This window comes from Nomascus leucogenys, chromosome 19 (assembly GCF_006542625.1).
Source record: "Nomascus leucogenys isolate Asia chromosome 19, Asia_NLE_v1, whole genome shotgun sequence".
NCBI classification, from domain to species: Eukaryota; Metazoa; Chordata; class Mammalia; order Primates; family Hylobatidae; genus Nomascus; species Nomascus leucogenys.
The window spans coordinates 59,234,755-59,516,018 of NC_044399.1; the positions used below are offsets into that span (position 1 = coordinate 59,234,755).

Consider the following 281,264-nt stretch of genomic DNA (forward strand, 5'->3'; position numbering starts at 1 on the left):
CTGGAACAGATACTGAGGTAGTATGAATAAGGACACTCACCGATGGAATAGAGATGTGTGCACACTGATCCGGCTATATTTTATGAAATGGATCAAACATCTGGAAAAGAACATCTTTGCAGTCCAGTATGGACTTGGCATGCAAAGCTGCAGACCCTGCCTCTGTGCCCCATCTTTGACAATTGTCCCCAGGTTCCAGAAGTATATCCAGGTCATGCCTGCCCTCCTCCCAGGCCTGAACCATTTCAAGACTCAGTCCCAGCCCTGGTGAGAATCTAAAAGCTGTCTCTGCTGCCACATGAAGTGAGACAACGCAGCCAACTGAGGCAGGAGAATAGGGTCTGGAGGCAGGGAACCTAAGGCTGTTTCACGCCAACTTCCTAGAACTAAATCGAAAGGAAAACCCTAACTTTCCACGCCTAAGTAACAAAAGGACCAGAGGCTACTCCCTTTGATCTTTTCTGTCCACAACCAGTCAGACTGATTGCAGACTGAGTCTTCATTTGCATAGAAGTATAACTTTGTAACTTCATCCTAGCCTCTGATTGGTTGCTTTTGGCAACCAATCAGATGTTTCGCACAGGGGTGTGACCTTTGTAACTTCACTTAAGCCTCTGGTTGGCTGCTGTCTGCAACCAACTGATTGCAGGCTACCACTTCATTTACCTGAGGCGAGCATGAAGTGGTCAATGGGAAACTTCTAAGGGGGTATTTGGACCCAAGAGGATTCTGTATCTGGGCCCTTGAGCCGCTGCTCAGGTCTGCTCCCACACTGTGGAGCGTACTTTTGTTTTCAATAAATCCCTTTCGTTCTTTTGTTGCTTCATTCTTTCTGTGCTTTTCTGGGCGTTTTGTCCAATTATTTGTTCAAAACACCAAGAAACTGGGCAACTTGCAGTCACAACCCTCTACCGGTGACACGACGACACCTCACCGCCCTTCATTCGCCCTTGGAGTTGGCTGTGTCCAAGACTGCATCTGAGAGGAGGTGTGTGTCCAGAGGCCTCAGGGTCACTCCTGGTGCCCTGCGAGGCGTGAGGGGAGCAGGATGGGATGGTGGTAGGTGGAGCTTGCGGAGGGCAGGAGCCAGCCTGGATGCAGCTCCCGCTAAGCTGTCCCCGGGCAGGTGGGTCCTTGGGGTCCTCCCTTGTAAGCTGCCCCGGGCCTGGCACTGCAAGAGCAAGTGGAGCCTCACCTGACTTCTCCATAGAGAGGGTGTAGGGGAAGGAGCAGGTATGTTGGGAGGATTGCAAAGTCCAAGCAGACGTCAGCTGAGCTCATTCCACACACTGCTGACCCACTCTTTGGGGCACTCCCAGCCCTTGTTGGCCTCAATGGCATTTCTCCCCTCCTGGGTTTCCTGGTCCAGTATCCTACCTACTGTACACATGCCCCAAACTCTGCTTTGAAGCCCAGTTCTCACCATGTGGCATGACTGTCCCAGCTGGCCACCTTCCTGGAATTCAGCCCGAATCAGTACTTTTGGGAACTTCCTGCAAGGTTTCAAAGAAGCTTTTCTGACACACAGCCACCATGGAGGGTGTTCCAGTTCCTGGACCCTGCTGTGGACATGAGGACACCCATCCCCCACTGGCCGAGCCAGCTGCAAAGGCCTCATAGTCCAGCCCCGGCCACCCAGGAGGACAGTGAGCACAGCCTGTCTGAGAATAGTATTTAAATCTTTAAGAAAATGAGACTGACTCCAAAATCTAAAACTACCTTTATTGTGGTTGGTTCGACATAAGATGCTGCCATCAATCAGCAGAATTATAAAACTGTACAGGAGGTACAAAAATACGCTGTTTAACTTAGATAATGACCCTCATGTCTTCGAGCTTTAAAAATACACATAAAAGTTGTACAATCTGGCAGTTTATAAAATATAAAGCTAAAAAGAGGATTTTAGGTTCCACAAAGAAGACTGTATCACACAATTAACACATACTAATTAAACAATTAACCATCCACATAGAAGACACAATGGCACAGAATTCTTAAAAATCACCTAAAAATTAACACTTTACCCCGACCAAATTAATCACCCTTTAATAATAAGACTGTAAAGCATCCATCCCATGGAAGGATACAGTATCACTTTTCCAGTTTTAAAATGGTCAGGGGTGTTGTCCAAAACAAATCTGATGTGCTTTAAGCAAGTACAATTGTAACTGGATACATTTCAGAGTAAAAATTAAATAAATATAAATAGGTTAAATAAATAGGTCATTGCAAAAAGAACACTACACAAGGTTTGCATCTGAGAATGCAGAGTAGGTGGCTGGTAATGCTTTCTAGGTAAGTGGGGACTCCCCGTCACAGCTTTAGGGACACTGAAAAGGAATACTGTATCCACCAAACACACACACAGAACACAGGGGAGGTGGGGGGCTTTGGCCAAAGTGTTGGTTAAGGCTGCTCCAGTGGGAGGCTCACTGCAGTCATGTTCTTTGTGGTTTTCCAACGTCTACAGAAAGGATTTAAGGGCCGGTACAAAAAATCAGAACCAGGGTTACTCATGGGAAATCACTGTTTCATAACGAAAACAAAGTAGAGGAGGGGAGTAGACCACTGGATTTTAAAAGATGATGTCCAACCTGAGAGGGTGGAATTTCGGCTCACCTGGCGAGGATGCCTGATGACTTCCAGCCAGGAGAAGCCAAAGCCAGGACACAGTCAACCAAAATGACTCCAGGATGGTGAGGGAAGGGACAAGGAAAAGAAATGCTGGGAAATTCAAAGAAAGAAAATCTCAGACACTAAAAGAGCAGAGAGGGAAAGCGACACAGGGAACTTAAAGAGGCTCCTTCCAGGGCACTGGGCTTCTCTTCCAGCACAAAAGGCTGCAAAAGTGGAACTGGCCCCCCCGTTCCCAGAGGATCACAAGGCCGAGGATCCAATGGGCACACCATGAGGATCTAAGGAAAGGATAGAGAAAGGAACGGCTCCGGGAAAGCCAAACCTGGCCAAAGTCCAACTTCCTGAAAAGAAAGCAGCCAAGAGGAGAAAGCTGTACAATCCAAAGGTCCCCCCATCTGCATGAACGGTTTGATCAGCAACCAGTTAATCTCTCTCACTGCAGCGAGAAAGAATTGCCGAAGATAACTGAATCGCATGCACACAAAACCTTACCAAAGGCTCAGGGTCAACTCTGATAAGGCCCTTTCTTCTCGAGTTGGTGGGAAGAAACGCTGCTGGATCTACTCACCTGCAGATCTTCCAGAACATCTAGCTGTAACTGATCAGAGTGATGTCTCCTTGGAAGGGCCTCTGACCACCACTGCACTGAGAACACGGCGGGAGTGAGAACACCTGCGCACCCAGGATTTCACACTTTAGCCGCTAGATTGCTTCACAGCTAATCAGGGAATGCCAATGTTCCCCAGGTGAAAATGCTTTGGTGCCTAATGACTTGTGGAGCACTTCAAAAACTGAAATTAGGCTGGGTGCGGTGGCTCAGGCCTGTAATCCCAGCACTTTGGGAGGCCGAGGCAGGCGGATCACGAGGTCAGGAGATCGAGACCATCCTGGCTAACAGGAGGAAACCCCATCTCTACTAAAAAAAAAAAAATACAAAAAATTAGCCGAGCATGGTGGCACGCACCTGTAATCCCAGCTACTCGGGAGGCTGAGGCAGGAGAAGGCAGGAGAATCGCTTGAACCCGGGAGGCAGAGGTTGCAGTGAGCTGTGATCGTGCCACTGCACTCCAGCCTCGGTGACAGAGCGAGACTCTGTCTCAAAAAAACAAAAAAAACAAACGAAAACACTGAAATTAAAAAGACTCAAGAAGCAACAAGAGAAATTCTGGCACACGTGCCCAAGAGAAGTTTAGTAAGACAAGATTTAAATAAGTCATAGTTCCTTTTGGATTCCTAACAGATGTGACCAAGTTCCATCTTAAAGATGAAGATAGCGTACAGTACTTCTAAAAAGTTCAACAGCCTTCCAGGATTGGAGAAGTCCCATAACCTGAACTACAGACCAAACAGCTAAGCTGCAACACGGTATGTGATGGTGCAGAGCTGTTCTGGCTTGAAAAGAACTTTCCACTTGCTGAGCACAGTGGGAAACCAGAATTCTCGAGACTAGATACACCAGATGATGCCCAAGGTGTTTTCATGACAAGTCCCCACGGGAGATCTCTTCAAACAAACCCCCAGAGGATGGACGGGAACCTGGGCTCCTAAAGGCGACTAAGAGGAAAGACCAGAGGTGACTGGACCAATCCCTGTGATTCTGGGACAGAAGAGACGCAAACCGCAAACACGCGCCCTTCGCCACACACTTTGGTTTCTTTGTGGCAGCAACACTTTTTTATTGTTCTCTCTCATCACAAGTTTTAGGAAAGCAGAAGTTTTGCCTGTCTTGTTCATCACTGTATCTCCAGCACCCTATATCCTGCCTAGCTCAATACAGTAAGTGCTCAAATAAAATACACTGAATAAATGATTTTGAGAAATCTGGGTGGTTACAAACTAGTATGATAAGCAGAAAAGGCATCGGAAACAGTTGTCTCTAGGCAAGTGGGGCTAAAACAGGGAGATGACACAAAATTGGGCCACTAGAAATCACCTGGGTACTCTCAAAGAGAAAATCTGTGCTGAGAACGAGGTGGGGGGCACTCCCTGCGGCAGTCCTGTTAAATCACTCATGGCACCTTCTCCACCTTCTGATCCTCTTGGGTTACTGCCAAAACAGGTAAAGCGCCTTGCAGCCGTATGGGGAGCTCTGTCTCAGGCCACCTGGCACGCGGCGTGGGAGCAGCAGGAAACGCAGTCTGGACACGTTTCTGACCAACGCACAGCCTTGCTTAGAAGACGCCAAGGACACCAACCAAGGGCCAAGCTTCCAAGGCCTAAGTGAGGTAATCGATGAGATTTAAGGATGTAGGATCACGTTAATAGTAGGGAAAAAAGTCACTTTAGCTATGATGAAAGGAAGGGAACTGAATTCTACAAAGGCAGAATAAGAGCTTTTGATGAGAAACCATGATACAAATACACAAACAGAAAACATCTTACAACATGAAGAAACAGTGATTTCTCTGTGAGTAAAATTCAACAATCCCATTCTTAATATTGAATGGAATCTCTGAGTTCACCAGGCCTGAGCTGCAATGATCCCCCAACTGGCTGGAGAAAGTACACAGACAACATCTCCTAACACGGTAGGCTGATTGCATTTTAACCTCTAAGGCTCTCGGGAGAGAAAAGACAAAGTTTTGACTGAAACTAAAGCTAAAAATTATGTTAAGTTTAGAAAAAAAAATATGGTACAAACAATTTAGAGACTATTTCTTTGATACTGTTCAATACATTTACATAGTGTTGCTATAATGTTTTACTCTTCAGCATTAGAGAATGTTCTATACATGAACACTCTTTCTTGAGGAGATGGTGATTTTTGGTACCACAAAAAATAGAAAATGTATTCTATCTTGCATTTATTCTTCACAAGTAAGCTTCAAGTTTAGCTCACTTATGCTGACATAGCATTCTACAGTATAATCAAAATACAGTTATTAAAATTTGCCAAGCAAGACAAAAAAGCTGGCCCATGAAGCACACGGTGACCCTGGCCTTGGCCGCCCACCCTGGCCCTGACTCACCACGAGCCTCTTGTTCCACCGGCCTTGGGGACGAAGGAGGTTGACTGCCTACTTGCTGGCCCAGGGCTTTCTCCTGGTGACCAGGAGGGTCCCATTCGGCGGCCTCCCTCTGGTCCTGAAGGCTAGCCCCTGTCTGGGTCTTAGCTGCTCTCCTTGAAGGCCAGGGAACTCTTTACCTCTTGCCCCAGGCACTCCTGAGCACCACCCCCAGATGGCCCAGGACACACCCACCAAAGGCCACTGTTCTGCCCACTGGCACTGGGCCACAGCTGCCTCCAAAACAGAGCAGCCTCTTCATTTCTGAGACCTGCAGACACGACCCCACCTACCAGCATGCATAGCTGACCGGTCCCTAATGCCACGCCTCATGCTCATGGCTCCTGCTGCCTCTGCAGAAACACTAGTTAACAGTGACCTGGGCTACTCTGGGCACATCTGCGATCAATGAGGCATCTCATACTGCAGGACGACACCCTCTGAACTCCGTCCTCCCCCTCCTCAGCATCCCCCACCTCTCAAGTCTGGTCTCCAGTGAAAGCTGCACTTGGTGCGTCTCAGCCTAGCTGTCCCAGCACACAAGCAAAATGTAGGATTCCCTCCTCTCCCTTCCTGAAAGGCCCGTAGACTGACATTAAGCAGGAATTTAAAAAGTCTGAAGCAAGTTTATCCAGTAGATGGCTGGGGGTGCTACTCGCGCTGTCTCTGAGGCCCTCCTTTGCAGACATCATGACTGTAAGGCTTTTGGGGCCAACATCTTCCCAGTTCCCTGTAGGTCACGAGGGGCCACTTCTCCCACTTCCTGGGGTCAGCACTGTCCTCTGTGGGCTGCAGAGCAGGCAGCTCAAGGCACTTGGTTTGGGAAGCCTGGTCTCCCTGCAAAGCCGGGAGGCATCAAGCTCTAATTGTGGTGACCAGGCCCTCAGTCACAGCTGGGGCCACCAGAATAGAGGGGCCGCCCTCACTCAGAGGGCGTCTGGAGTCACTGGGGGCTGCGGCTCTGGGGGCTCGTGGAAGTAGTAGGGCTGGAAGAGTCTCTCGTGGCTGCACAGCTCCATGGCCCGGTAGGTGTGTGCGAGGAGGTGGGGGAAGCGAGACGTGAAGTAGCACACGAAGTCGTCGGGGAGGGACCCCAGCGTCTCCTGCACCTCCGCAGGCAGCTCCCGGTAGTGGTGCTTCTGCAAAGAGAGTTAGAAAGCTCGGGAGGTTAGAAAGGGTTTAGAAAGCTTGGGAAATGTTGGCAAAACACTCTTTCATCATGCAAGGAAGAGACAGAATGTGAGTGTTGGTTGGTTTTTGGTAAAGAAAAAGAAAAAAGGCTTATGTACCCAAGAATCCAGCCCCGTCATCTCGCCTGCTTCCCTCACTCAGGAGGAGGCCTCGAAGTGAGCAAGGCCCAGCCGGTCCAGGGGGTGCTCAGGCTTTCTGTGACAGTCAGGACCTGGAGACACTCCTGGCCACCTCAGAAGTCGCCTGAGATTGGAGTGTCCGTCCCAGAGGGGTCCCCACATTCGAGGCATGTTTATACATGTTTATATACAGTGGCTGCATCAGACAGGGAGAGGGCCCCACAAAAGTCAGCAACCAGAGACCATGAGGGACATGGGCCGCAGAGCACTGCTTCCCAGAGCTTCACCTGCACCTACGTCCCTGAAGGGAATATCAGCGTAAGAGAAGCAACAGCCTGCAGTTTGTCAAGTCCAGCTGAAGCCGCCTAGCTCCTGAGAGATGAGAATGCCAGTACGGATAAAAGATTTATAAAGAATGGATGAAAGGAGGAAGGTGTCCATGTCACGGCCACTGGGTCTCCTCCCCAGTATTTACAAACCGCTTACCTTATTTCTCATGGCTCGGAGGAGATCTCTGACAGAACCACCTTTATAGGTCCTGAATTTACGCAGGTCTAGAAAAACATTGAGGGAAGCAATGGGTAATCAAATTTAAAACTAATAAATTTTGAATGAAAACAATTCATGGGGTCCTGGGGATTAGGGAGTTGGACTGAAAGGTGAGGTCACTCCACACCCAGTCATGGGAGCAGATCCTCCCATCCAACCCAAGGGTGGTGGCCCCCTGAACCCCACCTGGTGATCGCACCCAGATCGGAAATGACCACCTAGAGCACGACACCATCACTCACCTGTCACTCTAGGGAACAAAAATGAAACACACATCAGTGTAACCAAACCACAGAGGACACACCCAAGAAAGTCTCAAACCCGACAGGTGGGATCTGGGCCCTGAACAGCCTGGAGCGGCCATTTCCATGTTTACTTTTTGGAAAGGCGGCAGTGGCTTTTGCAATGTGCCCTCTCACATGCTGCAGCATGATCACCTGTCTGGAGGGGGACGGTGATGTTCTCCCGCCAGTCCATCTTCACCACAGCTCTCCCGCCTCTCTCTAACTGCTTCACGATTGGGCCATCCAGGGATTCCTTTTCTATTCTGTCGCTCACGTCCTGTGAGAGAAACAAGGGCAGCAGATGATGATCGGTGCTGGAGACGCTGAGAGCTGTGCGATTGGGACTCTGAGTAACAGATGCTCACTGGCACATGAGCCATGAAGGGATGATGGCCCCTAGGCCCAGACTGCAGCCTGCCCCAGAGCTGGGCAGCAGGCACCCTGCCCCCCGTGCCTCCCTCATCCGTGACTTTCCCTGTGAGCTGCTCTGTTCCTCACGAAGGACAGGCCCACACAGAGCTTCTCCATGTCAGAGAGGCGTCACAGAGTACACCTGCATATAGACCACGAATGCATACCCTGAATTTCACATGTGCACACACATGCCATGTGTATGGAGACTCAAGTGCAATCTATATCCAATGAACCAAAGCCAAAAAGAAAAGGAAAGCTCAGATTTGATGTGTATCCCGTGTTTTGTCTACTCACTGAAACAGGGTATGCTCAAGCCCATAACTGGTGGAGGGTCACCACTCTTCCCTCCAACAGTGGAAAAGACCGGTGAAGCTGGGCCTTCTTCTCAAAGAGGAACCTTGGTGGCAAGAGTATGGGCTCCAGGGGCTCCTGCTGGGATTCAAACCTTGCTCTGCATTTGACTTCGGTAATAAGGAGAGGGTCAGGAAGCACCCAAGTACGGGCCTCTTGAAGTCCCACCAGTAAGACAGGTCGACAGCTGAGGACACAGGGAGGGGTGAGCCCTGTCTACATCAATGTTAAGTAGCCTTAGGAGACCCTTTTCTCAGAGCAGCCTCTTCTATGATGAAGATGAAGCCAGACTGGCTGAACTCCTAATTTACAATTGTCAGAGAAAAGCTGTGGAGAGGTTAGATTGTCTACTTGGGTACACTGGGAACACACGTGTCAGAGCTGCAAAGCTGTTACGGCTAAATGACCTGGGTGGAAGCCAGGTGTGTTCGAGAGACATATGACCTGGAGATACTAAGCATTTAAATCCTGTCCCTTGGTGGGTGAAGGTCCCTTTGTGTGGGTTTTATTCCTGTTCTATATTTTGCGATCAAAATGACCTGGTTAGTTTTCACAAGTCCCTGGAAGACATATGGACTTGAGAATTTTCACATTATGTCCATGGACACAGTGACCAATCCTTATGCTACAACATGGAAGACAGCATTGAACTCTCCCCAACCCGATCCATCTGAATGGTTACTAAGCCCCCACCCTGGGCCAGGCAGCGTCCTCCCTAGGAGGCAGGGACACAGTAGTGAATGCAGCAGTCAAGCGCTCCTGTCCTCGAGGAGCTTACATTCTGGGGGCTTCCCTCTGGCCAAGGCCCCAGTCAGACCCCAGGAGAGCATGATGGTCACTTCTCAGTATGGTGCCCACCAAGCTGCACTCTGCCCGGACCCAAGGGGAAAAACACTGCCCCACAAGCCTGCTCTTCGGAGCCACGTGCTGGGCAGGAGGCATTCAGGTGAGTTATGTTCAATTCATACGTGGAAGACTTTGAAAAACACATTACCTCTTCAAAAGTCACCTGACATTGTCACAAAGCTTTAAAACAGTCAAATCACCAAAGGAGTTCTAACTTTGCAGAACCTATTTTAAGCAAAATGAGATCTGGGCAAAGACTGTGTAAAAGATGATAGAAACAAATACAATATAAGAAAGCACTGAAATTTATGACACTTGGGCTGGGCCTGGTGGCTCATGCCTGTAATCCCAGCACTCTGGGAGGCTGAAGCGGGCAGATCACCTGAAGTCCGGAGTTCAAGACCAGCCTGGCCAACATGGTGAAACCCCATCTCTACTAAAAATACAAAAAAAGTTAGCTAGGCATGGTGGTGCATATCTGTAATCCCAGCCACTCAGGAAGCTGAGGCAGGAGAATCACTTGAACCCGGGAGGCAGAGGTTGCAGTGAGCCAAGATTGCACCACTGTACTCCAGCCTGGGTAACGGAGTGAAATGCTGTCTCGAAAAATAAATAAATATATAAATAAACTTATGACACTTGAATGAAATTACATGATGCCTGAGATTTGCTTTGAAATAACCTGGGGTGGGGACACGGCGAAGGTTAATATTTATTGAACCTGAGGGATGAATAAAGGAGTGCTCGTTATAGCATTTAAACATTTATGTATTATATATTTGGAAATTCCATAATATAAAGCTTAACCATTATGGCACATCCATATGATAGAATACTATGGTCATTGGAATTTTAGAACTTTAACATGAAAGATACTTAGACTATCATGTACAGTTAAAAAAAAAAAAGCAGGTTCTGAAACTGTATATACGGTTAGAGCCTAATTATACTTTCATATTTGAAGAAAACATTAAAACGTCAGCAATGATTATCTTTCAGTTTTAGGGTAATGGGCAATTTGTTTTATTCTTTGTCCTTTTCTGTATTTTCAAAATCTGAAAAGCATTAAATGAAGACTCTAGATAAAGAGAACAGACGTCTCTACCTGGAAGAACTGGAGCTGCTTCTCTAGGCTCCAGAAGAATGGGTGTTTGAGCACGTGCTTCGCTGAGGGGCGTTTCTGAGGATCCATTGCAATCATCTTCTCTATCAGTTCACGTGCAATGACGTCTTCTATAAAGGAGGAAAATAAGCAACTCACGATTATCAGTCCAAAGCCACAGCGAAATACCAAAAACTTTAAAAAGCTGCATACCCTCTCATTTATGATTCTATTTACAGGAATTTATTCCAATAAAATAATTAGGAAGACACAAAACCTCAGCCAATGAGGTGAGTCCTCACTGCATGGTCTGTGAAGGGAGTGACTGTAAATATCCAGTATCAGAGGTCCAAGTGGATACACTACGGTGCCTCCCTACGCTGGACCATGAGCTGTTAAAGTGCGGCTGTGGCTAAATATGGATTGACGTGGAGAGAGATTCAAGGTGATGTTGAAAAACGTGCATGCTGCAAAACAGTATGCAGGATTTAACCGTATTTTTATAAAATATCCATACACGTCTAGATAAATGACTGGAATAACATACATGCAAAGCTATCAACAGCCATCATTCATCCCTGTATAATGGGAATATATGGGCCTTTATGCTAATCTGTGTTTTCTATAATAAGGAAAATTAAGCATAAACAAAACAATAATTTAGTTGTAATTTTTTCAAAAGGCAGCACTGGAGTGTCATGGGCCAATCACCACCCAGGAAAACCTGAAGTCTGGAAGAAAGACTTGTTGCACCCACACCAGGAGACCAGGAGGGTGAGGATAAAGCTTGTCTGTCCCCAGCCCAGCACGGACTGCACCTGCTGACCACTGGCCCTCCCAAGAGAGAAGACAATTTGTCTTCCCAAATGCCAGTACAGGAAGGGACCTCAGATTATTTAACCCCCATGTCACCAGGTACAAAAAGAAGGTCTCCAAAGGGGGGTTTGCCTAGGTCACACAAGCAGTTGGTGACCTGGAGGAACCTTGGAGCGTCTCAGCTTTAGAAGGTGGCACCCCAAGGATAACCCTACCAACCCTCTACCAGATTTGGCACAAGTCTGTAGGTTCCTAAGGCCTGTGGGGTGAACAGCTGGGGCACCAGGGCCTCTGTGAGTGCAGAGGCGGCACCAGCCCAGCTCTGTGGGGCCACCTGAGGCAGCTGAGGAGCTGCTCCCAACCCCAACCCCTGGACTGCTCACCGTGCTTCTCTGGGTGCAAGCAGTCGAGGCTGCAGGCACCCAGGAGGATGTTGGCCTGCCGCTGCAGGGACTTGCCAAAAGGGTGGCTGCCCTCAGAGATCACGTAGTAAAAGACGCAGCCTGCAGAAAATATGTCCACCGTGTAGGTCTGAAAAGAGACATGAGGCGTGAGAGGTCTGGGAGCAGAGTTTTCATCCTCACTCACAGCCAGGGAGGGAGGAGCATTGCTGCTGCTTCTGCCACCTAGAAGGTGTCTTGGGAGAATCAGCTGACATACGTGAGCTGCACAGAGCAGCGAGGGCTAACCTGCAGCACTGCACAGGTGTCAGAGGTCACAGTGGACAACCTGGCCTTGGAGCCACCTGAAGCCCCTGGTTCCCTCTCATGTGAGATGAGGACGCTGACAGCATGCTCCTCGTGGGGTTGTTGTCAAGAGAGATGCATTAATATGCAAAAATGGTTGCTTGCGACAGTGCTTGGCCCATCAAAAGCCCTCCTGGCTGTTATAGACTCCTTACCCCCAACAGGAAAGTGCTCACAGGCAGGGTCTCTGTGCCATTGCTTTCCTGCTGTACCCGCAGGGCCCAAAATGGTGCCTGCACACAGTAGGTCTCAAAATTGCTAATAAGTGAATAAAACAGCTTATGATTCAAAAACAGCCCCAGAAAGAAACTATCTGACAAGTTACCAAGGAGGTCATTTTTGATGTTAATCTGAGAAAGCCTCTCACTTATCCCATGAAACCATTCTGTGTCTATAGATGAGCTTCCTTTGAGGGAAATGTACATTTGTGTTTTTTAGCTCATGCTACCTGGGGTGTAACACCAGGGTGGTTCCTGAGCACAGCTGGGGTCCCTGTCAGTAGGTCCTACCTCTGAGATTCTCCACCAGGTGAAGTGAGGGTCTAGTGAGAGGAAGCAGGGGCTCATCGCCTCCCATGCTAGAGAAGACACACCTTGAACAACACAGCACTCTCATTCAGCCTCACAACAACCTTGTGAGGCGAGCAGAGCAAATGCTTTCATCCCCAGATAAGAACATGGACAGAAAGGTTGCATGACAAGCTGAGGGTCACTGCTGGATGTGACAAACCAGGATGAGACTCAGGTCTTCCAATCCCCAAACCTACCATGCTTTATTCCACCCCACCAGATTTTCCCTTAGGAAGGTGCTGGATTCAGAACAGGAGGAACATGGCCACCACAGCTGGAGCTCGCCCTTGACTCCCAGAGCTCTCCGGGTCTTCCACGCCCCCCACACTCTCTGCAGCCTGCTGTCCCCAGTACAGTCAACACTAAGGTGAAGAGGCATCTTTCCTACCTGCCTGGCCCCAATTATGTTCTTTCCCAAACTTATTATTGTCACTTGTCCTTGTAATTTGGATATTCCATAAGCTGTTAAACATGAGTGCCACGAAGTCTGAGGTAAGCTGAATCTTTAGAAAGACTCAACAAAGGAAAGGGAATGGTTACAAGAGCTGTTGCAGCATTTGGTGTCATGGATTCAACTGTAAGGGACTGGGTCATGAAGCGTTAACAACCAGGCTTCTGCTCTCAAATCGCTTAGGAAGTGTTTGGAATATCCAAGCCTCCATGCAGAAGTCACGGAAGTGGTACAGAAGTGTGCTTAATGCAAGGGGGAAAATGAGGACTCCAGTCAGTCGGACCGAAATCTGAAAAGACCTTAGCCTACAGCACAAGATTTCTATGACGTAAGGGCTAATATTACTTGCTTTAAGTTAAAATTAAGTGTTATGGCATGTGTGCGTTTTTACGATCCTTCGCTGTAACTGACTTCTTTGATGATCTGACCAGCTGCTGGTCCCCAGTGAGCTGGATAAGAGGGGACCATATCTAATCCACTCAAGATGGCTGACCCATCCAGGTCTCCATTGGGGAGTGTCCAAGGTGAGCCTCGGCGACTTGTGCTAGAATAAGGTGCTTAAATGTGAGTGCACTCCTAGCAAATGGATGCAGAATCCAGCTTGAAGGGGTTCCAGGTTAGCCAAATTTGGAGCAATTTGTGTATCAAAAGAAGTAAATAACAAAAAAGGACTAAAATGGATTATAACATTAGTTTCAAAATCCTTGAGCCCATTGTGATTAAGAAAAAAAAAGAGAGAGAGAGAAGAAAGTGAAAAGAAAGCTCTGCTTTACAGAAAAATGTCAGCTACTAATGTAGAAGAATTTCTACTCAACTGAGTACTTCAGGCAAGGGTGATCAACAGATGCTAAACCACTGGGTGAGTGACTGTCAGTAAACAGGATATTCATGTTGAGCTGAAGTATCACCCCAAATACTAACAACAGAGGAGGAAATGAACCCTTATGGTAGAGAGATCAGCTGTAGCATCACTAAGAGGAGGTGATAATAATCTTACAGATACAATCTGCCATCACATGCTTTCTGATGTAGAGACCTGTGATCTATTCGTGCCAAAAACATTTAACTTGAACCTAATCAAGCCTCTACACCTAACTTCTGGTTTCCAGGAAATACGAGGAATACAGAGAAATGTTCAACGCTGTCATGAGGAAACAAGCAAACCAATCAGAATGGGGCATCCTATAACCCACTGCCTGGACTCTTCAAAATGGAACTTCAACATGGAACAAAATATAGGTGGAAAGATTTGTAAATTCCAAGAGACAGAATCAAATGTAACGCAAGACACCTGATTCCATCCTGGTATACAAAACCTAGTAGGTATCAAAACCCAGTAGGTAGCAAAATACCAACTCTATAAAAGACATTTGGGGACTAATTGGGGAAATGTGAATATGGATTGAATATGAGATGATGGATAGAAACAGTATTAATTGTTGAGGTGGGATAATGGTATCGTGGTTGGAAACACAATGTATTCCTGAGGAGACACGTGCTGAGGTCTTCAGGGGTGAAGGGTCAGGATGCCTGCTACTTATATTCAAATGGTTCAGTAATAGGTAAAGATAAAGCAAATGTGGCAAAAGTATTAACAAATGTTGAATCTAGGTGTAGATACACAGGTATTCATGTTAACATTCTTTTAGCCAGATGCTGTGGCTCATGTCTATAATCCCAGCACTTTGGGAGGCTAAGCCTGAGCCCAGGAGTTCAAGACCAGCCTGGGCAAAATAGCGAGATCCCACCTCTAAAAAATTTTTTTCTTTCAATTTTCTCTTTGTCTAAAAATTATCAAAATAAGTTGAGAAAACAAAAACAAAATTTTAAAAATAATGAAAACTTGAAGTTTGCTCATGCTAAGCAAGTCCTGACTTCCCAGTTTACCAAAATTAAAAAGGGGTTAAAAAGTGATTGATTTAGCTGGGTGTGGCAGCAGGTACCTGTAATCCCAGCTACTCAGGAGGCTGAAGCAGGAGAATCGCTTGAACCCGGGAGGTGGAGGTTGCAGTAAGCTGAGATCATGCCACTACACTCCAGCCTGGGTGACAGTAAGACTCTGTCTCAAAAAAACAAACAAACAAACAAAAAAAACCAAAAAAAACCAACCAACCAACCAAACAAAAAAAAAGACAAGTGATTGGAAGAATAGGGGAAAAAATAGATAATTGCCCACATTTGCCCCTTTAATCAGCTGAACATGAGATGACATAGAAAGTTCACACAGAAGCTCTTGGTGAAAGGAATGCCATTCTCCAGCTACACGGGCACCAGCCCCCAAACCTCGAATTTCAAGGTTCTACTCCTGAAGATGCAATGGGCTGGTTCTGTAGTTTTCAAAGGGCCACAGCCTATTACTCACAGGGTTCTCCTTACAGTCTTCGCTCAACATCTCTGGAGCGATCCAGCCTTCTGTGCCAGGCACCCCAGATCGGCGGCTGAAACTGTGTCTGCCCACTGCCAGCTTCTTGCAGAGGCCAAAGTCGGAGATCATGGCCTTGATCTTGCCGTGTGCATTGGGCATGGATATGAGAATGTTGTGCGGCTTTAGGTCTCGATGAACTAACAGAGAACTTCAGATTAGTCCAATGCTTACCAGGAGCAACCCCAGGTCTCCTCCTCCAATGGGGAGTGTGTCCTCGTCAGACTCCCAATATGCCTGCTGCCACCTCCAAAGGTTCTGATTTTCAACTATGACGGATTCCTCCTCAAATTCTTACACCACTCATCTTTGCTACTGGTGATGTAGCCAAGAGCTTGAACAGAAGCAAGGCCCACCCGAGCTACTGGTTAGCCCCACCTGGGCCACTCATTACCCCCACCCAGGCCGCTGGCCTGGTAAAGCGCAGCCTCTCACCGATGTTGAGGGAGTGGAGGTGGGCCAGGCCCGAGGTGGTCTGCTGCAGCAAGGTGATGGGCTCCAGGCCAAGATGCGCAAAGTCCTTCTGCTCCACATACTGCAAAAGACATGACAGCAAGGTCATGGCACACAGTCCTCAGGACTTGGCCCCTCGGCTCATTTTCTCATTTTAAGAAAGAAATGGGAAGTTTTACTGACAACATTCTGTCTAAATCTGTATTTCCAACAAGGATCAAACCTCCAAATCTACTAATTTACAATGAGAAAGATAAGAAGGCAAGAAACTCAAGTTCATTGCCTCATATAAGTAAACCTACAAAGGAATCCAAATGATACTGATATGGTTTCAAGGTGAGCCTGGAAAATGAGCAAAAGGAGTTTGCTGGATGATCTTAAAGCCTGGAGTTACCAACTGGCATCCTCCAAGCCCACACCAGCCATGACTGAAGATGGGAAGAACAACTGTCCAGGTTTCCTGGAGGCAAAGAGGGAGAGACATGCCAACTGCAAGCAGACTGCCCAGGCATGCTGGGGGGACCACCCTGTTACAACTAGAGGGATAAAAATGCTCCACATTTTGACTGTGTATGTGGTTAAATGGGTATAGACATTTGTCAAAATTCATCAAGCTGTACATTTAAAATGAGTACAATTCACTGTAACTTTTTTTTTTTTAATTTGATGGGGTCTCACTCTGTTGTCCAGGCTGGAGTGCAGTGGCACAATCACTGCTTACTGCAGCCTCGATCTCCCAGGCTCAAGCAATCTTCCCACCTCAGCCTCCCAAGTAGCTGGGGCTACAGGAGCACATCACTAGGCCTGGCTAATTTTTGGTTTCTTTGTAGAGATGGGGTTTCACCATGTTGTCCAGGCTGGTCTCAAACTCCTGAGCTCATGTGATCTGCTCACCTTGGTCTCCCAAAGTGCTATGACTTTAATAAAGTTAACAAAATAAAAAAAAATAAATCCACCTCTTGCAGGGTGGCTGCACACAGCTCGATGGCAATGTACTGGAATTGCCGGTCCTTCTCCGTGCAGAAGTAGCGGATCACATTCGGGTGCTCATCCGATTCTCGCAACAGCTGGACCTCACGGTCTGCGAAGCTAAAACACTCGGGAAGGATCCTCTTCACGGCCACGTCGCGGTTGTCAAACATGCCCCTGCGGGATGAGGAGCGGGAGTTGTGTCTGGTAAGCACAAGTCAGGCTGTGTAAACGAGGTGAGAACCTAGGTCCATAGCATTCACCTACTGCCTCCCAGCCTAGAGGGCCCCAACTGACTGCCTGGTGGCCCCGGAATCATCGCTTGTCTCAGTGTGCAAGCTCCCTGGAGGCGGGACTCCACGCGCCTAGGTCACTGCTTTGACCCTGCTGTGCTCTGAGCCTGGCACTAGGCTCGCAACCTGACAGGCACTTAAGACACCAGGTGGTGAGGGCAGGGGGCTGGCTAATCCACTCACCGGTACACAATTGTGCCCTCAGCTCCGTGGCCCAGGACATCCTTGGGACAGAAGGAAATTTTCCCAACTATCACCATGCTGGTTTCTTCATCTGGGACAAAATAGGAAAAAGAGAGATTGTTTCAAACAGGTATCACCTAAAGAACCTTGAGGTTAACAGTGACAAGCTTCCTGACCTCAGATGAAAAGATGGGATTTAAGAGGCACTGCACCCCAGACTGCTGCTCAGCAAGAGCCTGCCGGGCCCACTCCCCATGTACACCCAGGGCTGCTTCTTCCCCGACCCCTGCATTCTGTTTCTGCCTTTACGTTATTGTGCGACTGCATATCTTAAAACCTTCTGGAAAGCAGGGATTCTCCATAGCGTTTCATACACTTATACATATTCATTGTGATATAGTTAGAATGGTTTAATAGTTAACAACCACCACAAAGGCCACTGTAAAGATCTGCACTGAAACATTCAGGTGGTGGCAGTGGACACGTAAAACGAGGAGACTGCCAGGGACAGAGGACTCTGAGTTCCCTGCACCAGCTCTGTGCCAATTCCCTCAGAATTGGGGCTCTGACAACTGGCTTGAGCCAAATTCCACAGAAGAAAGCAGATCAACTGTGACACTTTCACACTTGGCCACCGGCTGGCCCTGGGAACTCTCCTCAGCCCAATGGGCAGCTCACCCCTAGTCAGCCACAACACCCAGCCCTTGTGGAGAAAGACAGGAGGATGGCCAGGGTGGTCCCCAGAAGGCCCTCTGAGGGGGAGATGCCAAGGGATGGGGCAGAAGCCTTCCCACAGAGACCCCCAGAGTGGAAGTTAGAGGAGAACACAGTGAACCCCTGAGAATGGCACTTTACAATCTTACGGAGACTCGTTGGACTTCTCAAGAGGTGCTCAAATAAAACATAAAATAGCACCAAGATGGCAACTGGCTTTACCTCCATCGTCTTGTTCCAGGGAGGGGCTGCTGCCAGCCTTGGAGGCAGAGCTGCCGGAGCAGAGCGAGTGGTTGGAGGCCCTGGGGGACGTGCTGGGGCTGCTGGTGCCCGAGCTCTCTGAGTATGGGCCGGACGTGTCCAGGAGCTCGCCGTCCTGAGCCATGTCTCCAGGTGGGTGAAAGGGCAGCTGCTGCTGCTGCTGCTGCAGGAGCTGGATCTTCTCCAGTTCCTTCTGGAACTGCTGGTGCTGGAGCTGCTGCTGCTGATGCATGCTCTGGGAAGAGAAACCCACATCCAGACAAGGGCAGCTGTTCCCACAGGGAAACAAATAGCTGGGAAGGGACAGGTCCCAGTGGCGGAGGGAGCATGTGTACTTTATGTGACCCCACAGGGCACAAAGAGACCAGTGAGAAGGCACCTGGAGGCAGAATTGCTTTGATGACTGGAGGTCTTTCCGCCAACTAGTTAGATCCTTGCTCGTACAGCCCACTCCCCAACCCTAGGAGGGGCTGGATGGCCACCAGGGGAGGGACTGTGCCCTAGGTTGAGGGCTGTGCCAGTTTCATTCAGTTCTAAAATTCTGTGATTTTCATGGAAGTCTGAGAGTTGTTGCAAAGGTGAAACCAAACAGGAAGCACAGGTAGCATTGGCTGAGCCAGTGGTGGGTGAGAGCAAGCCCCAGGTTCGCCACCCACCATGTCTGTGTGTTGGCTAGAGGCTAGCGCACAGACGCTCAGTAGTCCAGAGGGCAGGTGAGGAAGCTCTACTATTCTAGGTATGCAGAGTACATCTGCACACCCACAGCCAGGAGGTGGCAGTGGGGCTGACACATGGTGAGCCTGACTGAGGTCCTGCTTCCCCCTTTCATCCCACTGCCTTCCCCGAGGCCACATGCCTCTCAAATACTCTGAAGGATTCATTCTGTCATTATCTGAAGTAGCAGCGATCTGTGATCATCCCTACCCATGTGCAGGAGGTGGACTGAAGGGACTTCTGTGAGCCACCAACCCACCAGGGAGTCGTCTCTTCTTCCCTCCACCACGGGGTGGAGTCCTGGAAATGCCGTCTACTAGCTGGGTACCCGTGGGGAAAGTTACTTAGCTTCTCAGGGTCTACTTGCTTCTTTTGTGGACAAGGGATCAATAATAATGACCTCACAGGACTGAGCGAGGTGAAAAGTGAAACCATCAGGTGCAGACGTGCCAGTGGGGAGTGCCGTAAAGAGTGTGTCATTCCCATTCCTGGGCGGGTCATTAGCTTCCTGAGCTCTCAGGTAACAGCATCTCGATGCTCTGAGCAACCTGCTGAAGGACCACCCGCCTCACATATTTCACCCCACCCACGACCTGCTCTGCTACAGAACTTGCTCATTTCCAACTAGGAAGTAAAGGGATGGCTACACTGCCTTTTTCACACAAGCTGATCTCACAGGCAGCTTCTTTTTTCTTTTTTTGGTTCTTCTCCCCAGCAGAAGTTCTAATGGCAGTTTTTAAGGGAGGAAAGGTCTTCATCTATTATCCTTATTCTTTAAAAATACAGATAACTATTCAAAATCATCTTTGACCAAGGCTTATAAATCAGCTCTTAGTTGAAAAATACTAAGATTTAGGAACAAAATTGTCCTTTTCTGGGAGGCTAGTGTCTCTTTAATTATGTTTTTGAAGATAAACAAACACTGACTTTTTTTTTTTTTTTTTTTTTTTGAGATGGAGTCTTGCTCTGTCGCCCAGGCTGGAGTGCAGTGGAGCGATCTCGGCTCACTATAAGCTCCGCCTCACGGGTTCACGCCATTCTCCTGCCTCAGCCTCCCGAGTAGCTGGGACTATAGGCGCCTACCACCACGCCGGGCTAATTTTTCGTATTTTTAGTAGAGACAGGGTTTCGCCGTGTTAGCCAGGATGGTCTCGACCTCCTGACCTCGTGATCCACCCGCCTTGGCCTCCCAAAGTGCTGGGATTACAGGCGTGAGCCACCACGCCCGCCCGGCCAACAAACACTGACTTTTAAATGGGGAAAGAAATGTGCTGGCTGTTTTTGTCTGGATCTCACTGACATGAGGCGACAGGCAGAGAAGCCGCAGAAATAGGTGGATGGCAAAGGGGAAGTGTGGAGCTTTACCAGGGGATAGGTGATGATGAAGGCCACCCAGCCAATCAGCAGGAAGGTGCTCAGGATGATGGTAGCCACGTCCTTGAGCATGGAGTCCACGGGGGCCTCGGGCCGGGCAGGGGCATGGGCGGGCTTCTCCTCCACATCCCGAGACACGGTGGTAGGTGCGTTTTCTGAAGTCTGGTCAACCAGGTTGATAACCTTGCGTGGGAGAGAGTTGCGACATCACTGCAAAATTTCTAGCCAGATACAGATGAGGCCAGCAATCAAGAGAAGCAATCACTGTTTACAAGGATATGACTGTACTGCAGGGTGTTGTATTTGTTTTAAGCTCACCAAAGATCATGTAGCCAGATAATTGTTGCCTCTTTCAAAGCAATTGCTTTGAGAGGCCATGCATCTTTGCAGTGAGGTTATCATTATTCAAAATTAGTTTTTGAGCAATACTTTTGGCAGGTGTCTTCAGACCCTACGTATTTTTTTCAAAAATCCTGAAAAAGGCAAACACTTCCTCCTTTGATGGTAGGTTCAGTATCCAGGAAAACATTGAAGTCATCTGTAACAAAGTCTGGTGAAAAATTGGTATTTGATTTAATAACACCATTTCACGTTAAAAGGAAATCTGCACGTATACAGAGGCACATGGCTAGAAAGTAATAAAGCAGTTTTCTTGTGTTGCCTGTAAACTGTCAGTGCAATCCCAAAAATATAATTTATTCCAGTAGTCCACTATTTCTTCAAAGTTTTTAAGCAGCATCAGAAGCGTTCGTTAAAGAAAATTTAGAAGCCCAAAATTAAATCAGATAAAAATGGAGCTTCCCTAGAGTTCCTCAGATCTCTAAGACTTCATGGAACATGCATTTAGAAAAATGCATTGATTCATTTTCAAATATCTAGTATTCTAGGTATGCCCTTATCATTTGCCCAACAAAACGAACACAGCCTCCCTGGCACATGCTGAATTTCCCACATGCTGAACTTCTCGCATGCTCACACCATTTCACCCCTCCCCCCAGATGGCTGCCTAGAATGTTCTTCTCTCCCCTTCCAGGTGCACCCCTCTTATTCGTGCCACTCCCACAGTGCCTCCCACATTTTTGGGGGTTTGTGGCCTGCAGAGTGTATAGGAGGGATGTGGGCATGTGGCCAGGGACATCTGTATGTCTCATCACCATACAGATGCACCTGAGAGTATTTTAATACATACTTTTTCAAAGACCGTTATCCAAGACTAGATGGTTAAATATAAAGATTTGACATGTGGCTACCTCTGGGTGTTAAATTAAGGGTACTGTCTTATTTTCTTCTGTATGTGTTTATTTTCTAAGTGTTCAATAATGAATATGCAGGACTTTAATAAGATTATAGGACAATGCTGTTTAAGATTGCTGTTTTAGGAATCAATGTATTTTCTCCAACCTGGCTACTTCTGTAGATGATGGTAAACAGATACTGTGCCCTGGGATCTTGAAAGTCTACAATTTCCTTTGTTTCTGAATAAAATCTAAATCTCTCAAATGAGTTTGTTGTGCTTTTGGTCTCCGCATCAGTCAGCCATTCTCTTCTTCTGACCCTGCTCAGGTAGCCCAGGTGCGTCTCTGTCCCTGGGCCCCCCATGGCAGGGCTGCAGAAGCTGCCAAGCCTGAATAGCTCACTAAAGCCTCAGATGTCCCCTCTTCCCCTTCCCTGGCCATGTTGGGTTCCCTCCTGCAGAGCCACCCTTCCACCTCCTCCACCAGCTCTGTGCCCCAGAAGGCTGACCTGTATGGGCCAAAGCAATGGCCTCCCCAACCCCCCTGGGGTTTCTGATTGGGTAAAGCTAACAGGGGGCACCAGCAGATGAGAGAGAGGTAGGAGAAAGAGGCTGACTTCTGTGGGGCTGCTGAATTCCTCAACTGATGCTTTCAGCTCCCAGTCTGGAGTCCTTTCTACTCCCTCTCCTCTGGCTTTAGGCCAAGGTGTGCTAGGAAAGCCCCTGGAACTCTGTGCAAATAGTCCCAGACCACTCTCTGTCTGCTTCATAAAACTTCAGGTCTCATCACTTCTTCAACAATTTTTTTTTTTTTTTTAGCAATAGGGTCTTGCTATGTTGCCCAGGCTGGTCTCAAACTCCTGGGCTCAAGCGATCCTCCTGCCTTGGCCTCCCAAAGCACTGGGATTACAGGTGTGAGCCATCCAACCCAGCCTTCAACAACTCTTAACTCCTCCACAGGGCTTGTTTCAGGCCCTGTAACATGGTTCCTTTTTACCCATGCGAGCCCATTTCCTACTGCTCCCTGCTTAGTAGCCTCGGGTCTGGCCAGGTCTTTCTCCCCACAGCCTGGGAGCTGGGCACAACAGCATTCTTCCCACTCCAGGCCTTTGCCCTTGCTGTTCCATTCCCTCCTGTGCCCTCTTGCTCCCTCTACCTGGCCAAATCCTACCCATTCATCCAGGTCCAGGCCTAGCTTGGTCCTGCTGCCTTTCCTGCACCTTCCTTCACAAGTTGCTTCCTATTCCTCTCCACTAGCCCTTAACCATTTATGTTTTTTGCTTTGGATTCTGGTGCATTTCTCTTCCCTCCCAGACTAGGCTGCAAGCTCAGAAGGCAATGGCAAAGTCTAATGCCTCACCCTCCCAACACTAACACCAACAACCCCCGACTGGTCGCTTCCTCACTCACTTTCTCAAAGCTCTTTTTCTCCGAATCAGCAGGAATCACATTTTCCCGATGTTTGGGTAGATTGTTGGGAAATCTCTCCAGCATCTTGGTAGATGCAGACAGTGGGGTTTCATGGTGTCCTATGACAGGAAACAAAACCTTTAGTGAGAACAGTTTCCTGAGCTGTGGTGGCACTCAACGCTAAACTTAGGCAACAGGTGCTACCCACTGAGGGGTCCACAACACAAACTCTCAGCAGGACTGCGAGTTAGAGAAAATGAGTGGCAGTTACCAGAAAATGCCATCAAAGCAGGACCTTTACTACCTGATGGCAGAATACAGTATTCCAAGTCTCCTACTGAGGAGCAAAGAAGTGTCCTTGTCATGACAGGGATCAGGACATTTGAGAGGCACCAGATGCAAGGCTCGTGGGGCTGCGTGGGCCCAATCCACAGGTGAAGTATTATGAGGCTTCATTAAAAGTTCAAGGAGTTCTCCTTTCAATGCTTTTTCCTGTAACGTCACTCTTCTATGGCCGCCGAATTCCCATCTTGGTATTTAAATTGCTCAGGTGGAGTTCTAGTCCTACTATTATCTAAATGTGAGCTTCCATCGGGGAAAGTGGTACATTACTTGCGAGAAAGCAGTAGAACCCACCTGCTAGATGGATGGGGCCATAGCTCGCTCCACGTTCATTTGCTCCACACAACTATCGCATGGCTACTGAGTGAGCATTCATTATGCATTTATTGAGCATCTATTGTGTGCAAATTGCTGTAAGAGATACAAAGCTGACTAGAATAGGGAACTGGGATTTGATAGGGCTTGATAATCCATTCAGCTCTAAAAATGAGTCCACATACTGCCCCAAAGAGCCAGGTCACTTTTTCAGATTAGGCTGCCAGCAGCCTGGCTGACTTTCCTTTCTGTTCTCTGGCTGTGAGCAGATCTCACTCTCATTCACGTCTCTTTCACATTATGATATTTCCATTTTTCCCCTAAACCTATCAAAGATTTCATGACATACATGCCAAGATGACAACAAACAGGAACTAGTCTAAGCTGTGTACATTTCTTGATCTGGAAAATTCCTCTTTGATTCCCCATCTTTAGGTCAGTTCTCTATCTACAACATAATATCGTTCTTTAAGGGAAACCTACTTTTGTTTTGAGCCACCACTAGTTTCTCTTGTGTACCAAGGAGCTCTGAGACATGCTTTGCTTGGGAGCAGGATTTCTCCATGTGTGGTCTGCCCACTTCAGACCTCTGAATCAGACTTGCTGGTAGGGCCCAGGAATCTGAATGTGAGTATGTGCGGGTAACTCTGAGGCTCACTAACAAGAGACCTATGGTCTAAGAAAAGTGAGGTGTTCTTCCACACGCCACGCTGTGCAGCAGTGTCCTGCCCTTCCCACGACACCCATTCAGTGCTCAGGGTCCTACCTGTCTGGTAGGACACCTGCCAAGAGACTGCTATGGAAGGCATTAGCCTGAATCCCCCTAGTTCTCCTGTCAACCTTCTTGTAAACAGGCTTCTCCTGGAGCTGGGCCTTCATTAATATCACGCTGCACACGCTGGGCCAACCACTGTACAACCTTACTCATGAGACCGCTAAACATTTTGTACAAATATTACCTGGTCTTCTTGATGTATTCATCTATCATTATCTCTTAGGTCCAGACTCCAGAGCAAAAAGCAGATGGCTAGGCCCTGCCCCAGACCTACTGAATCAGGCTCTCCCGGGCTTATAGATGCCTAGTTAACTAAGCTCTGATGCCGAAAGCACCCAAGGTCAGGGCCATGGCTCTGGGGCAACCCACAGACCATGTCTCTCAAGCTAATTGGATCCTTGTATTTTCAAGACTAATGACAAGCTGGAATATCTTTAATGTTTTCCACAAAGAGAAAATGAAAGGACACATTTGGACATAGAAGGGCATATCCTTTTACTTGTAGCCCTCGTCAACAGGAGACACTGCCGTAGTCTCAGTGACATATTTTAAGATGATGAGCTTTGGAGCTCCTCAAAAGAGGCTTTCGAATTGTGGGATCCTTACACTTAACAGACTTCTTATACTTTGCTGTTTTCGTAGTTTCCTTACTTGGACAACCTTTCCATCTTAAAGGGATCTCATTTTACAAGTTAACCATGAGGACTCCCTGCCCCCATATTTTCTGTATTCTCATATATACACATTTCCTTAATTCCACTTCTTAATCACTGGTGGGCAGTCTGTGAGCCCCTTAACTGGCACATAATGCTGAGCAGCCTTGTAATTGCAATGACCTCTGCTCATTAGCTATTTTTTTCTCACCATGGGCCTATTCATACGTGCTCCTCCAATTACTTCTGTTAATAAAAACGTATTATTACTTTGTCATCTCCTTTACTCGTTATTTGGTAAAAATAAAATAAAAATGGCTACAAGGAATCAGGATGAAAAAAGAAATGGACCTTGACAGTCTATAAAGAAAACGATCAGGGCTCAAGGACACCTGGTTTCTCCCCGTAATACCTGGTCACACACATCCCCACCTACACCGCACTGCCTGGCAGATCCTGCTGTTTCCTAGTCCCAACATGCTCCCAGCTGCCCCACATCTCTTTTCCAGAGCCCCAGCCCTGACCTCTTTCTCCCCTAGTACCTGTCACCAGCAAGCACGACAGGAAGAGAACAGAGCGAAGAAACTGCATCGGCCCCTGGGTGCTCCAGCACCCGACTGACCTCCTGCCCTGCTCTGCCCCTACTGGGCTGGGAGGTGGCAGAACAGTGGGGGGTGGGGCACAGGAAGGGCAGATGGGGTTCAAGAAAACTCCCTCCTGCTCTAATGACTTGGCACACTCGCCAGGAACACAGCTCTTCCCACCTCCGCCTTCGTTTGTCACACTCACTGCCTTTGGGTGTCATCTCAACTTCTTATCTCTCTTGGGACAGGGCCTCTATTCAACCCCTGGCCATTAGTGATTGCAGCAAAAACGAGAGAGAGAGGAAAAAGGGACCTTCCCACACACCTGGGACGATACTGCCCTAGAACCACGACCAGCCCCTGACTCTGCTGCTCTCAACCCATCCTGGGATTTAATCCCTCCTGGGTCGTCGGCCCTCACCTCTCCAACCCCTCACCCTCATGCCCACATGGACTTCAAGTTAATTCTTCCATAGAAACAGTCTCAGTTTTCTTAACCATAAAATGGAAATGACGAGGGTACCTACCTCACACAGGGTCGCTGTGAGGAATGAGGAAATGCATTCTAAAGGGCTTAATGTCGGATAATCACACAAGGTTTACATAATTTAGTACCTCAGTTTTGGAACATTAAACAGTTTTCAAAAACTGACTCAGAAACACAGATACCTTGTTCATTTTCCTTGGGGGTAAAAATGTCCCAAGGTCTCAGGGGCCAGCCGGGAAAGGCTCTGAGCACAAGGCCTTCGGAGCTGAGTACGGTGTAACTACCAGGGCGGTCGCCCACCAGGAGGCAGCACACTGTCACCTCAGGCTACTGTGGGAGACCCGCTCTTACCTATCAGAAGCCAGTAATTCCTCAAGTAGTTGAGCTTGCTCTTGCTTTTGAGTCCAGGGTCAAACTTGAGGTCCGTGCTGGGCGTGATCACACACTCCCCCTTGTCCCCAATGGTGACGCCATCAGTCTGGGGCCCTTCCAGCAAAGGAAGTGTGCTGCCGCGGGGCTGTGGAGAGGGTGCAGTGAGGGTCGGGAGCCCTGGAGGGAGAGCAGGTCCCACTGGCACACCGTCCCAGCCACTGTCCTGAAAGGTGAGCGATTTCTAGTGCAGGGCTAGTCTAGGACAGAGCAAGACACAAAGGCCCAACGTCTGGGCAAAGAAGCTCCTCCCTCAGGATGTGACAAGCAGCACTGATGTCTTTATGGACGTCTTTTTAGATTCTTATGTCTGGGTACTGGGGAACAAGAAGTGTGTGTATAGAACTCCAAGAAGCTATTATGAGAAGCAGACATAAGTGAAGGAGAACGAATGGATATCTCTGTTAGTCACAATTGATGCAACCAACAGGGCGGAATAAAGTCCAGCCACACGCCCGGTGCTGGCTCAGGTGCTGCTGGAACTACGACAGAGGCAGGCGCTGTCTACTCACAGGAGCAGCCGCCCAAATCACTGGGAAGACAAGAGAGCCAACCACACAGCCCAAGCATTGTAGGGATCAGGACAAACAGCTAGGATTATGATGCCTTGGACTTTCAGAGACAGAATGCTCGAGGCTGGTGAGGCCCAAGGAGGCTCAGCGAGATGGCAAAAGCATGCAAAGGGTTTGAGGAGGGAAAAGGAAGAAGAAAGGGCATTTGAAGTGTGAGGTGAGGAGCAGCCTGAACAAAGGCCCTGGGGAAAGATGAACAGGGAGCTTGTAGAAGTCAGGGAGAAGGTGCACATGGTTGGGCCACACAACGCACACAGAGAAACTAACAGGGTGGCGGAAGGGCATCGTGGGACTGGATTAAGGAGGGCCATGAACACCAGCCTGGGGAGTTTAGATTTGACCACAAAAGCAAAAGGGAATAATCAGGGATTCCTCGGCTTTAAGAGGCTGTTTTGTCATGTATCTTTCTTTCAAAGTAGAACGTGGCATGTGCAGAAACTGTTTTTGAGAATTTAAGATTTGTGTTTTTCATTCTTAACCTGCAGGATGCTTGTGCATAGCAAAGTCACTCTTTGCTAAAATGGAACAGAAGTGGTTAGGCAGCTGCGAGCCCTCCATAGTGGACTTACCACGACAGCAACCCCCTCGTGTACCATTGAGGGAGAGGCATAGAGGCTGGTAGAGTATTTCCCAACATACAGAGTGGGCCTGGGAGAAAAACAGATATATGCATTCCAGAGTCATTTAATTTCCAGATCCCACAGAAGGGAGGAATCATAACCCCAAATACCGCCCACAGGGATGACCACATTAACCCCTCAGACATGGAGGAAAGCAGTAGGGGTGTGAAGGTAGGGACACTGCCCTGGGAACAGGGCCACAGGACTTCAGTCTCAGCTGTCACTCACTGCAGAAACATGGACAAGCCACCTAACGTCAAGCCTCAGCAAAATCGCAGGGCTGGACTAGACGATGCCCACAATGCCTGCAGAAAGGACTACGTCCAGTGGCCATCCAGGAGACTGAGTGCTTACCACCACCGCCGAGGCCCCTCAGATGACCCTCTACAACACATTTTCACTCCAGCGACCACCCGAACTACCCCCATTCTGCCTTGTGCTTTCTAAGGATCCTGGAGGTTCTGCAGAACTTCTGAGAAATGGTCAGCTGCTCTACTCTGGATGCTGAGAGCAAAAGGGATGCATAAGAAATTCCAGACTTGGTGAGACTTCTGGTTCCCCAGCTGTGTAGTCTGTCCCCATGTGGGACATCAGGGAGATGGAAAATGGTGAGAGCTACACCCCTGGGCCCTTCTGCTTACTGTCAAGAACCCACCTGGGATCGGTCATCCACTACATTATCTAAACCTCTCTCAACGAATACCTTACATTTGAATGGTGTTTTACAATCTAAACACTTTTCGGCATATTACCTTATATGATCTTCCACACAACTCTATATATAAAGTAGGAAACTGAGGCTTGGGGAGTTTAAGTGACTCAGTGATAGGCTATTAAGAGGGGGATGGAGAACAGAAGCCTGCTGAGTCTTGGACACACACACACTGTAACTATTTCTTCTGATTTTTAAAATGAATATAACCTAAAAATTTAGAAAATATAGAAAGTTAAAAAAATAAATCTCTTGCATCCCTAACGCCTAAGATAGATCCAAACTATACTTACACTGGCAGTCTCTTTCCTATCCCCACCTTTATTTGTGTGTGTGTGGTGGCAGGAGGAGGGTCTTGCCATGTTGCCCAGGTTGGCCTCAAACTCCTGTGCTCAAACAATCCTCCCACCCCAGCCTCTCGAGTAGCTGGAATTACAGGTGTATGCCATGGTGCCCGGCACCTCCCACCCATGATTTTTATGTAATATTTAAGAACTCTGAAGCATCAATGGGTGCCCCTCAGCTCTTGTATTCTGAGGTTTCCAAATGAAGCAGTCTTGGCTCTAAATATTCCTCATGGCTTCAGAGACTGCCCTGTCTTTCGCCTCCCGTGCAAGGCCTGCTACACTGCAACAGCACCAGAACACAAAGGCCACGGCCGCCCTCTCCTTCCCCGAGCTCCCAACTCACGTCAGCTTGCTCTTGGCCTCTGTCTCCTTGGGGAACGGGTACTTCCATTTGGTGATGCGCCCCACCTCCCCAGACATGAAGGTCAGATAGCGCAGGGTCTCCACAGCAACATTGATGTGCATCACCTTCCTCAGACCCTCCCGCTGCCAGACATAAAAGGCCACCACAGGGGAGGCGTAGTTTTGGATCCACAGGACGTCCCCAGATTCACTGTCCACAGTCACCACCAGCCCATCACCATTGGACACAAAGTGGGACATCTCTGTACAGATCAAATAAACAAAGCATGCTGAGTCTCACCCCATCCTGCAACCACATCCTCTACTCTTGTGGCAGGCTGTGGTCACTCAGTTAGAGGAAACAAGACTTCTGGAATATTCTCAGATCTCCTCTGAGCAATGTCACTTGTTTCCAATGAACTCGCTTAGTCTCTATATTAAGACGCTGAGAGCTGGCTGGCTTATAAACACAAGACAAGATCACTCTCCCAAAGGCAATTTATTTGGTGATGTTCTTTACCACTCTATTCAATATGTGAGAGTAAATACTGAGGAGAAAGGAGCCAATGGAGATGCCTATTAATCTGGCATTTCATAGCAGTCACTTGAAACCCATCGTTCAAACTGAAAGTCAGGGACAGCTGTGGTGGCTCATGTCTATAAGCCCAAGAATTTGGGAGGCTGAGGTGGGAAGATCACTTGAGTCCAGGAGTTCAAGACCAGCCTGGGCAACATAGTGAGACCCCTGTCTCTACAAAAAAAAACAAAAAACAAAAACTAGCCAGGGAGGTGGGGGAGTGGCGGTACGTGCCTGTGGTCCCAGCTACTCAGTAGGCTGAGGTGGGAAGATCGCTTGAGCCCAGGAGTTTGAGACTGCAGTGAGCCACGATTGCACTCCTGCACACATCCTGGGCAACAGAGGGAGAACCTGCCTCAAAAAAACCCCCAAAAAACAAAAAAACACCCTGAAAGTCAGACCTGAACCACTGACACTGTCCCATCAGATTCACAAAGGAGTCCTCAGAGAAAAATGAAAATATTCTAGGTCCTTGACCAGAAAAGGCAGAGTCCAACTTTCATACCAATGTTAAGGTGGCAAATTGGTTTTTAGTTTTCGTTTGAGTTGGGTGAATGTTAACTGCAGAAATAACTAGGGATGAGTCACATTTGCAGAGTGGGCTTCTTGACAGGGTTGTTAATGTCCTACGCTGATTTTACTTCTACTTTCCATGGGCTTGCAGTAAATTCCTTCTGTGACATAGAAAGACTCAACGAGGGATGTCCTCCTTCCTCTCTGGCTAAGCTTGTCACCATTTTATTTCGGTTTCCCTTCAGACTTCACCAAGGCCCCTGCACATTGACTGTGGGAAGTATTTACGATAAGCCCATGAAAAGTCCATGGAAAGAAAGAACCTGGTGACAAAGAGTATCTTAAAAGAAAATCCTACTTTCTGGAGCAACTGTTTCCACATAGGTCAAAAGTACTGGCCCAAGCTTGTGAAATCCAGCAGAGAGCACTTACTGTAGTCCACGTCGTCCTCGGGCAGCGAGGCTGCATAGTCAAAGTAAGTGGCATTCCACCGGAGCTCTCGGGTTTTGGTGTCGTACATGGTGATGGTGTATTCTAAAGAACACAGACCAGCCAGCCCATTACCACGGAGGGGCCATAGTACCTACTGAGGTGTGGTCCTTATCTAATTACAACAAACAAGTCCTCCCTAAACTGTAGGCCAAAAAGTCCAGACTATCCATGTCGATAGAGAAAGGCAATGTGAGCAGAACTGAAGGCCCGGACACATGAGTGAACCTGGCCGACAGCATGTGGAAGCAGAGACGAGCCACCCCTGCTATGCTCTTGGACTCATGGCTCACAGAAGTGTAAGCAATAGAATGTTGTTGTTAGCCATTAAGCTTTGGGGTGCCTTATTACATAGCAATGGATTGCTGACAATTAAAAATTGGCACCTTGAAGCAGGATGGCACCATAACAAACACCTAAAACATGTGGCATTGACTTTAGGACCAGCTGGCAGGTGGAGGCTGGGAGGCTGACAAAAAGGTTGGTGGAGACTTGCTGGTGCAGAGGGGGCACTGCTATTCAAAGTGGAAAAGGGGTGACCCAACTTGTGGAGGGTGTCATGATGAGTATGACTATTGCTTGCAGTAACTCGGAAGACAGAAAAAGTACCTAATCAACTCAGGGATCCAACTAAGGAGATTTCCAGACAGAAGGCAGAAAATGTTGAATCATTTCTCTTAGCTGTCTATGATATATTGTGAGACAAATGAGCTGAGGAAGAAATCAGTCAGCAGAATACAGAGGAACTATAAAGAGTCCAGGACTGAATACCGCTGGAAAAGATTCTCAATATAAAAAATAACTTTAGGGAAAAGATCAAATCCAGGGTACTGCCAGCAACAAAAAATGGGCTCAGGGTAAAGATCAATCAAATCAAAGTTGAAGCTGTAAGATCCTTCTTTGAGGAGACCTCCGAAAGATTTTAAGGTGGCCCCTCACAGACCCTCTGCATCAAGGGAGTTCTAAAAACCATGTGTTGTCCCATTGCACTCACATTCCAAAATCTAGAGACTTGTGGGTATGGCTTTTATCTAATGGGATAAACTATAATTTGACACATGGGAAGCCCACATAGTTTTTAAAGGAGTGGTATGAGCATAGACTAAAAGGATCAGAGACAGTCAAATTGAAAAAAAAAGGCTTCTAGATCCCCAAATTTCAATGGACAAGGAATGGATTGAGAAAGATACAAAACTGGCCATTTGTTATGGAAAAGAAAGGACTTCTCAGAAGGCAGAACCAAGAGCCACTGAGAGCACTATATTAGGGAACCAATCCCAGAGGGCAAAACTGGGCCCTAATGAAGGAATATTCCCTACCCCTGGAGGAGGGGAACCTGAAAACATGTGCCTGGCTGGATTTCAGAATTACTAAGACCCAATGTGTGATATGTGTCTCTCTTTCCTGCCCTTTTTTGAGTGAACATGTTTACTGCAGCTATCCTGTCTCTGTCTCACCACTGTATGTTGGGTAGGGGATGGGAAGGGAAGAAAGACCCTGTCTCTTTAATTCACAGGTCTCCGATCAAGAGGTGCTACACTTGAGGAGCATCATCCACCTCCAGACCTCATGCAGATAACGAGACGTGAGATTTTGGGACTGATGCTGGGATTGGACTTCGGGGGTCTTTGGAGGGAGTGGGAGGGTTGTAAACTACTGCAGCCTGAGGGAGGACTGCAGTAGAACATCTCTAAAGGTCACTACCACCAATTCTTCCCATTCTTGTAATATGCATGTTACTCTTCCCATCAAGAGGCCGAGTCTATATCTCTACCCTTGATTCTCAGCTGGCCTTGAGACTTGCTTTGACCAACAGACTGCAGTGGAAGGAAGGTTCTGGAACTTTTGAGCCCAGACCTTAGAAGGCACTGTAACACCCATTTTTACTCAAGAGGGAGTCCGCTGCCATGTCAAGAGTCCAGGCTATCTGTATGGAGAAACGTCACATGGAACTGAACTGAAGTCTCAGATACATGAGTGAGGCCAACCAAGCATGTGGAGTAAAGATGATGGGTCCTTGTTGAGTCCTTCCTGAATTCCCTACAGAATCATAAACAATAAAATGCTTGTTTTAAGGCACTAAGTTGGGGTGGTCTGTCATGCAGCAATAGATAATGGAGGCAATGGATTTACACACCTATGCACACACATTCCACCTCATGCACATCCCAGCTTCTTCGAACACCACAATTTCACCTGAGAATGACACAATTTTTATATCTGGATGAAGCTGGGGCCACTGTAAGAATTTACTTAATGGAAAAGGTAAACATGTAAATCCTAAGCAGTCACTACAGTTAGAAGCTGGAATACCTGATTTTTACAGTCTAAGACCTTCCACCCATTTCCAGGAGAGCCCAGCCAGCTTCTGCAGGGCCCAAGATTAGTCTCACTGAGTTTTAGAAATGCAGTGCTTTCCCCAACACTTTCAGGAAGGTTCTCTTTTTTCAAATCCTTGGCTGCCTGAAAGTTTAGACCTAAATGTAGTGCTCAATTGTAATGAATTCATCCTAGGTTTTTGGTATAATTTTTTCCTTCTAAATGTTTTTTGTTTCTCCTTTTAGCTTTAAGTATCGTTCAACAATTTTAATGGCATCCCCGACATGTGTGAGGTGCTGCGCATATGATAATGAGTAAGGCAGGTCTCTGCAATAATGGGGCCCACCCATTCATACATTCAAACATTGAGCCCCTGCTATACATCAGGCAATGTGCCTGGTGTAGAGAGACAGCAGCTGAGCAAAACAAAGTCGCACCCTCAGGGAACTGATATTCTAGTGAGGGAGGCAGGAAGTAGGCACATAGAATTTATAAATATGCAGTGCCAAGTGTTAAGAAGAAAGAGGCTGAAAAGGGAGGAAACACAAAATGGTGTGGTGAAGAGGGTGCAAACCATGCCTGTAAAGGGACAATGACGAGGGGTGAGATGGCTGCCACTACAGGCCTGTTAACTGCTATGTGTGCCCCTAGAATGGGAGAGCTGGGTGTTCCTGAGCAGGGTGCGGACTGTGAGGCTGGAGAAGAGGCTTCACAGAGAAGGTGACTTTTGAGCACGGTTGTGCGAGAGGATATTTGCCAGATAGGCAAAAACAGGCATACCTGGTGGAGAGGACCACACCACTACAAGTCTTTAAAAACAGCACTGCTATTCTGGGAGCTGCAGGTAGTTCATCCTAATTGGGAAACTTTTGTTTTTGTTTTTTTTTTTGGGATGGAGTTTTACTCTTGTTGCCCAGGCTGGAGTGCAGTGGCTTGATCTTGGCTCACTGCAACCTCCACCTCCCCAGTTCAGGCGATTCTCCTGCCTCAGCCTCCTGAGTAGCTGGGATTACAGGCGCATGCCACCACACCTGGCTAATTTTGTATTTTTTTAGTAGAGATGGGGTTTCGCCATGTTGGTCGGGTTGGTCTCGAACTCCTGACCTCAGGTGATCCACCTGCCTCGGCCTCCCAAAGTACTGGAATTACAGGCATGAGCCACCACACCCGGCCGGGCAACTTTGAAATGAGAGAAATGAGGCGAGAGAGGTGGCAGCTGTGTCACAGGGGTTTTTCTGGGCTGTGGTGCAGTTTGGACTGTATCCCTTGTGCTGTAGGGGGACACTGAAGGGTCTTATAAAGGAAAATGACATAATGGGACCTGTGTTTGGAAAAAGGCAGCTCTGACCACCTTCTAGGGAAGGAGGCTGGGGAGCTTCTTCCGATCTTCTGGAAACAGGCAGGTTGTAGAAGACAAAGGTTCATTTCTTACCTGTTCGCCCAAGATACAGAAGAGAGGTTGATGGGCAGAGACTATCTGCAAAGGCCGATGACAAAGTCTGCTGCTTCTCCCCGGTCAGGAGGTCAATAACATACCAGATGTCCTGCTTTTTACCTGAAAGGACACAAAAACACACTGCCGTTTACACCATATGGAAAAAAGTATCGCTGCCAAACTAGCAGCCAAGATGCTCTGTATTGAGAGAGATAGACCTGAAATTCTTAGGATGTCATTTCTAAGGTGATGATATAAATGGTAATGCAGAGATAATAAAAATTCTTAGGTCCATAGGTCTTATAATAATTTAATAACCTAATCATGGTATACAAATTCCTCCAAACCTAATAACATAATTATAGTTTCAAAAAGTTCCCCAAACTTTCGAGTTAGATTTTATTGCTTTGATGAGTGGCTTTAAATATGAAAAGTCTTGCCTGTGAAGGGAAATCCTTTTCCCATGGACTGGGATCTATAGAAATACAGAAACGTGCCCAGGGGTTCATCTCCCTAATAACCATCATTCACATTTCTCAACCTCCCTACTGACCAGCCCCCATGTGAGAAGGACCTACAGTTACTGTTTATGACTATAATTAACTAGTACCTGGGACTGGTCAGTGGAGTTGGTTGCAACCTAATGCTAAGGATGTCAAGGTTGTCTCGGCCTCTGTTCCCAGCCAGTAAGTAATTCCCTGGCCTCGGGCCATACCCCTAATCTTGGTCAGCTGATTATGACAGGCAGACAGCACAGTAAATAACACTATATATTAAGAAAACCCAAAGCATATGTATCAATGGTATATACCCAACAGCATCCTAGCAATGGAGAGTCTGTAGCAAGGGCATCCAATGTGAAGGTCAACACAGTCACTGTGACGTGTATATTTCTATTTTGTAAAGCATGATCTCTGGTGGTCATTTTTATCTTCCTAACTTATTGGAAAAGTCTCCTGTTTTGGAGACTCTTAGAAGCAGAATATTGAGATGCTGGAGAAGGTCACAGAGCCTTTGAAAAAAAAATTTTTTTTTTTTTGAGACAGGGTCTTGCTCTGTCGCCCAAGGAGGAGTACAGAGGTGTGGTCACGGCTCACTGCAGCCTTGAACTCCTGGACTCAAGTGATCCTTTTGCCTCAGCCTCCCCATAGTTGAGACTACAGGCATGTGCCACTATGCCTGGCTCTTTTTTTTTTTTTTTTTTTTTTGAGATGGAGTCTCGCTCTGTCACCCAGGCTGGAGTGCAGTGGCATGATCTTGGCTCACTGCAACCTCCACCTCCCAGGTTCAAGAGATTCTCCTGCCTCAGCCTCCTGAGTAGCTGGGACTACAGGTGCGTGCCACCACACCCAGCTAATTTTTTTTTTTTTTTTTTTTAGTAGAGACAGGGTTTCACCGTGTTAGTCAGGATGGTCTCCATCTCCTGACTGCGTGATCCACCCAACTCGGCCTCCCAAAGTGCTGGGATTACAGGTGTGAGCCACCATGTCCAGCCACCTGGCTAATTTTTATTTATTTATTTATTTATTTTTTGAGACGGAGACTTGCTCTGTCGCCCAGGCTGGAGTGCAGTGGTGCAATCTCAGCTCACTGCAACCTTCGCCTCCAGGGTTCAAGTGATACTGCTGCCTCGGCCTCCTGAGTAGCTGGGACTACAAGCACGTGCCACCACACTTGGCTTATTTTTTGTATTTTTAGTAGAGACGGGGTTTCACCGCGTTAGCCAGGATGGTCTCGATCTCTCGACCTCATGATCTGCCCGCCTCAGCCTCCCAAAGTGTTGGGATTACAGGTGTGAGCCACTGCACCTGGCCTACACCTGGCTAATTTTTAAAAAATGTTTCTTCTGTAGAGACAGGGTCTCACTATGTTGACCAGGCTAGTTTCAAACTCCTGACCTCAAGCAAACCTCCTGCCTCACCCTCCCAAAGTACTGGGATTACAGTTGTGAGCCACTGCGCCTGGCCTATAATTTGCTAAAGCTATACTTCTAAAGTTCTAACAGATGTTGCATACATGTCTGCTCCACATGTGTGCAACTTACCCATGGATCGCAACTCTGTTCTCAATGACAAAATCATAATATGAGTATGATCTGAAGGTAGAGGAGAACAGAGTTAGGACCACGAACCTTTTCCATCTAGCATGACATAGCTGGTTACTTCAAGGACCACTAGAGTTTACATAACTCAGCTATTACTTTAATGGGTAGATTGGGCAACTACCATGCTCTTAAATATGTTTAATGAACTCGCTTAAGAGGCCACAGCACAAAGATGATGAGAAGACAATACCCTAAGCAGACTATAAGTGACGAATTGCTGGCAAAAGCTGGAAGACCAGATACGACACAGTGACATGGATGGTCAGAAGATTATCAGATGTTCCCAGGGCATGGCCCACAGAGAGAAAAATCTATGCCGATCGTTTCCTCCAAATTCCTAGGCTGGGAGTTCCTCATTCTGAAGGTGTGGAAGGAAGCAAGAGTCCCAGTGTCCTGAGCAAAACCTTAAAAGTCTGGCCTGCACTTGAGACCCAGAAATACACATAAAGCTCCTCGAGGCATGAATAGGCAATAAGCACTTTCAGTTCCTCAAAAAGAAAGCTGCTGTGTAAATACGGGCTATTATTACTACTATGATTTCAAGATAAATACAGCTCTCCTTTGTGTTGCAAATGCTTTTTTATTGACATTTTGGCAGCAACATGGTAAAAGAAAAGCAGGTGATCTGATGCTTTGAAAGCTGTGACCCCATAGGTATGAAGGCAGTTTATCTAGGCAAGCTATAAGTGCTGTTTTATCAAATATTCCGATAGCAGGAAATACTAAGAAAGCCCTATAATTAACAGGCAGAGCCTGGCTTTCCTTTCTTGGCCTAGACGATTGTATTCACTTTAAATTTCATCCATTTGCCACTGGGTATGTTGCAATCTTGGAATCTCAGGACTAAGTCAACACAGCAACCAAAAGCTTGTTAAATGAGTAACCATATTAATGATGTCAATTCTTCTCCCAAGCTGGGGGAGCCCTTTCTTAACTGGTCAGCTGACCCTGGGGAGAACAGCACCTGAAGCACAACCCAGGAAAGAAAGGGTTGGCAAGGCGGTGACTGCGCCCTCTCTCTCCACACGCCACTTTCCCAGATTCCGGGACTTACATCAAAGAGACACAAGTTTCAGAGCTGGAGACAGGAACTCTTACCCATGTAGAGGATTCCATCTGAACTTCGGCACGGGGATGCCTGCACCAATTCTGGGATGGTAAAAGGAAGTTTCTTTAAAAAAAAAAAAGAAAAGAAAAAAGTTAACCAAGTCTTGTGCAATTATTACAATTTTACCAGGCAGTCTGTTTCTATTACCTAATTCTGCTAAAAAGAGAGAAGCACTTTGCAGATGGGAGTTTTCCTAACTGAATACCAAGGAGAAGGGGGCACCCTATGCTTCCACATCTACTTTTTTATTTTTATTTTTTTGAGACAGGGTCTCATTCTGTCGCCCAGGCTGGAGTGCAGTGGCGCCATCTTGGCTCACTGCAACCTCTGCCTCCTGGGTTCAAGTGATTCTCCCACCTCAGCCTCCCAAGTAGCTGGGATTACAGGCATGTTGCCACTACACCCAGCTAATTTTCCACGTCTATTTTGACAAGCTCCCAGGTCCCTGAGCTCTGTAAACATCCACTCCTTTACTTGACACCATGTGCGGAGGCCCCTCAAGGTCTCCTGTCCAGGGTGCTTCCCAAGGGTGACACAAACCTTTTCTGAAAAGATTTATACAAATATGGAGAGTTATACATTCTTTGAAATTCTAAGAGTGGGAGAAAGAATTGTCCTGACTTGGAATACAGAGCCAGAGCTGGCTAGACGGAGTAAAATGACAGTGCTTTGTAGAGCCTCATCACGACATTGATGCTGAAGGGATGCACCAAGGTGCCAAGCTCAAGCTTCGACGGAAAGGAGAAGTCACCATTACAGGGGCAACACAAGAGTCTGAGGTGGAAAAGAGTTTTGATGTTTTCTTCAGTAAATAATTCACTATTGAAAAACAAGAAAAATTGAGACTTTTGGTTTTAAAGAGGAAGTTAAGATAGGCGCCAGGAAAAGAAACTCAAATGAATCCAAATGTTTCAACTGCATTTCATCATAAAACTGATTCTTCTGAGTCTACAGCTGACATCTGACGAGCCCTTTTGGTTAATGCTTGTTTCAGTATACTTTATTTTTAGAACATTCTGTGTTCTTGAAATTGTTCTATAGATACCTGCTTTTATAGAAACACCTCTACTGCATGGTCACCTTTTTCTCCAAGAAAGAAAACATTTCTCTCTAGCTTTAATAAGCAGAGCTTTGCATACTAAATAACTTGGATTTTCCCATCATCCCAACATTCAAACCAAGCCTCAGAGGAGGAAAAATGCTTCAGAGAGGCTGCAGTGACTGGGTTTTGCCACGTGTTTCTGAGAATCAGAAAGGCACTGCAGATCTTCCAGTCTTCTGGAGTCCTGTGGTCTCTGCTGAGCACTGCCACGGGTGCCCTGATTCAAGGCCCGAGCTTGGGAAACATTGTTTCTGGAGCTGCTAAACCACAAGCTGGGAAGAAGCACAAGGGAGTGATGAAGGGCATCCTCTTTTTTTTTTTGAGACGGAGTTTCGCTCTCGCCCAGGCTGGAGTGCAGTAGCACAATCTTGGCTCACTGCAAGCTCCGCCTCCTGGGTTCATGCCATTCTCCTGCCTCAGCCTCCCCAGTAGCTGGGACTACAGGCGCCTGCCACTGCGCCCGGCTACTTTTTTGTATTTTTTAGTAGAGACTGGGCTTCACCATGTTAGCCAGGATGGTCTCCGTCTCCTGACCTTGTGATCCGCCCGCCTCGGCCTCCCAAAGTGCTGGGATTACAGGTGTGAGCCACCATGCCCGGCTGGGCATCCTCTTTAAGAACCAACTCCAACACTAGAAGACTCGGCCCTGGACATATTCCTTCACTTCTCCATGCTGCTTCCACACCTCTAAAATGGGGATATCACCCACAGGGCTGCTGAGAGATTCCAATGAGATAACTTATACAACTCACTCACCCCAGTTTCTGGCAAACAAATTGCTTAAGAAATGGGGACTACAGAGCTGTGGAGAGAAACCAACGGAGAGCAGTGTTGAAGGTGAAATACACACAGCTCTATACAAGCTTGCCCTCCTCCCCTCTGTTTTGGTCACACGCATTCACAAAATAATTTTAAAATACCCAAGTTAAAGTCCACAATCCACTTATAGCCTAGACCAGTGGTTCTCATCCTCGGTTGCACATGAGAATTACTTGGAAGCTTTAAAAACTTCCTACTGATGCATAATACGCAAACAGAAAAGCACTCATCATCACACAGCTCAGTCAATTTTCACAAAGTGAACATACCCACGTAACCAGCATCCAGGTGAAGAAACAGAAGCCCCCCTCCTCTCTTGCCCCCCTTTCGAGCCATAACTCTCCAGGGTAACTATTATCCTAACTTCAAAACAGCAGAGACTCGTTTTTCCTGTTTTTGGCTTTACATAAGTGAATGGCAGTGTGTGACCTTTTTTGTCTGTCATGTTTTGCTCAACATCACACTTGTGAGTCATCCGTGGTGTGTGTCGTCATAGACTGTTGGTCCTCATCACCATGCATGCCTCTTCTAGAGTTTATTTTTCCACTCCACTGAGGATGTTATTTGGCCACCCTCTGCTTATTATAAATGGTGCTGCTGTACATTTGGGCACATGTCCATTGGTGAACAAATGTGCATTTCTTTTTTTTTTTTTTTTTTTTGAGACGGAGTCTTGCTCTGTCGCCCAGGCTGGAGTGCAGTGGCGCAATCTCGGCTCACTGCAAGCCCCGCCTCCCGGGTTCATGCCATTCTCCTGCCTCAGCCTCCCAAGCAGCTGGGACTACAGGCACCCGCCACTGCACCTGGCTAATTTTTTGTATTTTTAGTAGAGACGGGGTTTCACCGTGGTCTTGATCTCCTGACCTCGTGATCCGCCTGCCTCGGCCTCCCAAAGTGCTGGGATTACAGGTGTGAGCCACCGTGCCCAGCCACAAACGTGCATTTCTCTTGGGTCTGTAACCTAGGAAGGCATTACTGGGTCCTAAGGACTTTAGCACTTACTACCAAACAGTTTTCCAAGCCACTTGTGCCACCCTGCACTGCCGCCAGCAGTAGGTGAGAGTCCTGGTTGCTCCACATCACCAACACGTTTCCTTTTTCTACTTTCCTTGTTTTGGCCATTCTGGTGAGTAGCAGTATGGCACTGTGGCTTTAATTTGCATTTCTTAATGACTAATAAAATGGAACATCTTTTCATATGTTTATGACCATTTGGATATTCTCTTCTGTTATTCTTCCATTGGGCTGTCTTTTTTTAATGTACCATAGGATTTCTTCATATATTCTGAATATGAACTTTTGTTGGATGTGTATACTACAAATACTTTGTGGCCTCTTAATGAGGAAAAGTTCTTAATTTTAATATAATCAATATATTGATTTTTTCCTAAATTTATAGTGTTCTTTAATATCCTCTTAATAAATCTCTACTTACTCTAAGATCATGAAGATGGTTCCATTACTTTTTTTCTTAAAGCTTTATTATTTTGCATTTCACATTTAGATGTGTGATCTATCTGGAACTGATTTTATATGTGTTGTGGGGGGTAAGAGTCAAGACTTTTATTCCTATATGGATAGCCCAATTGACCTACACCACTTATTGCAAAAACACTGTAAGCTGGGTGGTGGTGGCTCACGCCTGTAATCCCAGCACTTTGGGAGGCCAAGGTGGGTGGATCGCTTGAGCCCAGAAGTTGGAGACCAGCCTAGGCAATATGATGAAACCCCATTTCTACCAAAAATACAAAAAATTAGCTGGGTGTGGAGATGTGCACTTGTGGTCCCAGCTACTCAAGAGGCTGAGGTGGGAGGCTGGCTTGAGCCTGTGAGACGGAGGTTGTAGTGAGCCAAGATTGTGCCACTGCATTCCAGCCTGGGTGACAAAGTGAGACCCCGTCTCAAAAGAAAAGAAAAGAAAAAAGAGAAAAGACAGGACACTGCAGTGTCACCTTTGTCATAAAGCAGGTGACCTGATGTCACCTGATATGTGTGGGCCTGTTTCTAAATTCTCTTATCTGGGGAGCTTTTAAAAAGTCCTGATGACTTAGATCAATTAAATCGGGACCTTCTGGGATTGGGCCCTATGTTCTAGGTCCTAATACTGTTTTTTCGAATTCCAGGTTATTACAATGTATAATTAAGGCTGAAAACCACTGGTTTAGATTCTCAAATGGAGATGAGGGTAGAATATCACATGACTCCCCTAAGGAGTCATCGGAAGGTGGGGCAGGTGGAGACAGCATTTCAAACTATATCTCTCCCTCCTAAGGTGAGGGTCACCAGTTAGAGCAAACCCTGTTCCTAACATTATATCCTCCAGTGTATGGGCTGGGCCATGAGAACCCGCTGGTCTGCATCCGTGTTTCTGAACTCTGGCACCACATTTAAAAGCTCATTTAGGAAGCTCTCTGAAAAGAATGATGCCCAGGCTCCTCTCTAGACCACATGAATCAGAATCCCCAGGGGTTGTTTTTAAAAGCTCCAGGCAGGAGACACAGTAAGACACTGTGCAGACACACTTAAGGACCGGTGGTCTAGAACCCCTGGAATACAAAAGCAGCTAAATATACTCACCGTCAGGCCTTCATTATTCTTGCTTCCAAGCGTATACAGGCTGCCATCATTAGGATCTGGGAGAAAGGCAGGCCTAGAGATTAAATAATAAATATCAAGGATAAATTACAGCCCAGGGCATGGAACAACATATCAAAGCCACGCAAACCCATGATGGAGGAACAGAGAGTGGAGGGTGGTTGTGTGTAGGTGTGTAAGTGAGTATATAAGACAATTCCACTCACTACTCTCTCTCACTTCAACCACAGACAAATAAAATACCCCTATGGTGGTATACACCATCCTCGAGTGGAGAAAAGTGGCCTGAAAGGAAAAATCATACAAAACCATAGAAGACAAATCATCATTTGGTCAAAGCACTCTGGATGAAGGCAAAATACGTGAAAAGGACCCAGCAAGTCCACTTTTCAATTTCTACATCAATTGTATATAGAACTTCAGCCATTAACATTTAATAGCATGGCATGGTACACAAACAGGTAGAACAAATCTGCTTTTAGTTTTCAAGAGATATTGTTTGTTTAACTGGAGGCAATAAAAGCAGACTCTAACAGCTTGACATCAGAGAGAACCCGCCAAGGGGACAGATCAAAGTCCCTCCATCAGTAGCTTCCCTTGAAGCAGATGTGAAGTGGTCCTTTGTCAAGTTAATCTGCTAAAGACTGAACTGTAACTACAGTCCCTCAGAAATCCTTGGCTGAATCGTTCCTTAGGTTGCGCCATCATTTAAGGCTCTTACAGACGCTATCCAGCTTTTACCCCAACACACACTCTGTAGTAGCAGGTCACATTCACCGTTTTTCTCCATGATATGACACAGCAAAGAGGAAGAGGTCCAGTGCCCCTGAGGACTTTGGAAGTTTAAGTTCAAAGCTCAACTTGAGTTTCATCTCAAATAAGCCTTTTTAAAACCACTACCCTTCTCCCCCAGGAAACTGACCACCTCCTCCTCAACACAGGCTTTCATCATATCACCTATAAGACTTTATATGTCACTCATTGTTATTCCTCAAACTTACACATATATGCACTCCCAGCAACTGGTCTCATAAACACTGATTGAATGAATAAGACTGAATTAAAGGGAAGTACTGAGCAAATCAGAAAACTTACTCTTCCACATGTGTTGGGACCTGCAGGACTGGATCTGTGCAAAAGAACAACAAAGGCATCATCAGAAACATCCCAAAATGTCAAGATTCCCAGAGGCTTCCCAGGACCAGGTCAAGTTGTACCAGTAATAACTTTCTCCCTCATGTTAACCTACATGGGCTAGTGTACATGAAGGTTATATGCACTTTTGCATCATCGTGCATATCTTTTAGAAAACATATCCACAATGATGCAAATGTAAGCTCTTGGATAGTCACTGAGGCTGGATAGAGAACTGAGACCGGAACAGAACTGCTTTCAAGAAACTTGCATATAACTTGGGGGATGGATGCAGAAGGAAGAACCAGTTACCACACACAGTGGACAAGGGGTCAGAGCATCACTACCTGACACCTCAAGGACTTCTAAAACCGAAATCATTACCTTGTCCCATGCCTGGAGTAGCTCTACATATTCCCATTAGGAAAAGTAAAACTGGTTTAAGAACTGACTTCAATTGGCTAGTAAATGGACACACCTCTTTGGAGCAGCAATTCTAGAGCCTCCAAGTGTTCATTCCCTTTGGCCCCCCCATTGCATTTCTATAAAATCTAATTTAAAGATAATATAAACTATAGAAAATGGCTTTTGTACAAAGATGTGTACGTAGCAGCATTACAAATGACCTACCCAATAATATGGTTAAGTTATAGAATGTCCACTTGGCAAAAAATTAAGGCTTCTAAGAGGGCTAATAAAATTTTAAGACATATACAAACCTATGCTATTATGTTCAGGAGAAAAGATAACATTGTACATAGAGTATTAATGCAACTACGGGGAAAGGCTTCAAGGTACCTAACTAGATGGAAAGATCAAAAATGCTAATTGTAAGTTATCCTTGTTGGAAATGTAACTTCCCCCAACCTTTTCTATATCGTAAAATTTCTGCAAGAGCAGGCATTACTTTTTAAATTGAGAACATGTTTTTTTCTCTAAGTCAATTCTACATTTGCAGCAATTAATGGCAGAATTTTCCCTCGCTAGATTTTCCTGGGCACAAAGCAAGAGGAAGCTCCTGATTCCAGGGGCAGATGGTAGTGGCAGTGAGAGAGCATGAACACTGGCACAGCAGTACTGTGTAGTGACAGATCTAAAAGTCCGCAGGCAGGAGACTCACAGCGATGAGGTACTTCCAGCAACCAAAACCCCACAGCCATGCTGTACACAACTTGAACTCTGGGGGCAAGAACAGCAAGTATTCTTATATGATTTTGTATGCAGAATTCCAGACTCTGTAGGCTCTGCTTATGGTGACAGACAGCTGTCCAATCCATCCAATTATTGGATGAAGGAAAATCTTTTAAGTCTTATCATACGTTGACTTTGCTTAAAAGCCCAGCTCCTATACAAAGGCATATGGTGTTCACAACAACAGAGGTACACACACCATATGTGGCCTGTGGGCAGCAAACAAACAATTCACTAAACCAAAAACACTTTAGGAAACAGGAAGAACTTTCAGTCAGTAAGCATATGTTTATCTTTCCCATTAATCACCTCTCGGTACACTCTCACAAACAGACTGATGCAAGAGACAGGAAATAAAGGCACACCACACTCATCCCACTGAAACAAGCTAGTCAAGGTGCAATAACCCAGTTATTTTAACACCGACCTGAAGCCATGCAAGCCAAGAAGAGCAAGAATATCATATTCCGAAGAAAACACGGCAGTAAAATGGCATCTTTTTTGTTTGTTTCAGCCACTTAAAGGTATTACAGATAAACGCAGATTAAGAGGACATGGCCAAATTCCAGCAATTCACCAGAAATAAGACATGGAGACCAACATGATTTAAATTCCTATTCATAACCTGATCTTTACTGTACAGTGTTTGCTCAGTCTCACAGACTCGTCTTCAGATGCAGATTTTCCTGGTTTTCTACAGCTTATCCACTGGTCACCTGACACTGAGGCCTCAGGTCCCAAGATGTGCCCTGTATCAGGAAGGTTCCAGTTAAGATTCAGGACATCGGCAGGAGACAGGGGAAGATTCCTGGGACAACTACATTGGTGTTTAAGAACTGTGATTTTTTTTTTTTCTAGGCTTAGGAGAAGACAAACTCCAGTAGGAGGACCTTACGGTCATCCTAGCATTTCCCATCCACTCAGTAAAATAAGCACCTGGAATAAGCCTCTTCAAAGTTGCAGGCCAGGTAAAGACACAATCAATTATTAAGACAGTTCTGACAGAGGCAGACACACTGCTGCTTGGCTTCTGAAATGTAACAATGACCTAATTCTGTAAATGTTTTTCTTTAAGAATCATCTGAATTCGAGATTTGCTTTAAAATACTACAGAAAATAATTATATGGGGGCGGGGAGGGCAGATAAAACAAAAAGTGGCAGGCTGTTGATAACAGTTAAAGATGAGAAATGGAAACACTGGAGTGTTATTTTACTACTCTCTGTACACAGGCTTAAATTTTTTCATATTAAAAAAGCTTAAAGAGAAAATTATCTTTGAAAAGTCAGCAAAAATAAAAACAAAGAGCATTATCTGAAAATGTGCAATAAAAGAGTAACATGAAAAAGTGGTTTTGATTTAATAATGAGAACTACTATCAGGTAAGATTCTTGCTTTTAAAAAAAAAGTTTTCAGCCATGTGAAAAGAAACACTGTCCTACCTGTAGGGATGTAAACAAATACTGCTGTAAAATAAGCTACTATCTATATGGGGCCCGATAAGAATAAAAGCCAGTGTCACCAAGTTGTTTTACTTTCAGAAAAAAAAGTTGGGGGGCAGTTACTTCACAAGTATAAAAAGTGGCTGTTATGTAAGGTAAAGGTAAGGTTATCTGGTAAAGGTAGAGATATGGGAAAATATAGCTGAAATCAAGGTCTGGTCTCCCAGGATTAACACGGGAAAGAAACAAACCTGCTCACTGATCCCCTGGGAGCAGCCACTGGCCTCAACTCCACTCCCCGGCCCCCATCGTGTGTCCAGCTGAGGCCTGGAATGGCACAAGCTTTACACCTGCAGGAACTGACATCCTGGGTGAGGTCACAAGATGCTCATTGCTAGGCTAATCTAAATCACCTCTTTAAGCTCAAATGACAAAACAGACATCCACATCTTTCCTTTGTCCAAGTTCATAAGGGTAAAGTTTTAAACATTTCTGTCCCCCAAAGCAGTGAATTTTTGTCCCCACTCCCTCCTCCACACAGGGAGGAACATTGCCAGCTTCTCCCTTCAGCCTTTCTTCTCACTCAGAGAGCACATGCCTCTTTATAACTTCCACCCTAACCACAGTGGGGTTCTAGGCTCCCCTCTCCCGGATCCTCTCTCTGGATCAACTGGACACGCCCACTACTTCCCACCAACCCCTCAGCCTCTGCTTGCCCAAGTCACGCCGTCTGTCTTTTGCCTCAGACTGGCTTCTACTTCTGACAACCGTATTTTATTAACAGTACCACCATTCTCCTAGAAGAGAGCCATGACTCAAATGACACTGTTAACGCCTATTTCTCCCTAACACATGCTATCAGTTGCCAAACTCTGTGGTCTATTTCGATGCCAATCATAGTTCTGTGTCCTGTTCAACACCATTGGAACCTTTTGTCTCTCAAGCCTTCCCTCCTCTCCTAATCTGTGTGGCCTTTGGAATCAGACAAACCAAGGCGTAAATCCTGGCTCTGCCAATCACCAGCTGAGTGACCTTGGCAAAGTTACTTAAGCTCGCGGAGCCTCAATTTCCTCATCAGTAAGGAAAAAAACATAGAGATAACATCAACCTCATGGGGCATCTCTATGTGGATTAAATGTTTGTCAAGATGGTAAGTCAGTGCCTTGACACTGAGTGATCCTTTTAAAGGTATAAATCAGATTAAGCTTCTCTGTCAAAATCCTTTGGTGGTTCCCCATCTCACTCAGTGAAGGCCAGTGTTTACACAGTGGCTCATAAATCCCAAGCAGTCCCTCCCTTTCAACCTGTCACCCCTTAACAATCTCCCACTATTTCCCACACACTCCATTCCAGCCATGCCGGCCTCCAAGTATTCAACAAGCACCGCCAGGCCTGCCCCTGCCTCGGGACCTTTGCACTGGCTGTTCCTCTGCCTAGGTCTTTGATCAACTGTTGCCACCTCAGAGCGGTCTTCCATGATCACCTCCTACTGCCCAGGATTTCCAACCCTTCTTCCCTGCTTAATTTTTCTCCATGTCACTTACCACCTCTGTAGTTCTGTATATTTTATTGCTTACTTAATGCCTGACTCTGGCCACTGAGGGTTGGGATTTATTTTTTGTTGTCTGCATCTTCCCAAGGATCTAAAACAATACCTGACACACAGGTGGTAACCAACGTATTTGCTGAATGGAGTAATTAAGTGTCATTTCCTGTCTTAGTCTGTTTGTGTTCCTATAAAGGAATACCTGAGGCTGGGTAATTTATAAAGAAAAGAGGTTTATTTGGCTCACGGTTCTGCAGGCTGTACAAGAAGCATGGCACTAGCATTTGCCTCTGATGAGGGCTTCTGGCTGCTTCCACTACTGGCAGAAGGCAAAGGGGAGCCAGAGTGTACAGAGATCACAGGGGGAGAGAAGCAGTGAGAGGGGAGAAGGTGTCAGGCTCTTTTTAACAACCACCTCTCACAGGAATTAATAGGGTGAGGACTCACTCACTACAGTGAGGACAGTGCCACGCCATTCATGAGGGATCCACTCCCAAGACCCAAACACTTTCCATTAGGCTCCACCTCCATCACTGGGAATCAAATTTCAACATGAGGTTTGGAGGGTCAAATATTCAAACTAGAGCAGTTTCTTTCCTACTTCTGCTCTTGGCCAGCCTGGAAATCCATTGTTGATCACTTTTAATAATCCAGCAGATAAGCTCTACTCACCCTGAACCCAGGATCTGCATAGCAGTCCCTGTTCCTCCACCCAGGCTTCTGAGCACAGCTGTAGAAAACACTGCGATCATTTATGGAGATACCATCATACATAGTATCTCCATGGTGTGGCCAGCTAGGCCCCTGCCACTAGGAGATCCTGGCTGACTCTGTTCTCGCCCTTGTAGCCGATATTTCAAACTACTCCTTGCCTCAAGGTCCCTGTCTCTCCACAAATGACTCTGCCTTCCGTGTCATAGGGGAAATTAAGGGAGACTGAGTGAGCTTGCTGCAACTTCCTACCCTTTGCCTTCTACATTTGCCCAGCTCCACCCTTCCCTTCACATCTCTATAAAGGGACAATGCTTTTATCTTCATGCTCATAGATTTTTCACACTCACATCTAGATCCTGTCTCCAAGGATCTTCAACTCCTCCTTTGCCTATAAACACAAAAACCTCTTGGCTCTGCCCGCTCTTCTGCACTCTCCTTTTCCTCCAAAATGCATCCATTTTAAGTTTACAGTTCAATGAATCTTGAAAAACACACACACCCATGTAGCTATCTTCACCATGAAGATACAGAACATTTCCATCACCCTAAAACATTTTTTCACATCCTTTTCGATTCAGTATTTCCAAATCTTGCTCCAGATAAGTACCAGTTCATTAGTTCATTTTGTTTGTTCTAAAATTTCACAAATGACCACGTCATAGATACTCATTTGTGCCTGGCCTCTTTACTTCACATGTCTTGGAAATTCATCCATATTGTTGTGTGTATCATAGTTCGCTCTTTTTTATTGCTGAATAGTATTCTACTGTAAGAATTTACCACAATCTGTTTACCTATTTACCTGCTGAGGGACATTTGAGTTGCTTCTATTTTTTTGGCTGGTGTGAATAAAGCTGCTGTGAACATTTGTGTACGAGTCTTTATTTGGACCTATTTTCATTTCTTTTTTTTCTTTTCTTTCCTTTTTTTTTTTTTTTGAGATGGAGTCTTGCTCTGTTGCCCAGGCTGGAGTGCAGTGGCACAATCTCAGCTCACTGCAACCTCCACCTCCTGAGTTCAAGTGACCCTCCTGCCTCAGCCTCCCAAGTAGCTGGGACTACAGGCATGTGCACCACACCCAGCTAATTTTTGTACTTGTAGTAGAGACGGGGTTTCACCTACTGGTCAGGCTGGTCTTGAATTCCTGACCTCGTGATTCACCCGCCATGGCCTCCCAAAGTGCTGGGATTATAGGCGTGAGCCACCGTGCCCGGCCTATTTTCATTTCTTAAAACAAGGAGGGGGACTGACTGCATCATATTGTTTACATTTGACAAAAAATTGACAAACAGTTTGCAAAAATGGTAGTACTGTTTTATATTTCCACCAGCAATGTATTAGAGATTCCTATGGAATTTTTAGAATGTTGATTCCTAGGTTCTTCCCCCAGGAAGCTGGCTTTGTAGGTAGAGACAAGGAATTTGCCTTTATAACCCAAGCTGGGTGATTGATCCATGTGGGGAAACTACACTGCTCCGAATCCTCTGTTCCACCTTCCTGCCTTCTTATCTTCCTCCACTCACTGCCCTCTGGTCCCTACCCTCAGAATAAGATCAGAACTACCACTGCCAAGTTCCCCTGATCAAAACCAACACTTGCAAATCCTCCACATGGCATCTGAGGATGTTCTCCCTTGGACTCCTGACCCAGTCCCACTTGCAACTGCTATGGGTGTCTCAGCCCAAGGCCACACCCCCAGGACCTGCTCCTCAGTTCACATTCCCCACATTGGCTGGTGGGTCCCACTTCCACCCAGTCACACAGTCTAGAAACTCAGAAAGTCCCCAAACCAGTCCCTTTTAAGTGTACCTCTAGCAGTGACTGTAAATGTTTTGGGTTGGCCCTTTTGAAAAGTATTTAAGGGAGAGGGACGGGGATTACCCCGCGTTGATCATTATTGAAGCTGGGTGCTGGATACATGGTTTCATGATACTACTCTCCTTACTTTGGGGTATGTATAAAGTTTTTATAAAATGAAAAGTTAAAAGAAAAAAAAAAAGCTAAAAACAGAAGCTATTTAAGGCAAACATCTGCAATAGGTTGGAAAGAATGGCCTGTTCCTCCTACTCTCACCTGTGGCATAATTCTGAAGAGCCTGCTCTTCCAGTTGCACGGGGCACAGAGAGACTGAAGGGAAACCCATGTTAAGAGCATGAAGGACCCTGTCAGGACCATCTCAGCCTTCCCTAAACGCAGGGTTGGCAAAATTCGTGAGGGCCTGGGGAAAACATGGGGTGATAAGTCAGCTGAACAGAAAAATGTCTTTGACGCAATCAACCAAAATTTAAATAATCGTTTCAAACCAGACTTCGAGATTGACGGCCTCTCTCTGGAGGTAGCTCTGGGCAGACTTCCTTCCACGTAGGAAGAAATAAGATCCCTTTGATTATAGAAGCCACAAGAACAGGTTGCTCACTTGACTGGAGCTCAAGGAGCCTTGCAAGATCCTTCTCTTCTCTTTCCCAGATGAGTACGGGTATTTCCGGAACATACTGCTTTTGCTTTTCCGGTGGAATCTAGATGACCTCTGGCTTTACTGCCCTCCTCCACCTTGTTCTTTCTGACCCCATCTGACCACCCTTCTGACCCCCATAACGCAGCAATGGAAATCAGCTCTCTCTTCTGTACAGCTAAGATATCACCACGCAGTTAGAAAGTCCCCAAACCAGTCCCTTCCAAGTGTACCCTTACCAGTGATTTTAAATGTTCTGGGTTGGTATTCAAAATACCTTTTGAAAGGTATTTAAGGACCCAGAGAGCAGAGATGAAGTCTCAACTGCTTTATAGCCTGTGTAATCTGCTACATGTACACACTCCCATTCCCCCGAGGAGGAAAGGGACTGACAACCCTGCTACTAGTAACTTTCTGTTGAGATGCACCAAACACATCTCAGAAACAACTGTCAGATATCTGCTTCAGCTGGGTTCTTTGTTAAGTGTCATGCAGGATAAAGAACGGAGCTTATGGTTTGAGTTAAAAAGCTAATGTATGTGAACCATACATAACGAACTGCTAGAACATGGGGCACGCACCACAGGCTTTCTTAGGTGGGGACCGGAATACTCGGAGCAGAAAACCCTCATAAAGGCAGCCGGCCTCGAGCACAGGGATGACAAGACAACATGAGTGAAAAACTGTCACTGTGTTCACGGTACAGAGGACGCAGGCTCAGCAAGTGTGACATGTTCCTCCTGAGGAACAACACAAATGAGGCTGGACTGCAGGCAGTGACACCATGGGGAAGAAAGCCTTGAAAACTTTGTGATGTGGAATGTTGGGCACTAGAGTCCAACTGGAAGCCTCTGAGAAAAAGAGGAATGTGGGCTGGGCACGGTGGCTTGGGCCTGTAATTCCAGCACTTTGGGAGGCCGAGGTGGGCGGATCACGAGGTCAGGAGATCGAGACCATCCTGGCTAACACGGTGAAACCTCATCTCTACTAAAAATACAAAAAATTGGCTGGGCGTGGTGGCAGGCATCTGTAGTCCCAGCTACTCAGGAGGCTGCGGCAGGAGAATGGTGTGAACCTGGGAGGCGGAGCTTGCAGTGAGCCGAGATCGCGCCACTGCACCCCAGCCTGGGCGACAGAGTGAGACTCCGTCTCAGAAAAAAAAAAAAAAAAGAGGAATGTGACACAGGGTGAGCATCTCAAATCCGAAAATCCAAAATCTGAAATGTTCCAAAATCTGAAGCCTGAGCGCCAATGTGATGTGCAAAGGAAATGCTCACTGGAACATTTTGGGTTTCAGATTTTCAGATTTGAGATGTTCAACTGGTAAATATAATGCAAATATTCCAAACCTAAAAAAGTCCAAAATCAGAAACACTTCAGGTCTCAAGTATTTCGGGTAAGGGATACTCAACCTGTACAAGTCCTCTGAAGGCAAGTTAGACAGGCGGGCATTGAGGCACAAAATGAAGGAAAAAAGGGAGAAGGAATCACAAAGGTGCTGCAACAGACAGACCCAAGCCGGGGAGGAGGGGAGTCAGAAACAGACAGGAGGGAAAAGAGTGTCAGCAAAACTGAGCCCTGTCTAGATAAATGCAGTGGGAGAAAGGAACGAGTTAAAGGTGACATGGAGATTTTAACCCTGGCTGACAGATAACAGTGAAACTAGAAAGGCGTAGTCTGAATGAGGTAAACAACTGCTATTTTCTCAAGAATGTGCTTAAGGTTCTAATATTGTTTTCTCATTTGAAAAAAAATTACTGGCAGAAACAAAGCCATTCCACCCTTCCTTAACTCAAACCTTCAGTCTCCCAAATATGTTTCATACATTCGAGTGGCCCAATTAGGGAGTACTTCTCCCCAATGGCAGCTCATTCCTTCCCTCCAGAGAAAACGCACTTCATTAACCTAAGCCATAAACTCCCATTAAAGCTGTTAGGGTCCAAATTGTAGGACAGAAAGTCTCAGACATTCTTTACAGTTCAGCTTTCATGAGGAAAGCATTTTTTTTTAAAGACGTCTAATCAAAAGCTCCTCAATTTCTAATCTCAGCAGAAGTGGAAAAGGATGTAACAAGTTTTCTTAGGAGGTAACCTCCATTAAGTCACGAAATGTCACCTTTGGCAAAGACGATCATGTAGAAATGACCAAGTAATCCGGAAAACTGCCCATATTAAAAGCAGCTGAAGTCTACTGCGTTCTCATTTATCTCTACCTTGGCAGAAGTAACTCAAGCCAAAAAACACACTGAACGTTATAATCCATCATGAAGGCACTGAAGACAATTCAACACTACAGCCTGTGTCCAAATGCCTCTCAGGATGTCATAACTTCACAGAATTCATTCCTGAGTGATGGGGTGCCATCAAACCAGACACTCAAAAGTGAACAAAGGGACAGGTAACTAAGTCACAGACAAAATAAGGCACTTTATCCATGTACTTCAACAATCACAACCATATTCCAACACACACCAACCAATGATGCAAAGACGACCCATCAGAGCTGAGATCCACGCTACTGCGTGTGTGGCAGCTGCTAAGAGGAGCCATCCGAAATGAGAAATGCATTACTTTGAGGCAAGTCCCAAAAACAAGGGAAGAAAGTGAGTGGGGGTGCAGGTGAACAAGGCTAGATACAAACCAGTCCCTGTTGAAGCTGAGTGATGAGTACATGGAGGTTCTTTATATAATACTTCTACATTTGGATATGTTTTAAACCTTCTATGTTTAAAAGTAAAATACAAAAAAAGAAAGAACCAACACATTTTCAAGATGCTCAAAAGTAAAAACAGGTTTCTCTCACAGCCCCTTGCATAAAACTTAATTTTCAATCCTTCACAACAATGGAGAGGAAATAAACACCTTTCTTATACTTAAGCAGTGAGGGTAAAAAGGTAGATGATGCATATTGTAAGCCTAGAAAAGTTCTTGAGAGAGAAAACAGGTTAGATCTACTAACAAAACATCATCACTTTTCACAATTTCCCCTTCTCATGTTTCCATTGCACTTCTGAAGATGGATCTCCAACTCTTCCAGAGTCACACACACTGCCTAAAGCGCAGGACAGAAAAACCAACCGCCAAAAGCCATGCAAAACTCAAGATCAGAAACCAGAACCGGAAACTGTCATGACTATGACACAAGCAACAAATGATTCATCCTGAGAAAGCGGTCAAGTCCCATCTGTTTCTCAGGACTCCCAAAAGACGTCCGGGCAGAAGAGTTCTGGGACCCGAGTCAGCATCAAGTGCCTCGGACATTTACTGAGCATCCTGGCTACCCAGCGCCCAGCAAGGAGGTAGAAATCCACTAGGAAGCAAATGAGAACAAAAATTCACAACGCAAGCCAGAAGTGCCACAACAGAGGGTGCAGAAAAGCACCTCCAAAACCCAGACAAAAAAGGGGCTCACCCTGCTTGAGAAGCCAGGGAGGTAACCTGGGAAGGGGTCTTCACAGATGAACAGGAGCTTGTCTAACACTGCAGGCTGCTGGTGGAGAGGGAGCATGAGCAAAGGCCAGAGGTCTCCAATGCCTGGCAAGGAGTTACATGGCTGCAAGTAGGGCACCTGCTGGGCAGCGGAGGGAGCCCAGGGAGTTGGCAGGGGGCGGCGGTGAGAGACCACGAATGGCCTTGCACATGCACTAAGGAGCTTAGACTTGACCCTGTGGAGCAGCACTTCTCAAACTAGCAGTGGTGAAGGGCCAGTTGTTGAAATGGCCAACCCATCATAGATGATGCTCACGCTCCCTGTTTGTCCTTTCCTCATCATTCACAGGTAACATAGCACACACACTGGCGCAGGCACAACACCACCACTATAGACAACACCAAGAGCATTTCAGCAGGCAGGGGCACAGCTAGGTCCAACTGGTCTTTTTGGAGGGTGTATCTGAGGGCAGTGTGATGAGTGAACGAGAGGGTTAAGGTGCGGGGGGCATGGATGGTGGTCAGGAGGCTGCTGCATTCATCTAGGAAATGAATGCCAAGAGCCTTGCTAAGGCACCAGCAATCGGGCCAGAGAGGAGGAGTCAGGTTTGCAGGGTCCTTCCCAGTCTACATGACAGGGCTTGGTGACCACTGGGCATCAAGGGGGAAGTAGCACAGCATAGTTCTGTTTTCTCTAGTTTCTATACTGCTTGGCGGTGATTCTTTCGGCACAGGGAGGAACTGTGGCAAGAGGCACATGTTTAGAAAGAGATATTCATGTGAGAATAAAATTGTCTTCAAATTTCAAATAACTTTGTTCTGACTCTTCCCTCCTAAGAAATCTCCAGTATTATGTCCTGTTTTGTTCACCTGCTGTATACTCAGAACCTGGAGTAGTATCTGGATAGCTTTATAATTTATCTGAATGTCCACTCAAGGGACATCTCAGGAGTCTGGGCCCAGCTGGCTAGGAGAGTAGTCATATTGCATATTTAGCAGATTTTCATGATTAGTAAAGAATGGTTCTAATTTGACCCAGCCCTTCGTGCCTGCTATTATTGGAAAGGAGACAGAAAAGAATGGAGCCGGGTTGCTACAGAATAACCTGTAATTTGATGGGGATTTGAGTGTTAAAAATCAGCATTAACTAGTATTTTAAGGTGAGCTCAAGAAGCCCTACACCAGCCCTGGAAATACTAAAGAAAGTCCTCTCGACTCCATCAGGCCAAAGCAAGCTAATCTAAAACAAAACATGGTGGCAACATTCTCAGTTTGCGTTTGGTCTAAAAGTACAGAGATGAAATATATTCAACTCTATTCACTGGTGAGGTTTTAGAGAAAGACAGACTACAGTTACAAAATCAGTGCTTAGAAGGATGGCCCCTAAAGTAAAATGTCACAACCCAAATGAGTTCCAGAAAACAAAACGCATTTTCTCTATTAGGCATAATTTGCCACTATGGTGTAAGAAACCACCATTGCTGGGAACTACAACACGTTTGGCTGAGGAACAAAAGCACCTGCCAAACCACCATAGAAAGCAAAAAAAAAAAAAAAAAAAAAAAAAAAAAAATGCCCTGTTGGTTGGCTCCTGAAAAAAGTAAACAGCCAAATGGAGTTGCAGGCCTCTATTCTCAAGAACCCCAGTTTGGTGAGTTAAAGGTATGTGTTTGCATCAGCAAGTTTATTCCATTCAACTCTGAATCCCTCTTTGAGACTCAGACCCAAGCTTGTATCCTCTCTTGTCTGGACTAGTGCAGTACACCCCTGCCTGGCCTCCCAGTTTCTTCCTGGGCCCATCTGTTCAGTTTCAACACAGCACTTGTTGATCTTGTAAAGTGGAGGCCATGTGCTTTATTCTGCTCAGACTACTATAACAAAATACCATAGACTAGGGGGCTTGAACAACATTGAACAACAGAAATTTATTTCTTATGGTTCTGGAAGCCGGAAGTCTGAGATTGGTTTCTGGTGAGGGCTGTCTTCTTGGCTTGCAGACGGCCACCTTCTCACCATGTCCTCACATGGTGGAGAGAGAATGAGTGAGCTCTGGTCTCTCCCTTCTCATAAGGACACTCATCCATCCTAAGGGCCCCACCTTCATGATTATCTCCCAAAGGCCCCATCTCAAAGTACCATTACACCGAGGGCTAGTGCTTCAGCTTATGAATGGCAGTGGAAGGATGACACAAACATTCAGTCCAGAATAACAGGGCACGTTGCTCCTTGCCTCAGGTTCCTCTATTGGCTGAGAAAAAGCCAATGTCCTCACACCAGCCACTAGGCCCTACACCAGTGGTATCCATAGGGAGAGCACAGCTCCCTAGGGAATGCTTGAGAAATCGATGAAGGTATTTTCTGTTGGTCACAGAGACTAGCGGACTTTACAGACACTAAGTGTGGGGGACCAGGGATGCTAGTGGTCCTGCACAACCAAGGATTGCCCTGCATCTGCACGCCACTCTGATGTCCTGCCAGACATTCTCATGGGCCAAAACCCTTTATTAGTTATCCGAGCCTATAGTCTGTTTTACACATAAGCACAAATGTACTTTTTCATAATATATAGAATTTTCTTGGAACGTTAACTACTGTGTAAGGCAGGTAAGGCTGTACTTCTTTTGTTTGAAACACTACCAAGAACAGTGCACCATCTTGGAAATCCAGTTGCCATGGCTATGGTGGTAAACTATCCTGCACTTGTCTCCATTTGCATTAACAGGCACAGCATTTGTTCCTGGGGGGAGTGTCAGCGTGTGTCCAAGCATTTACATGTTATATCTATGTGATTAAAAAATACTTTCCTATTATTTGTTTTAGATTACCAGTTCGGTAATATGTTTATTTCTTTTTGAAACTGTGTATATGTAGTTTACTGACTATAAATTTTGTTTCAGTAAGCATCTTTATAGTACATGTGAAGTAAAGGAAGTGCTGGGTCCCTCCTGCCCTGTATGACTGGCCCATCTCTCTCTGAGCTGATCTCCACCCGCCATAACTCTGTGCTCCTCCTCTACCGTGCCAGGGACGCTCCCACCCTTCCTTCTTTTTTTTTTTTTTTAAGGACACTCCACCTTTGACCCACTATGCCGGCTGTCTACGAGACTCCCTTGTCTCCTTGAGCTCCTGCTCAAATGACACCTTCTCAGTGGAGCCCTCCCTGTTTAAAACTGCAGACTCCCACCCCAACCTGGCACTGCCCATTCCATGTCCCCACTTCATTTTTTCTCCAAACCTCTCGTTACTAATAAGTAACTGATTTCCTGTTTTACCACTGGAATGAAAGCTCTATGACAAAAGGGTTTGCTTGTTTTGTTCACTTGCTGTATCCTCAGGACCTAGAGTAGCATCTGGATACCTTTATCATTTATCTATATTTAACAATTTAGAAAAACGTTGAAATCTTTAGTTATAACCACAAGATTAAAGTTAAACTGAAAACTCAGGGTATCTACACATTGCCATCTTTAATCTTTGTATAGAAATGTAAGTTAAGGCCACTGGTATCCAGGTCTAAACTAAAACATGCCAGTTTATTCTTAGAAAAACAGACTTAGATCATCATGAATACTACTGGAAATTATTAGGCTGGGCACAGTGACTCACATCTTTAATCTCAGCAGTTTGAGAGGCAGATCACTTGAGGCCAGGAGTTTGAGACCACCCTGGCCAACATAGTGAAACTCCGTCTCTACTGAAAATACAAAAATTAGCCAGGCATAGTGGTGCATGCCTGTAATCCCAGCTACTCAGGAGGCTGAGGCATGAGAATCACTTCAACCTGAGAGGCAAAGGTTACAGTGAGCCAAGATTGCACCATTGCACTCCAGCCTAGGCAACAGGGGGAAACTCTGTCTCAAAAAAAAAAAAAAAAAAAAAAAAAAAGAAAAGAAATTATTAGACCTTAATTGGATTTCTCTAATTCTTCCTTTAAGTGTCTTGTAACTCCTCCTCCCTAGTCAGTCACTAGATTCTACTGATTCTATTTCTGGCTTGCCTCTCACCCTTCCCATCCCTCCTCCCTTTCCAGGTCTGCTTCCTGTCTCTAGTCATCCCACACACAGCTGCCGGAGTCATCGAAAAGTGAGCACCTGTTGAGTCACTCACCTGTTCAATCACATTAACAGCTCCCAATTTCCTGTTCAGTCAGATGCAAACGCCAAAGTGCTCCCGTAAGGTTCAACATCCCCTTGTAATCCTCCCTCCCTCTACCTGGAAACGCTAAGCTCCTGCTAAACAGGATCAGCTCCTGCACCCTAGACCTGCTGCCTCCTTTGCTCTTCTCCAGGCCTCACTCCCGACTGAACTCAATTCATCCACCAGGGCTTACCTCCGACACCCCACTTCACAGAGCCTCCTGCCCTCCAAATGGATGTGGGCCCACAGCACATTACTAGTCCCTCTCATGAGTGGTTACAGGACTCGGCTGTGTTGAAGTCCTGTGTTCTTATATTTTCACCATGGGTTTAGACCATGGGCTTCTTGAGGACAAGGTCTGCCTTTTTCATTTTGGTGTCCTATAGAACAGGGGTCCCCAACCCCCGGGCTGTGGACCCATACTGGTCTGTGGACGGGTCCATGGCCTGTTAGGAACTGGGCCACACAGCAAGAGGTGAGCAGTGGGTGAGCAAGCAAAGCTTCATCTGTATTTACAGCCGCTCCTTGTCACTGGCATTACTGCCTAAGCTCCACCTCCTGTCAGATCAGTGGCAGCATTAGATTTTCATAGGAGTGTGAACCCTATTGTGTACTACGCATGTGAGCGTAGTGTGGCATGTTTCCTATGAGAATCTAATGCCTGATGATCTGTTATTGTTTCCCATCATGCCCAGATGGGACCGTCTAGTTGCAGGAAAACAAGCTCAGGGCTCCTACTGATTCTACATCATGGTGAGTTGTATAATTACTTCATTCTACATCACAATGTAGTAATAATTATAGAAATAAAGTGCGCAATAAATGTAATGCACTTGAGTCATTTCAAAACATTCCCTGTCCCTGCTCCCCCGGTCCACAGAAAAACTTCCACGAAACTGGTCCCTGGTGCAAAAAAGGTTGGGGACTGCTGATACACAGTATCTCTCACATTCTAGGTTCTCTAAATACACATTCAATTGAGTTAAAAAGAGGCAAATTCTTTCAGTTCTAAGTTAGAAGAGAAAACAGGTTAATTCTTATGCTTGACTAAGTAATAGGACACAGTTTTGTTGGATACAGATGACATTACTTGCAGAAATGAAGACTTAGAAAAAATCAACTTAAAGCATTATGTGCAGGGAAAAGCAAAGCAGAATGAAGTGGCTCAGGGTGAAGATGCCCTGCCTGGGAACAATGAAGCTGAAAGACATGCCCTAACATTCCACAGCCAATGTGTTTCTCTCAATTCTTGTGTGATTTGTTGATTTTCATCTCTGGACAAAATAGGAAATCCTGAAGTTTGAAGGACTCTGTTTCATTTTAAAAACATTAAAAGGCTTAAATGTGATGGAGATACAGTACAGATGACGTTCTTGGAACCTGTAATAAAACACTCTACAGTCTTCCTGTGGCCACACACTCCTGAGAGAGCTGGTCTTTGCGCTGTTTAAAGTTCCTGCTGATCCAAGCAGGGCCCATACAGGTGGGGCAGGATGGCCTGTGGTAACCCAGCTGCCATCATCTATGGACGGTAACGAGGTTTGCTGCTGAATTCACAAGACAATGTGTGACCTTCTGACATATGCCAATATTTTTCCATCTAGCATACTGTTTTGGAACACTTTATTAAGGAAGGAAAAACATTGGCTGCGCTCATGAAAGTAATGAGTCACAGAGCAGTGACGAAAGAGAACGATGCTGTTCAGACCCGAACCTCGGGCCAAATGAGATTTATTACTAGACAGATTAAATAATATAGATGACTCTGAAAGTCCCAAATCCTGGGATTTGCATGGCTTTATCTGGAAAGATTACTTTGGAAATCAAATACAATTTCCCAGCTGTAGGGCTTGACTCTGCTAGTTACCACCAGGAAGATCAGATCATAACATGGACGCACGGTATGTTAAGTAAGAAAGAAGCTCAGTCTTTATTCCCCTCACCGTAACAACCCAATAAAGTGGTTAACTTGGATGAATGTCAAATCTTACAGCCCTCTATTATTTCAGCCTCTATAAAAACAAATGAGTAATTTGAGGTGTTAAGAAGATACCTTCTTGTAATTATGATTACAAGATTCTAATCATGAGAACAAATTTAGTGCAGCATGTCTTCATAAAGACCAACTAGCTAGAGCTATTAATAGAAAAGCCTAGAGCCATTTTAACATGAAGTCTAAACAGAAGCAAAAAAGATGAAACGTGCTTCTTTAACTGAGGCACTTAGTGGATAACCACAGCAAAGCTATAAACATCCTTGGAGCAGAATGCCTTTTCCTCTCTTGATCCCATTCTTCTTTATTTCTTATTTATTTTATTAGATAATGAGTAATGTTTTCTCTTTCTCCAGAATATGTTTCTGTGGACCCAGTTAAGCAAATGTCCATGTTGCCCAAGGACCAAATCCAAATTACCTTCTTTTAAAGTCCATTTGATTGAGCCTGTCCTCTTGCTGACAGCATGCAAACTTCCATCCAGCGTTGACACAAACAACAAGGTTTCAGGAAGCGTCACTGTGCTGGTACTTCCAAAAATCTGCAACGAGATGTAGAAGACTCTTCATGTTGATATGATTCTTCACCTTGGGCATGTACAATCACAGACCCCCCACCCCCAAGGTTATCCTGCTAAAACCCTCCATTTTACAGATGAAGAAATGGAAGGTGGAGAGCCTAAATTCCCACTCAGTCAGGACTAGAACCCAGGTCACCTCACTCTAAGCAGTGATCCTGCCTGCAGACAGGCAGGCTCATGACCTAACATTACAAGGACAAGAATTCTGAAATAATCCATGGGGCAGCCTCCACTGAAACAGAGGGGCAAAGTAGGCTCAGCTTTCTGACTTGCTTCTCTTGGGTCTATTCTATTCTCTAAAACCTGGTCATCTCATAAGACGTTATGATAAAAAAGAATGCGAACACCCACGTGCACACACGCTCATGAAATTTTAAAAAGCAAAGAATTAGGGGAAAATGCTTAAAGCAAAATAGGAAAAACAGCTTTCATTATACAAAGAATTTATAAAATAAAACACCAAGGTTCCAGTAAAGATATGTTATAAAAGTAAATGAATAAAAAGCATAACCCCAAACTGGTCCTCACTTAGAATAAAAATAAAATTTAAATTAAAATGTACCTTTTTTTCTCAACAAACTTAAAACAAAACAAAAAAACATTTTAAAGGAAATAACCAAAGGCTGTGACATTTCTCATCCATTGCTAGTAGCACTGAAAATTACTAGTATCATCTTTCTGGAAAATATAAAAGTGCTCTTAGTTTTTGATCCTATAATTCCACTTCTATACTCTAAAGAAATAACTCCAGAAATGGAAAAAGTTCTGTGCAAATGATACTCATGACATCCCATTTATAAACACAAAAACTGGAAAGAACCAAATTTCCAATAATATCTAAATGGCTAAGATAAATAAAGACATATGTTCAGTGAAATAATTATCATTAAAATAACACTTGGAAAAATCTACAATATAGAAAAATGCTTACATACATTATCAATTAAATATAGAATCCAAGATTTGATATTCACTGTGGTTACAATTATACTGGACTGATTTTTTTTTTTTTTTTTTTTTGCCTGCCTGTCTTCTGGCTTTGCTAGGAATTGTACCCTCATTCCACAGGGTTTCCATGAGGGCAGGTGTGTGCGCACATGTACACACATGGACGCATATGCAGGTGACAGCTGGTAAGGTTTCCTGGATAAGATTTCCCTTTTGAGGTAGAGGTCCCTTCAGCAACCCCACCCTTGTAATGAGATTTTCTCTTCCTTTGTCACATACTATCCTGCAAATAGCTTTTTCCCCTCGTCTTCAATTAAAAAAAAAAACATGCCAATACAACTTGCTAATACTGCAACAGTTTGAATTCTGGCACAAATGCTATTTTTGAAATACAGAAGTATGGAGCATTAAATGTAAAAGGACTGGGGTTATCTGTGCATGGGAGCCTGATCCCAGAAAGCCCGGCTACTCTCGGTAAGAGCCAGGATGCCTAGTTAATCCTTCAAAGGGAAGGCCCCACAGGCTCTCTCTGGGGCAGCCTGAGGTGGCAGGACAAATTCTCTGGGGTCCCGTATTCCTTTTCCACGGTGGAGACCCACCAACAGAGGGAGTGAAACGGCTGCCAGAACTTAGCACATCCCACCTCTGTGCTTTGCCCAGGGCCAGGGCCTGGGCCCACTCCCTAGAATGGGAGAAAGGACAGCAAGCTGTGTTGCCACCTGCAAGTCTACTCTGTGCAAAGCCTCAAGTCTGAGGAAGAAGAGTGCTTTTAATTCTACCTTTGGAACTAGGAAATTAATATCAGAGTATGAATCGGCTAGGAAAACATAAGCCTCAAGGGTGGTATCTGCCCTAGCCGGGGATGCAAAGGTCACTGTTTGGGAGTGGTTAGAATTATTTCAGCCCAGAGGGTCCAGATGGTGACAAGCCAGCTGAACCACAGGTACCTGGGCCTGGAGAACTGTGGCCCTATGACAAAGCCACCAGGAGTTCATGAGTAAACAGGGGCTAAGTGAATTGGGGCTATCTGCCACCGAGGAGGGGGAATGGGTGTGTAGCTTGGTGTGGGATGGCTGGATTATGTTAGGTGTGACAGTTTGGAGGATGAATAAATGAAAGGGCAAATTATGCATACCTGGGGCCAAGAAGTGGAAATCCCTGCTGAGCCCTCCTCCACCCACCCAAAGATACCACAGGAATAACCACTCTGTACAACAGGTCTTGGGAGGCCACACAAGAAAGTGAGTTAAACTCTGGGTGGCTAAAGTGGGAATAAGGCCAGGCGTGGTGGCTCATGCCTGTAATCCCAACATTTCGGGATGCCAAGGCAGGAGGATTACTTGAGGTCAGGAGTTCGAGACCAGCCTGGCCAATATGGTGAAAACCCATCTCTACTGAACACACAAAAATTAGCCGGGCGTGGTGGCATGTGCCTGTATTCCCAGCTATTCAGAAGGCTGAGGCAGGAGAATTGCTTGAACCTGGGAGGTGGAGTTTGCAGGGAGGTTACACTGAGCCAAGGTTGCACCACTGCACTCTAGCCTGGGTGACAGAATGAGACTCTGTCTCAATCAATAAATCAATCAATCAATCAATCAATCAATAAATGGAAATAAAACTTGAGAGAGCTCTATGAATGTGTTTTCTGTCACATGGAAAAAGCTGAATGAGAAAGACACAGAAACAGAAAGCAGCCTGAGAAGAAACATGACTGAAAAGACTGGGAGAGCCCACCCTGGCTTCCACAGCTCCTGAGGCCTAGCTAAGTTCTTGCCCTTGGGCTTAGAGACCCTCCAGTCCTTACAATAAATTCCCCTCTTTGCTTAAGCCTGTTAGAATTAGGTTTCTGTCACTTGTAGCCTAAACAGTCCCCACCACACACCCAATGAGGAAAAATGCAGATAGAAAAAGGGAAAAAAAGGGCCAGGCGCGGTGACTCATGCCTACATGTAATCCCAGCACTTTGGGAGGCCGAGGGAGGCACATCACTTGAGGTCAGATGTTCGAGACCAGCCTGGCCAACATGGAGAAATCTCATCTCTACTAAAAATACAAAAATTAGCCGGGCATGGTGGTGGGTGCCTGTAATCCCAGCTACGCGAGAGGCTGAGGCAAAAGAAATCACTTGAACCCAGGAGTTGGAGGTTGCAGTGAGCCGAGATCGTGCCACTGTACGCCAGCCTGGGGGACAGAGCGAGGTTCTGTCTCCAAAAATAAAAATAAAGGGAAAACAATACTGCAAAATTACAGCAATATTTCTTCTTTTCTCATTTTTTAAACTTCCAATAATATGATTTGCTAATCTGTAGTGAATTTTTCACAAAGTAGAAAGGAGATGGACAAGCTGGCAGAGAGAGAAGCTTGAATTTAAAGGAGCTTCGGCAAGCGCCTAAGTTCCACGTGAAGCACTTTCCACCTCAGGATAGTAGGCAAGTCAACCACCTTTGATCATTCATCTCCACCAAACAAGGGACCAGAGTTTAGAAACACAGGGGTCTCCCAATAAGAATGTATGCATCCAAGAATAAGAAGAGTTTGCTGTTATTAAAGCCTACAGTACAACCATAATGAACTAAGTGCCCCCAAGTATATCTTATCACAGTATTAATATTTAAAAGGGTTAATATTTACTAAAACATGTCAGTGCTCCTTTGCTACTAGCGGAAGCACTAGTGGAAACAAAAGCCACCTGCCTTGTCTGAGCATCTTGGAAGCCACTGGAAGAGCAACAGTCTACGGTTGGTTTATGGATCAAAATAAAACACTAATCATGGCCGGGACCGGTGGCTCACGCCTGTAATCTCAGCACTTTGGGAGGCTGAGGCGGGTGGTTCACCTGAGGTCAGGAGTTTGAGACCAGCCTGGTCAACATGGTGAAACCCCGTCTGTACTAAAAAAAATACTAAAAAATCAGCCAGGCCTGGTGGCAGACACCTTTAATTCCAGCTACTTGGGAGGCTGAGGCAGGAGAATTGCTTGAACCCGGGAGGCGGACATTGCAGTGAGCTAAGATCATACCATTGCAGTCCAGCCTAGGCAACAGAGCAAGACTCTGTCTCAAAATCAAAAACAACAACAACACTAATCACATGACTAATTTAGTCTTGGAAAAATCTCACAAAGTTTAGAGAGAAGCTGAATTTGGCAACTGAGAATTCTGTCAATCACAATGTCTACAGAAATGCCACAAACGATTATAATTGGCAGGTTCTTCTCAAGGCTCTCAACTGTACCAAATCGAAACTCCTGGGAGCCACTCGGAACAGTGTTATTCTCTCATAAGGCAAATAAAAATGACAAATTTTCTGGCTTTTTCCCCTCTGGCATTTTTAAAAGCATGAACATGCCTGAGTTCAAATGTAGTTGCTATAGCTAACATGAATTAAACATGTTTCCAGATGCCTTGTGTGATACTGAGCACAGCTGAGAACTATTTGTACCTGAACACTGAAAAATGCTGCTTCAGAAAGATGAACTTGTGCCTTGTCTTTGCCCAGCCATTTCAGTCCTTAGTGCTCACTTTTCGCTACAAGCAACATACCCTACGGCACACACACTGGTTTCCAGAGAGCCTGAAAATGGAAAGAAAATGTCGAGTCTGCAGATCTGTTTCAAGTTAACAACTATTTGGAATTTGATTCAGTTTTAAAACTAGTAGTTGGAAGGTTAAAAAAAAAAAAAGTGGAATATATACTCCTGGCTTTGATGGTGACTTGTAGGAAGTAACCAACAGTAACTGTGGAGGGTGAGAAGGGTAGTGGCAGGCATCTAGTCTCGCCTAAAACTAAACATCCATTAGCTAATTGGTCCCCACAGACATCAGACTCTGTCCAGCATGTGTCACTTAGCAGGCTTCAGCACTATAAGGGTCCACACTGCAGCCCTACTCAGCTGGACTGCAGCAAGAGTCTCCCTCCCATGAAAGCCAACACAAGACCAGCACTGGATCCTGATGTTCAATGTTCTGATTATAAAGCAATGTTATGGCTGGACATGGTGACTCACGCCTGTAATCCCAGCACTTTGGGAGGCCGAGATGGGCGGGTCACTTGAGGTCAGGAATTCAAGACCAGCCTGGCCAACATGGTGAAACCCTGTCTTTACTAAAAATACAAAAGTTAGCTGGGTGTGGTGGCGGGCACCTGTAATCCCAGCTACTCGGGAGGCTGAGGCAGGAGAATCGCTTGAGCCCAGGAGGCGGAGGCTGCAGTGAGCCGAGATCACGCCACTGCACTCCAGGCTGGGCGACAGAGTAAGACTCCATCTCAAAAAAAAAAAAAAAAAAGGCAATGTTACACAAAATCCAGCAGCTTCCCCATTCATAAAATCCACCATTCACTCTGCATTTACTACAAAGATATAGAAGTGGCTATCAACTGCTTATGCAGAGATGATTGAAAGGTACATCACCAACAATTTAATCATTCCCTAATATTGTGAATTCAGCTAATCGTTAGGGCTCTTGCATTAATTAACTACTTATATATATTTCAGGTAAGAAAAAAATATTTTCTTAAATGCCTTCTGAAATAACTTCATTTAGAAAAAGTCTTCAGTAAAGAGAATTATGGACACAGGGGCAGATAGGTGTTCAAACAGCACAAAAACAAATGAAATGACCTCTAGCAAAAAACTACCAGTTTCTAAACTAGCATTTGGGACTGACTGCTCAAGCAGGGAGGCAAGCTCATCAGTGGCTGGAGAACAACCAGCAAAAAACCCACAGCTTCCTGGGCATGGTGGCTCACGCCTGCAATTCCAATACTTTGGGAGGCCCGGGCAGGAGGATTGCTTGAGCCCAGAAGTTTCAGGCCAGCCTGTGCAATATAGGGAGACCCCATCTTGACAAAAAAAAAATTAATTTGCGAGGTACGGTGGTTTATGTATGTAGTCCCAGCTACTCAGGAGGCCAAGGAGGGAGGATTGCTTGAGCCTGGGAGGCAAAGGTTGCAGTGAGCCAAGACAGTGCTACTGCACTCTAACCTGAGCAACAGAGCCAGACCCTATCTCAAAATAAAACAAACAAACAAACCAAAAACACCAGGGCTTGATTTCAGCAGCCTTATCACTGAAGTTTTGGCTTGTTTCCACTTACCACTGCCCTGTCACCCCCTGCAATGATAAGTACAGCAGGGAAGACCCCGCAAGCTCCTCTGAGATTCAGAACATATGAAAGCCGAATGTTCCCTATCAGGGGTTTCAGAAATGTTGCTTTTGCCAAAAAAATGCAGCTTGTCAATTTCAGACATACATTTCAAGAACTGATTCCCAGGTTAACTGACTACCTGATAACAAGTGTCAGGGCCAGGTGTGGTGGCTCATGCCTATAATCCCAGCACTTTGGGAGGCCCAGGCAGGTGGATCACCTGAGGTCAGGAGTTCGAGACCAGCCTGGCCAACATAGTGAAACCCTGTCTCTACTAAAAATACAAGAATGAGCCAGGCGTGGTGGTGCACACCTGTAATCCCAGCCACTCAGTAGACTAAGTCAGGAGAATCGCTTGTATCCAGGAGGAAGTGGTTGCAGTGAGCCAAGATCGCGCCACTGCACTCCAGCCTGGGTGACAGAGAGACACTCCATCTCAAAAAAAAAAAGGGTCAGAAATAAGATCATTAAAATGGCACAGAATTTTCACCTCTAAGTCAGTGGGAACATACAGTGTCACGCACACGTGTTCCATACCCACAATTTTCCAGTGATCTACACTTAACGAGGTTTATAATCTCTGTTCCATTTACAAAACTGGAGTATCTTACCCCTGCAAAAAAAATAAAGGCATGTACACACAAACACACACACACAGAAAACCTACGATTGTGAAAAAGAGAGTCACACACTTCTCAGGTGGCATGTAAATGGATCAAGTCCAACCCAACTGTTCATCCCTCTCTCTTTTTTCTTCTTTTTTCTGAGATGAGGTCTTGCTTTGTCACCCAGGCGGGAGTGCAGCTGAGCGATCAGAGCTCACTGCAGGCTTGAGGCTCAAGCAATCCTCTCCCCTCAGTCTTCCAAGTAGCTGGGACTACAGGTGTGTGACACCAGCCCGGCCAATTTTTAAATTTTTTGTAGAGTTGGGAGTCTCACTACACTGACCAGGCTGGTCTTGAACTCCTGGCCTCATGCAATCCTCCCACCTCAGCCTCCTGAGTTGCTGAGATTACAGGCATAAGCTTAAAAATAATGATAAAAAAAAAAAGACTTAAAATAAAAATCTTTTCCATGAATCTTCTCCCCATCCCACCTCCACTCCAACAGACCAGAAGTTTATACAATCATCTGGCTAATAATAAAAATTTGTTTTAGGAATATCACACCAATGTCTAGAATTTGTTCAGAGGCTGTTTTTTTCTGTGTGTGTGTGTTTTTGTTTGTTTTGCTAATAGTCCTCTATGTTCATTGGATTACTGTTATATTGCATAATCCTAACTTTAGTTTTATTTATTTAAGGTTAAGAAAACCGCCGGGCACAGTGGCTCACGCCTGTAATCCCAGCACTTTGGGAGGCCGAGGTGGGTGGATCACCTGAGGTCAGGAGTTTGAGACCAGCCTGGCCAACGTGGTGAAACCCTGTCACTACTAAAAATACAAAAATTAGCCAGGCATGATGGCAGGTGCCTGTAATCCCAGCTATTTGGGTGGCTGAGGCAGGAGAATCGCTTGAACCTGGGAGGCGGAGGTTTCAGTGAGCCAAGATCGTGCTGTTGCACTCCAGCCCAGCCTAGGCGACAAGAGCAAAACTCCATCTCAAAAAAGAAAGAAAGAAAGAAAACCATTCCTCCAAACTAAAAATACTTACATAATTTGAGCAAGGACAATAGAATATCATACAATACCATGTGTACCTCAGTTCTTGGAACCTGCAACCTGCCAACAACAGCCAGGCTGCCTTTTGCAGTGCAGGGTTCCTTGCCAGGACTCAAATCTACTGGATGGTTGGCACAGAGGTAAAGCAATAAATTGGGGTTACGGGTTCCTTTTAGTTGGCTAATGAATACATATTACAGTATTAAAGGTAAGACTTGAAACAGGTTATGCAAGTGAGAGAAGGATTATATAAGAAAGATTTCCAAGATATTTTGTTTTACTGCCCAGTTAGGACATATGAAATCTTGAGAACAATTAAAAGTGCATGTTGCTAAATGTAGAATAATGATTTCAAGTGGATTAGAATGTGCTAAGGAATTAGAGCTTGTAATTATTAACCTTGGCAATCATGCTTGGAGGTGGGAAGGGCATGCTACACAGGGGAATGTGCCTATGCCAAAGCACCTATCAAAAAAGGCAAGATAAGGCTGATCCACCGCACATGTGGATGTGGTGAGGGGTGCTGTCTAGATGGATAAGAAAGTAGGGGTTAATAATGAGTAATGGCAAATAGACTGTATTATTCTGCTGGCTATAACTGGCTGAAAGCCACAGGATGGATCAGCTGATTTTAAGAGATACCAGTAAGACACTTTCTGGCATGCCATAACAGGACACCAGTCCTATAGGGTTTCTTACACACACACACACACACACACGCACGCACACACACACACACACAAGCTCACTGTCTCTTTCTCTCATAGGACACCAGTCCTACAGGGTTTCTTATACACACACCCACACACACACACACACACACACAAGCTCTCTCTCTCTCACTCAACCTGTGCGGTAACATCAAAACAACAGGAAGAAGTACCTCGAAATGGTATTCTATAACACAGACCCTTGAAAGGCACTAAAGGATATTCAAAACAAGGACATCTGTGTCTACAATTCTTCTACTTGCAGCAATATTATCTATCTCAGACTATAAACTCAAAGCCTGGCCATTTGTGATTCTCTGCTTTATAAAGGCAGCCAGCAGAGTACCGCTTTCTAATACCATTTCATCACGTAGTAGGAGACTGTCCAATCATGGCCAAAAAGACATAAAAAATTCACCAAAGCAGTAGAACACTGAAATCAGTGCCTAGTAAGTGCAAAGGCCCATGACATAAAACTCTCTCAATGATTAAAGCAAGCCCTCAGAGTAAAAGCCTCACAATGATCAGGAGGGGCTCAGCTCTTGGCTCACAAAGGACTATCTTTGAAGTTATGTTAAGTAAAGGCCTAATTAAGACAGATACAAAAAAAATTTTTTTGCTTTTTTTCTTTGAGACAGGGTCTTGCTCTGTCACCCAGGCTGGAGTGCAGCAGCACAAATCATGGCTCACTGCAGCCTCGACCTCCTGGGCTCAAGCGATTCTCCCACCTCAGCCTCCCGAGTAGCTGGGACTACAAGCATGCACCACTATGCCTGGCTTTTTATTTCATTTTTTGTAGAGATGGGGATCTACTATGTTGCCCAGGCTGGTGTTGAACTCCTGGGCTCAAGCAATCTTCCCACCTCACCTCTCAAAGTGCTGGGATTACAGGCCTGAGCGGCTGGCCTACAAAAAAGATTTTTATTCAAATCAAACCCTGTTCCCTGATCCTCATCTCATTTACACATACTGCAGCAAAGTACTTATACCCAAATATGGAGATTTCTATACAGCCACCTGAACAGTGAGTAACAGAAATTTCACTACTTTTAGTCTCCTGTCTATGGAAGAACATTCAGAACCAAATTAAAACATCAGCCATAGACACAAACAAAAGTCTTACTGTTTTAAAGATTTCAGTCCACTAGTAAATCATTCCAAATTCTGTTATACGTCGTTTACCTGCGTGTAGGTCAGCAATAATCCATCAACCATACAGTTCCTTCTAACCAGTCTATCGGCTGTTATGTTTCCTGATATTAAGTCAATAAAGGCAACCATGACATTTGCTTTGGATGGGAGTCAAGTGTCTAGCTGGGATGCAGTAAAGGCCAAGGCCTAACTGAACAGCACTGTGTGGTTTCCAAACTAAGCAGCTGAGAGAGTTAAACTTTAGTGTTTGTGGCAAGTCTGGCGTATGGTGTAATTAACCACCACCCAAGACAGTTAGGACTTTTCTTCAGTTTAGGCTACTGTCCTCCTTTAATAGATCTGATAAAAAAAGTACCTCATAAATCCACTGTATTCCTGAATGCAAAGGTATGCTAATTTCATAATAGGTGAATACAGTTCCCCCCAAACTGGTTTTGGGGCCTGGGCTGAGTGTCTGAGTTCAACCATTTGCAGTTCTGTTTATGTTCATGGTTGCTCTGCCATCAACTTATATTGCCATCATTGGAAGAAGAAATATATCTGGACATGAATGGTGCTACCTGAAATCCTTTTCCCTGACGTGGTTAGGAAAATAAGCCCTTTTTCTTAGGGTGGTATCAAATCCCTAAGGTCCCTCAGGATACCTGGGGAGCTAAGCCAAATCCCACACTTTACATATACGAAAACTGAAACCCAAGGTTACATGCTCATTTAGTGGCTGAGCTTTAGAACGCACGTGTCACTACTGTATTTTGTTGTCTTTGCTAAAGGGAAACAGCATCAACTGATATCTAGTAACAACAGAGAAATGTATCGGGCTAATTTACTTTAATGGAGAAACATCCTAAACAAACTAAACTAATACAGGCCTGACAGACTATAAATTTGTATGTGCACCATCAGTCTTACAAAAAGTCAAATTTTATCCATTTGAGTATGTCTACTTATGTGCAGTTAAACCTACTATTAAGAAGTCCTGGCCGGGTGCAGTAGCTCATGCCTGTAATCCCAGCACTTTGGGAGGCTGATGCAGGTGGATCACCTGAGGTCAGGAGTTCGCAACCAGTCTGGTCAACATGGGGAAACCCCGTCTCTACTAAAAATACAAAAAATTAGCTGGGCTTGGTGGCGGGCACCTGAATTCCCAATTACTTGGGAGGCTGAGGCAGAAGAATCACTTGAACCCGGGAGGCAGAGGTTGCAGTGAGCTGAGATCGTGCCATTGCATTCCAGCCTGGGTGACGAGAGGGAATCTCCATCTCAAAAAAATAGAAAAAAAAGAAGTCCTCATGTAGAAATCCCAAGGGAAAAAAAATTTAATTACATACCAAGTTTTTCAGTCCTGGTAGCAGCAACTAATGTGAAACTGTCAATTTTGCTCTTCATATTTAGTTAGGAATTTCTTGCAGGGGACAGTAGAGGAGTAGACAGGAGAGTCAAGTAGAAAGTGGAAAAATACTCCAGTTAAATTAAAATTACCTACAAACAACTGTATTTATGACATAATTGCTACCTACACTGGCCAGATGTTGCCAAACTTTAGGCTAGAAAAGAAGTACTATGAAATACACCCCGAGTTGAGATATCTGGCTTGACTGACTTCTGCCAGCCAGGACCCCCATTGTTTGAAGTTGATTTGAGAATCACACACTTCTCTACTGGCCCAGGCCATCATACCACCTTCCTCTCTCCAATTAGCTGGATAATCCTTTAAGTCCATGAGGCCCCACACAACACAGATCAACCAGTAAGGACTGTTTACTGCTTCTGAGATGTGTAATTTTTGAGATGAAAAGGACCGAAGAGATTACCTTACCCAACCCTCTCATTTCACAGGAAAGGAAATCAAGGCTCAGAGAGGTGAAGTGCCTTGCCCAGGGTACCACAGACAGTTAACCACAGACACAGGACTGGAACCAAGGTCTCCGCCTCCCCGTCTAGTCCTTTTGCCCACTATGCCACACTATAATTTCACTACTTTAAATCATGGTTCACTGAGAGCCAAAGCCTAAATTACTTCAGGCCTGAAGCTCCCCCTTTGAATCCTGCTGGGGTAGATGAAGATCGGCACTCCACTTTGATATGAGGGTTGAATCTTTTGGATGAGACCAAAATGTAATTTTTAGAGTCTCTATAGAAACCCAATATACCAAATGGCACTGCAAATTATACAGGGAGGGGTCTTTAAAAAATGTTCAGCATGAAAATTCCTGAGATCCCACTGTACATCTAAGTGGGTGGGAATAACACAACAAAAAGTCAAAGGTCACAGCTTTAACCACCATAAAAAAATTCCTACAATACACTTACCCAAACCAGTCTTTTTGAAAAAAGTTTGTTTTTATTTTTTACACTGACATATAAAAATTATATATACTTATGGTGTACAACATGATGTTCTGATGTATGTATACATTGTGGAATGGCTACATCAAGCTAATTAACATATCCATTACCTCACATACTTACCATTTTTTTGTGGTGAGAACATTTAAAATCTACTCTCTTAGCCATTTTCAAGTATATAATATGTTGTTATTAACTATAGTCACCATGTTAAATAATAGATCTCCTGAACAGCCCAGTTCTAATGGTTTTAAAAAATGTCCTTTGATGAAGACGATGATAATGTGACCACTGCCAATTCCTTTGATGAAGCCAACATTCTTTTAATGTCAGTGCCAAGGAAACACGCATTACTGATCAGCACAGGACAACTCCTTTGAACTGTAAGGCCCATTTTAATGACCAAGCATAAACTGATGGGCCCCACACAGTAAGCTATGACTGCTTCACTTGGTAGGAATAAGATGCTCACACAAAAGAAAGCATATTCTGATACTGACTTTTTCATGTCAATATTAGATAAGATGTCTGTAATTTCAGCATAGGTTTTCTATTATCTAGGCTTCTCTGAGAGGCGATCTTTATGCATCCTCACACATTTGAAAAGAGATTGGAAAGCACAAGAAACTGCTGGGAAGACTGTGCTGGCACAACCAAACCTTCCGAGTTGAGGCTCGAAAACAGGACTCAGAAAAAGGGGCAAAGCATGAGGAACCGGCCAAGAGCGAACAACGTTGCTTTCTCCAGCTTATCAAGTGGTCGGCAGGAAACAGAAGCAGGAAAGAATTACCAACGAGAAGATAGCAAACCTATGGGCTCAAAGAGGAGGACTTTCCAGACATCAAAGGAAGAACTCCCTCGTGAAAAGGGAAAAATGGCTGTCCCAGGCAGGAATGGGCAAGGGACCATATTATAAAATATTTTTTAAAAGTTTGTTTTTACTTTTTACATTGACATATAAAATTTATATATACTTACGGTATACAACATGATGTTCTGATATATGTACACATTGTGGAATGGCTATAATGATCCTATAAAGGATATTCTCTGCTGTCATTCTCAGTTTCCCCAGGAATCTCTCTTTCTAAAGTCACTACCCTGGGCAGGCTTCTGCCTAGCCTGGAGGTCATCCAATCTTTTTTTTTTTTTTTTTTTTTTTGAGACAGAGTTTCACTCTTGTTGCCCAAGCTGGAGTGCAATGGCACAATCTCGGCTCACGGCAACCTCCACCTCCTGGGTTCAAGCGATTCTCCTGCCTCAGCCTCCCGAGTAGCTGGGATTACAGGCACACGCCACCACGCCCAGCTAATGTTTTGTATTTTTAGTAGAAACGAGGTTTCACCATGTTAGCCAGGCTGGTCTCAAACTCCTGACCTCAGGTGATCCATCCACCTCAGCCTCCCAAAGTGCTGGGATTACAGGCATGAGCCATCGTGCCCGGCCAGGTCATCCAATCTTATTGCCATCTTCTCTAGGTCCCAGAAGTGGACATGGGCATCTGGATTGTAGGGCAAGGTGGCTAAGCTTCCACATTTGTTTTTTCTTTTAAAAACTGAAGAATAGCAACATCTCTCTAAACACTAAGAAAGCAAAACAAATATTGAGAATTTCAAAAGTAAGAGTTATACAAATATTAAGGGAGATTATTTAATTAAAAAAATTGGTGGCAGCCAAAGAAATCATCAGGAAGTAAACAAAACTCAAAAACCTGATTATCCACTGCTCCTCATCTCTTACCTCCATTGTTCCTCAACTCTTACCCTCATGGGCAGACAGCAATAATGTAACAACTGGTGCTAGGAGACAATCAGGAATAATTAAGGAAGAGTTAAAATATGTTTGGCTTGTGGTGTTCAAGAAGGAAGCAGTGGCCGGGCGCAGTGGCTCATGCCTGTAATCCCAGCACTTTGGAATGCCAAGGTGGGCAGATCACTTGAGGTCAGGAGTTCAAGACCAGCCTAGCCAACATGGTGAAATCCCATCTCTACTAAATACTCAAAAATTAGCCAGACACGGTGGCACATGCTTGTAATCCCAGCTCCTCGAGTGGGTGAGACAGGAGAATCACTTGAACCCAGGAGGTGGACAGTGCAGTGAGCTGAGATTGCACCATTGCACTCCAGCTTGGGCGACAGAGCAAGACTCTGTCTCCAAAAAAAAGAAGAAGAAGGAAGCAGAGTATAACTGCTGAGGAGATTGTCAGTAAACATTACTACATTTTAAGTTATGGGATTGTATTTCAATCATTTGGAAACTCACCTATGATGCTGCTGCTAAACGATTCAATAGATACTTGTTAAGTTCAGTGTAGTTTCTGAGCAGTATAATGTGGTTGTTAGAAAGGTAGATTCTGGAGCCAGACCACCTCAGGCAATCGCTTACCTCTCTGTGCCTTCAGTTTCTCATCCATAAAATGGGGATAATGCTAATTAACTTTAAAAAGTTGTTGGGAAAAGCTTCTGCACAGCTGAACACATGGAGGTTCCTAATGGGTGGGGCATACCCCAAGGGCATGAGATCTCCATGCCCCTTCCCGCATGCCTTGCCCTATGCGTCTCTTCATCTGTATCCTTTATCATAAACCAGTAAATGCAAAAGTCACCAACTCTAGTCTAATTGGAGTGGGCTACACACAGACTCTGAGGCCTGGTGTGAGGCTCACACTGTCTGCTGTGGTAGACAAGAGATCATCAATGCTGGAGACCACAAACTTGGGTGTGCTGTGGAGGTGGAGGCTTAATCTAGCTGAAAGAAACCTCTGGGAATGGATATCAGAAGATCTGGCCTTAATATATTTCCACTGTGACTAGCAGGCTTTTCTCCCAAGGAGGTGATCCAAAGGATGATCTAAACAAAAGCTAACAGTTACTGGTTAGTTGGTTCCCTGGCTATCTAGTTACTAGTGTGGCATCATGCAGTGACCTATATGTTTAAGCTGTTAAATGTGCTACCCCCACCAATAATGAGATAGACTTTGATGAAAACTGTGCAGCTGCGTGGATGTTTGTTTTTATGTTCCCTTAACCACTGCATATTGCCATTGAATGAGATGGATCAGTGGATATTTTAGGATGAGGTTAAAAACATTTGATTAAATTCAACCATGATTCACATTACTTTTGCTATACTAGACCATTACAAATTATGAATAAAACAAGTATACATAATTAGTGGCTCCAAGTATTTGCAGAGTTAAACATTTCCAGCTACGGCCAAATCTCCCTGGTATCTAACACTTTATTTTTCCAGAGCATTTTGCCCTTTACGTAAATCTTTTTTTTTTTTTTTTTTTTTAAGACGCAGTCTTGTTCTGTCACCCAGGCTGGAGTGCAGCGGTGTGATCCCAGTTCACTGCAATCTCTGCCTCCCAGGTTCCAGCAATTCTCCTGCCTCAGCCTCTGGAGTAGCTGGGATTATACGCATGAGCCACCATGCCGCCAGGCAATTTTTTTGTTTTGTTTTGTTTTGTTTTTTTGGAGACAGAGTCTCACTCTGTCGCCCAGGCTGGAATGCAGTGGCGTGATCTCAGCCCACTGCAACCTCCGCCTCCTGGGTTCAAGCAATTCTCTGCCTCAGCCTCCCAAGTAGCTGGGATTACAGGCGCCCACCACCATGCCCGGCTAATTTTTGTATTTTTAGTAGAGACAGGGTTTCACCATCTTGGCCAGGCTGGTCTTGAACTCCTGACCTTGTGATCCACCCGCCTTGGCGTCCCAAAGTGCTAGGATTACAGGTGTGAACCACCGTGCCCGGCGACCTTTACCTAAATCTATGCCACAAAGTCCTCTGTGTCCCTCGAATAATTCCATGGGCTTTTAAAAACTATAATAAGAAGGTAAATGCTAAAAAAAAAAAAAAAGCTGTTGCAAGGAGAGTTGAGTCAACATAAGTAAAGCTTTTAGAACGGGCCTAATATACAGTAAGCATCATGTAAGTGTCAGTTATTATTATTCATTAAGAACTGTATGAGACACTAGGATCTAATCACAACAAATGAGATCTGGTTTCCTGCTTTCATGGAGCTTACAGTCCCATAGGAGACCCCAGTAATCAATCATAAAATGACGAATTGTAGTAAGTGCCATGAAAGAGACATAATGGAAACTGCGACAGCATAGCAGAAGAAGAGCATCTGGTCTTGATGGTGGGGGAAGCACAGTGTTAAAGAAGATTTTCCTGAAAAAATGATGTTTGAGTTAAGATCTATAGGAAAGGGAGAAGGAAAGAAGAATTTCCTGGGCAGAGGGAATAGCCTATGCAAAATTCTGAGACTGCAGAGAATTTGTTGTGTTTGAGGACCCAGTGGACCAGTGTACCTGGACAGAGAAAGCATAGGGGATATGGGACACGATGAGGTTGGGGGAGAAGCCCCAGTATGGAGTGGGCCACAAGAGTCAGAATCTTTTTTTACGTGTCTTGTTATCTATGCAGCTGAAGGAAAGAACAGGAAGGTTGCCGTTCACATCGTTGTAAAGCCACCTGGAAGAAAAACAAGCATTCTCCCTAAGGTGAGGCGTGTAATACACCAACCACAATCTGTTCACACTCTCGGTGAGTCTCCTCCAGTGTTTTAATTTATACTAACATTCGACTGATGTTGCCTAGCTGGTTTACAGCTGAATATTAGCAGAACACATTAGAACTTCGTAGGAGAGTGTAGTAAATATGGCTGTTTTTGTGATGAAATGTGGCCTTCAGGACAAACCCCAATGCAGGTTTTCTTGCTTCCTGAGACTCCTCATTTGAGGGGAAGCCATTTCTCTGACTAGCCATCATGCATGGAATCAGAAGGCTCCCTCTGAAGGGCTGAGGAGTTAAACCTGCACCTTCCTGTCTTTTTAATCTTCCAGGCGCCCCATCTCCACAGTACCTGTAGTCAGTGCCAGAACTATTTTCATTACAAGAGGCAGAAATCTTGGGGATACTAAACTTACAGGACAAGGTAAGTCATTGGCTCATGGTCTCACATTACTCAAGTAGGCTGGCAAGGACTTCAGGATTTGCCAATCTCTTCCAGGCACTCCCTGCCTCATACTTCTTCCTGTTGGCTGACTCTTCTATTTCAACTCCTGTGTGCTAGTTCACTTACTCCAACCCCGCCCCTAGGCTGGACTCTTATCCTACATATATACAGAAAGAAGGGTCCTGTTACACACAAGGCAATGCCGCCCCAAGGCCTATAAAACTCCTGCCTTCGAGGGGTTTGCCGTCTAGCAGGAGAGTCGTGTAATGCAGAAAAAAAGACGGCAAGTTCCAGGGCCGAGCTTCCCGAAAGCTGACTTGGCAGCATACCCAGGTCCTGCCCAGAGCAGTTCCAAGAGTCTGGGCCCACCCTACTCTGCTCAGCTGTCTTCTCACTCCTTGCCCTAGCCTGTGTCCATATAGCTCCAAAACCTGTTATTTTATCCACTCAAAACTCTTTGGTTTAAAAACAAAACCAAAGTTCCTCAGGTATCCTCATGAGTCTGGAACATACAGATGCTTTTGGGGTGAATGAAGCTGACAGAAGATGAGGTGGGCACACAGATGCACGTTCTGGTTTGAGCTCTGGGCAAGTCATTAGATTTCTCCAGGCATGGGTTTCCGAGAAAGTAAGAAGCTTGAGGTGGATGGTGGCTGCAGCTCTGAAGCATGACGATCCGTGACTTACCAGACCCTCATCTCTCCTCAGGCTTTGCTGCAGCTTCTTCTAGCCAATCAAAACATGCCCAAAATCCACATAAGAATTTGAGAGAGTTTGGAAGTCCTGATGCCTTTGAACATAGTCATTTCCAAGCCTGGTCTTGCAACATCTAAGTGTCTCCGCTTATCTCAAAATATTGCAACATTAGAAATTAGTAATAATCTGACTCACCTTCAGGTTCAGGATGGGGAAAAGAAATACCACGAAAATCAACTAACGTTACGTGGGACCAGGTGGCTGACTCCCAGGCACACATACCTACTATAGACTCTAAAAGCAACCATCTCCTAAACTGAAAGGGTGATACCTTTTCTTCTGCCAACCACAAATCAGATAAGTGACTGAACTTTTACCAGGCACCGAAAGCCCCAGAGATTTCCAAGCACTGAACTATCAAGATCAAGATAACTTAGGGTCCGTTTTACAAGCAATTGTGGCTTGGTTCCCAGTTAGTTGAGCACCAAAACTACAGATAAACTTGTTCTTAATCTCCACACATAAAGGAAATCGTTTTCTTCTTTGCAAAACCAGCTCATGGCAGGTGGAAAACGAACCCTAACAGAATTCTAGAATAAGGTCACTGGATTGCTCATAATGAGGTAGTACCTTTAAAAGTCAGAGATTCCCCAAATTTGTTCTTACAACTGTCTTACCACATTTGAATTTATCGGGAGATGTTACAAATACTTCTACAATGGAAAAAAAATGTAATCTTATTTAATGTAAAAAAAAATAACACACACACATACACACACACACACACACCCATTTGTGTATTTGGGAAAACAGCCATCACAAAAATCAAAGAATGGCTGGTTCTGACCCCTCTGAGTTGTGGGGGTTTTCTGAGGTTTCCCTGACAGGATTTAATGTCTTATCATATTATCCTTAAAAATCAACAACGTGGCTGGGAGCGGTGGCTCATGCCTGTAATCCCAGCACTTTGGGAAGCCGAGGCAGGCGGATCACAAGGTCAGGAGATTGAGACCATCCTGGCTAACACGGTGAAACCCCATCTTTACTAAAAATACAAAAAAAAAAAAAAAAAGCCGGGTGTGGTGGCCTGTGCCTGTAGTCCCAGCTACTCAGGAGGCTGAGGCAGGAGAATGGCCTGAACCCAGGAGGCGGAGCTTGCAGTGAGCCGAGATCGTGCCACTGCACTCCAGCCTCGGCGACAGAGCGAGACTCCATCTCAAAAAAAATAAATAAATAAATTACAAAAATTAAAAACAAAAATCAACAATGTGGCCAGGCGCAGTGGCTCATGCCTGTAATCCCAGCACTTTGGGAGGTCAAAGCAGGTGGATCACTTGAGGCCAGGAGTTTGAGACTCACCTAGGCAACATGGCAAAACCCCATCTCTACTAAAAATACAAAAATTAGCTGGGCGTGTTGGTACATGGCTGTAATCCCAGCTACTCGGGAGGGTGAAGCACGAAAATCGCTTGAACCCGGGAGGCGGAGGTTGCAGTGAGCCAAAATCACGCCACTGCACTCCAGTGTGGGTGACATAGTGAGACTCTATCTCAAAAAAAGAGAGAAAGAAAAAGGAAAGAAAAGAAAAAAGAAATAGAAAGTAAAGAAAAATCAACAATGTTCACACTCAGTCCCTCGTATTTGCTCAGGATTTTCAGACATACCTGAGGACTATCAACACCAGTCCTCCAGAAGATTAGACAAGAAACAAACGGGAGCACCAACCTGTACACTATCCCAACACTAAGTGAGGTGGTGCTATTTGGAGTGCAGGAAGGGATCTAGTCTACGAGAGTACAGTGGTCAGGGAAGGCCCTAGGCCCTATACAAGACAGGGGAGCGACAGCCGATGAAACCACACCACGGTGTGTGGCAACTTACGAGGCCTCCATCTCCCTTGCTCTGCTCTATGTTTCTCCCCTATAACCCCTGCAGAATTTTATCACCTTGTCACATTCTACATAACGTATTTACCATGCTATTGTCTATCCCAACCAACTAGGTAGAAGTTCCATGAGGGCAGGGGTCTTTGTTTTGTTCATGTGTCCCAAGCATCTCAAACAGTGCTTGGCATAAAATATGTACTCAAAAAGTTGATAAATAAATGGATGAACAGATGAAATTCACTACATTCAAGGGCTAGGAAGCTGGGAGGCTCAAAGCAAAGCAGCCCTCCCATCGTCTACCTCCCTGTATGAGGCTGCACCAGAAAAAGAGGCGGCTGGGGGACTAGTCGCTTTCACCTAAATGGGGATCCTAATTTAGGAAGACATTTGGAAACAGGCCCACCAAAGAGATTTTCTGGTTCCATTGCTTTGTTTTACAGATGAGGAAGCAGAGGGGGAAATAACTCATTTGCCCAAAGTTGCACAGCTAGCTAGTACAGAACCTCCGGACTCGCACTTGCTGAAAGAATGCATAAATTTCATCAAATGGGGCAAAAACACATATAGAAACAAGATACTGGCCCTATGATTACATTTAAAAACAGCTAAAATGATTTTACGTTTAAAAACAGCTAAATGCCTATCTGCTCAAGGAGGGCAGAACTGGTTTGCCACTTGGGATTTCCTTTAAGCATTAAGTTAAATTAGGAAACAGCCCTGGTGCTGGAGTCCACACAGTGCTTTCAGGCCAGGTGCCAAACCCCATTCCAAGGTTGTATTCAAAGAGCCAGCTCCCAATTCTACTGACATTTGTCAACCTGGTTCCAGCAGAGCTTTGGATTTGGTCCAGCCCACTCAGTGTGATGCTTAGAAGCAAGTGTCCTCTTGTTTCTAAACCAGCTAATAAAGATCCTCTGAGAAACAACTGAGATGGGTCCAGGGGCTGAGACAACTGAATGGTCCTCTCCTGTGTTCTACAGTTGGGCTTGTCAACTCGGCACCTGCTATAAAAACCCTTCAAGGGAACTCTGCCTGACTCAGGCAATGAGGCTAATAGCCAGCTCTCACATGAAAAGGGGAAGGGAGTGTCACAGCCTGCACCCTCCCACCATTTGCTTCCAAAACATACGTTCCCACCCTGATAGGAAAGTTCCTGTTTGTTCACAAGCTTCTTCTTGTGCTTTAACTAACTCACTCCTTCTACAAATCCCTTCTCCTCACTCCCACTGGCTACTTCATTTTTGTTATAGAAGGTTCTTTTAAAACCATGAAGATGATTTTACCCATCAGGGTACTGTGAAGGAACCTGGAAAACAATATTGTTTTGATTTCTTAAGCCTCTTAACATATGGAAAAGGCAATAAACAAATATATAAATAAATAAATAAGCGTAAGTCGGGTAACTTTAAATAAACATTTAAACATCTTACAATTCAGTAACTAAATATGTTTTAATATAAGGCCCATTAGCTAAAGCTGATAAAAGCAATTTCAACAGTTTGTATTCAAAGAAAAAAATTCACTAAATTACCTGCTTTCTAAAACGTGAATGATATCGTACAGTAGAGAAAACGTAATATTAGGTTCCTTATTTTCTAGGTTTGTTTTTTTTTTTTTTTTTTTTTTTTGAGACAGAGTTTCACTCTTGTTGCCCAGGCTGGAGTGCAGTGGTGGGATCTTGGCTCACTGCAACCTCTGCCTCCTGGGTTCAAGCGATTCTCCTGCCTCAGCCTCCCAAGTAGCTGGGTTTACAAGCACGTGCCAGCACACCTGGCTAATTTTCGTTATTTTTTTAGTAGAGACAGGGTTTCACCATGTTGGCCAGGCTGATCTCCAACTCCTGACCTCAGATGATCCACCCGCCTCAGCCTCCCAAAGTGCTGGGATTACAGGCGTTAGCCACCGCGCCTGGCACTTTATTTCTAGTTCTAACACTAACTAGCGGACTCTATCAATCCTAACCTCTCTATAAAATGAGCCGAATGCTGTCTCTAGTCTGGTCCCGTGCTCTGTGACGTGACTGGGAATTTGGAGATGCATTTGTTCTTTCCAGGATTAAGGTACAAAAATTACTTGAAGGCCTCATCCTGGCTGCACGTCAGAGTCACCTGGGCCTTAAAACATTTTTTGTTGGTTTGTTTGGTAGAGATGGGGTCTTTCATTGTTGCCCAGTCTGTTCCCAAACTCCTGACTTCAAGTGATCCTCCTTTCTTGGCCTCCCAAAGTGCTGGGATTACAGGTATAAGCCACTGCACCTGGCCTTAAACATTTTTTTTAAAAAAAAAGAAAAGATGCTGGCCCCCACTCCCAGAGATTCCAATTTCATTCACCTATGATGGGGCCCCAGCATAGGGTTTTTAAAAAGCTCCCCAGGTGACTGAGTCATGGCTGCTGCGAAGCACCGCCTCAAGTAACACATTCCCAGCCACAGTTGTGGCCCCCTGTACAGGTGATTCTGTCACTTCTAGTGGCCCCTCAGGAGTCATGGGCCATTTGCTTTAAGAGAAGAGAGATCTGATTTACCTTGGTCAACAAACTCCTCTGACTCAACTGGAGATCAATGACGATGTCAGGTTCTAGGGATGTGACAGCACTGTTTGTTCAGAGAATGTACAGAAAAATTCGGTTTCCATGACAGACACTCCTGCAGCCCAGACAAACAATTATTCCTTCATCTGACAGAGAGGGGGGAAATAATCCACTGGAGAATGGGATGGTTTTGAATTGTAATTATAAATTAGTCTACTAACAAAGGAAGTCATGTTTAATACATGAGAGGACAACTCTGGGCCAAGGTTCATTTTTTTAACAGTGAAACATCATGCTGAGTGAAAAATGAAACTGACATGAAATAATCACAAACCATTTACCTCATGGGGTTGGGCAATGGAAAAATTAATCTCATTACTGATAAGAGGAGCCCACCAAAAGAACACTACACACTATGGGTCACACCCACCCAAGCAAATATCCTGAAAGCTCCTCTAGTTCTGTAGAAAGACACACAACTGGTGCAATCCCATTAAAGAATATAAAATATAGCTGAAGCTACACCTCCCATCCCCATCCACAACCCACTTGCTTGATGATAATACAGCCCCTTTATTGGTCTTAATGAGTCTCAAAGAAGAATTCAATAAATATTTGCTGAGTGCCCCCTACAGTGGGTATAACCAGCATGCCACGTTAAATGCCACAGAGGACGCAACCATCAGCAAGCCAGGGTCCCTGCCTTCTCGGATGAACCAGCAAGGGAAGTGAGACACACTCCCAGGGGCACCTTCCTGCCCCCCTTGCTCCTTCCTTCCCTCATTAGTCTCTTCTGAGAGCTACCTAAGCTAACTTGAATCCTGCCATTGTGGTTAAGAGCCAGAGTCACGGCCACTGTCTCTCTCCTGTCATCACAGACCTGCTCCCTGGTGCCAGAAGTGCTTGGCAGGTGGCACCTCTGCAAAGGCAAACACCCAGAACCAGCATAGTAATGCAAGAGTTCTATCTTTTCAGGACTTCTTGGTGAAGGCTGTGACTGAGCTAGAGAAGAGCGGCTTTGGTTAAAAGCCTCTAAGGAAAGAACTTTCAGTTTTGTTCTTTCAGACATATGACTAGGTGAGATGTTACTGAAAACATGCACCTGCTTGGATATTATTAGACTCCAAGCAAAGAAATTAGCTTAAACTGTGAATTAGGCTTAGCAGGCAATTTTTGTTGTTGTTGTTGAGACGGAGTCTCTGTTGCCCAGGCTGGAGTACAATGGCAGGATCTCAGCTCACTGCAACCTCCGCCTCCCAGGTTCAAGCGATTCTTCTGCCTCAGCCTCACGAGTAGCTGGGATTACAGGTGCCTGCCACCATGCCTGGCTAATTTTTGTATTTTTGTAGAGACGAGGTTTCACCATGTTGGCCAGGGTGGTCTTGAACTCCTGACCTTATGATCCGCCCGCCTCAGCTTCCCAAAGTGCTGGGATTACAGGCGTGAGCCACCATGCCTGGCCGAGCAGGCTTTTAATCCCTACTCTCTCCATGATTGCTGGATTTGACTCTACAGTTGAAAATGGTCAATTTCCCTGATGGAGACTCTCAGGTGAAGGCAGCATTCCCATCTCAAAATGGCATCTTCGCACAACTGCAACAAAGGGTAGAAGGCCATGATTCTTAATGGAGGAAAAAGAGCGTTATCTGGGTATTTTCCTGAAGCTTACAAGAAAGCCTACTGGCCTAGACCTTCTCTAGATCCTCCTCTCATGGCCACATAGTTTGGTCAGCTCCTCAGGGTATGACTGAGGGTAGCCAGACTGGTTTGTCCCAACATACGCACCAGAATATAAGCACTGCAGGGGCTCCTCTTCAAACGGAGGTAGGAGGATCAAGTTTTTAAGGTTTGGTTCTGCCACTCACACATGACCTTGGATAGGTTACCAGCCCTTGCTGGTTGGCTTTTCCCATCTGTCTGCTCTGGAAGACAGAGCAGGGTAGTGATTTTTTTCAACTTGAGAGAGGAGGGTAATGCCTGAGAGAGGGTGCCCCGAACACCATCCTCCTAGGTTCTGATGTGCTCATACTGTTACTGAGGGATGTGCGTCATATTTCTTATGTGCAGCTGGAGGGGGAAAAAATTGAGACTCATTGGACTACATGGCAGAGAGCCCATCAAGCAGTCTAATGCACTCTGATTCCAGTTATCTTGGGAGGCTACACATCTATTCATACATGCGTCTACGGCTCAAAATATTTCTGGAATTCTTTGGAAATTCCCTTCAAATAATATACTTTTGAATCCCCTAAATGGTAAAAATCCTGCTCACTTTAGGATGGATTTCATTTTAATAAATAGCAGAAAACCAAATCCAAGTGTCCTCAATAAATTGTGTGATCAAACTGGGTAATAACAATTTTGATCAAAAGTGTAGTGTGAATCATGTAAAAATCCTATTAAGCAGACTGGAAGGAATTTGAGAATGTTTTAACTTGTATAAGGATAACTGGCTTAAGAGTAAATATTTGTTTTCAAAGGTTCCTTTTTGTTTTAAAGTTGAATTATTAAATGGGTTAGATAAGTTGTTAAATTTAACTGGAAATTTTTTTAAGACTGATTTCAATAACCCATAAACCCATACCAAAGGGTGATTATTTTGAAAGGGACATTTTTTTGGAAGAATAAATTCAGGTATATTTGCAGGAAAAGCAAAACAAAACAAAAAATAAAACACCACAGATATTACATTTTTTAATTTTTTGTTCCCTTTTTTTTCCCAGGTAGATAATCCCAGCAAAAGGTATTACTTTATTATCAAGTGGTACTTTAATATGCCTAGGAAAAACAGCCACATGTTTTAAGAACTGCGGCCTCCAAAAGGGACAATCAATTATCAACTCTGATTTATGAACAGTCTTAAGGCAAAATTTTAAATGGCCTCACAACCGACCATACAAAGAATCTTACCTGTAGGAGGTGGGCTACCCTCAAAACCAGAGAATTATCCCAAGGCATTTCAGGGTGCTCATGGGCGCCACATCTCCTAGAAAGTTGATCTGAAACCACTGCAGACCAAAGGACCCCACAAATGAGTCATTTAACAAATCCAAATAAAACATTTTCTCAATAGCTTTTAGGTACAAAAGTTATCATCCAGAGACTGCCTTGGTTTATTTACATCTTCAAAATATAAACAAAATGTAAACATTCTATTTTCATCCAACTTAAAGTTGGATGAAACTGATAAAAGAAAATGGCATACTTTAAACTGCCTATCATAAAAACAATTTAAGGTTAGTTTTGTGGTTTTTAAAACCCTCAACATTGCTTAGGGGTTGGGGGAGAGGGCTGTAAAATACTACATACGATCAGCAAATTTCAATTCTAGGAATCTATCTCAAGGAAATAACTAAGCAGTTAAAACTCATTCAAGAGTTTAGCAACAAGAAAGTTCATTACATTGTTATAATTTTTATAATGAAAATAAAAACATATCTGTGTAGTGAAAAACATTAAAAAAAAAATAAAAACAGCCTCAATATCTAAATGATTGAGTGGTCAAATTATGGTACATCCATTCCATTCAGAGAAATACTATGCAGCCAATTAAGAATAATGTTGCAGAATTAAGTTTATTGACATAGATCTATATGTTCCAGTGTGGGAAGAAAAGTATTACCTGTAAGTATGTGCACAGAAAAAGTATCTGAAAGAACATATGTCAAGATATTAGATTAGTTATTAGAGAAATGCAAATCAAAGCTATAATGAGTTACCACTCCACATCCACCAGGATGGCTAAGATTAAAAAGATAGGTAATAACGAGTATCGGTGAGGATATAAGAGACACTGTAACCCTCCTACATTGCAGGTGGGAATGTAAAATAGTGTAGCTGCCTTGGAAAACAGTCAGGCAGTTCCTTGAAAGGTTAAACAAAGAGTTACCATATGACCCAGCAATCTCATTCCTAGATATATGCCCAGGAAGAGTGAAAATAAATGTCCACGCAATAATTTGTACACAAATGTTCATGGCAGAATTATTAATAGCCCCAAAGCAGAAACAACCCAAATGTCCCTCAATGGATGGATGATATGGTTTGGCTCTGTGTCCCCACCCAAATCTCATCTTGTAGCTCCCATTATTCCCATGTGCTGTTGGAGGGACCCCGTGGGAGACAACTGAATCATGGGGATGGGTCTTTCCCATGCTGTTCTTGTGACAGTGAATAAGTCTCACGAGATTTGATGATATTAAAAATGGGAAGCTCCCTGCACAAGCTCTCTCTTTGCCTGCTGCCATCAATGTAAGATGTGGCTTGCTCCTCCTTACCTTTTTTCATGATTGTGAGGCCTCCCCAGCCACGCGGAACTGTAAGTCCACTAAACCTATTTCTTTTGTAAATTGCCCAGTCTCGGGTATGTCTTTATCAGCAGCATGAAAATGGACTAATACAATGGATAAATAAAATGTGGTATATTCATATAATGGAATATTATTTAGCAATAAAAAGGAACAAGGTACTGACACGTGTTATTATACAACATGGATGAACCTTGAGAACATGATGCTAAGTTAAAGAGGCCAGTTACAAAAGACCACATAATGTATGATTCCATTTATATAAGATGTCTAGAATAGGCAAATTTATAGACAGAAAGTAGATTTGTGGTTGCCAAGGACTAGGAGGTTTGGGGGGAAACGGTGTGTAACAGCTAATAGATATGAAGTTTATTTCTGGGATGATGAAAATGTTCTAAAATGGACTGTGGTGATGACTGCAGAATTCTGTGAATATACTAAAACCCACCGAATTGTACACTTTAAATGGGTGAATTGTGATGATAGGTGAATTACATCTCAATAAAATTGTTTAAAATCTTCATAGAGGTAATGTTTGGAAAATAAGATAATAGAAGGTTTGATTTTTATTTTTTAATTTAGGCTTATCTATCCTTTCTAACTTTTCTATAATGAATATGATTACTTTTTAATTTAGGCTTATCTATCCTTTCTAACTTTTCTACAATGAATATGATTACTTTGAGATAATGCCTCAAAAAAAAAATCTTCCCCTGTTATCATACAGAAAGCACCAAACACAAAATAATTGAAAAAATGAAAATACGCCTTTCTTTATGATCCCTATGGCCACAGCAAGATGATTGGCAGGCAAAGCTCACCTTATTACCACATCAACCATGATCAGTTATAACCCCAGTCCCCAACCCACGGCTGGGCACAGAAGCTCCATGTTTTTTGTTTTTTGTTTTTCTTTTTGAGACAGAGTCTTGCTCTGTTGCCAAGGCTGCAGTGCAGTGGTGCGATCTCGGCTCACTGCAACTTCTACCTCCCAGGTTCAAGCGATTCTACTGCCTCGGCCTCCCGAGTAGCTGGGATTACAGATGCATGCCACCTTGCCCAGCTAATTTTTGTATTTTTAGTAGAGACGGAGTTTTGCCATGTTGGCCAGGCTGGTCTCGAATGCCTGACCTCAAGTGATTCGCCCACCTTGGCCTCCTGAAGTGCTGGGATTACAGGCGCAAACCACGACACCCGCTGAGAAGCTCAATGTTTTTTACATGGATGATGGTTTACTAAGGTGCTACTAAAGTGACAAATGTGATGGTGCACTCAGAACATTTCCTACCGGGTTACAGAAGATGTTCTGTGGGGAAAAGGTGAACAAAAATAGATAACATCGTATTTTTATACTGTTGTATTTGCTGTATGTTTGTACATGAGCAAAGATCATAAGATATTGATATAGAGACTGTCTAAAACCAGCTGTGTTGCTCTAAGGCAGGGAAGTTTGAAACCAAGCATGGGATATAGGTAAAGATAGAGAGAAAGAAACAAAAAACTGCTTCTGAGAAATATTTCCAATGAGTACGTTTATTATTCACAAACTGTGATTCACCAGTCCTATTTTTTAAGCCAGCATCACACTCTAATCATATTCCTAGGTTACAAGCCCAGAGTTATTTGTGCATAATAAAAACTGAATCCATTAAGATGATACATTAGGCTTTTCTTCCCTATGTCATCTCTTTAGGGAGAACATTTGATTATAAAACCTACAAAATATTGAACCTACGTATTACTTTGGATCCCGAAACCAAAGAGGTTTCCTATGAAAATGAAACAGTTATCCAAGGATTCTTTCAGCTGAAAAATGGAGTCCAAATCTGGGGCAGGCAAAAAATGAAACCCTTGGACCCATGCAAGTGACACTATTCCATCCAGACATGAAGAAACTTTTATGCGGCTCACGGGATTTATGTTTGGAAATATGGTCTGTTGTTGAACTCTCTCTCGAATAACTCTCAGATACATTTTTCTCCTGTGCTCTGAGAAGCTACATTACTGCAGAAGGCTGAGTAGGCAGGCAAGTTAATGAAACAATACACATGTGCACAACTACAGTTTAATTTCATGATCAGCAGCCCTGATAACCAACTCAATGAAACATTCTACTTATGGCCTCAGTATAAACACTTGATATCGCCTATTAGGATAATTAATGCAGGTGATCACTGTCAGAATAAATGATAAGCAAAGATATTGCTAGTTAAGACCCATCTATCAGATTACAGTGTTTCTATACACACATGATCCTCAGTTCTCAGTGACTTTTTAAAAACCTCCCTCTAAAACCAAAATATTGGCTAAATGAAAGAAATCTGATATATTATAGCTTTTTTAAAAAAAGGTACTTTGCCTCACATTGTACTGATCTCTTTGATAATTGAGAGATGTGGCACCTAAACACCATAAAATGAGGACTGCTGACAGTGATGATGTAATACTAACCAACTCTAGGAGCAAGATATAGGTCTAGGAAGAAAGGAAAAACTCACTGACTAAATAAGCACATTCTGGATTAACAAAAGACAGCCTCAAGTGCTTAATAATACCAGTGTTATTGCGTTTTGGATCTGGTAGCCTAAAGTCTCAACTCATAATGAGTCAATGTCTGGCTCAATAAGACACACACTGAAAGAAAATCACAGTATTGCCTCCAATGCAATAGTTACTACATCAATCAAAAAGAAATATCAAAAACTATTTCTTGCAGAGGCATAGTATAACATTCAAAAATGATGATTTAAAAAAAGCATCTTTGGAGCATAAAGAGAATTTACATTTATTACCTATTAAGCACGTGTGAAGGTGGTGCCTTCTTTCACATGTTAGCTGTCCCCATTTCACCTATCAGGAAGGAGTCTCTAAGAAGTAAAATCACGGCCAGGCGCGGTGGCTCACACCTGTAATCCCAGCACTGTGGAAGGCCAAGGTGGGTGGATCACTTGAGGTCAGGAGTTTGAGACCAGCCTGGCCAACATGGTGAAACCACGTCTCTACTAAAAATACAAAAATTAGCCGGGTGTGGTGGCAGGCACCTGTAATCCCAGCTACTCGGGAGGCTGAGGCAGGAGAATCGCTTGAACCCGGAAGGCGGAGGTTGCAGTGAGCTGAGACCACACCATTGCACTCCAGCCTGGGCAACAAAAGCGAAGAAACTCCATATCAAAAAAAAAAGTAGTAGTAGTAGTAAAAGAATATGCCTAGGGCACAGCTAGCAAGTGACCAGTTAGAACTCAGGTTTGTCTGATTTTTACACCCACTGAGTTCTACACATCACTGTTGCCTGGTTTAACTGCAAACTTTGCTATGAGTTTCATTTACAATTTTAAAATAATAATTCTTACTATGTTTGGGGGTAAAAACTCTTGGGAGAAAATTGTAGGAGTGAAATTCTGACCTTTCTCTTTTTTTTTTTTTCTTTTTGAGACAGAGTCTTGCTCTGTCACCCAGGCTGGAGCACAGTGGCTCCATCTCTGCAACCTCCGCCTCCCGGGTTTGGGTGATTCTCCTGCATCAGCCTCCCCAGTACATGGGATTACAGGCCTGCGCTACCACGCCCGGCTAATTTTTTTTTTTTTTTTTTTTTTTTGTATTTTTAGTAGAGACAAGGTTTCACCATGTTGGCCAGGCTGGTCTCAAACTCCTGACCTCAAGTGATCCACCCACCTCAGCCTCCCAAAGTGCTGGGATTACAGGCATAAGCCACCGCGCCCGGCCTGACCTTTCACCTAAATAGTAGTTACACTAAACTATAACCTTTTGATAAGGGTCTGGAATATTTTATCATGAACTCTGAGAAGTTTGGATTTCTAAATACAAATTGGAAATATTTACATGAACTGAAACTATAGTTCCAACTAAAGCTAAATCGTTATTTTTGGCTCTTTAGCCTAAGTTATTCAGTAACCAAACACCAGAATCCAGTGAAAAAGTAGCAAAAGGAAGGATGTGGCAAAGGAAACCATTATATACCTATCCCTTGACAATATGAAATGATCGAATTCCATGTCAAACATTTGGTCATTCTGCTTATACTCTCATTTGTGAACAGATGCCAGGCAGTAGTTACCAATCCAAGGTGAGGTGCTCAAGTTCAAAACCTGACCTTAGTTGTAAAAGTGGGGTTTTTATTTGAAAGAAAAACTTAACTTCCACAAGTTCTATTATAGTCTACAAATTTTCCTTTATTAAAAAAAACAAAAACCTGAATTTGAAAAAGGTAACCTTATTTATTTACTTCGTCTGTTTCCAAATTCTTGTTACTCCAAGAGTACAGACAGTTATTTACCTAAAATGCAAAACCTCCAAAGAGTTCACGCGGTGGCTGGCAGGCACACACATGTCAGTGCTCTACTGGGACACTTGGTACATGATATCCCTATTAAAGAGTACACAGTACCTTTAAAGAGGTCATTAAACAGAACACGGGCAAATTTGCCACGCTCACATCCTGAACAATACACTTTGTAAAAAACATTCGCTAATTTAGGTTCTTCCAACCAGAAGAAAAAAAAAAGCCAAGTCTCCCACAAAATGCCCCCAAATCCACAGCTGAGTGAAGGTCATAAAGAGTGAAATGAATGCAAACCAGGCCCTATCATTCGTCTCCTCCAGAAAAAGATGAAAAGACATTTCTGATGGCCCCAGGTGCTCTCCCACGAGGAGACTGTCTTTCATTTGAGGTTCTGAAGCGGCCTCACCTCGAACCCATGCGGGATCTTCCGAGAGTGCAATTCCCACAGCTCCACTTGCTCAAGGAAGCCTTGGTGCACAGAAGGAAGCCTGCAGCCTCCCAGTACCAAGAAACCGGCAGGGCAAGTGGCAGAAGCCAGCTCTCGGGTGAGAGTCCTTACTCCCTGTTGCATTCGTTCCCCAAAGTTTTCGAATTTTTAAAAAGTTCAAACAAGGATTCGAAGCGCAGGAAAGACCCTTCCCCTGGATCCCAACGCCCTTTCGGCTCCTCCCGCGGCCCCCGCCAGGCAGCGCCGGCGCCCACCCGCGAGGAGGAGGGTCCCGCAGGTAGGCAGCCTCCCCAGGCCGGGGCCTTCTGGGACCCCCAGGTGCCGTCCAGGGCGCCACGAAGTTGCGCCCGAGCCCGCGGGGTCCGGGGAGCCGCTGCCCGTGACAGCCGCGCTGGCTTGGGAGGCTCTTTGGGCGGCCGACGCCTCGGTGGGGCCGCGACTCCCGTCAGGGAAGCTCTCCCGGCCCGGTGCCGCCTTCTACGCCCGGCCCGAGCCTCCCACGGCTGGGCGCACGGGGCCTCTGGCCGCCGCCGCGCTCCCAGCTCGGACTCCAGCCCCGGCGGCGCGACGCTGCTCCGGCCCCGACCCGGCCGTCGCGAGCTGTCCTCCACCCCACGCTCCCCGGTCACTCACCCCGAGGCCGGGCAGCAGCAGCGTCAGCAGCAGCAGCAGCCGCTGGGCCGGCATGGCGAGGACTCGGCCCTGGCTCCGGGGGCGGTACGCACAGAGGACGGGGCGGGGGCGCCGCGACGACAGCAAGGCGGTGACCGAGCCTCAGCGGACGCAGAACTGACTAGGCGGCGGCGGCACCCCTATTCCCGGCCCTATAAGCGCCGGGTGCCGCGGCTTCTTCCGGTCGGGGCGGGGTTGGGGGCGGGGACGGGGGCGGGGCCAATCTAGGGGCGTGTTCAGGGCGGGGATGAGGGCGGTTCGAGGGCGTGCCCCGGGCGGGGATGTGGGAGGGGCTGTCTCGGGGCGGGGCCGAAGGCGGTGCTGGCGTCTGGCTGGCTTCGCTCCTGAGGCGGCGGCGGCTGTAATGGACCAGGCCTCGGCATCCAGCGTCTGGGGGCGCTGAGGGATCGAGGCGCGAATCTTGTCTGTGGCTGGGAAAGACCGGCAGTGCCCCACCAGGCGGTCCCATTAACCCTGCCGAGGGACCTGCCGCGTCAGACTTCATCGGGGAAAAGGGAGGGACACGGGCGGTCCCGGGTGCCTAGAAGCCTCCTTTTCGTCTTTCCGCCGTGGTGGAATTATCGGCGAGGTTTACTGAGGCGACCTCCGGAGCGAAGGTTTCAGCAGCTACCGGAGGCTTCCAGCAAACACGGCGCAGCTGCCCTGCGCGGCAGTCGCAGTGTTCACAGCCCTCGGGTTCTCCAGCTGTGCCTCGTCTTCTCCAGGGCCCCTTTCTTCCTTTTCCTTGCCCTCAGGAATTCCCCTCAAGTCATATCCAACAGCCATCAGTTCCGCTTGGAATGAACCACCGCCAAGTCACTCACCAAAAATTATAAGGAGGAAACCACTTCGGCCACTTGTGTCACGTGCGTTGATGTGACACGTGTGGATGTGAAGTTTGAGATGGCCTGCGTCACAACTCGTTGGAGGGAGTGGGTGGGTTGAGGCCTCCTGCAAGGTCTGTGTGAGGGTGTGGAGTATTAATTAGAGTTAAAGAGCTCGGCAGCTGTTTGGTCACTGGCATTGGCCTCCACGGAGAGGGACATGGGGAGTGAGGACACGTCTTTTGCAAGGAAAGAGAGTAAACTGAGATTTGGAGCCCAAGGAAAGGTATCTAACTTATCCTAGGAGAAAAAGAAAACGGCGATGAAATTATCAAATTTTTCCGGACTTGCTCATATGAGAGCCTAAGATTTTTCAGGTTTGAAGGAAAAGAATAAGCAATTCTAGACAAAACAACAAAGTAGTAGTGGGGGACTGGCCAAATGTCCAGTCTGTGTGCAATGTGGTCAATCTTATCCAACTAAAACAGACCAAAATGACAGTAAACCCAAATCCTGCAAATAGAGCTCCCCATTACCTAACCCCCTAGGCCTGGATTACAATGAAGGGACTAATCCCTACCGCATGCTGGAGACTCCAACACATCTCTGTAAGAGTGGGAAGAATCTTGGCAACTGTGAAAACAGTAGAGACATTTTGAAAAGTGTTACCTGCATGTATAATGCAAACAGAGGTTTGGGATTGACAGAGAGATGTACTGAGAGGCCCAACACTCCTGGGCAGTATAGCCGGGCGTCCAGGGAGGCCTACAGCCCTGAAACTGGGAGGAGCTCTTTATTTCGTGACCTTTTATCTTTTCTTTTTAGAGATGAGGTCTCACTATGTTGCCCAGGCTGCTCTCAAACTCCTGGGCTCAAGAGATCCTCCCCAGTAGCTGGGACTACAGGTGTGCCCCACAACACCTGGCTTGCGAGGACCTCTTTAATGATTACCTGTCCAGTTTGCCAGCTGACAGCAGCATCTGTTAGACCCTGTATACTTGACTTAAAAGAGAAGCTTGATTGAAAAATGTCACTTTCACATCCCCCCCCGGTGCTTTTTCTCAAACAGAGTAAGTCTAGGAGGGGAAAATTTGCTGTACTGGAACTCTGGCAGCCCTTTTACAATTCAAAATGTCACTGTGACCCTGTAACATCAGCAGATGAAACACAAAGGGGAATACTGACCTCAATTTCACTCATAAATCAGTTTTAAAGATCTTAGAAAGAAAAAAAAATCTGTTCCAAGAAGCCTGGACAGGTAGGTATTATTTATCTTACACTCAGTTGGACCAAATCCCCAGGGCTTAATTGCACTGTTACGTGTTCTCTGAATTTCTTTTTTTTTTTTTTTTGAGACGGAGTTTCACTCTTTCGACCAGGCTAGAGTGCAGTGGCACGATCTTGGCTCACTGCAACCTCTGCCTTTTCGGTTTGAAGAGATTCTCCTGCCTGCGACTCCTGAGTAGCTGGGATTACAGGCGCCCGCCACCACACCTGGCTAATTTTTGTATTTTTAGTAGAGACGGGGTTTCACCATGTTGGCCAGGCTGGTCTTGAACTCCTGACCTCGTGATCTGCCCACCTCTGCCTCCTAAAGTGCTGGGATTACAGGCGTGAGCCACCGCGCCCGGCCCCGTTCTCTGAATTTCTTATGCATCGTCCACATGCTTCATGCACTTCTCCACTTGATTGACAATCCAGACTGATAAGCACTGGTTTTATTTATGGTGGCATTGCCCATAATCTTGCTCCACAGTCAAGTACTTCTTTAGGCAGCTTTTTGCTTATGATAAAGTAAAAGCTGGTAGCACTGATAAACACAAACAGAAATGGAATATTTTGTAGGGTGCCTTTGAAGCGGACCTGCCCATATAAAAAACCTGCAAATGGGCAGTAAATGACCTTTCTGCAATTCACATTAAATAACATCCACTGAATACAGCAAAGGTCATGGTCTTAGTGTAAAGATAAGCCCTCTTTTCCACCAGTATAAAAAACATATATACATCAGATTCAACAAAGAACTACAGCAGGACCTGACTGTGGGGAGGTGGGAGAAAATCTTATTTTCACTTCTCTTTAAACCACTGGTTCCCAAACTTGGAGAGCTAAAAAAACAAAACAAAACAACAATAACAAAAAAAACAGATTTCCAGGCCAGGCATGGTGGCTCATGCCTGTAATCCCAGCACTTTGGGAGGCCAAGGCGGGGGGATTGCTTGAGATCAAGACCAGCCTGGGGAACATAGTGAGACCCTGTTTCTGTAAAATAAATAAATAAATAAAAAATTAGTCAGGCATGGTGGTTCACACCTGTAGTTCCAGTGACTTGGGAAGCTGGGGTGGGAGGATGGCTTGAGCCTGGGAGGTCAAGGCTGCAGTGAGCTTTGATCGTGCCATGGCACTCTAGCCTGGACGACAGAGCAAGACCCTGTCTCAAAAAAATAGAAATAAAAAGCTGGGCGTGGCGGCTCACACCTGTAATCCCAGCACTTTGGGAGGACGAGGCGGGTGGATCACGAGGTCAGGAGTTCAAGACCAGCCTGAGCAACATGGTGAAACCCCGTCTCAACTAAAAATACAAAAATTAGCCGGGTGTGGTGGTGTGCGCCTGTAGTCCCAGCTACTCGGGATGCTGAGGGAGAAAAATCGCTTGAACCCGGGAGGCAGAGGTTGCAGTGAGCCGAGACTACGCCACCGCACTCCAGCCTGGGTGACAGAGTGAGACTGTATCTCAAAAAAAAAAAAAAAAAAAAAAGAAAAGAAGAAATAAAAAATCTATTTCCAATACCTTCTTGTACCCCTTTCCCTGACTGATTCACAATGTCCAGGGGCAGAGCCCAGAGACCTGTGCGTTTTACAGTTTCCACTGTACACTGAAGGCAGTCAAGATCCAGGGCTCCAGCTCAATCATGATGTCCAGCCTTGAGCCCTGCAGCCATGAATCCCTTTTAGTTTAGGAAATGTCGCCCTCTAGTGGAATAAATTATGACCCAAAAAAGGAGCTTGTGCCTATCTCATTTGTGTTTAAAACCCTTCAAAATCTCATTTAAAAATGTTTGTGAGGTTGATTTGCAAATAGCTAGTGAGAAGATAGACACCTTTGAAGGAGGAGACTTGAAAGAAAAATCTAGTAAAACCAGAAAGAAAGGTCATGGTGGAAAACTCCAGTAACATTTCAAAGGAACAGTATCTTTATCAGAATAAATCAAGTCCATTTTTTTTTTTTTAGTGATATCGCTGCTGCTGCTTCTTGAACTGAACTTACAGAGTGTGTGGAAGTAGTTATGGGATAAATATTAATACGACCATAAAGGGGCCAGGCGCTGTGACTTACACCTGTAATCCCAGCACTTTGGGAGGCTGAGGTGGCGGATATCTTGAGCCTAAGAGTTTGAAAACAGTCTGGGCAACATAGTGACACCTTGTCCCTACAAAAAAATAAAATAATTAGCCAGGTGCCGTGGTGCACACCTGTAGTCCCAGCTACTCTGGAAGCTGAGGTGAGAGGATCGCTTGAGCCTGAGAGGTGGAGGCTGCAGTGAGTTGTGATAGCACTACTGCACTCCAGCCTGGGCAGCAGGGCGAGACCCTGTCTCAAAACAAACAAACAAACAAAAAACAATGAAGCAAGAGTCTCTCTGATAGCAAGCTAAATTCTTATCTCCATCCTCCCCTCATGTTTAAGGGACATTTTAAAAGTTGTTCTCACTGTGAACACTTTGGTTTTTAGGTAAATAGGACTTTGGCTTTTCCTGTTCTAGGATGACTGGATTTGAAAAGACTGTGACACTCATTCTAAGAACTTCCCTTTACCACAGAATCCCACCCACTACACACTTTCTTAGGTTGCAAAAGTGATTATTTCTTTTTTTTACATTATACCATTATACCATAAGGAGTAAAAAGTGATTATTTCTTATTATCTTTTTTATTGGCTGTTTGCTGTTTGGAAATGTGCAACTACATGCTTTATGGTATCATCTTGTCTTATCTTTACTCTAAGACCATGACCTTTGCCTGATGTAGTGGATGTTATTTAATTTTAAGAGACAAGGCCTCTGCCCAGCTACCTGGCACCCGTCACTCACTACCCCACTCCCAGGTTCTACCCTGTGGGGTAGCTTAGGCTAATCCTGACTGGTTATTTGTTCACTTGTCTCTGGGTGTTGTATTTCACACCCACTTGTGCCAAGTCTTATATGCCGCCACAGAAGTATCCATGTCCCCAGTTTCTATACATTAATATTCTCAAAGGGCCAAGGCAGCACCAAGATGGAAAGGGCCATCTCTCAAAGTACCTCCACTTCCTCACTGGCCAGCCTGTCCTAATCCCCTGAGGCCTGGCTTAATTCCACAGAACTCTCTGGAAACTTCTCTCAAGCACCTCATAAACATTCTTCCTCTTGTAAAATCTCTTTGGACCTAATTCCTGGGTTTGTTTTTTCCACCCCCCACCAGGCCTCTTTTCAATTCAGGTATATTAAGGGTTCTTTTCTCTTGAACTTTTCCTCCTTGGATATTACCATTTTCTAGCTTTCCTCCTGTGTCTCTGCTTTTTTTCCTCCTTCCAGATTCTGTGTGGTTTATTTGGGGGGCAGGGGGTTGGGGTAGGGACGGGGTTTGAGTCAGGGTCTGGGTCTATTGCCCAGGCTAGAGTGCAGTGGTGTGATCTAGGCTCACTGCAACCTCTGCCTCCCAGGCTGAAACCCCCAGGGGCATACCATCCTCCATTCTCGGCCTCTGGAGTAGCTGGGACCACAGACAGGCACCACCACACCCAGCTAATTTTTTTATATTTTGTAGATGCCGGGCGAGTGAGTCTCACTTTGTTGCCCAGGCTGGTCTCAAACTCATGAGCTCAAGCAATCAGCCTGCCTCAGCCTCCCAGAGTGCTGGGATTTGGCCTGGCGTGGTGGCTCACGCCTGTAATCCCAGCACTTTGGGAGGCCAGGGAGGGCGGATCACGAGGTCAGGAGTTCGAGACCAGCCTGGCCAATATGGTGAAACCCCATCCCTACTAAAAATACAAAAATTAGCCGGGCGTGGTGGCACGTGCCTTTAGTTGCAGCTACTCGGGAGGCTGAGGCAGAAGAATCACTTGAACCCCAGAGGCAGAGATTTCAGTGAGCCGAGATCGTGCCAGTGCACTCCAGCCTGGGCAATAGAGCAAGACTCCGTCTCAAAAAAAAAAAAAAAAGGGCTTGGATTACAGGCATGAGCCTCTGTGGCCAGCCAGTACGTTGCTTGAGGCTTAATATGTAGACCTTATCTATTCTCTCTTTCCTTTCTTCCTAGGAGGACTCATTTAACATATTTTATATACCAAATTTTATTTTATTTTATTATTTATTTTTGAGACAGAGTCTTTCTGTCGCCCAGGCTAGAGCGCAGTGGCGTGATCTTGGTTCACTGCAACCTCTGCCTCCCGGGTTCAAGCAATTCTCTGCCTCAGCCTCCCAAGTAGCTGGGATTACAGGCACCCGCCACCAAGCCTGCCTAATTTTTTTGTATTTTTAGTAGAGGCGGGGTTTCACCATCTTGGCTAGGCTGGTCTTGAACTCCTGACGTCATGATCCACCCGCCTCAGCCTCCCAAAATGCTGGGATTACAGGTGTGAGCCACCATGCCCGGCTGTGGTTCCTCTGGGTTTTTTCAAGTTGTGTCAGCTGGTTAGTTACTTTATGTTTTCCATTAAAATAAAAAGCATTCTGAAATTATATATATATAATTTATATATGTGTAAAAATTACATAATTTTACATAGTATTTACTAACAACACTAGAGAGAACTTAGAAAATTTTAAAAGGTGTCTTGATTACAAATTACTACAGAAGATGAAACAAAATGAAACAAAACATAGTCAGCATAGTAAATTACAAAAAAACAAGGGAAACTTCCCAATCAAAAAGCAAATACTTCCCGAAGAGAAATTAAAACACGCTGCCGGGCACAGTGGCTCATGCCTGTAATCCCAGCACTTTGGGAGGCCGAGGCAGGCGGATCACTTGAGGTCAGGAGTTTGAGACCAGCCTGACCCACATGGTGAAACCCCGTCTCTACTAAAAACAAAAAACTAGCTGGGCATGCTGGCGTATGCCTGTAATCCCAGCTACTCAGGAGGCTGAGGCAGGAGAATCACTTGAACCCGGGAGGCAGAAGTTACGGTGAGCCGGGATCACACCATTGCACTCCAGCATGGGCAACAAGAGCGAAACTCTGTCTAAAAAATAAAAATAAAAAAAATACACCCATACAAAAACTTGTACACAAATGTTCATGGCAGCATTATTCATAATAGTCAAAAAGTGGAACCAACCCAAGTGTCCATCAACTGAAATGGATCAACAAAACATGGCATTATCTATTTAATGGAATATTTAACAATTGAAAAGCAATGGAGTATTGATACATGCTCCAATAGGGATGAACCTTCAGGACGTTATGCTTAGTGAAAGAAGCCAGTCACAAAAGACCATATGTTGTACCATTCTGTGTATATAATATGTCCAAATCTAGAAAGACAGAAAGTAGATGAGCAGTTGCTTAGGGAAGGGGAAGCAGATGAGGGAGACTGGAGAGTGATGATAAAGGAGTGTGGATTTCTATTTGGGTTAATGAAAATATTTTGAAGTTGATTGCAGTGATGGCTGCACAACTCTGTTAATACACCAAAGCCATTGAATTTGTACTTTATTTTCTTTGAGACAAAGTTTCACTTTGTTGCCCAGGCTAGAGTGCAGTGATGTGATCATGGCTCATTGCAGCCTCAACCTCCTGGGCTCAAGCAATTCTCCCGCTTCAGCCTTCCAAGTAGCTGGGACTACAGGTGCCCCGCCACCGTGCCTGGCTAATTTTTTTAAAAAATTATTTGTAGAAATGAGGTATCACTATGTTGCCTAGGTTGGTTTCCAACTTCTGGGCTCAAGCGATCCTCCCACCATGGCCTCCCAAAGTGCTGGGATTACAGCCATGAGCCACGGTGCTCAGCCTGAATTTTTACCTAAATGAGTTCATTGTATGGTATGTAAATTATTCTTCAATAAAGCTACTACAAAAATATAAATGGTCTATACAGGCCAAGTGAAAGGCTGAAAATGACCAAGCTGAAAAAAAATCGGCCAGGCGCGGTGGCTCACGCCTGTAATCCCAGCACTTTGGGAGGCCGAGGCGGGTGGATCATGAGGTCAGGAGATCGAGACCATCCTGGTTAACATGGTGAAACCCCGTCTCTACTAAAAAATACAAAAAAAATTAGCTGGGCATGGTGGCAGGTGCCTGTAGCCCCAGCTACTTAGGAGGCTGAGGCAGGAGAATGGTGTGAACCCAGGAGGCGGAGCCTGCAGTGAGCTGAGATCATGCCACTGCACTCCAGCCTGGGCAACAGAGTGAGAGAGGGAGACTTTGTCTCAAAAAAAAAAGAAAGAAAAAAATCGGCCGGGCGCGGTGGCTCACGCTTGTAATCCCAGCACTTTGGGAGGCCGAGGCGGGCGGATCACGAGGTCAGGAGATCGAGACCACGGTGAAACCCCGTCTCTACTAAAAATACAAAAAATTAGCCGGGCGTGGTGGTGGGCGCCTGTAGTCCCAGCTACTCGGAGAGGCTGAGGCAGGAGAATGGCGTGAACCCGGGAGGCAGAGCTTGCAGTGAGCCGAGATCGCGCCACTGCACTCCAGCCTGGGCGACAGAGCGAGACTCCGTCTCAAAAAAAAAAAAAAAGACTGAGTGTTGTTAAGATGTCAATTATTCCCAAATTGATCTACAGATTCAATATAATTTCAGGCAAAATTTCTACAGGTCTTCTGTAGAAATTGACAAGCTGATTTTAAAATGTTTCTGGAAATACAAACAACCTAAAATAGTCAAAATGATTTTGAGAAAGGACAAAGTTAGAGATCTTGTATATCTGATTTTAAGACGTACTATAAAGCAACAGTAATAAAGGGTATAGTATTGGCATAAGGAGAGATAAATAACAGTGCAAAAGAAGATACTGCTTAGAAACAAACCAACTCATATATGGTCAATTTTTTTTTTTTTTACAAACATGACAAGGTACTTTAAGTGAAAGGATATTCTCTTCAACAAATGGTGCTGGAACAAGTGAATATCCATATACAAAAAAATGAACCTAACTCTTGTCTCACACTAGACACAAAAATTAACTTGAAAAAGATAATAGACATGAATGTGAGAGCAAACACTATAAAACTTCTCGAAGAGCGGGCGCAGTGGCTCACGCCTGTAATCTCAGCACTTTGGGAGGCCAAGGTGGGTGGAACACGAGGTCAAGAGATTGAGATCATCCTGGCCAACATGGTGAAACCCCATCTGTACTAAAAATACAAAAAGTAGACGAGCATGGTGGCGTGCGCCTGTAATCCCAGCTACTCGGGAGGCTGAGGCAGAAGAATCACTTGAACCCGGGAGACAGAGGTTGTAGTGAGCTGAGATCGCACCACTGCACTCCAGCCTGGTGACAGAGCGAGACTTCCTCTCAATAAATAAATTAAATTAAATTAAATTAAATTAAATTAAATTAAACTTCTAGAAGAAACCATATAAAAGAAAAATCTGTATTAGGCCAAGATTTCTTAGATATGAAACCGGAAGTACTATCTATAAAAAAATTGATAAATTAGATTTTCATCAAAATTAAAAACGTCTCCTCTTTGAAAGACACTGTCAAGAAAATAAAAAAGCAGGCCAGGCACAATGGCTCACGCCTGTAATCCCAGCACTTTGGGAGGCCAAGGCGGGTGGATCACTTGAGGTCAGGGGTTCAAGACCAGCCTGGTCAACATGGTGAAACCCCGTCTCTACTAAAAATACAAAAATTAGCCGGGCATGGTGGTCCGTGCCTGTAGTCCCAGCACGAGGGAGGCTGAGGCAGAAGAGTCGCCTGAACCCGGGTGGCAGAGGTTGCAGTGAGCCGAGATAGTGCCACAGCACTCCAGCCTGGGCGACAGAGCCAGACTCTGTCTCAAAAAAGAAAAGAGAAAAGAAGAGAAGAAAAGAAAAGAGCAGGCTGGGCGCGGTGGCTCATGCCTGAAATCCCAGCACTTTGGGAGGCCGAGGCGGGAGGAACATGAGGTCAGGAGTTTGAGACCAGCCTGGCCAATATGGTGAAACCCCATCTTTACTAAAAATACAAAAATTAGCCAGGCATGGTTGTGCATGCCCGTAATTCCAGCTACTGGGGAGGCTGATGCAGGAGAATCGCTTGAAGTTGGGAGGCAGAGGTTTCAGTAAGCCAAGATTGTGCCACCACACTCCAGCCTGGGCGACAGAGTGAGACTGTCTCAAAAAACAAAACAAAACAAAACAAAACAAGTAATGGAGTAAAGCTTCTGTTGCTCCACATCCTCACTGGCATTTGGTATTTGAGGCATAATCTTAACACATCACAATCAAAGCCAACAGCCAACTTCCAAGCAAGTACATAATACACAAAACAGAGCTGTGGACAATGTAATTACAACACAACTAAGGTTGAATTAATAAATAAATATTTTATACCATGTTTGTACTTGATAGTGAAAACATCTTCATTTCAACAATCTGTGGAACACTTATAAAAACTGGTATTTTAGGTCACAAACAAAACTTTCATACATTGCCCAATGCAGAAACTGTACCATAATGTAATAAATGTTGAGATAACGAAAGTTAAAACAGCAACAAAAATAATATAGAGACTACTAAACATTTGCCAAAGTCATTATTGCTTTGGATTAATGAGGTTTTTTTTTTTTTTGAGACGGAGTCTCGCTCTGTTGCTCAGGTTAGAGTGTAATGGCGCGATCTCAGCTCACTGCAACCTCCGCCTCACGGGTTCAAGCGATTCTCCTGCCTCAGCCTCCTGAGTAGCTGGGATTACAGGGGCCTGCCACCACGCCCGGCTAATTTTTGTATTTTTAGTAGAGACGGGGTTTTGCCATGTTGGCCAGGCTGTTCTTGAACTCCTGACCTGATCCATCCGCCTCGGCCTCCCAGAGCGCTGGGATTACAGGCATGAGCCACCGCGCCCGGCCAAAGAGGAATTTTTTGAATTTAAAGTCTATGTAGAAAATAATGAAAATAAGAGTCCATTCAACTACAAACCTATAGGGTGAAATGGTTTCACTGTCACATACACACACACACACAAAACAATAAATTTTCCGTATTAAGAGGAAAAAAAGGAAAAGAATTCCCAAGGAAAACAGGGAGGCAATAAAGATAACTGGCGACTGTGACTGCTGTGTCCTCCCACAGTTAAGCAAACTCTCATTCATCCACCTGTATTTCCAGGGAATGGGCTCAATCAACGCTGCGAAGCTTTCCCAAAGTCAGGCTTTCTGTCCTTTGGGCTTCTACAGTAGGCTGTTCATAGCGCTATGTTAGTGTTTATTAAAGTTTTGCAGTCCCAGGAAGTTTTCCACATCTTCCTGCCCTTTAAATACCTTTGTTTACCACTTAGAATGTGCCAGGCAATTGGCATTAATTCACCGAATCCTTACAACTTTTTTTTTTTTCGCGGTGCGTGCGTGCGTGCGTGCGTGCGTGCGTGCGTGCGTGCGGCGGGGGCCGGTGGTATTCCTAATTTCCAGAAACTGAAGCTCAGAAAGGTTAACTGAGCAAGGTCACAAAGCGAACGCATCACAAAGTCAGGATGTGGTGCAGATCGGTCCACTTCCAATAAAAGCTCTTTCTACCACAACAGGTTACTTTGCACTTGGGGACAGTTTTTAACTTTACATTCTCAACTCGTATCCTAGCTCCTGGCACAGAACATGTCATCCAAGTTAGGTATCACTTGTACCCTGCTCTTGGTGAAGTTTTCTTTTGCACAGTTGTGCTCATTAGCAGCTGGCGATGGAGACGCTGAAACGCAAATGGATTTGAGACTGAGCGACTCCCATCTCTATGGTTGGGATGTGACCCATCTATCCTCTGGAGGACTCAGCAAGGACTACCAATCACCAGACAACTTCACCGCACGTGGTCGAAAGTTGAACTTGCTATTGGTTAAAGGCAGTAAAGCCCGCCCATCAGCGCTGGTCGGCTCCTTTAAGAGGACGCCATCGCCGTTCACCTGTCTTTCAGCGCCTGCGGATTCTGGGTGCTCAGGTTGTGTTTCTGGCGGGTCGTCTGGCTGGGTGGGCCCCGGAGGTCGTGGCCCGGGAGCAGGGAGGTGTGTGTGTGGGGCCGGCCTGCTGTGATGACATTCCAATTAAAGCACGTGTTAGACTGCTGACGCGGGTGATGCGAACTGGAGTCTGAGCCTGCCCGAGCGGAGCTGGGAGGGGGCGGGCGGTCGCGCGCGCGCACACCCGCTGATCTATCACTCTCGTTCTTGTAGCTCCCAGCCGAGGACGTCGGATGTCATCGTCGTTGCTGCTTTGCCACCCCATTCCCGTCAATAAAGTGGTTTGAACCCAACCCTGGTGTCGGTGTGTGTCGTTGGCGACGCGCTGTCTTTGAGCCCCCGCCGAGCCTCCTCGTGGCGCCGGGGGTCAATCTGCAGCGCTAGAGCATGTGCTTGCGCATAACTGGGGCCGCCTGGCCCCCAGCGGGCGGCCCTTTTAACCGCGAGCGACAGTAAGTAACCTGACTGGCTGGCTGCTAGGCTGGGCAGTTTTCCAGGTGTTTGTCACGACAGGCCTCAATCCGTAATACCAAGGCTAGAATGGCGTGTTAGGGGGGCGGTGGCTGACGGGGATACGCGGACTCTACTGCGTAATGAGTGCCCCTCTGCTCCCATACGTTCCCAGCCCAGCCCTCCCCGAGTGTATCGCGCGCGCTGTGCCTTTGCCGGGAGTTCGACATAAGTCCCAAGCTGTCGCGTCTGCCATCAGACGCGCAGATTTAGTTGGAGGCAGCGTGGAATGGCGTCAGCAGGGCTACTGTGTACTTGACATAAACGGATTCGGTGTGGAACTGCATGAGTTAACTCCTGACTAAAGGGTAATCGACCTGTTTACAAATAACCATGCAGGAGTACTGACAAGCATGGGACCAAAGCTTTGGGCAGGTCAATCTGTCACTCCTAAACAGTTCAAAATTATAGGGCGGTTGTGAAGGTGAATTAGATTTTATATATGGTTGGGGACAACATAGACACCTAGTTACACAGTCCAGATTCTGTGGTTCGTAAAAGATCTTCCACAAGGGCTCCAGTGAAATGTGCATCAGTTCTGAGTACAGGGCAGCAATGGTGGGCAAGGATGCACGTATGCGTTCACTACATGGGCATTCGATGAATGAAGGTGTCCCGAATTAAGATTAGTAGACGATGAGGGGTGTAAACTGCAGCCCAGGAGCACCACTGCCCTACCCCCTCAGTTACGAACTTTCACTGGATTCTTTAAATGTGGGTTGAAGATAATGGCACATAGTTGGAAGGATGTGGTGAGGATGGCTTTGCAGCCTTAGGACTGGGCAGTGATCAACCCAGTAAATGAAAGCTGCGATTGCCAGGGGAGGGCCCCGGTGCTCTGTACTCATTTTATTGTGCCCCTATCTGAACAGGATTCAGTAGAAATGACTTAGATGCTTATCTAGTATTTGACATGAGATATTTATTTTGTGAAACAATGCAAGCGATTTTAAATCCCCACATACTATTTGATTAAGTGCAACATGGTACAGTCATGTGTAATCTCTTTACACGATAGTGCATCTAGTCCTTAGCCTTTAGTTATTGCACAACAATTATAAAGACCAGTGACCAGGACACGTGGACTCTGACAGGCAGATCGGCCTACACAATGAAAAATCAGAACAGTATACCAACTGGAATGGTCAAACAATTTAAGTCAAATGTTTTAATGGTGCAATTAAAATAATCAAGGGTTCAAACATGTTTTCAATATATTAATTTCTTTAAAGTCACGTTCAGGCAAGGTGCTGTTTAAAAAACCACTATTAGCTTTGTCCACACATGTAAGTTATCAAAAGTTACCCAAGGTAATTTTGACGTTGAGTGCAGCTTTAAGCAATAAAAAATGGTATTAGGTTTACTTCTCGAAGCAAATTATACAATAAGAGAGCCCCCAACCTTGTAAACTAAACATTCTGACACAAATGCACAAAATTAAGTTGGCAACATTAATTTTGAGATGTAGTGTGATGCTGAGCAAACTTTTGGTCTTGGACTCTTGAAATAATTTAAGAGAGCAGTTCTCTGTTTTGGCCTTCAGGAATGGAAATCTGCCCATGGAACTCCCCCAATCAGATTAACAAACTCTTTCAATTCCTATAAAACCTGGAGGACACAGGAAACGCCAGATGGAAAAAGTGTGGCTCTGGCTTTCTAGCCCCATCCCATCTGTATGAGAGGACCCATCCTGTCATGTGCAGTGTTTGATGTTTTCACATACGCTCCTGTCTCAGGAAAACATTCAAGATTAGCTAGCAGCCAGGTGGTTGTACCCCATTGGTGAAAGGCTTGGGATGGTTTGAGCTCATGGCTTTGCCTGATGTTCACATAAATCCCACTGTCCTTACCCAAGCTGATAGCGTGTTGTTTGTGTATGTTCTATGGCTACTTGCTTCTCAAATGCACAATTTAATGTGAAAAAAAGTAAGTTGCTCTGCCCATCTCTTCTGTCACTGAAATGAAAAGGCTCACAGAATTCCTCTCCCCACCCTCCAGACACATTGCACACTGACATTCTCTGGAAGTGTGGAAGGCCACATACAAAGTATAGAAGTGAAAAAGTCCACTGTGCATCGGCTGCCTGAAGAAAAGCTTTGGAGGAGTAGAGGAGGCAAGTTGTTCAGCTTTGCTCTTACTGTGCTCATTTGCTGCCACAAACATGGGTAGACTTTTAAAAGCCATGGTGTGGGTCACCTATAACTTCTGGATCCACCATGATTCTTGCATGGTCTCCTTTGCCAGATCAAAGCTTTGCAGCAGGCAATCCAGACAGTTGTCACTGGATGCGGGGAATGACACCTCACAGTGGAGTGGGCACTGGCAGGCAGAGGGCAGAAGCAGTCCTTTAAGAAACAGTAGCTGTGGCACAGAGGCCAGCACTACAGTACAGATGGCAGCCAAGAACCCCACACATCCAGCTCGATGTCACAATATGGGGAACGTCTGACATCACCCATCATGGCTGATCAGCAGCCTCCACAGGTGGGTCTTTCAGGAGGCAGGAAGTAGAGCGAGGGTCCATGGCTGAGTGCATTATAGTGATATAAACATCATCCATGTTTGGCATGACAAAAACTTTCTGTAGGAAGATATTAAAGAACAGCTATGTGGAAGAATGCCTCGCCAGGCTGTCACCCCCTTTTGTTCTGATAATTTTAGGCCTTAGACTAATTTTTAAAAATACATATAAAAACTTCCTATGCATTCCAAACTAATTCTCCCACCATACATACTTTAGTTTAGAAAGAGTTGAGGAATCATACCAGCGCATGGATACGAGAATCCTCTAATATATCAGCTTGGAGGCAGAAGTGGCCTTTGATTTTGTGTACATATAATAAGGTTGCCCATATGCACTGATATATATCCAACAATTTAATTGGCTTAAGCTGTTCACAGTAGTTCCCAGTTACTACGTCTAGAACACATATTCCATGTGAATTATCCTTTTATGAACAAATACTAGCAATAAAACGTAAGCTAATGGCCAGGTGCGATGGTTCACGCCTGTAATCCCAGTACTTTGGGAGGCCAAGGCAGGCAGATCACCTGAGGTCCAGAGTTCAAGACCAGCCTGGCCAACATGGTGAAACCCTGTCTCAACTAAAAATACAAAGAAATTAGGCCGGGCACGGTGGCTTACACCTGTAATCCTAGCACTTTGGGAGGCCGAGGTAGGTGGATCACAAAGTTAGGAGTGAAACCCCCATCTCTACTATAAATACAAAAAATTAGCTGGGCGTGGTGGCGGGCGCCTGTAGTCCCAGCTACTCGGGAGGCTGAGGCAGGAGAATGGTATGAACCTGGAGGACGGAGTTTGCAGTGAGCCGAGATGGCACCATTGCACTCCAGCCTGGGCGACAGAGTGAGACTCTGTCTTAAAAAACAAAAAAAAAGGAAAGAAAAAGGGAAAAATAAAAGGCATGATGTTCTTTTCCCTCACTAGGTTCAAAGTACTTTTCTATTTGGTGATGACATTAAGCTTTTTCAGAAATTGGTTATCAGTTATGTTTAATCTCTAGTTTTTAAATAAGAGGATTTTTAAGGCAGTAACTCAAAATACACCACTGCAAAAAGAATGTAGGTCTTCTTCAAAAGGTGAATTTCATTAAAAGTAAATAGTTTGCTAATCCATAAAACCCTGACAGACAACTGTGCTTCAAATATCTGATAAAGGTTTGATGGAAATAGCTCATCCCAGGGCCTCCAGCTATACTGCTATTACCTCTGGTGGCCAAATGCAGAAAAAAAAGCTGAGAGAGTAAGCTCTGGCTTAATAAACTCCCAGACTACACTAGAAGCTACCCAGGGGAGGGAGAGGCCTGACTCATCTTTGGACTCCCAGGACAGGTGGTACCTGGCATACAGAAGGGTTTCCAGGAATGTTTGTTGAACTGAACAAACTGAGCAAGGTGAACAGCACACAAGAACGGGGCAGCCTCCCTGCCCACAGGCCGGGTGCTAAGAGTTGGGCAAGACCAGGCCTTGCATAAGAGAAAACAAAGCCTGAGAGTTCTGGCAGGCTTGCTGGGAAAAGACATCATCATTTTGCTCTGACCCAAATCTTTTGGGTTTCCTCTGAAGATGACTTAGTAATGTTCTGTGGATAAGTTTCAGGGCTTTGATACTGTACCTAACATTTTATTCCCATATTTGATCAAATGTAATACTCTTCCGGGATGAAGGTCACCATCAGATTTTCAAAAGAGGATCATGACCCAGCTGAAGTTCAGAACCTCGGCTAAACCCACAGCTTCTATACTTGGTGTGAAATACTAGATAACACTAGAGGTTTACCTGAAACTCTTGCTCCAGTTTCTTCTCTATCCAGTCTGTCACATGAGCTAAAGTCACTTCTCTCTCTCCAAGTTTTGGCCGAGCTTTCAGCTCCACACGTGGTGGCTTTCGGAAACCATACCTTTTTGAAGACAAGTAATAACCACATTTAGAAGCAAAGCAAGGAATGAGACAGGCACTGACAGCAAACAGTTCTCATTTACATGGGGCTTTATCACTACTTAAAATGTTATTTTCTTCTGAAAATGCCCTCTAAAAATATTCCACACACAAAGTATGAATTGTGAATCCCCTGTGTTCCCTGGATGGATGGCGTTAGGGCTGTGGCGCATTTAGAACAGTTACGACAAACTGGGAAAGCCAGGAAGCACCACTGGAAAAGTCCATGACCTGGGTATTGGTTTCTGTTTTTTTCTAAAATGGCAATAACCTTTTTTCTTTCAATTTTTATAAAAGTAGTATACGTATATTACAAAAACAAAACATACATACAAGCAGATAAAGCAGAGAGTAAAAGACACACTGCCTCTCTCCGAATGTCATCCCCAAGAGAGGACTACTGACAGAAGTGGGGTGAACTCCCCTTACATTCTCCTGTGCATATGTCGATCGGTAAGGTTTGAAACCTGTTTTTTCACCCTACACCCCAACAATATGCTTTTTATGACTTCCTGAGGGAGCAGACTGGCAATCAGAACTGCTGGCAAAGTATCCAGACAAGACCCTGTGTGCTATCAACTATCTAAAACCTTAAATCTGTCATGGACCAGTGCTTTTGGAAATACAGTAAAAATGTCAAGTTGCCATAAATATTTCTAAACACTCTATACTTATCTTTATGGATCAATAACACATAGTTCAGCATTTGAGCATGCCTTGGGTAGCGCTATCCTAGAGCCCTTTTATTTTATCTCCCCCTGAGCAGAGGCATTGAAAACTGATAAATCTAAAGAATTGGCAGTAAGGAGAAGAAATGTATCAACTTTATTAAAATTTTTTAAAGGTTTGAAAGACCATACAATATATTAACAGTGGCTATTTCTGGATGGTGAGATTATGGGTTTTTATTTATTTATTTATTTTTCACCTTTTCCCAATCTTTCTCTTTTTTTTTACAATGAAAATATTACCTAAAAAAAGTATAAAAAGGCATTTTAAAGTTTTATTGGGAAATACCAGTATTATCGTTAAATGGTTAGTCAATTCAAAACCCCTCTTCTGATCATTCCTAGAAATCCTTCTGAATACCAATGATATGTACTAGCATGTTGGTTTCACTCTATGATAGAACAGAGCTATATTTTTGTTATGAGTGTAGTTTATGGTACAATGAGATCTCTTATGCAATCACTATTTACACTTATGCCCATTCTTATAGGACTTAGCATGTCAATTTTAAATTGAGATTCACAGACAGTGATGCTGAACTCATCAATAATTTATTTCAGTGACTCTCAACCCTGGCTTCATCACCTCTGACCCCTGAAATCCTGGGGGATGGGCCAGGCATATCTATATTTTTAGCAAGTCCCCAGGTGATTTTAACATGCAGCTGGGGCTGAGAATCAAGTCCTCAGATACCAAATGCACATGCTCCTGACTCCTCAGCATCGAGGCCTAACTCAGGGAAGTCTCCCTAACTTCCCAGACTCTGTTGGATGTGTGATCCTCATCTTTAAAGTAGGGATAACAACGACATCTACCTCAACAGGATGCCATGAGGACTAATCAGGTAATGCAATTAAAACCAGGGCCAGGCAGAGAATAAAGGTGCTATCTACAAATGACAGCTGTTATTACTGGCAGAACAGTTGGCTTTACAGAGGAGGAAGACCAATAATAGAAACAGCTTATCTCATAAACTTCATGTATTGACTTTAACTTTTCCTACCATGTGAACATGAATTCTTGAATGTGAATTCACCACTCACAGAAGAAAGTACCGTCAGATTTGCAACTAATATTAAGGTCCCAAGAAAAATGTTTGGAAGTGCTTCTGCCCGGGAGAAGGTACTTTCCATAACCTCAAGGTTAAGCAGGCTGGGATTTTTGTGGCCATGCAATAGGAGGAATCACTTATTGTCCCTGAGGGCCCTCTACGCACCATACTCGGTCAGTCGGGGGTGGTGGAATGTTGACCGCCAAGGTTCCTCTACATTCTTGTACTTCAACAGTGAGCAGCAGGGGTGTGTTGGAGACTTCTTCGATCTTCTTTTTAATAAACTCTGTCTCTGTTGCTTTTTGGAAATATTTTGACTTGGTAATTTTATCAACAAACCTCATAATCTTACTTGTTCGATGACCTCCAACGTACCTTCAAATGTGGAACACAAAGGGCAGTTAGCATGAACTTTGCTCTTTCACAGACAAAAACATGTGGCTCTTCATTCTCCTTACTTTAGAGCACCATTCGATGTTTTGGATGGGGTGATTCTGTGTTGGGGCGGGGGGCATCCTGTGCATTGCAGGGTGTTCAGCAGCATCCCTGGTCTCTACCTACCAGATGCCAGCAACAATCCCCCTAGTTATGACAATAAAAAATGTCGCCAGACATTGGCAAATGTCCTCTGGGGGGCCAAATCACCCCCAATTGAGAACTACTACTTTAGAGAAGGTGTAAATGTCTGAAACAGCCCAAATCTTGACAATGGAGAGCTGGACAAAGTCCTCATGCAGAGGTTTCTCACCTGTCCTCCTTTATACTACTACAATACCAGACAGAAATCCAATGACATATCAATCTCATAATCTCCATGCAGCAAGTAACAAATAATGCTGCATCAATAGGACACAAATCAGTAATCAACGGACTGTCTTTAGGTGGTGTCACATGGCTACCTTGAGTGGCAATTACTTTTCAAAGGGCTTGGAACTTCTTAAAGAAAAATTTAGCCTGGGCAACACAGTGAGACCCCCATCTCTACAAAAAACAAACAGAAAATTAGCCAGGAGTGGTGGTGTGCACCTGTAGTCCCAGCTACTCGGGAGGCTAAAATGGGAGGATCACTTGAGCCCAGGAGGTTGAGGCTGCAGTGAGCTATGATTGTGCCACTGCACTCCAGGCCTGGGTGACAGAGCAAGACGCTGTCTCAAGAAAACAAACAAACAAACAAAATGCTACACCAAGTTGACGTGCTCACAGGCCAAGAAAATAAGCTGTTGTATCAGGTCACATGTACCATGAGACTGCCCTCAGAAGAAAGGATATTTGCTTTTTAAAAGACCCCACAGTTCCAGAACATGAGGAATAGTATGTGTTCAGGGAAAAGCAATCATTCTTAAGAAGGTCAAGCAGCTAGACTGTAAATAATACACACAAACTTTGGCACCAACTCCTCAAACATCTGAATTCTTATCTCCTGTAGGATTTCAAAAGTGAATAGGTTGGTTTTTTCTTATAAAAGTTTCTGAATTATTTGGCTTCCTTTAATCGTAGTTTCTTCAATTCACTTTATGTAATTAAAAGATCCTTGTGGATAGGCACTTTGATCATTTCACAGCCCAAGTAACAGGCAAAGAGTGCCCCCCTCCAAATGAAGTTCATGATCCAAAAGATCAGCTCAGTCATCAGCGCTTTCAAAATTCGCCAAAGAAAATCATCTGAATGTTTCTGCTTTGCAGGAACTTGCAACTCAACAGAAGCAAATGCACTCCAGCTGAAGCTGAAGGGAGAGAGGCTCTCCGCTGGCTCCAGGGGGAGGGGGCGTGTGCTCAGTTTCTTCTGAAGGCTCAAGGCGATGCTCTTCATCATCACCACACCCTTCAACTTCTCTATTATTTAATCAAACAGCAGCAGAAAGCCATTCTAGTAAGGAAAGCTATATGGGTCTTTTCGCTTGGTGTCCTGGAATTTAAACAGACCACTGACCTGGGATATTAATACAAAAACCATCTACTCAACGTGAAAGAGGAAGGAAGATCACAGAGGAAGGAGGGGAAACAAGGCTCACTCCCAACTTGCTGTCCTGATCCTTGGAGACTCAGAGGCACAGAAGCACTGATCCACTCACCCTTCGGCCCCTGGGAGGAGCTGTTTGTCTCCCCCGCTGGGCTCTGGAGCATCATCTTCCTCGGAGGAGCCAGCGCTGGAGGATTCCTCATCGCTGTCCGCCAGACAGAATGCCCGGGGCCTGCAACTGGACAGAGAGAGAGTCACCACCACTGCTTGCCCTCACCCAAGCTCTGCTTAGAAAGAGAACACACACACACATGCACACACATTCAACCACAACAGGGTTGGGATGTAACTGTTACTACATCTCATCATTCTCTCCAACCCACCCAAAACAGAAGAGGCCCAATCCAAGAATCCTTGGATCAGCGGAGATGCTCAGGACACTCTTCAGCACCAAGGCCTCTGACAGGACCACAGAGGCCTTGGACCCAGAAGAGGTTGCTTTTGAGCATGCGTCAGAAGGACAGGAGGTGGGAGTGTGATGCGCACGTAAAATGCAGTGATTTCAACCAGCAGTGCAGCGGGAGCCACACGGGAGGATGAACAGAAAGAGCGGATGGTTGCAAGAGTGAGGTGACAGCTTATACTGGTGACATGGCCACTTCTCACTGATGATGGGATGTTGAGGCAAGTCCCTTGGCTCTGGCTTAGTTCAGCAACTCTGATGCTTTCTGGATTAGTAACCCTCCAAGTTAGTTTTGACTCATGACTCCTTTCCAGTGAAATTACATATTTCACTCCACACCTGCCCTATCTCCTGAGGGTCACAGAAAAAGCCAACACACAAAAAGTCTCAGGAGACTCTAGGAAGCAACTGACATGAGAACCCAGGAAATTTTCTGGAAAAGTACACATCTAAAGACCATTCCTTTGCCTGAAGTAAGGGAAAGCCTCATGGGAGAGCAGTGTCCCTCACTCAACTCTCCAGGGCGGATGCTCAGTTCCAGAGGTGTGGGGTTGCTGGATTACCTGCAGAGGTGAGGGGTCCAGTTCCCCTCGGAGGGGACCTGGGGGCTTCTGGGCTGAGCCTCGGGCCTACAGAAAGCAGCTTCCTCCCTGGACCGTGGCTTTGCTTCAGAAAGTACTGGCAGGGCTGTGTCTGAGCCCAGAGACTTAAATGGGACAAAACGAACAAGGGACAGAGTGGTCTCTGAACACTATTACACAACCAAATGGTCACCAAGCAGAGGCTGGTCATTGTATTTTTGACAAGGACACAATTACATGGACAAGGGAAGGCAGTGGAGCTCAGGGCCTGTCTCCCTGCAGCTGCAGTCCTTTGGTTTTCCTGATGCTATCCTTGGGCCACCAGAGGCCCACGGGGACAGTTATTTCCTGACCAACAGGAGCCAAAGGCACCCAAGGGCACAGCACACATGCCAGTGTGGAACTGAAGGCCCAGCAATGGCCCCAGCCCTGTGCACTGGGAGGGCAGGACTGAAACCTCTACCCTGGAAACAGGAGCCGGCTGTAAGAGGACCCAGACTGTGTCCTCCCTGGCAGGACACACAGCTCCTCCTCAACCCCACTCTGAAACATTAGAGCCAGCGCTCCAGCCAACAGGCTGGACTTCCACATTAAAGGGAAACTCCCTCTGCAGAAACAAAAGCCTCTTGTCCCTGGCCACGGGACAGCACATAACTGACTCTTCCTCCTTCCACCAGAGGCCTGGCTGGTCCAGGAAATGCTTATGTGTATCTGCTGGTTGCAGAGCCATATCAGAGTGTGCTGTGGTTAGGCAGCCCTCACAGGAATCTTATATTTAAAATGTATATAGCAAAATTCAATTCCTATGAAAGCCTAAACCGGGTCTTGGGTGAGGAAAGTCAGAGATGTAAATCCCCAAAGATCACACACCCTCTCAGAAGAGCATCGGAGTTCTCCATCAGTAGGAAGGCAGTGCCTGAGGCTCTCTGACCTCATGCTGCCAGGTGTGAAATCTGTCCCCACAGCACAGGGAGCCTGCTCCTCACCCACAAAGCACAAAAGGCTGCCTGCAAGCTCTGGGACCCCAGTGAGATCTGCTGAGCCACTGCTCCTTGTGACCCCACTGGGACATACCATCTGGCAGCTCCAACCCTGGGCAGAAGATGCCAGAGGCTGAGCGCTGTGGCAAACTCTCAGGTTACTGAGTTAATCCTCTGCAGGTCACAGAACAGGACAAATTTTGCGGCTTGAAGTGAACACTTTAGGTAATGCTGTACCAGTTCAAGCTGATCAGATGATGTGAAAATCTGATTTTGACCGAGTGGTACCTCTGCTCCCCGCACTGGGGGCAGTATTATGCGGCACCCAATACTTAGGAATTATAAGTGTAGCCGAGTGTTTGCCTGATATTCACTTTTATAAATGAACATGCATTTTATGACCTCAGCATGAACGTCAGAGAAAGGTACACCGCACTTCCTTGTAGAAGACGTGCTGGAATGTAATCAGCCTACTTGTTTTAAACACACCTCAGAATTCCAGATGAGTGTGATATCCTTTCAAAGAGACACCTTAAAAGGCTTATTCCAGTTATGTTCCTTCCGCCAAAAATCTTTTGGAAATGTCAGATATATAAGAAAAAGTGAATTATTTTATCACTGACACTCTTAGACCAAATATTTTATTTCTTGGTCTCATAATCGCCACCACCTCTGATGACTTCTAGCAATTTCTCAAAGGTCCAAACCATCTACAAAGCAAGACAATTTGCTGTCACTCAGGATAGCTAAAAGAATGTCACGGACTCTGGAGGCAGTTCTAAAAAGAAGCCCCCAAAATGCTTTAAATGAAGAACGCATAATTAAATTAAGAAGCCCTGTGAGATGTTTGCTTTGAGGGAGACCACACTCAAGAATGCACTAATTTTCTTTTGAGAAAATCAGTTCCATACACCTGCCACAGGCACACATGTGCATACACACCCACAAACTAGACCGAGTCACAGTGTAAACTGCAGGCATTCAGCGCCCAGAACACCAGGGGCCTGGGGGCAGACGGGTGGTTTGGGGTAGATATGAACTAGTAACCGAAAAGAGGTCAGATGGGGCCACCTTCTGACTTGGGGACTTGTACAAAGGGCCCAGACTGCAGTGGTGGAGCAGGAAGAGGCCCAAGTGCCTTATAGGAAACACTTCACTCCCATGCCCCTTTCCATTTAAAGGCCACCCAAAAGGCAGTGCCCTCCCTTTACTAACTCATTCTAGCCCTCTGCAGGGCAGTTCCTAAAGCAGAGGCTGCTCAGCTCACTAATTCAATCCCATCTGAATGTCGTATGTTATGTTACCTGCAGTGTGCAACAAAAGGACTATTTGGGAAATGAAAAAACTAAAGGAAAAATGCCCACGAAAATAAAGCAGACACACATTTCAAAGGGAAGAGACTTTGCTAGGGCAAAGCTACACAGGTTAAAATCTCAGTCTCACCCTCAGGGTACTAACTAAAGGTGAACAAACCTCCTATCAGTAAGGAGGACATCTCACAGGTTGAGCAGCATCTCCTCAGAGACTCCGCAAGAGCACAATCATTTGCACACTTGAACAGGGACTGAAAAAAGCAGTGAGATGAAGCCGAGGCCCTGCTAGGCAGGACACCAGGGAGCAGACCCTGATGTGGAGTGAGGCCCTGGACAGGCGGCCACGGGCTGAAGGGAGGGCCTGGAGGAAAGGGCTGCTGCTGGCCAATTCTTCAGACATTCTGTGCTTTGGAGGTTTAATATTAAAGAAGATATCAGTTCCAAAGATCACAAGCTTCAAACAGCTAGTATGTATGCTGACTCCTGTCCCTCCTCTGCTACGAAGCCGCACGGTGATTCCATTAACCTCATGACTGAGGAAGTGAGGTAGATTCTGGAATCACTTCTGGGATCACGGATGGGCTTTCAGAGGCTCACAATGCTCCTAGAAACTGTGAGCCAAATGGTGCATGTGGAAGCATTTTCAGAAAGAACCCAGTGCTCTCAGGTTCCCGAAAGGGTCCTTTCTGAAAAAAGGGGTAAGGGTCCATTTTTCCGGGCCTTCTTCTCCCAAATGAAGTGCTTTTGGATTGTATTCCTCCTTACTTTTAAAAACAAATGACAGCCAACTACACATCAACATATAATTTAACACCCTCACAGGAAGAAGCAAAACATTTTATAACAGACTCTTCTAGAAAAAAATAGCACTTTAGAAATATAAGGGAAATATAATACCATCACATTCCTAAAGCAGAGGATCTTTTTTCCACTCAGTCTAGAGAAGCACAGCTTTCCAGAAACATGTCCATCCTCTGGTCAGCCAGAGTTTATGAACTTGAAACTGGGCTATGAGGGCTGCATGAATAGCAGTGAATGTGGACGCCTACGTGGCAAGCACCTCAGGGACCGGCCTGGTTGCTGCCCCTGGTGTCCAAGACCCCCTTTGCAATGGAGTCCCTGTGCCTCTGTGCCCACACGGGGCTGTTTCTAGAAAGGGCTCCTTGCACAAATGCATCTGCCCGAGGTTGCTCTGCCACACTCTCTTTTTATTAGATCTCATTTTCAAGACTGCTTCTGCCTCAGGTGCTTCATTTTCTAGGCAGCTGGTTCTGCAACTCTGTCGTCATGAGCTGGATTTAATGTGCTCAGCTATGCGTGGGGGTGGGGTGGGGACAGCAGGACCAGGAATTGAGTCTGACTAGATCAGGACTCCAGCAATTCAAATTGGGGAAGTCTATAAGACTCTGCCTGTCAGGAAAGCCTCTTAACTACTCCTGGTCTTGGTTCTCTCAGGCTCACGAACTGTGCCTTTATGTCCAAGAATGTGATGAAAAGACAGGCTTCCTCATGGTTTCACATGGGACTGAACAAGACTCAGAAGTTACAGGGTATGAAATGCTATGTGGAGAGTTGATAAATACCACACTCACCAGAAAATATAAATCCACAGATTGCCGAATCCAAACATATTTTAACAAATAGAAAAATGAAAGGAAAATAGCACAGACACAGGTTAGATTGCATATAGCTGGTAAAATTCTCCAATTACTAAAATAGAAACATTTCATTAAGTAACTTGAATAAATCAGAATAATCTAAGTAAAAGAATATTCTCCAATGTATAACCCAGCTCCCCCAATCTGCTACTACCACAAGCATGAATAAAAGCATTAGGTCAGTACCAGAACCAAGCAAAAGTCTAAGAGCCAGTATCTTATATTTAGGCCCCGTGGAGACAGCTCCTTGTGACATTTTCATGTCATCATACTGTTGATTCCATGCAAAGGGCTAAAGATGTGAGAAGCAGCCTCTAGTCAACATTTTTAATTGGTAAAAACAATAATATAATTTAAATTTATAGTCAGAGCAGTCATTTTAAGGAGAGTAGGATGTAAAAGTTCCAGTTTATCTATTCTAGGTATTTAAGAGGGAAAAAAATTAAGCTTCATGAGTTACTCACAATTTTGGAATATTTACTAAATCAGACAAACCCTAGGCAGCAGATACACTATTTACTAGGCAAGTCAATATTGTATTATTTAGGGAAAATGCTTCTCAAAACACTTTTAGGAGCACGCTCTACACTACAAAATCAATCATCTAATTATAAATAATTCTGACTTTGTGATTAAAACAGGTAGATTCAGCCTGCTCCACATATTGCTGTTTATGACCGGAAGGATCTTCATGATTCTATTCGAGGATCATTTTATTGCTTGGATGAGTCTGCCCCGCTTGTCTGAGTCAGTGATGTTTTCTGGGTAATCAATTCCATGTGTACCACCGCCAGCACTGAGGTCAAAGGCGCTGTCACAGCTGAGCTGGGTTGGGAACTCACAGGCCACTGGGGATGAGACTAGGAAACCATTCCCTGAAATGCTCTGGTCCAGGAGCACTTACACAGAAGCTCACTCAACATCCAGGGGCCACTACACATCAAACCTACTTCTCTTTTTCTTTTTTTTTTTTTTTTGAGACGGAGTCTCTCTTTGTCACCCAGGCTGGAGTGCAGTGGCACGATCTCGGCTCACTGCAAGCTCTGCTTCCCGGATTCACACCATTCTCCTGCCTCAGCCCCCCAAGTAGCTGGGACTACAGGCGCCCACCACTACGCCCGGCTAATTTTTTGTATTTTTAGTAGAGACAGGGTTTCACCGCGTTAGCCAGGATGGTCTCGATCTCCTGACCTCGTGATCCGCCCGCCTCGGCCTCCCAAAGTGCTGGGATTACAGGCGTGAGCCACCGCGCCCGGCCTTCAAACCTGCTTCTCAAAGGCTGGAGGGAGAGGCTGGTGCCCCAGGATTGGATTAGTAAATTCATATATAGCCCCTTACCCTTCTTTGCCAATTTCTCCAACCTTCAGGGCTTCAACAAGAGGCTCTTTACCTAGTTTGGTCAAATTCATTTTGGTCTCGAGAGTCATCAGAAAGGACCCATTGTAGGACATTTCCAAATCAATCCAGAGTCCTGGAGAAATGGTGAAAAAACAGAAGGTTTTTTTTCCCCAAAAAAACACATGACTATAAATGACAGTATAAGAACTTACATTTAAAAATATCTAAACAGGCACCATATTGAAAGTCCATGTATCGTCTACTAATCTAGGTGAGAAGAGGAGTGAGAGTGCATTATGCCATCGACACACACGAGAACAGGTCACGGCATACATCGAGCCCCTGGTAAACAGCCAGCATCTCAGGGCCCATTCACAGGATCCTGGGGAATTCAGTGCACAAGTCAGCACTGGAAGGGTCCCATCCTCTGGCTTCTAAAATCTCCTTGTATTTAGTAAGAAGACATATGCCCAGCAGAAGAAAATGGCTTGACCCAGGGCAAAGCCAGGACAAGGCATGCTGATGCCCAGCCAGTTACGAGGCACAAGGGAAGTGCTAAGACTTCTCTGTAAGCTGGGTTGTTCTATAAAGACACATATGAGAACCGCTGTCTTTCTTAAAATTCTCCAGTATTGGGAGTGGGACACAGAAAATGGCTCAGATTTAACAGGAAGAGTAACAAAAACATTTAGGACCTTCCTTTCTTTCTGGAAACTGCCCACTGATGGGAATCAAAGAATTAACTTTCAATTCCCAGGATTATCCAGATACAATTGGGTAATCACTTTGTACCTTAGGCTAAAAATCAGCTCCTTAGGAAAGATATTATGCCAATGAGATCATATCTGAAAGGCTTGTAGCTTCATGGAATTTTACTGGGATGGCCACTGATGAGTGGTTTAAAATACAAACAGGGTTTATCTCATGACCCTCTTCTACTTGAGGATTCTATGATTTGTCAAGTATTTTTCTGTGATTTTTCAGACTCAGGCCTCCAGAAGACCTCATGGACTTTTTATCAAAATGTGATCCTTTAAGTGGGTGTTTAAATGTTAATAAACTTTTATAGATCCTCACATGACAAATGACAACATCTAAAAGGAAGCAGGAAATTAATCTAAAACCATCATTCACATACAGCATTGTTTTCAAGCAATTACAGTAAACAGCCCATCCCCTACGTGGCCACCACCTCAGATAAAAGCACTGCTTAACCCCAACCAGCACTAATGGTGTCATTCCTCACTAAAGGCAGGGTGATTTCCGTTTTGTTTTCAACCAATTCTTTTTACCATAATGGAAGGTAATTATTTTCCGTGAATGACCTGGTTTAATTAAGTGATATGGAGATCAACTGTGATTATCTTCCTCGCAGCAACACTCACAAAACTGTTGTATTTCTTGTTTACATTAAGCAGTTAGAAAGAATTAATTAGCTTGCTCTTCAAAGGTACTATTACTGGAAATAAAGGGTATATCTGCTTTAATAAAGACATTTAGTTTTTAATCACTTCAGGAGAAGGGATTAGAGCAAAAGGCTAATATTAATAGATTTAAACTCAATGTAAAAAAACAACAATAAAGAAGATATTTATTGTTGTATAGTATTTCCAGCTTTGAGAATATTCAAACCATCCAAACATAATCGTTTCTTTTGAAAATTCTAGTCAAGTTTCTAATAAATATTAATAGTATGCATTGCCTTTGAAAATGGACATATTAAAGGCCCCAGAATTATACTTCTTACAAAATGGAAAGTTTTGCTAGTCTGTTTTTTAAATGAAGATATATGGATTTAGGCTTAGTAAAACTGCTGGCTCATGCCCAGTCACGGGGACATTCCACCCAATGATGTGTGGTCCAGCGTCCCTGTCAGGAGCTGGGGGGTGGAGGAAGGCCCAGGGAAGAGCAAAGAGCCCAGTCACATAGACTGGGGCTTGTGTTTCACTGGAAGTTTCTTCACTTCTGTGCCATCAGTACCCTTGTCTGCACCAAGGAGACCTATACTGCCTCTTCCAGGGAGAGCTGTGTACACCCTGGCACCTGGCACAGTCTGACTAGGCAGCCTCCCTTTTTCTGCATTCACCAGCCCACCCTTACTTCTTGCTCTGTCTCCCTTGCTGCTGTTGCCAGGGAAGAGGCTGTACTGGGCAGCCATGGAGCCTGATATCTGAGGATGAGGCTTGGGCATCTGACTGAGCCTCTGCCTGGGGGAGGCGTCTGTTTTAAACACTGAATATGCCTCATGAGACCCACCCACAGGGCCCTGCTCAGCCCTGGCACTCATACAAATATGAAAGAGTCAAGAATGCTTTGAGAACTTTTTTCTTCCCCGAGATGGGGTCTCACTCTCACCTAGGCTGGAGTGCTACCTGGTACGATCTTGGCTCACTGCAACCTCCGCCTCCCAGGCTCAAGTGATCCTCCCACCACAGCATCCCGAGTAGCTGGGACCACAGGGGTGCGCCACCATGCCCGGCATATATATATACACACACACACACATATATATATATATATATACACACACATATATATATATATATACACACACACACACATATATATATATACACACACATATATATATACACACATATATATATATACACACATATATATATACACATATATATATATACACACATATATATATATATATACACATTATATATATATATATATATATATATATATAAAATTTTTGGTAGAGATGGGGTTTTGCCATGTTGCCCAGGCTGATTTCAAACTCCTGAACTCAAGTGATCCACCTGCCTTGGCCTCCCAAAGTGCTGGGATTACTTTGGGAGGTGTGAGCCACTGCACCTGGCCTGGGAATGGTTTAAGAACTTTTAAAAGCAGACACGAATGGTAAATAAATATTCCAACAAATGACTCTAATATGATGTGCTTGCATTCAGATGAGGGTAAGAGGACTATTTTAGCATTAAGTGTAAGAGAAATTTGCTTTTGTAACAATGATTCAGCAGGCAGAACGTGACCTGAAAACCTGGGGACACGGGCAACTCCCAAAACTTGGAGCAAAGACCAACTGATTATGTGACAGGTGAGTCAGGAGGCCCCTGCCTTGCAAGACTGAAAGATGAAATTAACAGTTACTAGAAAGGTTGTCTTCCCCTTGGGGACTAACGTAGCAACAATGAGCACAGTGGGACACACACTGCCCCATGAGCAGCATCTTCCACTGTAACCCAGCTAAATGCTACTTAATCTAGAGGAATGCAGTTATAGGGCCCTTTCTTTTGAACTCTTGACAAATGGTAAGACTTAGTTGTAGGCATTTCACTGAAAATACTTTCTATAACCATGTGCCCTAGCTGGTCCTCAAGAAATTGAGGAGCTGGACAATTTTTGATGCCTTTAAATAGGGGTAAGGCAGGCAGTCCTGAGAGGTTCTCTGGGAAAGGGGGGCTGGAGGCAAACATATGAAGGGTCTATTCCACATCATGTTGAGAGGTTGTCCAATGGTAACCAGTGGCAACCGATTATTAACGAGCCCCTATAAAACTGGCACTTCAGGCTGGGTACAGTGGCTCACGCCTGTAATCCCAGCACTTTGGGAGGCCGAGGCAGGCGGATCACTTGAGGCCAGGAGTTCAAGACCAGCCTGGCCATCATGGTGAAACCTCGTCTCTACTAAAAATACACAAATTAGCTAGGCATGGTGGTGCGCACCTGTAGTCCCAGCTGCTAGGTACGCTGAGGCACGAGACTGGCTTGAGCCTGGGAGGCGGAGGTTGCAGTGAGCCGCAATCGCCCTACTGCACTCTAGCGTCTGTCTCAAAAGAAGAAGAAGAAAAAAATAACCCTGGCACTTCATGCAGCAACACGAGTGACAATGAAGTAAGACTTAGTCTGTGTACAAGGACCTGGAAGGAGCTCAGATGCTGTTTTTCCACTCTTTAGTTTCAAGGCGGCAGGATCAATTACCACCACTACCACTATGCAGAGACACTGTGGCAAAAATTACAGCTTATTCCACCAAAAAGTGTGTATGTGTTCTTAACGTACGATATCAGAGCCAAAAGCACTGAGATGAACCCCTGCCCTCAGGAAGTGTATGTTTGAAGAAAAATAAAAGTGGCCTAGGCCAGCTGGTGTAGCTCAGACCATGATGCCAGATGGTATCATAAAATGCCTTGGCATATGTCCCCACAGACAAGGGGTGGCACAACCACAAGAGGCTCTTCTGCCTTCGGCCTGGTTTTCTAGTTAACAGACCCCATGGCCTCAGTCCTCCCATGGCCATGTGAATCTAATAATCTCACACAGCAGTTCGCTGTTTTATTACTATTTAGGCATCTGTCTCACTGGAGTAGGCTTGAGAGGGCACCTGCTGCTTGGGAGTAGTTAAGGGAACCAAAACCCTGCAAACCTGAGTTTGGTCCTCACGTTATTTTCACCTCCATTTCCTTCTACCTGTAACTATTAATAGCTGATTTCACTCTGAAAGTCAATATTTGGCATCCAAAGAACAAAACTTCTTAAAATGGAACATTTGATAACATATTATCAAGAACAGATGTTGGAGTTATTCAGCTCTGGGAAGAACACACCAGTGACTGTTGTGCTCCTGGCAAAGAGACTGGTGCCATATTGCTCATTCAGATACTATGGAAAATTAGCAATTCCTTGTGTGTGGGTGTGTCTTTGATGACAGACATCATTTTTAGCTTTATCTACCTGTAACTGTCCTCTGAAATAGAGCTCCACCCCTTCAAGGTTGACAAGCTGCAAATCAGGATCCCCTGTCCCCCACCCGACGCATGTTCCACAGGAGGTATGATTTCCCCTTCCCACACTAAGCCCTTTGCACACTGTTTTTCTTCCCACAGCACAGTCTGGTCAGAGCTACTCCTATCAGCCCCATGCGCTAGAGTATGGCCCTGCCTTGGTGCTCAGGCCCAGGCAGCCCCAGTGGCTATAGCTGCCCTGTAATGTCACTCTTGAAGCAGGTGTGGCAGGAGGAGTGGGCAAGTCATGACTGACTCTGGCTCCAGTTTTCTGTTATTACTTAGGTGGCAAAGTAGCATCAGTCCCAACACTGGATGTGAAGGCACCAGGCAGGTAGGTAGTGGATCCTGGTAGGATCCAGTCTGGAACACTGGAGGTGAAGGCACCAGGCATGTGGGTTAAGGTCTGGAACGTCAGTCCAGATGACTAAGGGCAGCTCCGGAGACAGACAAAGTTTCTATTTCTGTGGGACATGGTAATATTTCCATAGAATCTGAGGCATTCAGTCTAAATTTCGACTGTTATTTGGGTATATTGAAAACAAGGCAAAACCCAGTAGGGTCCTCTGTCTATGTAGACACTCAGTGGCTATTTGCAGTTTTAAATTCATGCTGCAAACATCCTGAAGACTAAATGAATTAATCTAAGCCTGAGGGGTTGTGGTCTGCATCCTTGGATCATTCTGACCCTGCTGACACACCTGTGGGCACCTGTTCTGCAACCACTGGACTCAGGCACAGAAGATAAATACCTGCTGACAGAAGCGGCCCCCACCCATCTTATTAATACTAACAAAGTGGCCAGAGAGCAGCAGCTAACACTGATGCTTACTACGTGCCACGTGCTCCGAGTGCTTTACATGTAACACTGCATCTCTGCCACACCCGAACGAGGTGGGCAGCACTGCCATCAGCACTTGAAGGATGAGGAAACTGAAGTATGGAGTGGTTAGTGGCTTCTCCACAGTTGCACCGCTGAATGGTGTACAAGCAGGACCCAAACACAGGTGACCCGGCTGTAGAGTCAGTGCTCATGGGCAGCCTCTGACTGGGCCTAGACCCCATGGAACAGGTTGGAAGTGTGAGGCTGCTGCTGACCCAGGCAAGTCACCCCTTTCTGGGCTTTGGCTCATACACACATGGCAGGGTGGAGTGAGGCAATCTGACTGCCCTTTCAAGTCTCCCCAGTTCTTCAAGGGTTTTGAAAAAGAGCTATGTTTTCTAAATTTTTAGCCATAAGAAAAAAGATTTGGAGAGCATATACCAAAAATGTACCAAAAAGGTAACCCTGGTTATCTCTGAATGGTGGGATGATGGGTAATATTTTCCTTTTTACCTTTCCTGAATATTTCTATTTTTCCTACAATGAGTATTTGTTGAATGAATGAACAAACATTACCCTAATGGAGTTAATAAAACGAATGGAAAGAGTTTGGCTGAGTGGAAGGCCCTGGAGGCGGCAGCCCAGGGTAGGGATGAGGGCTTGGTAGAGGCCAGTCTGGTTGGGGAAGGGTAACATACACAGGTTTCTGGACCTTGCTGTATGGCCTAAAGGAAAGAAAGGAAATCCATATATATCCCACAGGTAGAGTGGCTAGTTCCAGGGTGTGTGTGGAGTGAGGAGGCGTCAGAGCTGAGGCAGGAGGAGCACAGCCAGTTTCTAAGGGACACAGCTTGTCTATCGTCCAGCCATCTGCCTTTGGTGGGAAGTGAGGCTGCTCTGGAAAAGGTGGTCATTTAACCTCATTCAATTCACTTGAGACAGGTTGTGTGTGTTGGAACAGGGACAAGCCAACATGGCCACTGTGTGTGATTTCATTCAGAAGAACCACAGACTTGACTTCTTACAGTAGCAAGGCCATGGAAGCTGAGAATGCCATTTTTTTTGTTTTTTCTGTTTATCCTAGAAGGATCTGCCAGCTTTGATCTGTAGGATGGTCAACTGGACACTATGGCCGCCTCCATGCTAAACGCCCTAACAGCAGCATCCAGGCAGCCATGATACTAACAATCTTAGTTGGCATGCATAGAGCTCCTCCTTGCTCCAGATGCTGTTCTAGTGCCTTTTTTGTATTGACTCATTTAATCCTCACGACAAGCTTATGAAGTAGGTGCTATAAGAATCCTTATTTGAGCCGGGCGCAGTGGCTCATGCATGTAATCCCAGCACTTTGAGAGGCTGAGGTGGGTGGATCACCTGAGGTCAGGAGTTCAAGACCAGCCTGGCCAACACGGAGAAACCCCCCTCTCTACTAAAAATATAAAAATTAGCCAGTCATGGTTGCAGGTGCCTGTAATCCCAGCTACTTGGGAGACTGAGACAGGAGAATCACTTGAACCCAGGAGGTGGAGGTTGCAGTGAGTTGAGATCGTGCCACTGCACTCCAGCCTGGGTGACAAGAGTGAAACTCCATCTCAAAAAAAAAAAAAAAAAAAAAAAAAAAAAAAAGAATCCTTATTTGAGAGATGAGGAAGTGAAGAGGTTCAGGGGTTTGCTTGAGGCCACGAAGCTGTGGACCAGGTAGTTGGAGTCCAGAGCTGGTGCTCAAAACCAGTGCTGCCTCTTGCCTCAAGAAGAGCATCCCTAGGATGGGATAATCCAACCAGCTGTGGCCAAAATATCCCTTCCGAACATATGCCTCCAATGAACAAGCACAAGCCGGGAAATATTTTTAAAAAGAACGTGAGGGGATCCCATAGGAGGTGGCACTCCTTAGAGCTGTGAAGGCCTCCTTCACCTGGGTCGCATTTCCCTGGGAGGTGAGCTCTGCTTTTCAGAGTCAGTTTGCTTGTCACCCAGATTCAAATTTCACTAAAAGGAAAGATTCCCCCGTAGAGCACTGGAATCCAAAATGCTTATTTCTTTTTTTCATGGTCATTTCTGTTTTATCATCATACATGCATCATTTGTGGACTTGGAAAAACCTGATTTGATCAAACTTTGAAAAAACCCCACTGGCTTTATGTCTTTATTGTTCCTTTAATACCATTTTCTCCCTTGTTACACAAGCAGGCAAATCTCTAAAAACGTACCCTGAAAGGAGTTAAATAGCCTCAAATGGATTAAAAACTGGCAAAGCTTTGATCTATATAGTGAAATGTCTCACCATAGCTCCTGCTCTAGAAGAACAGTTAAGAAGCTTGACACTTAGGTGTTTGGTGAATTTTACTCAAAGCCTGACCAAAGCTGCCCTGAGAGGCTGCAGAGTTCAAAGCCACAGGGGCCCAGTTGTGGCCCTGCTCCCCTCTCCTCGGAAATTTCTACAAAGTCAGCAGAGGGCAGTCCTGAGATAAGAGGCTGCTAACACATTAGAAAATAGAGCATGCACACTTATTATTTACTTTCTTTAAGCCTCTCATGAGATTTGTGTTAGCTGATCATTCACCAGCTTGTTTTACATTTCTAAAGAGGCAAAGAGCAAAAAGGAATAGAGAGGCCACCTGAGTTAGAGGAAGAAAGGTAGCAGTTGTACACTGATGGAGTGAAGATGCTAGCTAGCTATGCAGTGAACACATAGATGGTGCTTTTTTTTTTTTTTGAGACAGAGTCTCACTCTGTTGCCCAGGCCTCAGACTCCCGAGTAGCTGGGAATACAGGCCAGGGTGATGCTAGGGCCCGAGGTTACATCTTCATCTTATTTCTAAAGCTCTGTTATTTTCTTTCTTTCTTTTTTTTTAAGACAGAGTCTCGCTCTGTCACCCAGGCTGGAGTGCAGTGGCACAATCTTGGCTCATTGCAACCTCTGTCTCCTAGGTTCAAGCTATTCTCATGCCTCAGCCTCCTGAGTCGCTGGGATTACAGGCACACACCACCATGCCCGGCTGACTTTTGTATTTTTAGTAGAGACGGGGTTTCACCATGTTGGACAGGCTGGTCTTGAACTCCTGGCCTCAAGTGATCCACCTGCCTTGGCCTTTCAAAGTGTTAGGATTACAGGCGTGAGCCACCGCGCTCAGCCAATGCATCTTTTACAATTTTACATGGGGTTAAAAACACTCTAGTTAAGCCATTTGCCAAGAATTGCAATGTTTTCTACTTTTACTTTCAGTGAACCAGAAATTCCCAAACCTAGACACACCCAGATTCATCAAGGTGTAGACATAATTGAGGGGTTACAGGTGAGCTCAACATGCAGGAATTAGATGGACTTCTCTGGATGTGCAAATCGTACCCTGGTCTATCTTTCTCTGAAACTGATGTGATGCTAAAAACATGGATGGGTTGTCAGCTGAAATATTGCTGGAGAGAGATGCTAGAGCTGCTAACTATAGTGCTAGAAAAATCTCTTCATATTTACATCAAATCTACATAACAGCAGAAAAACTGATTTCACTGAACACAATTCAAGAACCATCTGATACAACCAGAGAGAAAAGTAGCTTCCATGCTCTACAAATTTTATAAAACATTTACTTTAAAACAACTATCACTCTCTTGAAAAGCTATAATTGTTTTTTCTCCTACCTTGTTCCTAAGCCATTTTAGGAAAAATGTAAATATGGTTGAAGTGGAAAGACGCTCACTTGCCAAGGGAGGCTACAGTAAAAACGTCAGTGAGAATTCTCTCTGCATGCTAATGGGCTATTCTGGCCTACCTGGCTCATTCCTCTTTTTTATCAAACTCCTGTGTACTAAATTTCCTCTGTCAAGATCCTTTTAAAACCATATTTATGGTTTATGTGACACAAGAGATACAAATCTTTACATCATCATCATCATGTCATGCAAACTCTCTACAATCTGATCAACTCTTTAACCCCCCACCCACAAAAGCAGACATAAATAATGTCTTAGTAACATGTTTAAAAACTCAAGTCTGAGAACTTTCCTCCAGCAAGGAGCCCTACTCTCAAAATATTGCCTTTGAATATACTGTATGTCTTCATTTCTCAAACATGTACTGAGCACCTCCTAGGAGTAGCAAGGAACATAAAGACAGAAGACATGACAGTCAAAAAATCTGGAACCTACAACTCAGGGGAGGTAAGGATGTGAACACACGTGAGGAGAGGCAGCTCCTGGCAAGGAGCTAGGGCTGGGGCAGCTGTACCCATGAGGGCCATGAGAGGTGAGCAGAACTGAAATCCAGCCACTGCTTCATGCCTTGGCAAGGGCTGCAACCGCCACAAAAGCACAGGCCCCATCAGCTGGCATGTGTGCATCACTGGGCTGGAGGAGGCCCTATAATAACCAAGAGACTAGAAGACTTAGGACGGGAGCTTGGATCTATTCCAAATCTTTTTTTTTTTTTTTTTTTTTTTGAGACAGAGTCTCGCTCTTGTCACCCAGGCTGGAGTCCAGTGGCACGATCTTGGCTCACTGCAACCTCCGTCTCCTGGGTTCAAGCGATTCTCCTGCCTCAGCCTCCTGAGTAGCTAGGATTACAGGCACCCACCACCACGCCCAACTAATTTTTGTACTTCCTTAGTAGAGACGGTATTTCACCATGTTGGCCAGGCTGGCCTCGAATTCCTGACCTCAGGTGATCCGCCTGCCTTGGCCTCCCAAAATGCTGGGATTACAGGCATGAGCCACCACGCCCGGCCCCAAATCAGTTTTAAGGCCATGATTGGTAAGAACAGAAAGACACTCAACATGAAATAGATGATTTAAAAAGTCCTCAACACCCTCCAAACACAAAGCCATCATGGTACTGAATCTGCAGCAAAGGATATATTTTAACACTCATAAAATGGTCAGTTAGGAGTTACCTTGGTGATCAACGTAAGGCTTGAAGGCCTGGAGGATTTTTGGCACAGCCACGCCCATGTCAAGTTCCGTCAGAGTGAGCTCATTCATAAAGTAGGGGAGCTAGAGGAAACAAGCAAACAATGAGTGAGACCCATGAGCAACCTACAAAACATGCTGTTGGAAGTCAACATGCTTCCGGAGAGGATGGTGGCCAAGGTTTTGGGGACATATCATCTATGTAACGAAAACATAATGTGCACACATCATGTACTAGGCTTCATATTCCAGACAGAGCCATGAAGAGGTTAGGCCAGGGCCTGGCTGTTACGGGGTTTATAATAGAAAGGCAGAAACAGGTACATATGTAGACCATATACTTCCAGAGAGTGATTAGTGCTGCAAAGAACATCAAGCAGGTAATGGGCAGAGGGAACTTGCGGGTGGCTGTTTTGGCTGAGGAGGTCAGGGACGGCTTCCCTGAGGAGTGGCATTTGAGCAGAGGCCACCTATGGAGAAGGAGCCAGCCATGCTGGTTAACAGTACCCCACATTTGCTGAAGTATGGGAAAACAGACCTCTCTCAGACTCTCAGTGGGTAGTAAGAAACTGCTACAAGCCCAGGTGCGGTGGCTCATGTCTGTAATCCCAGCACTTTGGGAGGCCAAGGTGGATGGATCACTTGAGGTCAGGAGTTCAAGACCAGCCTGGCCCACATGGTGAAACCCCATCTCTACCAAAAAATACAAAAATCCGCCAGGCGAGGTGGCATGCACTGTAGTCCCAGCTACTCGGAGAGGCTGAGGTGGGAGGATCACTTGAACCTGGGGGCAGAGGTTGCGGTGAGCTAAGAATGTGCCACTGCACTCCAGCCTGGAGGACAGAGCGAGACTCTGCGTCAAAAAAAAAAAAAGAAAAGAAATTGCTACATTTCCGATAGGCAAACTTACACGTGTATGAAAATCCTCGAAAAATAGCACATGCTGGCCAGGTGCGGTGGCTCACGCCTGTAATCCCAGCACTTTGGGAGGCCGAGGTAGGCGGATCACGAGGTCAAGAGATTGAGACCATCCTGGCTAACATGGTGAAACCCGTCTCTACTAAAAATACAAAAAATTAGCACAAAAAAATATAAAAAATTAGGGTGTGGTGGCACATGCCTGTAGTCCCAGCTACTCAGGAGGCTGAGGCAGGAGAATTGCTTGAACCTGAGAGGCGGAGGTTGCAGCAAGCCAAGATCGCACCACTGCACTCCAGCCTGGGTGACAGAACGAGACTCCGTCTCAAAAAAAAAAAAAAAGAAAAATAGCACATCCTTTGACCTCATGCTGGACATTTTCTGTTTGCCCTGCCAGATCTGCACTCTATCCCCAGTGGTTGGTCTGCGTGAACTGTGCCAACGGTCTCTCTCTTACCTTCCAGCTTCTGGTTGGGCATGGCCAATGGGATACACCAATGGGCAGTGGATGGGCAGGCACACGGAGAAGAGTGTTGGGCATTTGTCCCCCCCATCTACTGAAGGCCACAGCTCCTGTAACACAAGAAGCCTCTCCACACAGCTGCCCTGCCCAAGTTCTCCTTGCCTTTGCTGCTCCAGGAAGAGTAACCGCTCCCACTTCTGCTAGCTCTGGAGTGTAGCACTCTCCCTATGGGTTTTTCTCCATCTGCCCACACCTTTATAAATCTTCCCTTCAGCAAACTCTCCCCAGAGTTACTTATCTGAGTGTGCCATCTGCTTCCTGCTGGGACCCTGACTAATACACACCCCGAAATCTATCCATAGGAATTTTCTACAGGAAATAACATAAGAATACTGGCATCATGCTTAAAAATTCCTACTTCATCTCAAGATTATAGAATTAATTCATCTATATTTTCTCTGCTTGGATTTGTGGATGTATATGTATTTCTTAAAATATTTATTCCATTCATAATTTTAATGTAAGATGTAGGGATCTAGCTTAATTTTTCCCCCAAATGGCTGGTCAGCAATCTCGACCTATTTATTTAGCAACCAACACTTGCCCTACTAATCTGTTCCGCCACCTTTAAGTACTAAATTCCCACTGCACTGGAGTCTGTACTGAATTTCCACCAGTATCAAACTGCTTTGACTACTTTAGCTTTATAATATACTTTAGCTTTATAATACACTTTTAGCTTTATAATATACTTTTAAATCTGGCAAGTCTCTCTCCTTTTTTTTCTCCCAGAATTCTCTTAGTTATTTTCATAAGTATTTTTCCAGTTGAATGTTACAATAGTTTTATAAAATTTAGAATAAAATTAAGAGGTTTTTAAAAATTAAATGTAAACTAAATATTCTGCATAAAATGAGGTAGCATCTAGTCAGGCATGGATTTAACACCTAACTTGGCTGGACCTCTTCAGCTGTTTCTCTGCAGAGAAACATAAGCTTTCAGGATTCACCAATCAGAGAATGTAATCTCTGATTTTTTGTGGAGGGGAAGGGTTATGTTAAAGAGGTTATAATGTCTATGACGAACAAAATGTGAGTAGAGACAGTGTTCAAAGGCGTAGTTTTGAATTGGTGTTTGCTATATTTGGAGAACCTTTTTCCAAAGCATCAATGTTATAAGTGGTGTTGGCCTCTCTATCAACCTATAAAATGCTACTTGGCCAAGAATGTAACCAAAGTCTTGCACACTTGCCCTGTCCTTTTTGTCCACTATTGTCATTCAAATGCCGTGCTTCAGGAGCAAGCCAAGTTAGAGAGACTTCCAAGGGTGAGCCAGGGAATACTGTCACCTCCAATGGTGTTTCTTTTTTTTTTGAAACAGGATTTCGCTCTGTCACTCAGGCTGGAGTGCAGTGGTGCAATCATGGCTCACTGCAGCCACAACCTCCTGGGGTGAAGTGATCCTCCCACCTCGACCTTCTGAGTAGCTGGGACTATAGGCATGTGCCACTATCACACCTGGATAATTTTTTCATTTTTTGTAGAGACAAGGTCTTACTATGTTGCCTAGTCTGGTCTCAAACTACTGGGCTCAAGATTTCCTCCACTTCGGCCTCCCGAAGTGCTGGATTACAGGCATGAGCCACCATGCCCGGACATCCAACCGTGTTTCTATGGGAATGTCAGTCTGACACTGAGCCACAGGAGTGAATAAAGAGACAGCAGGAACATAACTGTCCCTTCTCTTTCCCTGTCAGCCACTACCTGCCATTCTGCAACCTCTAGTCCCTGCAAAGGCAAAGGAAGGACCTGAGACAGGACCTGAGACAAAGGAGGGACCTGAAGGACTTGGGGACTGAGGAGGACTTGGCAGAGGAAGGTGGGCTGTACCTACTAGTAAGCAGAATGGGGAGGGGAGATCAGAGGGCCTGGTTTCCTATTTATTCACCCGTCTATCCAACCCCAAGACCCCAGAACATCTATAACCAACCCTCCAGCACTCATACACTCCCCTCCTAGTTCACATCCCTGCCCTTGAGCAGGCTTCTTCTGTTAAGGTCATTCCTCCTGTTCTTTTTGACAAGAAACTCTTTTCTTCCCACCCAAAGGGTACCACAGTGAGACAGAAATCTAGGGGCACATTCTTTACCCTCCTGAGTAAACCCAATTAGGGACTAGGCATTCAACGGTATGGGACGTTCTCAGGCTGGTGGGTGCTAAGTTAGAAGCTGTATGCAATCTCAGCAACATTTGCTGACATAGGCACAAGAGGCTCATAACCACTGAGGGCCCTAGGGCGGTTATCTGAGCAGCTGGCTAAAGCCAAGAGCACACTTACTACTGGGGCAGAAATGCAGCTTGTTTTAAACCCATCACTGGGCACCAGATGCACACACAGGGCTGTTTTTCACAACATGAGTCATGATCATGTGCAAGGCTGACAATCCGAGACTACAGGGCAAGGCCAGCAAAGAGTTCTCCATATGTCAGGCCTTCCAGGGAAACCAGGGAATCAGGGAGATCTGTGTCATGGGGGAAAGCTCAGGCTTCTCTAGATACCACTTCCCTATCCCCATTTTGGCTCTTGACTGGCTATTAACCAATACCCACTCACTACTAGGCTTAAGGCTTAGTTCCTCCCAGGGGTACTTGGATATTTGGTGGCAATCAGTTCTTTTCATAGGGGTGGTGACAGCTTCAGAATTTGGTAATGTCCTTCTGCTCTCCTGTTTATTCCATAACCAGGGGCTCCTCTGGTCTGCAGGCACTTCACAGTGCAGCAGTTCAGGAGGGGGGTGGAGGGCATGGATGGAACACACTGAGGGAACGCAATGCCCACCTCTAGCCTCTGGCACTGCTGGATCTAGGCCACAGTTCTCCATTCTAACCTTTTAGTACTTCTGACCTCAAAAAAACAAAAGGAAGTTTAAGTCTGTGAACTACCAACGCCTCCATGATTATTAATAGGAGAAAATGAAAACAGACTTTCCCTTGACTTTCTCCAGGAGGAGGGGGGCACCTTCACAAATAGGGCAGAGGCTCTGTGGGCTTCCAGCTCAAGACAGAAGGGTGGGGCCTCTCAAACCAGTTTGGTTTTGTTGCTGGTGGTGGTGTTTTTAGAGATGAGAGTCTTGCTCTGTCACCCAGGCTGGAGTTTGGTGGTGTGATCATAGCTCAGAACTCCTGGGTTCAAGTCATCCTCTCGCCTCAGCAACCCAAGTATCTGGGACTACAGGTGTGCACCAGCACTCCTGGCTCAAGTTGGTTTTGGAATGCATGTAGCAGGGGAGCAGCATCCCATCTGGAGTTCAAGTATGTCCTGCTTTCTTTTTGCACACTGCCAAGAGCTGCAGCCCTCTTGCTCAGGGAAGGGCCCCTCTTGCTTAGGGAAGGGCTCGAGATAGACTCTGGGAAAAGGGCAGGGCCAGCCCTACCCATATGCCTTGACCTGGGAACTCAAGCCCTCCATCATTTCCAAAAACGGGGAGAGGCTGAGTGAGCTCTAGGTTGGCTGCTGACACTGCATCTCCCAACACAGAGGGTTACTGCTACTTATTGTCTCCTGCTATAGAACTGGCTAGCAGAAGCACATTCAACCCTCAAACTACCTCAGAAACACAAACAGGCTGACACCTGTCAACAGAGCCCTCCCCCAAAATCTGCCTTGAAATCCACCCTTCTGGCTCAGAAGGCAGCCCCTCCTTCCTCTTTCTCAGGAGCTGGGGAAGAAGGGACACTGGCCCACAGACAGCAGCCAGAGCTTGACAAGGCCAGGAAAAGCTCTGTTCTTTACCCAAAGGAATAACAGAAATCAACCTGAAGCTCCTCTATGCCCATATTTTCCTTCTAATCTAGTTTACCATAGTTCACAGTTTCTTAATCTAGAGTCCTTGAACTTTCTGAACTAATGGGCAAAATTTTGTGTCAACATGTTTTTCTAGTGAAAGGATCTGATAGGCTTCTGCTTCTCAAAAATATCTCTGATCCATACAGCTTCAGGGCTACTGACTTAAGCTATTGACAGTGTTCAGTGAAGATTTGGGATCCAAAGTGACTCTTCTTGGCTGGGTCTTCATTGGGTCAAAAACTTAATTTTAAAGAACCTCAAGATCCTCAATAAGGTCTCCTGGTTGGCAAATGAGTCATTTAATGACAGGCACACTTACATAGTTCAAACTCACTTCCAACTGGGCCTGGATTAGCACCAGAGTGTTTCTTCAGGAAAGAGAGAGCCCAAAATAAAGTGCCATCTGGCCAAAAAGTAAAGGTCAAACACAGACACATTTAAAGTACAGTGCTAACTTTCCCAGCTTGAGAGGGAGCACAGCCTGGGAAAGAGGCCTTAAGTAGTCTGGTGTTTTCCTCAGTCAGTATACTAAGAGGCCTTAAGTAGTCTAGTATTTTCTTCAGTGAGAACACTAAGAGGCCTTAAGTAATCTGTATTTTCCTCAGAGGATATACCATGTGGCCTAGACTGCTGTGGGGCTAGGTGGGCTCTGGATGTACAATTTAAGTTTATTTCCAGCTTAAAAATAACAATTATATAAGACGAATCAGTTATAAGAGCTCACATTTTCCCAAACTAAATTCTGGATTATCACCTAGAGTGGATAACAACGAGGGCAACACAAGAAAATGAGTAAATATTAATGTTCACTAAGCCCCCAGATGTAGTTAATCATAAGGTCAGTCTGTGATCAAGGTCAGATGTGCTGTTTGAGAACTTACTACCCTCATATGCTGTATGCTTAAACCAAGTTATTTTTCACTTAGTACATAAGGGTACAAAATTTCCAGAAATGAAGAAGTATAGAGGATTAGAAGCCTCTTGTGTGGAAAGTGATACCTTTATTTTGCTGAGTTTCATTTGGATCTTCTTAGACACCAGATCAGACCAGTATTTCTCTCCTAAGAAGTCCCAAAATATTCTTCCAAGCAAGGCATTCACCCAGGCTTCCTGTTCTTCCTCCTCAGAGGGTGGAACTTCTGGCAACTGGCAAAAGAAAAGGGACCAAAATTAGCTAGAAAGCAACTGGAGAATAAGACAGGTGCTTATTTTTATAAAGTCACTGAAGGTCCCTCCTTATAGAAACAGGAGACCACACAAGTCATACTCCTTCCCTATAAATTACAAGTCCCACATTATATTGGTCACTAGGAAAGGGGAGAAACGAAAGCTGCCATCAGAGCTAAAACCTTCTCTTTGTCTGTTTTTTCTACCAGTCTTCCTGTAAACCAGCTAATATTTCATACAATTAGCTTAGCCAAACTGCTTTGCCTCCAAATTAGCTTGCTATCAACATTATGCATCAGTGACACATCTGATAAAATGCCTGCCCATCTTTCTTCAAGCTAAGGCTTGGACGTGTAATTGTCAAGCTGGTGCTCATCCAGGCAGACGCCACAGTTCCCCAATGGCCAGGACTCAAGTTCAGCCTGAACCCTGCGAGGTCAAAATACTCCCGGGATGCTTAAAAATACTGATGCCTGGATCCTACCCCCAGAGTCACTGATTTCAGTGGGCATCAGGAGTTTCAGACGCTCCCTTGGTAATGTAATGAACAGGCAAGACGAAGAATCACAGATCTGGATTAGAGAGAGCTGCTCTCAGGGCTCACATGAAACATCTACAGCTGTTCTCACCAATCTCTGCCCAGTGAAATACCCTGATCCTTACTTCCATTTGATACAATCCATCTGAAGCATCTGCTGTGGCCAATGTGTGAGGTGGGGGAGAAAGTAAACCCGAGTCTCCGATTTCCTTGGCTAATCATTAGACTATGCACTCTGGCCTGGAGGAGGTCAGGGATGGAGATAAAGAATGGGTAAACAGCAGCACCCACAGATGGTGTTGTAAGGTTTATGTGGTTGGTGCAGGCATGGGCTGAGAACTCAGTAATGTAGCAGCTGTCCACTGACCACATGCCAGCCCTATGGGCACATTCCTGTCTCAGGTCCACTCACGTCTCACAATACCCTGGAAATACAGGAACTTTACTTCCATTTTAGAAATGAGTGTGGCGCCTGACACAGAGTCCCGTTCTCCCATCCTCTATCTGCTCTGTCCTGTGTGTGGCGGTGGGGGTGGGGGAAGGGTAGCTGGCCCCCTGATATGGCAGACATTTTCCTGTGCTGAGGTCTCTAATTAGACTGTAGCCTTGCAGACACAATGAGCTTTGGAAAGCAAAGATGAAAATATTTAGAAATGCAGAATCTGTGAATTATTCCCCCTTTCCCCTCCCTCTATGGCTTCTATAAGTGCATCTGTTCTGCCCTCATGGGCTGGCTGCAGCTATAACACACACCAGACACTCTCATCACCTCCACACTTTGTGCTTGTGCATTCATGCCAGTGCTATCCATTCTGAGCAGCTGTGACTGTGCCCACATTGAAGCTGTGTGCCTGGGTCAGTGGTATGGTGCACACGTTGTTGCTTGGTGTGTATGGATTTGAACCTGCAGATCCAATTGTTTGTGAGTACTCCCAAGGTCTACAGCACATAGCTCCGTGCACTCATTCTGAAGTTTGGTGTTCACCAGTCACTGAGCTGTGCCTGAGCCAGCACACTGCTCAGTCCCACCCCTCTGCTAGTCTTGCTGAGAGGTGAGGCCAGCTGGACTTCCTGGGTCGGGTGGGGACTGAAAAATTTTCTCTTACAAGAGGACTGTAAAAACGCACCAATCAGCACTCTGTAGCTAGCAAGAGGATTGTAAAATGCACCAATCAGTGCCCTGTAAAATGCACCAATCAGCGCTCTGTAAAATGTACCAATCAGCACTCTGTAAAATGCACCAATCAGCAGGATCCTAAAAGCAGCCAATCGCAGAGAGGATTGAAAAAAGGGCATTCTGATAGGACAAAAACAGAACATGGGAGGGGACAATAAGGGAATGAAAGCTGGCCACCCCAGCCAGCAGCGGCAGCAACCCGCTTGGGTGCCCTTACACGCTGTGGAAGCTTTGTCCTTCTGCTCTTCACAATAAACCTTCCTACTGCTCACTCTTTGGGTCCGTGCCACCTTTAAGAGCTATAACACTAACTGTGGAAGTCCATGACTTCATTCTTGAAGTCAGGGAGACCACGAACCCATCAGCAGGAACCAACTCCAGATACATTGCCACAGCCTGTGCTCTCTCTTTCTGGGGGCCTAGGGTTCGCTTACATTTTTCAATCACATGTCACTGCATGACTTTATATTCTACAGGAGTCCTTTACATTTGAGTTTTCAAAGGTCTCCCTTATGAACGTTGGTGAGTCTCATTAAAAAAAAAAAAAAAAGGTTTAAAAAAGAAGGCACGCTGCTCAGCCCATTTCAGAAGACATGGATCTGCCTCACCCTTCTTAATGGACATGGATTATTCTTTCTGGGCTTTTCTAGTGCTGTGACGTTTTCTTTCATTAACCAAGACATTTTCCACCACTAGGTCCTGGATGGAAGGGCAAGAGTCTGCAGCGGTGAATGCTTGACCATGCCACAACTTGCACTGTTTTTTTTGAATCCCTTTTCTCTCTGACTGAACATCTCCTTCCCAGCCCCAAGGGTAACTCGTTCAGCTTTTCTGAGGTTACTGTCTTTGAGTCCCATCCAATTATTTATACAAACTTCTGCATAAACACTCATCCAAGGGCAATGATCACCTGGCCCCTCAGACAGTACTAAGTTGCTGCCCACATAAGACACCACGTGTCTTATTTGAGATTTGTAGGTTACACAAGAGAGTAAGTTACTTTTTCCCTTACCTAGAGGGAGCATCCACCTTTTATTAGCCTTTCTTTACAACTCTAGTTACTCACAGGAAACAGTTTTAGCACAAAATAGCAAGAAACAAAGGCTATTTCACAATGTATGTCCAAGCCAATGGCATATGATGTGGTAAACAAATTTCTGAAATAACCGACAAGCAGGTTGTTTTTTCAACAGTTCCTTTTTCCAAAGCAAGCTTCTCTCCACAGACTCATTGGGAACAAAGAAAAATTCCAGAGCATAACATCGATAATGCATCAAAGAAGCTTTATGAGCGAAACCTAGATTCAATAGCCTGCTAGGAAGGCCCAACGAATGTCATAAAAATTTAAGAGCTTAAAGAATCAATGTGCATACATTTCCCAATATTGCCATTTGGCAATAGGATTAAATGTGTGGAGGATATTCATTTTGCCATCTCAACTGTATAAACACGCTAAGAAATGGTAACTTTCCAAAAATGGCTTCCAAATAAGTGTAGAGAAAATTCAATGGTTTGAAGCTGAAGCAAGCCCATCAAAACTGCGTCGCTCTTGGGATATATGTTATTTAAAACTAACCTCTAAAACTAAAGTAGGACAGATTTACTGAAGTCTGTGGTGTAACATTTCCTATTACAAATGGCCAGGAGGCCAGCCCAGTTTTTCTGTTACAAAGAGTGTGTAGTGCCCCCACTCCTTTTTGGCTGCACCCAGTGAACCGCCAGGGGGGTTGCACGAGGGATAGTGTGGTCCAGGAGATGACACAGCGGAGGACCCTACCCCTGTGTGTTTCTTTCCCTTGTTTATAAAAACAATGCATATTCACTGTAGAAAACACCCATAATCCCACTACTCAGATTTAAAATATTTTAAACATTATTTAAGACATTTTTACTATATTTTCTTTCAGTCTCTTTTCAGTGTATATATATATTTAAGAATATAGAACTTTTAAAAAGCAAAATTAGGCTGGGCGTGGTGGCTCATGCCTGTAATCCCCGCACTTTGGGAGGCCGAGATGGGCAAATCACGGAGTCAAGAGATTGAGACCATCCTGGCCAACATAGTGAAATCCCGTCTCTACCAAAAATACGAAAATTAGCTGGGCGTAGTGGTGCATGCCTATAGTCCCAGCTAGTTAGGAGGCTGAGGCAAGAGAATCGCTTGAGCCCAGGAGGCAGAGGTTGCAGCGGGCCGAGACCGTGCCACTGTACTCCACCCTGGCAACAGAGCAAGACTCTGTCTCAAAAAAAAAAAAAAAGGCAAAATTAGATCTGGCTACATGGTTTTGTATTCTCTTTTTTTGAGAAGGAGTCTCACTCTGTCACCCAGGCTGGAGTGCAGTGGCGTGATCTCGGCTCACTGCAAGCTCCGCCTCCCGGGTTCAAGAGAGGCTACCTCAGCCTCCCAAGTAGCTGGTATTACAGGCATTCACCACCACGCCCGGCTAATTTTTTGTATTTTTAGTAGAGATGGGGCTTCTCCATGGTGGTCAGGCTGGTCTCAAATTCCCAACCTCAGGTGATCTGCCTGCCTCGGCCTCCCAAAATGCTGAGATTACAGGCGTGAGCCACCGCGACTGGCTGGTTTTGTATTTCTTTTTTTTTTTTTTACAGTTTTACTTAGATGTAATTCATAGATCATAACAATTCATCCATCTAAAGAGCATCCTTCCATAGCTGCTGTGGAAAACAGTATTGTGGTTCCTTAAACAATTTAAACAGAATCACCCTTAAGATGCACTAATTTCACTTCTGGCTATATACCCCAACAAATTGAAAGCAGGGTCTCAAAACAAGATATGTGTACACTGATGTTCAGAGCAGCATCATTCACAATAGCTAAAATGTGGAAGCAAGCCAAGCACCCACCGATGGAGGAATGGATAAGCAAAATGGGGAACACACACAATGGAGCATGATCAGCTCAAAAAGGAAGGTGATTCTGACTTATGCTACCACATAGATGAATCTTGAGGGCATTAGGCTAAGTGAAACCAGTCAGTCACAAAAAGACAAATACTGTATAATTCTACTTACATGAGGTACTTAGGATAGTCAAAATCTGAGAGACAGGGAATGGTGGTTGCCAGGGGCTGGGAGGAGGGGACAGGGGGGTTACTGTTTAATGAGTGTAGAGTTTCAATTATACAAGTTGAAGAGAATGGTGGTGATCAATGCATAACGTTATGAATGTATTTAATCTACCGAACTATACATTTTAAAATGATTAAGATGGCAAACTTTATGTCTATGTATTTTACCACAAAAATAATTTTTAAAAATAGAGTACAATCCAATAGTTTTCAGTATATTGAGAGTTGTGTAGCTATCACCACAGTCAATTTTAGAACATTTTCATCACCCCCCAAATAAACCCTGTACCCATTAGCAGTCACTTCCTATTCCTCCCCATCCCCCTCCCCACCAGTCTAGGAAACAACTAGTTTGTCTCTATGAATTTGCCTATTCCAGATATTTCCTATAAATGAAGTCATACAATGTGTTCTTTTGTGACTGACTCCCTTCACTAATGTTTTCAAAGTGTATCCGTGTTGTAGCAGTGCCTCCTTTTTATTGCATAATAAACTTATTTTTATCACATAATAGTATTATTGTCTATGCATATACCACACTTTATCCACTCACCAGTTAATCGAAATATGGGTTGTTTTCCACTTTTGTTTTGTTTTTTTTTAAACAGAGTCTTGCTGTGTCATCTAGGCTAGAGTGCAGTGGCGTGATCTCGGTTCACTGCAACCTATGCCTGCTGAGTTCAAGTCATTCTTGTGCCTCAGCCTCCCGAGTAGCTGGGACTACAGGCATGCACTACTATGCCCGGCTAATTTTTGTCTTTTTAGTAGAGATGGGGTTTCGCCATATTGGCCAGGCTGGTCTCGAACTCCTGGCCTCAAGTGATCCGCCCACCTCAGCCTTCCAAAGTGCTGGGCTTACAGGCGCAAGCCACTGTGCCCCACCATTTTCCACTTTTGGCTATTTTGAGTAATGCTACTATAAATATTTGTGTACAAGTGTTTGTGTAAATATGTATTTTCATTTCTCTTGGATATATATCTAGGAGTGGAAGTGCTGGCTCATATGGTGACTCTGTTTAACTTTTTGAGGAAATACCAAACTATTTCCCACAGTGGCCGGACCATTTTACATTCCTGCCAGCAACGTATGAGGACTCCAATTTCTTTCTTTCTTCCTTTCTTCCTTTCTTCCTTCCTTCCTTCCCTCCCTCCCTCTCTCTCTCTCTCTCTCTTTTTTGAGGCAGAGTCTCACTCTGTCGCCCAGGCTGGAGTGAAGTGGTGTGATTTCGGCTCCCTGCAACCTCTGCCTCCCAGGTTCAAGTGATTCTCATGCCTCAGCCTCTCCAGTAGTTGGGATTACAGGCATGCGCCACCATGCCTGGCTAATTTTTTGTATTTTTAGTAGAGATAGAATTTCGCCATGTTGCCCAGGCTGGCCTCAGGCAGTCCACCAACCTCAGCCTCCCAAAGTGCTAGGATTATAGGCGTGAGCCACCGTGCTCAGCCGAGGATTCAAATTTCTCTGCATCCTAATACTTGTTATCATCTCTCTTTTTAAAAATTTTTATTATTTATTTATTTGGTAGAGATGGAGTTTTGTCATCTTGCCCAGGCTGGTCTCAAACTCCTGAGCTCAAGTGATCCTCCTGCCTTGGCCTCCCAAAGTGCTCAGATTACACGCGTGAGCCACTGCACCCAGCCCCGTTTCTTAATCTGGTTATTTATCTCTTTGTTATTGAGTTGTAAGAGTCCTTTATACATTTCTAGGTACCAGTCCTTTATATTTCTAGGTACCAGACCATTATCAGATAAATGATTTGTAAACATTTTCTCCCATCCTGTGGGTTATCTTTTCACTTTCTTGATGGTATTGTTGGCAGCACAAAAGTTTTTAATTTTGATGAAGTCCAATTTACCTATCTTTTCTTTGGTTGCTTATGCTTTTAGTATCTTAGCTAAGAAGGTTTACCGAACCCGAGTCACAAATTTTACTTCTGTTTTGAGAATTTTATGGTTTTAGCTCTTACATTGAGGTCTATGATCATTTTGAGTTAATTTTTATGTATGGTGTGAGGTAGAGGGCCAACTCCATTCTCTTGCCCGTAGATACCCAGTTGTTCCCGCACCATTTGTTGAAGAGACTATTTTTTCTCTCCACTGATTTGTTTTAGCACTTGTCTGTATTCTTTTTAAAATTTATTTTTAAATTGGATATATAGCTTCATTTTTTTACTTAGTGCAACATAAACATTTTCCAATTCAACTTCTAAGTGTTTAAAAAGCCTACTTTGTGGGGGCAGCAAGGGAAGCCCTGGAAAACTATTCTGACAGTTACAGACTTCCTGGTTTCTATTTGACTCCTATTTGCTTTGTAACATTCTCATCTTCTGATAACACCAAACAGATAATAATATCTTGTAATCCAGTTTATAGATATGAGATGATGAGCACAACTAGTAGTAATAAGGACAGGACTCTCCATACCGGGGTGGCATATGTTAATATTATCTCTAACATTTTTAAAATTGTCTGTTGAAATGGAGAGTGGAAGTGCCTCATGCAACCTGAACACCAGAGCCTCACTACTGGAGGACAGGCACTATGGCCTCTCTCCCAGGCAGGCAATGCAGGGCACACAGAACCAGCAGCCTCCCTGGACTCATACCCCTGAGCAAATCTGCAGCCGACCTGTGGGGTCTCTCTTCCTGATGTACCCATGCTGGAAGTAGTACCATTGCACTTTCAGATATTTTTTAAAAAAGCCGGGCGCGGTGGCTCACGCTTGTAATCCCAGCACTTTGGGAGGCCGAGGCGGGCGGATCACGAGGTCAGGAGATCGAGACCACGGTGAAACCCTGTCTCTACTAAAAATACAAAAAATTAGCCGGGCGTGGTGGCGGGCGCCTGTAGTCCCAGCTACTCGGAGAGGCTGAGGCAGGAGAATGGCGTGAACCCGGGAGGCGGAGCTTGCAGTGAGCCAAGATTGCGCCACTGCACTCCAGCCTGGGCGACAGAGCAAGACACCGTCTCAAAAAAAAAAAAAAAGAGTTTCCTTGTTTCCTGAATTAAATCCCCTCCGAAACCAGGCACTAAACATTTGGAAAACTAGGCCCTTGCCTCCCAAAATAGTGATATTTTCTAATTCAAATTTTCAGCGCCACTGCACTCCAGTCTGGGCGACAGAGCGAGACTCCGTCTAAAAAAAAAAAAAAAATTTTTCATCAGAGGCCAGGCACAGTGGCTCACGCTGTAATCCCACCACTTTGGGAGGCCAAGAAGAGTGGATCACCAGAGGTCAGGAGTTCAAGACCAGCCTGGCCAACATTGTGAAACTCCGTCTCTACTAAAAATACAAAATTAGCCGGACGTGGTAGCGTGTGACTGTAGTCCTGGCTACTCGGGAGGCTGAGGCAGAAGAATCACTTGAACCCGGGAGGCGGAGATGGCAGTGAGCCAAGATCACGCCATTGCACTCCAGCCTGGGGAAAAAGAGCAAAACTCCGTCTCAAAAAAAAAAAAAAAAAAAGTCATCAGACTTAGAAGAGGGAAAAAAAATGTCAGGGTGCACAAAGGGTAAGTGCCAGGTGGCTGGAACAAGAGAGCCCCTGACGGCAATGCTGGGCTGTGACATCAGGGACCCCAGTGAACATAGCATACAATATGCACATGTAACACAAACCAAGGAAACAAAGCTCTAAAATCAGGTTTGTTTTTTAATTTGGGGAAATCTTTCAAAAAGGAAGCATTTTATTGGATAATTTTCTTACATCAGTGCACAATTCTCTTGATTTTCCTGAGTCTGATGAGAGTCCAGACAGCTGACAGCCTAGCATTTGGAGGGAGGTGAAATTCACCAGTGGTAAACAGGACCATTTGTAGAAAAGTTTTATATCACTGCACTCTTGCCTAGAGGGAGGTCTGCTTCCCACTAAAGCCGGTGACTCAGTGCAGAGGTAGTGGGTCGCAGGCCAGCAGAGGCATATGGTCTTTTATTGCCCTGACAAATTCAAACAGATCAGGTGAGTGACCTCTTCCACACTGAAGAGGATCAATGGATAAAGAGCAATGGCTTGCTTCTCATTAAGAACAGAAATACACATGGTCATTGTAAGAGGTCAAACACAGCCAAGGGTGGTGGCTCACGCCTGTAATCTCAGCACTTTGGGAGGCCGAGGCAGGTGGATCTCTTGAGCTCAGGAGTTCAAGACCAGACTGGGCAACATGGTGAAACCCCATCTCTACACAAAATACAAAAATTAGCTGGGCATGGTGGCACACACCTGTAGTTCTAGCTACTTGGGAGGCTGAGCCCAGGAGGGTGGGAGGATCACTTGAGCCCAGGAGGTCGAGGTTGCAGTGAGCCGTGTTCATGACACTGCACTCCAGCCTGGGTGACACAGCGAGACCTTGTCTCAAAAAAAAAGAGGTCAAATACCTGGATGTGAAAGAGAGGCTAAGTGTCCCCCAGGCAGAGACTGTGACTCTGAATAGTGTGCAAAGTAGAGGCAGGAGGCCTCAGGCCAAGCAGGCTTTCAGAATAACCCAGCAAAATAGTCTCAGCGAGCCAAGAGGCCCCCGGGGTCTCAGATCAGGTTTTGCACACTCCATCACTTAGCAACTGTGTGACTAGGCTACCTAACTTCATCAAGCCTCAGTTTCTCCACTTACAAAATGGAGACAATCCTGTCTAGTTTGCAGGACTGTTCAAGAGAGCAGAGTAATTCTATTAAAGTGCCTAACAGAGCCTGGCATCTGGCAGCTTACAGGAGTTATCTTATCAGAGATGATCCTAAGTCCATATCCGGTTACACTTTGTAAAGAATGTTCATGGTGAATCTTCAAAAGCACTGGGCATAGCCGAGGAGACTGAGAATTTGAAAATACAATGGTTATGGAGGAATGAGACCTGAATCACCAGTGATTCTGTAACAACCCCTAGTGATCACCCAGTTGCTCAGGTCAAAGTGCAAATCTTGGCCTCTGCGTTCTTTCACATCAGCAAATCCAGCCAGCGCCTCCTGCCACGCACACCCCAGCCCAGCCTCTCCTCACCACCTACTGTCACTACCTTCACGTTGGTCCAGCCTTCACTATGAGTCACCTCCCACTCCTTCTTTCCCTCTACAGCCAGTTCTCCACCAAGAGCCACTTATCTTTTTATACTTAGATCAGTCAACATCATACCATGCTCAGAACCCTCCCATGGCCTCCCATCCCTCCCTCACCTCAGAACAAAGCCAAGGTCCCTGCTGATCCTCCAGCCTCCCTACCTCCCCCTTTCCCTTGCCCACTGTCCGGCCAGGCCTCCTTGCTGTTTCTCAAATATTCTAAGCACATGCCTGCAGCAGGCCCTTGAGTTGCTGTTTTTCCCACCTGGAGTGCTCCTCCCACACCCATCACCGTGGCTCACTCCCCCCGTGACCAACAGGTCTGTGCCCAAAACTCACCTCCTCAAAGAGGCCCTTCCCGACCACCCATCCAAAATAGCAGAGAAAAACAGTACAAACTTTTTTAAATTAAAAATAAATAAATAAATAAATAAATAAATAAATAAATAAATAAATAAAAAAAATAGTTCTGGCCACTTTCCCTCCTCCCTTATCTGACTTTATTTTCATTCTTCCCACCACCTGATGCTTGTTTCTTGCTGTCTTCCTGAGTAGATTACAAGTTCCCCAAAGGCAGGGTCCTTCTCTGTCTTGTGTACCACTGTTATCCCAGTGCCCAGAACAGGGCTTCGGAGCACTTATGCATGAAGAAATGTGTCTAAGTCGAAAAGTGAAAAAGGTCTGGCCCAGCAGCCAGCTTTACCTTCTTCCCAGCTGTGGGACTGCTCTCCGCACTCTGCAGAGGGCTCCTCTGGGGGCTTCGGCTTTCCTGGGGGACACACCTGCCCATGTACACGCTGTAGTCAAGAAGCATCTTCTGCCGCACACTGCCTGACAGCTCCTTCTGCTTTGGCTGCGACATGATCTCCTCCACACTGCCTTTGCTGCTGCTGCGGCTGTGGGTCAGGTGCCCGGACGGACTGTTGTGTCTGCTGTGTGCAGGCAAAAGCCCTGGAGCCAAGAAGAGGGGGCCATTCACACAATGAAGAAAACGACTGCAAAGTAAGTGGACTCCTGAGAAAAGCAGCTACAATGCTATCAAATGACTGTTTAAAAATATTTATAAGGGGCTGGGCGTGGTGGCTCACGCCTGTAATCCCAGCACTTTGGGAGGCCAAGGCGGGCGGATCACGAGGTCAGGAGATCGAAACCATCCTGGCTAACATGGTGAAACCCCATCTCTACTAAAAATACAAAAAATTAGCCAGGCGTGGTGGTGGGCGCCAGTAGTCTCAGCTACTCGGGAGGCTGAGGCAGGAGAATGGTGTGAACCCAGGAGGCGGAGCTTGCAGTGAGCCAAGATCACGCCACTGCACTCCAGTCTGGGCGACAGAGACTCTGTTTCAAAAAAAAAAAAATTTATAAGGTTATTTCCCATCCTGAAAAGTACCTTTTTCTCTAAGGTAATTTTTAAGAACAGTTTTTATTCCTCTCCAAGATAATTAGAGTAACGGGAGTGAAGAAATACAGTTGGTAGGTACTATTCTCTTTTCTCCTGATGATCTTTTAGGAAAAGATCAAATATAGGACCAACACATCCCAAGTAGTGGTGAACTTGTCAATGCTATCAGGGGTAAATGGAAAGTGGGTAGAGAGCTAATTAATTGTTCATCCACAAGCTCACAGCAATTCCAAAGATGTCATCTTTCATTCGACAAATTATGCATCAAGCACTTTCAAGCACACCATGCTAAAAAGAAGACATAATCCCTGCCCTTGAACTCACGCACCTAAGCAGATAAATCACAATCTTCTGTAACAAGTGTCATAATTGTAGCATGACTAAGGGACTCTCTGGGCAAAAAGAAGGGGGTGACTACCTCTGCCCAAGAGACTGGAGTGGTGCTTACCCTAGCTGACTTTCACAGCAGTGACATCTACGCTGTATCTTGAGGGAACAGTTGCCATTTTCCTGGCCCAGGTGGGGAAGAGTATTCCAGGTAGAGGAAGCAGCATATGCAAAAAGCAGTGACAGAGCACAGTATGTTTGGAGGCCAGTGAGAGATTCAGTGAAGTTCTAAGCATAGTACAGGGGGCAGAGGATAGGAAATGAGGATGGAGAGATTAGCCAGGAACAGACTGCAAAGTGCCTCAAAAGCCAACCTGGGATTTAACATTGACCCTGTTGCACCAGAGAGGTTTTAAGCATGGGATGTGCCTGATGCTAACAATTTTATTTAGATTTACTCTGATGGCCAGGTGAAATGTAAAGTGGTTAAAATCAAACCAGGCTGGGCGCGGTGGCTCATGCCTGTAATCTTGGCACTTTGGGAGGCTGAGACGGGTGGATCACTTGAGGTCAGGAGTTCGAGACCAGCCTGGCCAACATGGTGAAACCCCGTCTCTACTAAAAATACAAAACATTAGCCTGGCACGGTGGCCCGTACCTGTAGTCCTAGCTACTGGGGAGGCAGAGGCAGGAGAATCACTCGAACCTGGGAGGCAGAGGTTGCAGCGAGCCAAGAGCCACTGCACTCCAGCTTGGGCAATAGAGCAAGACTCTGTCTCAAAAAAAAAAGAAAAGAAAAGAAAAAAGAAATCAAAAAATCAAATCAAACCATTTTCTTCTTGAGAGGCTCCAACCATCAGAACCATAATTCCCCAGAGCCTCACAAAGGGTCATGCAAGCCATTTCTTAATTTAAATTTTAGCCAAATAATTTCCAGGACTTCAATATTTAGTATTTTACACTGCATAACTAGAAAAATACATTTTTTGTAATTTTTATTATCCTTATACCATTTTCATGTTTAGCTTTATTTAACTGCTAGGATAAAAGCTACACCAAAACATTAAAAAATAAATGTAAACTAATATTAGATTTAATATCCTGGTTTGGATCCTGGAAGAGAAAAAGGACATTAGTAGAAAAACCAGTGAAATTCAAATAAAGATTACAGTTTAGTTAATAGTAAAAAAGAGAAAAAAAGATGAAATAAACAGGGCAGCATGATCCCAACACTTCAAACCAAAATGATCCCATTGCGACTGAGCCACACTCCATGTAGAGGAGGAAAGGAACCCCCTACGAGGCCTGGCTGGTGCTCACTGCCCACAGAACAACCTCTTCACATCACCTCACCCTTCCCTTGAGTGGGACAAAGCACGGGAGTCGTCACTGCACTGTGGGTCTCATGGACAAGAGCCCCTGATAAAGTCAAGGACCTTCCTGTGCAGAGCCCATACTGGAATTCTGCCAAATGACCATGTGGCTTTCCTGCTGTCTCCAGACTCTTGTTCCTCCTGGAGGCCTTTTCTGGCCTGCAGCCTGGGCACTGCTGGCTGGAGATGCAGACTCTCAGCCTTACCCATAACCTCAAGTCAGAACCTGCATCTTAAGATCCCATCAAACATTCAAGTCTGAGAAGCACAATCCGTGTTGCTAGAGAAATCTATGATTTTGGTTACAGCATCCCTGAGGGAGAGGACAGGGCAGGTCATCGAGCAGGAGACTTCTAACTTCTTGGTACTGACAGATGTACCTGGCCTCAGAGAATCAGACCAGTCACACCTTCACGGCTGACCACCTATGTAGTCAGTGATTCAGAGATGGTTTTGAAGAACAGCACAGTGCTCACCAATTTACCTTGCTACTAGTTTAATCACACTTTTGGTGGCTTAAACTTACCATAAATATCTCAATTCATAGCTTTCAAAGGCAACCCAGACTTACAGATATACAAAAAGACATTAGTGGTGTGTAAGCTTTGCTTTAGTACAAGTGAGTGCACTGAAGGTTTTCCCACATCTCTGACTCTTACCATTATGTTTGTTGTGTGGCGAGTGGAACTTTTGGCAGGATTTCCAAAAATGTGAACTCATTAAAAATAATCAAATGTGGCCGGGCGCGGTGGCTCATGCTTGTAATCCCAGCACTTTGGGAGGCCGAGGCAGGCGATTCACAAGGTCAGGAGATCGAGACCACGGTGAAACCCCGTCTCTACTAAAAATACAAAAAAAAAAATTAGCCGGGCGTGGTGGCGGGCACCTGTAGTCCCAGCTACTCGGAGAGGCTGAGGCAGGAGAATGGCGTGAACCCGGGAGGCAGAGCTTGCAGTGAGCCGCGATTGTGCCACTGCACTCCAGCCTGGGCGACAGAGCAAGACTCCGTCTCAAAAAAAAAAAAAAAAAATCAAATGCTTTATTTAAGCCCATGAATAACATGCCTCTTTTGAAGGTGCTCTGAGGGGCCCCTAAGTACCTAAGGTGGTGTTTCCTGGTGGTCCCATATACCCCAGTGGGTTACCTGATTCTGAGCTTCAGTGCCTAGACCAGTAGACCTTTATATTTCCAGTAGGAATACAATCTGAGCCACATAAACAATTTTAAATTTTCTAGTAGTCACATTTAAAAATGTAAAAAGAGGCTGGGCACGGTGGCTCATGCCTGTAATCCCAGCACTTTGGGAGGCCAAGGTGGGCGGTTCACTTGAGGTTGGGAGTTTGAGATCAGCCTGACCAACATAGTGAAATCCTGTCTCTACTAAAAATACAAAAATTAGCTGGGTGTGATGGCGGGCGCCTGTAATCCCAGCTACTCAGGAGGCTGAGGCAGGAGAACTGCTTGAACCTGGGAAGCGGAGGTTGCAGTGAGCCAAGATCGTGCCACTACACTCCAGCCTGGGCAACAAAGCTAGACTCCATCTCAAAAAAAAAAAAAAAAAAAAAAAAAAAAGGTAAAAAGAAATAATAAAATTAATTTGAATATATTTTTAACCCAATATATCTAAAATATTATTTCAACATGTAAGAAGCTATTAATGAGATATTTTACATTCTTTTATTGGACTAAGACTTTGAAATCCCATGTGCATGTTACACTTAGAGCACATCTCCATCTGGACTGGACACACTTCAAGTGTTCAAAAGCCACATGGGGCTGGTGGCTACCGTAAGAAGCAGCACAGGTTTAGGCCTACCAGGAGAGCTAGGCAGTGCCTGGTGCTGAGGAGTTCTTACCCACTTGAATTTTCTTTTACTCAGTGTTATGGGTTGAATTGTGTCCTCCAAAAAATATGTTAAAGTCCTAACCCCAGTATCTCAGAATGTGACCTTATTTGGAAATAGAGTCATTGTAGATGCCATTCATTAAAATAAAGTCATACTAGAAACAGGGTGGGCTCTTAATCCCATATGACTAGTGTCCTTCCAAGAAGACAGAGCCACTGACAGACAATGCCATGTGATGACAGGCCAGTGTGGAGTGATGCAGCTGCGGGCCAAGTATTGATGGTCACTACTAGAAGCTGCAAACACGCAAGGAAGGATTCTATGCAGAGTCTCACAAGGAGCATGGCCCTGCTAACACCTTGATTTCAGACTTCCAGCCTCCAGTACTGTGAGAGAATACATTTCTGTTGTAAATCACCCAGCCTGTGGTATTTTGTCCCAGCAGCCCTAGGAAATAAATATATCTAGTAATCTCCCCATTCATCTTGATTCTTAAAAGGGACTTCTTGGATCTCAGTGCTGGGATTGGGATGGAATCTGGTATTGAAGCTGACAGAATGGAAGGTTAGCAAGGGAGTTAGGGCAAATGTTCCAGGGGAAGGAACCAAAGCACTCTGAAGCAATGTGTGACACTCATGTGACCAGCATAACTCCCGGATCAACACAAATGCCTTGTTAGAGAAAGCCCCAGAGTGGCTCCCTCCTAGTCTTTGTTCCAGATCCATGTAAGAAAGCTTTCCCTAATAACTCCCACACTGGTCTTATGCCAATTATTGGTTACACCACACTCATTTTAGCACGGCAATTTGGGAACACCTGACTCATACGTGCCAGTTTTGCATAACAGGCACAACACCTGAAGGACAGGAGAGCTACTGCTTTTTGCTGGTTTTGTGTCTCTTGCAGCTCCAAGCCCAGCCAAAGCTGAGCAAAGAGGTGCTGCATGGTTATCAATCTGAATGACCACGATCTGACCTGAACGGTCAGGAAGTGCAAGGATTCTGCATTCTATGGCAAGCTCAGGCTTGGAGGACATACTGAGGGTCAGGTGCTCGAAAGTACCAGCCTGAAGCATCTCCCTGACTCACCTGCCATCTCAGAACTAGGGTTCTTCTGTTGCTGCTTCTCTCAGGGGAGTCACATTATATACAAATAAAACATAACCAGCAAAGGCTAATAAACATCGTCTGCAAATGGATTGGGATCCAATGGATTTGGGACAGAGGGTTGCAGTGATCAGCCTAGATGGTAAATGAGTCATGAGAACGCACATCAGGTGGCAGACAACCATCAATTCAGGGTGGGCTTCCTTCTTTCTTTCCTACCTGGCATTCTTTCTCTATTCTCCCTAGTGGCCCTTTAAAAATGCATAAGCATTTAGCACAAACATCATTACCTGGTTTACTTCCAGAGACACCCGATGACTTCTTGATTTCTGACTTTAGCTTAGATGCCAGAATAAATCTCCTAAACCATTCCTCTTTTTCTCGGCCAGTTCTCCCAAAGAGATAGAGTATCTGATCTCGCTGGCTAGATCTTGTTCCCTCCTGAGGGCGGGGTGGCTTCTTAGGGTCCTCGCTTCCCTCAGCTGGCGGCTTCTCTTCTGAAGTCTCCTTATCAGTCTGAGCTTTAGACATAAAGTCATCTTGTTGACCAAGCTCGATACAAATGGGGTACTTTTTATTCCAGATTCGCTTTCGAGCCAAAGTTTTAGGTACAAGATAAATCTACAGAGAAAGAAAAATGATGATTTATATATTAAAGATTGGCTACACTATGCATTAATATTATGCATAGCACAAAGTACAAACCTTATAGACTTTTTGACTAAAATGATGAATATGAAATAACTTTTAACACTTGTTCATAACATGACTACAGAAACTGGAATTTTCAGAAGTGTCTTGTTATTCTTCAAAATCATTCTAGAAAGTAGATATTTAATAATTTTGCGAGAGTTATAAATATTTGTAATTTTCAGGTGGCAGTAGCAGAATAATAATGTTTAGCTGCTTATCATCAACTACGTTTGGCTATCAACTGAATTTAATGACCTTGGACCAAACTTAAGTTGGAAGAAAAAAAAAGTTAAAACCTAGATGAGAAGCTAAAGTCAACCTTGAGTATCAAACTCAAGAATAAACTTACATAAAAACTATTTTAAGTACTTCTCTCACTTTGGAGAAATCTAAAGATCATTCAGATGAACTGTAAGAACAGAGAAACAATAGCTTTGTGGAATACATAATTTACATTTCTCACAAAAATAGAAGTATATAATACTTAATCAAAATGTAGTTATTTTGCATATCTATCATTTTCACATATACAAAGACTTCAATAGTTAAGTACCCTAGAATCACCACACATAGCCACACAGCTTTTTGTTTGACTGAAATAATTAGCTTTTAAAGTCAGAATTCTGAGTGCACAACACTTGTTCCTCAAGTTGTGGTCTGTAGACCAGTAGCCTGAGTATCATCTGGGAGAGCTCATAAAAATGCAGGCCCGTGGTCCTACCCACAGCTACTGAATCAGAATCTGCATTTAACAAGATGCCCAGGTGATGTGCATAAGCTTTAAAGTGTGAGAGGTACTGTCCTAAGGTATACTGATACTTCAACAACAACAAATCTTTTTAGGATATAAAAAAATGCAGTTAAGCATCCAAGATGCCATAAGCTTTTCATTCATCTAAGCTATCCTTCCAAAATTGCTCAGGCTCACCTTGCTGTCTGAGAGGTCATAGATTTTCTGGCTGATGTAGATGACCTCTGGCTTGGGTTCATTGTAGCTGGCCCTCCTGGATATATTTTTATTGGGCTTTGAAAGTCTTAAGGTTCCACCCTCAAGTCGAACAAAAACTGAATGTGTCAAAGTCGCATGGTAGGTTTCCGGATCATAGTTGTAAATCTCATTCATCCATCCCTGATGAAGAAAAACTTCCATTAGTAAAATCAGAATAATCGCAAATCTGATTTAGTGTGAAAGGATGAACACTGTGGTATTTGGGACACTGAAACCAAACTTGATCATGATGCAGACATCAGCTCATCAATGACTACAGGTTGCAAAGAGAAGTGCTTAGCTGGGAGGATAATTGGAACCGAGGAGGTTTTTGATAACCAAAAATCTGGATTTGGAGGAAAAATGGCAATGTTCATTATCCTAAATAAAAGGTTCTTTCTTTTTTGAAAGCTTATAAGCATATCAGGAAACTCAGAAGATTTGTTCATGTGACTGAGCAAGCCTCTCTGCCTGACCTTCTTTGGGGTGATTAATCCCACCCAGTCTGGCCTTCTTAATTAGCTAAACACATGCTCTTTCTAGCCCAGTTGGAATCTTTGAAATTTCAGGTATTAATTCATGTTATCACAGGACTCAGAGAACCACCTCTCTACTTCTGTTGCACTACAACATGTACCTCATTGAAACCACGCGGTAAAGCAGATAATTGAGAATTAGGCATTAAATAAATTGTAAATATAATCAATAATATATCAAAATTCAAAGATATATAGTAACTTAAATGGGTAAAATTGTGCTCCAGGTCCCCCTGCCAAATTGGACATAAATGATTTTTTGTTACATATCTTGATTTTTTAAAAGAGCAAACATTGAAATGTACGACAAAAAATACATACACAAAAGCCTAATACACTATACACTGTGTTAAAGCTAATCTCATAGCTGTCATCATCAATCATCACTGAACGCTTCTCCTGCCTCAAATACTTTTTCAGGTTATGACTAGCCCAGATCTCACAAAAGAAGTTCTCTGGGGAGTTTTAATTGATATCTTCCTACTCTCCCCAACTTTTAAAAAATACATGTCTTTGTAATGAGCAGAGAGATGCTAAAGATCACTACATGGGAATTGGGACTGTCATTCTTTTCAAGCAATAGCCATTTCTATGCTAAGTATTTGAGTCTCACACTAAAGTCTTGAATTGAAAGCCTGTGAGAATGAGGACTCCTCAGAATTCTTTTATTCATTCATCCTTTTATTAAAACACGCATTGAATCTATGTGCGAAGTAATGGGTTAGGAGTTGGGACAAAGATTTTTTAAAAGGACAGGATTCTTGATCCAAAGGTGCCTCCAAAAGAGTAGAGAATTAGGTCTTCATTCCCCTATCCTATGACCCCACTGTAGTAAACATAATAGAGACAAGTTGTCACAAAAAGAGCACCTAAAAGTGTGAAGTGGAAGGAAAAATGGACAAACATCTCTTTGTCATGGGGGAAAGAGTGTGAAACTTATGAGCCAGTTATATGGATTTATATACCTCAGCAGATGTTTTGGCCTGAGCTGGGAGGAACTCTCCCTCCTCCCAAAGAATCACCGGACAGGAGCAGCATCTATTCAACAATATTGAGTGAGGAAGCAGTGGCCATGGGAAGAGGTGTTTGTGAGGAAACAGCAACAATCAGAGCAATGAAGAGAAAAAGATGACAATTACAGATCACAGTGGGGCCTGAAGTGGACTGTATTGTCAGAGCATCCGTTTGGGTGGGTGTATTTTTGCTAAATGTAGAACTAAGTACTTTCTTTGGCTCACAGTTTGTCTTTTTCTTTAGTCTGTTCTTAGGGCAAATTACATTCACTGACTTTCAAATGTTGAACCAGTCTTGCATTCTCAGGATTAAGGATGTATGAGTCATGATGTGCTGAAACTGGGCTGTATCAGCTCACAAGAAGGGATTCTACACATCTCTTCCCAACTCCATGTTCAGTGACTTCACGTTGGTAGCTTGCAACTGGCAATGGTGGGAGTTGCTACATCATGGAAATCAGGGAATAGTCAAATCAAGATTTTTTTTTTTTTTCTGGAGAGCCAGTTTACCAGCATAACACTTCGCTGATATTTTGTTCATTTGTCCCTCTAAGTTCATGAAGAAAAATAGTCTATAGTTTTCCTGCAGTGTTTTTGGTATTAATGAGCCTCAGAAAATGCAGGTAAGTGCATTTGGGAAGTGTTCCCTCTTCTCTATTTTTCGGAAGTTTGTGTAGAATTAATACTGCTTTCGTCCATCCTAATACCTAAGCTGAGATGCTCAACATTTATTTAATGACTGTTTTTGAATTATGATAATTCTTCCTTAAAGGTTTGATAGCATTTGCCCATGAAGCCATCTGGGCCTAGAGTTTTCCTTGCAGAAAGGTTCCAAACTATGAATTCAATTTCTTTACTTGCTATTGGACTATTTAGGTTATCTATTTCTTCTTGAGTGAGCTTTGGTTTGTATCTTTCAAAGAGTTTATCTATTTTATCTATGTTGTCCAATTTCTGGGCATAATGTTGTTTACAATATTTCCCTACAATCCTATAAATATCTGTAGTGTCTATGGTGATGCCCCCTCTTTCAGTCCTGACACTGGTAATTTGTGCTTCTCTCAAATCTTTCTTTTCGTATGTATGTATGCACATATATATGTATATATGTATGTATCTATCATCTATGTATTTGAGACAGGGTCTCTTTCTCTGTCATCCTGGCTGGACTGCAGTGGCACAATCATAACTTACTGTAACCTCGAACTCCTGGGCTCAATTAATCCTCCCACCTCAGCCTCCCAAGTAGCAAGGGCCACAGATACGTGTCACTACACCAAGCGAATTTTTTAAAAAAGTTCTTTGTAGAAATGGAGTCTTGCTACGTTGCCCAGGCTGGTCTTGAACTCTTGGTCTCAAGCAATTCTCCCACCTTGGCATCCCAAAATGCTGGGATTACATGCATGAACTACCACACCCATCCTCTAACAAATTTTTAATACTATTAATTTCCCTCTAGGCACTGTATTACCTGCAATTTCTGATAGGTTGTATTTTCAGTTTCCTTCAGTTAAAAATATTTTCTATTTTCCCTTATGACTTTATCTTTAGGCCCACAGGCTGTTTAGAAGTATTTTGCTTAATTTCCAAATATTTGAGAAATTTTCAGATATCTTTCTTACTGGTTTTTAGTGTAATTTCATAATAGAGAACAGGCTTTGTATAATTTCAATTCTTTTAAGCTTGTTATATGGTCTATCTTGGTTCCAAGTGCAGTTGAAAAAAATGCATTCTGCTGTTGAGTAGGGTTTTCTATAAATATATTTATTTGTCTTTTTAAGCACAACCATTTTCACTAACGATCTCCTGACATAGAACACACAGCTTTCTTCTTATCCAATTTGGTTGCAGAAAATACTGTCTTACATATATAACAGGTTTACGAGGGCTAAAGTTCTAAAGGCAACTGGATTAATAAAGAACTTGAAGCAGATATAATCATTTTTCTAAGATACTTCAGAGGTTGTTTGTGCTTGCAGAGCTACTAAAACCAAGAAGAATCCATGAAGCAGCCGGGGTGGGGGGTTGGAGCTGATGAGAACTCTATTAGATCAAAACAGCCACTTGCTATCAGTGTCATTTATGAGCCATTTGGCCATACAGTCCCTGCATGCAATTGCTCTTCTCTAATCATTTCGCTCTGAGCATATGTTTCCTGGCTAGAGTAGAGGCTAACGTAGATTATGTGTGATACTGCTTTCGTCCATCCTAATACCTAAGCTGAGATGCTCAACATTTATTTAATGACTGTTTTTGAATTATGATAATCACAATTTGATATAAGATAGACATTACTGCAACAAATCTCCATATAAAATATTTTTCATTATTTCTAGGTACATAGAATTACAGATACATTAGAATTAACATGATACTGGCACCAAAAGAGAAAAAAAGGATTAACATGATATTGGAATTTTAGACAAAAATCCCTGCATTATGTTTATCAACCACTCACCAACAAACAGAAGGGCTAAAGGAGAAAAAAAAGACAAGTATTATATTACATGAAACTGTTCTCCAAGAAAAGGACAGTCTCTGAGAAATAGAGTAAAGTAAGATGTGGGGATTTTTCCCATTTGAAACTCCTGGGATTGTACAGGTTAATTATCTGATTTATGAATAAGAGAAACTTAGGGATAAAAGGTTGTTTCTCTCCAACTGCTTTCATTTTGTCTTTCCTAAGTCAGAAAATGCAGACTTGTCCAGGGAGGTGCTGTACAATGGAAATATTAATATAATGTGAGCCATAAATGTGAGTGATGAAAAATGTAATTTTATTTTTATTTTATTTTTTTGAGATGGAGTCTTGCTCTGTTGCCCAGGCTGGAGTGCAGTGGCATGACCTCGGCTCACTGCAACCTGCACCTCCATCGTTCAAGCGATTCTCCTGCCTCAGCCTCCTGAATAGCTGGGATTACAGGTGTGTGCCACCACGCCCGGCTAATTTTCATATTTTTAGTAGAGACGGAGTTTCACCATGTTGGCCAGGCTGGTCTCAAACTCCTGACCTCAAGTGATCCACCCACCTTGGCCTCCCAAAGTACTGCGATTACAGGCGTGAGCCACTGTGTCTTGCCAAAAATGTGTAATTTTAAATGGTCTAGGGGCCACATTAAAAAAGAAAAAGCAGGTAAAATTAATTTAAACGATGTATTTTATTTAAATTCATATCAAAATTATGATTTCAACATGTAATCAATATTAAAAATTATTACTGGTATTTTACATTCTGTTTCATACTAAGTCTTCAGAATCCAGTGTGTACTTTACGCTTAGAACACATCTTGATTCCAACTAGCTACATTTCAAGGGCTCAACAGCCACATATGGCTCAGGACTAGTATATAAGGGACAGTACAGTGCCAGTTCTTGAGTTCAAGCTTTTGAGCCCTAGACCCTTGGCTCAACTATGAATAGAATGGGCAAAGCCTTCCTTTCTCTTCTTGTGCATGCTTTCAACACACTCAGTCTTAGTGATAAGAGACAGTCATTCAGTACATGGCAGTTTTCTGCCATTTTATTAGATGCTTTGCATAATTAAATGAGAGAAGATAATCTAAGTAATCACCTAATGAAATCGTCTATTGTAGAAATTCAAAATCCCTTTTAAAAGTTAACCTGCAATATTAAAAATTCAGAAATATTAATGAGTATTCTATGTAGAAGGCTTTTGAAAAACTCATTGTTCTATACGAAAATTAAGATAATTAACAGACAAACATATCAATTTTTTTAGCTTATTCCTTTGATTTTTAGATTTAGAAAACAAAACAAGACATACAGGCATGTGTGTTGAGATACAAATACATCAGCTCATCTGTTCACAGGTCAGTTTCAGGTGCTGAGCTGTTACTCTGCTCCAGTCTAACCAACTGCTGCTCAATTATTATTCCTAGGAAAATTCCTGTCCCTGGATAACAAGAGCAACCATTTCCACAGTGCTTCAGGGATTCGGTTTTCAGCCACAAAACCAGGCATTCAACCCAGCAACCTGAGCTACCACCTTAGCTGAAGAACAGCCACTGTGGAGTTCTTGCTGGCTGCAGCCTGTGTGCTCACACATGGGCACAGTTCTGAGATGAGTATGCAATTACCTTCTTTGCTGACAGCTCTGACAGATAAAGGTCATCCTCTACCACTTGCCAAATTCAGGAATCCCAGAACAACCTGATTCAGAGGAATGTGAAAGAGAGAAGGGAGTTTCAAGTCCTACCTACACAGTTCAAAAGCACAAAACCTTACCTGCTGCACTGCAGGAGGCAGAGGTGAGAGGCAAGAAGTAGGTAGGCATAGAAAGAGAATCTAGGAGATGCTTTCCTTCTCTTGCGAAAGCCTGGAGGGGACCCAAATTCCTTTATTCTGCTTGGGCTTGGCTTGGCCCTTCTTCTCCCTACCCCCATCTTTTCAGAATCACCAGCTGCTGTGGTTTCTCCTTCCCTTTTATCTTCAAATTTCCTCCTTCCTGAACTACCATGTTCCTATCTTTGTGTTAAAGATTCATCAGATCTAAAGTCCACAGCCGCTAAAAAACAAACACAGCACACAAATCAGAATTTGAATTACACATTTATTATGAACAATCATTTGTTAGCCTAAATGAGACCCTACACTGATCATATCCAATTACACAAAAGACTGCTGGTCAAAACACATGCACTGAAACCAACTCACCTACCTTAGCAGAAGTACTGGGAATCTGACAGACCTGGGTTCCAATCATGCCTGCACCACTTACCTCCTGCCAAGGTAGGTGATGCTTATCCCTCAGACACTTGCTTTGCTCACCTGTAAAAGGGTCCAGGTGGCTTACTGCCCAGTTTCATGCCTCCCTGGCCCCTACACCTCACCCTCTGCTCAAACCATAATGATTTTTCTCCTACTGACAGTTTATTAAGGTATAATTTGTTTAGAGTTTATAAAGAAATCATAAGCATATGGTTTTTTAAACACTAATATTACTACTCATAATAATAGCTGACATTTAAGCTCACCTTATGGCCCAGGTACCCCAGGTGCATTATCTCCTGTATTTCTGTCAATTCCCCATGATTTTACAGGAAAGAAAAGTGTTGAGAGAGGGGATGTGATTTGCCTTCCAATGTCTACAGAGTGGCAAATCTGGGACTCAAACCAAGTGTTCCTGACTCCAAGGTGTGGGATGCTATCTCAGCTCCACGGCGCGGCCCCACCTGCAGTCTGGCTTGTGCCTAGTCACCCCTTAGGTCATGGCAAAGACGACACTTCTCCTAGGAAGCCTCCCTCCTCACCTAGGCTCAGTTCTCTGGTACTCTCCCATCACTGTATCTGTTAACTGCCTGGTTTACTAAACTGAGTTATAAACTCCACAAGAGCAGGGATCATCATGTCTGCCAACCGCAACTGTAACAAATGTTTGTTGACTGAATACATGAGGGAAGCCTAATTCAGAGGTGGCTGTGAGGATTAAATGAAATCTATGGGAAGCAGAAGTAAGCAGGAAGACTGGCGAGCCCCTCACAGCTTGTAAGTACAGTGCTAGCTGCGTGAGATGAACAAGCAAAGGAAGAAGCTAACGCCCTAATAAGTGCAAGGAGCTGTCGAGGTTACTTAGAAGACTTGGTCACTCTTCTCAAAAAGAAAAACCAAGGTAAAAATGCACAAATTAGCACAGAACAAGAAAATAACCCCAGAAACCAAAGATTTTCAGGACAGAAATCGGATGAGCTAAGTCTTATCTAGAGCAGAGAGGGGTATTGTGACTGGAGCCCATGTTTCCTGCCCCCTATCTAAGGCTCTTTCCAGAACATTACAGGCTTTGATAGGAAATCTTGAGAGGATCACAGGAGTTGCTACTTGACCCCATTGTCAGGAACCAGGTTGCAGACTGGCCTTAGGAAGGCTCAGGACAAGAGGCTGAGGCACAACTTTCCTCCAAGCCTCCCTAATTCTGCCCCCTCACACTCTTATTGACCTGAAACCAGGTTGCTCTTGCAGAAAGCAATTTCCCAGTGCAAACCTAATCACCTTTTCATACCATTAATCAGCCATTTCCCCCCACCCAGGATCTGACCAAGTCCCTGGATTAAGCTGCAAATGAAATTTTCAGATTTCAGCAATTGTCAAATCTTGAGAGAAGCACAGCAACTCCAAGGTCTTCACCCTGTTCTCCATATAGTGCCCAACTACCCAGTGCTCAGCTGTTCTAAAATTCTTAACCCTGAATTTCTTACCAAGTAAAGTATTCATCCAACCTTGTTATGAGACATGGGAATGGGTATAGAGAGATACGGCATATAGATAGCAACATTCCATTTCAACAGCTCAACCGAAAACACTCAGAGATGCTCTCAACCCACACTAAAGCGACTCAGACAAGCTTTGTTTCTTTCTGAAGCTGGAGCTGTTAAAATGGACACAGTGCACCCCGTGGGGACAATGACCCAGTCAGCCAGGCTGCAGCTGTCTGGCCCACAGACTGGTCCTGTGATGGCATTTGTAAAAGGTCAGGGGTTTCTCTCAATTCTCTGCTGGATTTAGAAGACACGTATGGCTGAAAGTATAAAACCACAATCTATAAAGGGGCCATTTAATATTTTAAAAGATTAAAAGCTACAATTAACCTTTTGCAAAATAATAAAGTCTGGAAGAACTACTACCGTGCTTTCAGTTACAGTGTCAATCAGAAGTTCAAGGCCAATGCTCTATTGCTCAGCTTGATGCTGAGCTGACTAGAGAAAAGTGCCAGCCCTATAGCCCGAGGAAGTGATGAGAATTCAGGCACTGCGTGCCTGTCTGACAGCAGTAACAATGCAGCATGTTTTCACCCTGCTGACATGTGGCTGTGCTGGCATTTCAGCCCACCTGTCATTCAGATCCCTGTATCATTCCTTCAAGTGTATCAGGGAAGGAGCAAATCCCATATACAAGAATAGAGCCAGGGCCTGAGGCCACTCCTGTTGAAAATCATCTCTGAAGCACATAAAAAGGTAATTACTCTCTGTCTCCAAAACTAAAACATAAGCAGGATTTTGTCTTTACCAGGCCTAAACCTTTTTTGATGTATTAACGGTTTAGAACTGGCATCATCGGTATCATAAACACAGCATCATAGATCATGGAGTTTAAGAATATGGCAGGGGCGGGACAGTCTCATAAACTTTATAGGTCCTGAGACACAAATTTGATTTTACCCATGAAAGACAAGCAGACCCACAGACATCCAGAATTCATACTATAAATGATAGCCTTAAGCAGAGAATCAACGTTCAAAATAAATGCTGCTCAAAGACACTAAAGAACATTAAAAAAAGAAAAGAAAGAAAGCCCATTAGGGGAGGGAAGTGCCATTAATACCGTCCACATCCTCCAACTGCCTGCTTCAAGGTCACCTTCCCAGCAATGCCACTAGAAGCACTGGAGTCAGGGCTAAAGCCACAGCTTTATCCTGCTCTCCTATCCTCCAGTGCAGAATCCCCCAAACTCAGGTGGCCACAGAACATTTTTGAAATTATAAGGCACTGACAGACAGTAATAGAATAGGAGATAACGTGGATTCAAATTAGAAAGGTAAAATGATCTCAGATGAACCACTGAAATGACCAAGGTCTGAGTTACGTTAATACATGATAAACATTAAATCATATTAACAAGGGTTAAAATTGTAAGATAAATAGATCAGCAAGCAAATAAATTAGCAGCCTCTGTCACTTTTCAGATCACGCATTCTATCAAACAACTTTTTGGGTATGTACAAATACAAACCTTTACTTAAAAGTTATACACATGTTCCAATATATACAGCTTTTATATAAAGTACAGAATAGAAATAAAGAGCAAAAGATGAAATAATTATCCTTTTGATAATTTTTAGTTTTTCCAGTATGACAGCTTTGTACTATCTTCAGCTGACACCTTAAGGCACAATACATACACTCAAGGTGAGAATCACTGTTGATGATCCTGAGTGTAAATCTGTATTTCAGAGTCTTACTGATAATTTCCAAGGTTTTCGGCCAAAAGTCGATATGTGGTCATCTGTATGTTAAATATCAGCAAGGCTTATTTACTTTCTTAGCTAGAAAGAGCAAAGACTGATACAGACAGAAACTTTACTATTTTCTTCTTGATTAGTGTCTTCTGCAACCCATTTGAACACCACTGCAAGAAGTAATGGAATGAAAACAGTGAGTCAACAACTACGGCCTGGGCACCCACACAAAAACACGCTCATGCCCTAGAACCATCTTGCTGGCAAACTTACCTTTGGAGTACAGCAAACCTCTTCTTAACAGCTAATTATTGAACAATTACAATAAGAATCTTCGATGTTTTTGGTACTTTTCTTACAGAGTTCAGGAGGCATTTTCAGGATGCTAGAAACTGTACTTATATATAGGTAACCAGAATTACAATTCAGCCATGCCATAAGTTAATGAATTGAGTGAAAAACTGGCAAAAGGTTAACAATTGTTGAAACTGGGTGTCAGGCACATGGGGGGTTCATTTTACTATTGCCTCTACTTTTGCCTGTATTTAATATTTTCATCAATAAATAGTTTAAAAATGAAAGTTCAAAAAAGTCATTTTGGGACTACCTGACATCCTTAACCATATTGTTCCTATGGAATTCAGGAAGCATGTTGCACACAGCTGCCTCTCCAACTTCAACACAAGGGGTACCTTCTAGTAAGTGAGGGCTGCCTGCATCAAAATATCTCACTGATTAGCTGGGCATGGTGGTGCACACATGTAATCCCAGCTACTCTGGAGGCTGAGGCAGGAGAACTGCCTGAACCCGGGAGGCAGAGGTTGCAGTGAGCCAAGATCGTGCCACTGCACTCTAGCCTGAGCGACAGAGCGAGGCAAAACAAACAAACATACAAACAAACAAACATCTCATCTGAAAACTATTCTACAACAAGGGGCACTGGGAAATAGCCATGTTTATAAAGACCATACATAAAAAATCAGGAACCCATTATAGGGGCAGGATATTTTCAGTAAAGTATAATGTCGAAAGAAATGCACTCAAATTTCTTGTCCTTATTCTAAGTTATAAGAGACCAAAAAAAGCAATCCAAGTCTCTTTGGGCTGCATGTAATGGCCATTTTCTCCTAAAGACTTGCTTACTCTAATTTCTTGAAAGAATTTCAAGAAATTGAGATTAAATTTACAAATTGGAATTTCTTCTCAAAATTGATCATGTCCTCCCCCCAAAATTATTCTTTTATAGATCAAAACCAAAGCCTATATTCAGGGAACCTATTTTTAAAACCTATCCCTCTTATTAAATATCTAAATGTGACACAATCTAAAGAAAAAAAAGTTCTCCAAAATTCATTTCTATTAGTTTCTGCCATGGCCTAAATATAATTTTAGTCAAACTTGCAGTCCGTATCTTTAAAAAAGAGATGGATTATCACTCTGGAAACCAATATGCTACTGCTGTGTTCTGCTAGTGGTTTATAAATCTGAGATAAAGAATTTGCTCATGAATACAATTCAAAATTGCATCAGAGTCATATACTCAAACATAAATCTAAGACCATTATATGAAATCTTCAGGAAGCTTTTCATTATAAACATGCAGAAAGTTAGTGTGCAACAGGAATGGCTCTGAATTAAAAATAATCCTGGGCAAGGGACCATCTGATTTGGCTAAGCCAACATGCCAAGTGCAGTTTGCTGACTCTAAATGCCCCATTTTCCCCATGCCCAAACCCACCCTTTCCCAAGGTCCCCAGCTTAGGGCATCTAGCCAGTCACCCAACATAAGAACTCCAGAAGGCTACCACACAGGGGGTGTCACTACAGGGATGCCCTTGGTCTGTGGCATACACGAGGCTCTCTGCCTTGAGCTAACCTGGCCAGCCCACCATGCTCTAAGTCCTGTGAGCTTCTTCTCACATTTTGGTATTGGCCTTTGCTTTCACGCATTCACATGCCACTTCCTGTTGAATGCCTGTAGCAACCTTTCTCCTATTTGCTGCTTCTCATCAGCTATGAACTCCAAAATACTAAGAACAAGCAAGCTTTGGAGGAGGTCCTAAGAATTCTTCTGTGGACTTTGTGACAGCTCTTTGGCCACATAGAGGTCTTACTTTTTTTTTTTTTTTTTGAGACGGAGTTTCGTTCTTGTTGCCCAGGCAACAAGAGTGCAGTGGTGCGATCTCAGCTCACTGCAACCTCCACCTCCCAGGTTCAAGCAATTCTCCTGCCTCAGCCTCCCAAGTAACTAGGATTACAGGCATGCCCCACCACACCCGGCTAATTTTGTATTTTTAGTAGAGAAGGGGGTTCCACCATGTTGGCCAGGCTGGTCTTGAACTCCTGACCTCACATGATCCACCCACCTCGTTCTCCTAAAGTGCTGGGATTACAGGCGTGAGCCACCACACCCGGCCTCTTTTTTACTTATATTCCAGACAGTACAGCTGCTGATCAAATGGGTTCAGAGGGGGAGACAGCGGAGTACCATAGGGCCTAGACAACCACACAACAGTCTTTGAGATTAGCTACTACTTGGCTGCAAATTGGTCTTTTTGGTTTGTCATCCCATAAATGCATCACTGCTGCAGCGTCATATATAAGTACATATGTCCGCAGTGAGGACCCTGATAAGGTACACAAAAGCGTTCCTTTTCTCCATTCTTTCCTCATCATGTGACATTACCCAGAAGAAAAACTGCAATGCTCCTTGAACTGTTCATGGAACCAGTAAAGGTGCAGGACTCAGTCCAGTCTGGCTGCAAGCAGTTCCTGGACCCATCAGTGAGAACTTACATGGCTCAGAGGTTCAAAACCACATGGTCTCCTAAAACAGTCCCTGAGCACCCAGCTCGCTGCCTGACTGGTTCACAGCTCATATATGGAGTCCTCTTAGGGCATAAAGTATGTGGGATCTCGGTCCCCGGCTGGGCCTGTCCTAGAGATCTTGGTCGCAGGCAGGTATTATAGTCTCCCATATTGGTGAGCTTTTTAAAAAAAAGGCTTCCTTCCGTACCTTCCCTCAAGAACTGCACCATCTTCTGTAAATACCAACTAAATTAGATCAGATGTACACAAAATAATTCAAACTCACTTATCCCCTGAAATCAAACATTTTCAAGAAGTAGCTCTTTTGGCTTGCCCTAGAAACAAGTTCACAGGCCTGTTTTATAAAGAAACCAAGGCCTATCTCCTACATCACTTTAAAGCCATCAACCTGGAGGCAGAGTGGAAATCTGGAACTCATCACTGCCCATTTCTCCAATCCTCCACTTAGTATTTGCCTTTTTTTTTGCCTTTTTTTTGGGACGGAGTCTCATTCTGTCACTCAGGCTGGAGGGCAGTGGCACGATCGCAGCTCACTGCAAGCTCTGCCTCCCAGGTTCACGCCATTCTCCTGCCTCAGCCTCACAGCTAGCTGGGACTATAGGGCACCCACCACCATGCCCAGCTAATTTTTTTGTATTTTTAGTAGAGACAGGATCTCACTGTGTTAGCCAGGATGGTCTCGATCTCCTGACCTCGTGATCCGCCTGCCTCGGCCTCCCAAAGTGCTGGGATTACAGGCGTGAGCCACCGTGCCCAGCCAGTATTTGCCTTTCTACTACTCCCTTTGCATTCAGGAGGGCAGCACTGCGTGAGCACTGGTCACAAGAGAGCAGACTTGTCACCAGTCGATTTCTAAGCAACAAATGTCAAGCTTCAAATCCTGTTAAAGATGGACTGTCTTGGCTTGTCCACTTTCAGAAAAAAAGCTTAGGAAAAGCTTTACTGTTTTTTTTTTTTTTTTTTTTGAGACAGGGTCACACTCTATTGCCCAGGCTGGAGTGCAGTGGCATGATCACGGCTCAGTGCAGCCTTGACCCCCTGAGCTCAAGCGATCTTCCTGCCTCAGCCTCTCGAGTGGCTAGGACTGCAGGCTGTGCCACCACACCTGGCTTTTTAAATAAAACTTTTATAGACATGGTGGTCCCACTATGTTGCCCAGGCTGGTCTTGAACTCCTGGCCTCAAGCAAGCCTCTGCCTTGGCCTTCCAAAGTGCTGGGATTACAGGGGTGAGCTACCACACCCAACCAAAAGCTTTACTTTTTAGTAATTATTTTCATTTTCTTAAAAGATCACTCCTATCAAACCCTATTCTTTTTTAAAGCAAGTATCAAGGATTTATTTTATTTTTTTAGAGACAGAGTCTCATTCTGTCACCCAGGCTGGAGTGTAGTGGTGTTATCATGGCTCACTGTAGCTTCAAACTCCTGGACTCAAGTGATCCTCCCACCTCACCCTCCTGAGTAGCTGGGACCACATGCATGCACCACCATACCTGGCTAATTATTTTAAATTTTCTGTAGAGATGGGATCTTGCTATGTTGCCCAGGCTGGTCTCAAACTCCTGGCTTCAGGTGATCCTTCTGCCTCAGCCTCCCAAAGCTCTGGGATTACAGGTGTGGGCCACCATGCCCAGCTAGGGATTTCTTTTAAAAAGCAACGTCACCAGGAGATGACAGGGTCAATACCAACTTACTGCTCAAATTTTCTGATAAAATCTCACTCCTTCATTCATCTACCCATCCATTCAGCCAACAATTACCTATCACATACCTAATACGTGGCAGGTGTTGAGGATACAAGATGAACAAGATGGACAGGGCCTATGCATTCATGAAGCTTATGGAATATTAACAATAAACTTGGGTCCTAAAGTTAATGTCAACGCTGCTAAATGTTTTAAAGTACTATAGTTTAAAAATGGTTCCCAAGAGTATAATCTCCCATTCAGTAAAATTAACTAAGTCCAAAGAACATTTGCATTTGAAATTAGCTTGTAACAGACAGCATATCCTTCTAATTCATAGTAGTGTCCCTTTTCTAAATAGAGAATGCATTCAGCCCAGTTTCTAAACACAACACTGCATACCCAACAAAAGACTTCAGGCTAAAATATACTTTTCTCTTTAGTAATGAAACCATTCTAAACAAGTTAAGGATAAGAATGAAAAAAGAATTACCAAAGTGATCAGAGTTGTCCAAACAGCAATAAGGAAGAATAAATGCTTAGTCTATGACAATTTGCTTGGATTAGGGGTGTCAGTCTATGAAAGCATTAAAGTACTTGTTCTCTACAAGGAAAATTCAAATACATTTATCCGAGCCACTGTGGGCAAAACACTTTCCTTAAAAGAAAACACTGTCCTACAAGGCTCCACGACGCACTAGCTGTGTGACCTTGGGCAATAACTTAACTTCTGTGGGCCTCCATCTGCAAGAGCACATATACGCTAACTGAACAGAGTTGTGACGAGGATTGAATGAGATAATACACCCAACACTTAGCCCACTGCAGTGCTCAGCATCATAGTGTTGCCTTTATTCTTCCAGTGATCGGATCAAAGCAATCAGGCTGTGCCATAACATTAAAATCCCATTCCATCGGCACCCTGTGTAGTTAGTAAACTCTTTTTTTTTTTTTTTTTTTTTGAGACGGAGTCTTGCTCTGTCCCCCAGGGTGGAGTGCAGTGGCACGATCTCGGCTCACTGCAAGCTCCACCTCCCGGGTTCACGCCATTCTCCTGCCTCAGCCTCCCGAGTAGCTGGGACTACAGGCGCCCACCAACACGCCCGGCTAATTTTTTGTATTTTTAGTAGAGACGGGGTTTCACCGTGTTAGCCTGGATGGTCTCGATCTCCTGACCTTGTGATCCGCCCGCCTCGGCCTCCCAAAGTGCTGGGATTACAGGCTTGAGCCACCGCGCCCGGCCAGTAAACTCTTGACACATTGCAGTGATTGGATTGACACTAAATAATTTACATGTGAGAAGAGAGTAGGAAAAAAACACTAAAGATTGACTGGATTAAAATTAAAATCTTCCTAAGACAAGTCAGTGCTCAAACCAGTTTAAACCGAATGCCACAGTCAGTCATTAGGTACTGGAGTTAATATAAGCACAATTTTTCCTTGCTAAAGTTAGCACTAACTTACTTGGAGGGCATGTATTTCAGGTAGTCACTGCACCACCCTATCAAAAAAAGCTTAGCAACCACGTGTGAGTCATTTTTGCTCCACTTCATTTATTAACGCTAAGCTTAAGGGTGTCACATCCACAAGATTCAACATCAGCTTCTCTTAAAGAAGAAAGTGTCATAACATATTGCCATGTGAAAGAAAGAAAAAAGGTCAGACTGCAAAATATATGATCCTATTAAATCAAAACAAAAAGAGTGGGTGAGTAGGCATGTATGTGATGTATATCTTCATATATGCAGAAATTTTAAAAACCCAAAAAACTAGGATATACACCAAATCATTAACTGTAATTCCCTTCCACTAGTGTGATCAAATTTTTTTTTTCTTTGGGTTTCCTTTGTTTTTAAAACATTAACCATGTATTTCCTTTGAACAAGGAAAAAAGTCAATGAAATTTAAAAACAAATATTATTTTGGATCCTAAAAGAGTTCTCCCCAATCCCTGTTTTTTTTTTTTTTTTTTTTTTTTTCAATAAAGAGAGATCATGCTGCCATTTTTAGAGCATTCTCATTTAAATAGATGGGCAAATAATACCTTTAATTTAACCAAGAAGCCAAACAAGCTTTGAACTTGAAAAGCTAAAGATTAAAACCAATAATTAAGGTTCAAAATTGCTTCAGGGAAACCAAGTTTTCCTTTTCATACATCTCCTGTAACACAAGGAATTCTCCAGGCAGGTCTAGGCGTGAACTTTCTGCAGAGAGGTGTCATAGGAAAAGCAGGAAGAGGACACACAAAGGCTCCAAAGCCTACCTCTATTACTTATTTTATTATTATTATTATTATTTTTGAGACAGAGTCTCACTCTGTCACCCAGGCTGGAGTGCAGTGGTGCAATCTCAGCTCACTGCAGCCTCAGCCCCCAGGCCCAAGCAATTCTCCTGCCTCAGCCTCCCAAGTAGCTGAGATTACAGGTGCACGCCACCAAGCCCAGCTAATTATTGTATTTTTAGTAGAGACAGGGTTTCACCATGTTGGCCAGGCTGGTCTTGAACTCCTGACCTCAAGTGATCTGCCTCCCTCAGCCTCCAAAAGTGCTGGAATTACAGGCGTGAGCCACCATGCCCGGCCTCTATTACTTATTAAGTAGCAAGAAACCTTGGACAATGACTACCTCTCTCAGAGCCTGAATCTCCTCATGTGTAAAATTGAAAGCATCAAACTCCTGGATGGTTGTGAAGCTGAATTAGATAACTTTTATAAAGCAGTGGTCTCTAAACTTTTCTGGCTCTCCACCTTATCTCTAAAAACATATACAGTCAGCCCTCTGTATCCATGGATTCAATCAACCTTGGATTGAAAATATGAAATTAAAAAAAAAAAATAAATAACAATCCAACAGTAAAAAAGATACAAATTTAAAAATACAGCATAATAACCATTCACATTATATTAAGTATTATAAGTAATCTAGAGATGATTTAAAAGTATACAGGAGAATGAGCATAGGTTATATATTAATACAAACACTATGCCATTTTACATAAGGGACTTAAACATTCATGGATTTTGGTATCCGTGGGGGGTCCTGAAACCAACACCCCCTTGGATACTGTACATAAATGTGTGTGTATATATAACTTACAAACTATATAAGCTCTAATTGTACTTTTATAGTGTGTATACACACAACCAGAAATTTTAATGTGCAAAAAAATAATAATAAATAGAAGTTCTAGGCTGAACACAGCAGCTCACACCTGTAATCCCAGCACTTTGGAAGGCTGAAGCAGGAGGATCACTTGAGCCCAGAAGTTTGAGACCAGCCTGGGCAACATAGTGAGACTCCATCTCAATCGACAGATTAGACAGCTAGATGAATGTTTCTTCCTGCTTCCCAATGAATTGTCCCAGGTACCCCTCAGGAGGCCCAAAAGCCTGACATCTGATATGCAGTGAAAGGTGACATCTCTTTCTCCATCCCATTCCCCACTGTACAGAGGAAAGAGGAGCACCAGCAGGGGCCAACAGCTGACATTAATTTGCCTTCTCTTCTTCCTTCCCTCCTCTTGCAATTCCGGGAGTATTTAACCCTTCTTCAAGGTCTCGAGAATAGTGAACCCTAACAGATTCAGCCATTACAAATGCTCAGCAAGTAGCACATTCCAAGCAAGTTTAGAGACAGACCAGAACAGGAATTGATGCAAACACTACTCTCTAGAGTCACAGAGATCTTTCAGAAACCACTTTGTGAATCTGCAAAGCTCGGGTTAGAATGAGGTTTACCAGATCAGTTGATTGGGTGCCTGGAGAATGAAGTGGCCCCAAGGTCTTAAAAAACACGGCTTGTGCAAAAATCTTTAACAGCTAACCAAAAAACAAGTCAGATCTAAAATACAGCTGTATGTGAGAAGTGTGTGTACTAGCCAGCTCCCGGGAAGAGGCTTACCTTCAGTATTTCAGGTTCTTTGATATCCAGAGATCTTGTGTTCCAGTGTCGTAGGTTTTTATGTAACTTGTGATATTTATGAGCACTTGATGGTGTAAAAAACCAAATCACGCAAACTGCAGTCATGAATCCAAGGCCAATTCCCAGAAAGAGTCCACTCACGTAGTGGGGGAGGGGGAGGATGAGGTACACATAGACACACATTATAAAGAAGCCCAACGTCTTCACTGGCAATTCCGGGTGCTGCACGGCTGAGTCCGCCTCGTCCTCACTGTCAAGGACCACACCATCTTCCGCGAGCACCTCTGGCTTGAGAGGAATATCAGCGAGCTTATCAACTTTACTCTCCCCCTCCATTTCCAAATCGAAGTCCTCAGTGTACAGTTCACAAAACTCTTCATCTTCTTTGCTCACTAAGGCAGACAAAGAACATTTCTCCAGAACTAGAGAACTTGTCTTCAGGCCTAAATCCTTCAGACTGCTCCCCTGGGAACTTTTCAGTTCCATCTCTCTTGCGGGCTCATCAGTGGACTTTGGGTGGTCACTTTTGGGGATGTTGGAATCACTTCCGTAGCCATCCCCCTCAGAATCACACTCCTCCTCCTTGATGCTGTAGTTGTTATTGCTTTCCAAGTGCCCGTTCAAGCTGGACAGATTGGAGAGTTCTGAAGCACTTGAAGATAAGGCTTTGGGCCTATGGCTGCCACTTTCTTCCCCTATAATTTTACTAAGGAGCTGAAAAGGCTCATAAATGACTTCTGAAAGGCGTCGTTTAGTATCTTCAATTTTAGCCTCCATTTCGGGCACTTTAAAAAAGGAACGAGTATCAGAGGGAGAAGTCAGTGGGGAAGAAGGTGCAGTTTTGGAATCTCCACCTGTGTTTCGGGGTTGTGTGAACTGCTTGAACAGGTGTAAGTTCAGTTTGGAATCAGGTGGCTTATAGGACACTGTATCCGCCTCCTGCCGGGAAGTGTCCGTGGACAGAGACTTGACTAATGTCTTCATCAAGTGCCTGTGCCTTGGGGGCTGTGGGGATTCTTTTGGCTCCACCTCAGTCGACAGGGACTTCACAAGGCTCATGAAGGGTTTTGCACTGGAAAGGGTGGAGGTTGAGGCACTGGATGAGAGGATGGGAGACTTAGAAGGAGAGGACAATGGGGAGGAAGAACTGGTTTTCTGCTCAGAAAGGGATGACACACTGGGAGAGCTAGCTAAGGGCCCTGACGAAGACGACCCTGGGGACAGAGCCAATGGCACTGTACTTAATACTTGTGCTGCTGGAACAGGGGACTCCAACAGCTTTACAGTGTTCTTGGAGACGGGCAAAATGGCAGGGGCCTGGGACACGGACAGTCCATCTGCCAGGACAGGCGAGGCAGCAGGGCCGGCAGGGTCATGGCCAACCTGGGGTTCAAGATAGAGGTCTTCCTTGGCTTCCAGCCCTGTTACAATGCTTTGGTCATCCAGCCCCTCCTCAAAGTACTCCCTGAACTCCTCCTCCTCTTCCTCCTCCTCCTCGCCGGATGCCGAGAAGTGAATGGCGATGGTATCTCGGGACACGGACCTCTGCACGTGCACTTTAGGGGCTGATGGTTTTGGCATGTCAGTGGTTTTCTCGGCATGGCGACCATACAGACTTGTCATTGCCGGCTTCACAAGGGCTCAGGCTCTGTGAAAACAGTGAGAAAACCAGAAGTCAGAGAGCAGTTTTTCCACAGGAGACACTGTCATTCGCAGATAGGAGCACAGATGAAGCTGTTTAAGTGGTGATTATGCTTTTACTTGGCAGATGTCCACCGTTTTTCACTTCACTGGTTTTAATGGTTTAATTTTCACTAAATTCCAGTTAGGCATTCTCTTTTATGAGCAAACTACATAACCAACGTTATAAATGCCATACAATCTGTCTTATTTCACAACATCTGAGTAATCGTTTCCTCCCTTTTAACTGGTTAATTTCTACCAACAATTCTCTATCTTAAGCCTTGAAATACCTGAACAATAGATGTTACCAGCACTGCTTCAGAAGTCCAACAGGATAAAATGTAGCATCCTGTTGAGTTGAGTTTGAGGATCTTGGAACGAAAATTTCACTAGGGGTCTTCTAGCTGTAACAAGCTAACCAAGGAGGGGTATTGCGTTCACTGCAATTTTCACAGCAATCCTAACAATTATTTGGCCTGCATCTCCCAACTTCCTGCTATTGCAAATAAGTAGCAAGGTATCCAAATGCGGAAATCTGTAAACTAATTACCATGACCTGTTGGCCTCCTCAAATGGTAGGTACCATAAGACCAGAGTATTTAGGCAGCCATGAAGACATGGCCACGTTCTGAGGTGTCAGGATAAAGTAAACATATTTTAAACTGAATGCAAGATTCACGTGTCAGGAAAATGAAGTATCACTGCTGTAACCCACCCCCAACCAAGAACTCTACCAAGGACTGTGGTGAGAGACGTGGAAGCTATGCTTTCTGCCCTTTTGGAGCTTAATAGCTGATTGCTCCTTTCTGGAGCTTAGCTGGAATGAAGTCAGAAGCCTGAAAAGCTGGGCAGCAAAACAAGATGCCACGCCCACCTTGTAACATGGGACAGTCATCTCTCTTTATTCACTCATGGCCCATTTACTGGGCACTAGCCCTAACTATGTAAAAATTAAGACCACACCTGGACAGAGACCATGTAAAAGGAGCCAAGACACAGGGCACACTTCAGGAATTCTGAGGAGGATGACACCAGTGGGGGAGGTGGGACACCAAATGGGTCTTTGGAACTGATGGGTGAGTTGTAGTGGGATGAGCATGATTAGGCAGAGGGAAGGGATAAGGGCATAAAGATGGCAATGGGCATGGTGTGTGCAGCCACCTGGCTCTATTCTGTTTCCAGGACAGAGGGTGAGTGTGGGGAGCAGTGGGAGGCCATTGAGACAAGAGGGGCATCGTGGGGCAGTGGAAAGAGCACCCAGCTTGGGCCCAGGACATAGGGCTTCTAGTACTTGTCTTTCTACAGCTGACTCTGTGGGACTTTGAACAAGCCAGGGCCTCTCAATGTCTCAGTATCTTGGTCTGTAAAATGGAGCTAGATTTACAGTCCTTTCCAAATTTAAAATGCTACATGTTTATGTTTACAAGTGACTGTATCGAATCCAACACAATACACTTACAAGTAATCTACCGCAATCAACATTATGTGGCTTCCTTATTTCTTTAATTTGAAGAGCTCCTAATTTAAGCCTTCTGCTAAATATTCAGGTTCAAAATGCTGGCAACTGATATTGCCAACAAGAGAAATCATAAAATGGGTAGGGGAATGGGGGGTTTGGGAAACAGTGATCCTGGATCACTAGAAGGAGGAAATATTCCAAGGATGACAAGAATTACATTCAAGGGCCCAGCCGCAACATGGACTCAAGCTGAAACTACACAATTTCAGTATCAAATATCTGAGAGAAGTTACTCATAAAAACTTTCACACACAGTTCTGTCCAGGCTCATTTGTGACCCTCAGGCTTTCCTATCCTGAACCCAGGAAAAGGGAATGATCTCTATCCACCAACAAAGCAATTTAAATCCAGGAACTGGCAGCAGCCAGAAAAACACAGCCTCGGGTCCAGGACAATCCTTCCCTGTTATCTTAAGCTAAGGAGTTTGTAGGCTTACTAAGAAAAATATCAGAAGCAACATATGTTTTTCATTTAACCATCATCTAGTTTTATAAGGGCAATTTAAAAAGAAAATTATAGAGGTAATTTAAAAAGAAAGTTTGGTATTTGATAATTCTCAGTGGGCTGAAAAACTCATTTAAGTTGCTTTCATAACATAAAAGGATGATATGTAAGGCTCTGCTGTTCTGAGGCTGCTTCACCCACAGTGGTGGCTGTAAATGAAGGTAACTGTGGGCACAAGTCCAAGTACAAAGTGCATGATTTTGAGGTTGAACAGAGTGAATCGGTCCTTCAGGAACCAAGGCAAGAGTGGAGAGGCCCATCTGCAGTTGAGGGTAAGAAGGCCTGGAAATCCAAGGGCAAAGTCAGGCCCAGCCTAGCGCCAAAGGGTGAAAACAGCAATGCGTTCAGAAGCCTGCGGTCTCAGCAGTCAGGCCAGGCCCCAGGGAACAAAAGGCTGGCACCTGCTCAGGAAGCAGAGTTATTTTTTGTGTGGAGGTCACCAGGGTCCTGCTTGCCTAATCCTCCACACATTTGGGCCCCCTGACTGGCCAGGTAAAGTGACTTCTGATCAGACTGGGCAGAGAGCGGAAGGTGGGCCCCAGGGAGAGCTGGGTGTCAGTCAGGTGGCCAGATGGGGGTAGGCTCTGGCTCACTGTTGTTATTGTCCTCCAGGGCTCACTCAGACAGTAGCCTCAGAGGTTCATAGTAAATGCCCCCAAACCCACACTAACCAAAGCCTGGCTCCACTTCTCTAGATTTTTACTAAAATAAGCCACACGAGGCTGGAGCATCACTACTGCTCTTTAAATACAAGAAAATGTCCAGGCTTCTGTTTGGTCATCTGCAAAATGAGGGGATTAGGCTAGATAAACAAAGGCTGCTTCCAGGCCCCAGACTGCTGGGTAGTTGAGTGTGCTAGAACCAGAGACCATGGTTTGGGCTCTAGACAACCTATCAAGTGGTCACTGCCTCTGCCTCCTCCTGGGGACCACTTCAAGTTCCCTTTTCTCTCTGTCCTCCCAATGACTGGCTGCTAAGGCCAACTGAGCCGACCCTCCCACAGCCACAGCCATGCAGGACAGCCAAGGCCAAGAGGAAGGACTTGACTGACGCCCAGGAAGACTACATGGTTTGTCCAAGGGCACAGCACTGACAACATGGGCTTCCTGACACTGAGGCCCGATGCCCTTCTGCCGCGGCAGGGTGCCTTTTCAAACATGCCACACACGGTCTTTATTCCTGCTTTGTCCCAGCCTTTGTACCTGCCCTCTGTGCTCCGTCATGGACAGCTCGCTTACAAGCTAAGACCTCAGTTCTCAACCAGCAGCATGTGACTGGCCGCACTGAGAAATGAAAGGTCTCATTATCCATCTGACAATCTGGTACCATATAAAATGGTTAGCCTCCTGCCCTCTACTCCTCAAACTCAATCATACCCAGGCTCAAAAAAAGAGACAAGCTTCTCTCGAGCCCTCAGGAACTGAAAGGCCAAAAAAGAAAGCTTCCTTCTCAATAGTCTCTTTTTCCCATAGTTCCAGCAGACTACAAAGCCCTCGAGTTTTAACACTGACCCCTCCAAGCCTTGTGATGGGAAGGGGGGCTGTGGCTCATGTTGTCGCCAGGCTCCCATAGGTATGATTTCATGCTAGAGAGGTGTTTAAACAAAAGTATGACATGATCAAAGTGGTACGCAAAATTAATCACGTCCCATCCCAGAATGGATGAGGGTGGCAGAGGCAACATGGAAAAACAGGTCTGGAGTCTGGTGTCTGGGAAGGCAGGCTCCATTATCAGGCCCACAATTCTGCTGAACACAACTAACAAGGAATACATTGAAAAAAAATTTCTGAATGGCTGGGCACGTTGGCTCACACCTGTAATCCCAGCTACTAGGGAGGCTGAGGCAGAAGAATTGCTTGAACCCATGAAGCAGAGGTTTCAGTGAGCTGAGATTGTGGCACTGCACCCCAGCTTGGGTGACAGAGTGAGACTCTGTCTCGAGGGAAAAAAAAAAAAAAGTCTGAAAGGCTTTGAAGCTTCAAGAACTGAGCAAGGAATAACAGTGCAGAAACTAAAGAAAACAGGAACCCCGAGGTATGAGCTCTAGAGAAGCCACCTTGCCCTCAAGCACTGGCCTAGCCTAGTCTGGCAAAGGACACTTTCACTTTTTTTTTTTTTTTTTTTTAAAGACAGAGTCTTGGGCCGGGCGCGGTGGCTCACGCTTGTAATCCCAGCACTTTGGGAGGCCGAAGCGGGTGGATCACGAGGTCAGGAGATCGAGACCACGGTGAAACCCCGTCTCTACTAAAAATACAAAAAAAAATTAGCCGGGCATGGTGGCAGGAGCCTGTAGTCCCAGCTACTCGGAGAGGCTGAGGCAGGAGAATGGCGTGAACCCGGGAGGCGGAGCTTGCAGTGAGCCGAGTTTGCACCACTGCACTCCAGCCTGGGCAACAGAGCGAGACTCCGTCTCAAAAAAAAAAAAAAAAAAAAAAAAAAGACAGAGTCTTGCTCTGTCACCCAGGCTGGAGTGCAGTAGCACAATCTTGGCTCATTGCAACCTCCACCTCCTGGGTTCAAGTGATTCTCCTGCCTCGGGCTCCCAAGTAGCCGGGACTACAGGTGCCCGCCACCACACCCGGCTAATTTTTGTATTTTTAGTAGAAATGGGGTTTCACCATATTGGCCAGGCTAGTCTTGAACCCCTGACCTTGTGATCCACCCATCTTGGCCTCCCAAAGTGCTGGGATTATAGGCGTGAGCCACCACACCTGGCAGCCTTTCACTTTAACAGCATCCTGAGCAGAAGTCAACATCCAGGGCTGGCCAGTGTAGAACACCAACTGGAGACTCTTCCTCAAGGAGCCGGGACCCCAAAGGACTACAACTAGTAGGTAACAGGTGAACCAGAAGCAAACCAGGCCTCACTTAGACTGGAGGCCTAGGTTTGCCTCCTCTGAAAGAACCAGGGAATCTCAACCATGAGCTTCTTTCAAGGTGGTCTTGGACCAGCAATACCTCCAGGGACCTGGCAGAAGAAATTCTCTCCATGAAAGCAAAGCACTTTCACCCAAAGCCTCAAGTTATTCCTAGAAATACTTTCTCAAATACAAGGAATGGTAAGCACATAACCAAAGGTAACCAAGCAGACGAGGAAACAAGACAAAGGACCAGCAGAAATAGAATATGACAGAAAAACAAAGACTTCAGATAATGGAATTATCAGGTATAGACTTGTTTTTACAAGTATGCATCAAGATGAGTTTAAAATATCTACAGGGAGTCAAAGCACGGTGGCTCACGCCTGTAATCCCAGCACTTTGGGAGGCTGAGGTGGGTGGATCCCTTGAAGTCAGGAGTTCGAGACCAGCCTGGCCAACATGGCAAAACCTCATCTCTATTAAAAATACAAAAATTAACTGGACCTGGTGGCGCATGCCTATAATTCAAGCTACTCAGGAGGCTAAGGCACAAAAATCGCTTGAAACTGGGAGAAGGAGGTTGCAGTAAGCCGAGATTGGGCCACTGCACTCCAGCCTGGGCAACAGAGTGAGACTCCATCTCATAAGATAAAATAAAAATAAAATAAAATAAAATATCTATAGGGAGAATCACAGGCAAGCAGACCAGTTTTAAGGCTATTCTGGCAGCCTAAGCATGAGGTAAGAAATGCCTAAACTAGAGGGAGTGGATGTGGAGCTACCAAGAAAAGGCAGATGGAAAGAGAAGGAAAACAATGAAACAACAGGACCAGATGGAAGGTTGGAAAGGAAAAGAAAACATGAGGAACAGTCCAAATTGACTTAAGTCACTAAAGAGGTAAGTCTAGTTCCCATGAAGGCAGGCAGGGGAGATGAGGGACGTGGTACGCAGGTAATGCTCCTCCCCTCCCCCACTCAGAGACACATCCTAGTCCCTAAAACCTGTGAATCTGTTACTTCCCATGGCAACAGAGATTTTGCAGATATGATTGAGATGGAAAGATTATCCTGGATTGCCTGGGTGGGCCCAGTGTAATCACAAGAGCCCTTAAAAGATAAAAGGAAGACAGAAACTCAGAGAAGGCGATGTGAAACAGAAGCAGACATTAGAGTAATGAGAGCAAGGAGCATGAGCCAAGAAATGCAGGTGGCCTATGGAGGGAAAGAAAATATCTGCAAATCATTTATCTGATAAGGGGTTAATATCCAGAAAATGTAAAGAACTCATTAATAACAAACAACTTGACACCTTATACAAAAATTAACTCAAGATGGATTAAAGACTTAAATGGAAAACCCAAAAACTATAAAAATCCTAGAAGAAAATCTAGGCAATACGATTCATGACATAGGCACAAAGATTTCATGATGAAAACGTTAAAAGCAATTGCAACAAAAGCAAAAACTGACAAATGGAATCTCATTAAACTAAAGAGCTTCTGCACAGCAAAATAAACTATCATCAGAGTGAACAGGCAACCTACAGAATGGGAGAAAATTTTTGTAATCTATCCATCTGACAAAGGTCTAATATCCAGAATCTACAAGGAACTTAAACAAATGTACAAGAAAAAAACAACCCCATTAAAAAGTGGGCAAAGGACATGAACAGACACTTCTCAAAAGAAGACATTTATGCAGCCAAAAAACATATGAAAAACAGCTAAACATCACTGATCATTAGAGAAATGCAAATCAAAACCACAATGAGACATCATCTCATGCCAGTCAGATGGCAATTATTAAAAAGTCAAGAGAAAACAGATGCTGGTGAGACTGTGGAGAAATAGGAAGGCTTTTACACTGTTGGTGGGAATATAAATTAGTTCAACTATTGTGGAAGACAGTGTGGCAATTCCTCAAAGACCTAGAACCAGAAATACCAGTTGACCCAGCAATGCCATTACTGGGTATATACCCAAAGGAATATAAATCATTCTTTTATAAAGATACATGCACACATATGTTCACTGCAGCACTATTCACAATAGTAAAGACATAGAATCAACCCAAATGCCCATCAATGATAGACTGGACTAAAAAAATGTGGTACATATACACCGTGGAATACTATGCACCCATAAAAAGAAATGAGATCATGTCCTTTGCAGGGACATGAATGGAGCTAGAAGCCATTATCCTCAGCCAACTAACACAGGAACAGAAAACCAAACACTGCATGTTCTTACTTATAAGTGGGACCTGAACAATGAGAACACATGGACACAGAGAAGGGAATAACACACACTGGGTCCTGGCAGGGGGCAGGGGGCAGGGGGCAGGAAGAGGGAGAGCATCAGGATAAATAGCTAATGCATGTGGGAGTTAACACCTAGGTTGACAGGTGCAGCAAATAAGCATGGCACACATTTACCTATAGTTAACAAACCTGCAAGTCCTGCACATGTATCCTGGAACTTAAAATTAAATTACATTTTTTAAAAAATGGGCAAAAGACTTGAAGAGACAATTCTCCAAAAAGATATACAAATGGGCAACAAGCACATGGAAAGATGCTCAACATCACTAGTTATTAGGAAAATGCAATTAAAACCACAAGGAGATATCACCCCCACATCCATTAGGATGACTACAATAAAAAAGAAGAAGAAAAGAAGTGTGGGCAAAGTTGTACAGAGATTACAGCTTTTGTGCACTATTGGCAAGATTGTAAAATGGCACAACTGGTATGGAAGGTTCTCAAAAAGTTAAAAATAGAACTACCATATAATCCTCCAATCCCACTTCTGGGTATATATACAAAAGAATTGAAAGCAGGGTCTCAAAAAGATATTTGTACACCCATGTTCACAGCGGCATTTCGGACAATAGCCAAGAGGTGGAAGCAACCCAAGTGTCCACTGACAGATGAATGGACAAATACAAGGGAATATTATTCAGCCTTAAAAGGAAGGAAATCCTGTCACATGCTACTACATGGATGAACCTTGAGGACATTATGCTAAGTGAAATAAGCTGACTAGTCACATAAAGACAAATACTGTATGATTCCACTTACAAGAGGTATCTAAAGTAGCCAAATTCATAGAAACAGAAAGGAGAATGAAGATTACCATGGGCTGGCAGAGGAGGAAGTGGGGAGATGTTGTTTAATGGATACAGAATTTCAGTTTTATAAGACGAAAAAGTTCTGGAGATTGGTTGTACAACAATGTGAATATACTTAATACTACTGAACTTAAACATGGTTAAGATGGTAAAATTTTGCTATATGTATTTTATCATAATTAAAAATAAAATTTGAAGGCCAGTACATGTGCAGGTTAGTTACATTTTAAAAAGCAAAAATTGGCCAAGCGTGGTGGCTCATGCCTGTAATCTCAGCACTTTGGGAGGCTGAGGCGGGTGGATCACGAGGTCAAGAGATTGAGACCATCCTGGCCAACATGGTGAAATCCGTCTCTACTAAAAATTCAAAAATTAGCTGGGCGTGGTGGTGGGCACCTGTAATCCTAGTGACTCAGGAGGCTGAGGCAGGAGAATCGCTTTAACCTGGGAGTTGGAGGTTGCAGTGAGCTGAGATCGCGCCACTGCACTCCAGCCTGGCAACAGAGCAAGACTCCAACTCAAAAAAAAAAAAAAGGCAAAAATTGGAGGTCAAGATGGGAGGACTGCTTAAGGCTAGGAGTTTGAGACCAGCCTGGTCAACACAGGAGACCCATCACTATTTTAAAAAACAAATAAATAATATAAAATTTTAAAAGATTTCACTCTTCAAAACTACAAATAATACTCTGAACTACTTTTTATGCCAACTAAAACAATTCTGTTCAAAAACTTCACGTTGTTCTTTAGTGTTTACACTACAGTGTGGTTAAGTTCTAAGATAACAGATGTAAATGTATTTATGCTCCCACACACTTGGGGTGGGGCGGGGCGGGGGTGGGGTTGCGGGGAGGCTATTTAGAGCCAAATGCTCTCTAAACCTTAGCCTTGATCAGGTATGTTTCCAGAAAGCAGGATATCTCAAACTCTTCTGCTGATGGGTCTTTCCTAAGGTCTTTGCCAGAATCCTCCCTTAAGGTTGCTATCCCTATGAAGAAGTTCATCTCTCCTATTAAGACTGAGAAAGCCTCTAATAAGGGCTTCTCTCTCCAGAATTTATGTAGGATTCTGTTCTATCTAGTTTACAAATTATTAACTGCCATCTAACTTGAACTCATAAAAAACAAAGGCCTCAAACTGGAGCCAACTGCGCTCTGTATCAGTGGAGTCAGAGTGAGCATACCAAACAGCAATGAAGTTTATTTGCTTTCTAGTCACCCAAAAAGGTCATCATCATCAATTAGGCCATGAAAAACCAATCAACAATAAATCAGGCTGTATAATAAAAAAGAGCCATTTCAAGACTCAATATTAGCATTTATTAATTCCAAGATAATGATAACCTCACCGAATCTGGCTTTTTTTTTTTTACTTTTTTTCTTTGGTCTCATTTTCTACTAATAACTGCCTTTCCTAGCTCTATCTGTCCTTGAAACAATTCAGTCCTGGGGTCCTAGAATCAGAGCCATAAAAAGAGAAGATGGTTCCTTCCAGGCCACTCAATTATCACCAACACGTGTTTGTTCATAGCAAACACACTAGGCCAAATAGTAGTGTGGCCATTAATATTATTTACTTCTAATTCATATACTAGATTAGAGGAAGTACTGGAGGAAGGAACGAGAGACAGGGTAAGGCAGGGAGGGAAGAAAGCAAATTTCATTGAAAATGGAACTAGCCTCCAGATACAGTGTACAGTGAGCATGGTAACACGGCATCTTTTTTTGTTTGTTTTTTGGAATGGAGTTTCACTCTTATTGCCCAGGCTGCAGTGCAATGGCACGATCTAGGCTCACTGCAACCTCCAGCTCCCAGGTTCAAGTGATTCTCCTGCTTTAGCCTCCTGAGTTGCTGGGATTACAAGCGCCTGCCACAACACCTGGCTAATGTTTTGTATTTTTAGTAGAGACGGGATTTTACCATGTTGGCCAGGAGGCCAACGCAGGTAACACAGCATATGAAGGGGCAAACCTGGTGTGGAGTGTGCTTCCTTTCTCGGGACCATCCCTAATCCCTCAAGGTCATTATTCACATTCTTTGTCTTTGTAAAATTCAGCCTGTTAGGCATTTGCTACCTCTGAACAAGCTTGCATTTGGACATTTGATGTATGAGTACCATCTGCTAGCTTGGGCTATGTCAGTCAACAGTTTCAATCCAAAAGCTCCTGGCAGAGGGAAAAAGGCAAGCTGCACTCTGTTGCAGAGGATGTCTTAACACCTCTCACCTGTGCATTTTTTAATAGGCGTTGGTTTTGTAAATAGGAGGGAAAAGGCTATAAGATTCTGTGTATTTTCTGCCTTGATGCCACAGAGCAAAACAGTGAATCTGGTCAAAACCAACCAAGGCAGGAAGGTCTGATTTAGCCTACAAATCTCAAGTACATCTTAATAGCTATCCCTTGATTCATTTAAATTCAATGAAGCAGCTGAGAACTGCCAGCAGCCATTCTAATCTGTTAATACTCCACCTCACAAACAAAAATCAATATTACATTGTAGATAATAAACTAGCTCTAGCCTTAGTTTCATTTAAAGAAAAGAAAAAGACAAGACTCTATCTTCAGCACTGGCAAGAAACTAATGGGAAATCCTTTCCCATTAGTTGTTAGGTTCCCAGGCCCCTACTCACCATCTCTTCCGACCCAGCAGGGTCCTGCACCACCACCAACACAGCACAGGGTTTAGACGAAGAAACTAGCAGGCCCACTCCCTTCCACCACCGCATAGACCTTTTACCTGCCATGAAGAAAGCCCACTCTGGGAAGAGTGCCACATCCCAGAGGAAAAGGGGGTTCGAAAGCATCAATACAATTAGAATTTTGCTTTATAGATTGCTAGACGGCTCAAATAACAAAATCAAATGCAATTCACAGTAACTCATTGAAAACCAGGTCATGCGTTCAGCACAACCATACAACGCCTGTGGAGGTTTATAAAAAATAATAATGGGGGCATCCACAGGGGAAACCTCAAGGAGACAATACATAGACATCAGAAAATGACATCAATATGGGGTCACAAAAACCCTAGAATAAGTAATGATAAATCAGGACAGGTGTGTCCTAAACACATAGTACTCATCAAGTAAAGAAGTCTGGGAATGACTTTTTTTTTTTTTTAAAGCAGAAAAGTCATCTATGTGTCTTAGAAGGAGGTTATGTAGAGAAGAGAATATTGCAGGCTGGGCACAGTAGCTCAAGCCTGTAATTCCAGCCTCTGAGAAACCGAGGAGGGAGGAACGCTTGAGTCCAGGGGTTCGAGACCAGCCTGGGCAATACAGCGAGACCCTATCTCTATTTAAAAAAACAAAAAAAGAATATTGTAGATATGAAGCAACAGCACACAGAAGGACACTGATATGGGAACAAGGCAGCTACACAAGAGGGACACTAAACTGGCTACCTGAAGCTGAGGGGTGGTGCTAGGGGGTGAGGAAAGAATATTAATATTTGAGTTCAGAAGCATGGAATCAATTGTTCCAAACTTCTAAACGTGCTTCAATTTATATTTAAATCTTAAAAAGAAAACCTTTCCATGTACTTTTTACCAATCATTCCTAAACCGTAGGCTCTTGAGAAATTTGAAAACCAGGTGTAAGCATTTTTCTTCAGGGGAATGAATGCCTGGAAGCCAAGAGAGTGTGGTGTCGAAAGCCCAAGATATGAGAAGAGTGTGTCGTGGCTGTGGTCTCAAAACAACACATTTTTCTTTTTTTGTTGTTTTTTTTGTTTGTTTGTTTGTTTGTTTTGAGACAGAGTCTCGATCTGTCACCTAGGCTGGAGTGCAGTGGCAAGATTTCAGCTCACTCCAACCTCCACCTCCTGGGTTCAAGCCATTCTCCTGCCTCGGCCTCCCGAGTAGCTGGGATTACAGGTGTATGCCACCACACCCAGCTAATTTTTGTATTTTTAGTAAAGCAGGAATTCACCATGTTGGCCAGGCTGGTCTTGAACTCCTGGCCTCAGGTGATCTGCCTGCCTTGGCTTCCCAAAGTGCTGAGATTACAGGTGGGAGCCACCATGCCTAGCCAAAACAACACATTTTCAAAAGCTGATGCTCATGGGGTAAAATGTTAACAACAATGTACATTTGGGAAAGGGTTTAAGATTCCATTTTTACTTTTGCAGCCATTTTAAAGTTTGAAACTATGTCCAAATTAAAAACAAAAGCAGCGTTCCTAACCACTGTTTGGCTTTGGGGATATCATGAGAGCTGCTTCCCTCCCGTCCCTATTGGCTCTACCAGTTGGGATTATCAAGCAGGGTTCCAGGCAGTAAGAGGAGAGAGCTGAAGTTTTACTATTCCTTAAATTCTCAAGCTTCATTTTGAAATAATTACAGATTCTCAGGAAGTTGCCAAAGTAGTACAGAGAGGTTCCATGTAGTTTTCACCAATCATTCCTAAAATTTTAAAGGCAAACCTTGTAAATCAGATAAATTCCAAGTGGTTAAGAAATCATGTTTTTAACTTTCATGCAATGTAAGAAAAATGCATTCCACCTGGCAGAGTAAAACTTCCCCTTAGAAGGACTTACAGTCTTCCTTAAGGTCTTTCTTTAGTGGTCAAATTTAGGAAGGCATCTTCAATAGATACCTCCCAAGTACACGGACAGGCAGCTCACCCAAAAGTTCAAATGACCAAGAAACAAATAAAAAACTCAACCTTACTAAAAATAATACAGAATTGGAAACAAACCGATGAAATAATTTCTCCCAATGATTAAAATATGTATGATGCTGGCAAGGGCACAATGAGACAAACCCTCTCTTGAACTAATGGCTGGAACATAATTAGCAAAAACTTCGCTCAAAACTGTTAAGATTAGAAACTAGAGGGGGGAGGGATAGCATCAGGAGATATAACTAATGTTAAATGACGAGTTAATGGGTGCAGCACACCAACATGGCACATGTATACATATGTAACTAACCTGCACGTTGTGCACATGTACCCTAAAACTTAAAGTATAACGAAAAAAGATTAGAAATTAGAAAATTAGTAAAAACTTTTCCGTAGTATAAAAAACATAAAATATTTATAAAAAATAATGGGGGCATCCACAGGGAAAACTCAAGGAGACACACATAGACATCAGAAAATGACATCAGGCCGGGCGCAGTGGCTCACGCTTGTAATCCCAGCACTTTGGGAGGCCGAGGCAGGAGGATCACAAGGTCAAGAGATCGAGACCATCTGGGCCAACATGGTGAAACCCTGTCTCTACTGAAAATACAAAAATTAGCTGGGCTTGGTGGTGTGCGCCTGTAATCCCAGCTACTCGGGAGGGTGAGGTAGGAGAATTGTTTGAACCCGGGAGGCGGAGGTTACAGTGAGCAGAGATTGTGCCACTGCACTACAGCCTGGTGACAGAGTGAGACTCCGTATCAAAAAAAAAAAAAACAAAAAAAAAGAGAAAGAAAATGACATCAATATGGGGGCACAAAAACCCTAGAATAAGTAATGAAAACTCAGGACAGCTATGTCCTAAACAGATGGTACTCATCAAGTAAGTACTCATCAAGCTGACAACAATGTACAAATGCCTGCACTGGGCACAAAAAAGGAAAGGGTAGCATTAATGCTCATTTTCTCCATATAACAGGCTTAACAGTAATTGTTAATTGCTAATTTCAGGTATTTCCAAATACTTTTGTGATCTGGAAAAAAATTATATGTAAACACATGTCAATCTTTTAAAAATTATTATAATCCATTATTATAATCATTATCTTCAGAATATAAAATTGCCCTAGCCAACCCTCTATGCCTTACCCACAAGAAAACTAAGGCAGAAAGACTTAATAAAAATAAATAAAAATTTATTTTTATTAAATGAGGTCACCCTGTATGTATGTATGTAATCTGCTTTTATACTCAAGATTACACACTGAAGTAATCTATCATTAGCAAGGCCTTTAGTTTGAGTTCCACCAACTTGGTAGCAGTCTGGCTGGCCCTCAGGTAAATCATTTACCCTAACCAAGCCTGAGTTTCTCCATCTGTAAAATGGGAATGGCAACTGACTGTTCAGAAGATTAAATGAAACAACTTAAGCAAAGCACTGAGCATGATCCCTGGCACAAAGCAGGCCCTCCCTAATTGTTTACTGTTCTTATAAGCATTTTCTAAAATCAAAGATTATTTCATGCATGATTTTTAATAGCTGTATAGAATGAATATTCCATAATGTAATTCAAGAATACCACCTGAATTTTTTGTTGTTACAAACAAGACTGCAATGCTGCACATGATGCTATAGATAAACCTTTGACTGCCCTCTGGTTATTTCCTTAGGAAATACTTCTAGAAGTGAAATTAGAGAGTTGAACCATATGTATACATCTTCACTTCAATGAAAAAAATATATAATTTCAAACGCATTGTAAAAAACTTCAAAAACAGATGTAGAGGAAAAGTGAAAATTTTCCCTCCTCCCTGCAAAATCAGTTTCATGGAAGACAATTTTTCCATGGACCAGAGGCAGCGGGGTATGGTTTTGGGATGATTCAAGTACACTGCATTTATTATGCACTTCATTTCTATTGTTATTACATTGTATATAATGATACAATTCTACAACTCACAATAATGTACAATCAGTGGAAGCCCTGAGCTTGTTTTCCTGCAACTAGACAGTCCTATCTGGGGGTGCTGGGAAACAGTGACAGATCATCAGGCATTAGATTCTCATAAGGAGGGGCAACCTAGATCCCTCACATGCACAGTTCACAGTAGGGTTTACACTCCTATGAGAATTTGTGCTGCTACTGATGTGACAGGAGGTAGAGCTCAGGCGGTCATGTGAGGGATGGAAAGGGGCTGTAAATACAGATGAAGCTTTGCTCACTCACCCACAGCTCACCTCCTGCTGTGCAGCCTGGTTCCTAGCAGGCCATGGACCATTCCCGGTCTGTGGCCTGGGGGTTGGGGACCCCTGGTTTAGAATGCATCTTTCCAGACCTTTCATAGGCATTTTGTGTGCATACAAAAGGTAGTGAGCACAAATAAAGTTGTTTTTGTTTTTACTCTTAAATGAGATCAAACTATACAAATTGTTTTGCATTTGTTTTTTACTTACTATTTCTTGGACCACCTCCTATGGCCTATACCTATGGACTGACAGGTATACACACACACACACACACACACACACACACACACACACATACCCCTTTTCTACATAGCAAGGTATTCCACCATTTACTTAATCATTGTTTTATGTGATAGAAATTTGCAGGGTTTCCTGTTTTCACCATTAGAAACAATGTTGCCTTTAAAAGCTGTGTTTCCATATAAATCTTGCGCACAGAGAAAGTCTATCTGTAGGATGCATTTCTAGAGTGGAGTTGCTGGGTCAAATGAGGTACATATTTAAAATTCTGAAACTGTTTGCCAATTTGTCCAATTTACCCTCCTAATTAACATTGTATAAATTGTCCACCTTGAACCCTGGTCAAGACTGAATATTATTTTAAATTTCTGCCCATTCAATGGGCAGGGAAAAGGTATCTCAATGCTTTAATAGTCACTTCATACTTTTCCCTCGTTTGCTTCTCTTCTTCTGTTAACTGGTCATTCATATTTCTTGCCCAAGGACTTTTGTTATTCACTTCTTTATCAAGAATAGTTAATACTTTGTCCATTGTATGTGTTCCAAATATTTCCTTCCATCTCTGACTTGCCTTTTAATTGTATGGGTTTTTTTTTTTAATATACAAAGTTTTACATTTTGAGATGTTGAAGCTTTCTATCTTTTTCTTTATGGCTTCTGGATTTTTTTACAGCTTCCTGATGAAGCCTTCCCATTCCATCAGCATAAAAACATTCGTCTTTGAAATCTTTTTAGAAAACGCTGACAATAGTGTATATAACACACATAACACACATATTGCTCTTTCCTATACAAGGATCTAAATTTTAACTTTGGAAAAACTGACTGATATGGACAATCATTTCTTTGTATTTTCTAGCTATAATAAACTGTAAAGCATTGAATTTATTCCCTTCAAATCATATTAGGAAATTAGACAACCTAGCTTACATCTAGGTTGATCACTGGCCATTCAGCTTCTCCAAGTGAGGAATGTATTTCAGATTAATTCTTCAAAAACTGAGAAAACTCTTTGAGAACTCAAAAAAATTATCTGTTTCCCCCAGTCAGAAACACTCCTTTTCACACAGGCATCAGCAGACTTAACCTTGATATAGGGCAGTAAATTTGCTAAGTGTAATCTTACATCAGAATTTTATTTATAGGTAAGGCATCTGAGGCCCAAAGAAGACACATTTTTTAAAACCAGGTTGAAGATGTGTGCATGCATGTGTGCACATGTGTATGTGCATGTATGTGTGCACGTGTGTGTAGGAGAGAGTGGGACTGAGGGAAATAGGAATTGATGGGAGAAATAAGATAAGGCATGGTGGAAGGTTTCCCAGGGGCCTCGTGTGAGCTGGCCCATGGAGACCTGACAAGGTGCCCCACCGAGACAAAGTGAAGAGTACATTCTAAGTGGAGGACAGAGCAGAAGAAAAGGAACAGAGGCAAGAAACCCAGAGCCATGTTCACAACTGGCAAGGTAAGGAGATACTGGTTCCTGGCACAGGCATGGTCCTGACCTGGCCGGCTGGCCACCCTATGGTTCCCTGAGGAGAACCACTTGCCTATAGGCCCTGAGGGGGAACATTCTCCACCCAACTCTACCTCTGTTGTGGATCATGCCAAGAAAGGATTGCCCAGTGATGAAATGATTGGGATTCAGACAATTGTTCAGTTAGTAGTAAATCAGTCATTGAAAATACAGACCGAGTGAGGCCATGAGGCAGCAGAGGGAGGAGCTCCATGGAGGACCACAGCCCTCAAATGGTCCTCAAATGACAGTGAGGGAGCTCCCCACTTCACCTCCCTGAGCCTGGGGTTCTGCTGTAAACTGAGGGAACCTTCCTCCATTGTCTTCAAGGAATTTTCCAGAAGGCTCTAAATTCTATGAGTCTATGAGTCTATGACTCAATTTCCATGGAACAGAACATACTTAGAGTCCTACTTTTCTCTTTTGTAACAAGAGAAATTCTTGGCAACTGTTAAAGTCAAGCAAAGGAAACCAGAGTGCACATCAGCTGACTAATGTGCCTAAGGCAACTAAGTCAAAATATTTTTCAAATAGTATCGAAACAGCTCATCTCCCATTAACAAATACTTCTAGACTTTCCAGACTTGTCTTGCTTAGCCCAGCTGTAGAAACATCCCTTATGTGTGCTGGCCATTAGGTGGAGAGTTTCCAACCTATGAGAATGAGCTGCAGATCAGCCACACCTGCGTGTGCTCAGGCACCAGAGGACAGGTGTCAACTTGGCCTCCTCAGCAGCCCCTATCTTTCCCCCACCTACTGCCAAACAGTACAGAAGGTGACTCTGAGGCTGCTCCTGCTCAGGCTGTGATGGGGTTGAACTCCATGGGGCTTCCTATCCCAGTGCTTCATTAGTTCTTACTCTGTACAAACATCACTCCAAGCACCACTTCTCAGCCTCACTAAGAATCTTGAGTCTCCCACCAAGTACTGTATATGTGCTTCAGGCAACCCTATGTGGTCACTGTTGTGCCCATTCAAGTCTGAAAAACTTTGAGGCTGACTAAAGGACGGAACCAAAGGAGAGACTGAATGCAGGCTGGCCCTTCACACCACTCTGCCCTAGGAAAACTAACAAAGCCTCATGTGGACAGGACCGTCTCTGAGGCTCCTGTTCGCCGGCAGCATCCACTCTATCTTGTTTCAGTATTAAGCTTCTGTCACTTTAATGCATATTAATAGATGTGTTTGTCATTATTAAGGTGGAAGGTGGTTAGATCTCTGAAGGGTGGTGAGAAGTGAATAGGTCCTGGGGTGCAACACAATTGCACAGAAAACCTGGTTAAGAACTCAAACTCTAAAATTAAACAGACCCAGCTTTGGATTCCAGTTCCACCTCTTATCAGTGTGTCACCCTGGACAAGTTACGGCAAAAGGCCTCTTTTTCCTTACATATAATGCAGATAACAGTGCCTATCTCATAGGGGCTGCTGGGAGAATTAAGAAATAACACTTAACATATGTAAGCTACTATTATCAGCATCCACAGCAGGTGTGAGCATATCTTTTTATCCGTGCCAACTCGGCCTCTGGACTCACCGGCATGTTATCTGGGATCAAACAGACAGTTGTTTCCAGCCTTCTCTAATCACCAGCACTGGACTGTCCTGACTGTCTGACTTTAGGTTTAGTTCAGGCAGCTGTGACCATTAATGACACAATGACAATGTAAAAATACGTATTGTACATATACATCGTAATACAAAATGAAAAGGCAGAATTTAGGATGATGCACATCACCTAGGTAAATGAACACAACAGGATCCTAGGAGGCATATAGAGACTAAGTATTAATAGTTGGTGTTTCGTGGTGAAAGAGTTATTGTTGTTTGATTTCAGTGAAAAGCTGATGAAAAAGGATCGTTTTTAAATGAGAGCTGTGGATAAGATCTGTAGTTTCATCAACCTCTTTTTTTTCTGTCCCCTCCCCATGATGGCCACATGTTTTTCAATATTCTTACACTGTTTACCAGTAAACTGATTAATTCTGTGTATTATTCTTCCATTTCAATACTGATCCAAATTTTAATCAACAATCCATATTTATAAGGGGTTCATAATGACATTATAAAATCAAGTCACTGCCGCAGGTGTGATAATAAGCATAGCTGAACAAGCAAGAAACAATCAGTGGCTTCATTTCCGTAGTCAAGGGCACTCACATTCAAGGTCAACCTCATTCTAAAGGTAGTGGAAAGTGAGACCTTGTACCAGCTCTAGTAACAATGTCTACGGTTAGACCAATCCTGTGTCAGAAACTCCTATTATGTCATCCACAGCCAATCAGAACGTGGAGTCAGCATGAAACCTTCCATACAGGGTTGCAATTCCAAACAAAAGCAAAGAAACTTGATGGTTTGGGTAGCTTTTGTATTTTCATCCTGGGTAAATGCATAGTTTCTGTTAAGCCTTTTCAAATGCTGAAAATGGCCCCTGGCTCCCATGGGTTCCTTTGCAGATGGCATGAGCCCAGGTCAGCTCCACCTAGCAGACTGCTGGTGAGACAACTGATCATCCCTAATCATTACCTTCTTAATCACAGTTCTAAAAGGGCAGAGGCATTTGGGATTGAGGGAAGGGTTAGTGTACCAGAAAATCCTAGGAAACATCTTCAACACACAAATGACCCAGCCCACCCCTATCCATCTTGAGGCTTATGATTGAGGAGTTTCACAACTGATGGATTGGAAGACATTTTTTTAATTCCCCAGTCATCATAAGCCTATATGTGCACAACCACACACACAACTACCCCACCCCCAAACACACACACATACCCTGCCCCAGGGCCCACCCTGGAACTGAGATTCACTGGTCTAAAACAACTTGGACCATTAGGAATGCACTACACTTTAAAAACACACATGTGGCTTGGTGTGGTGGCTCACACCTGTAATCCCAGCACTTTGGGAGGCCGAGGTGGGTGGAAAACGAGGTCACGAGTTCAAGACCAGCCTGGCCAAGATGGTAAAACCCTGTCTCTACTAAAAATTCAAAACATTAGCCAGGTGCGGTGGCAGGCGCCTGTAATCCCAGCTACTTGGGAGGCCGAGGCAGGAGAATCGCTTGAACTCGGAGGGTGGAGGTTGCAGTGAGCCGAGACTGCACCACTGCACTCTAGCCTAAGTGACAGAGTGAGACTCCATCTCAAAAAACAAACAAAAAAAACACATGCATACGCAGAAAGAGACAATGGAATCACGAGGAATTCAGGTAGAGCTATAGTACGAGTTATTCCCTGGCACCAATAACTAGTTAATATAGTCTACACCTACCTTACAAGGCACCACGTTAGAGGCAAGTGCTTTCTAACAGGCTATTGCTGTGTAACTACATCAAAGAGGGGCAAGTCTCTATCAAGGTCAATGAACTACTTTAGATATTTTAAATGAGGAATCAGAAATGGGCAGCTGCTTCCACAGACACAGGGCACAATGAGACCATGTCCTGCTCCCGATCTTCACTATACATGCCTGCACTGTTTGCCCTTGAGTTGTGGCCTTACCTCCTGGGACATGGTCCTAACCCCCCAACTCAGATCCTAGGTACAGAGCTGGCCCCCGCCAGGGCCTCCATGGACATCCATTCCTGAAGGTCTGTGCCATTGCTGTCTAAAGGCCAAAAGGAGAGCAGAAGGCAGAAATTAGGGGTAAGGAAGAAAGGCAAGTGGAATAAAAAAGAAACGTGAATGCATAAAGGAACAAGAAAAAAGTGTTTCTCGGCAGATTGGGGAAAATAAGCACAAGGAGCATTTCATAACCAGAAATACAAGTACACAGCATGGAACCACACTGTCTAATCTAATTCTGGAGGTGCTATAAACCTGATGGCTGTATTGGGGCTCCATTTGACATTTCAAAGAAATAAACGCTGTAAAATTGTGATCTTGATGTTTTTCTGTTCACAGGTCCAATAACTGCCTAACAGCAGTATCCTGCTCTTTCCAGATGATTAGTGTTGAGTTTGTTGTGGGTTTTTTTCTTCCAGCTTATGTGAGTCCTCAGAGAGCACTGTCTGCCAAAGCAAAACGCCAAAACAGGAGCAGAACTTTCTGGCCATCCATGTGCAATTAGGAGCCCATTAAATACCACTCAGATAACTCAACACCCAAAATCATCCTCCATGGTGCAGCTGACAGCTGAGGCTAACCGGAAAAAACACCAGGTCAGGAGCAGCCTCACTGGGTCTGGATCTGTCGAATGAGGACCATGATGGTAAAACCCCACCCCTCAGCTTGTTGGGAGGAAGAATAAATGGGACGGCACTTCATACCCTGTCAATTTAGGCAGTGACAGCGCAGGAACATCATAATTAACCACACTGCTCTCTCCCCATGGATCTTCATGATGGAGTAAATTACACCAAGAAATATTACCACTTGTTCTCAAAAGATCCTATTGATTTGGCAGTTACTGTATTTAAATACAAAGATATAATGGTTATTTATTTCTTCAGAAAATACAGGTATTTTTTTTTCTCCAAAAATATTATGATTGCCATTTTAATTTCTGTGGTAAAGAACACCTTTAGGTACTGGGCAGTGCATTACCCAGTCCAGTAAAGCGGCAGGAATTCTTCTTGGAAAAAAGGGCCATAGAGATCCAAGTCAAACGCAGTCCTGATCTGTGAAGATGTATCAGAGGGACCCTGAACCAACGAGAACAACGATCAACGTTTATGACTGCCAGCCCTCTGGCTAAGCACTTTACCAACATTATAACGCTATCTCATCTAAGCCTCACAATTCTGCCAGGTAGGTACTATCATCATTTCCACATTTAATACACGAGGAAAAAGAAAGTGGTTTAGGCAACTCACCAAGGTAACAAAGCTACTAACTAGCAGAGCTAGGACTCAGGCTCCAAGGCCATCCTCTTAACCACTGTGCGGCACTGCCTCATGCGGATATTTCCATTGACAAACCAACCTGGAGCTAACAGAAGCTTTCTGCAGGCGCTCTGTGCTCCAAGAAAGTGTTCCATCCACTCAGTACTTATTGAGCACATCACTGGAAAGACAAAGACTTTCACCCTATCTACCCAGGGGGAACATCAATTCTGGGGGACCTTGAGTGTAAAGACAACTCAGGCAAGCACTGAAAGGTGCTTTTAAAGTCACAGTAATTCACAGACAAGGCTATAAAGCACTTTTGTCTATTGTGATAGGCTCCTCAAAACTTGTTTGGGGTAAAAAGCTGCCTGTTAGGGATATATGTTCCATACTGTGAAGACTTTCTTACAAAATAGTAAACCACAGTTTATAGCAAAAAGAAACCCAGTAGGCCTAGGTCATCCCTGAGTATGACCCATCCTATTCTGCTCCTCTAATTCATTGCTATACATAAGTAAATGTTCTACTACAAGTACTAAAATCATAAAAACTCCCAAATTCTGCACATCCCTTTTTGAGTGCTATGGGAATATATTTCCATCTTTAGGGAAGTTAGTTACATTAGCCTAGGACTTTACCGAGACACAAACAAGCTATATCAGATGAGCTTTCCTATGAAATTCCATCTGTAGCAAATGTTCATCCATATTACTGTTACCTGGTGACTTTGTTGATGACTCTGTCTTCCCCTTTACACTGGCCACCTCAGGCAGCTGCTACACAGATTTTTCCCTATGTAAACTCCTCCTTGAAACAGTAATCTAAATGGCTCAAGGTACAGCCAGCCCTCCATACCCACAGGTTCCACATCCGCAGATTCAACCAACTACAGATCGAAAATATTCAGGGAAAAAAAAATACAACCAAAAAATAATACAAATTTTAAAAACAATACACAGTATAACAGCTATTTACATAGTATTTACATCTTATTAGATATTACAGGTAATCTAGAGATTATTTAAAGTATATATGAGGGCTGGGCCCAGTGTAATCCCAGCACTTTGGGAGGCTGAGGCAGGAGGATCACTTGAGCCCCAGGAGTTTGAGACCAGCCTGAGCAACACGGTGAGACCCCGTCTCCACAAAAAGTTTTAAAAATTTTCCTTCCTCCCTCCCTCCGTCCCTCCCTTCCTTTTCTTCCCTCTGTGGCCCAGGCTGGAGTATAGTCGGCTCGCTGCAGACTCCCTGCCTCCGGCTCCCGTGATTCTCCTGCCCCGGCCTGCTGGGATTGCCGGCGCGCGCCACCACCTCTGCCTGCTTTTTCTCCTTTGGCTGGAGGCGCACTTTCGCCATGTTGGCGAGGCTGGTCTCCAGCTCCTGACCTCGAGTGGTCTGCCCGCCTCGGCCTCCCGAGGTGCTGGGACTGCAGACGGGGTCTCGCTCACTCGCTCACTCGGTGCTCGGTGTTGCCCGGGCTGGAGTGCGGTGGCGTGGTCTTGGCTCGCTGCAGCCTCCGCCTCCCAGCCGCCTGCCTTGGCTTCCCAGGGTGCTGGGATCGCAGCCTCTGCCCGGCTGCCGCCCCGTCTAGGAGGTGGGGAGCGTCTCTGCCTGGCTGCCCATCCTCTGGGATGTGAGGAGCGCCTCTGCCCGCCCGCCCCGTCTGGGATGTGAGGAGCGCCTCTGCCCAGGGGCCACCCCGTCTACGAAGTGAGGAGCGTCTCTGCCTGGCCGCCCATCGTCTGGGATGTGAGGAGCGCCTCTGCCCGGCCACCTATCGTCTGGGATGTGAGGAGCACCTCTGCCCGGCCGCCACCCCGTCTAGGAAGTGAGGAGCGCCTCTGCCCGGCCACCCATCGTCTGGGATGTGAGGAGCGCCTCTGCCCGGCCGCATCGTCTGGGATGTGAGGAGCGCCTCTGCCCGGCCGCATCGTCGGGATGTGAGGAGCGCCTCTGCCCGGCCGCCCCGTCTGGGAAGAAGTGAGCAGCGCCTCTGCCCGGCCGCCCCGTCTGGGAAGAAGTGAGGAGCGCCTCTGGCCGACAGCCCCGTCTGGGAAGAAGTGAGCAGCGCCTCTGCCCGGCCGCCCCGTCTGGGAAGAAGTGAGCAGCGCCTCTGCCCGGCCGCCCCGTCTGGGAAGAAGTGAGGAGCGCCTCTGGCCGACAGCCCCGTCTGGGAAGAAGTGAGGAGCGCCTCTGCCCGGCCGCCCGTCTGGGAAGAAGTGAGGAGCGCCTCTGCCCGGCTGCCCCGTCTGGGAAGAAGTGGGGAGAGCCTCTGCCCGGCCGCCCCGTCTGGGAAGGGAAGAAGTGAGGAGCGCCTCTGCCCGGCCCCCGTCTGGGAAGAAGTGAGGAGCGCCTCTGCCCGGCCGCCCCGTCTGGGAAGAAGTGAGGAGCGCCTCTGCCCGGCTGCCCCGTCTGGGAAGAAGTGGGGAGAGCCTCTGCCCGGCCGCCCCGTCTGGGAAGAAGTGAGGAGCGCCTCTGCCCGGCCACCCCGTCTGGGATGTGAGGAGCGCCTCTGCCCGGCCGCCCCGTCTGGGAAGTGAGGTGCGCCTCTGCCCGGCCGCCCCGTCTGGGAAGTGAGGAGCGCCTCTGCCCGGCCGCCCATCGTCTGGGATGTGAGGAGCGCCTCTGCCCGGCCGCCCCGTCCGGGAAGTGAGGAGCCCCTCTGCCCGGGCCCTGCCCGCCCCCATCTGGGAAGTGAGGAGCGCCTCTGCCTGGCCGCCTCGTCTGGGATGTGGGGAGTGCCTCTGCCTGGCCACCCCGGCTGGGAGGTCTACCATGGAGGCCAGAAGCAATGTGGGGGCTAGACGTGGTGGCTCACGCCTGTAGTCCCAGCACTCTGGGAGGCCAAGGCGGGTTGATCACTTGAGGCTAGGAGTTCGAGACCAGCCTGGCCGACATGGTGAAACATATGAAAAATACAACAGACAAACCAACCAACCAACCCAGCGACAACAAAACAGGTCTACCCTGGAGTCATACTCTAATTTTTTCTATTTTCCTCCCTTTCTGATCCTTTATCCCACTTTCTTTTTCTTCCTCTTCCTTCTCCTTTGTCAAATAGAGGACTGAGTTATCATTGATCCACACAAAGTCCCTCTCTCATTTATTTTCTTTAATTCCCACCCCCCATTTCTATTCGTCTTCCCATGTGCAACCTTCCTAATATGTTTGATATGCATCTTTTTGTTTGTATGTATTTTTAGAAAATGTTTATTGTTTTGTGTGCAAAAAAAAATTAATAATAAAAAAAAGAAAAAAAATTAGCTGGGTGTGGTGGCTCATGCCTGTAGTCCCAGCTACTTGGAGGCTGAGTGGGGAGGATCACCTGAGCCCAGGTTGACACTGCACTCCAGCCTGAGCGACAGAGCAAGACCCTGTCTCAAAAAATTAATTAATTTAAAAATAAAGTATATGGGAGGATGTGCATAGGTTATATGCAAATACAACACCACTTTATACAAGCGACTTGAGCACTCTCCGATTTTGGTATCCATGGGGGATCCTAGAACTAATCTCCTATGGATACCGAGGGACGATTACACTACAATACAGGAATTAACTTAAAAATAACACTTAGTTAAAGATAAACTCTTATTTTTCCCTCAATTTATTATGCACACAAACATTTGGAGTTAGCTATAGATCTATGGCTCTCTTAATTTCACAATTTATTCACTGTTAAAGGTCTGTTTGCACAAACATTTTAATGTAAGCCAAATCTTGACAGTTGGACATGTGGAATTTGAGCTCTGAGAGTGGAGGCAATGATTGAATATTCCAGACTTATTTGTTTCCTGTCTTATAATTTGCAAAGTGGTGCAGTACTCAGATTGACCTCAGGGAGCTTAGAGAGGGGTGACGAGCAAGACAATCACATAATCAATGCAAGAACTAGGAAATGATGTGAAGGGCACCAAGAGATCACAGTCAACAGGGAAACCTGATCCGTTGTGAGTATTAATCACAGAAGGGCCCCTTGAACAAGTGGGCATTGGGCTGACATCTCCAGGATGAGTTGAGCTGGCTAAGTGATGGCAGCGTGAGCATTCCAGAAACGAGAAGGGTAAGAGCAAGGGCCTGAGGCAGGCGCAGAGCCTCATGAGGGAATCTGAAGCAGCTTCTGGGGGGTGAGTATTATACACACAGCATGAGACAGGAGTGGGGCAGGGGCTGGGTCATGCAGTGCCTTGAAGGCCACATTGAGGATCTAGTCTTTATCCTAAGGGAAAGGAGGAACAAGTGAAGGCTTATTGTATGTGGTCTGGAGACAGGTATGGAGGTGACTAGATGCGTATTTTGAAAAGCTTATTCTGGCTGTAGTGTGGAAAATAAACTGGAAAGAGGCAAGAAGGGGTTCAGGAAGGTCAGTTAGACTCTAACAACATTTTAAGTGAGAGACAATGGCAGCCCAGACTAGCGGGGTGGCTGTGGAGATGGATGAAGGGATTTGAGATTAGGAGATGAAATGCATGGAACTTGATGGGTTGCGAATCGGAGTAAAGAAGAAGGTGTTCTTAAGCCCTAGGTTTTGGGCTACAAGACTGCAAGGACAGGCTCCCATTCACCAAGTCTGGGAATTTGAGAAGGGCTGGGTTTCAGGGAACATGGTAGGTTCAGTTTGGGACATTTTATTCTGAGATACTTGGTGACCTCCCAGTGTGAGTATCAGAAAGGTGTTTAAAGTTCTGGTTCAATAACTGATACTATTACATGTCCACCCAGATAGGAGACTAACAGTTCCTTACAAATAACCTACAACCAGCAGAAAAATAACTTGTTGAATGACGAAGTATTTTCATCACTGTTAAAAGTCATGAACTTCTAACAAAACTGCATAAGCAACATCCATAATAAAAACAATTTCAGCCAGGCACGGTGGTTCATGCCTGTAATCCTAAGACTTTGGGAGGCCGAGGTGGGAGAATCACGACGTCAGGAGTTCAAGACCAGCCTGGCCAACGTGGTGAAACCCCGCCTCTACTAAAAACACAAAAATTAGCTGGGCATGGTGGTGGGCACCTGTAATCTCAGCTACTCAGGAAGCTGAGGCAGGAGAATCGCTTGACCCTGGAGGTGGAGGTTGCAGTGAGCCAAGATTGTGCCGTTGCACTCCAGCCTGGGCGACAGTGCAAGACTCTGTCTCAAAATAAATAAAAAAAAATAAAATAAAATAAGACCATTTCAAAACTGTCTGTGTAAGTTCAATTTTTTAAAATATATCTTTCAAGAGAAAGTTAATTCCATCTGCTATTCAAGATAAAAATTATTTAAATTTTGGCATTCTAATTTAAACCAGTGTATTAGTCTGTTCTCATGCTGCTTTGAAGGAATACCCAAGACTTGGTAATTTATAAAGAAAAGAGGTTTAATTGACTCACAGTTTCACATGGCCGGGGAGGCCTTGGGAAACTTACAATCACGGCAGGAGACACCTCTTCACAGGGCAACAGGAGAGAGAATGAGTGCCAGGCGAAGGGGGAAGCCCCTTATAAAACCATCAGCTCTTGTGAGAACTCACTTACTATCACAAGAACAGCATGAGGGTAACCACCCCCATGATTCAATTACCTCCCACCAGGTCCCTCCCATGACATGTGGGGATTATGGGAACTACAATTCAAGATGAGATTTGGGTGGGGACACAGCCAAACCATATCAACCAGGCAGCAAACAAGAAACTTCAAAATGGAGAAAGAAAAATAACTGTTCCTTAAAATGAGCAAAGCAGGGTCTTCGCATCACCTAAAAAGCTCACTGATATGCACCAATTCACTAAAAGGTTTGAGATAACTGTAAAAAAAAAAAAGGAATTAGCTTTTATTGAAGATTTATGGCCCAGACACTTCAAGACATCCCTCATTTAATCTTCATGGCCCTATAAGGCAAGAATTATGCTTCCATTTTCTGAATAAGGAAACTGAGTCAGAGAAATTGAATAATTTGCCTATGGCTTAACTACTAATAAGGGCTGAAACAGAAATCAAACAGGTCTAGGCAACTCCTTTTACCAATGCCCAAGACAGGGAAGGGACGAAGCTGCCATTTCCTTGGTGCCAGTCTTCTGCCTTGGAGGTCAAATGATGGGATGTTTATTTCCAAGTTTTTTCTGTTATTACCTGCAATTAAGCAGTTATGTTCTTAGTCTCGAAATAACCTTAATTTTTAAAGAGCTGTCTTTGTCAATTCAATCCTCTCTGCTTCATCTTCTTAAAAGAGTTTTACCTAGACATATAATCATACCCCAAAAAGCTTTGTAAGTTTAGTTATAACTGTTCGCAGAATTTAGATCAAGATGTAAACTGAAACCTGGAAAATACAAATGTTTGTTTTCTGTCAAATGCTTACTGCATGTTTCCAACCCAAATCCACTAAAATGATGATGAATAAACTAACCCTAACTTACAAAAAAATCTTCAAAAGCAACTTATTTTCTTAAGGAAATAATGCTGGCCCGGCATGGCGGCTCACACCGGTAATCCCAGCACTTTGGGAGGCAGAGGCAGGCAGATCACCTGAGGTCAGGAGTTCGAGACGAGGCTGACCAACATGGTGAAACTCCGTCTCTACTAAAAATACAAAAATTAGCCAGGTGTGGTGGCAGGCACCTGTAATCCCAGCTACTTGGGAGGCTGAGGCAGGAGAATTGCTTGAACTTGGGAGGCAGAGGTTGCAGGGAGCCAAGATCATGCCACTGCACTCCAGCCTGGGCAACACAGTGAGACTCTGTCTCAAAAAAAAAAAAAAAAAAAAAATGAAGAGAAGAGAAATAATGCTATCTGGTAAGTTCCTTACCAGGCCACAAAAGGTTAACAACTTGAATTGTTAAATAAGGACTCTATGTGTGCTAACAGGAAATATCACAAGTCCTTACAGATGGTAAGTATGTGCACTGCCTAGAAATGCATAAATGAAATCATGATAAATGAGGGGGAAAATACAAACTAGTAAGTACACTGATTATACAATGTTTAAAAATGTAAATGAATGCCTGCTATGGTAGGGTCATATGAAGCTTAACTTTCCCCTGTGATCTTTATATATACAGATGTATATAAGTATGGGTATATGCAGGGGTGTGTGTGTGTGTGTGTGTGTGTGTGTGTGTGTGTGTGTGTGTAAAGCTCTTTGTTAATAAATGTTTAAAAGCCTATTCATCCTCCAGGAACCTAAGATAACAGCACTTGTCACTGCCCACCCACGGGCCAGCCCACGACACCCTGTCCTGGCTCAGACACTGGGCAAGGTGACTGAGGGGACACTGAAGAGGAAGAGGGTGGAGGTGGAGTTACGAAGAGGACGGAACAAGCAGGGCTGTCCTCAGGCAGGTCAGACAGGCGCCTGGTGCAGTAGAAAGAGTATACGCTTCCAACTCAGACTGACCCACTGCAAACTCTAGCTCTGCCCCTCACCAGCTGTGTGACCTCAGGCAAGTGACACAAACTTTCTGAGCCTCAAAATGAGAAAAATAAAGTCTACCTCCTAGCATTTGCATGGGGAATGAAAGGAATTCTACAAAATTCCTGGCATAGGCATCTCCCTGGATGGCTAGTCCCTCTTTTTCCTTGATCGGTTTAGAGTCAGTTGCCTGGTCGGTGAAGGGGAAAGCAAGGCAAGAGTAACAATAGGGTATTGTGGGGATTAAAGGAAGATGTATGGCACTGGATCTGTCAACTGCAGCCCTAAACAAATACTGATTATTAATGTACTCTGGGACTCTGGAGTAATAGGAATAACTGCAGGGCTGAGCAGATCACATGTGAAAAAATTTTTGAACAGCAGCAGCATCACTGGCAGTATTATACTGCCGCTTAAAAGACTTAGAATTTTGTGACTCAGGGCTTAAAATGACATTCAGAAGAAAAATCGCCTCAGGCCAACAGCTGCAATCCTTCACCCTGTGCCCAGGCTCCTGTGTCTGGGATTCAGGGCCATGCTGAAGCCAGCTGGCCTCCAGATGCAGTGACGAATCCAGGGAAAGCATTTGGGGTTGTCAGAGCTCATGGAGTGACTGCTGAGGGGTCGGTTCGTGCGTCTGGAAGACAGTTGGGAACTACTGTCTAATGTCTGGCAGCTAGGTTCAGTGCTGAGCTCAGAAGCCCACCAGCGAGCAGGAAGATGCTCAGTTCTGCTTTGAACTGCGGCCAAGAGGCCAAGCGGTAACTTCATCTCTCCTCCAGTTCTTGCCGCAGGAAAACTGACAATAAGGAAAAAACAGATATGTCTCAAAAGGACACTGACACCAAAGTCCCAACTCCTCAAGAGGTCCTTCAAACAAATCTATCAAAATCTCTGCAAAGAAGCCTCACTGAATTCCAAGATCCCAAAGATAATTGTTACTCCTGAAATTTGTTGTAGTAAAAATAACAGCAGGTCTCAGCTCAAGTGTCACATCCTCAGAAAGACCTTCCTGACTACCTCATCCTAAAAGTGGGGCCTCCTCATCCCCTTATTATCTTTTTAAAATTATTATTATTATTTTTTAAAGGCAGGATCTCTATCACCCAGGCTGGAGTGCACTGGTGCGATCATAGCTCACTGCAGCCTCGAACTCCTGGGCTCAAGCGATCCTCCTACTCAGCCTTCTGAGTAGCTAGGACTACAGGCACATGCCACTACACCCAGCTAGTTTTTAAATAGAGACAGGGTCTCACTGTTGCCCAAACTGGTCTCAAACTCCTCGGCTCATGCAATCTTCCTGCCTCAGCCTCCCAAAGAGCTGGGATTACAGGAGTAAGCCACTGCACCTGGCTCTCTCTTTATTTTTGAGAACAGTACTGTCTGACATTGCCTACCTGTTACTTGTTGCCCCATAAGAAAAATATGCTGTATGTGGCAGAAAGTTAGGTTTATTCACTGCTGTATCCCAATGCTGGCACTGAAATATTTATCAGTTTAATGAATGAATGAACGAACACTGCACATAATACCTAAGTAACCTGTTTATGTCCTTTTTAGAAAATTCCATATAGTTCAGAAGAGGAATATTTATAGTTGAGTATATTTTACAAGTTGAGCATCAGGTTTTAGCTTCCATAATGTAACATTACAGCACTGTTGCTATAAGAAAGGGAAATCTAACTTAAAACTCAGATGTCACTATTCAATGGTATCCTTTCCAGGAACAAAAGCCTTCCTGAGGACTATAACATGGTAACTCTCTCTTCCACAGAACCACTTTGTATAATGTTGTTTCTGCCGGGAAAATACATTTCTTTTAGGACATGGAAAATCTAATCCAGTTGCTGTATCAAAGAAAAGGATCCTTCCAGAAAAGGGAGGAATTACTACTTCTGGGTGGTGGTAACTTGTCATATCTTGATCATACAAATAAAGGCTCCTCTGCAGGATGCGATCTACCAGGGGTTTGGAAGTAGAAATCAAAGGGCTGTTGCCACCAAAAGGACTGCAGTTTCAGACCTGTGGTGCCAGGGCCTGCCTCTGAACCAGAATCATCCTCCTCCCAGCCTGTGAGAAAGTACAGCAAAGGACTTAAAAGCAGGACACAAATTCAACATATGCAGTTTTCATAACGTACTTTGTTAAAAACATGTATTCTCAAAACATGTATTCTCAAATTGTGTTACAATAATACAAGCACGCAATGCCTCCTTCATAACTAACGTAAAAAACAATTTGGCGAGATGCAGTGGCTCATAGCTATAATCCCAACACGTTTGGAAGCCAAGGTGGGAGGATCACTTGAGGCCAGAGTTTGAGACTCGCCTGGGCAACATAACGAGATCCCATCTCTAAAAAAAAAAAAATATATATTTTTTTTTTTTTTTGAGATGGAGTCTTGCTCTGTCACCCAGGCTGGAGTGCAGTGGCACAATCTCAGCTGACTGCAACCTCTGCCCTCCAGGTTCAAGCGATTCTTCTGCTTCAGCCTCCCGCATAGCTGGGACTACAGGCACACACCACCACACCCGGCTAATTTTTGTATTTTTAGTAGAGACGGGATTTCGCCATATTGGCCAGGCTGGTCTGGAACTGCTGACCTCGTGATCCGCCTGCCTCGGCCTCTCAAAGTGCTGGGATTACAGGTGTGAGCCACCACACCCGGCCAAAAATTTTTTTAAATATAAAGCAATTTCTCTAAAAAATTAATTTCAGGCTATAAAAACCCACAAGGTCAAAGTTTAAACCCATCTTTTGACTCTCAGGGGAAAAAAGCATATGAATAACCAGGAAAATGAATACAGAGTCGGTACCGCTTTTTCAATAATAAAAATAATAAAACTGCTATTAGATAAAAATGTCTTCTTCAAAAAGACCCTTGGGGGAAACACTGGGCCTCAGCTCCTGATATGAGTGGGGAGGTGCATCTTTTGGAAGCATTACTGTCAGGCTGTACAAGTCTCAAAATGAGGCCTGGCTGGCAGGTTCCAGCTCTGCTATTCTTACTGAGGAACAACCAACAAGGGACATTCCCAGCTGAACACTTTAACACTCAAGGGAAAATCGTGTCTGTAACAGCAGCAAACTTTCTCTTCAAAACTTTGCATCTTATTTTAAATGAAGGGTTCTTAACATATACATGCATGCAAGTTTTGGTCTGTGTGTACATGTGCGGATTTCTGCGGAGAGAGTTCATAGTGTTCAGAGTCCTAATGGTGACTATGTCCCAAAATAAGTTAAAACACCACTTTTTTTTGTTTTTGAGATGGAATCTCACTCTGTTGCCCAGGCTGGAGTGCAGTGGTGGGATCTCAGCTCACCACAACCTTCACCTCCCGAGTTCAAGCGATTCTCCTGCCTCAGCCTCCCAAGTAGCTGGGACTACAGGCGTGCACCACCGTGCTTGGCTAATTTTTGTATTTTTAGTAGAGACGGGGGTTTCACTATGTTGGCCAGGCTGGTCTCGAACTCCTGACCTCGTGATACGCCCGCCTCGGTTTCCCAAAGTGCTGGAATTATAAGTGTGAACCACCGCACCCAGCCAAAACACTACTCTTTTAAAGGGTGGCAGAACTTTAGCCTTTGGATTATTTTGGGAAACCAAAGTTTTTCTGAGCTGCCTCTAAAGATTTCTGTCAAGCTGGGAGGTACTTGGGGTCAAAAACCTTTTCCTAAGAAAAATCCTAGGAAGCCTGAGAACTAACACACAATCCTGATGTGGGTGTGGGCCTCTCGTATCCCTGGAATGCCTAACAATCTGCTGGACCTCACCGCTCAAACAGCCCCGGACATCTAGACAGCAGGTCAGGAAGGTCTTCAGTTAGGGTTTGGATTCTTGAATTTGCCTCACACTCATAGATGTTGACATTGTCCAGAGCAGGCTTTGACATTTCATAAGTTACTATTTTTTCTCAGAAATGCATTATTTTCTCCAGCTTCCCAAGAAAGATCAAAATTAATGCTGAGTCTTTGATGGTTAAGTACATCACTCAAAATGCAGGGCACATCTCCACAGAAACTGTCCTCCCAGGCAAGCTTTTTTCTTCAACTGGGTGTTTCTACATCAAAATGTAACCCTTTAGTCACTGTTCTGACTGTCCCCTGCCCCTCAACAAACTGTATCGCAGCTATTTAAACATTGTTCAACATCTTGTAAGAATAACACATACATTTCCCCCTCCCGTTTAAAAAATTATTTTTCGTTTTGTTTTGACAAAATCCTGTTCTCTAGTTGCTTTTTCAAATATGGAAATTTAAGCATGATACAAATTACATGAACTCTCTACTCCCCCCAACCCTGGCTGCTGGACCTGTTGTGATCACATACCTGTTTCAACAAGCCACAGAAGAAAGTGACCTTGTTACTCTGAAAATCTCACTTTCATTCCAACTCTACCCCATTACCAATATTCTTTCATACCTATGGCAATTTTGGGCCTTTCTTCAAAAATGTGACCAAAGGTACAATAAAATGAAAGGCTGAAAAATGACTGCTTTCTGCTTGCTCTCCTAAACTACAATCTTCTTCCATCATTTTTTTCTAAACCAAAAGGTACCAGTCTATTTGGAAAATAATCAGTTTTATAAAAGGTACCCTTACACTATTACTTTTACAATGACTACACGTATGGAAGGAGAAATTACAATCTGCCGAGAAAACTGCAAAATAATTTCTAACTCTATTTGCTATAATTTGACAATTCTGTCTTAAGACTCTAGAAAACGTACCATTACGAAATGTCTCAAACCCATTATCCTAATTGAAATCTATTTAAATGGAATAGTTAGTTCCTTTGCAAGTCACATAAAAGCACATATAGAGCAGAGATCCTTCCTATTAAATCAAGAAATGCTATGCCTATAAAGTACATGACATCTAAGCAGTTAAGATTTTAGCCTCAAAATTCCTTAACCATTTATCATCGTGTATGTGAACGCTCATCTAGAGACCTTCAGCTGCTGCCATAGATACAAAATTGAGGATTGAACAATGCCCTTAAAAAGTAATAATAATAAAGTCAAGAAAAGCAGACATATTATGGTCATCTAGCTAGATTTCACTGCCCAGTTTTTATTCTCCACGTTTTATTGTTTTCTTTTTAATACGAGGAACCTTTTTCACTTTTCTGATCCTAAACCTTTGACTTTAGAATATACTGCATATTTTGGTGGTGTTCCATTAAAACAGGTCTGTGTCATAGGAATACGAACCAACTGGACAAGAGGGAAGGGAGCACCCAGGCACAACAGAGAGCAAAGGAAAGCCCGCAGACAGCTGAGAGCTAAAGCCATAACTGCCTCTGTATTTAAAATCCACAGTGCTGACTCTTCATTAATTTTAGATGAAATTCCACAGTAGGTTTTCTGTAATTACCAACAGCTTGCATTACTTGCTCATGAGATGGCTCTATCAATAAAGAGATCCAGTTTCTTAAGCAGAATCTCCCAGATCATACACCCACCTTCATGTGAGGATGTGTGCTGCCAGTGGTCTAAGGAGTCCTCAGAAGCAATACGGAAAGGAGACCTTCCTCCAACACCCTTTAAGAGCCAGATCCCTGACCTCCTCCTGAGCACTAGAGGCTGAAATTCAGAGAGAGGAAGAAGCTTAAATGGCCAAAGGCAGAAGATGACCATTCTTGACTCTAATTTAAATTTCTGTTAACAGGGATCTGCTGCAGTCATGCATATTTGTCACCAGCGTTGTCCTTTTTTTTTTGACGGAGTCTCGCTCTGTCACCCACGCTGGAGTACAGTGGCATGATCTCGGCTCAATGCAACCTCTGCCTCCCAGGTTCCAGCAATTCTCCTGCCTCAGCCTCCTGAGTAGCTAGTATTACAGATATGCGCCACCACAGCTGGCTAATTTTTGCATTTTTTAGCAGAGACGGGGTTTCACCATATTGGCCAGTCTGGTATCAAACTCGTGACCTCGTGATCTGCCCACCTCGGCCTCCCAAAGTGCTGGGATTACAGGCATGAGCCACCATGTCCGGCCTATTAGCATTGTCTTAAATATTGGGCCGCCCCCTGGAAAAATGGTCTTCCTGAAAGCAGCAACTTCTGTCTTTAAAAAAAGGTATATAAAACAATCATACTTTGATGAGCAGAGCCCACCATCACAGGACACACATGAGGTTCATGAGGAAAGGAAGGAGTCAGTAACTGGCAACAGCAAATGTGTGTTCTGGACCAGCTGGAGGCTGCACGAGGAGAAGGCTGGACTTCTGGGCTAAAAGGGGTGAGCTGAGGCCCTAAGGCCTTCCAGGGAAGGGCAGGATCCACCTTCCAGAGTCACAGCACTGGGAGGACCAGCCTCCTGGTGCTCTGTCTACCTCAGGGACCCCCTTTTCTTGCTGCAGATAAGAATCATCAGACCTAACAGAAAAGCCAATGACGGGGAACAGATTATTCAGAATACAGAAAAAGGAAGAAGGCGGCAGCTGGGTGTGGTCGCTGACACCTGTAATTCTGTAATCCCAGCACTTTGGGAGGCTGAGGTGGGCAGATCACCTGAGGTCAGGAGTTCGTGACCAGCCTGACCAACATGGTGAAACCCCATCTCTACTAAAATTACAAAAATCAGATGGGCGTGGTGGCAGGTGCCAGCTACTTGGGAGGCTGAGGCAGGATAATCGCTTAAACCCAGCAGGTGGAGGTTGCAGTGAGCCGAGATCAGGCCATTGTACTCTAGCCTGGGTGACAGAGCAAGACTCTGTCTCAAAAAAAAAAAAAAAGAAAAGAAAAGAAAGAAGAAGGCAGAGGAGGAAGAAGAGGAATAAAAGAGGCAAACCCAAGAAAAATAAAAAGAGATGCCCTGTGAAAACTCAGTAGGGTCCTGGTCAAAACAAATTGACTAAGAAAACTGAAGGAGAAAATATCCTGGCACTGGATACCTGGCAGGAAGGACATGGCTAGAAGGACATGTATCTCCAATTCTCTCCCTCAAAGGTCTTCTAGGATTTGAGGGGAGTGGGGCTAGCAGTGAGGAAAGAGAATGTCGGGGCTCCAGAGATGATCTGGTTTGAGCAGTGAGGAGGCGGCCAGGCTTGCGCACGGACCCCCTGCGCGGGGAACCTGCAGTTCGCTCACCGATGTTGTCTGTGATCCAGGTTCTTCTACTGTGAATTGGTCTCTCCGTTCTAAAAAGTTGGCTTTAGAGCTTTTTAGATGAGAGGTATGAGAGATTTAGACCTGAAGTTCCTCCTTACCCTTTCTCAGTTGAGGGCTTCTTGAAAGCCTGATGAACATCAAAGATCCCTCCCTACCACACAAATATACATACACAAATATCCTCAAGATTTTGGGCCAGGCGCGGTGGCTCACGCTTGTAATCCCAGCACTTTGGGAGGCCGAGGCGGGCAGATCACGAGGTCAGGAGATCGAGACCATGGTGAAACCCTGTCTCTACTAAAAATACAAAAAATTAGCCAGGCGTGGTGGCGGGCGCCTGTAGTCCCAGCTACTAGGAGAGGCTGAGGCAGGAGAATGGCGTGAACCCAGGAGGCAGAGCTTGCAGTGAGCCGAGATCGCGCCACTGCACTCCAGCCTGGGAGACAGAGCGAGACTCTGTCTCGAAAAAAAAAAAAAAAAAAAGATTTTGCACTTGACTTTCAAGGAGACACAGATATTTCTCTTCCCCCTCCCCAAGATTAAAAAACCCAGATGTACAGAATTCATTACACTCTTTTGAATAGGAGGAGTAGGGTTTTAATCTACATCCCTTTGGATGGTGAGTGCATGGTCCTAGGGCATTTGGGCAAGACAGAGATAGCACGTGAAATCTCACTCGAGGAAGAGGACAGCCTTATGGTGCCTCCCAAAGCTTTGCCAGCAATTTTACTCCTGGAACCAAGACTGTAGTGGGAAAACAGCTGATTACTTTCTAGACAATAAATAACCAATCTACTGAAAAACAAACTATAACTGCAAAACATACCTAAGTGCTTTATGTTAGTGAGAGAAAGAATAAGAAATAATAAAGAACAAGAGAGAAAAAGAAAAACTGGTACACTAATTTATAAGCTATTAATTTGGGAGAAAAGAATCTATTTTATAAGAATTTTCCATGCTTAATGCTACTTAAAGAGTTAAAATACTTGCTTTAAGATTCTTCAAAGACCTTCCCTAAAAGGAAACACAAGATGGGTAAGGACCTCATTTTAAAGACTCACGGGAGGCTGACTCTCACCAGTGTCTGGACCTACCCAGTGACAGTCCCCGAGCGTAGCCACTGTCTTCTAAGCAGTGTCATCCGCTGAATGCTGAAGGGATCACTGGATAAGCAGTCCATATTAACTAAATGCAGGTATAGCCTATTTTATAAGCCCTTTATCAGGCCTCAAAGAATTTGGCTTGAAATCATCCCAGTGGTTAGATGAGGGTTCCCATGCCAGACTGTAGGCTTCCTGCTTGTCTGTCAGGCACCCTCCCTCCCTTAGCAATAGCATCACACTTGAAAAGATGTCCCTGTGTATCCACATTGACAGACAGAAATAAGAACTAAAGGGCTGGCCGGGCGAGGCTCACCCCTGTAATCCCAGCACTTTAGGAGGCCAAGGAGGGTGGACTGCTCGAGGTCAGGAGTTCGAGATGAGCCTGGCCAACATGGCGAAACCCCATCTCTACTAAAAATATAAAAATTAACCGGGCATGGTGGTGCATGCCTGTAATCCCAGCTACTTGGGAGGCTGAGGAAGGAGGATCACTTGAACCCAGGAGGCGGAGGTTGCAGTGAGCCGAGATCACACCACTGCACTTGAGACTGGGCAACAGAACAAGGCTCTGTCTCAAAGAAAAAAAAAAGGAAAAAACCTAAAGGGCTGACCCCAGGTACCTGCCCCCTTACCTACTGTTTACTGCTGTAAGAACAGGAAACCAAAACCTCTCATTCCAACTTTAAATACTGACTTAAGCACTTGTATAAACGAGCTCCTAAAGCAGAAAAACATCGTTTAAAAAAATTCCTCTTTTCCTTAGCTTGAATAAAGCACCCACCTCACTCAACATTAACCAATCGACAGTACAGCCTGCTCTGTGCTTACTCAGCAGTGTGTAGGGTGAGAGGCTAGGACACTCCACTGGAGCACTGTGGGAAGGAGCTGAGGAGGAGCTGGAAGGCAGTTCTGAGAGGGAAAATGGAGGCTAATGGTTCAGTTCTGGGACAGATCCCACAAAATGGCTAAAATGCTTATAGACCATAAGAAAGCTAAGTTTTAGAAATAGTGAAATTTGCAATTTCTGGAAGGCTTCTTTGGAGCTGTGGGTCAACAAATATATATATATATATATATATATATAAAATTTGTTTTCAATTTTATTCTTTGAGATTAACACTTTGGCACTAAAAAATCATACAGACTTCTGGAAGGACCTCTTAACCATCCACCCCAGAAAATTCTGGGCCCTGCACTTGCTACACTTGCTGCCAAAACAACTCTATTATCTAACTCAAAAACTAAACTCAAGATGTGTTTTTTCTCTTCCCTAAGATTTTAGTACTCCCTGAAATAAAATTCACTTCAGGCTATTAGGGCTCCTCTGAACAATGATCACGGTCAGCCTTAAGACAAAAGCTAGGCTGACCAAATGAGTTTGGTTTCTGGCTCAGAGCATGATCAATAGCCATTTCTGCTGGGAGTTTTAGCCTTAAAAAAAAATTAATGTTCCTGCTTCACTATTAACCTACCCCATCAGGATCGAATACCACTCACCGTATCCCCACAGACATTAGCCTACCCTGGGAAATTAAAACAAAAGCAATTCCTTTCCCACGAGTTTTCAGCTACTGACTTATTTTCCATTTCGATCTTGCCCCTGAACTTAGCCAGGCAAAGAGGCTCAATCCCTGAGGGCAGCTCCTGCCAGGCTTCCTACAGCAGTTTCTGCTCCTAACTGTAGGTGAGGTGGATAGGAAACGGGGATGGCCACATCAGATCAGCCACTATCAGGGACTAACTGTCAAGCAGTCACTTCTAACACACATCCGGACACTGAGGATACCAAGATGGCTCCTGCTCCAGGTTAAGTGGGAGCATTTCCATCATTTTTATCAAAGGAAACAATAATAGAAGGTAGGAAATGCTCAGCCGTTAGTGAGCAACTTTAGTGAGCAGGTGCCAGCCGGCCTGCCTGAACAAGAGCTCTGTGCTTACTTCCCAGCCTCAGTCACAAGCTCCATTGCCCTCTGGATGGCTTTTCCTCATTTGTCATCATTAAGTCCAATACACACACTTCCCTCTACCTGCTCTCAGATGTAAAATTATCAGCAAGGTAGGGTTAGAGTTTACCACATGGTCCACTTGTAATAGACTTCACCTTATACAAACATCTGCACGGTCTACTACACCTGCCGGAGGCCGACTTTAAAATCTGTCTATGGAAAATAACACTGTCGTCTCGGTCTGGCAGGCAGCTTCCTACAACAACATAACTTGCTCCCCTCTCACTTTTTGCCTGGGCTAGAGTGCAGTGGCACCATCTTGGCTCACTGCAACCTCTGCCTCCCAAGCTCAAGCAATCCTCCCACCTCAGCCTCCTAAGTAGCAGAGACCACAGGTGCACATCACCATGCCCAGCTAATTTTTGGTTTTGTTTTTTATTTTGTAGAGACTGGGTTTCACCATGTTGCCCAGGCTGGTCTTGAACTCCTGAACTCAAGGGATCCACCTGACTCAGCCTCCCAAAGTGCTGGGATTACAGGCTTGAGCCACTAGGCCCAGCTTTCCCCTTTCCATCATAAAAGGAAATGCTTTCCACCAGGTTTCCATGATCAGGGCACACAGAGTAAATCACTTACAGGATTTTCTTTTGGGGCTAGGTGTACCCCATAGTACTTTGCTCTAACTCCAATCCTAACAACCACCAGATGGTATTTGCCTGCCTGTGCTGTTAAGGTTTCCAGCACATGGGACATGAGCTGCTCACACTCAGGCATGAACTTACAGATAACGGGGCCCCTCCCTTACTGGTGTTCCCAATCAGCTTTGGTGCTAGTTTCCACTCGAGAGTTCCGAGGCACCACTTTGGTACCTAGAATGCTACTAAGTCACACAGGTCTCCTCATTATCCGATTCTATGATTTTCCTGTAGCCTTTTCTCTAATTACTATACATTAATACAAATTTCTAATTAATATAAAGCTTAAAGCCTTCTTAACTTGCAGTCTCCCAGAAAACGCATCACTCTAGTCTTCACAAAACAATCCTCTGGTTACCAGAGGTGCTGGTCTGGGGAACCAGTCCCTTCCTTCCAAAAGAACATTATCTTGGCATCAAATACTTCGATTTCCTATTCATAACTTCAAAGTTCCCGGGGAAGACCCAGGTTTCTCCTTTTTCCTTATGACATGTCAGGTGGACCTGATGAGCACTGGCAGGCTCCCCCACTCATCTGGAAGTAGCCCTCAGGAAGAGAGAGAAGGGGGAAGCCTCCCCATCTGCAGGGTCAGGTGTAAACACAGCTGCCCAGCTTCTTTCCAACAGGGAATCCAGCAACAGCAGGAAGCCTCCCCTGCACAAGGTACAACCAGAATTCCCTCTTACTACTGCCTAGAGCCCTCTTTAGTGTCCACCAGGTAGTACCGGGGTCTACTCAGAAACACTTGGCAAACACTCCCCACAGGCAAAGTACTCTAGTTTGCTGATGGCAGTGAGGGAGGTCAGAGGGAGGAGAAAGGTGCAAATATGAGCAGGGCAGAATCCCTACCCTCCAGGAAGAGCGGAAGACTACTGCACCCCTGGCTGTGGGCTGTATATGGAAGACTCCAACCTTAAGGTTTCAAAATGGAGCCTCATGTCAGTGCCTCCTGAGGCTGGGTGCAGAAAACCCATCCAGACAAGAGGATCAGCCTCAAATCCCATCCTTGCAACATGATGGGCAAATGCCTTTCAAGTCTGGGACAAGGGCATGGAACATGCTTTCTCAGAACATGTTTTTGTAGGATGCTCTAAACCCCCTGTACAGTTTTCATGATAGATCCCTGTGGACTCTTTCCCCCCATTTCCCTTCCTGGGTTATTCTCTAAAAACTACTTAACCTCTCCAATAAATCCAAGTTGTTTTTGTCTGTTTTTGAGGTGTCACCCAGGCTGGAGTGCATGGCACAATGATGGCTCACTGCAGCCTGGACCGCCCAGGCTCAAGCAATCCTCCCACCTCAGCACCCTGAGAAGGACTACAGATGCACAACACCATGCTCAATTTTTAAATTTTTTGTAAAGAATTTAAAGATGGGGAGGTCTCCCTATGTTGCCCAGGCTGGTCTTGAATCCTGGGCTGAAGCGATCCTCCCACCCTAGCCTCCCAAAGTGCTGGGATTACAGGCGTGACCCACTGTGCTCAGCCATATAACCAAGTTTTAAAGAGAATTCCTCAAGTTGAGTTTCCCCTTGTTTTCTAATGTGGCTTGCACTCTTTCATTCATTTACCCCGAAAATATTTAAGCAGCATGTCTAATGGGTCAGATACGAAGCTAGGTACTGGGTATATAATGCAGAGCAAAATCAACAAGGTCCCTGCCTTCTTAGAAGAAGGGGGAAAAGCAGGTATCTACAACAGAATATGTAGTAACAAACTGTGATGAGTGCTACAAAGGACAAGAGAAAATGGGGGTGGGGGTGAGGTAGGGAGTAGAGCTGTTTCCTGCAGAGGGTTCAGCTCCTAAAAAGTCTAACTCCCTTCCAACTGAGAAGAGAAAGGTGGCCAGTGTGCCTGGAATACAATAAACCAGGAGAGACACAGAGGCCCAGGCTGGAGAAGGCAGGAGGGGCTAGATCACACAGCACCTAAACATGTTCGGAATGTAGATTTTATCCCACAGGCAACAAAGAAACCTTCAGAGAGTTTGAGCAAGGATGTGACATGATCATGTTAGAATTATTTATTATTTATTTGAGACAGGGTCTCTGTCACCCAGGGTGGATGCAGTGGTGTGATCACAGATCACTGCGGCCTCAACCTCCTGGGTTCAAACAATCCTCCCACCTCAGTCTCCTGAGTAATTGGGACTACAGGCACACGCCACCACACCCAGCTAATTTTAATTTTTCTTTCTTTTCTTTTTTTTTTTTTTTTTCTGTAGATAGGGTCTCATTGTATTGCCCAGGCTGGTGTCGAACTCCTGGGCTCAGGCAATCCTCCCACCTCAGCCTCCCCAAGTGTTGAGATTACAGGTGTGAGCCACCATGGCTGGCCATGTTAGGAATTTTTAAAAGACCACTCTGACTGCTGGGTGGTGAAGAGATTAGAAAGGAGTAGAGGTAGATGAGGGCAGGTCAGTGAGGGGCTGCTGGAGTATTCCAAGCAAAAAGATGGTTGTTTGCACCAGACTAGAACAGTGGCAGAGAAGCTTGAGAGAAAAGAACCATCCAAGAGACGTTTATAAGATAAAAATCAGCAGTATTTGGTGCAGGACTAGATAAGGGCGAATGGAGGGAGGTCGAGCTTGCATTTGTAGTGAAGAGAAATGTCAATTACCTCTGGCAGAAAGCACAGGCTGGGCAAACTCTGCAGCTCACTGGCACTGCACTTCCCTTGGCACCTATTTTTCAGAATTGCTAGAAAAATTTCAAGCCCATCTCTTATTTACTCCTAAATCTATTCCTGAAACTGTCATCCACTTTTAACACATTTATCAAGCATCTATTATGCTCTGGGGATAGAGAGGTGACCAGCAGCTCATGCTCTCTGCGTCTGTCTTCTTTGAGCCCCTGGGTGTTGCCTAGAGGGAGCCTCTAAACCCTCCTGGCAGCAAACACAACTCCCAAAGCTGGGGCTAATCTTACCTTCTGAAACCTTCATACAAGCCACTTAACAGACACCTCTCTACCTCTTAGAGACATTCCGCAATGCAACAAGCAGCTTGAGTTCTTTTCACTCAGAGATTCACTCCTCATTTCATAATATTCTGAGCCCCAGGAGACATCATAGCATCAAATCAAAACTCCCCAGGTCTTTGAGCCTTGCTCTTAAAGGAAGATCATGAGTCCCACCAGGCAGTTCTTCCTTCTACTACATAATCAAACTCCTTTTCTCTAAAATGTACTGAGTTTGGAACCTACATGCGACTTGTGCCCTTTGATTTGTTGCCCAGATTAGTTTGTGCTGGGTTCTATCCTATCACCGAGAATGGTGGTTTAATAAACTTTGGAGCTATACTGTCCAATATGGGCACATGGAACTATTTAAATTAAAATTAAAGCTTGGGTTTCAGCTTAATTAAAATTAAAGCTTCCAATTCTCAGTTGCACTAAACACCTTTCAAATGTTTAATGGTCTGTTGTACTATGATGCACGGAGGCACTGCTACAAGGTTGTTTGCATGTTTGATTTGAATTTCCCCTTTACAAAATAAAAATGAAATTCAACATATAGCAACTTTCAACATATTAACTTGTGTCCTGTTTCATGCTACAAGTGAATACTATAAATTGAACTTAAAGTAACATATGCCACTAAAATACTGCTTCTTAATCAGTTTCAAAGTTTGGGTTTTGTGTAAAATTCATTTGCTAAGAATGTTTGAAAATAACCTGTGACTTCATCATGGGCTCATAATTGTATAAGCTACTGTGGACAAACACTGTCCTTTTTTGTTTGTTTGATTTTTAGAGACAGGGTCTCACTCTGTCACCAAGGCTGTGGTGCAGTGGTGCCATCATGGCTCACAGCAGCCTTGAATTCCTGGGCTCAAGCGATCCTCCCAGCTCAGCCTGCCAAGTAGCTAGGACTACAGGTGTGTGCCACTGCGTCTGGGTTTTTTTTTTTTTTTTTTTTTTTTTTTTTTTTGTAGAGGCAGGGTCTCACTGTGTTGCCTAGGCTGGTCTCAAACTCCTGGCCTCAAGTGATCCTCCACTTCGGTCTCCCAAAGTGCTGGGATTACAGGCATAAGCCACAGCACCTGGCCTTTAAAAAAAAAAAAATGTACCTTGCACACTGCCCAATACAGTTGCTATTTAGTAAATACATAGATAACTGGTCATCTTGAAAGCACTCTTAATTTTATATGCGTACTTCTCATAGACAAGTCTATAAGAGGTTTCCACTAAATGTTCATTTCAGATTCTGAATTTCAACTACCTAACACTAGCCCTATAATTATGCAGTGTGCAGGCATTTTTTTCTCTAGAATATCTACCAAATGATTTTATAGTCCAAAGACACATTTATACTGTGACAGAAAATCCACCAACAATGCTTCATTGTGGAATTATCTTGGAACAAGGTTAGCAAAAGTTGATAATTATCAAAATTGAGTAATAGATGCCTGATATCCATTACATTATTCTTTACTTTTGTGTATTTTTAAAAAAATTCCAGAGTAAAAGATATTTTGAAAAACTTAGTCAATTATATACAAATTTGATGAGGCCTCACACATACTTTACAAGATAATTATAACTTTAATATGGCTGGGTTCATAGCACTTTATTGACTATCCCAAGCCAGTGACCTGTTTCATGAAGTCCTCTCCTTGTATGGTCCTGAGGTGTGGTTGTTCCTTTGAATGAGGAAACATCATCAAATCTCGCTGGAAATGGGGTTCAGGCAGGTTTTGCACACAGCAACTCCAAGTTGTCATGTTTGACCACCTGGCTGTAAGGCCAGTAGTCTCTGTCTCCTCTTATCAGGAAAAAAGGCTAAAGATCTCCTGCCGCATCCAAACACTAAAGCAAACAACTGCAGGCAAGAGCAGAGGTAGAGCTGCTTCCAGTCCACCTTGCTCCATCCACACTGAGCACTGCACCCACCACAGAGATGCCTACAGGTAGGGCCAAGTCTCCCAGGTACAGATGCTGAATGCTTAGCACACCACAGAAAGTCCAACATAATCTACCTTAGAATGCCTCCATGGATACACCTACTCAGCTGTCTTAGTTTTACCTTCTGCCCTATGGTTATGCTACACATGGAATCATGGGAAATGCTGACTAAGAAGAGAAACTCATCCACTCGAAGTCAAGTTCCCCACAGCCCTGAGAGTCAGCAAACCCTACCCACAGTCCTTTCTGTACATGCCAGGCATGGCTCTCAAGGCTCATTCAACCCTCAAAGCTTCTTGGAGGTGGGAAAGTGAGGCAAAAGAGCTTAAGAAACTTCCCGAGGCCCCTTGAGCAGTGTCTGGTTCCCAAGCTTCTGCTCTCCCTGCTACACTATGCTGCCTTGTGACATGTCCTCTGCAGACTGGCACCTTCTGAGCCTGCCCTTCCCATATTCCCCTCTCTGCCCCTCTGCACAGCAGCCAGACATCCACGTTGCTCCCTCTCTTGAAATGCTCTGCCCAAGACCCCCAGTTGCTAGTTTCTTCCTTTTCTTTCTTGGTGCCCTGTTCTTTTCCTTCAGAGGAAGGAGATTTTACACATATTACAATCCAATATATATGATGCATATGTCTATTGACTTGTTTGTTGTCTAGACTAGATAACGTGCTTTGTGCAGGAAGGAACCACATCTGTTTTGCTCCCCATCAGATTTCCAGCGCCAAGCACAACGCTTGGCCCTGGTAGATGCTCAAATACTTGCTGAATGACGATCATTGTTCAGTCAATCCTTTCAGTAAAAAAATTTTTAAATTCTCTATTTCGAGCCTAAAATAATAAATACAACCATCTATAAGAATACAGCCCAAAAGACAGCATGAGGTCCAAGAAAGGACTGAAAATTGAATAAGAAAACAAGCCAGCTTATGTCAGCTTTGAACAGCAAGAGAAATGAAACTTATAAAATGCATATTGGGATTCTGAAAGGTTATTTGCAGGAGCAATCCAACGAGGTTTTAATCTCAAATCCTAAATAAGCTTATGACTGAAGCCAGCTCCTCTTGCCCAGTGCCGCTTTCAACTGTTAGAATAAGCTGGGGAGGCACTTAATGTGTTTGTTGCAATAATCTTCTTAGGGAAAAGCCCTTAGAACCAATATTCCAGACAAATCCAGCAGACAAAGGTTACCTGGTTGTTTCAAAGCCCACCCACATTTCCCATTCTCCCAGCTTCCACACAGAAAGGTTAGATTCTTCTCTCAATAGTCCCATTTATGCTCACAGTGACCTGGCACATGGCTTTTGTTCACCAAAGAAAAGCCTTTCCTTTCAAGGACTTAAGTCTTCTGCAACTCCCATAAGAGTTAATTCTTTAAATTTAACAAAGTTCTCCCAATACAAGTAGTCCCCACTTATCTGCAGTTTCAGTCACCCATAGCCAACCAAGTTCTGAAAATATCAAATGGAAAATTGCAGAAATAAACAATTTGCAAATTTTAAACTGCATGCCATTCTGGGTAGTGTGATGAAATTTCTCACTGTCCAATCCCATCCTGCCTAGGATGTGAATCCTCCCTTTGTCCAGCAGATCCAAGCCGTGGGCACTACCTACTTGTTAGTCACCTTTAGCTGTCTCAGTCATCAGATCAACCTTCACAATATTACAGTTCTTGTGTTCAAGTAACCCTTATTTTACTTAGTAATAGCCCCAAAGCATGAGATTAATGACGCTGGCAATTTGGATATGCCAAAGTGAAGCTGTAAAGTGCTTCCTTTAAGTGAAAAAGTCAAACTTCACAACTTAGGAAAGGAAAAACATCTTGTACTGAGGTTGCTAAGATCTATGTTAAGAACGAATCTTCTATCTCCGAAAATTGTGAACAATATGTGGTTTGTGGTTGTTATAACCGTTCTTTTTTTTTTTTTTTTTTTTTTTTTTTGACACGGAGTCTCACTCTGTCGCCCAGGCTAGAGTGCAATGGTGCAATCTTGGCTCACTGCAACCTCCGCCTCCTGGGTTCAAGCGATTCTCCTGCCTCAACCTCCTGAGTAGCTGGAACTACAGGTGCACGCCACCATGCCTGGCTAATTTTTTGCATTTTGGTAGAGATGGGGTTTCACCATGTTGCCCAGGCTGGTCTGGAACTCCTGATCTCAGGCAATCCACCCGCCTCAGCCTCCCAAAGTGCTGGGATTACAGGTGTGAGCCACCACACCCGGCCCAACTGTTCTATTTTATTAGTTATTATTGTTAGTCTCTTACTGTGTCTAATTTATATATTAAACTTTATTATAGGTATATTTGCATAGGAAAAAAACATGGCGTATATAGGGTTTAGTACTATCCATGGTTTCAGGCATCCAGTGGGGAGCAACATAAGCCAGCATTCTAGGCCCAGGTATCAGTCCTTGACCTTGCTGTATAATCTTGGAAAGTTATTTAACCTTTCTGAGCCTCAGTTTTCTCATCTTAAAATAAGATTGATAATAGTATCTACTATTCATAGGGTGGTGTAAAGTTTAAAGGTAGGAACAGTGCCTGGCACATGATTCCCCGTAAATGATAGTTACTTATATTGTTATCACCTGCCTACTGTTTTGTTTCTCAAAGCACTATCACAAACACCTGAGACTTCAAAAGTCCTGAAGACAATCATTTTCTTTCAATCATTTAATTACTCAGATTCTTAGATTCATAAACTCGTATAATCTATGAGACTGCTGGCAGTGGGGGATGGCACTAAGAAATCAACTCTTCATTTTGGAAGACAGACTTTTTTTTTTTTTTGAGACAGAGTCTCGCTCTGTCACCCAGGCTAGAGTGCAGTGGTGTGATCTCGGCTCACTGCAACCTCCACCTCCCAGGTTCAAGCGATTCTCCTGATTCAGTCCCAAGTAGCTGGGACTACAGGCATGTGCCACCATGCCCGGCTACTTTTTGTATTTTTAATAGAGCCAGGTTTACACCATGTTGGCCAGGCCGGTCTTGAACTCCTGACCTCAGGTGATCCGCCCACCTTGGCCTCCCAAATTGCTGGGATTACAGGAATGAGCCACAGCGCCCTGTCCTGGAAGAGAGACTTTTAAAAGTCCAAATTAGTGAAGTGATGTGCAGCTGGTATCCTGCCTCGCTGCCCAGTGCAATTTTGGGTGATCCATGCAGCCATTGGGAAATATGTTTCTGATGGTGAAGTGGGGATGACAGGTGAAACTGTCAGGACTGTAGCCTCCTGACTCAAAGTCTAGTGTTCTCTCCACCTCACCAATACCAGTCAACGGCTTCTGAACTTTCATAACCTCCCAGCATCCCTCTCATTAATGGTGTTTCATGGACATTTCACACAGTGTAATTAAGCATTATAAAGAGTTTGGAAAGGAGCAACACAAAATCTTGTATAACCTATGAGTTGCTTTAAAACTCACATGTAAGAATATTCACAACAGCGTGGGCTTCCAGTCTTCTTATTACAATATTTACTTTAAACTTGGGACTTAAAGTTGACAAAGACCTTAATGAATAGGAAGACAAAGGGAGCTGTTTGTCCATGGCTCGTTAGCTCCTGAAGTTAATGCTTCTCACAGGGACAAGAGTCAGCCAAAGGATAGTGCTCTAGGCAAATTGGAAAATGTTCCTCCAGCCACAAATCATGGATTATTGCCTGGGCGTTGAGTGGCAAATCTTACGAGATGCTTCCCAGCTTTTCCCAGTTAACCATTCATCCTGTCAGTGGACGGCATGACTTGTTATTGAGTGCTCACTAGAACCAGGGACATGAGTGATCTCATTTAATTCTTACAACTACCCATAAATAATATACTACCCTAGTTCATCTAAGACCATTGATTATAAGACACACTGTTATTTTATGTGCCGAAAAAGGAAGCCACTGCCGACTACAAGTCTAAGACCCCATACAAGATGCTTTTTTTCCCCAGGAATGTTAACATTACATAAATTACACTGTCTTAGCATTGTTGAAATGGGAATATTTTCCCACTTTACAGACAAAGAAACTGAGGTACACAGAAAGAGAAGTAATTTACCCTTAAGGTCACAGAGCTGGTAGGCAGAGCACAAGGATACAGACCCAGCCAGTCCAGTCACCTTTCCATGGCAGTAAAAGATTTCCCAACAGCCTCGTGAATTACTCAAAACTGCAGTTGGCAGAGACAGACACCGGCATCTAACTCTGGCTCCAGCAGGAGCACAGGAGCTCATTAGTGCAGCAATTCTCTGAACATCTCTGAACCTGATCACTCTGAACATGTCCACTCAAGAGGGCACTGCAAGAGACATCTCTAATAAACTGCCACTTCTCTCCAGGGAAAAACAACGTGGTACAAGGGAAAAAGCATGTTTTGTTTGCTTGGACACAGGGTCTTACTCTGTCATCCAGGATGGTCTCAAACTCCTGGCCTCAGGTAATCCTCTTGCCTTGGCCTCCCAAAGTACTGTAATTACAAGATGTGAGCCACTGTGCCTGGCCCAAAAAAGCACGTTTTTTGAATCAATGTCCTAGACTGACATTCTTGCTCCACCATCTAACCAGCTTGTCACCTTGGGCAAGTTACTGATTTGCTCTGAGCCTCGGTTTCCTCTTCTGTAAAATGAGGCTATCACATCTCCCTTAGAGGGCTGCTCTAGGACTGGAGAGGATATACACATAAGGGGCAGAAAACAGTAACTGGCTGAGTTGGAACTCAACAATGCTCTCTTTTCTATACTAGTCTTCTGCCTTGGGACAGAATCAAAGAATAAGCATTCCCTGTGACCTCAGCAATTCCCAAGGAGACCTTCAGGAGATAAGGATCAGACAGAAGAAAGTAGACCCTGAGGGATATTCAGGCAAAGAAAATGAACTAGAAACACCTAGAGAACAAGAGACAGTGTGTGTTTAATGAAATTCCTAACTCTGAATGAATGAATTGATAAATGGAAAAAAGGAAAGAACAGGCACTTTCCATCAAAAGATACCAGTCAACAGACGTGAGGATTAATATAATTTTATATTGAACCTGACACAGAAAACTGGTCTTTGAAGATTCAGTTTGATACTGAAAGTAATCTACAGTGAGGAGAATTTCCCCATTGCTCTGTTCTCATATTAAGTAATAAACTGTGCAGTTTTCCCCTCTTTCCTCAACGGATTCAGAAAACCTTCCAGAAAACAGGAGCTTTTGACTTGAAGGAAAGGCAACTAATATGGCATATAGAAACAAACTCTTCATCCTTTAAAAACAAAAAAACCCTCCATCGTATCTATAATGTCTAGTGGTTTCTGGCATACGGCAAAATTATTAGTATTTTAATAAATAATTTCTTTTTTGACTCCAGGCAACTGCTTTTTGTCCAAAATCTGCTACATATTTATCCTATCTAAAAGCCTAGTCTTTCCTGCTTCTTCTCCAGAAGCATTCTAACATAATCTCTAATAATGAACATTATGTTTGGTATATGCTGTGTCTAATCTTCTCACACGATGACATAACTTGCTCTTCAAACCTCCAACAATCAGCCCAAACCAAACTCCTGAATTTTTCCTCCCTCCTCGTCTGTCCCAGCCCCTGGGTTGCTTGTCAGTAGACTCAATTACCACTATCTTCTGATCTGAATCAATTTGTTAATCTCCTTCATCTGGGGCACAGTGCCTTTTACTGGAGATAAACATGCAAGCAAGTTCAGTTCACCCAGAGCCCTCCACATCCTCTCCCTCCAAGCCTTCACACTCCCAAAGGGGCCCAGAAAAAAAAGAAAGAAATGATATGGCAAAATCCCACTCTATCCACATCACCTCAGGAGGCTTGTTTTCCATAACTTTAGACCAACTACCATTTTTGGGGAGAATCTGAAAGAATATTGCTTATGGGCTGGGTAAGAGCTAACAGAAATGGCAGTTTCATTCTTCCAATATGAGACAAGCGTCTCTGTGTGACCCAGCTCTAAAACTCACAAACCTAGACTACTCAAACGCCCCATACTCCAGACTTCAAGGATAACCTGCCCTCCATTTTTCCTTATTGTTTTCCATATAAAATTCACTCGTTGTTTCCCCTACAGCTTACACCTGGTTCCTGAAATGACTCCTTTGAACCCTCTGAGAATCCTCAAAACATGTAAAAGGCTCATTCCTTTTAATGCATGTGCAGAGTGGTGATGGTGTGAAGACGCTGGCACTTCAAAAGTGAATGTGGCAGGAGCCCTGCCCTCAAGGAGCCCATGATTTTCCCTCAACTCTAAAAAACGATGTCCTCCCTGGGCAGTGTCTGTAAAATACAGTGACAAAGTACTTCATACCTCTGGAGAAAGAGCGAGGGTGGAAACAGACTTTGCCCTTACATTTGACGTCCTGTAACCATAACAACCGATGGTTTAAGTAACTATCAACCCACTGAGGGGCCAAGTTTTCCAAAAATCGTTTTAAAAAGGGGAAGACTCCCCTGCACCAACTCCCATGGCAGCCGTACGCTCTAGGCAGCGTGTGGTGCAATGTGGCCAGCCGTTCCCCGCCTTCCCCGGTCCCACCGTATGGTTTCCGTGCTCAGCAGCCAGCAGCGACGGCGTCCACGGCCACACCGCCTCCCCGCAGGGCACCTGGCGCTAGGCCTCAGCCCAATGTCACTTGTTAACCTTCCGATCCCCCGGATTTCGGCACGCCGCTGCCTCCCTGCTAAAGCACACAAACCACTCCACCGCCACCCGCGTTCTCCAGGAGTTGGAGAAAAACCACCGGGGCGCAGACAATCTCTGACAGATTCGAGTAAAGTAACTGCGGTTCTCGACTTCCAAGCATTTCGCGTCGCCTGTGAGGGGGGCGGCAGGAACCCGGGGCCCCATTCATAAAATTGCAAGCCGTTTTCCTCTAGTTTGCGCGTGACGGTGCCTCCCTGCCCGGGGCCGGAGACCGCAGGCTGAGGGGACCGGGCCGGCGGCTCCTCCCGCCGGAGTCGAGCCCGAGCCATCCGGCGGGGCCCCGAAGGAGGGATCGCCCGGGGGCGTCGCGGGTGGGCGTCCCAGTCAATACCCGAACCGTGACAGCGGGGTGGGGGGCCGAGCCCCGCCACGCCAAGGGCCGCCGGACTCGACCGGTACTCTGAAGCCCGCGGGGTCGATCCGCCCCCAGCGCGGGCCTTATCCGCGGGGCGCTCCCTCCACCGCCCCCGCCTGGCCCCGAGACTGCTCACCCAAGATCCTCTGGCTGCCTCATTGTACTATGCCGGCGCCCGTGCTCCCGGCTGCCGCGACTCCGGCTTAGGCTGGGGCACCGGCCGCGGTCCCGCCGCCCTGCCGCCCGCCCGCCCCCGGGCACACGCCGCCCCGCCCCGCCCCGCCGGCGGACCCGCCCCGCGCCCGCGGCCGCCGCCGCCAACCAGAGGGCGCGGGGGCGGAGCAAACGGCACGCCAGGCCTAACCAATCCAGTTCTACCGCGCACCGAGGTGAGGCCGCGGAAATGGGCGAGCGATTTGTCAGGTCTGTTAAAGGGGCCACCGCCCTTGGAGCTAGGGAGAGGAGTGGTGGGGAGGGTTACCTGGAGAGCCCCAGGTGAGAGGGACAAGAGCTTCACTCTCCCAACGGGGCTGCACACTGTCCCCAGCTCTTTGCACTTCTTAATTTCCTCTTCCTGCAGTCTAGCAGCAACAAGTGCCCTTGAGACGAGGGCTGGGGGTTGAGGTGGGGTGACTGAGGCTCGGAGAACCAGGGATATCCCCCTGGGCAAATTCACTCGATTTGCATTTTAGAGGGCCATCAGACATATCTATCTCCATCCAGCTGCAGACATTGATTTAAAAAGGCAAATTCCCAGTTTCCCCCATTATGTACTTCCCCTACCTGACTATCACACTACCACATCCTATCCTGAACTAACTCTGTTACTAGTTTTTTTGTTTGTTTGAGACGGAGTCTCGCTCTGTCGCCAGGCTGGAGTGCAGTGCCGTCATCTGGGTTCACTGCAACCTCCGCCTCCGGGGTTAAAGCGATTTTCCTGCCTCAGCCTCCCGAGTAGCTGGGATTACAGGCACGCGCCACCACGCCCAGCTAATTTTTGTATTTTTAGTAGAGACGGAGTTTCACCATGTTGGCCAGGATGGTCTCGGTCTCTTGACCTCGTGATCTGCCGGCCCCAGCCTCCCAAAGTACTGGGATTACAGGCGTGAGCCACCGCGCCTGGCCACGAGTTCTTAGAGCTTAGAACTTATCTAGTATTAACTGCTTATTTTTAGAGAGGCAATATCTGAGGCTCAGAGAGGTAAAGTGACTTCTAGAGGTAAATTCTCACTTAGAATGAGCTTCCTGGGATGGCAATGCCTATTGTGCATTTATCTTCTGTGAACCTGGGTTGGCTGGCAGAAGCACTGGCACATAGGGAGAGTTCCCCCTTCCCCTGTAGTCCTTGCCCCTCTGCACTTCCCACCCACCACAAGAAAGGACCAAGGCAACAAACAGATGCGTCCGTGTGTCTCCTGCATTAGTGGGTCCCAAACGTCAGATCTTCAACGTCAGATCATCCTGGAGGGTTTGAAGATCTCTAAGTCCCACCCCAGAACCTGTAATTCACTAAGTCTGGGATGGCCTTCGACACCCCTCCCTCCAGGTGATTCTAATGCAAGTGGTACAAGGACCACACTCAGGTGCATATTTTGAGTCTATCATAGTCATGAAATTCAATTCAACTGGCAAAATGAAAGCCAAACTCCTTTCATCCTCCGAATTAGTAATATGGTTGGGAGACTTGCTAGTAAGGGAGGAGGTCACCTACTAAGATATTCAGAACAGAATAAGTCATGCCAAGAACTGAGTGTAGAAGGGCACTGAACCCAGATGAAACAACAGCTGAAAGTTTGAAATCCTCAAGCAGGAAGATTTGATGCCTCAAGCAGGGGGAAGCCAGGCTAGTTCTCTGGCTCGTGAGACAGTGCATAAATATCTTAATGGCAGACATACTCCTGCTCACCACCAGGCCCAGTCATAATCCCAGAAGAATGCCCTGCTACTCTGGTGCCTCATTCCAATGCCAGCAAGCCCTGCCTACCCTCCTGGCAACATTTCTCTCCCCTTCCTAGTATCCCAGACACCTGTCTGACCCAGAAGTCACTGCCCTCAGACTTGGAGGTCAGCCCCCTCACACCTAGATCTTGCAGGTCTAGACACCTGCCTGCCCCAGAAGTCACTGTCCTCAGACTTGGAGGTCAGCCCTCGCCCCCTAGATCTTGCAGCTCAGCTGCCTCCCACACAGATCTCGGGCTCTTGGAATGGCCTCCACACAATAACCCTGTATGTGCTGTGATTTCTGATGGATATTGTGTTGCCAGGGACAACTCTGCGCAAGGATTGATCAGCCTCATGAGAATGCAGTCTCTGGGCTGCAGGCATTACTGCCTGGGATCACCACTTGCTTCTATTGCCCTTCTTAAAGGAAAAAGAATTCATGTCCCAACAGGAGAGATTTCCAGTTGTGGTTATCTGGAAATGTGCAACAAACGCAGTTACCAATGGAGACACAGCCTGAAGCTCTCCTTGGCCACATCTTCAGCCCCCTGCCTCAGGGAGAGAGAGAGAGAAAGGGCAGGGGCCCTGGAGCTGCCCCTTGGAAAGGTCCTTGGAAGCTGGCAATGTGCCTCTCAGAGTGCCCACCAACCTCCTTTCCCTACCAAGCTACACAAAAGTGTTAAATTAATTAATACATTACCAACCAGATCTCAAACTAGAAGCCAGTAAGATCCAGCATGAACACTTAGAAGAATCCCTTCTTTTTGAAATGTGAGGAATTTGGATGCATTGAAAAATAAATGACATATCATAACACAATAATGTTTCCTACTTTTTTTTTTTTTTTTTTTGAGATGGAGTCAGCCTCTGTCATGTTGCCTAGGTTAGAGTGCAGTGGCGTGATCTGGGCTCACTGCAACCTCCGCTCAGGAGGAGAGCCCAAGAGTTTGAGACCATGTTGTCCAGGCTGGTCTCAAACTCCTGGGTTCAAGCAATTCTCCTGCCTCAGCCTCCCCGAGTAGCTGGGACTACAGGCACGCGCCACCACACCCAGCTAATTTTTTTTATTTTTTTTATTTTTAGTAGATACAAGGTTTCACCATGTTGGCCAGGCTGGTCTTGAACTCTTGAGTTCAGGTGATCTGCCCACCTCGGCCTTGGCCTCCCAAAGTCCTGAGCTTACAGGTGTGAGCCACTGCGCCCGGCCTGTTTCCTACCTATTAAGAGGTTACTATGTGCCAGGTACTATGCCAAGTCCCTGGCACATAGTAGTTCACTGAAACCTTACAGTAACTCTTTAGGGTGGATATGACCATTATTTTTTCCTTTTTATGGATGCAGAAACTGAAGTTCACAGATTAGTGATGTGTCCAAGATAGCAGGGCTAGTTGAAGGAAGAGCCAGCAGTTCATGACCGTAACCACCAGGCTTTTTTGAGATGGGGTCTTGCCATGTTGCCAGGGCTGGTCTCAAACTCCTGGGCTCAAGCGATCCTCCTGCCTCAACCTCCCAAACTGCTGAGATTACATGTGTGAGCCACTGTGCCTGGCCCAAATCATGCTTAAAAGAGTGATTTTAGAGCTTGGCATCCGTGACTCATTGTAGTGACCTCTGAAAAAGGTTAGGGATTGTGATGCTAAATTCAGATATCAAGCAAGATTCCTTACTTTGTCCCCCAGATAGCTACTCTATATGTATAGCATGTACAAAGTGATCTAAATTTTTTCACCTAGAGTAGGATCTTAAGTCACAGAAATGCAAGCCCAAGCTAATACTCTGCTCTCTTTCTCTACCCCCACCCCCTCAACCCTCATGCCAGGCTCTCTTGAAACCCAGGTTTCAACTATCAGGTTAAGCCCACACAGGTTCTGATATACTTGAAAGATTCCCAATTATTGCATTTCAAGATAATCCCTATTTTCTCACCAATTTCTAAACAAACCAAAAAATGCTCTAAGATATTTTTTGTTTTTGTTTTGAAACAGGGTCTTTCTCTGTCGCCCAGGCTGGAGTGCACTGGCACACTCATGGCTCACTGCAGCCTTGACCTCCTGGGTTCCAGTGATCCTCCCACCTCAGCCTCCTGAGTAGCTGGGACTACAGGCACGCGCCACCATGCCTGGCTAATTTTTTTCTACTTTTCGTAGAGATGAGGTCTTGTTGTGTTGTCCCAGGCTGGTCATGAACCCCTGGGCTCAAACGATCCTCCTGCCTCGGTATCCCAAAGTGCTGAGATTAGGCATGAGCCACTATGCCCAGCCTAAGATTTTTAATTCTGTTTTTGACATTGCACTCTTGGAGCTAGAAATGGTTAAGTACAGAAAACCAAAAAGTTGATCCACTTGTACATCTAACAAAGATTAGGGATCATTATGCCACAAGCCACACCATTAATGAGCAATCACTGTGCATTCAGTACCAGGTGGTGGGCTGAGTACTGGGGATAGAGATGAAGGCACTTGTAGACGCTAGATCTAGTAGAGAAACTGACATGTTGATAGACCATTATAGGCTTCCTTAGAGGGAAGCCCAGGAGCTGTGGGGACACAGAATCGGCACTTAGAACCCCTGGGGAACCCAATAATGTTTTTAGGGGTGGCCGGATGAAGGTCATTATGAAGAGAAGCCAGAAAGTTTACAAAAACCCAAGCAAGAGCTGCCAAACCCAAGTGAGAAGAGATTTAAAGAGAGAGCAGTCAACAGCAACAGATGCCTCAGAAGGGTGAAATTAGAAGAGGCCTGAAAGTATGCTTTGGGATTTCAAAATTAGAAGATTAGGGTCATTGACACATGCAGCATAGATGCGGCTGGAAATGTAGAGGCTCCCTAGAGCTGGGCTGAGGAGAAGAGCTAAGGAAAAAGAAGAATCAGCCAGGTGCAGTGGCTCACGCCTGTAACCCCAACACTTTGGGAGGCCGAGATGGGTGGATCACTTGAGGTCAGGAGTTCGAGACCAGCATGGCCAATATGGTGAAACGCTGTCTCTACTAAAAATACAAAAATTAGCCAGATGTGGTGGTGCATGCCTGTAATCCCAGCTACTTGGGAGGCTGAGGCAGGAGAATCGCTTGAACTCGGGAGATGGAGATTGCAGTGAGCTGAGATCACACCACTGCACTCCAGCCTGGGCAACAGAGTGAGACTCCATCTCAAAAAAAAAAAAAAAAAAGAGGAGAAGAGGAATGAAGAGACTGTGCAGTGGAGGACTGATGGGATAGGGTCCAAGGAGGCCCAAGGGGACAAGAGAGTGGCCCTGGGTCAGAGTTGGAAGCAAAGTCATCTCTCAAGAGTGGGTGGGAAGGGGATGACAAAGGGCTTTGAGGGGAACCGTGAGGGTCTGGAAAAGCCACCAAGAGGAATGAAAGTGGGAGCTGCCTGATGGAGAGGGAGGATTCTGGGAGACCAATGTGTTTATGGTGGCACCAGGTCTACAGAGTTGGATGGATGGCTCTCTGGGGCTTGGCCACAGAAGCCAGGTATGGAGAATCCAGGGTTAGGGATGGACAGACAGGAGAAACACCAAACAGTTGGGGACACTGACAACAGGGTTGTTGAAGTGATAGGTCATGGGTTCCATGCTGGATAGGAAATCCAAGGGAGAGGGGATAGATGGGAGGAAATATGTGGTGGCAGGAAAGGTGAGAGGAAGCCGACTTTGTTCATTGGTGAACCATTCCGAGCGATGACAAGGTCAGGTGCAGCCACAGAATTGGAGTTTCTAAAGATGCTCAACTCCTGGGTTTTCTCTTCCCCTGTTTCCTTTATGGGAAATAATCAATCTGAGGACTGGGCAAGCCTCCAACACTTTCTTTTCACTCTGCACCAGCACTGGGACGGCTCTCCAAGATCGGGGGCAGGGGGAGAGCCTCATTCGTGACTGGTTTTCCTTCTAAAATGAAAACCTGTTTATAATCAGGACTCCCACCACCTTTGAGATACGAGCATTTGTGGGAAGGGCTCCTTGAGGGACGTCATCAGGGGCTTTAGAGATGCCTCAAGTGGTGGATGCACTCACGAGAATAATTCCCTGCCATAATGGGGCAACAGACAGTGGTGATGCCCATTATTTACTTTGCCAGTTAGCATGTGAGGCCTGAGGTTATTAAATATAAATGGCTCAAAGCTCTGTCATCCAAGGCCTGCTGGGGAATGGTGGCTTCTAACTGATGTGGAGCAGTGCCAGGGTGGAATTTCTAAGGAGAAAGACTGACATTTTCCTCCCTTTCTGCCCTGATTCTGCGCCTTGCCTCTCAGGGCCTTCCCAACACTCTGCACAGAGAAGGAATATGCCTTTCAGCAGATACTCCTTTGCTCTCTTGATGACCTTGACATTGCCCGCCATCTTTGTAGCCTTCCAACCACAAGGTCCTCTGCTCCTGACTACCATCCTCCTGCCTCCACTCCAGCACGGGAAATCCAATCTTGAGCTTGCCTGGAATCACCCCCAAACACGATTCTAACTCCAGGGACAGAGGGTCAGCAGCACAGCCAATGGATGACAGCCCCAGCCCTGCAGCTGGGGCACCTCTCAGCTCCACCAGAACACACCACCCCTTAAACAGCAGAAGTGGAAGGGCTCAAATGGCCATTTAACAACATATACATCCACCCAAACACAGAGGAAGGTTGGGTGTTTTTTGGTTCGTAACCTTGAAAAGGTGATTTATACACCCAGATATAGAGTACCTAGGCATAAGCGGGAGATGCCGGCTCCCTCTCGGGTTGTTCCACAGAATTGTGAGTGGAAATGGTGGAATTGCTAGCTTTCATCGTTTCCATCTGGTTACTTAGCACCCATTTTCTGATTTAGAAGCAAAGATATTTGGGTGAGAGTTTAGGCAAGGAAAATGTTTGGATCTGTGAGAGTTGCCAGAAAACAGAGCTTGAGACAAAAGCTTGTGTGTGAATACACTACTTGGGGGTGTGAGCCCAGGGAGCATAATTGAGGCTCCGGGAACTGATGCAGGGAGGGAGGCAGAAGCACTTGAGTGTGTGTCACTGGGGTGGCCACATTCCTGGCTGCTTGATTTGGAGGGGACTATCTGAGGACTGTAAGAAGTGTCTCAGGACCCGCCCCTGGGGTAAAGGGGAGGGCACTTAACCACTGGCACCTTCCCCATAGGTAAAAGGCTCTGCACACCTGCTTGAGCCGAGCTTCGAGAATGCACTGGCTTGGCACTGAATGGGTTCCAGTGCTTTCTAAGCTGCAGTGTCAAAAGAGATGCCCTGGGCTGGGGTTGAGAGATGGCAGCTGCAGGCCTGAGGCAAGATACTGTCAGTTTACACCTGCCAGAGCTGCTGGGAACATTCACAGTTCTCACTGCCACAGCAGTGGCTGGAAGGATCTCAGAGGGTGTTTAAGAGGTGTGTGGTACAGACTATTTTCAAAAAGAGGGATAAATCTGGAGCCAAAAAAGATAAGTTAAGATGGAAGGATATAAGCTATCAAATGTCTTTTAATGTTACAGTATTCTTTTAGGGAGGCAGCATTAGGCTAGTGGCTTTGAGGTCTTTTCAACCTGGGCTCAGATTTCGACCTGGGTTTAGGGTCCACTTCTATTGTTTCTGAGTTGCGTGACCTTGGAGAAGTTATTGAACTCCCCTGAGCCCCTCATCTAGAAATTGCCGATGTCCACATCCTATGTTTTTGTAAAGATTGTGTATGTAAATTGCTTAGTATAGCATCTTTACATAATAGTTGCCCAATTAATGGAAGCTGATGTTTTTTACTATAGAGAAAATTACTGACCATGGAATGTAAGGCATGCAGGAAGACAATGGGGTGATGTGCTAAAGCCTCAAAAATCAAAAATAGAAGTGAAAGAAGATATCATATGGTTGCAGGAAACCAAAAAGACTTCTAAATGTTCCGAACAACCAAGCAGCTTCTATCTACAATGACTACGTATCCTGGCATTTCCAAGACAGCATCCATTTGAAATATTCTCTCTGGTTGTCCCAGTACGTAAACTCATATTTGAGAGGCAGTCACCTTGATCTTGAACCAGAAAACAGTGTTATAGGTCTATCCCACCCAGGAGGGAAAACATCGGCCCCTAGTTTTCTTTGCTCCACCCACTCCTGGAGTGTCAGAAACATAACCCTTCTTTTCTGAGATTCTTCCTCCAACACCTCGCCTGAAGGGGCAGTTTTGTTTGCAGAAGTGAGTTAATTAACAGCCACAGGCCTTTCAGAAGAACCAGAAACTTGCAGTGCAATGGATACCCCACAGCAGAGGAGGAACCAAAATCCCCAGGTGGGGAACCCCCCACCTTTAACCTCTGCCCCATCCCCACAGCCCTCTCCTGCTGAGCCTGTGGGATCCACCGCAGCAAGAAATGGTTTGGGTTTTTCTGTTATGAACATGATAGAAGCTCCTTTAGAATATTTTTAAAACAAAGAAACATAGAAAAATAGAAGACAGAAGAAAAGACTCATTTTCTTTTATTTTTTTGAGACAGAGTCTGGCTCTGTCACCCAGGCTGGAGTGCAGTGGCGCGATCTCGGCTTACTGCAACTTCTGCCTCCCAGGCTCAAGCAATTCTCGCCTCAGCCTCCCGGGTAGCTGGGATCAGACAGACACCCACCACCACGCAAGATTATAGACACATCCCTTCTCTGCTGCTAGTTTTCTATGTGGTCCTCTAGACTGAGAGCTCTGTGGACAATGAGCCCCTTCTGACTGGTCCTCTGTTACATCCTGACAGTTGAGCTCTGATTGGTTAAAGATGGCCACTTAGTTGTGACTGTTCCCCCATCCACAGCTATAGCTTATTTCTCCATCCCTTGGAATCTTGGGCTGGCCTTGTGAGGTAGCCAACTTCCAGAATGCCCCCCACGATTCTCACTTCCTGGTCATTCGTGCTCTTTCATAATCTCTCCTTCCACCATGAGTCAGGGGTCACAATAGATACAGTATGTTGGAAATGACAATGTATGACTTCTCAGGCTAGCTTATGAAGGGCATTTGGGTTGCTGCCTTGGTCTCCTGGATTACTTGCTTGGGGAAAAGTACCCATCAGGTTGTGAAGTTACTCAGGCAGCCTATGGAGAGGCTGATGTGCAGAAAAACAGACTACCCACTAACAACAAGCACCAATTTGTCAATTATATGAGTAAGCCACCTTGGAAATGGATCCTCCAGCCCCAGTCAAGCCTTCAGATGAGTGCAACCTTGGCCAACATTTTCACTGCAATCTCATGGACGCTCCCAACCTGAACTGCCCAGAAAAACTGCTCCATAATTCCTGACCCACAGAAACTATGAAAGATAAATGTTTATCATCATTTTAAACCACTACATTTTGGGATTATTATGCAGTAAGTAAAACGCCCCATGACTGGCTTTGTCCAGTAGAATGCAGTAGCTGTGATATTCCAGGACTTCTAAGCTCAGGCCTTAGGAGAACTGAAGCTTTCACTTCCTGACTTTAGGAATCCAGGCACCATGCTGTAAGAAGCCCAGACCACATGGAGAAACCACATAGAAGAGAACTGAGGCACTCCAGGTGAAAGCCCCACTGAACCTCACAGCCAACAGTCAGCACTGATTGCCCTCTCTGTGCATGGACCATCTTGCAGGTTCCAGCTGTGTCATGTCCTAGACACCTGCAGCCTTAGCTATCACCACAGAGAGCAAAACACACAGTTGAGCTCCGTCAACCCATAGAAATGTGACATAATAAAATGGCAGTTGTTTCCAGCCCCAGTTTTGGGGTGATGTGTTGTACTGCAATATTTAACCATAAGCTGGCTCAGCTTCTGGCATCTAATTGACTCTTGAAAAATACCTGGCGGGCTGAGCACGGTGGCTCACGCCTGTAATCCTAGCACTTTGGGAGGCTAAGGTGGGCAGATTGCCTGAGCTCAGGAGTTCGAGACCAACCTGGGCAGCACAGTGAAAGCCTGTCTCCACTAAAATACAAAAAATTAGCCAGGTGTGGTGGCAGGTGCCTGTAATCCCAGCTACTTGGGAGGCTGAGGCAGGAGAATTGCTTGAATCCGGGAGGGGGAGGGTGCAGTGAGCCAAGATTGCGCCACTGTACACTCCAGCCCGGGCGACAGAGCAAGACTCTGTCTCCAAAAAAAGAAAAGGAGAAAAATATCTGGTGAACACATGGGTGTCCCTTGTTGAGTCTCAGCTGCCTCTTCTGTAACATCGCAGAGGTTAGGCTATTCCATGCCTCACATTCTACTAGTCTCCACCTCTCTGTGGTGTTATGTCTCCTAGCCCAGCTGCCTGCTGCAGGGTCACACTTTATCCTTGCAGGAACTCCAGCATCTGTGGCGCTTCTGTCCTCCACCGCATGCTAGTTCCTCCTCCCTTCTTTCTGAGGCACTCACACACCCCAGGTACCCGCTTCCTCCTGAAGCTCTTCTGGCGTTTCGATCATGGGGCTGTGAGGTTTGGCAGGAGGAGAGCAGTACAGGCCCTCTGCCTTTTGGGTTACACCTGCTCAGTTCAGCCAGAGGACGCTAGAAATGTTCCCAAAAGGGCCCTGTGACACACACAGGTGACAAGAGGAACAAATGCAGACTGTCTGCCATCTACCCTTCCTCAAGGCCAAGTCCTGGAGTCATCTTTTTGCTAGAACATGACTGGCCTCCTTCACAGTGTCCAGAGCCCAGGCTACATTTCCTAGAGCAGAGATGAGAACCCTGCTTCTGAGAACAAATGCTCAGCCTCAGGTTTATCAGGTTCCCTTATTTGCCATAGAAACACCAGGATCGGCCGGGCCCTGTAATCCAGCATTTTGGGAGGCCAAGGTGGGTGGATCACCTGAGGTGAGGAGTTTGAGACCAGCCTGGGCAACGTGGTGAAACCCTGTCTCTACTAAAAATAAAAAAATTAGTCGGGCATGGTGCCGGGCACCTGTAATCCCAGTTACTCGGGGGGCTGAGGCAGGAGAATTACTTGAACCCGGGAGGTGGAGGTTGCAGTGAGCCAAGATCATGCCACTGCACTCCAGCCTAGGCGACAGAGTGAGACTCTGTCTCAAAAAAAAAAAAAAAAAAAAGAAAAGAAACATCATGATCACTTTTACTAGTGGTGTCTACGGCCATCTGGGGGCAGGGAGTAGATCTCTGTCATTCCCATTAAAACAATAAATAAGTAAAAAGGAAACTGAGGGTCCAGGAGTGGCTCACGACTGTAATCCCAGCACTTTGGGAGGCCGAGGCAGGCATATCACGATGTCAGGAGTTCGCGACCAGCCTGGCCAACATGGTGAAACCTGTCTCTACTAAAAATACAAAAATTAGCCGGATGTGGTGGCGGGCGCCTTTAATCCCAGCTACTCGGGAGGCTGAAAAAGAAGAATCGCTTGAACCTGGGAGGCAGCGGTTGCAGTGAGCTGAGATCATGCCACTGCGTACTCCAGCTTGGGCAACAGAGCGAGACTCCATCTCAAAAAAAAAAGAAAGGGAAACTGAGGCCTGGAGAAGCCAAGTCTCTGGCCTAAGGTCACAAAACAAACCAAGCTTACTGGCAGAATCGGAATTGCCTTCTTTCTATATCCAGTCACCCACTCCACCCTCATACACCCACCTGGCCTGCCATGTCACTCTGAGCCATCACAGTATGACCCACTTAAATCATTATTCAGAAGACCAGTTGGCCCTTCCTGAATGTAAGTCATCCCCAAAGCATCATTGTCACCATTATAATTAGTAAGGCCTCATTAAACTAAGATGGTACCTGTCCCAGACTTTAGGAAGCCACCTAGTTTCCAGAGGCTGGGAGGGACTATGACATAATTCATCTATCCAGCAGAAAATACTGATTGAATGCCTGCTGGGTTCTGGGGTGCCCTACAAGGTGCTAGTGAACAAAACCCAGGCCCTGCTCACGAGGAGCTGGCAGTCTAGTGGGAAATTCGGAAGCCCTGCCTCTGCCTGTGTGCACATTATGATGGTGAATGTCACATACCCTGGCCCCAGCCCATGGGATGTTTTCACATATTGCAGAGCGGAGGAGAAAACATCAACCTTCCCCTTACACCCCAGACTTGCCCAACTGCCTTCTGGGTCTCGCCCGTTGGATGCTAATAATCATCTCAAATCATCCCATGTCCAAATGCATCAAACAGAGCTCTTAGGCTCTGCCCACCCTCTCTTCATCAATGGCACCCACCCACCCACTCATTCAAGTCAAGAACAATGAGTTGTCTCAGTTTCATTCTTGTCCTCAATTTCATCCTCTCCTGGTCACATCCAATCCATGAGCAAGTCCTGGGTTAGACATGTCCAAACTCTGTCCCAAGTCCAACCCCACAGCCATCATCCTTTCTCACCTCATGCCTCTGCTGTTACTCAATGATTCCACTTCAAAACGATCATCACAAATCTCAAATGGGCACTGGGCCCTGGCTGGCAAGCCTACATTACCTGGGTGAGTTCACTCTCTCACTCTCAGACCTCTGTGACCACTCTTTCCACAGAAGGCCTAACCTCTCTAGCTTCCTGAGCCTTTACTATTGCAACCATTTCCCCCTTTCTCCTGCATAATCAATTTCTTCTTGTCTACTAGTTTATTCCAATCAATGTACAAACATGTTCTCCTATCTCCCTTCTGAAAAATTCCCTTCCTCTTGCCCATCACCCCTCTCGCTGCTACTCCATTCCCAGCTGTCCTTTACAGCAAAGCTTTTCCAAAGAGTTCTCTTCCTCTCCTATCATCCTCTTTCACCTGCTCCAAAGTGGTTTCTGATAAGTGGCTTCTGCCTCTACTGCTCCTCCAAAACTGCTCTTGTCAGACCACGGATGATCTCCACTCTACCAAATCCAGAGGTCACGTCTGGGTCTCTGTCTTACTTGGCCCTTATACAATTCTTTTCAAAACATCCATTGAGACCGGGCACAGTGGTTCACCTGTATAATCCCAGCACTTTGGGAAGCCCAGGCAGGTGGATCACCTGAGGTCAGGAGTTCGAGACCAGCCTGGCCAACTTGGTGAAACCTTGTCTCTGCTAAAAATACAAAAATTAGCCGGGCGTGGTGGCGCATACCTGCAATCCCAGCTAATGGAGATGCTGAGGCAGGAGAATCACTTGAACCCCAGAGGTGGAGGTTGCAGTGAGCCAAGATCACGCCACTGCACTCCAACCTGGGCAAGAGTGAGACTCCATCTAAACAAACAAAACAAAACAAAACAAAACAAAAATAGAGATCAAAACATCCGTTGGCCACCTCTCAATCTATCCAAGCCTGATTCACTTAGAATGAGCTCTTCTGTTCTCTCTAGGCCATGGTAGGTTGGAGAGATGTCAAGTCTCAGCACTCAGGTCACACATTTGTGGTGGTCCAGCAGATCAGACTTAAGAAAGGATGTCAATCTGTCCACTGGTGCTGGAAAATGCGCGGGTGGAATGTTGGCCAGGGCAGGCCGTGAGATGTCCACTAGGATCACCAGACAATGTCCCTGTGAACTTGTTGTCTTTGTCTTTTACACAGGGCTGGAAATAGAAAATGTAAAACATTGATACAGTCCAGGCACAGTGGTTCATGCCTGTAACTCCCAGCACTTTGGGAGGCCAAGGCAAGAGGATTACTTGAGCCCAGGAGTTTGAGACCAGCCTGGGCAACATAGTAAGACCTCATTTCTACCAAATAAAAAAATAACAAAATTAGCCAGGCATGGTGGCATGTGCCCGTAATTCTAGCTACTCGGGAGGCTAAAGCAGGGGGATCATTTGACCCTGAAAGTCAAGACTGCAATGTGGCATGATTGTGCCACTGCACTCCAGCTTGGGTGACAGAGTAAGATCCTGTCAATCAATCAATCTAAATAAAAATAAATAAATAAATAAATAAATAAAACATTGATACAGGGAGTGACAGGATCACTGATGTTTCTTTCTCCCTTCTCAATTTCCATGATTGCTGTTCAAACGGTGTTTAGGGGCTGGGTGCAGTGGCTCATGCCTCTAATCCCAGCACTTTGGGAGGCTGAGGTGGGCAGATCACTTGTGCTCAGGGGTTCGAGACCAGCCTGGGCAACATGGTGAGACTCCCGTCTCTACCAAAAACACAAAAAAACTAGCTGGGCATGGTGGCACATGCCTGTAGTCCCAGCTACTCGGGAGGCTGAGGTAGGAGGATCACCTGAGCCCGGGAGACAGAGGTTGTAGTGAGTCAAGATCGTGCTACTGCATTCCAGCCTGGGTGAAAGAGCAAGATTCTGGAGATTCCGTCTCAAAACAAACAAACAAACAAAACATGGTGTTTAGGCAACAGAGAAAAGTTGAGTGCCAAAATTTACAATGCCTGATAAGAAGATTTGGCCCTCATCTGCACGGATCCCGCCTATGGGCAGTGAGCAGGAAAGAATCCCCACCACAGGCAGCAATTCATGGAGATCTGCTCACGGCAGCTCTGAAGGATGTGACGGCTGGAGCCTAGCTGGCATCACTCAGGATTCCTGTGCAGCTGGGATTGTGTCTCAGTGCCTTTTCGAGAACTTGGCTATAGAATCCATGTATCTGCTATATACTCTGTTTAATCTTTATGCTGACAAAGAATGCCCCAGGGAACAACTTGAAACCTTGTCTTTTCTCTCTTTCTGGAGATTAATCCATATTCAATCCCAACCTTTTTTGATCAATACCAATCTCCTTCTCAGACCTCTTCACCTTTATTGGACTCAGAAGCTTCAGTTCTCCTTCCTCTAAAGATGAAATCAAGCCTTGTCGCCCTGATAACACATTTCCTTTGGCCCGGGGTTGTAAATCAAGAATGGCATAGGTCCCTCCGGTCCTCTCCTGAGGCCCCTTGTGTATCTCCCTTGTGACACATCAAAAGAGCCATACACATACTTACTAGCATCTCTGCTCTTGAACTGTGGACTCCAGGAATGCAGAAATTGGACCTTGTCCCCTCCCTCCTTTCCCAAGACCAGACCCTTTAGAGGCCCTCCAGAAACACTTGTTGCTGAAAGAGTGAAATCCACTAGGGGCCCGTGAAGGGCCCTCTCTGGGCCTGCTGAACTCGAGGAAACACTTCTCAGTTCTTCTCTGTCCTTCTCTCAGCTTTTCTAGACACAACATGCTCTATCCAGCTAGCGTTTGGAAAGGTCCTGTCTGACTCCAGCCTCATCTGCCAGAAAGAGAGAGAGAAAAAAGTTACTGCATGCTGAGTTGAGATATTTTTAGGCTAACAGCTGCTGGGATGAACCAGAGAGTTTCTGTTCTTTTTTTTTTTTTTTTTTTTTTTTTTTTTTTTTTTTTTTTTTTTTGACAGAATCTGGCTTTGTCACCCAGGCTGGAGTGCAGTGGTACCATCCCAGCTCACTGCAGCCTCCACCTCCTGGGCTCAAGAGATCCTCCCATCTTAGCCTCCTGAGTTGCTAGGACTACAGGCACACACCACCACACCCAGCTAATTTTTATATTTTTTGTAGAGATAGGGTCTCGCTATGTTGCCCAGGCTGGCTCAAACTTCTGGGCTCAAGCGACCCTTCCACCTCAGCCCTCGAGGTGTTGGGATTACATGTGTGGGCCACCTGCCTGGCCCTGAGTTTCTGTTCTTGTTCCGCAAGGTGTGACAGACATCGCTTCTTCCTAGGCTGCAAAAGCTTCAAACTGACAAGCCTCATCTAGGGAACACAGCAGTACCATGAGGAAATTCCTGTTTCTGTGGCTGAGTCTGGACAAAAAAGAGTGAATGGGGTATGCTAAATTTTGCTTTCTCTTAAGGACTTCTGAAGACTGAAAGACCAAGATCTATTAAGAGGGGTGTGGTTTTGAGTCTAGCCCACTGGGAAGCAGCATGAGTCCTGTGTGACAGGCCCAAGCCTGGCTGCTGATTCTGGCAGAGTTGGCCAGGTAAGGCGTGAGTGTCCTGGGAAAATAATGTGGGAGGGTGGATAGGAGGTGCCTGCCCAGACAGAGTAGGGGGAAGGATAGGGATGTGAGTAAAACCAAGGACGTGTAAGCACGTGCGTGCGTGTGCGTGTGTGTGTGTGTGCGTGTGTGTGTGTGCGTGTGCATGTGTGTGTGTGTGTGTCTATGTGTTTACAAACCGACAAGAGGTGTAACTCTTTTTCCTTTTGATGCTGTGACCTCTCCCAAGGGACTTTCTCCAATAAAGGTTGGTGAGTTTCCGCACTATAAAGGGGAACACTAGACATTTCCAGAAATTTAACAAAGCCTGCATCAAACTACGGTTGGGAAGTGTGTATGTAAAATTGTCACAAGATTATTGACTATGGCTGGGCGTGGTGGCTCATGCTTGTAATCCCAGCACTTTGGGAGCCAAGACGGCGGACTGCTTGAGCTCAGGAGTTCAAGACCAGCCTGAGCAACATGGTGAAACCCCATCTCCGCAAAAAAAGTAAAAAAAAAAAAAAAATAGCTGGGCTTGGTAGCGCATCTGTAGTCCCAGATACTTGGGAGACTAAGGTGAGAAGATCATTTGAACCCAGGGAGCTGGAGGCTGCAGTAAGCCAAGATTGTGCCACTGTACTCTAGCCTGGGTGACAGAGCAAGACTCCATTAAAAAAAAAAAATCAGAAGTTTAAAAGAATAAGGACCAGACCTTTAAAATTTGGTCCAACTTTATAATCCTATTTAAAAATAAATACAAGTTTTTGGCCAGGCACGGTGGCTCTCGCCTGTAAGGCATGACTTTGGGAGGCCGAGGCGGGCGGATCACATGAGGTCAGGAGTTTGAGGCCAGCCTGGCCAACATGGTGAAATCCCATCTCTACTGAAAATACAAAAATTAGCTGGGCATGGTGGCACATGCCTGTAATCCCAGCTTCTTGGGAGGCTGAGATAGGAGAATCACTTGAACCTGGGAGGCAAAGGTTGCAGTGACCCAAGATTGTACCATTGCACTCCAGCCTGGGCAACAAGACTGAAACTCTGTCTCAAAATAAATAAATAAATAAAATAAAATTGAAATAAAATAAATAAATACAAGTTTTTGAAAAACAAAATAGATTGATGTGTTTTGGTTTTAGGGAGACTTTAACTTTTGTTTGATGGGACAGGAGGTTGAGCAAAACTGTTCTAGAAAGCTCCCCCTTTTTTCTGCGTTTATCACTAATTAGGCAGAAGAGGAATCATGGGGCTGGCTTGTCCTGTAGACTATCAGATCTTTTGTTTTACAGCTATATTTTAAGCTTTTTTTTTCTTTCAGTAGTTTCCTCATCTGGATATTTTAAGCTTTTTAATCATAGAAAATTTCAAACATGGGAGGGTGAGATAGGAGAATCGCTTGAACCCAGGAGGTGGAGGTTGAAGTAACTTGAGATCACTTCACTGCACTCTAGCCTGGGCGACAGAGCAAAGCTCTTCTAAAAAAAAGAAAAAAAGAAAAAAAAAAAAAAAGACTGGGTGCTCATGCCTGTAATCCCAGAACTTTGGGAGGCCGAGGCGGGTGGATCACCTGAGGTCAGGAGTTCGAGACCAGCCTGGCCAATATGGTGAAACCCTGTCTCTACTAAAAATACAAAAATTAGCTGGGCATGGTGGTATGCACCTGAAATCCCAGCTACTTGGGAGGCTGAGGCACGAGAATTGCTTGAACCCAGGAAGTGGAAGTTGCAGTGAGCAGAGATCCTGTCACTGCATTCCAGGCCAGCCTGGGAGACAGAACGAGACTCCATCTCAAAAAAAATAAAAAAAGAAAAAAGAAAATTTCAAACAGACACAAAAGCAGAGAGGATAGCGGTGGAATCAACGCCTGTGATTCCTGTAACCCAATGAGCAACACATGTCTAATCTTTTTTCATCAACCGCCTACTCCTGTCTCAATTGTATTTTCAAACAAATTCCAAATATATTATTTCATTTGTAAGTACTTCATTATGTATCTTTAAAAATAGATGACCACAATAGCATTAGCATGCCTAGAAAAAGTAACAATAATTCCTTAATATCATAAAATAGCCAGCCAGAGTTAAGCTTTCCTGATTTTTTTCTTCATATTTGGCATTGAATATTTATCAAGAGTCTTCAAAATGTTTAGGCTATAAAGTCCACTTCTATAAATATTTCCTGAATGCAGAATAAACTTTCTACATAGAGATGTTTTCTGCAGTGCTATTGATAATGAAATGTGGCCAAATTAAATGGGCACACTAGGTAAATTAAGTTGTGGTCATACTCAATGAAATAGCATTGTGATTAGAGAAAGGCAGGACGTTAGACAGACTCACTCCACCATTTATTTACTATTAAGTGACCTGCCTTCCCGAAGCATCATTTTACTCACAGATAAAATATGGGTGATAATGATATGCACCTCATGGGTTAGGCCCTCCCATTGTGAGGGTTACACAAAAATGTACTAAAGACAGCAAAGTGTTTGCATGGTTCCAAGTGAACCCTCAATATATGGTCACTGTAAAATGTGCAGTAATAAATGTTCAAGAACTTGTAACATAAAAAATTATTATAATGTCAAGTTTAAAAATGATAAAACAGGCCAGGCCTGATAGCTCACACCTATAATCCTAGCACTTTGGGGGGCTGAGGCTGGAGGATCGCTTGAGCTCAAGAGTTGGAGACCAGCCTGGGCAACATAGGGAGACCCCTACAAAAAAATAAAAACAGGCTGGGTGGGGTGGCTCACGCCTGTAATCCCAGCACTTTGGGAGGCCAAGATAGGTGGATCACTTGAGGTCAGGAGTTTGAGACCAGCTTGCCAACATGGTGAAACCCTGTCTATACTAAAAATGCAAAAATTAACTGGGCATGGTGGCATGCAGCTGCAGTCCCAGCTACTCGGGAGACTGAGGTATGAGAATCCCTTGAACCTGAGAGGCAGAGGTTGCAGTGAGCCAAGATCGCATCACTGCACTCCAGCCTGGGTGACAGAGCGAGACCGTCTCAAAACAAACAAAAAATTAAAAACAAAAAAAATACCTGGGCATGGTGGCACACACCTGTAGTCCCAGCTGCTTGGGAGGCTGAGATGGGAGGATCACTTGAGCACAGAAGGTCGAGGCTGCAGTGAGCTGTGATCATGCCACTGCACTCCGATAAAACAAATACACATATCCTATAACTACAGCCACATAAAGACAGTGTCTAAAGTTAATATGTCAAAATAACAGTTTATCATTGCGTAGTGATTCCCTATCGTCCCCCACCCCTGCCCTTATTCTGCTTCTGTAAAAACAATGCAAACTCATAACAGAAAATTTGGAAAGTGTAGAATGGGGGAAAAAAATCCAAGGTTTGATTAATCAATAAGGGGGCAATGTTGAGATTTTCCTTTTAAGTCCACAAGTCTTACCACGCCCCCGCCCATTGGCTACCAAGCCCGTTAGCGCTACCTCGTGGTCAAACTAAGCAACTACTCTTAGACCAAAAAAAAAAAAAAATTCAAGGAAGAATTAAACGAGCAACAGTATAGCTCTATAAGCAGCAAAAATGTTACGCTGGGTCTTTTATCTTGGGGCTTCTATGGGCCCAGTGGGTATCCCAGGGGCCTCACGGAATTGATCTCAGGTGAACAAAAATATGGCTCAAGTATTTTATATGACTGTCTAGTCCGCGATACATTCTCCATGAATCTAGCCCACCCTTAGGGCTATCCCGTGTTCAGCCTGAGCCTTTCTGGAAATTTGTCTCCACTGTGTCCAATGTACAGAGAGGAGCAAGCCCACCCACCAGTGCAGCGAAAAGTTGGCCCCTGCCCGCTGGAAGTCCACCTGAGAGAGGGTGGTCCGAGAGGAACCCATACCTGCGTCCTCTACCCACATCGAATTCCCCCCGGGGCCAACTGTTCTGGAAGGCCCCTAAACCAGCTGCGGAGCCACTTGGCTCTGAAGTGTTTGGGGCGCTCTGACATAATTTTGTTGTGTCTGCCCAGAAATCCTGATGCAGGCGGTCGGGGGTGGGGGTCCCGGGGATCTGTAATTGACAAAGGCTCAGTGGGTTTTGGGACCTGGCACTCCCGAGATGACGACCTTTCCGGAATTGCCAGTCTCTCTCCTCTTCCGGAGGAATCTGGAAAACTTCCTCCAGAGTGTGGCATTGTTTCAATAGTGACACATGTCATCGAAGCAGGGCTCTGGAGGCAGATGGCAGATTTCCTCCTGGCTCTGCCGCCAAACCTGCTGAGCCACAGCTTCTTCATCTGTGAAAAGAACATGATAATCTTCGTACCCGCCTCTCAAGCTTGTTGTGAAGATTATTTAATGTAATAATTTAATTACATTTATATTTACATTTAATCATAATTATTTAATATAGGTAAAGCCCAAAGCCCTTATTATTATTTTTGAGACAGAGTCTCGCTCTGTTGCCCAGGCTGGAGTGCAGTGGTGTGATCTCTGCTCACGGCAACCTCTGCCTCCCGGTTTCAAGCGATTCTCCTGCCTCAGCCTCCCGAGTAGCTGGGACTACAGGTGCACACGTGCCACCACACCCAGCTAATTTTTGTGTTTTTGGTAGAGATGGGGTTTCACCATGTTAGCCAGGCTGGTCTCGAACTCCTGACCTCAAGTGATCCGCTAGAATAGGGTTTTCCAAAGTGGGCACCACTGTGGTACTCAGATGCTTCTAGTAGTCCAGGGACCAAAGCTGGTGTATTAGGCTATTCTTGCATTGCTATAAAGAAATACCTGAGACTGAGTAATTTACAAAAGAGGTTTAATTGGGTCATGGTTTTGCAGGCTGTGCAACCATGGTGGCAGCACCTGCTTGGCTTCTGGGAAGGCCTCAGGGAGCTTTTATTCCTGGCTGAAGGTGAAGTGGGAGCAGACATGTCACGTGGTCAGAGCAGGCGCAAGAGAGAGAGAGTAGTGGTTGTGAGGGGCACCACATACTTAACCAGATCTCTTGAGAACTCACTTACTATCACAAGGACAGCACCAAGCCATGAGGGATCCGCCCCCGTGTCCCAAACATCTCCCACCAGGCCTCACCTCCAACACTGGGGTTTACAGTTCAACATGAGATTTGGCCGGGATATATATTCAAATTATGTCAGTTGGTCATTAGGTCTACCGGCCACACCATTCCTGCTGATCCTATCCGTGGTGGGTCAGCTGACTTGAGCCCTCAGTGGTCTGGCCATTCTGTTTCTTGCTGAAGCCAATTAAATGCAGGTGAATTTGCCAGACTACCGCCCTGTGAGGGTGGGAACTTTGTCTTTTTCACCACTGTATGCCCAGCCCCTAGAATTGTACCTGGAAAACAGTGTGTGCTCAAAAATGCATGTTGAATGAGTGAATAAATGAATGACTGAATGAAATTGGCCTCCTGAATTATTCACCCAACTCCTGACAGCTTGATTAATGAAGTAAGCTGATAAAGAAGTTTCCAGAGGCTGAGGGCAGTGGCTCACACCAGTAATCCCAGCACTTTGGGAGGCCGAGGCGGGAGAATCACCTGAGGTCAGGAGTTCAACCATCCTGGCCAACATCGTGAAACCCCGTCTCTATTAAAAATACAAAAAATTAGCCAGGTGTGGTGGTGCGCGCTTGTAATTCCAGCTACTTGGGAGGCTGAGGCAGGAGAATCGCTTGGACTCGAGAGGAGGAGTTTGCAGTGAGCCGAGATTGTGCCATTGCACTCTAGCCTGGGCAACAAGAGCGAAACTCCATCTCAAAACAAACAAACAAACAGAAGTTTCTGGAAAGGTAAGGCCTGAACTAAAGCCCTGCCTGGAAAGATGCTTTATTGACTGGCTGATGAATAAGAAAGACCCCTCCCAACCCTGCCCCTTGCTGCATGGAGCAAATTGTCAGGGGCCAGATGCCTAGGCTTCATGGTGCTGTGCCAGGAGGTCGTAGAGGGCCAGCTGCCCCTACCTAACTCTTCTATCTCTGCTCCCTGATTATCAATACTCCTCTGGCACATCCAACAGGGCTCCTAGGTTGTTAAGTGGACTCAAGGCCCGGCCAGCCTCAGGCTGCAGAGTGGCTTCTGTCTGAAGTTCCATCAAAGAGAGAAGAGCAACATGTCAGAAACACGATGAAAAGCTCCTGGGAAGCAGGGTCTGACTTTCAAAAGGTCATCTACAGCCCACATTGAGAGTACCTGCTGTTCTCAAAGGACAGGGCTCTAAACAGAGACTGCAGCTATTTCTTTCTCTGACATTCAACACAGTGACTAGAACCAGGCAAAGTCACCCAGAGGACCATGGCAGCCCATCCTGGAGTTGAGAGGGCTGGATGATGGGGCCCTGGGGGAGAGACAGCACCGTCTTGGGCTGTTATAGTCAGTATCTGCCACATGTCCTAACAGGGCTGGAGGAAGGGTCCTGATATGTTTTGGCTGTGTCCCCACCCAAATCTCATCTTGAATTGTAGCTCCCACAATTCCCACGTGTTGGGAGTGACCCAGTGGGAGGTAATTGAATCATGGGGGCAGGTCTTTCCCATGCTATTCATGTGATAGTGAATAAGTCTCATGAGATCTGATGGTTTTATAAAGGGCAGTTTCCCTGCACAAACTCTCTTCCCTTGTCTGCTGCCATGTGAGACGTGCCTTTCACTTTCTGCCATGATTGTGAGGCCTCCCCAGCCACGTGGAACTGTGAGTCCATCAAATCTCTTTCTCTTGTAAATTGCCTAGTCTTGGGTATGTCAGGTATGTCTTTTATTTTTACTTATTTATTTTGAGACAGAGTCTCACTCTGTTGCCCGGGCTGGAGTGCAGTGGTGCTATTTTGCCTCATTGCAGCCTCTGCCTCCCTGGTTCAAGCGATTCTCCTGCCTCGGCATCCCAAGTAGCTGGGATTATAGGTGCCTGCCACCATGCCTGGCTAATTTTTGCATTTTTAGTAGAGATGGGGGTTTCGCCATGTTGGCCAGGCTGGTCTCAAACTCCTGACCTCAAGTAATCTGCCTGCCTCAACCTCCCAAGATGCTGGGATTACAGGCGTGAGCCACCGTGACCGGCCTGGGTATGTGTTTATCAGCAGTGTGAAAATGGATTAATACAAGTGCCCTGCCTGTCTTGAGAGACAGTAGAAAGACACTGTCCTGGGAGTCCAAGGCAGGGCCTGTCCCCATAGGGAGCACAGGGTGAGCAGGAAGGAACCAATCTTCAGGGGGAACTTTCCAGAGCTGTGGATTGTTGGACTGACTGCTCCCTTGACTGAAGGAAGGTTTGAAGAAGGCCTTCCAGCCCGAGGTGTGTCCTGAGTCAGGCCCTGGGGATTATAGCAAGAACCAGCAAGCCCTTTCATCAGAGGCCCACTCTCTGGGCATGTCACAGCTGCGCCCAGGAGGGCTCCCTCTCTCTCCTCCAGTGGGAACACAGCAGGGCCAGTAGGGCCTCCGGACTGGGCCCATCTTCCTCAAGCTCTGAGTTTGTCGATTTCCCCAGGCCCTGACTGTCCCCCTGAGCCTTTGCCCAGGAGCTCCTTCGCCCACAAAGCCTTCTCACCCTGCCTTCTTGTTGCAGATTAAAGGGCACCTCCACTGTAATTAGATCCTTTTTCAAACAAAAGAACTATACATAACGTCTTTGAAATAACTGGGGAAATTTGAATATGAACTGGGCATTGGATTATCAAAGAAATATGATGACGTACGTTTGGCGTGATAAAGGTATGCTATGTAGGAAATTATCTTTGTTTTTTTTTTTTTTTTTTTTGAGATGAAGTCTCACTCTTATCCCCCAGGCTGGAGTGCAATGGCGTGATCTCGGCTCACTGCAACCCCCGCCTCCTGAGTTCAAGTGATTCTCCTGCCTCAGCCTCCCAAGTAGCTGGGATTATAGGCATGTGCCACCACGTCTGGCTAATTTTTGTATTTTTAGTAGAGACGGGGTTTCACCATGTTGGCCAGGCTGGCCTCAAACTCCTGACCTCAGGCGATCTGCCCGCCTCGGCCTCCCAAAGCGCTGGGATTACAGGCGTGAGCCACCGTGCCCAGCTATCCTTGTTTTTAAAAGGAGGCTGGGTGTGGTGGCTCAGGTCTGTAACCCCAGCACTTTGGGAGGCCGAGGCGGGCGGATCACAAAATCAGGAGATTAAGACCATCCTGGCCAACATGGTGAAACCCTGTCTCTACTAAAAATACAAAAATTAGTCAGGCGTGGTGGTACACTCCTGTAATCCTAGCTTCTTGGGAGACTGAGGCCGAAGAATCCCTTGAACTCGGGAGGTAGAGGTTGCAGTGAGCCAAAATTGCGCCACTGCATTCTAGCCTGGTGACAGAGTGAGACTATGTCTCAAAAAAAAAAAAAGGAACACTGAGGTATTTGGGTGTGAACTTCTACAGTGTCTGAAGTTTACTTTAAAATCCTTCAGAAGGAAGTTAGAAATAAATCTAGCAAGATGCTAATAACTGTTAAGCCTGGGTGGTGAGCATGTAAGGCTTTCTGTATGTTTGGAAATTTATATAACATAATGTAGGAAGAACAAAGGTCACCACCTTTGAGAGGCCTTCCCTAATTCCCCAGAACTGGGTTGGGTGTCCCTCTCATGGGTGACCGTAGTTCCTGTCCTGGCCCGACATCAGTCACCGGGGCACTTACAATTCTGAATTCAACTGCCTGCCTTTTAAAATTAGGTTAAGACCCTTGGGGGGTACCCCCAGAGAGTCTGACAGAGAGTAGATGCTAATACAGGAATGCTGGAAAGAAGGAAGGAGGAAGAGGGAGGAGGGAGGGAGGCTGCAGCCCCCAGCTCCCATCTCAGAACCAGGCACACAGCAAGTCCTCAACTCTTGTTTATTAGGCTGAATTTTCTTTTCTTTTCTTTTCTTTTTTGAAACAGAGTCTTGCTCTGTCACCCAGGCTGGAGTGCAGTGGTGCAATCTTGGCTCCCTGCAACTTCCGCCTCCAGGGTTCAAGTAATTCTTGTGCCTCAGCCTCCTGTGCAGCTGGGAATACAGGCATCCACCACCACGCCTGGCTAATTTTTTTTATCTTATTTTTTAGTAGAGACAGGGTTTTGCCATGTAGGCCAGGCTGGTCTCAAACTCCTGACCTCAAGTGATCCGCCCACCTCAGCCTCCCAAAGTGTTGGGAATACAGGCATGAGCCAGTGCGCCTGGTCTAGGCTGAATTTTCTAGGAGGAAGCCAGCTCTCCTGTCTTCCTTTTCCTTGAGGGCTCTATCAGTGTCATAGTCAGAAGATAGGCTGGGTTTTGTGGCTGCCTTCATTTTCTGTGTCCCAAGCCCACCCTCAGCCAAAGTGCTGTTGGAAATTGAGGCTAAATATTTATGCCCACCACACAGAAATGTGTACATGAATGTTTTTTGTTTGTTTGTTTGTTTGTTTTGAGACAGAGTCTCGCTCTGTCGCCCAGGCTGGAGTGCAGTGGCGCAATTTCGGCTCGCTGCAACCTCTGCCTCCCGGGTTCAAGCGATTCTTCTGCCTCAGCCTCCCGAATAGCTGGGACTACAGGTGTGCGCCACCATGACTGGCTAATTCATGAATGTTTTTAGCAGCAGTATTCATGATAGCAAAAAAGGCCAAACAACCCAAATGTCCACCAACCGATGAATGGATAAAATGTGGTGTATCCATACAACGAAATATTATCTGGCAATAAAAGGGAACAAAGTTCTGATGGATGCCACAACAGGGATGAACCTCAAAAACATTACGCTGAGTGGAAGAAGCCAGTCACGAAGGGTCATATATTGTGATTGCATTTATATGGAAGGTCCAGTGTAGGCAAATCCACAGAGGCAGAAGACCGATATGTAGTTTCCTAGGACTATGAGGGTTAGAGGAAGACAGAGTTTTGCTCTGTCACCCAGGCTGGAGTGCAGTGGTGTGATCATGGCTTGCTGTAGCCTTGACCTCCTGGGCTCAAGCAATCCTCACGTTAGCCTCCTGAATAGCTGGGACTGCAGGCGCACCCTGCTACACCTGGCTAATTTTTGTATTTTTTATTTTAGTAGAGATGGGTTCTTGCCATGTTGCCCCGGCTGGTCTAGAACTCCTGGGCTCAAGTGATCCTCCTACCTCTGCCCCCAAAGTGCTAGGATTATAGGTGTGAGCTACTGCACCCAGCCAGTAGGGGTTTTTTTTGGGGGGATGACAAAAATGTTCTAAAATTGATTGTAGTGTTGGTTGCAGGACTCTGGATATACCAAAAACCTCTGAATCGTCACTTTAAAAGCATGAATTTCATGGTATGTGAATTATATCTCAATCAAGCTGTTATTAAAAAAAATATATATATATAGCCATTATCCAGCCTGTGCTGCAGGGTGATAAGGCAGAAAGAGATGGATGTGGGGTTGGCTGTCTTCCCAATTTAAAATAGAACAACAAAAGATGAGCTGGGGATGTGGGGTGAGTATGTAACAGGGCCTATAAATAAGATCTTGGTTTGTAGCTGTCAGATGCAAGGTGCTGATGAGGGCTGCTTATCTGTGACCTTGCAAGGAGCAAAGTTTGATCTCAATCTATTCACTAAACAACCAAGTGTGATGCTGTGGAGATGGGAAAGAAGAAAACTCCTCCTGTGATGCCAGAAAGATATAATTAAAAATATAAATCACACTTTCCAGGCTTGGAAGACATTTATCATGTAGCTTTCCAGAGGCATTGCACAGACAAGGCAGTTTGAATAATTCCATGAATTACCTTGGAAAAGAGAAGGAGGGGGCACCTCCAGAGTAGTGGGCATGGTGGAGAGGGGGAAGGAAGGAAGGAAAGAGGACAGATCAGTAGCAATGAGGGGGAAGGAGGTATTGTTGTGGATTCCCAGCCTGGTGGTCCAGGCCAGGACATGCGTGGTGAGCACGCACAGCATTAGACATTTTCTTAATCAGTTGTCATAAGAATGCGAGCTTCAGGAGGGCAGAGATTTTTGTTTGTTTTGTTCATTGCTGCATCCCCATGGCTGGTGTGCCACAATTTTTTGTGTGTACGTGTTGAGTAAATGAATATTTTAAAATTAGATTTGACTTCCACCTCTGGTGAAGATGGAATAGCAGGGACCAGCCTGAAACAAGTAAAAAACTGGACAAAAGATTTCAGTGAATCAAAAAAAAAAAAAAAAAAAAAAGGAAAAACAAACGAACAGCTGCACAAAATATAAAACAATGGTTTTCAAGACATTGGATGTCAGGCAATGGATATCAAGGACAACAATCTTTGAGAGAAGAGAAATAGACCGGGTGCGGTGGCTCACACCTATAATCCCAGCACTTTGGGAGGCCTAGGTGGGAGGATCACTTGAGGCCAAGAGTTCAGTATCAGCTTGGCCAACATGGGGAAACCCCGTCTCTACTAAAAACACAAAAATTAACCAGGCGTGGTGGCACATGCCTGCAATCCTAGCTACTTGGGAGGCTGAGGCAGGAGAATCACTTGAACTCAGGAGGCGGAGGTTGCAGTGAGCCAAGATTGCGCCACTGCACTCCAAGCTGGGCAACAGAGCAAGACTCCATCTCAAAAACAAACAAACAAACAAACAAATAAAGACTATCCTATGGCTAAGGGAGAGGACCCACAGCTGGAATTCAGACTTTGTGGGGCAAAGAGAAATTACGGCCCACTGGATAATGAAGTTCACTGGGTTGTCCCAGGCCACAGCTGGTCCACAGTTGCTGGACAAACAGAAACTCCCATCTGGGGTGCAAGCAGGTAGAGGTTGGTGGGCACAGAACTATGGCTAAGATTGGCAAGCACAAATCTCCCCACCAGGGTGCAGATGGACTAAAGCTGGAAAGTGAACCACCCTGGGGCCTGTGGGACTCACTGAGAATCTGCCCATGGGGACTGCTGAAACTTGATGGGAAGCTGTCAGTAGGGATACTTCTAAAATTTGGTGAGGGTGAGTACCACTGGTTGTCCCTCATACTCCCCTGGCAACCATGAAATAAGAGCAAGAAATCCGTAGAAGTGCACGAAAGCAAGAAAAGAGAAGCAAGCACCTTTTTACCTACAGTGCATCTCCAGCCCTCTCTACTGACAAAGTTTAGCATCGTGTTCATAGCAAAGGAGAAATTCTTACAGGGTCCAGCTCAGTTATCACAGGCAGGCAAGGAAGGGTAGATTTGAAGCTGAGAGAGAATAGATTGATAGCTGGTACAGACGCAGTCTGACATTCAATAAAAAACAATCAGGCATGCAAAGAAGACAAAATATGACTCATAATGGGGAGAAAAATCAATCGATAGAAATAACCTTTAAAAGTACACAGATGAGGCTGTGTACAGTGGTCCATGCCTGTAATCCCGACACTTTGGGAGGCTGAGATGGGAGGATGGCTTGAGGCCAGGAGTTTGAGACCAGCCTGGGCAACGACGAGATATCGTCTCTACTAAAAATTTAAAAATTAGCTGGGCATTGTGGTATGCACCTGTAGTTCCAGCTACTTGGGAAGCTGAGGTGAGAGGATTGCTTCAGCTAAGGAGTTCTAGGTTGCAGTGAGCTATGCTGGTGCCGCTGTACTCCAGCCTGGGTGATGGAGTGAGACCCTGTCTCTTAAAAAAACAAAACACAGATGATAGAATTAGTAGATAAAAACAAAACAGTTATTATAACAGCTATTACATATCCTATATTCAAGAAGGTAGAGGAAGGATTGAGCATGTTTAATCGAGATACGGAAAATATTTTTTAAAAGATCCAAACTGAAGTTCTAGAAATGAAAAATATAATGCCTGTGGAGGGAAAATGCACTGGATGGGCTAATTCCAGATTAGATATCACAGAAGAAAATGCCAGTAAACTTGAAGACATAACCTTTAAAAATATTCAAAATGAAACAAGAAGGGAAAAAGACTGAAAAAAATGAACTTGGAAATAGTCCCTGGTGGGGGAGAGGGGAAATAAACAGAGCATTCTCTTTCTGTTCCCATATTTCTTAGTGTAGAGATAGGCAAACTTTTACCTAAAGGAACAGATAGTGGGTATTTTAGGCTTGTGGGCCATATGGTTTCTTTCCTTTTTTTTTTTTTTTTTTTTTTTGAGATGGTGTCTCACTCTGCTCCCTGGGCTGGAGTGCAGTGGCACAATCTTGGCTCACTGCAACCTCTGCTTCCCAGGTACAAGCAATTCTCCTGCCTCAGCCTCTCAAGTAGCTGGGACTACAGGTGCTCACCACCACAGGGTTTCACCATGTTTTTCAGGGTGGTCTCAAACTCCCGACCTCAGGTGATCTGCCTGCTTTGGCCTCCCCAAGTGCTGGGATTAAAGGCATGAGCCACTGCGCCCAGCCAGGGCCATATGGTTTATATTGCAACTTCTCAACCCAGCCTATTTAACTCTGCTCAAAAGCAGTCATAGCCAATATATAAGCAAATGGGCGTGACTGTCTTCCAGTAAAACTTTATTTATAAAAACAGGCAGCCAACCCATGGTCTATAGTTTGCCAATTTCTCCCCGAGAGCATCCAGTGGGTACCATAAGTGCTTATTCAGCACCCCCAAAACCCAGAGGGGCTACCTAAGGCTGGTAGATGAGAGCTCACCCCAGGCCCCAGACCTGTCTTCTTCTTCTCTCCATTTAACTGGCATTCTCCATCCAGATTTCATTCCCCCAGGGTCTTGAAGGTTAGTTAGTAATAAGTGAATCTATTTAGCACTTGCAGTATGCTAAAATATGGTTCCCCCGAAAGATATTCACATCCTAATCCCTGGAAACTGGAATGGCTTTTGTTTTTTTTGAGACAGGGTTTCACACCATCATTCAGGCTGGAGTGCAGTGGTGCGATTTCAGCTCACTGCAGCCTCCACTTCCCAGGCCCAAGTGGTCCTCTCACCTCAGTCTCCCAAGAGCTGGGACTACAGGTATGCACCATCACCCCTGGCTAACTTTTTGTATTTTTGTAGAGACAGGGGTTTGCCATGTTGCCTAGGCTGGTCTCGAACTTCTGCGCTCAAGTGATCTACCTGCTTTGGCCTCCCAAAGTGCTGGGATTACAGGCATGAGCTACCGTACTCGCTGACTGTTACTTTATATGGAAAAAGGAGCTGGGTGCAGTGGCTCATGTCTGTAATTCCAGTACTTTGGGAGGCTGAGGCAGGTGGATTGCTTGAGGCCAGGAGTTTGACACCAGCCTGGGCAACATAGTGAGATCCTGTTTCCACAGAAATAAAAGATTAGCCAGGCCAACATGGCAAGTCCCTGTCAAGAAAGAAAAGAAAGAATAAAGAAAAAGAGAGTGTGAGAGAAAGAGAGAAGAGAAAGAGGAAGAAGAAGGAGGAGGAGGAAAGGAAGGAAAGAAGGAAGGAAGGAAGGAGGGAGGGAGGGAGGGAGGAAGGAAGGAAGGAGGGAAGGAAGGAAGGAAGGAAGGAGGGAGGGAGGGAGGGAGGAAGGAAGGAAGGAAGGAAGGAAGGAAGGAAGGAAAGAAGAAAGGAAGGAATCTTTGTAGATGTGATTAAGAATTTTGCACTGAGTGCTTTGGGAGGCCGAGGCGGGCAGATCACCTGAGGTCAGGAGTTTGAGACCAGCCTGGCCAATATGAAACCCCGTCTCTACTAAAAATACAAAAAATTAGCCGGGTGTGGTGGCACGTGCCTGTAATCCCAGCTGCTCAGGAGGCTGAGACAGGAGAATCACTTGAACCCGGGAGGCGGAGGTTGCAGTAAGCTGAGATCGTGTCATTGCACTCCAGCCTGGGCAACAAGAGTGAAACTCTGTCTCAAAAAAAAAAAAAAGAATCTTGCATTGGGGAGATTATGCTAGATTATCCAAGTAGGCTCGCAATGCAATCACAGGTGTTCTTTTTTCTTTTTTTTTTGAGACAGAGTCTCGCTCTGTTGCCCAGGCTGGAGTGCAGTGGCGCAATCTCGGCTCACTGCAAGCTCCGCCTCCTGGGTTCACGCCATTCTCCTGCCTCAGCCTTCCAAGTAGCTGGGACTACAGGCGCCTGCCACCAGGCCGGCTAATTTTTTGTATTTTTAGTAGAGACGGGGTTTCACTGTGTTAGCCAGGATGGTCTCGATCTCCTGACCTCGTGATCCACCCGTCTCGGTCTCCCAAAGTGCTGGGATTACAGGCATGAGCCGCCGCACCCGGCCAATCACAGGTGTTCTTATAAGAGAGAAGCAGAGAGAGGTTTGACACACAGGAGGGGCTATCTGAAGACAGAACAGAGAATGGTTTGAAGATGTTGGCTTTGATGCTTGGAGTGAAGGATGCCAGCAGCCACCAGAAGTTGGAAGAGATAAGGAATCCACTCTCCACTAGAGCCTCTGGAGGGGCACATCCCTGACTACACCTTGACTTCAGTGCAGTGATACTGATTTTGGACTGCTGGTCTCTAGAACTGAGAGAAAAAAATGTATATTTCTTTAAGCCATGTCTTCTGTGCTAATTTGTTGCAGTAGCGCTAGGAAGCTAAAACAGTCAGTCATTGAGTAATTATCTACAGTAATTATCTGCAATCATCAATAAAGTCAAATGACCTTCCCCCATCCTATTTTCAGAGCTAGTTTTTTTTTTTTTTTTTTAGACAGAGTCTCACTCTGTCACCCAGGCTGGTGTACAGTGGCACAATCTCGGCTTACTGCAACCTCCACTTCCCAGGTTCAAGCGATTCTTGTGCCTCAGCCTCCCAAGTAGTTGGGACTATGGGCGCATGCCACCATGCCTAGCTAATTTTTTTGTATTTTTGGTACAGATGGGGTTTCACCATGTTTGCCAGGCTGATCTCGCACTCCTGACCTCAAGTGATCCACCCACCTCAGCCTCTCAAAGTGTAGAGATTACAGATGTGAGCTACTGCGCCTGGTCAGAGCTAGGTTAAAGAGACTTTCTGTACCTCTGCCTTAACACAAAGCAGGCTTCACGGGAATGGGCGGGCAGCCCAGCCAAGGAATCAATGTGCTGATGTGGGAATCAGGAGATTTGGGTTCAAGTCCCGTTCTGCCTTCCTCACTGGGTGATCCTAGGCCTTTGGTTTCCCCAGCTGTGAAACTCCCACATGGGGTAGAAGAGGAGGCTTCCCTCCTCCTGCAAATGCTGTTAAGCTTAAAGGGAATGCTGCGCAAACATGGTCTATCATTACCTTTGGGGCTGTGGGGCTCTAAGATTCTACCTGCTGACAGCCGCCCAGCTCTGAGTTTTTAGAATAACAATAATGATAACAGGAGCGGCTAACCTTTACTGCGTGCCAGGTGCTGTGTTAAGCAGTTGACTTGTGTCCTTCTCCAAAGACAGCATGGAAATAGGCTAGTGGAGTTTGCACTTAAAATCAGCAAGACCTGAGCTGGAGGCTCAGATCTGCCACAATTAGCTGTGTGACCTTGGACAAGTGACTCAACCTCTCTGAGCATCATAAGCCTCATTTACAAAATGGTGCTACCTTTGCCTATCTTCCTGGGATGTTGTGAGGATCAGGTTTACCTTGAGCAAAATGCCTGGCACAGTTCTCTTGCTACCATTTGTTCTTTGTGACTAGGATTCCTGAACACACGTGTTCACAAATGGGGGGTGTGCTGTTGTCTCTCGGTAGAAAACCATCTAAGTGCTACCACATCCATTCAAAAGGTAACAGTATGGGCCCAGTGCGGTGGCTCACGCCTGTAATCCCAGCACTATGGGAGGCTAAGGTGGGTGGATCACTTGAGGTTATGAGTTCAAGACCAGCCTGGCCAACATGGTGAAACCCCATCTCTACTAAAAATACAAAAATTAGGCCAGGTGTGGTGGCTCATGCCTGTAATCCCAGCAGTTTGGGAGGCTGAGGCAGGAGAATCACTTGAGGTCAGGAGTTTGAGACCAGCCTGGCCAACATGGTGAAACCCCGTCTCTACTAAACATACAAAAATTAGCCAGGCATGATGGCGGGTGCCTGTAATCCCAGCTACTCGGGAGACTGAGGCACGAGAATCACTTGAACCCGGAAGGTGGAGTTGCAGTGAGCCAAGATTGCACCACTGCATTCCAGCCTGGGCGACAGAGTGAGACTCTGTCCCAAAAAAAAAAAAAAAAAAAAAAAAAAACAAGGGCACCACTACCATCCCCACCCCTGCCCCACTGCTCCCGAGGAACTATAGAATATTTCTTCTAAGACGGCACCTAGACTCCCACATCCATGGTAATTTTCATGCTGAGGGCTGAGCGACTAATTTTCCCACCTAAAATTGATTCTTCCCTCTTTTGTTATTATGGTCTGGAGAAAGGACATAATAAAAACCCTTTGAGTCTGGCAAAGAAAACAACATGAAATGTGATTTAACATTGGAAGTAATCGTTGTGTCAACAATTCTAAAGAAAATAAACAAATCAAGGAGTAGCTTTTAGAGCTAGTCTGAAGTCATGCCAGAAATACCTGAGTTCGAGAGAGAAGGCTCCACGCAACAATTTGTTTCTGTCCCTGCAATGCTGCTCAGCCTGGACTTTCTGTGCTGGTTAAAAGCCCTTCCAACTCCCTGACCCACTGGTCCTAGCCCCACAGGTGTCCTCAATATTGATCTCACTCTCGACTCCATCCAACCACCCAGTCCTGTGGATTTCATGCCTCTCACAGCTGTGGGATATTCCCCTCGGCCTCCCTCCTGGGGCGGTTGCATAGCCGGTTCTCTAGTCTCGCTGTGTCCAGGCCTGACCGGGCAGAGCAACCCCCCAAGCCAGCTGCCATGAGCTCTTTCTGATCACGGTGATGAAAAGATTGTAATGGTGACTGCCAGTTATGTACCCAGAACCTACTGAGTGTCTACCATATTGCTTAGGTTCTTTCATTTAATTTCCAAAAGCCTACAAGGTAGCTTCTGTGGGTCCCACTTTACTGATGAGGCAAATTGCCCAAGGTTGGTCAAGGTCACTGAGCTGGTAAACAGTGAAACGCATTTGAACTCAGGACCGTGGGATTCTGAAGTTTGTGTTCTTTTCACTTCACTGGTTTCCTTCACTGGCTTCCCACCGCCCAACAGCTGAGTTTCTGAAACTGTGCCCTGGGGACATCACCATATAAGATGTTAACGATAAGTTTTCTTTTTCTTTGTTTTGGAGACAGGGTCTCTGTCACCCAGGCTGGAGTCCAGTGTCACGATCACAGCTCACTCACTGCAGCCTCAACCTCCTGGACTCAAACAATCCTCCCACCTCAGCCTCCCGAGTAACTGGGACTACAAGAGTGCACCACCACACCCGACTGATTTATTTTTATTTTTTGTAGAGATGGAGTTTTGCTTGTTGCTCAGGCTGGTCTCAAACTCTCGGGCTAAAGTGATCCTCCTGCCTGAGTCTCTCAAAGTGCTGGGATTACAGGCATTAGCCACTGTACCTGGCCATAAATTTTCCTTAAACAACAAAGTATGTGGTGGAGGGCACGGGAGGCCTGTGGTTCAATCCATTTGGGACTGGCTCCCTGTGTTGCCCCCTCTTGGAGAATTTCTGGCATATTACTATAGTAAAGGCTTTGATGCGTCTGCAATTAAAGAACAAAACCAAAACCCTTTAACCCCGAGTTTCCCAAGGGCACTTTACCATGGAAGCCTTTTGCACAGCGCGTCTGTCAGTCTGAAGGGCTGGTGTTCCTCGGCACACAGTCTAGGAACTGCTGGGCTTCTGGCTCAAGTTGCAGGCCCTTGGCCCAGTTGGTTCACAGGCCCCTGTGCTGCTTCTCTGGTTTCACCTCCTCTTGTGCCCTGGGTCAAAATTCTGTTCAGGCTACGGCTCACTGCTCACAGTTCCTCCAGCCAGAGAGGGTATTCATGCCTCCATGAGGGTCTTCCTCTGCCTGGCATTCTGTTTCCGCCCTCCCTCCTCTATGTGCTTTCAGGAATGTACTAGCTGGAATGTCCCCTGCTCAGAAGCATTTTCCCAAGCCTTTTTTTTTGAGACGGAATCTCGCTCTGTCGCCCAGGCTTGAGTGCAGTGGCACAGTCTTGGCTCACTGCAACCTCCACCTCCCAGATTGAAGTGATTCTCATTCTTCAGCCTCCCAAGTAGCTGGGACTACAGGCGCACTCTACCAAGCCTGGCAAATTTTTTTTTTTTTTTTTAATTATAGTAGTGATGGTGTTTCACCATGTTGGCCAGGCTGGTCTTGAACTCCTGGCCTCAAGTGATCCTCCTGCCTTGGCCTCCCAAAGTGCTGGGATTACAGATGTGAACCACCACACCTGGCCTGCATTTTCCCAAGCCTTCTAACCAGAGATAATCACCTCCCCCATGATTGCACCATCCCTGTACCTAGCGCTTACTTTTAGTACAGCTTGTCTCTCTGTGTATATTGAATAATATTTATTTTCATGTGGCTGTCTTCTATTGTAGACCATGAACTTCTTTTTTTTTTTTTTGAGACAGAGTCTCGCTCTGTTGCCCAGGCTGGAGTGCAATGGCACGATCTCAGCTATCAGCTCACTGCAACCTCCAACACCGGGGTTCAAGCAATTCTCCCTGCCTCAGCCTCCCAAGTAGCTGGGATTACAGGTGCACGCCACCATGCCCAGCTAATTTCTTGTATTTTTAATAGAGATGGGGTTTTGCCATGTTGGCCAGGCTGGTCTAGAACTCCTCAACTCAGGTGATCCACCCACCTCGGCCTCCCAAAGTACTGGGATTACAGGCATGAGCCACCATGCCCAGCTGACCATGAACTTCTTAAAGGGCAGACTGTCTTCTTTATTTCAGAATCTTCAACACCAAGCACAGGGGCCTGATACGCAACAGATATTTACCAGCTCAACTTCCTATTGTATTTTAGTGTATTTTCTTAATATATATATATTTGTCTATAATTCATGACAGGTGCATTGGCTTGTGCCTATAATCCCAGCACGTTGGGAGTCTGAGGCCAGACCATCGCTTGAGGCCAGGAATTTGAGACTAGCCTGGGTAACATAGTGAGACCTCATCTCTCTATAAAAAAAAAATTAAATTATCCAGATGTGGTGGTGCATGTCTACAGTCCCAGCTACTCAGGAGGCTGAGGCTGAGGCAGGAGGATCACTTGAGCCCAAGAGTTTGAGGCTGCAGTGAGCTATGAGCTCCCAGGCTGGAGTGCTATGCTACTGCACTCCAGTCTGGGTGACAGAGGGAGACCCTGTCTCTAAAAAAGAAAAAAAAAAAAAAGTAATTCATGCCCATTGTGGGATGTTAAAAAAATAATAAGAAAAATCCATAATCCTGGAGGGATCAGGCAAATGATTTTCCTCCTGGTGTTAACATAAGAACTGGCCAGGCACTGTGTTACATGCCCGTAATCCCAGCACTTTGGGAGGCCGAGCCAGGAGGATCACTTGAAGCCAGGAGTTCAAGACCAGCCTGGGCAACATGGCAAAACCCAGTCTGTACTAAAATATACAAAAATTAGCCAGGTGTGGTGGTACATGCCTGTAATCTCAGCTACTCGGGAGGCTGAGGCATGAGAATCGCTTGAACCCAGGAGGCAGAGGTTGCAGTCAGCTAAGATCATGCCACTGCACTCCAGCCTGGGCGACAGAATGAGATCTTGTCTCAAAAAAAAAAAAAAAGAAAAAGAAAAAAAGAATTACTTGGGTGAGCTTGTTAAAAATAGAGATGCTTGCACTGCACCTGGGCCACCCAGCTGCTGTCTCAGTGTGTGTGTGTGTGTGTGTGTCTGTGTGTGTGTGTGTATACATGTGTGCATACATGTGTCTAATGAAATTCCAGCTGATTCTAAAACTCATCCATCCCTGTACCTAGCACTTACTTTTAGTACAACATCATCCATCATTAAGGGTCTGGTGATTCAAATATTTTTGTACTACAAACAAAGTTGTGATAAATATCTTTGTACATAACTGTTTGTCTCTGGGTCTATTTATTGCCTTAGAATAGATTCCTAGAAGTGGAATTACTGAGCCAAAGGGTGGGCAGGTTTTTAAGGCTCCTGGGACAAATCATCAATTACTCTGCAGAAAGATCGTGCCACTTCCTTCTCCCACCGGAGCCTCCGAGGGTGCTTGTCTCATCAAACCCCCACAATTATGGCCACTTTTGACAAGAAAGAATACGAGAATAGTTGCTATTAAATGTGAAAGAAAAATTGCCTAGCTGGGTGGTTTTTAAAGAGAGGCATTTAGCAAGCTTTTGAAGCCTAATTACTGTTTAATCATCCTAGGAACACACAGGCTCATTATTTTCTTTTTGCAGAGACTGAGAATTGCAATGCATGGTTGGTAATTTTGCCAACGCTGTAAACACCCATCACTTCATTTTCCTAGAAAAGCTTTGCTCTCTCTATGTGTGAAGGATGAAGCCTGTGCGTTTCGTTCTCCCCAGACACTCAGCTAACGGGCAGGTCCTCTCAGCTGACAGCATCTCACCCGAGATACTTACACCTACAGTGTGGGCAGGGGACTGGCCGCCCACCGCGCAGAATGTTGCCCGAAGCTCAATGTTCTTAGCTGTCATATTTCATGTTTTCACCCTTTCCTCCTCCATCCATCTCTGGCAAGCAAGGGCACCCCGGCAGAGTTTCTTGAAGTTTGTCTGGACAGCTCATTCCTGCCTTAGAATGGAAAAGGCCGCCGGGCGCGGTGGCTCACGCTTGTAATCCCAGCACTTTGGGAGGCCGAAGGGGGCGGATCACGAGGTCAGGAGATACAGACCATCCTGGCTAACATGGTGAAACCCTGTCTCTGCTAAAAATACAAAAAATTAGCTGGGTGTGGTGGCGGGCGCCTGTAGTCCCAGCTACTCGGGAGGCTGAGGCAGGAGAATGGCGTGAACCCGGGAGGCGGAGCTTGCAGTGAGCTGAGATTACACCACTGCACTCCAGCCTGGGCGAGAGTGTGAGACTCCATCTCAAAAAAAAAAAAAAAAAAAAAAGAATGGAAAAGGCCATTATTCCCTCCCCTGTGCTCCAGGATCTACAATGTAGCTGGGAAAGAGAAGTTTCTAGGAGGCAAGAGTGCCATGAGGAGGACAATGTTCATTCAAATGTTCAATATGCTCGTCTTCTGACCCACAGCTACTGTTCTGGAAATCGATCCTAGAGAATACTTAGACATGTGCATAATGCTATTTGAAAGGATTTTCCCTACTGTTAGAAAACAAACAAAAACCTATTAACAGGCAACTGGTTAAATAAATGAGGGTCCTTCCATATTGTGGGATACCAGGCAGTTAAAAATAATGAGGCAAAATACCCAAAACAATAAGACAGACCTGTATAGACAATAAGTAAATATCTGCTGTTAAATTAGAATAGCAGGCGAAGGAAAAATATCCCTGTACAAAACAATCCTGTTTATGTAAAAGGAAATAATTTATTCAATCAATATTCAGTGAGGACCTACTACATGCCAGATATTGTGGATAAAAAGGCAAGCCACACAGAGCCCCTGCCCCTCTGGAACACACATAGCCAGGGTGGATAAATAAATAGAAAAAAGACTGAGGCTGGGCGCAGTGGCTCACGCCTGTAATCCCATGACTTTGGGAGGCCGAGGCGGGTGGATCACCTGAGGTCAGGAGTTCGAGACTAGCCTGGACAACATGGTGAAACCCCGTCACTACTAAAAATACAAAAAATTAGCCGGGCGTGGTGGTGGGCGCCTGTAATTCCAGCTATTCAGGAGACTGAGGCAGGAGAACAGCTTGAACCTGAGAGGTGGAGATTGCAGTGAGCCGAGACCATGCCGTTGCACTCCAGCCTGGGTAACATAGTGAAACTCTCTCTAAAAAAAAAAAAAAAAAAAAAAAAGAAAGGAAACACACACACACACACCACACCAACCACACACACACACACACACACAAACACACACACAGAAACTCACCATTCAACATTCCTTTGATTCCTGAAGAGCTTTGGTATTAGTTTCCCGTGAAAGGTCTGGACAGTCTTGGAGGGGCCATGCTTAGTAGTGGTTCTTGGCCCTGGCTAAACATTAGAATCACCTGGGCAGCTTTAAAAAGCTCCCAGTGTCCAAATTCACCCCAGACCAATTAAATGAGAATGTTTGAGGATGGGACCCAGGCATCAGCTTTTTAAAGATCTCCAGGTGATTCTAATATGCAGCTAAAATTTGTAAACCTGTGCTCCAAGTTGTTGGATAGCAGGGGGAAGTGGGCTAGTTGTGAAACCTCTGTCAACCAGCTGTGTGATCATGGGCAAATTGCTTGACCTCTCTGAACTTTATTTTCCCTGCTCTAAAATGGGATCATACCTTCTTCACATGATTGAATGAGGCTTATTGAGAACATTATCTGAAAGAGCTCAGTCAATTGCAAAGCATGATATAAATATAAGATGATATTTTATTTTCTGACTGGGTTATCAGCTCAGAAGTAATAGGTGGAGCTGGGGGTCAGGCAGAGCAATGTTGAGTTAATGGTTAACAGAGAGAAAAGAAAAGAAGCTGATTGGCTGGAATAGGAAGGGCAGAGAGAAGGTCAAAGGGCCCCCTAAACCATTTGCACTAAGGCAGGATCTACCCCTGCAGGATTCCAGGGTGACGCTAAGGCCCGAGGTTACATCTTCATCTTATTCCTAAAGCTCTGTTATTTTCTGTCTTTTTTTTTTTTTTTTTTTTTTTTGAGACAGCGTCTCGTTCTGTTGCCCAGGCTGGAGTGCAGTGGCGCAATCTTAGCTTGTTGCAATCTCCGCCTCCTGGGTTCAAGCTATTCTTGTGCCTCAGCCTTCTGAGTCGCTGGAATTACAGGCACCACCATGCTCAACTAATTTTTGTAATTTTAGTAGAGACGGGGTTTCACCATGTTGGCCAGGCTGGTCTTGAACTCCTGGCCTCAAGCGATCCACCTGCCTTGGCCTCCCAAAGTGCTGAGATTACAGACATGAGCCACTAAGCCGGGCCAAGCTCTGTTATTTTCTCACCGGGTACTGCCAGTACGAAGAACCAGAGGTGGCAACTGCCTGGGTGAGAGGTCTGACCAGATGGGAAGGAGCTGAAGAGATTCTTCAGGCTCTGCTGGGAAGCTTTCAGCCAGACAGGTCCCTTCCCTGGAGTCACCCTCACCCGCAACTTAAAGAATGGGAAATTCTCCTGGGCTTGTACACATGGGCCCGTCAGGCCAGGCTGCTGGCCCTGGAGACTTTGTGAGGGGCTAAGCCTGCCCTGGTGAGGAGGCCAAGGGGGCTGTGAGCCTGGGCTTTCCCTGCCCTTCCTTAAGAAAGACCATCACCCTCCCACCCTCACAGTAAGGAGGTCAACACACAATTATGCAGCAGCAAGCAGAGTGGAAATGCTTCTGCCTGACTCAGTCTACCTCCAGCTGAGTGCCCTCAACTCTTCTACTCAGACTTTCCCTTTCAACCCACCAACCCTTCGTCCTTCCATAGCGTGCTCAGTAATGGATGTTGAGTGACTGAGAAAGTCCTAACTTGCAATGAGCTCCATTCACTGATAGATCTTGACATTTCATGATGACAGTTTTTTTTTTTTGAGACAGGGTCTCATTCTGTCACCCAGGTTGGAGTGCAGTGACACGATCTTGGCTCACTGCAACCTCCACCTCCCAGGCTCAAGTGATACTCCCACCTCAGCCTCCCAAGTAGCTGGGACCACAGGCACTTACCACCATGCCCAGCTAATTTTTGTATTTTTCGTAGAGACAAAGTTTTGCCATGTTGCCCAGGCTAGTCTCAAACTCCTGAGCTCAAGCAATCCACCCACCTCGGCCTCCCAAAGTGCTGGGATTACAGGTGTAAGCCACCTTTTTTTTTCTTAAAAAAAAAAAAAAAATCTTTTGCTGGGCACGGTGGCTCACGCCTGTAATCCCAGCACTTTGGGAGGCCGAGGCGGGTGAATCACTTGAAGTCGGGAGTTCAAGACCAGCCTGGCCAACATGGTGGAACCTCGTCTCTACTAAAAATACAAAAATTAGCCAGGCTTGGTAGCTCAAGCCCGTAATCCTAGCTACTCGGGAGGCTGAGGCAGGGGAACCATTTGAACCCGGGAGGCGGAGGCTGCAGAGAGCCGAAATCGCGTCACTGCACTCCAGCCTGTGTGACAGTGCGAGACTCCTTCTCAAAAAAAAAAAAAAAGAAAAAAAATTATCTTTTTTTTGAGACAGGGTCTTGAACTCCTGGGCTCAGTGATTGTCCTGCCTCAGCCCCAAGCATCTGGGATTACAGGCAAATGCCAGCACACCCGGCCCTTTCTTTTTTTAAACAGGTGTCTGATTTCCCACCTGCATTCCTTCCACAGCCCAGAGAGGTAGGACGTCATCTCTTCAGTTTTCTATCTACTCACAGGTTTGATCTTTAACCTCTCAAGAACAGTAAGCCAGAGAAACAGAGATAAGCGTTGAGTTGGGATTCAAGTTTACTTCAGCTGTTGCTGCCTGAGCCACACATCCTAGGGCTCCTTCTTAAGTAGTTCCTTGCAACTTAAAGTGTATCCAAAAGTGACACTCCCTTCTTTTTTTTGTGACTGAGTCTTGCTCTGTTGCCCAGGCTGGAGTGCAGTGGTGTGATCTCGGCTCACTGCAACCTCCGCCTCCTGGGTTCAAGCGATTCTCATGCCTCAGCCTCTTGAGTAGCTGGGATTACAGGTGCCCACCACCACACTCTGCTAATTTTGTATTTTTAGTATAGATGGGGTTTTACCATGTTGGCCAGGCTGGTCTCCAACTCCTGACCTTAGGTAATCCGCCCGCCTCATCCTCCCAAAGTGTTGGGATCACAGGCATGAGCCACTGTGCCCACCTCCTTTTTTTAATTTTGAAAATTTCAAGCTTTCAGAAAAGTTACAAGAAATAGTACAATGAGCACTTGTATATCCTTCACCTAGATTCATTTGTTGCTAGCATTTTGCCCATTTGCTTTATCTCTCCTCCTCTGTGTTTGTACACACACACACACACACACATACACACAAACATTTTTTAAAAATTATTTTAATTTTTGGCCGGGTGTGGTGGCTCATGGCTATAATTCCAACACTTTGGGAGCCCGAGGTAGGCAGATCACTTGAGGCCAGGAGTTCGAGACCAGCCTGAGCAGCCTGGGCAAAACCCTGTCTCTATAAAAAATACAAAAAGTAGCCGGGCGTGGTGGTATGTGCCTGTGGTCCCGCTACTCAGGAGGCTGAGGTGGGAGGATCACTTGAGCCAGGGAGGTTGAAATTGCAGTGAGCCAAGATCTCACCACTGTGCTCCAGCCTGGGCAACAGAGTGAGATCCTGTCTCAAAAAAATTATTCTGGCCAGCCACGATGGCTCACGCCTATAACCCCAGCACTTTGGGAGGCCGAGGCAGGTGGATCACTTGAGGTCAGGAGTTCAAGACCAGCCTGACCAACATGGTGAAACCCCGTCTCTACTAAAAATACAAATTGAGCCAGGCGTGGTGGTGCGCACCTATAATCCCAGCTACTCGGGAGGCTGAGGCAGGAGAATTGCTTGAACCCAGGAGGCGGAGTTTGCAGTGAGCCAAGAACACACCACTGCACTCCAACCTGGGCGACAGAGTGAGACTTCCTCTCAAAAAAAAAAAAAAATTATTTCAATGTTTGCTAAATATTTTGAAAGTTAGTTGCAGGCATCATATTTCTAATATTACTTCACCATGTATCCCCTAAGAATGAGGACATTCTATATAATCACAGTATATTATCATGCTTGAGAAATTTAACATTAGGCTAAGCACAGTGGCTCATGCCTGTAATCCCATTACTTTGGGAGGCTGAGGCAGGTGGATCACTTGAACCCAGGAGTTTGAGAGCAGCCTAGGCAATATGGCGAAATTTTGTCTGTACAAAATTTACAAAAAATTAGCCAGACATGGTGACGCACACCTGTGGTCCCAGCTACTCGGAGGCTGAGGTGGAAAGATTGCTTGAGCCCAGGAAGTTGAGGCTGCAGTGAGCCATGATCATGCCACTGCACTCCAGCCTGGGTGACAGAGCAAGACACTGTTTCAAAAAAAAAAAGAAAGAAATTTAACATTAATACTATATTGTGATATATATTCCATATTCAATTTTCCCAGTTGGCCCAATTATGTACTTGACTAGCTTTTTTTTTTTTTTTGAGATGGAGTCTTGCTCTGTCGCCCAGGCTAGAGTGCAGTGGCGCGATCTTGGCTCACTGCAATCTCTGTCTCCTGGTTTCAAGCAATTCTCCTGCCTTAGCCTCCCGATTACAGGCGCCTGTCACCATGCCCAGCTAATTTTTGTATTTTTAGTAGAGACGGGGTTTCACCATGTTGGTCAGGCTGGTCTCAAACTCCTGACCTCAGGTGATCCACCCAACTTGGCCTCCCAAAGTGCTGGGATTACAGGTGTGAACCACCACCCCTGGCCTTTTTTTTTTTTTTTTTTTTGAGACAGTCTCTCTCTGTCGCCCAGGCTGGAGTGCAGTGGCAAGATTTTGGCTCATTGCAACCTTTGCCTCCCAGGTTCAAGAGCTTCTCCCGCCTCAGCCTCCCGAGTAGCTGTGATTACAGGCACCTGTCACCATGCCCGGCTAATTTTTGTATTTTTAGTAGAGATGGGGTTTCACCATGTTGGCCAGGCTGGTCTCGAACTCATGACCTCAGGTGATCCACCCACCTCGGCTGCCTGAAGTGCTGGGATTACAGACATGAGCCACCGTGCCTGCCCTTGACTAGCTTTTTGAACAGATTGCATTTAGCGGTTCAGACCCTTTGGTCTCTTTTAATCTAGAGCAGTTTTTCAGACCATTTTGATCTTTTCTGACATGGATATTTTTGAAAAGTCCAAGCCAATTGTGTTAAAACTATAATTGCTTTATGCTATTTGAATTCTACACGTGATCTTGGTCCTAGAGATGTAAATTTTATCTATGCTGCCACCAGGTGGCGCACTTGGTAGGTCCTGGTCCTCAAAAACCCTTGTGAAACGGCAACTTGAGGCAAGCAAACTTGTTTCGTCTCAATCAACTAAGGCTGTTATTTGGTAAAGCATATGATGTTGGCAGTGACCATATATTTATAAAGGCACGTGGTGTCTCTTCCATAACCTGGGGATCTTGCTAATTAGGATTATAGTTTGGTAGACCTGTAATGGGTCCCAAGATTCTACCCTTTTTTTTTTGAGACAGGGTCTCACTCTGCCACCCAGGCTGGAGTGCTGTGGCGTGATCACAGCTGACTGCAGCCTCAAACTCCTGCGCTCAAGCGATCCTCCCACCTCAGCCTCCCAAAGTGCTGGTATTACAGGCATGAGCAATTGTCCTGGCCAAGGTTCTGCATTTCTAACAATGGCCAAGTGATTGTGATGCTGCTGATTTGAAGACCATGCTTTGAGTAGCAGGGGTTTAGAACAAGCCTATGAAGAACTATAATCTATTTACAATTAGTGGCTTCTATTCTTGAGACAAAGTCTCACTCTGTTGCCCAGGCTAGAGTGCAGTGGAGCCATTACAGCTCACTGCAGCCTTGACCCCTGAGGCTCAGGTGATCCTCCTGCTTCAGCCTCCTGATGAGTAGCTGGGACCACAAGCATGCACCACTATGCCTGGCTAATTTAAAACATTTTTTTAAAGACAGGATCTCTGTATATTCCCCAGGCTGGTCTCGAACTCCTGGGCTCAAGGGATCCTCCCATCTTGACCTCCCAAAGTGCCTCGACCTCCCAAAGCGCTGGGATTACAGGCATGAGCCATCATGCCTGGCCACTATTATATATATATATATATATATGTTTAAACAATTTTGGCCCCCACAGTGGCTCATGCCTGTAATCCCAGCGCTTTGGGAGGTCAAGGCAGACAGATCACTTGATGTCAGGAGTTTGAGGCCAGCCTGGCCAACGTGGCGAAACCCCATCTGTACTAAAAATACCAAAATTAGCTGGGCGTAGTGGTGCATGCCTGTAGTCTCAGCTACCAGGGAGGCTGAGGTAGGAGAATTGCTTGAACCCGGGAAGTGGGGGCTGCAGTGAGCCGAAATCACGCCACTGTGGTCCAGCCTGGGCGACAGAGGAAGATTCCATCTCAGAAAAAAAAAAACAAAAAAACAACCAAAAACAATTTTATAACTTTATTTGGTATATTCGATGATTAGCAGTTAGTTCTCATTCACACCAACTGTAGATTTTTTTAAAGTGGTAACAGGTATGCAGGCAACCGAAGTATAGAGCTTGTTTGGTAAATCTTTCTGTTCATTACATTTTCTGGACAACCGAACATGGATACAGTATGAGACTTTCCTTATTCCTTTGGCCCAGACAGCTTTGTTGAGCCTGGTATCAAAGTGTGCATCTGAAGTTCCCATCTCCTTCATGGCAAGTTTCCGGAGCTCTTTGAGTGCCTGAGGGGCACGCTTCTTGAAGCCCACTCCATGAATGCATTTGTGAATGTCGATGGGGTATTCTTGGGTCACCATCTCGTTGATAGCAGAATGGCCCTTCTTCTTCTCATCACCCTTCTTTGCAGGAGCCATTCTGCCGGGCCCAAGTTGGAAAGGAAACTGGCCACTATTCTTATATCATAATCAATAGTAAAGCTGGTGTCATCTTCCACTACTTCCCCTCTTCCTCTCTCTACTTCAGCCCCTTGGGCTTGCTTCTTTCCCAGAGGGCCTCGACCCTAGCTTCCCTTCTGCCTCGCATGCCATTCCCCCAGATATCCTTCTGCTTGACTAATTTCCTTGTCTCCTGCAAGTTCTTAGCTCAAACCTTTCTTTTTTGTTTGTTTTTTTGTTTTTGAAACAGGGTCTTGCTCTGTCGCCCAGGCTGGCATACAGTGGCTTGATCATGGCTCACTATAGCCTCGACCCCCTGGGCTCATTTGATCCTCCCAAGCCTCCATAGTAGCTGGGACTACAGGCATGCATCACCATACCCAGCTAATTTTTGTAATTTTTGTAGAGACGGGGTTTCGCCATGTTGCCCAGGCTGATTTCGAACTCCTGAGCTTAAGCGATCCGCCCACCTTGGCCTCTCAAAATGAAACTTCACTTTCTTGATGAGGCTCACCCAGACCTTGTTATTAAACGCTGCTGCCTCCCCCACCCCCTCACACCCTCCCTTAACTTGCTTGATTCTTTGTTTCCTCCAGCCTTCGCCACCTTCTCACATATCATATAATCTATCTCTTGCGTTTATTATGTATTTCTGTCTCCCCCTGCTAGAATCTAACTTCCACGAGGGAAGGGATCTTTGTCTGCCTGTTGTCTTCACTGATATATTCTGAGCACCTAGAACAGTGTCTGCACATAGTAGGTGCATAAGAAATACTTGCTGAATGAATGAAGCTTAATAGGACCTTCGAGATAACAGAGTCCAATCCCCTCATTTCATTGATGAAGAAAGGAGCCTTAGGTCTTTGGTCAAGAAGAAGATTTGCCCAGGGTCACATAGACTGTGGGAATATTCTTCCTGTTCTTCTAAATGAATATAATCTAAAAGCCGGACTTGTTTCTATCAGTTAATTTTCTAAGCTCTAATTTTATTTTATTTTTTAATTTGTGTTAGGTATTTTCCCCAAAGGATCTGAAGCAGTGGGCAAGATGAGAGGTAATATAGAATGGAACAGTTATGTGTCCAAATGGAAGAGATACCATCTAAAGGAAGAGGGAGTCAGCCTAACAGGCACTAGATCGTAGTTAATTACTCTAATGGGGGCAGAATTTGGCTCTGAGTCCTCTGGCAGCTGAGGTTAAACGGGAAGCACGTGGGACTCCATAATGTTCCTTGTCTGAGCTAAGGAAGACTGAGTGCTCCGCAGGGACTCACATCCAGGAGGAACCTGGTCCTGGAGAACCCTGTGTAATATCCCTTTGGCCCCACATTGGACAATGTTTACCAAAAAAAAACCCAAAGTCATGGTTGAAGAACATAGCGTTTTATCTGCAAAGACTAAGAGTATAATATTAAATCACATTATAGGCTGGGCATGGTGGCTCATGCCTGTAATCTCAGCACTTTGGGAAGCCAAGGCAGGTGGATCACTTGAGACCAGCCTGGCCAACATGGTGAAACCCTTCTCTGCTAAAATTACAAAAATTAGCCAGGCCTTGTGGCATGAGCCTGTAATCCCAGCTACCTGGGAGGCCGAGGCATGAGAATCGCTCGAATCCAGGAGGCGGACGTTGCAATGAGCCAAGATCACACCACTGAACCCTAACCTGGGCGACAGAACGAGACCCTGTCACAAACAAACAAACAAACAAAAAAAAACAAACAAAAAAACACATTATAGTTCTTGTGGTTCAGGTGAATTATATTGTGATGATCCAACTGAAAATGAAGATGAAAACTAAAGAATCTAGAATAAATATGTCCAGGAATAACTTCTATAATTATCCACCAATGTCCCAAATCTTTGATAAACATTAAACCACAGGCAACTCATGGTTTGGATTTGTTGAATACATCAACAAATGTTTATTGAGTTTCTACTATAAACCTTCTCCTCTTTCCTTTGCCGACTCTCTGCCTGGAACTCCCCAGGCCCAGCTATCTCTAAGGCAGAGGAGAAGAGCACAGAGACCAGATGGGAAGCCAGCTCTGTTTCTTCAAGTTACATAAAGTCTTTTTTGTGTTTCTGAGATAGAGTCTCGCTCTGTCACCCAGGCTAGAGTGCAGTGGCGTCATCTCGGCTCACTGCAACCTCTGCCTCCTGGGTTCAAGCGATTCTCCCCCTCTCAGCCTCCTGAGTAGCTGGGATTACAGGCGTGCACCATCACACCCAGCTAATTTTTGTATTTTTAGTAGAGACGGGGTTTTGCCATGTGGGCCAAGCTGGTCTCAAACTCCTGACCTTAAGTGATCTGCCTGCCTTGGCCTCCCAAAGTGCTGGGATTACAGGCGTGAGCCACCATGCCCAGCCAAGTTGCATAAAGTCTTTGCCAGAGTTTATCATTAAACTCTGACTGCACATCCAGCAAATCCACCTTTTCTGGCCACTAGGATGTTGTCCTCCACTGCAGAGCAGGGACAACTACTGACTTCTACTGATGCCTTTTCAAAAACCTAGCTCTTTTACAGAGCCTCAGAACATCCTATGAATATTAACTAATATATTTTAATAAATGTCAATACAATTTTTCTTTTAGACCCTTTGTCTTTTATTATTATTATTTTTTCAATTTAAAGATTTTCTAGGGCATGTTTTTCTGTCTGGTACACCTGTTACAAGTAGAGGTCACCGTGGTCATCTTCAACTGTCACTCCCCACCAACCCCTCCACCCCACCTCACCTTGCCAAGTTCTGCCTCTGTCTGTCACATATGTGGCACACACATGAAATATTTTTTCTCCACCTGGCATTGGTTCTGCCACTTTGACAATCCTTGGCTGTGACAGGGCCCAGGGGCTTGAAGCTGCAACATATCAAGTGGCCTCAGCTACCAACTGAGAAACTTCCCCCTTGACAGGCATGACTAGAAAACCTGACTTCTCTGGGCAAAGCCTTGCACGCTCCAGGGACCATGTCTGTCTGGTTCTCTGATGTATCCCCTGTATTTAGCCTAGGATATAGACCCTTCATAGGCACTTAAGAATTTCTTGCAAACAGGCCAGGTGCAGTGGCTCATGTCTGTGATCCCAGCACTTTGGGAGGCTGAAGCAGGTGGATCACTTGAGGTCAGGAGTTGGAGACTAGCCTGGCCAACATGGCGAAACCCTGTCTCTACTAAAAATACAAAAATTAGCTGGGCATGGTAGTGCATGCCTGTAATCCCAGGCTGGGTTCTGCTCCAGTCAAATCCCAGGCTTTTGCCTGAATGGCCTGGATTAGTCTGTTTCAACCACATGGATCAGTTGGTTCCATCTTGAAAAAAGGGACTGGACTGGGGCTGCCATGATCCTGCTGTGTGCAAAGAACTGTGGGAAGGGCTGCCATCTTTGAGGCCTGGGTAGGCTTATGGTAGGCTTTGCAGAAGAACTTTTAATCTGTCTCAGTTCTTTGGGGTATCTGCTTGCCTGGCATCTTCCACACAGCCATGGAATTGCAGAGCTTAGCATAAACCAGACACTTGCTGTTTGTTGAATAAACTCTGATAAGCAAAGGCGGCGTGTTCAACTATGTGGAGTCATGCTGTCTTAATTTTCACTTTTTGATTCAACTATCACAGCCCATATGCCAACACCTCCACAAAACAGAGAGAAGCACCTGTGTTAGTCTTGGCACAAGATCACTGCAAGGGCAGGATGGGGGCATCCTTGTTCTCCAGTGTGCTGTGCACATACGTGTGTGCATGTGTCTGACTGCATGGACATGTGTGTTTATGCACATGTCTACTTGTGTATACTCGGGGACTAAGGTCTTCACAGTCACATAACCTTAAGATGGTGATGTGAGGCCAGGCGCGGTGGCTCATGCCTATAATCCCAGCACTTTGGGAGGCCGAGGTGGGTGGATCATGAAGTCATGAGTTCAAGACCAGCCTGGCTAACATGGTAAAACCCCATCTCTACTAAAAATACAAAAATTAGCTGGGTGTGGTGGTGCGCACCTGTAATCCCAGCTGCTCAGGGGGCTGAGGCAGGAGAATCACTTGAACCCGGGGGGTGGAGCTTGCAGTGAGCCAAGATTGTGCCACTGCACTCCAGCCTGGGTGACAGAATGAGACTCCATCTTAAAAAACAAATAAACAAAAAAACTATGCAAAGACCCTCGCAAAAGGACAAAAGTGTCCTTTTAGCACTGTAAGTTGGTAAAGAATATGCTCTCATGCCCTTGAGGACCTTTTGCAATGACTACAGGGTTTTCTAGATGTTGGATTCGCTTCCAGGGTAGATCTGTAACACTGGAAAGGGAAGCCTCCTATAAACATCTCACAGTCTAGCAACTTTCCCCTTGAGAGGCATGACCGGAAAACCTGACTTCTCTGAGCAAAGCCTTGCGAGCTCCAGGGACCACATCTGTCTGGTTCTCTGATGTATCCCCTGTACATAGCATAGGATCTAGACCTTTAATAGGCACTTAAGAATTTCTTGCAAACAGGCCGGGCGTGGTGGCTCATGTCCGTAATCCCAGCACTCTGGGAGGCTGAAGCAGGTGGATCACAAGGTCAGGAGTTTGAGACCAGCCTGGCCAACATGGTGAAACGCTGTCTCTACTAAAAATACAAAAATTAGCTGGGTATGGTGGTGCATGCCTGTAATCCCAGCTACTCGGGAGGCTGAGGCAGGAGAATCACTTGATCCCTAGAGGCAGAGGTTGCAGTGAGCTGAGATTGCACTGCTGCACTCCAGCCTGGGCGACAGAGTGAGACTCTGTCAAACAACAAAACAAAAATTCTTGCAAATATACTCAATAAGGTGAGGCCACTGAGTGGCTGGTTAGGCTCACTCACCAGCTATGCTATCCATTCCTGCTTGCCAGCCTCAAAGAATATGATTAAAAGTTTTATATAGAGGGCATGACTTATCAACTCCAAACTTGGTTTTGCAACAAACATCACATTACGTCATTGTCATTAAACGAAAGAGAATCTGCCTCTGAGCTCCCCTTCTGCCAGACTGTTGGGAAAGTTAATGTTTGCCTCAACTGGAAAATCCCTTCTTCCTTCTAGGGTGGCACAAGAATCTGGAAGACTCCTGTGGTTCCTAGAAAACAGAGGAAGGGGAAGGGACTCTGGTTATGGTCACTGCTCAAGCTCCTTGAAGTCCAGGCTTCCAAGGTCCACAGAAGGCAGGTGGTCCACTGGCTCCTGGCCACATGAGGTGCATGGGATCTCTGCCAAGGCTGTAAGACCCAGGGCCTGGGGTCCAGCGTACCTGGGTACCCCAGGGCCTGTAGTCTAGCCTTCCTGGGTGCCCTGGGCATCAGCCATTTCCCTGAGAGACTCTCCATCACCTGGAGGCAGAGAGTGGATCCCTGCAGCTTTCTCCTTCTAGTTTTGGGGACACTTTATTATCTGCTGCTCCACCTCTGCCCCTTCCTGATCTCCAACCTCTCTTGGGGTGAGAACCACACAAACTGGGATTTCCAGAGGTGTGTGTGGCAGCAGGGACAGGAAGGAGCCCAGGGAGATTAAACAAATTAATTCTGCAAATGGCCCTGCCACAGGGGCCCAATGGAAGGACAGCCTGCCTGAAATCTAAATCATTGTGGTCATTCTCTAAATAATCAAAACCTCAAGTGTTTAATCTGCAAATGCCAAGGGTCTATTGAAATGACTGTAGTCAAGAGCTTCCTGATGAAAAGAACTTTTTATTTTTTTATTTTTATTTTTATTTTTTTTGAGATGGAGTCTTGCTCTGTTGCCCAGGCTGGAGTGCAGTGGTGCGATCTGGGCTCACTGCAACCTTCGCCTCCTGTGTTGAAGCGATTCTCCTGCCTCAGCTTCCTGAGTAGCTGGGATTACAGGTTCGCACCACCGTGCCTGGCTAATTTTTGTATTTTTAGTAGAGACAGGGCTTTACCATGTTGGTCAGACTGGTCTCAAACTCCTGACCTTGTGATCTGCCTGCCTTGGCCTCTCAAAGTGCTAGGATTACAGGCATGAGCCGCCATGCCCAGCCTCTTTTTTATTTTTATTTTTTTGAGACAGAGTCTCACTCTGTTGCCCAGCCTGGAATGCAGTGGCGCCATCTTAACTCACTGCAACCTCCACCTCCTGGGTTCCAGCGATTCTCCTGCCTCAGCCCCCTAAGTGGCTATTACAGGCGTGCGCAACCACACCCCAGCTAATTTATTTTATTTTATTTTTTATTTTTAGTAGAGACAGGGTTTCACTATGTTGGTCAGGCTGGTCTCAAACTCCTGACTTCAAGTGATCTGCCCGCCTCAGCCTCCCAAAGTGCTGGATTACAGGTGTGAGCCACCGTGCCCAGCCGAAAAGAACTTTTAAAATGTGCTATCTTTTTCATCTTAAACTAACCCTGCCAGAGACACCATCTGCAGACTGAGCTCGTCTTGGCCCAGGGACACACACTTTTAATCAATGGCTGGAGGTGTGATGGGCTTCCAGAGACGGTGTTAGGTTCCGCCTTAGGGTCTGTCGTTGAAAGGCACTGAAATCCACTCTTTTTCCTTTCCTAGAATCCAGTCCCAGACTCTGTAGAAGTCTTGGGAGGAGACTGGGAGATTTCCTCATGCTGCAAATTCTGGCCCAAACAACCCAGTCCCTGAGGAGGGTGTGTTGGTGTACCAGAAACTGATGGAACAGCACCCGGCACCACGCCAGACCCTCCTGTGCCAAGAGGTTCCAGGAAAATGAGCATATCCCAGGATTGGGAGGAAGTAAGGCAGCAACTGGGGACTTTTTCCTAATGAGTCCAATATATCCTTGGAAAAATAATCCACCAAGGGTCAAATATACATAGAAAACAACTTTGAAGGCTTTTGGAGGCTTTTTTCCCTAAAAAGAGAGAAAAGTAAAAAATATTCCAGGCATTGGCTTTCAAAAACAAACAAAACACAAAACAAAACAAAACAAAAACCAAAAAACAAACAAACAAAACGAAGAACAACCCTGGGAATATAAAATTCTTCAAGACATGCAAGAAACATATAAACTTCAGGCCAGGTGCTGTGACATACACTTGTAGTCCCAGCTGCTCAAGACGACTGTTTGAGCCCAGGAGTTTGAGGCCGTAGTGTGCTATGATCACACATATGAAGAGCTACTGCACTCCAGCCTGGGCAGCAAAGTGAGACCTCGTCTCTAAAATAAATACAACTAAATTTTAAAAGAGAAGTTTATAAATTTTAGTTATGTATTCTGGCCAATTAATGGGAGGAAGACAAAGAGAAAAACTGAAATAGAGGAGAAAAAGAAGGGAAAGGAGGAAGCAGAGAAAGAATGAGAGAGGAGAGTGAGGGAGAACTTTGAAGAAGGCCAGAGAAAGAAAACAACAGGCTGGGTGTGGTGACTCACGCCTGTAGTCCCGGCACTTTGTGAGGCTGAGGCGAGAGGATCACCTGAGGTCAGGAGTTCAAGACCAGCCTGGCCAATATGGCGAAACCCCATCTCTACTAAAAATACAAAAATTAGCCACACGTGGTGGCACACGCCTATAATCCCAGCTACTCGGGAGGCTGAGGCATGAGAATCACTTGAACCTGGGAGGCAGAGGTTGCAGTGAGCTGAGATCGCGCTACTGCCCTCCAGCCTGGGAAACAGAGCAAGACTCTGTCTCAAAAAAATTTTTAAAAAAGGCCAGGCATGGTGGCTCATGCCTGTAATCCCAGCACGTTGGGAGGCCGAGGCAGTAGGATTGCTTGGGCTCAGGAGCTTGATACCAGCCTGGGCAACATAGTGAGACCTTATTTTCATATAATAAATAAATAAAATAGAAAAGAAAACAATGATATTTCAGAGATGCCGAGACACAAAGCACAAGAGAACAGAGCACAGTGAGAGAACACTGGCCTGAGAAGGCTCAAAAGATGATGCTGAGAAGATGATGTTATCTGAAGGCAAATCACCATCTTTCTGCCTTCCGATTTACATGAGCATCTTAGAAACCTGGAAAGTCAGAGTTACAAGGACCTGAGCTCGTCTAGTCCAATCCTTTCTGTACTGGGTTGAGTAGTGTCATCCCAAAATCATATCGGCTGGAACTTCAGAATGTGAGTGTATTTGGAGACGGGGTCTTTGTAGATAATGTTAGTGAAGATGGGGTTGTATTGGATTCGGGTAGGCCCTAAATCTGATAACTAGTGTCCTTTTTTTTTTTTTTTTTTTTTTTTTGGAGACAGAGTCTCGCCCTATCCCCGAGGCTGGAGTGTGCAGTGGTGCAATCTTGGCTCACTGCAACCTCCACTTCCTGGGTTCAAGCGATTCCCCTGCCTCAGCCTCCTGAGTAGCTGGGATTACAGGTGTGTGCCACTACATCTGGCTAATTTTTTGTATTTTTAGTAGAGATGGGATTTCACCATGTTGGCCAGACTGGTCTTGAACTCCTGACCACAGGTGATCCACCTGCCTCAGCCTCCCAAAGTGCTAGGATTACAGGTGTGAGCCACCACACCCAGCTCTAGTGTCCTTCTCAGAAGGCCATGTGAAGGCATAGACACACATGTGAAAGAATGCCCTGTGATGACAGAGGCAGTGACTGGAGTAGTGTAGCTGCAACCCAGAAAATCTCAAGAATTGCCAGGAACCATCAGAGGCCAGGAGAGGCAGAGAAAGGGTCTTTCCTAGAGCCTTTAGAGGAGCATGGCATTGCTGACACCTTGATTTTGGACTTCAGGTGTCCAGAACTGTGCAACAATAGATTTCTGCTGTTTTTAGCCAGCTGGTTTGTGGTAATTTGTTATGGCATCCCTGGGAGATGACAAATACATTTTCTTTTGCAGGAGAGAAGCCCTAGGATGTGTGACACATCCAAGGTCATGTAATCGACTGGTGGCCAATCCCCTATTCCAGTTTAGCTTTTATTTTTCTTTAAGAATTGTATTTGCGGCCGGGCGTGGTAGCTCATGCCTGTAATCCCAGCACTTTGGAAGGCCAGGGCGGGTGGATCACTTGAGGTTAGGAGTTTGACCAGCCTGACAAATATGGTGAAACCCCATCTCCACTAAAAAAATACAAAATTAGCTGGGCGTGGTGTCACATGCCTGTAATCCTAGCTACTTGGGAGGCTGAGGCAGGAGAATTGCTTGAACCCGGGAGGCGGAGGTTGCAGTGAGCCAAGATGGTGCCACCGCACTCCAACCTGGGCAACAAGAGTGAAACTCAAAAACTAAACAAACAAAAAAGTTTATTTACTTTCCAGCATTATCATCCTTTCTGAATGTGGAAATAAGGTTTCTTTTCTATTGTCAAAGTTCATTTTGAAGAAATAATTCATTTCTTATTGAATTATGAAATATATATGAAGGGACAATTTGGGCTTTAGAAATACTTTGGACTCTGAAGTTTTTCAATAGATATACTGCTGCTTCTTTGATATTCCAAAATATTCTCTTTTTTGTCTTTTTTTTTTCTTTTTGTGGAGAATGGGGTCTTGCTATATTGCCCAGGCAGGACTTAAACTCCTGGGCTCAAGCAGTCCTTCTGCCTCTGCCTCCCTAAGTGCTGGGATTACAGGCATGAGTCACTGCACCTGGTCTGGTATTCCAAAACATTCTAATAGCTTATTACTTTTGAGAGATGAGGGCTACCCCCTTCAAATGTTGAAATCACCATTTGTTTCCTTATTCTGAGCAATTTTCTGAAGGTAAGTCGGGTCTTGCTGGGGATATTGGATGTAAAACTGTCTTTAAAGTAGATCCTTTGGTAAGAAATGTATTGATCACTATTTAGGGGTTTTAACTGACATCAAATAATATGAAGCATATGTGAGTTTTTAATTACTTAGAAGTTCCTACCCCTTTTTTGGACCCTATCTCCCTTTAAGAAACTGATAAAAGGCCAGGCATGGTGACTCACACCTATAATCCCAGAACTTTGAGACGCTGAGGCAGGAGTTGTATCACTTGAGCCCAGGAGTTTGTGACCAGCCTGGGCAACATAGCAACACCCTCATCTCTACAAAAAAAATTAAAAATTAGCTGGGCGTGGTCACGGGCATCTGTGGTCCCAGCTTTGGGAAGCTGAGACAGGAGGATTGCTTGAGCCTGGGAGGTCAAGGCTGCAGTGAGCCATGTTCACACCAGTGCACTCCAGCCTGCGTGACAGAGCAAGACTCTATCTCAAAACAAACAAAGACATGGATAAAAGCTATGGATTCTCTCCCATAGAAAACTGCACACCCTCATAACCTTTTGCACCTACTCTTAGAGAATTCTCAGGCCCCACGCCTTACCCCGACTTCTGTTACCAGCGGTGAATCCGATGGGTCTGCAGCAAACTCGATGCTTGCCTTCTCAAAGACAGAACTCAGCTGAGGCGCAGAGGTGATTTTAAGTAGTTTTAAGGCACAGGGAGAGACCAAGGCAAGTTTTAGAGCAGAAGTGAGAGTTTATTAAAAAGTTTTAGAGCAGGAACAAAAAGAAGTACAGTACACTTGGGTCAGGCAGGCAACTTGAGAGATCTAAGTGCCCTGCCTGACCCTTAACTTGGGGTTTTATATGTTTGGCATGGTTCTGGGATTTACGTCTCATCTCCCCTGATGCTTCCCTTGGAGCAGGCTGTCCGCGTTATGTGGTGACCTGCCAGCACTGGGAAGGGGTCGCATGCACAGTGTGATTACTGAAGTTGCACGCATGCT

The 281,264-nt window shown here is 45.1% G+C and overlaps 2 protein-coding genes, 1 long non-coding RNA gene, 2 other non-coding genes and 1 pseudogene across 6 annotated transcripts; 3 read left to right on the forward strand and 3 right to left on the reverse strand.

The window, feature by feature from the left end:
• Positions 1-1,701: 1,701 nt before the first annotated feature.
• On the reverse strand, positions 1,702-93,513 carry ERN1 (endoplasmic reticulum to nucleus signaling 1). The gene is made up of 23 exons (XM_003262639.4): positions 93,359-93,513; positions 92,689-92,830; positions 60,803-60,923; positions 43,442-43,475; positions 42,329-42,401; positions 37,821-37,893; positions 34,616-34,738; positions 30,808-30,909; positions 29,287-29,548; positions 27,834-27,912; positions 26,615-26,780; positions 23,108-23,226; positions 20,455-20,646; positions 18,337-18,610; positions 17,401-17,491; positions 16,912-17,101; positions 15,938-16,037; positions 15,443-15,642; positions 11,698-11,845; positions 10,502-10,629; positions 7,939-8,062; positions 7,439-7,506; positions 1,702-6,781 (listed from the first exon to the last, which is right to left on the reverse strand). Exons 1-23 carry the CDS (start codon positions 93,511-93,513, stop codon positions 6,569-6,571), a joined length of 3,177 nt encoding a protein of 1,058 aa, XP_003262687.2. The 3' UTR covers positions 1,702-6,568.
• An 11,090-nt stretch (positions 93,514-104,603) lies between these two features.
• LOC101178962 lies at positions 104,604-104,977 on the forward strand. Its single transcript, XR_179905.3, has 2 exons — positions 104,604-104,665; positions 104,898-104,977. It is a non-coding gene; the product is annotated as an uncharacterized LOC101178962 (long non-coding RNA).
• On the forward strand, positions 104,751-104,820 carry LOC115831623. Its single transcript, XR_004027147.1, has one exon. It is a non-coding gene; the product is annotated as a small nucleolar RNA SNORD104 (small nucleolar RNA).
• A 29-nt stretch (positions 104,978-105,006) lies between the features above and the next one.
• Positions 105,007-105,139, forward strand: LOC115831640. Its single transcript, XR_004027163.1, has one exon. It is a non-coding gene; the product is annotated as a small nucleolar RNA SNORA76 (small nucleolar RNA).
• Positions 105,140-106,096: 957 nt separating this feature from the next.
• On the reverse strand, positions 106,097-225,788 carry TEX2 (testis expressed 2). Of its 2 annotated transcripts, none has more exons than XM_030799868.1 (12): positions 225,627-225,788; positions 172,123-173,791; positions 154,132-154,332; positions 152,801-153,131; positions 147,159-147,406; positions 136,433-136,579; positions 130,191-130,290; positions 119,725-119,857; positions 113,504-113,623; positions 111,598-111,807; positions 109,494-109,614; positions 106,097-107,775 (listed from the first exon to the last, which is right to left on the reverse strand). In XM_030799868.1, exons 2-12 carry the CDS (start codon positions 173,764-173,766, stop codon positions 107,653-107,655), a joined length of 3,378 nt encoding a protein of 1,125 aa, XP_030655728.1. In that variant the 5' UTR covers positions 173,767-173,791; positions 225,627-225,788; the 3' UTR covers positions 106,097-107,652. The 2 variants fall into 2 exon arrangements, with proteins under 2 accessions (XP_030655728.1, XP_003262684.1); XM_003262636.4 differs by having other exon boundaries at positions 113,504-113,629.
• Positions 225,789-270,220: 44,432 nt separating this feature from the next.
• On the reverse strand, positions 270,221-270,613 carry LOC100591861 (annotated as a pseudogene).
• Positions 270,614-281,264: the final 10,651 nt, after the last annotated feature.

Bases quoted from the DNA above. Each gene is read 5' to 3' on its own strand.
- ERN1 (XM_003262639.4), bottom strand. From the start codon at position 93,513: ATGGCTGTTGGATATGACTTGAGGGGAATTCCTGAGGGCAAGGAAAAG. The intron at 17,492-18,336 runs GTAAAGCCAGTT...ATTTTGTCCCAG, and splicing joins CCTGGAACAAGACGATGGAG to ATGAAGAAACCAGCATGGTG. The intron at 15,643-15,937 runs GTGAGAGGCTGC...GTTCTCTGTTAG, and splicing joins CCTCCACTCCCTCAACATCG to TTCATCGAGACCTAAAGCCG.
- TEX2 (XM_003262636.4), bottom strand. From the start codon at position 173,766: ATGACAAGTCTGTATGGTCGCCATGCCGAGAAAACCACTGACATGCCA. The intron at 130,291-136,432 runs GTATCACTTTCC...TGTTTCCTCTAG, and splicing joins TGAAACTCAGCAAAATAAAG to CTCCCCTACTTTATGAATGA. The intron at 107,776-109,493 runs GTAAACCTCTAG...ATCTTCCTACAG, and splicing joins AACTGGAGCAAGAGTTTCAG to AAAGTTTTTGTCATGCCAAA.